Below are 279,542 nucleotides of genomic sequence, written 5' to 3' on the forward strand. Positions count from 1 at the left end.
ATATTTTTTATTACTAAAATTAGTCACTATTCAAAATTTTATTATAGTGTACTAACTTCATAAATTAGATACTTCATTGATAATTATCATTAAAGTATCCTAAAGTATCGGACACGATACGTGTCCGACACAGATAGGTAACTTAAGTTGAAATATCAGTACATCATAGATTACTACAAATAAGTTATATGTGTTCTTAATCAACACATTTTACTTTATATAGATATGAAAACAAATAACAATAATTATTATTTTAGTACAAATTTACTATACCTTTTAAATTATTCATGTTATCTAACACATAATACACCATAAATAATTTATTATCTACTGTGTAAACTTTTTTTTGTTTAAATATATAACTCTTCATGTCCACTAATTCTACTAATACTAATAGAGTTTTGGGGGAAAACCCAACCTTTGATTTGGTAGAGCTTTAGATTTAGGTTAGTGTTAGTGATTGATTGTTAATGATCCCTAATCCAAGAAAATGGTTTATATATGAAAGGAAACACTGAATAATAAACAATTTGAAATAATTAATAATGTTAAAGTAGTTACAATTACTTTTTTAGGTGAAGAGGTAGTTGCGGTTATTAGTTACTCTAATAAAAAGATAATTAAAGAAAAAGTATAAAGTTTAAGCTTCCATGGTACACTCATTAGAATAAGACATGATTATCCAAAAGCAATTAAAGGTAAATGTTGGTTTAAAATAATTACAAGAATCCAAGTAAGTTCCACATAATCTCAACTTTTTCTCACCAACATGGATCTTCGCGTCATCAACAATCTTTCCTTAAAAAAAATTTATCTGCCCTTAAAGCAATTAGCTTTTATATTAATCATCACTTAACTAGTTAACACACTACTTATAAAAAAGTAGTTAACAAGTTATCATTTTATATTTCATGAATTAATGTATTAGTTAGACATACAATCTTATACCAGTAACATTTTTTATTATATAAATCAATATTTTTTTACTTTTGTGATATAAAAATTTTGTTACACAAAAACACAAGTAATAAAGATAAAATTTACATAAATATTTGTAATTGATGAATTATGTTTATATATGACTTATATAAAGATAATATAAAGATAATTTTATTTTTTACGTCCTCAATTACTTATTTTTATTTTATTTTTTATACTATAATTATTTATTTATATTTTAAAGTTTAATAGTTATTTTTACATATTTTTTATAAAATTATGTTAACATTTATTTATTTTTCATTCATCAACAAATAATATTTTTTTTTCATTTATTCAACTTTATTTTTAATAAATATAATTTTTTAATATTAATTTAATAATATCACATTATCATTATCTATTAATATAACATTATCTATATTTAAAAAAATGTGTACACATTATCCTTATAAGTTTTACGGAAATGATATTTGAACATATTTTTTGAACTTAAATTTGACATGGTTGATGTGGCATGACCTTTTTTTATTTAAACATAAACTTTTTTTTTTAATGAAAGAAAATTGCTGCACGTGCGGGAGTTAAATTTTTTTTTCCCAAAAACCAAAGGACACAGAGACGGAGAGAGAAAAGGCACAGTGATGAGTGTTAATGTTAGAGAAGCAAAGAAGCAACGCAGAGAGAGAGAGAGAAAGAGAGAGAGAGAGAGAGAGAGAGAGAGAGAGAGAGAGAGAGAGAAGCAAAGAAGTAGTGCTTGCCGGAGAACGCATCGACCATTAAAAGTCATCCATGGCGAGGCTTCCACCAGTTTTGGGTTTCAAGTGAAAGGTGTGTTTGGAAGTGTTTGCACAACAAATCAAAGAAGCATCGATTGTATAGTGTTTGGAAGAGTTTGCACAGTGAACCAAAAAATTCAAGATAACTCTCTACCTAATTGTTTTTAAGTCCCCACTTTTGACCCATTTCTGATTTAAATTTTTTTTGTCAGAATTTCGTGCCCAACATTGTATACCCATCATGGAATGTGATGGTGACGGAAATACAGACATACTATGTTAAGGTTGTTGTGTGAGGAAATGTAACTAGCAATGATGATTGATTTCTTTAAAATTGGGTGTCTAAGTCCAAAATACTCATGACAACTCCCTATTAAAGAGTTCTTTACTCCCCACGAACCAATAATATCCATATTATCGCATTTCTACATAGGTTTACCGTATTCATAATCCAGTAGCGAATTATGTATTGATTGAAGGAATTGTCTAGCATTCGAACGTGACTTTGTGGTGCGCATAACTTTGTAATTAGTTTCAAGTCTTGGGTCTGTGAACCGAAAAATTCAAGATAACTCCTCACCTAATTGTTTGAGTCCCCACTTTTGACCCATTTCTGATTTAAAGTTTTTTTATCAAAATTTTGTGGCCAACATTGTATACCCATCATGGAATGTGATGGTGATGGAAATACAAACACACTACGTTAAGGTTGTTGTGTTAGGAAATGTAATTAGCGATGAAGATTGATTTCTTTAAAATTGGGTGTCGAAGACCAAAATACTCATGACAACTCCCCATTAAAGAGTTCTTGACTCCCCACGAACCAATAATATCCATATTATCGCATTTCTATATAGGTTTACCGTATTCAAAATCCAATGGCGAATTATGTATTGATGGAAGGAATTATCTAGCATTCGAATGTGACTTTGATCACTTTGTGGTGCGCATAACTTTGTCATTAGTTTGAAGTCTTGGGTCTATGAATAAAAAATTTCAACATAACTCCCCACCTAATTATTTTTGAGCCCCACTTTTGACCCCTTTTTGATTTAATTTTTCATGAAAACTCCCCATGAAGTAGTATTGTACTCACCACTTACTAATAATATCCATAATTTTTGCATTACCATATAGGTTCACCGTTAACATAACCCAGCCGCGAATTATGTTTTCATGGAAAAATATTTGTAACATCATAAAGTGATTGGGTCTGTAACACAATCGAAAAATATTTGAAATTTTCATTGCTTAAAAAAACTGTGTCTGTGAACCAAAATATCCAACAAAACTTCCCACTTAATTTTTTTGCACTCCCCACTTATGAACCTAATTGTGAGTTTATTATGTATGAAAAAAATCGCGACCAACATTGAAACCCAAAACTGGTGGAAGCCTCGTCGTGGATGACTTTTAGTGGCCGATGTGTTCTCCGGCAAGCACCACTTCTTTGCTTCTCTCTACCTTCTCTCTCTCTCTCTCTCTCTTTCTCTCTTTCGCTCTCTCTCTCTCTGTTGCTTCTTTGCTTCTCTAACTCTCTCTCTCTCTCTGTGCCTTTTCTCTCACTGTCTCTGTGTCTTCGGTTTTTGAAAAAAAAAAAATTTTAACTCCCACACTTGTAGCAGTTTTCTTTCATTAGAAAAAAGTTAATGTTTAAATAAAAAAAGGTCATGCCAGATCACCCATGTCAAATTTAAGTTAAAAAAATGTTCAAATATCATTTTCGTAAGTTTTATTACTGTTATCACAACTTTTATTAAATTTTTATTTATTAATCTTCTTAAAGAATTTTTTTAAATATCTTATTTTATTGTTGATAATAAGATGGTGTGATAGTTTTTTTTTTTTTTTTTTAATTTAGTGGATTGACAAAGTGAATGAATGTGTTGGATTCTTATTATATATCAAAACTTCTAGTCAACAATATCATAATAAAATTAGCCTCTTATTAAATAATTTGGGGAAAAGTTGTGTATGATTGCTTTAGGTTTCCAAATAATTTATTCAACCATCAAAATTTAAAAAAGCACAGATATAATTAAAATCTTAATTGTAAAAATAAAAATAAAAATTAGGGTTTATTTAGGTATTGTTGAAAAGGAAAGATGGGTCAGAGTACACACCGACGCATAGGTAGGTCTACACTGCACACGCTTTAATGAATCATTTTGCACTCTCAAATTAAAGCCATCATCATCACCTTTGAGTGATCCACGTGAAACCACCAAATTTTTTCACAAAAGTTATGTGTTAAGATTAAACTATATGAAATTTTATTTCGTACAAGTAACTTTGTATTATATATTTCATATACTATATATACTATATATATATATATATATATATATATATATATATATATATATATATATATATTCTTCTGTTCAGCCTATTTGTCACTGGATTATTCATTGTGTAACTGTCTTAAATAATTAATATTCGTAACAGGGGAGAATGTTTTGTAAAGATTTGTATACTTTTAATTAGTTAGAAGTAATTTTAAATATTGTTTCTAATTGTTATTACTATATATAAAATCAACGAAATTTATTATATATGATGATTTATGATTGAATGATACTATATTTTTTTTAAATGTTAATATGCTCAAATTAAATTTATGTTTGAAGGCTGACATCTGGTTTAAATTTTAGCATTTGATAACTCTTCTTTTATATTTTAATCAATATAAAATGTTTTCTTACTCCATCGAGATATACAAGCATCACATTTAAGAAAGAGACAAAATTTCACGTGATTTAAGAGCATATAATAATGATGGGAAAACAAGTAATATATGTTCTTTGGGAACATCAACACGTATAACAACTACCCTATAAAGAAATAAGTTTTGACTTTAAAATCATTTTTAATATCAAGAATATTTGCAATTGAAACCTAAAAGCAGTAAATCTTCAAATCCACGTTTTCCATGTCATACAATAATAATAACATGAGTCTGTGCATCCACCTGCTACCTACTATTGTATGAACTGAGAAATTAGAATTTTTTTTTTTGTTTAAAACTCCGACACTGGTCTTTAAATTCTCAAAATGGATAGATATAACATTTTTAATATAACATACTTTCCTGCATCAATTCACCCTACTCCAGTTAGCACTTTGCAGAACTCAAATTCATATGCATGATGGATGGATGCAGATTTTTCTATCCATTGAAGAAAGGGGATTTTGAAATGCAAACAATTATATCCTTGGCACTTTTTCTACCAGGGAAGTTACACAGAAAAATTGAAAAGGAAACTCAACTACCACACATGATGATGATGACAGTTGACTAAAAATAAGAATATATTAATATCATCTAAGATTTAACGAAATATGTGCTAACTTTCTTTAATTCATATAATAACATAACAAATCAGGAAATTCTATAACCAGAAGGGTAAATGTCACATTGTTATTATTTGGTAAGTGTGGATAACAAGACAGGAGGGAAACGACAAAAATTACAATATCAAGAAGAGAACAACTTCCCTAGCATCAGCTTCTAGCATGCCTAGTAACTGCAATGGTATAGTTTCAATTTCAACTCTGAAAATGAGCTACAGAATTTGTCCCCACCTTCTCTTTCTGAGATGAACCACATTTAACTCCTAAGTTACGAGAGTCTCATATTTATGACACGGGTTCAAGGGTTGCTGTACTGATGAAACTGCCAGCAATGAATCAGGTACACAGCACTTTCCCGTGCCTAGAAATTGATTCCATTAAATCTTACAAAATGAGAGTGTCATTTTCCCAACAATTAAAGCTACAAACATACTTTATTCTAAAATGAAGACTCTAAGAGGATACAAATCTCGCTATACTCTTCAGGTTCAGAAAATGACCCTGCAATGTATTCTGGGTTCTTTGTCAAGCCTAGGAAGCTAGGATACCTTGCCACAAATCTAAAGAGAACGGTGAATTTAAGTAGGTGGGTCAAACATACACAGGCAACTAAAACGTTTGGTTCAGCACCCACCAATGTCATAGGAGCATCATCAGTTGGGTTGTGGCTAGATAATCAGTGAGTGCATCATTATCGCATTAAATAACTGGCACTAATCCAAATGGAAACCCTATTTGCAGCTATAATTCTAATATTAAACATGTGATTTCAGTATAAGGTTTCCTATAAGAAGGCGGGGCTTGGTTACCAAATACCCTAGCAAACAAATTGCATGCTGAATGGGGATTTTGAAGTCTTCTAGTACTGTTACCCGGATAGATAGCAGATGTACTACTAGTTAGATTGAAAAAAAAAAAAAATCTTGGTACAGAGTATATGAGCCACAATATAATTGGAGGAGACAGTCCTCAAATTGCACTCGTCAAAATTTTCATTAATGGCTAGGGAATTGAGCTTTAATACACCCAAAATCAAATAGCTCGGTGATTTTAAGCAGAGTGGGTGAGGAAAAAAGAACATCTTAATTTACAGATTAAATTCTCCTCCTGTTATCAACCCGTTGTTTCTTGGACGCAGATCCAGCTTGTGTATGCTCACCACTTGATCGAATCTAGATGAGATGGAGAAACTATTTCAAACCTCAATACAATAAATGATTCTTAAACATACTATGCAGCAGGAGAAATCACCTTATCAAGCTTATCCCGTACAAAATTTACTGTTCGATTCATGGACGGTGAAGCAAAATAATCCTGGAAATATAACATGTTAGGATGAGGTAATATACGAAAAGCGAGTGTCCATATTTTTAGCACATAACGTCTTACAGGAAATTTATTAAGTATAATAGTTTGGAAAACTATAATATCAGATCCACCAATCAAGGCCCTATGATATTGCAAAAAAGCTAATAACTGTAAAAATAACATCCATTAGAGAAATGACGAATGCTGATCACTTGAAAAATACAACTGCATATAGGTGTCTTCTGATTGGTCTAGATAAAAAAGATAAGAAACTCAAAAACTTCTGAATAATAGCTGACAGTTATTCATTCCCCACCCAAAAAATTTCCTTCAATTCAAAGGGGAGAGTGTAAGAATTCTAGCGTAAACTTTGAATGTGAATGTGCATATATCAAGAAGCAACAAACCTCATTAGAGGAAATCCTTGTTGGAAAATTACCACTGCCCGAACCTCCTTTGAATTCTACATCCCTACAGTGGGAAAAGAGAAACAATTACAAATGTTGCCTTGCTTCAGCTGAATCTACGAATTGCAGAGCACTGAAAGAATAAATTACCAAGCATTAGAATCTAAATGTTGTGCACTATTGACATTTGATGTAATCATAGCATTAGAGCTTGTGGCTGGGGTCTCTTTAGATCTTCTAGCTGATGTCAGAGAGAATTTACAAGTTAAAATTGTGATTACAACAACTATTCATATAACAAGCATTTATGTGTACTGTGTAGTATGCTACCACTGAACTGCTCTAACTTACGGTTCAATCGCGCTAAAACCTCCCTTCTTCTTCCCTCTAACTTATCTTGTGTGTCTGATGGGCTCTCGAATTGGGTTGCATATGAAACCTGCAGTTTATTCCCGAAGAAAACAAAATCATCCAATTTTCTTTTTGCAAACCTGAAAATTATAGATAGTAGGTACTCCCTCAATTCAACCTTCTCAAACATAACATTAAGAAAAACTAATATGACTCCTCTAACACTTTTTCTTTTTTTTTTTATTCTCAAAGCTCTCCTTATTAAAATTGCACACTTATTCCACTGATAAAAAAAATGAGCTCCAGCAATTTAGTATGCTTCTCTCGAATTTTAATGAAGTTATAAACAGTTTTAACAACCACAAATTGCAAAAAAATAGTTGAACTGCTCTATTCCATCTGCAATTCAATATAGCTATCGCACCGCAGTTTAACAACACTGGTTTCCAATTTTGATAATAGTTTGTTCCTCCTATATTTTATAACACAACTACTTCATCAGCCAATAGAGAACAAATGAAACCTAGCATTGCTGACAAGGCGGAATTTGATCCAATAGACATCAGTGTATTTCTCACAGTCTTCTGCATCCATGGGCTTACACCTGCAGAGGTAAAAACTCAAATAAATTGATGGATAGAGATAAACAATAAAATACATAAACGAATGAATACACAAACTGGGAAGTGATGAGTGCATTTACTCCTCGACTTCTCCATAGGATGAAAAAAGTTGCAGCAAATCATCCCCACATCCTAATTCTGGAACGTTCCTCACAATCAAATATCTGCACCCTCCAAACCAAACAATTCATTTTTTTTTTTTCACTAAAAAACAAAATTGAATTGAGGAAAGAGTAGAAAACGGGACCTGGATTCATCACAGACAGTGTAAACCCGAACTGCAGGGGACTCGTCCTTGTAACGAGGCATTTGAGAATTATTTGTTCAAAGCGAATGAAGAAAAAAAGGTTTATAGGAACAGAGAATAACGAAATAGTAGAAACTATAATTAGGTTAAGAAATTAAGAAATATAAGATCAATCAATGCATGAGAAAATTGGGGGTCGGGTTAGGGTTTACTCAGGGATTTGGGACAATTGGTTAATATGATAAATGATTTGATTTTCTTTTTCAAATTTTCATTTTTTTCCTTGTAATTGTATAAAAAGTAAATTTCTGATCTCTGTTCTTGTTTACCTGCGTAACACAAACGTTATCGATGTGTATACACAAACAATATTGTGCATGTATTTTTTAAATATGTATAATATTATAATGTTATAATATTATTAAATTAATATTTATTAAAATAAAGTAAAATATATTAAAATTGATAAGAAAAAAAAGTAAATACATATAATTTTATAAAAAATTTATAAAAATAACGGTTAATTTTTAAAAATTTAATAAATTATTATATTTAAAAGGTAAAATTGATATTTTAAAAAATGGACAGAAAAAAAGGAATCTTTTATATATTGTTATAAATATTGTTTTTGTCACTCATTTAAATTAATTTTCTTTTATTTATTTTGAAGTTACCTAAATAAAATAATATTTTTTGCTTGTATTAAATAAATTGTTAATTACATTAATATAACAGTTATGATTCTAAATAAAATAAAACTGAATTAATAATTATCGATATCATAATTTATTTAATGTCACATTTAACTACAAATTTTAATAAAAATGAAATTTCATTATTAATTATTTAATAAAAATGAAATTTCATTATTAATTATTTATAACCGGTACCTTAATAACACTTGTCGTCATAACCTTTTTTTAATTATGGTCTTTAACAACAAATCGATTCCTTTTTATATGATTTTGATGGTTATGATTTATCTCATAATTAAAAGAGTTTTGATTTAAGCATCAAGACCCCTTTTTTCGCATATAATATATATATATATATATATATAAAAACCAATTTATGTAAGAAAATTGTCTACCAAGAAAGTTCAAAAGGGTTTTACCCTACTTCATATATGTTTACAAAAGAAAAAGAAAAAAATAAGAGACACAAAGGTTGATTTTACCCTACTTCATATACTTTATTCCTCTGTTCAGTTCTTTCAAACTTAACATATGCTAATTTTTTCTAGACTAAATAGACTATGATTAAGAGATTTTGACTGATTGTGATTAATCTCTTAATCTGCTCCAAATTCTGAGTATTGCCATGTCAAGACAGCGTTAGAGTATGATTAAGAGATTCTTGATTGATTGTGATTAATCTCTTAATCTGCTACAAAATTCTCAGTATTGCCATGACAAGACAGTGTTACACAGGAGAATCTGGAGGATGATGATTATTATGGTCTTGGCAAGCCCTTATTGTCCATGTCACAAGGAAAAACACCATGAACACTGCAAGAAACATCTCTCCTATCCATGTCATCCGAGAAAATTTCTTCAAAGGCTTGCAGTGTTTGAGAATGATCTGAGAAAATGCATCTTTCACCAACTGGCATTCTATCAACCGATCCATTCTGGGATACAGATTCAGTATGCTCTGAATTATATCTGTATAAGTCTCTAGTAAACTATATTCATCAGCCTTCATGGATTCTTCAGTGCTCCCACAATTTTCTCTATTATCACTAATACAAGTATAATACCTCAAAACCTATAAGACAACATTAGGGAAGTGATAGTAATCACAGATAACAAAAGTAGAATGACTGTAAAATTTATGGAAGAGATTTAGTGTTAGTGATTGCCTTATTTGTATCATACCTTAGGGATATCTACAATTTTAACAGTATCAGGTTGGCACATGTCTGGCTGATACAAATATTCAGGTGGTGCTGAAAAAGGATTGCACAGATAAACACCATCTGGAAGCAAAGAGGGGTTTGTATTCACCTAGAGTTTAGCCAAAGAATAATATCATTAAATCATTTTCAGCTTATAATATGAGATGAAACTTAAACTCCTTTTTGCTGTGGTCAATATTGAGAATTATGTAATCTAGTTTTGACTGAATCCACTGATTCATAAAACACAAGTCATTGGAGAGTCTTTTACAGATTACACAATTCTTTTGGAGGTACATTCACACAATGACAGATCTTGACCACTAATTTTGGAAGACTGAAATGATATACTCAAACAAAGTATATTTTAATGTCTAATCTTTATGTGACTTATAAGCTCTACTCTCTTGGATTAAAAACCAACACAATGTGAATTGTATAGAAAAGTAAGTGATAATGATGGGGAAAGAAGAAAGAGAAATGTGTACTCTTTTCAAAATAATTTTCAAATGGTTGAAGTTTGTTGAAACTTACAAATTCTTCTTAGATCACAGTGTTTACTTGGCAGATTCTTCTTATGTTATAGTTTTTAATAAATTTTAACCAATAATAATGTGTCTTAGAAGGATGGAGAGTATTTGTTGCAAGCAATTCTGAAGAAGAAATTCATATTTGAGACTATGCAAAGGTTACCTCATATACTATTTGGGTGACCCCTGCAGCAATTTTATGCAGAAATGATTTTGCTGAGAGCAACTTAGCACAAGGGAGAGCAGAGCTCAGGGTGGAATTGTAGGGATTTTCTTCGAAGGTCTCAAGAACTCTGCAGATATCTTGAGAAAAACTGCAGAATAGGATAAGTCATTTAGTAATTAAACTCCACCTTCATCCCTACTAAACATTTTATAGCAGGAAAAATATTGATATAACTAGAAAATAAACACAACAAAGAAAGATCTTGGTTATACTTTTCAAAGAAGAAATATAATCCGAAGATTAGCCAGCATATCACTGTCATCAGCCAGCACAGTACAACAAATCTGAGAGAAGAACAGAGGAGAAAATGAAGAACCAGTAATTCATGGATGAAAATGTTAGTTCCAAGTAAAGATAATTTAGTTTACCTACACGTAAAATGGCCTCCAAAACATCTTTACTCCAAAAACTGTTCAACAGAAAATTCCAACATGTTAGAAAATCATGCCTAGTTTATCAAAATTTCTAATTTAACTAGTTAGTTTATAAGCTTTTTGAGTTACTATCTCAGAAACCAGTCTTAACCTGAATGTTATGTATCATCATATCATTATTAACCAGTTAGACATACCTGACAAAATTGGTACTGCAACTAAATTCAAGGTTATGATCAGAATGGTGATTATAAGCCTGAAGTTAAAAGCATCCAATCATTTTCATGAAATTAAGAATTCACTTGCATGGTTTCAAAATGAAAATAAATGGCCTAAAATTCTTACACTACTTTGAAAGTCTTGTTAACGCTGCGCCTATGTTTCCAAGTTTTCTTTAAAATTTCATCAACAGCCTTATCCATTCTCTGGGCTGTAGCGTTAAGTTTTGTAATAACGTCAGCAGTAATACCTGATTCCAATTGTTTTTGGACTTCTTTTAATACTATTGATGCATCGTGCACGATTTCTGCTGCATCATCTGCTATCTTGGCTATAACATTAACTGAAGTTTTTGCTTGAAAATTGAAGTTTGCACTCCCAACATAAACTACCACACTAGAAACCCTATAAAAAGATAATTATATATATAATTTGTGTAGAAAAACTAAAGGAATTTTAGATAAAATACCATTTTCCATTATCTGATGTGTAATAGTAAAGACCATTTTCCTTTGCATTTATATTGTTAGTGTAAAATATTTTGACACATTCAATAAAAATCACCTTATCTACTGTATCATCATAAAGAAAAAACTAACATGTTTTAGGTATCCCAAAATGCAAAAGTCTCATATGTTTACATTTAACTTGTTTGAAGTGTTTACAAATCAATATGTTTCTCTTTTCTAAAATTCACAATGTTTTCTCTCTTCTCCTCCATGATGTGATCTGAGCTCAACTAACATAAGAGATTAATACCACTTCCAACCCAAAATCTTAAAACATAATTTTATGAGTTTTCTTTCTTAAATGGTGATTCTTGATATGTTGTGATTTGTGCCCAATTCATATAAGAGATTAACAACACTTTCAAGCCAAAACCTTAAAACAATAGGATTATGGGTCTTCTTTCTTTCATGATGATCAACTTTCTCATTTTTATCCAATGTGAAACTTAAACTCACACTTTGATTCCCTGCTGTTTTATTATTTCAGTATGCTACTCAAGAGGATCCTGTTATGTCTATTAAGACTTGCACCACATATTGCAGATAAGTTCTCAAAGATAGTGCTCTTGCATGCTTCAGCAAATTATTTTCTTCGTATTTTCAGTCTTTTAAAACTACACTAACAAGGCAATATATTGAAATCTTATCAGATACCTACATAAATCTATGTAAAAATAAGTGTGTATATAAATTGAAATCTCTTTGTTGTGTGTTTCAAAACCTGTTTACTTAATATTACACAGTTGTGCCTTTCTATTTTGTCAAGTAGATCAACCATGCACACGTTGCAACTGTATAGAGAACCAATAATCAGTATATACATATGGTGTTTGTATGCAGAAAGTTTTAGAAGCTTACATGATTAATATGATGAAGGATATAACCAGAGGAATTGGCGAAAAAGGACAACTGTTACAATTACATAGAAGAATTTTCCTGAGCCTTCTTCCTCCATCTTGACAACACAAAGTGATTATTATCCAAAATAAGCCACAAATCATTCCACACAAAAGCCAAAGCACCCCAATTGCGTATCCATATTTTCCTGTGAAGACAACTGACTACAAATATTAAAGACAAGTTAAAAGAATACCATGGATGTTAGGATTAATTAGACTCTGACAAAAAATAAACGGTAGAAAAACTTACAGTCCAATAATGGATATCGGTGATGTCAAATCCTCCTCTGTATTTTTTAAAATGATCTAATGGATCTACTCTAATGGTCTTGTCCTCTGTTTCAAATAATATGCTCCTGTCAGGACATTAAAAAACTAAGATACAAAGGTAGGGTATATAAGTTATATGCAGAATCAAATTAGATATCTTGTGATAGCTTTTTTCTTTTAGAACGCACTACAATTTTGTATCAATTTTACCAAACAGTGTTTGAAGTTTTAAATTTTTTACACTTAGTAGGTAGCATTTGGTGAGACCTGAGTAGTCAAAAAATGTGAGACTCCATTTTCTTATAATAATATTACTGAGGATGATTAATTTTTCAATATAGTGTTTGATCAACTTTAATAAAATATTTTTCTGTTAATCACATACTTTTGATTCACAAAAACTCAAATCTTAAACCTTATCTGAGAAGAACACACCAGATATTTCTTAAACTAGCAACTTATGCTACCCATTTCATTATGCAAGACAGTAATTACTTTTTCAAGCCTGATCATATGTAGTCATTCTTGTATGCACTGTGCATGGTATTATAACATCACAATTTTGACAGTTGCAGAAAATTTGGAACGGCAAAATATTAAGATTGAAGAGACCTTTTTCATAAAAGCCTTTTACATTACCTACAACAGATTCTTCGATGGAGACTACTTGTGCAGCAGTTTGGGGGAGAATTAATGCTATAATCACAATAATATATGCTAGGCCAAGGGTGGTGCCTTTGGAGATAGCCATTGTTAATCTGCAAAGCTAAGCAACAACCATATTCTTGTTAACAAATATTTGCGAAGTTGATGACTAGAGACTGATATAGCTTAATGCATTTTGTGCATAGATACAATTGAACTGAAACCCTTGGTGGTTTATCAACGTATGTGCTTCATGTGTATTACATTGCAAATTTGCATGCATGCATGTATGGTGGTAATTGCAGAGGTGGTAATTAATACGTATATAGCAGTTTTTGGATTGACTTCACCTGAAAAAACTGATAATTGAAAAAGGATTTGGAAAACTTTCTCGTGAATTATGACCTAAAAGAAGCTACTCTTAAGGCTTAATTTCTGAACTCTAAGGGATTGCTAAAATCCTTTCATCTGCATATATATGTGTGAAAATTTGACAAAATGTATTTTTAACTTTCTATCTTATTTATTTGCCATGGAATAAAATGCAGAAAAGGCATTACCTTCTGAAGCTCAAATTCTTTGAACAGAAAACACATGGGAACTCAAGCTATTCACAATGCACATGCCATCTTTCTCGTATTTCTTGTAGAGAAAAATGAGTCAATTCCAACTAGAATTGAAACCCTTTAGAATTTTGTCAACGTGAAAAACCTAAATTGAAACCATGAAGAAAGTGGTTAAAAAATATGATTGATGGTGAGAACATAAACTGTTATCAGTTTGCTTGAAATGCATGGTATCAGAAGTTTTACCATAAAAAAGTGGTATTGTTTAACACCATGAGTTTCTTTACCAAATTGTAAAGCCCAAATAAAGATTTTTCTTCAAGTCTAATAATACCACCATGGTGTTCCATTTTATATCAGAAAAAAAAATTAGTGTTCAGCACTCTCTAAATTCCTTTTTCACCTGAGAAGGGTGGTGGCAAGTTTTTAAATTTTCAGATGAATCCACTCCTCACACCATTATATTTTAGTTGAGAAATTATGCAGTTACTTTTCTAATTATAAATGGTAAGTATTTTATCAAATAGTGATTTTTTTTTAAATTTAATAAACGCTAAAATTGGTTAAAATCATATAAAAAATAATTACAAAAGATTGTATCTTTTATACAATTATACAGATGTTTTAGAAATTAGATAGAAAAGAGTCCAATTTATATTTATCTACAATTAAAAAAAGTTCCTTTTAAAGTGGATGATTTTATGAGTTTATTTAAAACAATAGTAACCTTTAATTTAAATCAGATTCTGTATTCTAATAAATTTCTGAATATTTAAAAAATTGGAAAAAGTCGTAATACTGTTTTAATAGCATTTTTTTAATAGAATCATTCTTTAAAAGTGTAATTTGTAGACCGTTAATTATTTAAAAAAATATTATATTTTCTCCTAAGGCTATCCCTTAAGTAATTAACAAATTTCCTTTGACACAATTTCAGATTTTATTTTTCGTAACACATTTAATTAATTTTGGAAAAAAATTTCCAAAAACTTTGATGGGTGGCAGAGAAAATTGATGGGTGCAGAAAGAAGCCACCTGAATCGGTTTAAGTAATGTCACATATTGGATATTCATTCTAAACTGAGGTATGTTTCAGTAAAAGGGACCATTTGAAGGAGTTTCTAATATTTAAGAGAGTGTTTAAAATTATTTCTAATAAATTACTTAAGCAGATTCTTTTATTTTAGGATTTAATCAAACACAATATTTGTAATTTATTCAAGGGAGTTTATTAGTTTTGTCAGAGTCTTGTACTAATATGTCTGTTTCAAAGATTGAAGTTTATCACAGTTTTGTTTTTAATAAGGGTATCAGAGAATTAAGAAGAGAGGTGTATTTAAATGATCTTTAACTTTAACCCTTAAACTGTGTATAATTATTGGGTTTACCAAAACATAATTATAAATTTTATAATTTTAAAATGGTTTGACTCTTTAAAACATTTTATTTAAATAAGAAAAAAATGAACTTATTGATCTTTTTATTTGCATAGAATATTTCCATTACCATGAAATATAAAAATCATTTTAGCATTAATCATATTTAATAATTTACAAATATAAACAGGTGATTTTTTCTTTTTCTGATTGACCCCAGTTGGTGTTATTTTCTTTTTCAGCTGACACCAATTACTGACATTTTAGTTCATATGGACTGAAAAATTCAACCATTTTAATAAAGATCTATTATAGTTAATGTGTTATATTATTATCTTATCTCTAGTCATGACAGAAAAAAAGAAGACAGATTCAGACTCTAGTCATGACAGATAAAATAAAAGACAAATTTAAAGTTTAAGAAGACTCATATTGCCAATGCAATAGCAATAGCAACTAAGCAAAGTTAAAGTGATGCAACAAAACACCAAAAGTGATTATTTACTTCATGAAAAAACTCATCTAAAACGACACATTTACTGCAGGAGAACCACAAAGTAGTGAGCATAGTGAATGGGACAATATCTACCATTTATATAATAAAAGAGAATCCAATTTACAAATATCCAAGTTGTACTTATTGCTGTCTGTCAGTCCCTAAATTGAACCCCGAAGTAATAACAACTACTTCCTATACTCCAATTAAGTTAAAAACTTAACAAGCCAAGAACAGGATGAGGAAAACCAGTATGTTACAAAAATTGAAGACTAGTTTAGTTGCGTGGTGGTTAACTTATTCCATTCTCTCTTCTTTTAATGCTCTGTCAATTTGAATGCAAGCATAATATGGTAGAAGCAATCACAATGAATCAGCAACCATCATCGTTATAGCATCTGGTGAATGGTGTTTGGCATTAGGAAGTTGAATATCGGTTCATTGATCTTAAAGGGAAGAGGTGGCATTTGCTTCATTGCCTCTGACATGTCATTCATGCTGCCAAAACAATAAGACAAAAAGCAAATGAAAACAATGAAATTAATGCAGATGAATGCAAAAGAGTGCTAGTTTGTCATGAATATGTTCTTTTCATGCATTTGTTAGCAAGACTCATTAACAAATTCAATAAACATGAAGAGTAAACTACCATTTTAATCCTGAAATTGTGATGTGCTGTCATATTAGTTCCTGAAGTTAGAAAAATATCAAATAACCCTGAAATTGAAATTAGTCGGTCATACCAGTCCTCGCTACTAGTTCTGTTAGGGCATAAAGGTTAGGAAGTTATACAAATTTAAGAACTATAGTGATAGTATATTGTACATGTAAAGGGATCGAATGATACTTATTTGACATTATTCTAATTTAAAGGACTATTATGACAGCGTCTTACAATCTTAATAACTAAAATGATAGTTTACTCAAACATAAATCATCATATAAGGTGGAGAAAACATGAGCACTCAATTTAAACAAGTTGCTAGTTTAATGTAATAATATTTCACAACTATAAACCAAGTTTGTTTTCGACAAATCCAACTCTGCTGAAATTGTAAGAAAAAAATGACTCCAGGAAAAAACTGGAATTTTGGATCATATGCTAATGTTATGGCAGTATAGGATAATAGGAGATTATTCAGAACTTAAACTTTTGAGATAATTCACTTCAAATATACATATAAAAACAAAGCATTTCGCTTCCTTGTTATACCTTCTGATTGAGAATTAAAAGGAGAGTTACTGAATTGTTATGTTTTACTTTAGTATTGATCAAGGACTTACGAGTCATTCACACACCACAATGTAACAAAAAAAAAAGATCACTTGAACAATTATTGCTTCGATTAACAGAATACACTTCTAAACAACAAAGAAACAGTTTCTAACTTACTCATTCAAAATTTTGATGATGTTGTCTCTCGTTTGGCTGAAAAGATTGATGTTATCCTGAAACTGGAAACAAGAGAACAGAAAAGGCTTAGGGTCAGCGTTACAGTGACCAAGAATGGCTTAAGAAAGCAAAGGTATAGATATATGAACCATACATGAGTTTTAGAACAGTCATTTATTCCGTTTTCAACATCTTAAGATACAAATGATGTCAGGTTATCAACTAAATTTGCACATGATACCTAACAACAAAAGCATAGAGGGGAAAAATATTCATAGAGTAACTGAGTAAATAAAAGCATTGATGCATCATCCAGAGGATGAGTGCCTGTGTTAAATAGAACACTTAAACTTCCCCCTTTACTCCATTAATTCACAAAGATCAATAAATCCACAGTGAACCATAAAGTTTATGAATCACAAACTTAAGGGAAATAAGACATTGCAACCTTAATGACAGCACTAATACTTAAAAGCTGACTTTGTATTCTACACATATTTAAAGGATACATAAACAAAAAAATTGAAAAAAAACACAGGTATTTATGCTCACATCTTTAACATTTTTTTAACTTTTCAAAAATGTTGTAATTGATAGATCTCTACAAACATAGTTTTACAAGCCTTGACTGATGACTGGATGAAGAATCTAACATCTGTGTGTTCTCTACCTAATTTAAACAAAATGAAAGTAAAGATAACAAGCTGAGACAAGTTCTCAACTAAAAAATAATGTAGTACCTTTGATAAGTATGTTATTTTCACCTTAATGAAAATAGATATAAAGGGACATTGAGGGAAATTGGGAAAGAGAGAAATAGGAGGAAAAATATATTCATACAAATATAACTAACAAAGTTACTTCAGCAATTGAGATTTATCCTTTTAGATGAAAAGATTATTTTTCCATGCATACTAAATCAATTAAACATGTAAAAAATTCACCTGAAGAGCAGCAAGATTGGTAGAGATATTATTCAAGGCCTGTGCATTTTGCTCTAAGAGCTCCCCTGCAGGGCCTCCAATAACTACAAAAGGAACAGAGCAAAGATCAATACAGACACTTCAACATTCAGAAGGAACAAGCAAAGAAAAAACACGAGATCTCCAAAACAACAAAAAGGGCCCACAAGACATAAAATCATAAATGCTAACATAAAAATATTCACTGCTAGGAAAGAAACGAACCTCTATGAGAGATGCTGTCATCATTATCCATCATCTTCATTGCAGGAGCATATGGGAAAACATTAGATTGAGCAGGAAAGTGAGAAGACCTCACTGCAGGATCTGAAACCTTTTCCTGGGATAAAAAAAAGCAGTTTTCCATAAATGCAATTATATGCGACATATCTGCATTGGTATGCACAAGAGTGAGAACACAAAATACCCATTCAAATAATACATAGATGATATCAAATAAATGTAACCAAAACCTTTCTATCTTTACTTTTCCTTGAAAATTCATCCTTCCTTCTCTTGCAATTTTCTTTTTTCTGTAGAAAAATGCAAGCCAATGTTGTTAGTCAGAGAAAGTAACCAATTTAAAAATCTTTGGTACTTGTTTGGAACTTTATGAAATATATATTTATTGAATATTAGTGGTAGATTATTAGATCTTAATGCTGATTAAATTGTAAATTTAACTACTGCAGGTGCATACAACAACTTTGAGTTATAACAATGCCTCCAAAAGAAAACCAAATAATTGCTTAAAGCAATCAATTACGAACTAGCTCAGCCTCTGAGAAATTGTGTTCATTTTAATGAGAGTATGCAGAAGCTAAGCCTAAAACAATCTCATCTTGTTTTGTTTTTCATCAAGAGAAAGTGCTGCAACTTGCAAAAGCTATGTAACTTTCTAGAACCATTCTAATTGCAGAAACTTCATAAATTAACCTTTCTTACAGAAGGTATGATGATTATCCTTAACCTTCAAAAAATAATAAACATAATGAAAGAAAAATAGTTCTATGTATCATCTCTACAAAAAATTTCAATAAGTACCCTATCTAAGCTGAAATGCAGGTCAAAGCATTCATAGTGACATAAACGACTTGTGACAACAACACGTATATAGCTTACATTCATCCACCTGACCCTCAGTGCTACATCCCGGACTGTCTTGTTATTTAGATTTATTGCTATCTTTGCATAGCGAGTGAGATTAGGTTCAGATGCAAACCTACAAGTAAAAAAACAAATTGTCTTTTCTTCAAACAATGACTAGCTATTGAACTTATTAAACACACTTACTGGTCAAGGAAAAGATGTTAGAAGGCAAACAACATAACACTGAAATCACTGAATAAGCACAGAACACAATTCAAACTGCAATAACCAATCCACAACATTACAAGGTCACAAAAATCCTTTAAAAGAAAAGGTGACACAAAAAAATATAGGTTAAAATACACTTTTATACTCAGTTTCTTGTGTGTTTCATTCTGGTTCCCTTAAAGTGTTTCTGTTGCACCATACTAACTTATAAATTTGGTAACATATGACCTGACAAACTATGAGAAGTGTCACGAGAAATAAGTAAGTGTTTGTTATGTTTGCCATAATTAACATTGTTAATACAAAAAAACTGACATAAGTGTTTGTTATGTTTGCCATAATTAACATTGTTAATACAAAAAAATTGACAAAAGTGTTTGTTATGTTTGCCATAATTAACATTGTTAATACAAAAAACTGAAGCTAAGAATTAATTTGTTCAAGATAAACATAGAGATTGAACTGAAGGATGACAAGTGAATTTAGTAAAGGAAAAAAAAAATACAGAAAAACCATTACACATAGTTTCCTTTGTCTCTCTCGTACTAAAGTTTAACACAGAACAGAGTTGTTCTCGACCAATTCAATCCGGAACTGCTTATCAGAACCTACTCCATATCAAATAAACCATATATATAACCAATTTATCTACCAATAACATCAAAATATTAATAAAGACACACTTTCAATTTCCAAAAACCATATGTATACCCTTTAAGATTGAAAAATAGAAAAGTAAAAACTGAAATAGTAAAGCAACAATCAACTCACAAAAAGGAAAGAAAAGAAGAATTAGTATCATACAGAGAGAGTCCTTCTTCGAGAATGGTTTGTTCTTGAGGGGTCCAATCGAGGGCGATGCCAGAGTTGTGCTTCATGGCGAGCGCGGTGGGCGAAGTGTCGGCTGCCAAATTCCCGTTGAACGACGACGCAACATGGGTTGTCTGTTCTTCTTCGTGATTCCCCAAAGGGTTAGCCATTGAAAATTGATGCCCCTTTTTCCTTTTCTTTCCAAAGATTCCAAGCCTGAATCTTTAAACGCGAATCTTTCCCAATTGGCCAAATTCCACAAAAAAAGTATCCTGATTGACAGTTGGTTCCCGCCAATTACCACATAACATTTGAAAATGAAACAAAAATTCAAAACAGGATTAAAAAAAGAGAGTGAAATTGATAACTATGAACAGGTTACAGTGAAGAAGAACCAGAAAGTATATAGATGATGGCAGAGAGAGATAGAGAAAGGGATTCACTCACTGTCAAAAATCAGAGAGGGATTCTTTTCTGTCTTTACCAAAGCTTTAGCTTTTGATTAACAAAGAATCATCAAAGGATAAACATTTTTTTTCATAAAACATGCTTTATTTTTTCTATAAAACATGAAGAATTTTTGCTTTAATAAAATAGAAAGAAAAAGAATATTATTTTTTAATATTTTTTATAAACAATAAAAATATGTACATGGGATTAAAATAAACTTTTTATCTATTTTGTAATTACTGATGATCATATATTTTTATTTATTTTGTAGATAAATTTTTAAAGTATTTAATAAATAAATAAAACAGTTAAACTAAATTTAATAAAATAATTATTAAAAAAGTAAAAAAAAATGTTTTAAATTAAAAAAAATATTTATTAAAAAATAAAATTAAAAATAAAAATATAGATACCAAAATTCCATAACTTTATATGTAAAGATTAAAAATATATTTTTGTCTCATTAAAAGATAAGCAAATAAATAATACATATAATTTACTCCTATAACTCATAACTATTATTTAAGATGAGCTTTTTCATTTTTTATACTATTGTTTCTTGAATATTATTACATTTTATTTATACTCACCGGCACATAAATATAAATGCTGGAAATATAAATAAATGATAATCTATCCTTTTTTTTTTTCAGTAATCAATTTGCTTGTGAAATGTAAGCCCCTTTTTCAGTGTATAAAGTTTGGGCCTGGCCTTTTCGGAGGCCCAAGGCCCTGCCCTACAGAATGACACCTACCCTACCAGCCACCCTCACTTTCTCATTTGCTTCTGTTTCAGAAAAACAGTTGCTCTCAACTTCTCTAAGAAAACAGAAGGACCTCTGCTAGGGCATACCATTTTCCATTTCCAAGCTAGCGTAACCATCCTGTACTCCTGGTAAGTCGAACTCTAGAGCTCTAGTCTACTCCTTCCCCTTTTTCATTTGCTGTTGAGCACTTCGGAGTAAGTTAGGGCTCGATCTCCTAACCCGTTTTAGTCTGGATCTTCATGTTTCAGCTCCGCCCTAGCTCCAGGAGCTGTGGTGTCCTTAGTTCGAACCTGTTTATTCAGTTGCTCTCCAAAACAGAGGTAAGGGGAGCTAGATTCATCTGTTTTAAGTTGTCCTTGGCTGTTTTTGGTCGCTTTCGTGTTTATATGCATGTATGATGTGTTTTATCGATTGAAATGGAGTTGCATGTGTGTTTGGGGGTAGATCTGGGCGGTTTCCGCCACTGCATGTGAGTTGACAGTGGTGAACTCTGCTATTTTCGCCCGAGCGAGCTTGTCTCGCCTAGGCGAGAGTATCAGAGTACTCACTGCCACGAGAGCTCGCCTAGGCGACCTGTCCGCGTTCTGAGCGACGCCATGTCTCGCTCAGGCGAGGGGGTCTCGCCTGAGCGAGAAATCGTGAAGAACCCCACGTTGCCCATCTCGCCTGAGCGAGAATTCGTGAAGTGGTCATGTCGCGCGTCTCGCCTGGGCGAGAATTCGGGATGAAACCCTGTTGCTTATCTCGCCTGGGCGAGAATCCGCTGCATCAGGAAGAGCAGCGTCTCGCCTGAGCGAGTGTGCGAGTGGGTGTTATGTTTCCTTGGCTGTTAGATGATTTATTGCATGCGTTGTTTTGGTTATTCCTCTTAAATATGATATGAGTGAATATGCTTGGGTGTTTGGGCTTTTATGAATGAAATTGGCATGTTTGGTGTGAGATCGATCATGGAGTTGCGGTTTCGTGAAGTTTTGACATGAGAACTGTATGTATGAGATCAAAGTGGTGGTTGTGGTATGAGAAACATGATTCTGATGATGTGATAGGCGTAATTCCATGAGTTCCATGGGGAGACTTCATGGTGGCGTGTAGTGTATATATTAGGATAAGGATTCAAGTAAGGATCGCATCCCGAAACTCTAAAGGGTCAGTGAGTCTCAAGTAGAGCAAACTGACCCAAGTGGTGAGAGTAGCGGGAGGCCCTAGTCTCTGGCAGGATAATGGCCTTAGACGCTTGAAGGCTAACCTCGTGAGTGGTAGGGTGAAACCCATTGGCAATGGCTCTGCAGAGCAGTAGAGGCCACCACGAGTGCAGGCGTCCGGTGAATCCGATCTTAATATATGTATCCGGATAATTGAGTCATAGTGTCCTGCTTGTTTGCTATAACATGATGTCTTGTGCCTATTGTGTTGCATGTTAAGGAATGTTTAAATACCTGTCTGTTGTATCATGATGAGATCAAATTGCACTAGCTTACCCTTGCATGTTTGTGTTTGTTTGCTGTTATGTTTTCTCTTTTGCGATGATCACCGTTTGGTGGGAGCAGATGAGAGGGAGACTCGAGGTGGATCCGGGAGACGCAGCGGTGCGGCCTAGATTTCATGTATGGAAGTTTTAAGAGTAGTTCCATGGCTATGTGGCCTTTTGTATCAGTTGCCAGTGGCAACTCCTTTTGCAAGACTGTTAAACTTTTAGATTGTGTTTTTCTTATGGCATGGTTGTATGCCTATGCACTCCTGTTAAGTATTTCCGGATAACTGTAATAGTTATCTCCTCTACGTTTTATATTCATCTAAGTGCTTCTCGTTATTATATCTGTGTGATATTTTATTTAGTAGTGTAATCTATTAAAATGGGATGTCACATGAAATGTATAAAGTGGTGATAATTTAGCTCTTCAACCTTTGTGTAATGTGATAAAAAATATAGTGTAGTTATAAATTATGTAAAAGGGATGAATTGTTGTTTAGACTTATAATTTAATACCAAATTAATTGTAAAATATATAATTTAATTCTAAATATTATTATTTTATGACAAATAATTTCATAAAAGCACATGTAACTGTTTAAGCTATTGCAATTTCAAATTCTTCTAGTTAGGTTAATTTTTTGGGTTTTCTGAACTCACACCACTCCTTAGGAATGAATCCGATTCCTTTTCAATCCGTAGCACGACCTCCTCCTCCTCCTTGGTTTCCGATATTACCGTCGGAACCACCGAATTCGACTTCCTTTTGGGAGAACAGAAATGTCAGCGATCGCCTCAGGGAATTGCAACACACTCTCAATCTCGCAAAGGCAATGTATGTTGTTCTTGTTTTACACTGCGAAAATCTCTTTCTGTTATTTTATGATTGTGAGCTATTCTCATTGAAATTTCTTAGCAGGATATCTGATATTGTTGAATTAGTTGGGTGTTATGTTGTGTAGGCAGAAGGAGCTAGAGATGTTGATGGTGATAAAAGATGGTAAAGGGGCTCTTGAAGGTGTGAAACTTGTCACAGATGAACCTTGCCTTTCTGGTTTTCTAAAATGTATAGAAGACGGAGGAGTTAGTGTAGAATCCCATGAATCATTTGCTGTGGAAGCAGCAAATTCTTTGATGTCAAAGCTAAGAGCTCAGCTGGAGCCTTTCCGGTATGTTGCCGATGAGGCAAGTCCATGGGAGGAGAAATCAGCTGTGGCTAGGCTTGCAAATAAAGTAAACAAGTCTAAACGGAATAAACTATGGAGGAAGAAGAAGAGGAAACGTGTTGCGGAGATGATTGCAAAGGTTGTTCTGCTTTTGTTTGATTTGGTTTGGTTTTGTTAGTTTTTGTCCCTTCATTGTAGCATCTGTTTGAGACTGCTTAATTAGTTGCTTCCTTTGTTGAAAAAAATCTAGGAGCGTGAGCAATTTGAACAAATTGACAGGGAAGCCGATGATTGGGTTGCTAGGGAAAAGGCCAAGGAAATTGCTAACAGCAAGGTATTGAAACTTTTTCAAAGTATGTCTACTTTTATTTTGACTGAAATTGGTAATTGTTTATTACTTGAAGCTGAATGAAATAGCATGCTAGTATGATTTTAAATTTTAATTAGGAAGGGTTCTCAACAAGATATATGATTAGAATGGGTTCTTAAGTAAACATGAACTACTAGTTCATTATGGTAAAGTTCTCATACTTCATTATTATTCTTATTAGTATTATCAGATTTATAGCGCACTCCCTGTTACTGTACTGTTTATATGGTTATATACTTCCAGTTTCAGAGCGAGGCTAATTGAAAGGCATTCAGGTTATGAAATTTCTAATAACACATTTCTACATATTTGCTTCAAATCAATGTGGCTATTTGTCTGACTTGTTTCAAACTCTTTGCTGCTATGTTGTCTTTAATGTTCTCTGTGGAAAATTAGGGAAGGGTAATATTGATTCATTGTTTTGTTAGTTGCCTATGGATATATTAGCAGTTACATTAGTTTGTATTACTAGTCTTATCTAGGAAGAATTTCTATTTACAGGTGTTGAAGATGAAAGAAATTGCGAAGTCTAAAGCCAAAGAAGAGAAGAAGAAACTAGAGGCTGAGGTAACTTTCTTTTTTATCAAATGACTGGTAAACCATTGCCAATTTATGGCTGCTGTGAACTCTGAAGAACTTGGTCGAATATTCAATGCAATATAACATATGTTATGACTTTCACTTGCACAGGTTGCACTTATTAACTACCTAAATCATATAATTTCTCCCTTTATTTTTCAGTGCAGTATGTTTCTTAGCTCCTCGCCATTAAATTCATTTTTTTTTCTTATCTTTCTTTTTGTTGTTTTTGTGGCTGCCATGCCAAAGGGTTCATGGCCTTTTTTGTTGGTATGTGTCTCTTAAAAAGCATATGCATCGCTTTTATCTCTTTGTATGTTTATTTGCTGAACAAGAATCATGCCATTTATTTGCATCCCTAATCATTTCCTCTTACTTTCCCATTGCGTGATAATTAATTGATTCTCTTACATTACTTTATATCGCAGCTTGAGCTGCTCTTGGTAGTGGAGAAGCTTCAGGAGTTGCGCTCCATAAGAATACAAAGGTTGAAAAAACAAGGTATATATAATCTGCTTCTAGTTATCTGTGGTATGAACTTATGATTATTACAGTGCACCTTATTATTATAGTCTATCCTTGCTACCATATGTAACATTTTAGCTTGTTATATTAATTTTTTTACCTTCACAGTTCTGAATACTGGTTTATGATTGATTGATTGATCACATTTATAAATTACGTGTGCCATAGTTCAAGATCTGATACTTTAGCATTTTTATTCTGAATAGATAAGTATTCACCTTATAAATGTATCGTGAGAAATATCTAATCAGCACATTTGTTTATTATCAAACTGAAAGTATACATTCGTAATGGTTTTAGTTGTTTTTCTAATTGGAAAATCTGCAATATTCACATTTCTTGTGCATGCAAGAGTTTGTAATATTCACATATTTAACGTATAATTTTCTTATGATTTTTTAAAAATGATCAGGCCATTTTCTCCCAGAGGAGGATGACAAGTTTCTTGAGAGAGTTCAAGCTGCAGTGGAAGAAGAGGAGCGTGAAGCTTTGGCTGCAGTTGAAGCAGATGCTGCTAAAGAAGCAATTGCAACTGCTGAGGAATCCAGGAAAGCTATTCAGAATCAAGGGAAACCATCAAAAGAAGACAATGATGATAGTGAAGTAAAGGAGAACAAAGAGCAAATAGTTTCCAGTGTGACTGAAGACGGATCTGGAGCATTGGATGAGAATAAATCCAGTAAAATAGGACAGATCAGTGGAGGAGCATATGATCCTTTGGCAAATTTACCCATTGAGTTCTACCATTATTATCATGGAAGTAACAATGATATGGGTACACTTATTGAGGTAAACTCGACTAATTTCGTTTTTAAATTCTACATTATCTTGCATAGCAACACTTTTCTTTTTGTTTTCTCAGAATAAATACATAATTAGTCTGCTCGTTTTACCTGACTGATAGCCTAATGATGCTAAGTTTTTTTTTATAATTACCATCTTGTTTAATTCGCTTGCTTGTTCATTATAATTTTTTTATTGTTAATGTTAAGGCTGTCATACAATCTCATGCAGGTTAGAAGAGGATGGGATGCCTACATCAGACCTGGAGGAAGGTAAGAATGATGAAACTTTTGTGGTGATGCTTAATTCTTTGCGTGGGGTGATCATTAAGGGATATTTTACTTATAGATCTCAATGCCCGAAGTAATTTCACATATAAATCTCTCATTGATGAATATTTTACCTCATTTCTTAAGGGCATACCAAAGTTGCTTTTTAGTGAAATATTTTTCTGTTGTATGCTTATCTATGATTATATTTCAACAGAGTTGAGAGAGAGAACGTTGGGTGTTAAGTTCTTAAAATATATTCATGAGAGGTCAAGACTCTGACTAAAGTACCAGACTCACCACCACCTTTTATTACGCTAATGATCTGTACATACTATATTAGTATATCACACAATCTGTTCCTCTGTTCCACTGTTCTTACTTCACATATTAGTGCTGTAGTTACGTTTAAAATTTATTTTCATAATTGCTTTCACTTATTTTGGTTAGTTTCTAGTATGCACGCATCGTAATCAATGAATGTGAAAAATGAAAATCAATATTTTATCTTATTTGACATTTTTTCCTTGCATCCAGCCGCATACCCGGGCACTGGGTTCAGCCTCCTCCACCAGCTAATGAGATATGGGCATCTTACTTGGTGAGGCCTAGATGATTAGTTAACAAATCAACAGTGTTGTACAAAAGATGTTATCCCCTCATATGGTAAGTTTTGAAGGTTTGACCTATGTTCCTGGCCAACCTCACCTATATGCTTTGTGGCAGCATGTTTATATTTTTGTAACTTGCTCATCATGTATTCAGTTCAGACGTTGATAATCATTATTGTTAAACTTACATGAAGATAAAGAGAAAAAATTACTTATACTCACTTTTTGCAAACAAAAATGGCAACTCACCTTGAAAGGAACGCTATAATAGACTCGTCGATTTACAGTTAAATAAGATTTCATTGTTAAAACGTAAATTGCATGCTTTCAGAAACCTTGTTATATATTAGTTACAATCTAACCGTGACGTGAAGTGGAAGTTGAAACACATGGAAAATAGAGCAGAGGTTCAGAGAATAGCGATGGATTGTCAAACCAATATTTTAGTCCTTCTGTTAGTAGGATTATTGACAGAAGTTGAAATCATTAATTATCATAGCGACTCCTTTTTCACTCTTAGATGACTCTAAATTGTCAGGTACAATGTAGAGTAGACTTTTCAACTCCGGTGGAAGTTCAAATATTGATGCTTTTGTTGGAAAAGTACTTCATCAACTGCTGAGTGTTGTGGAAATGAAAGACAGCCGAATGAAGTTGAGATCCACCCTGGAAGAACAGCAATTCAGCATTGAAATAGTAGAACCAGTGACTGAGTAGATAGATTATCTTAACAAGCGATTGTGTTTGATAACCAAATGGCAGAAAAAACCTCAAAAGGTGTTGCTTCGGGTGGCTTGTATATAAATTTTTACTGGCAACTATAATCCTATGAAATGGCACATGCATTTGATATAAAGCGAAAAATTCAAGTGTTTTGAAGGTGAGAATATGCAGCAGTAGGCCCATCTGCACTAATGAGAGAGGACATGGAACTCTGTAGAAAGTGCATCAGAAAAAATCAATCAAATGGCTGTTTATTGGTGCACCCTATCAAATATGTGAATTTTGGATTTTACTTTCCGGAATACTCTAGACTAATTCCGGAAAACATTAGTATTAGAGATTTCTTTTTCCAGAAGTATATGTTATGTCTCCGAAAACACGAATGAATCTGGATACCAAATTCCCACCACCATCCCTATTCGGAATCAAAATTTCTAGAAGCCTATATTGTCATGATGGGTGCAAGAAGAAATTTGATGGAATGTTGGAAGAAATTTGTGGAAGTCAAAATTGACTTTTGAATTATGTAATTTAGAAGGCAAAAGTGACATCTAGAAGTTAGAGAATGTTAAGAAAAAGAAAATTAACTTTTCAGATTGTACAATTAGAATGTTATTTGACTTTTAAATTACATAATTTGGAAATCACTTTTAGTTTTTGAACTATACGATCTGAAAGTTATCTTTTAATTTTGGATTATTCAATTCAAAAGTCACTTTTGACTTTTGTATTATGCGAAAAATCATTTTTTTCTCAAAAAAATTGAGACTACATAATTTGAATTTTTTTTCAATTGAGTTTTGAACTGCTCAATGTGATTTATTTTTTGTATTTAGATTTGTAATTCGGAAGTATATTTTTTAAGAGAAAAATGACTTGTAGATTTTATAATCTACAAGTCATTGATTTTTAAATTGTGCAATTCATAAAGGCAAAATGAATAAAAAAAAAATGGGAGTACATTAGAAAAGTTATGAAGGTGCAGAAAGAAAGTGGCTTTTGATTGTTGTGTTTTTATTTGGGTAGCTACATGCAACACTGGATGGACCGAGGTAAAAAACCAAGACTATTGCTTTCTGCACCTATCAAAAATTTTGCTGCACCTCGTCAAAGGTTTCCGATTTTTTTTTTCCATTGTAGAAGTGGGGTGGTTGTCTTCCAAAAAAAAAACAGATTTATTTTGATGTGTTTGGAAAAATGAAATCCGGAATAATAGGGAATTAGGGCATTAAGAATATTAATGATTTCTCCTCTACCTATATAATGAGTTTTATTTTATGTGATGTGTTTTAATATAAATGTTATAGACTAATATTTTTTAGAGTTAAATATGTTTTTGGTCACTCAAGTTTCAGTGAATTTTGGAATTAGTCCCTCATCAAAACTTTATATCAATTTAGTCCTTCATCTTTCAAAATGCATGAATTTAGTCCTTTTAATCAAATTTTGTTAAGTTTATCTAACGTTTCAAGCACATTTCATGATAGTATTTAAGTTAACATTGAAGCAAAAATGTGTCAAATAGTGTAAATAATTTAAATACTATCATGAAATGCGCTTGAAAATCAGATAAACTTAACAAAATTTGGTTAAAAGGACTAAATTCATGCATTTTGAAAGATGAAGGACTAAATTGGTCAAAAGTTTTGATGAGTGACTAATTCCAAATTTTGCTGAAACTTGAGGACAAAAATATATTTAACCCTATTTTTTATAAAAGACTTTATGAGAAAGAATATCTTATGTTAAGATTGTAACGTGAAATAGTTTAAAATTCATCGTATTTTGCTTTTCGTCTCACATATGGGATTTGTTAAACAATACGTACAAGTTTTCTTCGTGAGATCTAAGACAACGAAATCAAAAGTAAAAAATATTATCAACATATAAGACTATACCATATATAATATCATTTTCTATTAATAAAAAACTAGCAATGAAAACTACCATTTTACATAAACAATTTGAAATCAAATCATATTATTTGATTTTAAACAATTATAAGATTTTTTTTATGTTACATATTAGCCTTTTCACGTTATCGTCCACAGTTAGTAGATAATTAATAAAACCATACAAAACACTTTCTTTTTGTGGTTGAGGACCTAGAAAAAGAAAAAAAAACATATATTGTATAAATAAAATATACAATTAACATATCATCAATAGAGAGGAATATGACCTCTCCGGACTCTTTATAGATATTCTTTTATATATTTATAATATATATATATATATATATATATATATATATATATATATATATATTTGTTTGGTTTTCAGAAATATTTTAATTATTATTTCCATTGTGAAAAAGTATTTACAATTTTTTATTTTAATAAAAAGTGTATTTCATAAATAATTACGAAAACAGTGGAAGGGATTAAATCATGTTTTTTATTATTTTGTATAAACATTATAAAATAAAATGATAATAAGGTGATGATATTTCTATTTTTGTGAAACTGAAAATGTATTTTTCCCTCAATCTAAATTATTGATTATTTTTTTTAATATTTTCAATCTGCAAAATTTTATTTAATATAATAGACTTTTCTAAATATGTTAAACAAAAATAATATAAAAATATATTATATTTTTGTAAGTTGAAACATCTACCTTTGATACAACTACTAATCTATAACGATTAATAATGTGGGTTGATTTTTTTAACTATTTTTTTTATTTTTTAAATATAATTAACTTTCTTTATCTGTTTCATAGTTTTTAAGAAACTATTCACAAAAAGTAGTAATTGTTATGTTTTTATTGTGTAATTATAACATTATAGTAGTTAATAAAAAAAAATCTCATTTTATAACTACTTTTTGTATGTAAACATATTTTATAAATTTCATATAAATTTTAGTACTAATTTTTTATTTATAATAATTATTATAATAGTTATTTTGTATTTATGTTTATTATTTAAAAAAAATAGCACATAACATAGTACGAGCATTTTTTTTATTGCTCGCAAAAGATAGACATATTTACATCTATCCAACTTTTAAAAAAATAATTGATTTACAAATACTTTTTATCCTTTGGAATTTTAGTGATCAAATGAATTACTTATATATATATATATATATATATATATATATATATATATATATATATATATATTATAACAAATTAGTTTAGTAAATTAAAAAAAAAAAAATCTTACAAGTTACTACTGTATAACTTCAACAGATTAACTGTGTTTAACTGTTTTTGATGCATCAAATGGATTAATTTTGAAGAAATTACGTAACTAATCCATTAAAAAAATAAAAACAATCAATAATAGTTATCTTCTCGCTGTAATACTTTGTTGGTTTTAATAGTTGTATTATAGTGTATAAGAGGAAGGAAAATGGTGAATTTGCATAGATGATTTGAGGTTTGGAAATATAGAAAAACAATGTTTCCTTGATTTAGATTCTTTGATAAAGACATACTGGTATTGAATGTTAGGAAAAAGATAATAAAAAAATAAGGAGAACAAAATAAACGACACAAAAAATATGTAACCTGACCAAAGCTCTCCATATTAAGAAAAATGACTATTGATACCAATGGTTAGGTTTACAGAAGAGGTTTCACTTGGGAGAACAAAGACTGAGACATGAACCCAACCATATAAGGAATTGACATCACTTTCAACCAAAAACCTTAAAACCTTAAGACGATGAGTTTATAAGTCTTTATTCTTATATAGTGCTTCACTTTCTCATTTCTAGCCAATGTAGGACTTAGACTCACACTTAAATTTCTAACATTGAAACCTCTCATGAATATACTTCTACACATATAGTTGAGTATTTGGCTTGAGAGTGCAAAGATTATATGCATTGATCAAACACACTCACACAACTATCACCTTGTAAAAACATAAAGATTTCAACTTTCACATTAATGCAAATCTTGATCATAACATAATGTCATTGCTTAATATAAGGATCCATGGTCTATCATTTCACAAAGTTGCATTGTTAAAAATGCAAATGAACTTTTTATATGAAACACACCATAATTTTTAGAGATAATGATACAACATAAAATATTTCTGAAAATCACATAATTCTATGATAATATTAATATGGTTAATAATTTCATTTGAAATATTGTTCGTTTTGAAATTCATATCTACGTGATTGTTTTGTCTTTGTAAAGTGTCTTAAAAGATTAAAGGATAAATTATATTTAAAATTATATTTAAACTCGATCCCTAAACAATGTAAAATTATTAAGCGTACCATAATTTACTCAATTTAATATGTTAATATGTGTGAAAGTATTTTACCATCTTATGTCATGTATTGAGAGTGAGAAGTCGTCCTATAACTCCTCTTTCTTCAATCCTTCATAGTGTCTCTAGTTTCAATTCCTTCACAAAAATTGTAATTTCTTATTAGACAAGCATAATTGAAAGTTGAAAGTTGGATGAAATACATCAAACAATATGAAATTTCTTTCATCGTTGAAAGAAGGTGTTTCTCGTTAATCGAGCATCATGATCCTCTTGTGAGACAAGATTATGCCTCATTGGATAAGGAGTTCCTAAAATGACTTTCACTTCTAAACCTCAAGCTTTCATTTATTTACAAAAAATGAGAATTAATAATCACTTCTATCTCTAAAAGAAAGTGTTTAAATCATACATTAGTTATCAAATACAAAATTCATGACACAACGATAAATCGAGAAATCTAATTAGCAAGATAAAATAAAATATTATCATTTCGTTAAGAAATGAACTTTAAACCAAAAGTAAACTTCGTTACAATAAATTATAACTTGTGACTCTCATGTCATGTTAAAAATTATATTTAAAGTCTAACTCAATATTTCAAAATTGACTTATAAAATAAGATTTATACCTATTATACTATAAATTGACTTTATCTTTACAACACATTTATCATACTATTTTTATCTTCTGTAAAACTTTAATTTGAGGAAGTCTAATTGTTAAATATTGAATATTACAAGGGAAAAAAAATGCAAATCTCACCCCAAAAGACCACATTAATTACTTTATATTGACTATTTTTTTCTAAAATAAAATAAATTAAGATATATTCGTATTAATTTTAATTAAAGCTATGATTATTTAACAAATACTTATAACTTAAAAATGTCAATACATATCTATAACAAAACAAAAATGAAAGTTGTATAAGAATCAAAACATAGAAAATTTTATTAAGAACAAAATATAAAAAAATTATTTGAGAACAAAATAGAAAAAGCAATTAAACATTATACTCAACTAGCAAGTTGTCATATAAGAGATAATTCATCATTTAGCTAATGTTAGTAAACAATAAAGACTAAAATAGAAATATTTTTTTTATCAAAAATCAAAACAAAAAAAACTTATTACGATATGCAAAATGGGGAAGTTAAAAGAATTTACTTACGCCAAATTAATAACACTGAAAAAAATTCTACAGAAGCAAGATATTAAGTATGAATCATTAAATATATAACATAAAAAAAACGTAGAAAAATGGTTCCAAAATGACAATATGACCTAAGGAGACAGCTTAGGGTTCGAAAAAAAACAAAAAACAAAAAGCGCATCATTCTCAACATCTGCACTCCATCACCACAATTAATATTTTATTTATTGAAATATAGTTGTCTATCCATCCACAAGATTCTGATTCCACACGAATTCTGGTGGTTAGCTATTTCATGTCCATGAATTAATAATTAATTAAAATACAGTTATTATTACAAAGCATGTCTGGGAAAAAAAGAAAGAAACTCTTGCATTAGAAGTTGGTTTTTTTCATTTATTTTTTCTGTTCTAAAAGTCTTTATCAGATTCAAACATGCAGATAAGATTTTTTTATTGTGTTCGTGCCTATATTAAGAACGGAGGCTTAGACAAAGAAGGGTAGATCACCACCATAAACGGTTTTCTATTTTTAGTAAACACTTTTTGTACTTCTAAGTAAACACTTTATGCGAAACTGCTGCAAAAATCATACACTACTCACTTCTCATACATTCCCTTTTATGGAATCTTTCTTTTCCACCTACTCTTTGCTACTATTAGCTTCCATCAAGGAAGACAGTTTCTGGGTTTGTGAAAATTCTGTATTTTGACTTCAAAGTTTCAAGCTTTTGGAATTTTAGAACAGTTGTTTCTTTTGGGTCGGAATGTGAAAGCTTGTCTGATAAGAAGACAGACATCTTAGCTCAAGAAAATATTTCAGGTACTTATAGATTGTTCAATAAAGAGGTTACTCATGTTCCTGTGAAGAGCTTGCATTCACACTGACATTAAGTGCATTAGAAAACTGGGAGTTTCTCAGTATCATAAATGGTTGACACCATTTATGAATCCTTGATCTTGGTGCATAAACTGTGTGTTAAATTCTTCTATTGATGCACTTGCTCTGGTGCAAGCTTTCAGAACCCAACTTCATGGTTAAGTTTGTCTTTTGTTTTCAATAGGTTTGTTGTTTGTTTGATGTGTCGTGATGTTTTAAACACCTTTTGTGCTGAATTTGTTGTTATATACAGTTGTGCCAATTTTAAGATTGGATTAAAAAATAGCTTTAGGGCAGTTGGCGGCTACTCATTAGTTTGGCTGGCGAATTTTGACTGTAGGATGTGATGATTTGCTTATATTAATTCTTCTAATTAAAACTTTTACTAAAACGAGGACTTTGAACTAATGAATGATTCTTGAATCATGAATTCTAATTCCCCGAAGTTTCAAATACCAGATTTTAAGTGAGGTGATGTTTTTTTTTAATTACTCGTTATTGTTGCGTATAGTTTTTCTGCTCGGTTCTTATACTTCACAAATTATTATCAAGTTCCTGTGAAAAAACCCCTTTTAATCCCTTTTATTCTTTGTTAAAGAGATAAAGAAGAATAAAAATGATATGCAGAGACAGAGACAACAGAGATTAAAACTGGTATGTGGAAGGAGTGACAGAAGATGTTTTTAAGTATGAAGATTATAAGAAAAGTATTTGTAGCCATAGACAACAAACGAATGGTTTAACCTTTTTTAATCTCTGTTTGATTTTGTTGTTTTACTTTCTGTGATGAGAAGACTTTTGTGTTATGATTTTCAGTGTAAACCTCGGAGGCTTTTAGGATGTTGGTAAACTGGGAAGAAGCCTCTGGTGCAAATTTTTATTCAAAGGGACTAACATACGTCAAATTCTAAACTTCAATTTTTCTCTTCAACCAAACCATGGAAGATCATTTTTCCCCAAAGGGGAATGAAACTGGCTATTGCACATCACCCTGTGCACAGTTGGAGGAATCAACATCGGTTGATGTTGGGATGAAAAAATCTGCTTCAGAGGACATGTTTAGCAATTTCTCTGAGCTCATGAACTTTGATACCTATGCTGGTTGGAGCAATAGTTCATCTATGACTTATCAGAGTTTGGCAAATGTGTTTTCATCCTTTTCCTCAGCATCATATCCACCATCCGATGGATTGAATCTGGTGGAACATGGCAATGTTCCATGCTTCATGACAGAAGTCAGTGAAATTCACAATGGTATGGAAAGTTCTCCTAGTTGTGAAGAGAGAGGTATATTTCAGCAAATGGATATCCAACTTGGTTTCTTAGATGAAGCAAATGATTCAAATAGCTTTGACTCAAAACAAAATCGTAATGGTTCATATCAGCAACTTAATACCTCAGACATGTGCAATTACTTGATATCCAGGTCATCGGGGAGGCCACTTGATGATAGAATGTTGAGGGCTTTGTCCTTCTTTATGGAATCAGTTGATGAGGGAATGCTGGCACAAGTTTGGGTACCTATAAAGCATGGTGATGAATTCATCTTAAGCACAAGTGAACAACCTTATTTGTTAGATCCAAAGCTTGCAGGGTATAGAGAGGTGTCAAGGGCATTCACATTTTCTGCAGAAGGAAAGAAAGGATCATGTCCAGGGCTTCCTGCACGAGTGTTTGCATCACATGTTCCTGAATGGACTTCCAATGTTGGTTACTATAATAAAAATGAGTACTTAAGGTTGGACCATGCAATGAGTCATGAAATTCGTGGATCTATTGCTCTTCCTGTTTCTGATATGCATTCTCAAGAGCCATGTGCTGTATTGGAACTGGTCACTACAAAGGAAAAACCTAATTTTGACAGAGAATTAGAAATTGTTACTCATGCCCTCCAGGTGGGTTTTTTCTTCTTCTACTTCTAGTGTACACTTTAATTTCTGCAGTTTCTTCTGTTACTGCTTCTTATATTATGTCTGTTTAAGAAAATTTCTACCTTGCTGCCAAAGTATCTTATGTTGTTTTCTGTATATATTTGATGTTTATCTCTTGCTGTAGTTGAGGACAAGTTAGGAAAGAAGATTTTCTAAGCGTGTGCAGTCATATTTCTTGTGATCAAACTAAGATTAGTTTGCAAAAATTGGAGCCTTCATATCATACTAATCTATTTCTAGTCTATAGTCATCCTTTGTAGGGTTAGATGTTTACTTGTATGAGAAACCTCTACAATTACTAGGAAAAGTAGCCTATTTCTAAGTCCTAGATATTTCCATATTATGTTATCATTGAAGGTACTAATGATAAATATCCTTATAATGACATTATGCAGCTTGTAAATTTAAAGACTACTATGCCTCCACGACTTCTTCCCCAGGTAACAATAATCCATACTATGATGATTTATCATATTGATCTTTCCCCACCGTGAAGGCAAAGCTAAACTTTCTGAATTTTCAATGATAACCTTAACATTAACTGACAGCTTTATAATTTTATCTGACCAGATAATAACCCTAACATATCTAAGTAATATACATGTGACCAGAAAAATTTTAACACTTATTAGTGGTTCTTTTTCTGCAGTGTCTATCAAGTAACAAAAGAGCTGCTTTAACAGAGATAGTTGATGTGTTACGTGCGGTGTGTCATGCACATAGGTTGCCACTAGCACTGACATGGATTCCCTGTTGCTACAGTGAGGGAATAGGAGATGAAGCTGAGAGAATACGGATCAAAGAAGGTCATACAAGTTCTGATGAAAAATGTGTGCTATGTGTTGAGGAATCAGCTTCCTATATAAATGATGGAGCAATAGGAGGATTTGTTCATGCATGCGTTGAACATCATCTTGAGGAAGGGCAAGGTATAGCAGGGAAAGCTCTTCAATCAAATCATCCATTCTTCTACACTGATGTGAAGACATATGATATTAGTGAATACCCTCTTGTTCATCATGCACGCAAATATAACTTGAATGCTGCAGTTGCAATTCGGCTAAGGAGTACCTTTACCAATGATGATGATTACATATTAGAGTTCTTTCTGCCAGTGAACATGACAGGGAGTTCAGAGCAACAACTTTTATTGGATAATCTCTCAGGTACCATGAGGAGAATTTGTAGGAGTTTGAGAACAGTTTCAGATGCTGAAATAACAGGAATAGAAGGATCCGTAGCTGGGTTTCCAAAGGAAAAAATCACATATTTTTTTCCAATGTCCAGAAGAAACTCTCAGATAGCATTTATAAATGATGATCATGATTCGGTTCAGAAGATGTCCTTGAAGGCATCTAACAATGGAATTGAAGATGCTCATGGCCAGGTACATCTTGAATTCATCTAACAATGAGTTGATGTAGAAAAAACTTCATGGAATATGCTTCAACTTTGTAACTTGGTGTGATGATTTCGGGATTGAACTTTGACATCGTAGGAATTTGTGTTGTAGGTGATGAATGGACCAAGAAAACAGATTGAGAAAAAGAGAAGTACAGTGGAGAAGAATGTTAGTTTGAGTGTTCTACAACAGTACTTCTCTGGTAGTCTGAAAGATGCTGCAAAAAGCATTGGTGGTGAGACCCTGATGTTATTTCTGTTAACTTCTTCACATTTTTTTTAACTCTGATTAATGTTTTTGGGTTATACGAGGATGTTTGTCATAAATCATAAATTCACAACCCTTACTTTTTTTTTTTGAATTTGGAAGATCAAAAGAGGATTCACTCTAAACTTTAAGAATCAGAAACACAATCAAGTTTTCTGAGAGATAATTCTTGTTAACAGAGTCAGTTTTTTCTTCTTTGAACAGTTTGCCCAACAACTCTAAAAAGGATATGCAGGCAACATGGAATTTCAAGATGGCCATCTCGGAAGATCAATAAAGTGAATCGTTCATTAAAGAAGATACAAACTGTGCTTGATTCTGTCCAGGGAGTGGAAGGAGGGTTGAAGTTTGATCCTTATACTGGGGGGTTTATAGCTGGAGGATCACTGATGCAAGAAATTGACACACATAAATATATTCTGTTTCCTGAGAAAAGTGCTGTGAAAGATCCTAAGCAAGCAACACAAAAACCAGTCTCAGTAGTTTCAGCACCAGGCAGCACTAGTGAGAATTCAACAATTAAGTTGGATGATGATGATGGTGTTTGTTTGGTGGGAAACAAGATTGTAGACTCCAGAAGTGTACTTTTATCTCATACCAGTGAGGGAGGATTGAAAAAAGACAATGCTTCTTCTGGTGATTGTTGTGAAGATTCAAAGTCAGTGGCCAAGGCCAAGAATCAGGATTGTCCTGAACAAACATGTTCAATATCCTTGGTTACTGATGAGGCTGAAGTTGGAGTAGATGGGGGAGAGGGAATTGAAGAACATAACCACCTTAATTCTTCAAGCACCACAAACTCATCCAATGGCTCTGGCTCAATGATGCATGGCAGTTCATCATGCTCTCAAAGCTTTGAGAATCAAAAACACTCAAAAGTAAAATCAACTTGTGTTGATAGTGAGTCAAAGATGATTGTGAAAGCTAGCTATAGGGGAGACACTATTCGTTTCAAGTTTGATCCATCCGCAGGTTGTTTGCAGCTATATGAAGAAGTTGCAACAAGGTTCAAACTCCAAAACGGGTCATTCAAGCTCAAATATCTAGATGATGAAGAGGAATGGGTGATGTTGGAGAATGAGTCAGATTTGCAAGAGTGTGTAGAAATTTTGCATGACATTGGCACACGTTGTGTGAAGTTTCTGGTTCGTGATGTGGCTTGTGTTTTGAGCAGTTGTGGCAGCAACAATTGCTTCTTGTCAGAGAGTTCATAGTGTGTGGCATGTTCCATGGCTTCAACAATGTTTTGTTATTTTGTCACATATGATTAGGGTTTTGGTTCACACTTGATTCTACTCTAATAGCCACCAATGACACATGCAAATTTCTTCATTTTGTGTGAAGATGTTGCAAGTGTCATCTGTGGCCATTGAGTCAAATATTTGTTACAATGCTATCTTCTAAGGGTGGCTGTTTTCAGTAGATAGAAAGATAAACTCACATGATAGCAGTAGCATGTTGAATATGTAGTTTTCTCTGTATGCTTTTTATAGCTGTAGACAAGACTAATGTAAATAGCTCCATCTTAAAAAAAAAATCTTCAGTTTTATACGAAGTTACATGGTGAATAAAGAAAGTTAAATACAACAAAGAAATCTATATTCTTATTGTCTTAATATATATGAATTGACCTCAAATTTTATTTGTAGTTTTATATATGGGGTTTTATATCTAATGACTAAAAATTCGTTTAAAGATATATATTTAAAATTTTGGTTTAATTAGTCGGATGTTATCTATTTTCGTTTAGATATGTCAATTTGGTACCACTTTTAAAAATATGTCAATCTAGTCCCAATTTTTTGAAAAAGTGTCTTAATGAGATCCTTTTCAGACAAAAATGACTAAAGCCTTTAATTTAATTCATGACTTTTGCCATTGATATAAATATCAATACTTAATTTTGTAAGTCATTTTAAATATCAATAATATTGTTAACTGTGTTAATAATTTTTTGTTGAAAATGACCTAATCGAGGTATTTTTGCAAAATTTGGGACTCAATTGATACCTTTTTAAAATCTACCAAACTGACACATTTAAATGAAAATAGGTATCATCTGACTAATTAAACCTAAAATTTAATATTATTTTTTTATAAGGTAACTATGTTTTTAAATTGATATTTTATATCAATTATTTTCATGCCTGTTTTAATCTAAATAATATTTTTACATCGTCCAAAATATTTAAAATTATTAAAGACAGAATAATTGATAAGTTAAAGCTTTGAGACCAACTTTTTATAGAATTGAGAATTCACATGTGGAGGTTGGCTTTTTTGAAAGGGAAGAAAAACGGAAAACACATGGTGGAGTAAAAAGGTCGGAACAACATAGAAGAAGCTTCTTGGAATGAGTAATTAAAATTATTTATCATAAGAAAAATTGACATGCTTAATCAATAAAATATTTTTTAATATTTTAATTATTTTATTGATATCCCTAATTAAATGAGTTCACATCATATTTTACCTTTTTATCACAGAAACAAAAACTAATGAAAAATGAGGAAATGTTTTCACCGTCCAGATCCACTCAACAGAAGATAAATCAATGGCTGAAATCCAAGTAATTAATTATTAAAAAACCTTTTTTTCTGAGATAATGCTGGATTAGCAATAGGAAAAAAATTGTACAACGTATAAATCGAGTTGAGTTGTTGTCTGGAAGAGCTTACGCTCTCTGATCGCAATTCGCATGGAACCATCAGCTTCAGGTTCATTTCGGAAAACCCTAAATCTTTTAAATTTCTTGTTTTTCTAATTTCGTTGATTAAAGAAAAGGGGTAATTAGTATTGCTGTTGTTGTTCTAATTTTGCTTGGTGAAGCCAAATGAAAATAAAGAAAAGGGGTAACAGCCACCATCACCTTGATCTTTTTGATTTGCCTGATTTTTGTGTGGAGATTATTAGTTAATTAAATTTCATAGTTTTGCGTCTAATGATTTGGCAATTCTAGCGGTTCAGTCAAATGGGATTAATTACGATGTAGTATTCTGAACATTATCAAAAAGAAGTGTGTGGTTTGTGTCGGCATTGGAGACAGGCGAGGTTTTGATTTGTGTTTCCTGGGTGGTGATGATTATGGAATCTGTCTTTCATCCCTCTTCATGGGATTTCCTTCCAACAATTTTATAGTTTTGTGTTGCAGCTCCACCTAAACCGTGGGAGAAAGTAGCATCCTCATCTGGGACTGCACCTTTTAAACCCCCATCAGCAGGTAGAACGAGTGATGTAGTTGAGTCTTCAGGAACTGCAAAACCTGGGGAAATAGTTTCAGCTTCCAATAACACTGCAGCTGTCAATAGGAATTCTCTTGGAAGACCTCTTCCCACAAGGCCTTGGGAACAGAGTTATGGAACTACCAGCTATGGAGGTGTCTTTTTTATGTTAAATTGCTTCTAGTCTCACATATTTGGCTTCCTGTCCTTTTGGCCTTTTCCTTGATTTACCTATTTTTATGAATCTTTTCATTTATGATTTACAGGTTATGGTTCTACAATGAATTACAATTCTGGATATGGATCTTATGGTGGAGTGGGAGGGCTTAGTGGTGGAGGAATGTATGGCAACAGTATGTACAGGGGAGGATATGGGGGGCTTTATGGATCCTCTGGGATGTATGGAGGGGGAATGTATAATGGTGGTGGCTTTGGTGGTCCAATGGGTGGTGGTTATGGCCTGGGTGGTGGTCCTTATGGAGCTGAAGATCCCAATAACCCATATGGTGCTCCTTCATCGCCTCCAGGATTTTGGATTTCTTTTATACGTGTGGTGAGCAATATAATTTTCTGCCCAATTACTTTTTTCCTCACTAATTGATTTGGGTTCTCATGTCCTGGGTTACTGTAACTAATTACTAGATCATAAAGTAATGTATAATTCCTTATTACTAGTAAGGTATTTAATATTTTGCTAATTATTTTTTTGATATACATCAAATTCTCTCTCATTTCATAATAACCTTAATTTAGTATAATGCATTTCTTTTGTATGTTATTGTACAAGAAGAAGCTCAATCGGTCAATCCTGTCTGTGTTCCATTGTTTGTGATAATTACTCGTCACTTGAGACCGGATGCAACAGAAACTAGGATATTATTAATCTTTGGACAAAACTTAGATGTAGTTCCTTAATTTTTAAGTATGTTCAGTGCTGTTCTTTGATTAACGTTGGAATTTACCATCAACAATTTGCGTAATATAGTTCTGCATTTAAAAGTGAGTGCAGGTTACTGAGGTAAAACTACTTCTTTCATTAATCTTAGTATAAATATCTTATGAAACTTCTTATTTTTAGGTGTATTAGGCCATTCAATCAGCATTCTAAAACGGACACGTTATTTTAGATCATTTTCTTGGTGTACTCTATTCACTGTTCTTCAACCGCATTCCCCTCCTTTGAAAATTTGCTTTGCATTGGCTTATTCTTTTTTCCCTTTAAAATTGTAGATGCAAGGCGTGGTTAACTTCTTTGGCAGGATTTCAATTCTCGTAGACCAGAACACGCAGGCTTTCCACATGTTCATGAATGCACTTCTTCAGGTTTTACATTCATCTTTTTCTTTCCATTTTGTGTTCCTTTCCTTCGTTAATTTGTTTATATTATACTCTATGCTGTAATGGCTGTTTGAAGCTCACAAGTAGTCTATCATCTATCCTATCTTTTTTAATTCTGTTAATTTGAAAACCTTACTAGAAAAAATCAAAATCAAGTGATTTAATCAAAGCACAATTTGATTGATGGATGTATTAGTTTCTGTTGTTTACTTTCATTTCACAGGGCATGTTTCCAACTGTGATAGTCCTTGGCCAAAGATCACTTGTGTTTTCCCTCCTTTCAAATAAAAATGCAGATTCTCTGCCAAATTTTTGTGTTGTCCCTCTTATGAACTTTCAAAATAGTATATTGAATTTTATGTTAATGCGATCGTATCTTGACAGCTTTTTGACCGGTCTGGTGTATTGTACGGAGAGCTAGCTAGATTTGTGTTGCGGTTGCTTGGAATCAAAGCTAAACCCAAGAAGATTAACCCTCCAGGTCCAGATGGACTTCCACCACACAGTTCCTCTGTAAATCATAACTATATTGAGGGACCAAAGGCTGCTCCAAGTGGTTCCTGGGACAGTGCATGGGAATATGATACCAATAAGTGATGAGATGAATCTGTTTTGCGGATAAGAGAGAATCCAAATACAGTACAAGGAATTGAGAGACAACTGAAGCAATGCAAATGAAGATACTGAAGATGTTCAAGCCATGCTTATCCTGGAATTTTCAGTGTGCATTGCTTAGATGGATTTTGTTTTACGGGAAATGGATCACAATGGTAAAACAAACCAGCAAAACTTTACCTTTTAAGCATCTGCTCGGAATTTTGTAGGATGCTGTTTGTATAGATAGTTATGGTACTTTGTATTTCAAATGTTGCTTAATCTGTTGGGGCAGACAAATAGAAATAAGCAAATTGGGTGAAAAAAAAAAAGATAAAGGCTTCCAGAATAAGTGTTTTAGAAACTGATTTCTTATATAATTTTTGCATTACTGAGCAATCAATTTCATATAGATTTTATTAAGTTCTGAAAATTGCTTCCAGAATAAGTGTTTTAGAATATATAAACAAACGAAAATCATTTCCACGTTTTCTCTTTTGTTTATTTAAACATAATGTTCAAGTGTTTTAAGAAACAATTCTTTGGGAAATAGAAATGTGTCTGTGACTCAAATCACTTTTAAATATACCGAGAGAAGCAAATTTAAGAAAAAAGAACTTTTTTAACAAACGATAAACAAGGAAGGCTAGTTTGACATACTCGTAATAGCAATTCTTTCAAGTGTGACAGTAATTGTGGTTCAAAATGTTTCAAGATTAATTGTGGCTCAAAATAATTTGGATAAATCTTTTATTTTTATTTAATTGCTTATAACTAATTTCATCAATGTTTTCAAACAATACAAATTTAAAATAACTGAATACTAACTTGAATTCTATAACATTATATTTTGTCTCAGATTTTCATTTATTTTTTAAATACAAATAACATTTTTTATCCGTTTTAGACACTACATAACTGGTAATTTATAAATTTACCCCTTTTTTCTTCCTAATAACACATCCAATAATATTCCGTAAGCTAAAGATAAATAGGTAAAAGCTTGTAACACTAAATAGAAATTAATTTTCCAAGGAATTAGAAATAATTTTACACAAGCCAAAAATTGGTATTCATACTAACTGTAGTAGAAACTACCAAAACTCAACAAAATTGTCTAATAACTGACCCTATTTTCGGTCAACAATTGACACTAGCAGGACAAAATTTGTAGTGCAATACATGTACTTGCAACATATGATTTCTAAGCCTGGATCACTGACTTCCGACTCAAGCAATTTTATATATCAATGTTGCCATTAATTCCACAGATTCATACCACCATTTCCAAATTAATCTACTTGATGCTGAATACGTCGTGAACTTTGTTCTCTTTTTTGATTCCTTGATGCACGAAGATCCAACCGCATGAACCATTCATTTCATGTTTCTCTTTTTGTGGAGGTTACATGTCACAAAAATTCATTTACCTCAACAATTTCACAACGAATTCAAGTAGTAAAGTCAAACCTCTGCTCTTCGAATTCTCTTATTCTGTTTGTCTTGTGCGCGGTATTTTTCACGTCTTTCCTCTCTCCGGCGCTTCTTCGACAACTGCTCGTCTTTTGCTCTCTCTGCTTCTAGTTCTTTCCTTTTCTTCTCTTCCTTAAGCTTTCGCTTTTTCATCTGCAAGGAGCTCAGAAAATAGAGTATGTCAAAAGTCATGCAAAAGCGGTGCTTTAAAATGGAAAAAATAAAAATAAAAAGCGTCACATCATAACAATGTCACTTATTATGAATGGTATTGCTAAAGAACTCCAGAATACCGCAATGAAATTACAACTTAGTCAACTGGAAATCAGTTTCTCAACAACTCGGTAAAAATGATTATTAAGACCTATTAACCATTGATACCTTGATGCAAGAAAAGGAAAAGTGATAAACCGTCAAGACTCATAATTGAGTTTTAAAAATTACATATTAATCCAGTATTTCCAGAGGACGAGTAACCATTAATTAAGCTACAAAGCCATTGGCTAGTGCTGGCTTTCTTTGAATTTGAGTGTGAACTAAACAGCAAATCTACTGTGTTTGAAGTAGATTCATCCTTCATTTTAAAAAGACTTCAAATCCATTAAATGGAACAAAAATACTTTCAAGCAATGGAATATAGTCCCAAGCCAGTTGCACAGTCTGCTTGGAAATCTTGAATAGAAATTCAATCAACTGACATACTTACCTTGTCACTATTTATTAACTGGAGATGTTGAACAAGAGCGTGAACTTTGCGCTCTCGAGGTTCCATAACAACACCCCTTCCCCTTCTCTCTTCAAGTAAGGGCTTCTTTCGCTTGGGTATATCCTTGGGTTTTGATGCAAAGGGAAGACTTGCTTGAAGAGACTTGGGAATCACCAATGGATTGAACTTTCTAGGTTTTCTTTCAATTTTCTGGCAGAAGATGAGAATGAAAATAAGTCGACAAACTATAAACCATATGGGCAAAGAAACGTCTCAATGCACAGCAGGAAGGGAAAGCATTCATTAGTATCAAACTAGAACACATACCTTGTAAAGTGAATCTTTATTTACAGGAACAGGAAGATTGTGTTCTCTTCTCAATTCTGCAACGGTCCTCATTCCTTTCCAGGTCTTTTCACGAGGCTGCAATGCAGTTGTCAATGGATTATAAAACTGAGGAACTTCCACTTGAGTCCATGCACGCAGGAAAACAATGTCACTCATCAGGATTTTATCCTCAAAAGTGCACCTAGCAATTCCTTCTTTAGGTTGCCCACCCTTCTTTTTTGCTTGATTACCTATTTCTTCTTTTGCGGCCTGCCAGATGAATACATAACATAGGACAAAATAGACGGTAAGTCATACGTATCCAACTGCTGGAACTACCAAAAAAACCATCAGTATAATGTATGTCACCATCTTAACAAGACAATAAACGGACCTTCTTGACCTGCCCCCTGATCCCACTGACTGTTCGAATAGCTGCACCTTCAAACCGAGCTACTTCAAGATCTGAAGTAAACATATCCTTGATAAGTGCTGTCTTCTTGAATATCTTGCATGGATAACCAACCAATTTGATTTTCTTCACTATCCTTGCTGCATGATTAAACTCAAGCACAACTGCAGTGGCAGTAATCCTAAATGTTGCCTGATAAACAGAATACATCCTCTCAGAAACTTAGCAAAACAATAACATCGAAAAATAAAAAAGGAATAAATTACAAGTAAAGATCCCATGAATTGACAAGACCTAAGAAGGAATATTTAACAAAGGAATGTAGCACCAGACCTGATTGTTCGCTAAATTCTGAACAGCTACAACCCCAGTGTTGGGAGGAGCAAGAGGGCCCCAAAACATAGCAAGGCAATGCATGTGTTCCGGAGTGTACTTAAGCATACGATGCCTTCCATTGGTATCCTCAATGGCATAAACTGGGGTTGTCTGGTAACGCCTCCATCCAACAGATACAATGATTGGATCTCTAGTCTTCAAAACTTTCTTGTGCCACCTGTGCCGCTTTAACCTTGTCTGGAACCAAATAGAAACCAAATCTCAAAAGTTCAAATTTCAATCAACTTCTAAAAATGAACTCAACGCTGCTATTATTAAAACGTGTTTTAGAACCCAAAGTTTCATTTTATACACAAACAGCCCTTTACATTCCATTCCTTGCATAGAGGAGATCCACGTTACCATCCTAGTAAACAATTATAAATAGACACTATTCCAAACATAAATAGTACAAGAAACATTCATTTTGAAACACTACCGAGTTTTTTTATGGTGACAGTTGATTCGTCACTTGTCCTTGGATTTGCATTAAACAATCTGGACTAATAAAAATCCCAACCAATTTACTTTTAAAGAAAATATTAGTTTCATTGACCTTAAAATGTTAATAACACTTGTGAACTTAAACATTATTAGGAATTATACTTCAAAAAAATTCACTGACCTGCATATATCCAACGTTTTCCTCCCCTATACCAACCCCTCCAACCAATATTGGATGGTAGGGATCAAAGTATTCAACCATCTCGCAAGGAACATCATCAATCTCCAATCTTAGGTATGTCCCTGTTCGGAACCCTTCTATCTCCAACCGGGTATCTTCATCAAGATCATTGAGTTCAGCTATATTCCTTTGTTTCTGGAGCTCAATCTCCTCCTTCAACTGGCAGAAACCAACACTTATTAGCCAGCCATAATAGAATGTGGTAGTTGACACCTAATGTTAGCAATTTACCTTGTCAAAATAGCTACTTTCATTAGCTTGACCACGATGGAACTTGCGTTCAATTTCATTATCGGTGTCTTCTTCTGGTGACCCAGGGTCTTTGTCAAATGTAAATAACGGAATTAAGGTAACAAATTATAGAACTATATTGCACCCAACAATATGCTTTTAGTTCAATGAGTAAGCATCACACAGAAAAGTAGTACATCATACCAATGAGTCGGTGTGTTTACATTTCACATCATTATCATATCAATGGCTGAGACATTAGATCCATTACATTACCCAAAAGTGTAGGGCAAAGGGTCTTGATCAAGATTTCTATGTAGTCCACTCATCACTGATTTGGGTTAGACCCTTAATCATGTGAAAGACATCAAGTTTTGGCAGGGATGGCCGAGGCATTAGATACATAATATTACCCAGAAGTTTAGGGCAAAGGGCTTTGTTGAAGTTTTTTATGTAGTCCATTCATCACTGATTGTGGTTAGACCCTTAATCATGTGAAAGACATCAAGTTTTGGCAGGGATGGAAGTAGACCATTACCCAAAGTCCACCATTACGACAATTGCAAGGCAACATTATTAAAATATAGCATAAATTGGCAATTTATTTTCTAGTCCTGTGGATGCTTTTATTTCATGCCAGTGCATGTTGGAGGAAGGGTTTTTTACCTTTGAACAAGACAGAAGCTATGTGGAATTTAAAAACGTGATTCTACCAAACCCGGAAGTCAAACCTTAAAGCAATAAATGAACATTTTTTTCAGATGAAGTCGTAGGTTACTAGAAGTAACAGTTCATGTTGAATAAGTATATGGAGAGAAAAAAAGGATATTGAGAATCAAATTTTGCACGGAGAGCACGTTTCTTAAGCCTCCGCTCCTCAGCTTCCAAATCATCTCCCTTTAGTGTTGTTGCTGCAAGAGCATCATCTGTCTGATTATTCTCATGCTTTTCTCCTGTTTCCAAATCTTCAAAGTCACCATAGACATCTTCATTTTCCCCTTCAGTATTTGCTGTTTGTAATGCATTTCTGAGTGCAGCTTTTGCCAAATTTCCAGACACAAAGCGGTTGCGAATCTCCTCATCCCATCTCTGTTGCACAAATTGTGTACACTTGGAACAATCCTCAGTGTTGATCATTCCATCATCATCCAATCCATCTCTCATGCTTTGCTATAGATTTTAAAGACAAAAAAGCACAACACAATTTCTTAGTTCATGTATGCACCAAACATGAACATATTTTGTGAGCTAACAAAGTAACAAATTTAAATAAGGGTTTCTAAAAAATACCAACATGTACATTTCAAATGTGGTGTTTCTAATTATCATTAAAGGAAAGAAACATGATAATTACATAAGCAATTTGGTACAAGTCCTAACAAGGTAGTAATGGACTAACCTTTTTCACTTCTTCTATGGGCTTAAAAAAGTCATCATCACTTTCCTCATCTCCACTATTCTCATTCTCTGAGTTTGCTGTGGTTGAATTATTAATAGATTCCCCATACACAAGTTGCATCAAGCTAGGAGCTTTCCGTGAAAGAGTTCTTTCTGCCAAAGACTCTTTCCACTTGGAAACATTACCCATGCCATTTTCTAAGAGAAAATCAAGAGAAGTCAGAAAAGATATCAAGAATCTAGCTTCAGATACAAACATTGATTGATTTATCATGATCACCTAGACCTAGTACTGAAAATGGCATAACACATTGATACAGACAGACAAAAATGAAAAAGATATAAATCTTAACAATACTATGAGGAAAACTGCACCATTTGTGTCATCATTATCATTATCATTATCATCTTCCTCCTCTTCTTCTGAAGATTCTTCGGAAGACACAAGATCATCACTTGCAGCAGCATCCTCATCTCCTTCTGAATCCTATTAACAAAGTCAGTTTGAAATTGAGTGCGGCAGAAGAGCATTGTCAATGCAAACTGACATAAATATCAAATGAAACAAAAGGAGAAATAGTTTTACTCAAACAGAAGTCAGTAATTCAATGAGTTTTAATTTGGTCAACAGTTCAATATAGTATAAGCTTCACCTCATATACACAAGATACCTGGGATCAAATAAACGGAAAGGGAATGACCATAACACAATCTATATCATAGTTCCCTTATGTTAGGTATGAGTTGCTCGACTCAAAAAAACAAACAAAATTGCTTAAAGCTTACCATCACATCACTTTGATCAATATCATTTCCAAATATCGCTCTCCGCCTTCGTCTTCCATCATGAAACTCAATATGTTCTTGTATTTGGTCTCCTTTCAAACCATTACTATTTGGTGAATCTTCATTGTCGGAATCAGAGGCTTCACTCTCTTTCATGTTGTCCTCTTCATCCTGATCAGATGATTCTGAACCATCTGAAACCTTTGTGTTTATAACAGCTTCATTCTGTTCTACATCCTTGTTTTCACCATTTGCGTCAGTAAGAGCTGCTGATGACACTTTAGACTTTTCACCAAAAAAACTGATAGAGCTGTTCTCCAGTTTTTCATTGATAGAGTATTTGGTATTCTGCAGGGATTTCACTAAAAGCTCTCCTACATCTCTGTCCTTTCCTGTCAGAAGCATATGAGATAAAAGTTTAATAAAATATTGAACAAGGCAGAAATCAGAGAAGCAAAACAAAAACACTATTGAGGTATGCACAATAGACCTGAAAGTACAACAGGTAATTGTGTTAGAATGATGCAGGTAGAAAATGACTACCATAGATAACTGATGTCGTATGATTGCAATAAGACACGGTGATAAAAGTTACAAACCAGCTGAATACCTCAACTTTGTAACAGAGGAACCACCACCATATGATCATAATATGATTTCACAGACAATGATAAAATAATTGAAATATGAGAACGGATAAAATACAAGGAAAGGAAACTAACAAGAACCTTTGCTTGTCATAGCAGAGTTTTCACCATCAACTTTTGAGAATTGAACAAGGTGGTCGTTAATATTTATGTATACAGCATCTTTGTCATACAAAAGATCCCCAAGTCCAGACATAGGAGCATAGAATAATCTTTCCTTATCCCGCAGCCCTTTCTTTTTTGCAGCAGATGGGAGAGGACAAGGATCCGGTAAAGCAGTAATAGCAGTTAAACTATAATCACCCACTCCTGCTATGTGTACCTGATTTCCAAAATTCAAAACAATGGTTAGACTACCAATAGTTGAGGACACATAAACATAATACTTTAATGACAACATGATAACTGTATTTCTGTAATCAGATAGTCCAAGTTGATTAAACACTTCTAGCATACACCAAATTAAAACACTAAAACCAGTGAATAAATGAATTCCTTTTTATATAACATATACATTCAAATCTTTTGATGAGAAAGGAAATAGCTTTTTCCGTAATTAAGGGGGGAAATGGTTGCATTATAATGCATAAGTAGAAAATAAATAGTAAATTATAAGTTTGAAAAACATGTATAAAATAAATGAAGATGTTTTGAAATTAAATTTAACCAAAATTAGCACAAAATTTTAGATACACGAATATTAGGATTTAAGATGACAATTATATTTAATTTTTTCCCCTTCAACTAATTGGTTATCAATCAGTACTCTGAGATAAAACCAACGGATAAAGCATTGTTCAAGTCAAGGCAAATAACAGTGTGAACTTTGAGCTAACTATGAGATGAGGAATCATCTCAAGTATCAATTGAGGACCCTGTCCCTGGTGCATTCTACCAAAATTCTAAATGCTAATGAATTTAATTTCAAGAAAAGGAAATAATACAGTAGAACTGCTAAACACACCTTATTGCCCTTTTTCAAATTACAACCTCTAAGATAACCATAAAGGGTGACTTTTCTATCACATTTATCATTTACATGCACTTTTTCAGGAGGAGTGATGTCTTCAAAACGGTCAACTAAAACATAGGGGTGGGAAGTTCGCCAAGATAAAGGATGAAACTTCATGACTGAAATAAATCGAGCAAGATTGTGCACTTCCCGCTTAACATACCTGTTAAATTAAGAAGTATTAGTATTCAAAAGAAAAACTACTAACAAAGCTTAGCAGACACTATTAAGCATTAACTTGCACAAGTAAAAGAACGAACTGTATGGTAACAAAACAGGTTTCTTCTGACAACTTACTTTCCATGAATTAGGCCTGATAAGTAAAATAGTTTAGCACCATCGTATATCTCCGTCCAGAAACGGTGTTTAAGTCTTTGTTTTGTTTTCCTCAACTTTTTCACATCCTTGAATTTATCAAGATGGGTGAGAACCCCCATGACCTTTGGGAACCCATGAACTTGCAATATATTTAGGAACTCAAAGGTTTCCTACAAAAGAAGCAAATATCAAAAAAACAACATCCTTATTTTATAAAACCAATGCCAAGACAAATCCATCAAAATCCCACAATAGCAACACTACAAATGGACAACCCTATCATCATTCACAAGCAACTCACCATTTCAAAACCATAACTCCCATCTATGAGAAGTAGCGCTAGATCTGCAAACTTTGCCGCGTCTATCATGCCATTGATATCATTTGGGCATTCCACAAACTGAACCCGCCTTTGCTTTCCTGCAGGTGAAAGAAAAATCATGGTTAACCAAGCGCAGAGAACTAGTGAAACACACAAAAGTAAATTTACAGATAGAGGCAAAGTGTATAAAAATAATAACAAACCTGAGACAATAGTGAGTGGACCTCGAACATCGGGTAAATTATGTTTAGTGTAATGCTTAACCAGGGATTTAATCAACAGTGACTTCCCAACCTGGTATCAAACCAAACACACGAAACAGCAAAGGGCAACATTAACAACTAAGTGCACTGAGTCCAGTTAAATTATAGTGAAAGATAAGAGAATACTAAGCACCTGAGGAGGACCCTGCACGACGACGACGTATGGAGCGGGTTCGCCGTAGGAGCGGTCAATGATGGGAGCGTGAAGGCGGCGCTGCTCTTTCTCCACGGCACGTGATTGCAACCGTTTGGCTTTGTTGGAGGAAGAAAAAGCGAATGCTTTAGGGTTTTGGCTTTTCTGATCCTCTCCTCCGGCATCCTGATTCTGCTTCTTCTTACTCTTCTTCTTGTCGGATTTGGAACCGGATTGGCGATTTCTGTGAGGCCTGTTGGATTGATCGGCGTCGTTGACGGCCATTGAAAGAGGTGGCAGAACTCTGCCACCACTGTTTGGTGAGGTTTAGGGTTTATCGGCTTCGATTTCAGAACGATAATGGCGGCAACGGCATGTTTTGTACAATGCCCCGAAAACCTACCAGTTGTTTTTATATTTATTTAATTAATCTAAATACTTTGATTACCCTTTATGTTCACAAAATAAAAATACAAAATCATAATATTTGTCTACGATAACGAAATAAAATGTGGTAATGTGGGTAACAAAAAATATGTTAAATATCTGTACCATCTATAAAATGGATTCACTTGTTTTTTACACAATTTTTTTTTTATTCTTTAATAATTATATATTTTAAAAGTAGTAGTGATTCTGACGATGACAATTAATTATTTTATTTATAATAAATATCAAAATCTTAAGAACTTCATTTTTTTATATTTTATTTGTTGTCTTCTAATTTTATTTTTTTTATGAGCTTGCATATAGCGTTTAAGAATTCAAAATAAATATTTGTTTAATTATGATAATTAGGATGTGTTTTGATAATTGATCATGATTTTTTATATGCATGTGAAATAATATGTGGGAGGTAAAATTTGTGGGAAAATATTATTTTAGTTTATTCAAGCAAGGAAAGCTAGTTTATTTCTAATGATTGTATTGTTATAAAATTGATCAATTTGAGTTGTGTTAATATGATTTTAAATTTTTAATCTATTTGCTTGTGGAACTCGTTTGGTTGTGTTATGATCATCTAATCTGATATAACTAATGTTATTTTGACCTCGTAAAATTTTCACTAAAGATAAGCTAAATTGACCTAGATTTGGGTGACCTAACTCGGTTGAATAAAAGTCGTTCACTTATACGAATTGGGCGATACCACAAAATTGGCGAACACAATTTGAAAAACACAAGTCAAAGAAATATAAAGGTCGAGGGCGCCACTTATGAACTATCACAGGCTTTTAAGTCAGTGCCTCCTAGGAGGTTTAGTGTCAAGTGCCACCCACCGAGTGTTAAGCATTAGCGTTGGGTGCCATTTATTACCCCACTTAAAACTCAAATCCATGGTTTTTTTAGACTCTTGGTATCGGGCGCCACATACCTAGTGTTAGGTGCCACCGTATTTTCTTGTTCTGAGTCATTTTAGGGAGATTGAGAAGTTAACTGTTGGATAAGGCTACAATTTTGACGGTTGGTCCTCGACACATGATTATTCACTTTGGTAGTTGGCATCTTTGATTAAAGGCTTGTGGTTAGATAAATGTTTTTTACATATTTGATATACTTATTGGAAGTAGTGTATTTGAATATTATGCTAATGCAATAGAAAATAAATGACTAATTATTAGTATTTAAATTAAAATAAATAATAGGTGATTGAAGTTATGTGATGAGAAAACTATGAGTGATATGTTGTTATGTGGCTACTTTATTGTGAGTGTGTTTACCAATATGGTAATGTTTACTTTGAAATACTATGAATATGAATGAAATGATGAGGTAATTATTCTCAATATGGGAATATTACAGTGTTTTGGTTTTGAGTGGGATGTATTGATTATAAGGACTTAGATGAAATCATGTGATCTACTAGCCATTGGATTCATATTGATGAATATGGCTAGCTGTGAGAGTCAATAGAGATTTATATATAGAGTGAGTCAATTGGAGTTGAACTCATGAGATATAGAATTTACCTTGTCAAGCTTTTGTGGATCGGGCAAGGTTTGAACATGTTATAACTATAACTTATGAGATGTAGGAGTGATTAATCAATGGTAGGTGCAAGATCTCATGGTGCTAGTAAATACAACAGTCATGCGGATGTTATGTTCATGGTTATTGGTACATGAATGGGCTATTAAAGCTGAGCATTTATGGTTGGATGCAAATTGTATGATTTGTTGAAAGCTATGTAGTTATTTTTTAAACTCTTAGCATATTGTCTTTTTATTTAAAACTCACAAATTTTAGATTACACTAACTTATCATATTGTTTATTGTGTTGTGGTTTATCCACATGTAATGATCATATGTGACACGAAAGTGCAAGGGAGAGAGTGACGAAGCAATAGAACTCTTGAAAAAAAGCAATAGAACTCTTGAACTGTTGATGGTCTTCCTAAAGAAAGTGGTGATTATTTAGGTATATAATTTTTGTATTGTATACATCCTTTTAGCAAATTAAATATTATTCATCTTTCAAAATTATAGATTATGTTTTTCTCATGTGGAAAAATTGTAAATATATTTTACGGAGGAATTTGTAAACATATTCTATATATCTATTTTTGGAATAATGACAATATTATGCAAAATCAATTTGATTTGGTGGATATTGTCAAATTTAAGGACACTTCCCCAAATTAAGTTCTAAAGAATTTTTAAATTTATTACATGTAACTTTAAGAATTTTAGATAATTGTTTTTCATTTTATTTAATTATTGGATTCCTATGAAATTTCTCATGTTTAGTTGACGTAAATGTTTTTTTTTTCATCTCCATCACAAATCTTTCCCTTGAAAAAAAAATTATACACTATTTATCATAATTTTTCTAATATAAATTTATCACCGCCCAGTGGAACACACAATAAACATATGTATTTTCTTTCATGCAATTGTAAAATTTTTCAATCACCCCAATTTAAATTTGAAAACCAAGACTCAACATTTAGACAGAATTAACAACTTCTAAATGATTAACCTCTCTTACCTTAAATTATATTCCTAATACTTCTATTTTCTTACACAAATTCAAAGTCTAAAATAACTCCATGTACACAAAAAAAAGTTCGGTCAACAATTAGAGCATGATTTCTAACCGATAGATATTTGTCTAGATCGTAAAAAAAAAAGTATGCAAGAGGAAGACAAAATAAAAAATGAACTTATTCAAAAGAAAAAATTGATTGGATCTTCAATTTTACTGTGGTACAATTTGATTTTGGAAAAGATAAACAATTGAAAAATAGGAAAAGAGGAGGTAAAAAAGGCAGGGAAAAAGACCTAAAAAAAAAGAAAATCAAATTGGAGAGAAAAATTCCACATATTTTTCAGATTTAAAAAAAACTCTTCTAAAATTAATATAAATGATATAATAATATATAATTATAATTTGAAAATATTTATAAAAATAAAATAAGAACTGATAACCAACTTCCACCTTTGCACTCCACAAGTTTTCTTAAAATAATTGATTTTTTTTTTTTAACTATTGCAAGTTTCGGTGAAAAACTTTGAAAAATGTTCCTTATCACACAAGTCCTTTTTAGTAAACATATATTAAGGAAAACATAATTATTTTAAAAGCTTTTTTCTAAGTTTAAAATCCAGAACTATATTATATTGATTGAACCGCGCCTTTAAAACATTTTTCAATGATTAAAAGAAAATATTTCTTTAAGATGTTAAATAAATATGTAACCTATTCGGCCAGAGGAATGCGCTTGCGGTCGAAAGGGTACTGACAGAAAAGAAAAAAACAAAAATACACAACACAAAGCCATTACGAAAAACTGCGAATTAAAGAAACACAAAGCGTAGCGATGTGGGTTTTCACTTGGAACTTAGAATGTTCTTTTGGCGGTAATAGATGACGACAACCACCATGGACGAGTGATAGTTTCAGCAATTCTCCTCCGTAAGAAAAGAGCAGTAGCTGAAACAAACAACGAAAGCTGTGATAAGCATGGACAAGCACCAAGAAGATGAGCGTAACACAGCTGCTACGCTTGACTCCAGGTTGAATCAGACCCTAAAAAATGTTCAAGGGTAACCCTCAATTCCTCTCTTTTTATTTTTTCTCAAATGGAGGGTGTTACTATTGGTTCATCGTGGTTTTATTATCCCTTTTGTATTCTCTAGTTGATTTCATAACTAAGCTTATTTCTGAAGTTTTCATTTTCTTCCTCTTCAGTGGATTGGTTAATTGAACGGTATTATTATTTCCCCCTTCTGAATTTTGTACTCAGTTAATCAGTTTCACCGACAACTTGAAGCTCTAAGCTTAGTGTATTATTAGCTTAGGCTGCATTTAGAAAATGACAATTTTGTTCGGATTATTTTGTTTATAAGAAGAAAAATAAGAAGATAATGTGAGTTGAACTTCTCCGGTAAACTGAAACCAATTTATGCATCTCAGCTTTTGGAGAAGTCAAATGAGAGAACTGAATTGCTTTTTTAGCTTAGGGAATAAACTCAGTTCATTTTACCTCCATAAAACATCACTTTAAAGAACATAAACTACTAAATAACTAGTTACATATGCACACATAATCGATAGATCAATTGAAATAGAACTTGATTAATAACATTTGTCGTAAAACTATATCATGCTAATAATTCATTCACAACAAAAGAAAGGTGGAATAATAATTCAAAACCCTGGAACACTTCTATACTCTTGTATACCAGACCACCTTATACCTGCAGTGTTATGTGCTCCTGTCCTGTGTATATCATAGCTATAAAACAAACAACCGAATAGGGTAAGCTAGGAAATCTTTATATCTACACAAGAGCATATATACAAAGAAACACAAAATTTGACATGACAAAAGAAATCAATCGCAACCATGTCTACTCCAAGACTCAAAATCATATCAATGGTCAGAAAATACCTAGTCATCAAATTTCCAATATGAAAATCCGTTGGTTATCTGGCCATAATTCAAACCATATGATAACTAATTTCACACATAATACTTGACCATCAAGTTAGACGTATGGAAATGAATTGATCTTCTAACCACAATTCCGTATGGTAATTAATTTTACACACTATACTTGATTATCAAATTGACTATTCGAAAATCAACTGATTTTATGGCCTCCACAAGTCCCTTATAGTAACTAATCTATGGTAGGTTACCTACTCGCACACTTATTTCCAAATAGGTAGCAAAAACCTTTATTGGCCTTTCCCGTCACTTGATATCTTCATCTATATGATTCAGATTATTAATAAATTCTGCATGTCCATCCTCTCAACATTTACACTGTACTTGTGTCATGTCATATTTTCTCCAAGGTAACCACAACTTGTTAACTTGTAATTCACAAACTCTTTAAGTGACCTTTGTAGAGTTTAACACAATATCTATAGTTATATTAATCATATCAAGTTGTTTCTTATCTTGTTTGAAAGCTAATATAATTATCTACAGCTTGTATGTCAGTAATTTTTCCACCAAAACAACAACCAAACACTATAGTTTACATAAAATAACAAAATTCATCTAGTTTTGGTTTTCCATTTAATATAGTTTCATAGCCCAAAATCTAGACAAGTCTTTGCTTGTTTTAATTTAAATTTAAATGTCAAAATAGAGTCAGCTTCCCTTACTTAAATCTTCCTTGTGGTTTAAGGAACTAAAGGTTGAAGAGAAGGGGCCAAAAACAGTGGAGGAAATGATGGGATATAAAGATTAAACTGTTTTCATGAGTTTGTACATTGTTTCTGTAAGTTATCGTGAAAAGCTCATTTAAATAAGCTGAAAATTGCTTACAAACATGTTTTAAGCTATAGTAAACAATTGCACAATTGTTTATGTCTGTAATATAATAAATAAACTGTAGATAAGTTTTTCTAAATGTATCTTTATGATTGATGATTGATATTGATAGTAGCAATTTAATCGATGGCTTATAAGGCTGAAATCAACTTACAGACTCATTATGAACTCTAGTAAACAATAACATAAATTCAAAATGAACTGTAAACAAGTTCTTCGAACAGTACCCTTATGATTGACAGTGGCAACTTCTATGGTCCTTCTTTATAAAGGTTACTCAAGGGGCGCAGCATTCCTGGTAAAATATTATTGAGCCGTAGGTCAGACCCTCCGGATAACTCAAACTCAAAGATATCAAATAACCCAAACTCAAAGACATCCTCACCAAGTTACAAGAGGAGCTTTTCTCACAATGATGCTGGTCTAAGTGATCACACATATGGGCCAATAGAGGTGACAGTGTTATTCCTAACTATATCATTTTATACTGTCTCTATGAGACTGATATGATCAGCTCATCAAGTGGAATTTCTACTCTGATGCAGGAGGAATTTCCGAGTACAGACAAACCAATTAGTATTGCCAATGCCAGTAAGCTAAAAGTGTCGACTTCCTTTGGAGGCAACCTGCCTGAAGAAATCCCCAAGTCTATTGTGGGTGCAAGATCTACGGACTCTGCAAGAGTTATGAAGTTCACTAAGGTTCTTTCCGAGACAGTGGTTATATTAGGTATTTTAACTTTCCATGTTTGTATTTTCTTTTGTGCATCATTCGTTGACTTTTTCCTTATATCTCGTACTTGGTTGCAACCAGTACGGGGATCCTAAGCGGTGAGCTCTTATGAACATACCCATAACGGGGTTGCCTTTTCCCTATGGATAATTTTAGCAGTAAGGATAAAAGATAAATTGCAACAGAAACTGAATTATTGAACCATGCCCTTAACATCATATGTGAATTTTTGTCTTATCTTTTCTTAAGCCTTTTGAAAACCTACTGTTGTCTACCCCAATAAAATATCTCCTCCTTGAAATCTATATTTTAGACAAGTTGCGTGAATTAGCATGGAGTGGTGTTCCAGACAATATGCGTCCTAAAGTGTGGAGACTTTTGTTGGTAAGCTCTATGTCCTTCAGCTATTTTTCTTTCTCTCATTCATGCCTTTGATGGTGGTTCCTAGTCATACAAATTGTAAAGATAATGAGTTTTGTTTTGTGTACAAGTTTTCAGGTCTGTGTGGATTCTTATTTTATCTAGGGGATGTCTTTGATTAAACTTTTGTTTGACAGAGGATTAGCCATGAAATTATTCTATTGCAATTGATCTAGGTGCTGCTTACAGAATGTTTTGAAACGCTAATATACAGTAGATTTTGGAAAAGAAAGTTGAATTGATTTATACTATAGAGATTAGTTTGAGTGAGGGCTCAACATTATTTACCCCCGTCACACTTTTTTTTTATGTATACCAATTTTCCTTCCTGGAAATTTAAAGATATACTGACAACAGGGATATGCACCACCTAATTCAGATAGAAGGGAGGGAGTTCTAAGAAGGAAGCGCCTTGAGTATCTTGACTGTATATCTCAGTATTACGATATTCCAGATACAGAACGTTCAGATGATGAGGTCAACATGCTTCGTCAGGTATTCTCAAGTTTCATATGTTCCTATATTGATTATTTGTGAAAATAATGTATTTCTTTCTGATTGTTGTCATTTTATATTTGTTAGATTGGTGTTGATTGTCCAAGAACTGTGCCTGATGTTCCATTCTTCCAGCAATCGCAAGTTCAGAAATCATTGGAACGTATTCTTTATGCTTGGTTAGATATTGTTGTTACTCATTTGTTGGCCAGATATTATTTGTAGTCTACTGCTGTATGTTATGGATTTTTTTGTTAAGTTGAAAATTCCTTAGTATTGGGTATGTACCAATGTGAACCCAACAAATACTGGTGTACTGGATCTGTTTCCATTATGGATGTAACAACCATTTGAGTAGATACCAGTTCTAGACTGTGGGACTTTTGCTTTCTTTTATGGTACTGTACTCAACTAGTCTTGAAAAATATAAGCGTTAAAGTGTTATTGGTCTAGGCAATGTGTTTCCAAGTTGCTACATCTTGTTAAGTAAACTGGTAACTGTTTTATGGACTAGATTATACTCAGGAGAGGCCTTGGGAGGGGAATGATCACACATTCGTTCTAGAAACGGTTTCATTGTTAGATATCAGCAAATGGTTAGTTACCTTCTGATGCATATGTGCTACAGATTCACAAGATGTTTAAAAGGTTGATTTAGTCTTGTGTATATTTGCTTTCTTAGCAGCTTTTTTGAGCAATGACCTGCGGAAAAATAATGCCAGAACCAAAGTAGATCTTGTGGTCTAGGCATCTAGTTTTCCCATGACTGTCTCAGAGTGATTCAAAGATTGAAAAACTAATTATGAATAAAGTGGGAGAAAATATAGGATTGTATTGAGAGGGAAGAGATCAAAGAGAAAAATTAGGGAGAATTGAAAACTGAAAATGATTTCTGATGTTGTTAAATCTCATTGGTCATACAAAGGTGATTAGTCTTTATATGAAACAAAATCCTAGTGCTGATCGTCAACAACCCAGTATAACCAACTGACAGAGGTGTTACAAACAGAATGACGGCTGAATGAAAATTAGCGTGGTTTAGAAGCCACTGTATATGCTCTAACAATTATGCCAGCATGAATTGTTCTGGATTCAGTCTTTACCCATAATAGATATTCTGAAGCTCTTCAGCCTTTGTTATTGACTTACAAATGCATACCAGATCTATTCTTTTATCTTATTTCACTGACATAATTTCCCAATCTTTTACCAGGGCTATTCGCCATCCAGCAAGTGGATATGTTCAGGGGATAAATGATCTTGTTACACCGTTCTTGGTTGTTTTCTTATCAGAGTATTTTGAAGGGGATATAGATAATTGGTCAATGTCTGATTTATCACCAGATACAATCTCTAATGTAGAGGCAGACTGCTACTGCTGCTTGTCAAAGTTGCTTGATGGTATGCAAGATCATTACACATTCGCTCAACCTGGAATTCAGAGGCTTGTTTTTAAGTTGAAGGAATTGGTCAGGAGGATTGATGGTAACCTTTTTCTAAGGCCTTTTGTCTTCCTTCAAGCATTGTTGTAATTATGAAACTTAATGGCCTTACAACTTTTTATTGATTTGGTACACTTATATTCTTAAGTGTCATTGATTCGAAATTTTTAACATTACTTGTGTGTTGAATTTTCATGTTTCACACGAATCTTCTCCTTCCTTTATTTATGAAGATATATTTGGTTTGTTGTAATGTTGTTTGTGTCATTTACTTGGTACTATATAGCAGCAAGACTTCGCTCTTTTTAATAAGATATTAATAATTTGTTTGAACTTTTTAGAGTAAAAATACTCACATATTTTGCATCATCGAACATTAGGACAAACAGAAGAATATGAACAATTAGGACGAAGAGAATGAATCACTGAACCTGATAACATGGAACATTACCATTCTACCCTCAACCCTGGAAATAGGTGTAAAAGTTGTAAAGCACCTGTAATTTGCACCTAAAATTCTCCCTGCTGGAATTCTTTAACCTAAGACTTGTTATGAGTATATGTTCTGGTGGCTAGGTGGTTGTTTGTAATTAATTATGATTGTGGTTAAAATTCTGTGTGTTTTTGTTTGGAACTCTTATCCTACACAGAAGAGTAGAATCAGTTTTGGTGTCACAAGGGCTTGGAAAGTTCGACTAGACATTTCCCATTTACTGAAGAAAAGGAATTTCATATTTTTTGCTATATTATTATTATTGTATGTATTCAAATGTAATCTGATGTGCCTTAGTGAAACTTTTGAGCTGCACCAGAGCCTGTTTCGCGGCACTTGGAGGATCAGGGACTTGAATTTCTTCAGTTTGCTTTCCGCTGGTTCAACTGTCTTCTCATCCGTGAGGTTTGCTTTGATATTTTGTTTTCTTATAAGTGGGATAGATTTGTAAAAACATAATGTAATTGATAACATGACAGAATGGAAACATTGTATGGGATAAAATTTTAAGATGATTTTATGCTTTTACTAACGATGTCTTATTATATAATTAGATACCATTCCATCTCATTACGCGCCTTTGGGATACATATTTAGCTGAAGGAGATGACTTACCAGACTTCCTAATATATATATTTGCCAGCTTCCTTCTAACGGTGAGCAAGGTTTCCTTAGCCATTCTATCTGAATCTTCTGAATCAGATTTCATCTTGCAACTGTTCTGATAATAGTCTCTCTGCTGGTCAATTTGTTGGTGTATATTTCTTCAGCTCTTCTGGCACGTAGGATAAAAGCTAGGCGTGATTTACATTTTCTTTACCCTTACGTTTCTCTTTTGCTTTTGCCCCACTTTCTACCGCTTAAGATAAATGCCTTTTGTATATTCCTTCCGTGTATTAAAATTGCTTAGATTATTTCCAACGGGGATCAAAATTGCTTTCTAAATGATGCAAACATTCCTATATATACTTGTACTCCCTGTTTGTCTATTGCCACTGTTACACGCATAATCTTTTATGCATTTCTTTGTTTCATGATGAATTTATGTAGTTGCTTAGATTATTTGCATTCTTCTTGCTTTTGGTAATAATTACTTTAGTAGGAAGTGATTTTTCTTTTTCTTTTTTTCCCTTTAGTGGTCAGACAAGCTCCAGAAATTTGATTTCCAAGAATTGGTAATGTTCCTTCAGAACCTCCCAACAGAGAATTGGACTCATCAGGAGCTTGAGATGGTGCTTTCACAAGCATTCATGTGGCACACCATGTTCAACAACTCTCCCAGCCATTTAATTAGCTGAGCCGGCATTTGCTGTTTTCTGGGTTTAGTTCTTCAAATTTACCTTCTCTTTTTCTTGATTTTCAGATTACTTCAGCTCTTGCTCACTATGTGGTGCTTTTTTGTTATTAAACTATTCTTGTAAACCACTTCTATTTGTATGTGACCTTGTAATATTTTGTAAAGGAGAGACAAAAACAAATGATAGACAAAGTGAGTCTACTTCTGTTGTATCAACGATATATACTCCAGAACAACAATCGATACCCAGTTTGTGTATGCAACATTTTAATGGAGACTTTATACAAGCATTATGTATATGGAAATGGCTGTTAACTCCATGTATTTTTATGCTAGCCCTTTAAGTATTATCATAAGGAAGATTTTTGTTATATCTGAACTCAGATATCATAACAATGTTACTCGGCATAGATTTTATGCTCATTTCTCACAAAGAATTAACGATTGTATATAATGGTGATAGTTACAAATACAAATCAAGATTGATTAGGTACAATCAAATCTAGAATGGACAACCTTATTTTATTCTTCATCCACTTCAAGCCCCGGTATATATTCCAAACTAACATCAAATATGACTGGACTGCTTGGAGCCACCCTTGGTCTTCCAGGAGCAGAAGTAAGGCCTTTTGGAAATGCCAACTGCCAATAAAACACAAAGATATATAGTCAACAATCAGAACAGAGCATTAGCCATTTTTGTATCAGTAAATGAAAATTATCATAGCATTGAGTGCTTCTTCTCGATTGTCAGTGCAATTTTCAAGCACAGTGTTCATAGTCAAAAGTTGCAGTATTTTTTTTTCAATGCATTCAATGTATGTTTCAGAAGTAAAAAGACACATATTACACGATTCAGGTGATTCCGATCACTACCGGGACGTATCTACATTTTTTTTATTTATATAAAAAAAACTAATTGTGTTTTATATGTAAATTGGTCTTCATCATGTTCAAAAACCATCTAATAATTTCTGGGGAATCTAGCTTGAACCGTAAAAATGGAAGCTTACTGATCCAGGTATGTACAGTCGGCGCTTCCCTCCTACTTTCATGCTCAGAATACCTTCATCAAGTCCCGGTATAACCTGTCACTCATTGGGCTGAATATCAGTTAATATTCAAACGCATTGTCAAACACTTTGGCCACAAAGCTTTTGTTTGCCAAGTTTGAGTACTAACTACGGTGAAAGAGAAATTCGAGTTCAGATTCTCTATTAGATTTTTTGATGCTATCATATGTTGATCTTAAAATTACACTGATGTTGATATTTTAAAAATCTTTTTAATATATTTTAAAATATCAAAATTAGTGTCCATCAATGTATTTTGAAGACATAGCAGAGGAACATCACAGACATAGCAGAGGAACATCACAGAAAAATCCAGCAGAAAATCCAAATTCGAGAAATTCTTAAACTTTAAGATATAAACAAGAAAAGCAATATCCAGAGTTTACCTGACCAGAACCAACGCGGAAAATGTAAAGCTGTCCTTTCTCCAGTGAACTGTAAAATTGGAAAGGGTGGACAAGAGAAACACAAATAAAGAACTTCTATCTAGGTATATTCACAGGCTTAAAATTCATTTTTCAGCATAGTGCATCCATGTGATGTGAGTATACATAGAGGTGAAATTTTTTAATCAGGATTCAAAGAGAAAATCTTCAAAACCAAAATTGGAAGTTAACATCAAACTGAAAAAGGAATGGACAAATTGAAACATCAGAAGCAGTCCAAGTGTATTGGCTGTTTGCTAAATATGGTTGATTGACGATTCTACTAATAAAATATTTAGATGTCCAACGTATGATTAGGCATGGTTGTGTAATTCTGCACATTCAAATAAAACTTCGCATGCATGCAAAACAACAAAAACCATTTCACGAGTACCAATTCATGGATTGAAGAAATACTGATGCAAATTTATAATACCTGTCAAATATTTGTCCAGATGGAACCATTGCAACATAATTAGCGGCCACCTGAAATTATATTTCATTAGTCAAAGAGGCATGTGGAAATGAAGACAGTCTTGGTATATTGAGAAAAAAATCATCTACTGACTGAGGACTTTACTCCTGATAAATATAACTTTGAAGTTTATTAAAGGTTGAAAAAGAATGAAGAAACTTTAATCTTCATAGAAATATCAAACTTCAGCAAGTTCAGAAAGGAGGTGGTCTATTCCTTTCAAAATATGCCTCCAATGATTCAAGTGCATGAGAAAGTTATGCAGTGCCCCAAAGGTTAATTTTGATGCAAATGGAAGAAAAAAAATTCAGTTTGTTCCTTAAGATCCAACTTAAGTAGTCATGGATTGATAATCTGGTTCAAATTTGGCATTGGCTTCCTTTCTGAAAGGTCAAGACTGGCAAACAAAAGACAGAAATTTGACATACCTGAAATCCAATTGGTGGACTAGGACCCTGCCCTACTTTAATATCCTTGTATTGCAAACCAGATCCTGTAGTTACCATAGGCACCTTCATTGCATAAAACATTCAAAGACAAAAACTGTCATTAACTACGGCTCTTAAATTGTTAGTAATGTAAAATCCATTCATCTAGTGATGATTAAGGTCCCAAAAAACGTGTAACCTTCAACATAAAATGCTATCACATCACATCGGTTAAATATTTCTACCAAAAACAACAGATTCTTCATTGCATGACATTGAACATCATGTAGTATCTTATGTAGAACTATAAGAAGCTCTACTCATTCAATAAGAACGTAAGATTCTATTAACCAGAAAGAATTAGGAGGAAGATTAGGCACTGTGCAAGGAACTTAAGGCTTAAATTTTATCAAGTCAACGAAGGGGCTTGCTGGTGACTAGCAATAATTTGTTAAAAACCTTATCACTGTAGGTTAACAAATCTATATTAACCACTTTTAGAGACAAGAAAGTACAATGAAATTGTCCTATTTTCTGCGACATTCATGTAAACTTCCCAATATTTGACACAATTCATCATCTTACAGAAACATGTCTTCTATCATCACAGTACAAAAGTGATGCATTGTAAGCAATGTACATCAATCATCGTCAATGTTTAAGCAGAGAGAAGCACAGAAAGGAGGCAAATAAGGGGACTATGCAATCTCACCATACATTTTCAAGCTCTTTCTCACAAGTCTCATCACATAGTTTTGGCTTTTCCTCTGGGGGCAAACCAGCTCCACTGGCATCCAATGAACCCATGAAGAGGCCCGAGACTCCAAGAGCCAACCCAAGAAAGTTCCGACGTGAATTGGCATTAAACATAGCAGTGTTGCATTCCCTTCTCTCTGAGGACTCCACTTTAACAACTAATCTTCGAAATTTGTCAACCAAAATGCTCTGAGGAGGAGTAAAAGAGGGACCTTTACCACGAGTAGAACCTGTCAAATGGGAACTGAAGTTCAGAAAACAACTCTACCATTGAAGAAGGAAATTGGGTCAACACTGTGCAGAAATAAAACTGATTTCACAGTCTATGATCGTCAACTGCTTAGTGATTCGTATGAATAATGTATATGAACACAACACAACTTTTCTTTTTGTGTGTGTTTTTTGGAAAGCCTGTTATGCATTGTTGAGTTATGGTGTGAAGGAAAGAAGTGGGAATTATGAGGAAGAAAAAGAAATGGGGCTACCGAGTGGGAGAAGCAGAGAGGAAGCTATGGCAGACATTTCCGACGATGTCTTGCGACCATGTCCCCAAACGCAGAGGTTGCTTTCATCCTTATCCTGCAACGGGGAGGTGTATGAAGAAGCAATAGTGGGTGCGGAAAGTAATTTTCTTTCCAAACATGTGGATCAGATTGCATGGACTCGGGTTGGTCCGGGCTGTGACCCAATATGTAACCTTCGGGAATAAGGGGATTTCTTTTTGCACTCACATAGTTTCTTTTTACACTCTATATGTAAACATCCTTCCTTTGTCTCTATATTTAACTAATTTAATTTATAAATAATGTTTCGATTCTGATCCAAATTTGTCCGGTAGCTATTGTTAGAAACAACCACCACGTTCCCGATGTATTGTCCGTTGTTAGAAACAACCACCACGTTCTCGATGTATTGTCCGTTTTGAAGCGTTTGAGCTCCCTCATAGTTTTTTCTTTAAAAGATGCATCCGAAGGTAGAGGGAGATAGGAGTATTTAAACTTGGTTTAACCTCGATTCTTAAGCGATGTGAAACTTATTAGATATACCGAAACAAATAATTCTGAAAATATAAATACATAATGATCTAATATAGATCCGCATTCTCATTACCTATATTTTGTTTGAAAATTACAGGCATTGAATTGTTCGTATCAGTATCGTATTCAATATTACATTCATATCTGTATTTGTACTATGTGAAACTATATTTTTTGCATGTAGCAATGACAATGATAAAATTATGGAGAATTCTTAGTAAATGTAAGAACATACTTAGAGAGTCAAATTGTTAGAGTATGGCAACAATTCTTGGTGTTGGTTTGAGCAAGCATAAGCTAGAAACTCAATGTGAACGGACAAACAAAACATATGAAGCATTCAAACTACGAACTGAAATATTTAATGTCAGAATTGTTAAAATAATCGAAAATGAAAAACGAGAAAAGTTGTTAAGATTAGTTAAAAAAAGAACTTCAACTCTGTATACTATATAGTCTAAATACGACCTGGTTATATATTAATTTATCAAAACCAAAACGACTATAATATAATAATATATGATTATTTAATATTATAGTATAGTGAGAAAATTGACTCTATAACAAAAATGAAGTCCTCCTTCTTAAAAAATAGTATTTTGAGAGTTGTTTTCTTTGTCATTATTATCTCAAGTGGCTTCACTTGCACTGAGTATCTATATTTTTATCATTTACAATTTTTTTTATCAATTTCAAACACTACTGCTTAAGTCTAATTTTTATTGATTTGATTTAAATTTAGAATGTTAATGCGTTGAGGATGTCTTTCTTTTATATAAAAAATTAATTTTAAAATTATTATAATTTTAATCAATCCTAATTTGAATTTGATATTTAAATTTTGACACGTTGTATCAATAAATATTATATCTTTTAGTTTTTATAATTCATTTCCATAAGTCTCTCCTCAATTTTAAATTTCAATATTAGACACACGACTTGTATTGAAAATTACGTCTTTTATTTTTGTTCTCTTTTCACATCTATGCTTTTTATTCATACTAAAAAGTTTCTAGTTCATTCTTTAATAAATATTTAATAAATATTAATAATTTCTTCTTAGAAATTTTTAAAATTTTCTTATTTTACTGTGTTGAATTTTATTTATGTCCTTACTTAAATTCTAAATTTGTATGGATAAGATTTTCATCGGGAATCAAGTATGAGATGACCAGAAACAAATAAAGATTTTATTCTAAATGTTTAGGAAAATTGTATATTTATATTCCAATATATTAGCTAGTACTAAACTTTATTTATTTAGAAGATAATTTCGAATTTAGATTTTATAAGAGGTATACATTGATTTGGACATAAAAGTGGAAAGAAAATTTATAAGTTTCAATTTTTTCTTAACGAAAACTAACATATTAAAATATAGTATTTATTAATTAAAAAGTATCTAAAATTCTATATCATAAACATTCGTTTAAGTCCGTATTTTGATTTTGAGAATTTGATATGAACTTAATTGAAATTCAAATTTATAAAATTTCAAGAGTCGTATTATAATATAGAATAATATTAAAGATTATATAATTACACTATAAAATATTATGAGTCTTAAGAATTTGTAGAAAGTATAAAAATATGAAAGATATAAGAGACAATATATAAATTTCAAACTAAAACTTTAAAACAATATACGTATAATTTTTTATTTTATTTTATTTACATATTTTATTCTTGACCATTCTTAATTAATAGTGCGACTTCAACTCACACTTAACTCCACTAATATTTTTAAGTGTTAAAACACAACTTTATAATTTTGTATGCAATTTTTAATTAACTTAACCATTAAAATATTACTCGTGACAATTGCAGATTCTGGTTAGGTGCTGTGCCTTCATTGTTGTTTTTTTTTTTCTATTTGTCCCATTGGATAGCCCTAATAACACGTCTTTGAAGATATTCTTTCTTTTTCCCATTATTTTTTTTTCTCCCTAATTTGCAAAAAAAAAAAAAAGTGAGTAGTTAGTTGGAATTTAGAACACGAAAAAAGATCCAACTTGCTATTAAATTCCTTAGTGAAAAACTAAAAAAAAGTAGGTGGCAATATCTGAGATATTCTAAATAAATTGGTTAGGTGAAACCTATTATTCTTTCATTTTCCTATTGCATAGTCAAATATGAGTTAGTCAATTCAACTTTAAACATAACATATTTACTCATTATTCTTTCATTTTCCCTATCACGCTACATCACTCAAAACATAACATATTTGCACCTTTTCTTTGTCAACACTGTTAGCCAAAACTTACCTATCAATTCTTTCATCTTTTAAACCCTTTCACATATTCAACATCAAACCGTGTATTCTCTTTTCCAACCAAATCATGTACATGTTTTAGATTGACTTAACACCATTTATGACCAAATTCTACAGTATATACTTTTTTTTTTTTTACATTTATTAGTGTAAATAACTTTACATTATCAATTAATTATCTTTAAGTATAAAACAATTTTTTTCCACATGTGCTTATTTTTACATGTTCAGAATAATTCCTTCGAAGTATGGTTAGTTTACATATATATCGAATTTAGTAGTAAGTTGGAAAGAAAGGTCGGAGAAGATTATGAGTTTAACTCCGTCACTAACACTTGAAAGTTATATAAGGTTGATTTAGTAAGTTTATAAGAAAATATGAGAGAAATCGTAAATTTAACTCTCCAACTAACAAAAATACTAATGATTAATATTTGCCTATAAAAAATCTTATATTTTACATTTTTTATTATAATTTACACTTAAAATGTATTTGATCGAACTAAATTTTGATAACTTTTTCTTATTAGTTGAGGTAACATCTTCTAAGTGATTTTGGAATATAGAAAAATGAGAAAACAAAAAAATGAGAAGTCACTTAGAAAATGTCACCTCAAATTATAGAAGAAAGTTGTTAAATTTAGTTGTCAAAATATCATTTTACTATTTGATTTTAGAATACATAATGATATTTTTATTTTGGTTATAATAGTACACTAAACAATATAGAAATACATGAAATTTGGTATTGCTGGGCAACTTCCAAAAATCCTTGGTCAACACGTAATCCATTGAAACCCATGTCCACCGAAAAGGCTAATGAAGTCCAAAAAGAGAAGCACAAATCTAACACACTTTCTTGTTCCTTTCCTCACTCACTATAAAATGGCACCAACACCAACACCAACACCAAGCCACAACACAACCACAAAACAAGCTTTCATTGCTCCTTCCAATTAATAGTTTGAGATACAGTAGCAGCAGTAGCTACCTATAGCTATACCACAACAACCCTTCTTTTCTAGCTTTCACCAAACCTTTCATCAATGAGTTCTTCAAAAGCATGCACCCTTTTGAATTTGGTAGCTGTTGTTGTGTTTGTTGCTATTTTGATCGGAGAAAGTAGGGTGGAGGCAAGGGTTTTATCTCACTCTCAAGAGTTTGCATTTGCAAGAGCTAATAACCTTCAAACATACACCTCTTCAGCCTACGAACAAGCCAAGAAAACCATGGCGTTTTGGATGCAACGTTTGGCTTCTGGACCAAGTCCTAAAGGTCTAGGTCATTGATTTCTTACCCTACAATCCTAAACCCTAAAACACACATTTTCTGTTCAGATAAAGATGTTTTGACAACTTTCTCTTATAATCTGAACTTGAAATAACATTTTCTGAGTGATTTTAGAATATAAAAAATTAAGAAAATAAAAAAAATGAAAAACAAGTTAATAGATGTCACCTCAAATTATGAGAGAAAGTTGTCATGTTAAAAAGTTATTTTTCCGATGATAACGTATAGTTTACATTCATAGTTCTTCGATTATTTCATTGCTTGGTTTTTGATTTTTTTTTTCCTTTTTCAGTGTGATTTCTTTAGGTCAAGATATACATATAAAAAGTCTATTGACGTGTAAACACGTACACACTTATGTATATTTTATTAAATAATAGGATTCTTTATTAATTACATCAGTTCTCTATATCTCTTTCAGCTAATGAACAGTGATATGTTAAAAGTGATGATGCTCAAACTTTGTCGTATAAATAATTGATTTGGCGCAGACAAAATTAATCTCTTTGTTAAATGCATTCTCAAATTGAAGTTTTGAATTGTCAACTTTGATGTCTGCAAAATTCAACCCATATTGCGTATATTGACTTCATCAACTTTCAAACTAACAATTTAACATCAAGAATAAAATCAATGGTGGGAAGCCATGTTAAGTATATTTCTATAATTTGAGAAAGATATATTAATAGATGTTGGATCAAGTTTTGGACAACGTTTTGATGATGACATTTTTATCACATAACCATTTTCTTTATATTTCTTTGTATGAAAAATATATAAATTTATTGTGTTTGTACAGTTTTTCTATTAAAAAAGGGGTGCGTGATTTTTTTGGATTCAACAACGGGACCATCCCTCACCAAAATAGGGAAAAGAAAAGAAAATAAATAAGTGGGACCCCTATCACATGATATCCAATTCCAAAGTCAAGTCTAAGATATATATATATATATATATATATATATATATATATATATATATATATATATATATATATATATATAATCTATCTAAAATTGTTTTAATACCTCAATTCTAATCTAAAAATCGATTCCTTAATGTATATTTAAACATATAAAAAAATTTACTTAAAATTAACCTTTGAATTTAATTATTGAAAATACGAAAAGAAACCAAACATGTAGGGTAGATGATCTTTTCCTTCATATCTCCCACCCCTTAAAGAGTGTTATCTATGAGTCTGTAAAAAACTTAAATACCCAATTATTACCCATGTGCGTAGTAGCATATAAAAAACTTCAATTATTAATCAGCTTCATTAATATATTAGTAGTTTTTTTTTTTAAATCACTGGGTTATTTTCTATTTTATCTCTAATAATACCAATTACATAAAAATAAAGATTAAATATATTTTTTGTCCTTCAAGTTTAAATGAATTTTAGAATTAGTCCTTTTTCGAAATTTTATATCAATTTATTCTTTTATTAGAAATGCGTGTATTTAGTCATTCTTACCAACTTTTATTAAGTTTATTTGACATTTTAAACGTATTTTATGATAATATTTAAGTTAACATTAAAACGAAAATGTATCAAACGGTGTAAACAATTCAAATACTATCGTGAAATGCGCTTGAAACGTAAGATAAACTTAACAAAATTTAGTTAAAACTAGCATGAGACCCGTGCGTACGCACGGGTCGTGTTTTTGTTTTTAAAAACTTTTGTTTAGAAAACGGATTTAATATTATTATCAATAAATCAATAATTTGATTTAAAAGTTATAGATATTTATTTCTGAATTTTAAAATATTGAAACAACAAATTCATCTAACGATTATGTAATTATACATTTACGTATAATTAATTATTGATATATATTATGTGTTCTATGTTATATGTTTTTGAGTAATTTGGAATAAATTATTTGTCATGATATAGATTGTTATTTTGTTTGGATTACGAAATCTCAGTTTAATTTTTTTAGAAATTTAATTACAGTATGTTGTTTGTGCTAATAAATTTAGAGTTTTGGTGAACATTAAAGAGTAAAAAACAGGTGTTAATTTATTTGTTTTGGATTTTGTTGTTAGATTTAAAAGTTATTTTTTAAAAAGAAATTAATATTTATATTTACATGGTTATAAACAATATGTAATAATTATATTCTTTAAATAAATATAATTTTGAAATAATTTCCTACAATTAATTACAGTTATATATTAGTGTTGTTATATTTGTTATATTATTCTCTTATTCAATTATTTATTTGACAATTGATTTGAATTTAAGATCAATGTTGGTGAATTGTTTTATTTTTTTGTGTTTTTGTTTCTTGTTTAAACCTAGCAGTAGATTATTAGAGTGGTATGGTAAACGTTTTTACTACTAATTTAATATATCTCTCAGAATACGAAAAGATGGCGGCAAAACCAACTTATTACATGTCTTGTCGTGGGGATATTTTTTTTCCATGCTGATTGGTTTGGTCAGGGGGTTTTATTTCGTTCAGTCGTAACGTTTTGTGGCTTTAAATGGTAAGTTAGATCAGTGTGCGTGTGTTTGGTCAGAAAGAAGAAAGAAGCCATCAGCCCTGTGTTTGGTCAGAAAAGAAGAAAGAATCCATTATCCCTGTCGCAGTTACAGCAGCCTCCAAACGTTAAAATGTCTTCATCAAAGGCCATCAGCTTCACAAACTTTTACCAAAACTCAGTGACTGTCATGGAGCCCGCAGAGGTTGGTGCATGATTTTGTTCGTTTATTTAAAGTTTCGTTTTTTGGATATGAAAACCTAGGTTCTGGCGTAAAGTTAATCTTTTTTTGTACGATGGTGTTGTGGTTGAAGTATTTGTAGAAATTTGTGTTGAAAGTTTTCATTTTTATGAATGGTACTGCTTTCGTGTATGTTAGGAATGTCTGGACTTCGAAGTTGGTTTTTATGAGCAATGGGGTAAAATGCTACTGCTGGGGACCAACTTCTTTAGCGATCCGAAAGGAAATACCATAAATATAGAGTTTGAGGAGGGTCTTTTGGGTCAGAGACAGTTTCGTGGTGTCCAGAGCATTCGGTCTTTTTATAACGTCAACGATGTTTATTATGTGTGTACTGTTTACTGTGGAGACCGATTTTTTCGTATAAGGCTTTTTGATCTGGACTGGAATGAGTTTGACTACCCTGGTACAGCAAGGACTTCTCTTGGATGTAACCCTTTGTCTTCAATAAGGTTTTTCCAAGCGTTTAGGGTGCAGTTTATCCCAGCGACGGTATGCTATATTAATCCATTGTTATTACATTTACAGTTGCATTTGTATGGCATTGATTCTAATATAGTTCATGTCTTGATTGTTGTCTTAGATGTTGATTACTGTCCCAGATTACTTTCAAATATTCTGTCGGGATAAACTTGCGTTTCATTACGCGATCAAGTTGTATGATCCCCTGTCAAAGATGTTTGAAATATATGTGGATAAAGATGAGAATTTGAGGATGGTCCTGTTTGGTTTTAGTAGGTACATTCCATATTATGGGTTGACTGGTCCGTGTTACTTACATTTAAACTATGTAGGAAACAATGTATTTCTTCATAAGATATTCTCGGCTGAAGGAGTAGAAATGGATTATAACAGAAATTCGGGCAGTGCTGCAAACACCCAAGTTCCAGTTGCTGCTCCTAATTTTCAGAAAGAATTAAGCAATTATGATGTTAAAGCATCTTCTTTGGTAAGACAGATATATATAATCCTGCTTTCATACATGAATTCCTATCTATGATGCATTAACATGTTTTTTCGAATGTAGTATCTGGATTCCAAATTTGCAAAAGAATGCTTGATCAAGGGTCGCAAGAGCTACAGATTGACGAATGACCAAGCTCAATTCTGGGACTGTAAGATACGTTGGACGGGCAGAAGTTCGTATGAGTGTTACTTGACCTGTGGTTGGAAGAAGTTTTGCAAAGAAAACGGATTGGCTGCTGGTGATCGGATAAGATTTGTTGTGGAGGATGAAGAAAAGGGCGTAATCCACATATTGAAGAATTAGGTTATTGTAATGCTTTGAATATTTTGTCTGTCAAAGTATTACGTACATCCTACAAACACTTAGTTTAAGTTTCGTTTTTATGAATTTTGGAATATATAGTTTAAGTTTATGTTACATATTTAGTATATCAACATTAATGTATTTTGGAATGTTGATATAAAACTGCTTATTTATATTCACTATTATATTGACTATATCTACTTAATGATAAATATGTACACGTCTCTTAGCATTATTATACCAAGTTTCAGCCTTCGTTATCTTCATATTTTGATTAAGTTTAAAATTTAAATTAATATAAATTGAAATTAGCGAAAACTTTGAGTAAATGTAAACTGTTATTACCAAATATGAAATTATTTGTTAATTAGTAAAAGTATATTTAAACCTTAGTATTCTTATTGGTAATATCATTTTATAAATAACATTATTTACTTTTATAACTGCTACTCATAAATAACATAAATAACAATATAACTCTTACTCTAATATTACGTTAATAAAAAAACAAAATAATGTCTATATTTGTTTCTATATAATATTACTTATTTATGTTAAAAAAGTCAATTTTATAAATAAATTTAATGTCCATAATTTGATATATTTGATATAGTATGTATAGTTGTTAATAAAACAAAACGGATCTTCATTTGCATCAGCATATTTGATTAATAATGTCAGACATCTGGGAGGTGCGTTTGATAATTAAGGTAGTGTGTTTAGTTAAATATTCAGTATTACTTGGGCTGCTCGTATAACGTTGCAAGGTCTTGTTGGGGTTCAAAACATGATTAAACTGACAATTGTGGGAGGTTAACTACATATTTAAGGTGGTGTGTCAAGTAAGAGATTCAATATGAATTGGGCTAATTATATGGGTGCAAGACAATATTATAAGGAATTGCTATATGAACCTAGCAGTTATTTAACAATATTATCTGCGCATATAATTAATTCTTGTTTTCTTGTTGGTCAATGGCAGTTTGCATATTTAATGCACTATGACCAATACGAATTTACCATAATGTAATTGTCAGTTCAGACATGATAAATGCAAGGGATAACATCAAAGTACCACATATTCATTTATTACTGCAAGTCATTATGGCAAAAAACTTATACATTACGCCAACACATCATATTTAAGAATATCAGTTAAGCATTCTTACTCTGTAACTACTCCACATATGCATGGCTAGCCAAAAAAAGATCAGGTATGTAATCGTTCATTACACATTGTTGAAAACTTCTTTAAAAACTACATTTGTGGTAGCAGTCAAAGGCTTATTGTCGGTGTCATGGATTAAAATCTTTAATCCAGACTTGCTTTTAACTCTGGAAGCTGCAACATATAACTGACCATGACTGAAAACTGGTGTAGGCAGATACAATCCAACACAATCTAAAGACTGACCTTGAGATTTATTTATGGTCATAGCATAAGATAGCATGATTGGGAATTGTCTTCTAATCATCTTGAATGGCCATGGTGACTGAGATGGAGACATAGACATACGCGGGATGTAAACTTCTGTTCCTTTGTTTTTCCCAGTTATAATTTTTGCACTAATTACATGCTTTGCTAGTCTGGTAACTACTAATCTACTTCCATTACAGAGACCTTCAGATTGATCTAAATTTCTCAAAAGCATTATTGGTGTGCCAACTTTGAGTTTTATACTATGATTTGGTAATCCCGATGTTCTCAATGAATTTAAAAATTCTGGTGTAATACCGTCATATACATCAACGTCCATGGTATCTGATGTATCAATACAGTCTGCGCTGAGGTACTCTTTAACTTCACCTAAATTTGATCAATAACAGTTGTTAGACTTATATAATATGACACATGTATGAAAAAAATGATAAGTATGAGTTAAGCATCACCTGGAATAGAATCCAGAACAGATTTATTGATTTCATCCACTGTCTCAATTCGACTGGCTAGAATAGCTCGTGATATCAAAAACATCTCATCATTGAATTTTTGGTGTAGTTGTGGATAAGTGCTATTGATTATAGCTTGGATAGGGTCTTTGAAGTTTTTGATTAGAAATTCTGGAGGGATTTCTATATCTACTAAGCCATCATTAGGTTCATTCAGTGAACCATCACCAATTTTTATTATCCAGGAAGAAAACTCTTCAATTTCAGCAACAGTAGAGCTGTGCAATCCCTGCTGTAACAGTCGCATGTTTTTGGTCAAGTTTAGAATCTGGCAATGTTCCCAAAGGTAGGATGAGTTGATTGTTGCATGAACAATATCAGACCTGCTTCCTCGAGGGATAACAGGAAGAATTTGTCTAAAATCCCCTCCAAATACTATTACTTTGCCACCAAAAACGAAATCTGATTTGTTGTGTTCTTTCATGATATCTTTTAAAGTTCGATCTAGTGCCTCAAAACAAAACTTGTGTGCCATTGGTGCTTCATCCCAAATTATGAGGTTTGCCAATTTCATCAAATCTGATAGTTCACTACCTTTTGTAATGTTGCAGACTGAGTGTTCAAGTGTTGGAACTGGAATTTTAAATTTTGAATGAGCTGTTCTACCTCCAGGCAATAACAAAGACGCTATACCACTTGATGCAACTGTTAGAACTATTTTTCCTTCACAACGAAGAGCAGAAGATAATGTATTCCACATAAATGTTTTTCCAGTTCCTCCATATCCATATAAAAAGAACATGCCCCCTTTTTCATCATGCACAGCATTTATAATCTTTTGGAAAATATGTCTTTGTTCATCTGCATATCAATAATAATTTAGATAAATAGCAATGACTTGTGTTGCAAAAATATTAGGAATAAAAACTTACCTGTCATACTGCTAAAATTTGTTTCAAAGATACGTAGTTCATCATCCTTGTTATAATCAAGTTCAGCATACACTAATCGGTTGCCACAGTAATTTACTGCAAAATCATTAGGATAAGGCATGGAGGGAAATTCCTTTAATGATCTCCTATTGTTCTGTAAAAGCTTCTCAATTTCAATCAAAGTCAAATTTTTCAGTAGTTCAAAATTCAGGTTGAGGGCTGCAACAATTAACATGAGTTAACATAGTTTCATATCCAAAATTGACATTAATATTGTTAAAAACTACTTCACCTGGATTTCGTGCAATAATTCTTTCATTATATAGAATTCCATCAGAAAGCATTTCCCATGTTTTCTTCCAAACTTCCTCAGGTTTGTTGATACTATTTGACATGAGCATAGTTACGAATAATCTCCTCAAGAAGTTTCCAGATCCCCATTCATTGGCTTCCTTGATAGCTTCGATGTATTCTCTATCATCTGCCAAAAATCCAGAAGCTTCACATGCTTCTCTAAATGTAGGATAAGTTATGCTTTCAACAGTTCGCAAATCTATGTAGGATATTGGACCTTTAACAATTGTTAGCATCCTTCTTAGGTAGAAAAGTTCACCAGTTGCAGGGGGAACCCAAATAAGTCTTCCAATGGTATTTCCTTTTTTCCTTGGTTTCCAACACCTTTGATTCTTATTATACACATACTTAGTAACAAATTGTGGATATGTTAGTTCCCTTGCATCTGAATATTTCTTGTTGCACTCCATCCAACTGGTGAACATGGACTCCCTAACTGTCGGTTTTGTCATGATATCATCAATGTCATCATCATCCTTGAAGTACACAGATTGCTCACCTGGTAGATGAAAAAACAATCGTTCAACAGCTGGATTTCTTCCATGAATTGGAAATGAAAATATTCTCCAACATGCTTCGCATGGAGAAATGTATCTACAATCAATATATTGTTTGATTTCATCCCTTGGAATATCAGTTGAAAAACCTTGGTTCTCATTAGAAACAATCGCAGCAGTAATTCTATCATAACCCTTATTGATGTACTTAAATAAGTACTTGATTGAATTAGAACGGTTGCACCATTCTACATTGACATGAGCCTGATATTTGACTAATATTGTAGGATTGTAAGGAACCACAAATCGATTGTCTAGTGCAATATCATTCTTCACAATGCTAACACCATTGTTTCTTCTGCGATAATGAGGAAAACCATCTTCTGAAATTGTTGTAGTATCTTCAAATTTCTTTGGATAAAATCGAGAACATGATCCATTTTTCATGCATGGAGATGATATCTTAGACATTCCACATGGGCCGTGAATCATATGTTCTTTTACGCAGTTATACAATTCTGTATCTTCTTTGGCACATGGTATTTCAGCTGAGATTACTTTGTCAATATCCATGGCTGTCGGGTACTTGCTTGATGGATGCAAAAATAACAACAAATGAGCATGTGGCAAACCACGTTTCTGGAATTCAATACTATACATGTCTGCAATCATACATCAGTTACATGATTAGAATAATCAATTAAATGAAACAAATAAATAGTAAGTATATGAAGTATACAGACATGCTATGACCCTTCCCAATATGTTCTTCTTTGTTAAATCTGACAATAGTTGGTCAAATTTGATTCTGAAAACTCTTGCAATGATATCTGGCCTATCTGAAGGACTTAATTTTAAAGGGTTCAATATTCTGCAAATCTCTGGCCATTTTGGATTGCAAGTAAAAGTTACAAAAAGATCTGGGAATCCTACATGACCACATATTGCCATCCCATCAAAATATAATTGATCCATAAATCTCCTACCACCGACAAAGCTAGATGGAAGCACAAAACGTTTTCCTTTTTGTGAAGCTTCTGTGTAGCTCTCATTGGTTGGTTGGCAGAGGTTACTATATTTGTCAACCCTCAGCTTGGACTGATTGTTTCTGATGAATGATAGTCTTTCAGACTCAATCATTGTATATCCATCTACAACAAATTGTTGGAATAATCTTCTCGATCTAAGAATAGTCATTGGCTCACATTGTCGGGTTTGAATTCTGAAACAAAACCATTCCCTAATTGTTAAGCGGTTACGTTTGAGTGCCAAAGAATCACGATGACTAATATCATGCCTATATCCATCTTCACCATAGGGAAACAGCAGCGGATACTGATATCCCAAGTAGCTTGTGTGCAACTCGTTTATTCTTTGTAATTTTCCTGTTCTGCTTTCCATAATAATATCCCTAGGAGATGCAGTGTCAACATCTCCTACTATTAATGCAGCAACCTCTGAAACGGTGGGGATGTTGTATATACGTCCATCGTTATGCCTATCAGCAATAAGTTTCAATTTAAGATCATGACATGGCTGCTCCGCATATTTGTCCCTTGCCATACGAAAAGATTTAGCATGGACATTGTACTTATCTAGCATGTTTGTTAATGTTCTAACAATTTCAGCATCAATATCATTGTTGTTCCTACATTCATATATGGCAATTGATTGAGCAGATCAATACAAACATGCTACATAATATAATAACAATTGTTTAGACGAATGAATTGTACCTTAGAGATTGAATTCTGTTGTGTATCTCGTTTTCAGTATCATAAATATATAATTGAGCAAACTTCGGCTGTTGTCCAATTGGTGGAAGAAGACTACCAATTCTGTGGCATGATTGTCCTTGGATTCTCAAATTTGGTGGACCACCTCCATTGTTGTATTTATTGTCAATTTTTGCTCCAGGTGATGTAAATGCAAACATCATGTTGTATGTTCTAATATTCTTCTGATAAGTTCTGCTCTGTTTTGAATCTGATTGAAATAAAAGTTGACTTAGCTCATCCGGGGGTTTTTTCAACATTGGCAATTCAACTTTTCCATTTGAGCAACATAGCTGAAAGTTCGGATTAATCATATGATGAGATTTGCCAATGCGTTCTTGATACCACATATATGCATTGCAATGCTGACAAACATATATCGGATCTCCTATATCTGCATACAATTTGGAAATTAATATAATTATTAGTTCAAGTTCTCATATATCATAACAACTATGTTGATAAAAAACTTCGTAGATTACTTATCTTGCATTAGTCTCCATGCTTTGATGGTTCCTATCATCTACTTCATCAATGACTGCGTAATTAATTATGATCAACATATCAGTAATAATGATGAACTGTTAATTTCATTTCAAAATAAAATTACCTTCTACTGTTTGACCAAGCGATTCAGACTCATCTGAATATGATTCTACTTCATGAACATCTTCCAATACAAATGATTGACTTGGTATATTCCCTTGATTTATGTTAGTCACATTATTCACAGTGCCTTCAAACTTGCGAAGCAAACTTTGAGGAAACTTTCGTGAGCCTGTAACATTTCTTTGAACATTCCTGAATCTAATATCAGAAGATCCAACTTCTGATTCCATATGAATCATATCTTGATTAACATAATAAGTTGTTACATCTGCTAATGGGGTACAATCTGGCATTTTGTTTTCAACGCGCTTCTGATTTTTGTATGTAGCTTTCATCCTCTTCTCTTGCATTATGAGTTTTCTTTTTATTCTTGCTCTTGAACTGCAGATTCTATTTTCATCGGCCATCATTCTACATTAAACACAACACAGAATGATAAATATTTGGGAAACAACAACATTTGCATAATATATAAAGGTTATACTTGAAGATCATAGAAAAACTTCTACACAAAATTTTGAAAACATTTCAGATATAGTTGATAATACTGGTTTGTGAACAGATAAATGAAACAATTCCAATTAATGAATAATAATAGTAAGCTCTGCTTTAACCATTTAGAACAGACTTGATTTATCAATTCTCATCTACTTAACAATTAAAGGTTGTGTTAACATAATGTAATCTAAAGATTTTCGTAGTTGCATGATGCTGAATAGATGAGTCGTGAAATTTTTACCGCCAAAATGAGCACCACTATAAAGTCATGTCAATGCGAAGCATGATTTGGGGTTCTTAAATGCAAGTCATTTCTACCTAATATGTCTAATCTGCCAGCTTTATACAATTACATTTCATTATATTATATATAATATTGTACATGCACATTGCTCTTACACATTGCTTGTAGCGCAGGAAACAATAATCAAATGTACTGCTTTAATAGAATACAATATCGTACCATCAACATTAACTATTGCACGTTTTTGGCTTTAATAAATGCGGGTTTGATGATTGCTTGAATGAATTATGATATCCTACTGCTCTATAAACTTCAACGTATCTTTATTAAATGCATGTCTAATCAATCCAGATAATATGTTATAAAAAATATAAGAAAATGTTAAACTGAATGCATAGGTTCGAATGTAACAAAATGAAGATATATCAACGCGTATCATGGTAGTATACTTAAAAGAATATTAATAACACGTTGTGATGGTAGTCTTCCTTAATTCTCATTATGGTAGTATACTTAAAACAATGCATAAAAGGTTGAATTCTGACTATAAATACATAAACCTCTGCACGGTTACAATTTTTTTTATAATCGACCTTAGTGTTTAATATTAATATACAAAAAGTGTTCAAACTTTGTTCAACGTAAGCACAACCAAAACTCCTTAAAATACCAAAGAAGGTTTCCCCAGTACAATTTATCAAAACAGGAAAGACGAATGCATCCTTTGAAGGAGCCAAAACATTTGTAAGGAAACTAACATACAGTCTTAAGCAACATTAATTACAATAATTTCCATAGCTTTCATAAATTAAATATCATTTCTCCTTCTTGATAATCTTCATTGTCTTCGTGGCTGACAATTGGGCTAATGGGAGGTCCTCCAAAAGATCAAAATCCATGAAATTTTCTGGAATATACTGCATGTCCTCATTGTCACTGGTAGTGGAAAGATCTTTTCTGGGCGTCACACATAAAACAACATCCGGATCAAGATCAGCAGTCCTAGAAAGGCACATCTGCAATGAATCATATGTTTAGTCAAATTACGTCTTTAAACTGTCTAGTAAAATTAAGACACTAAATCTATCTACTTATATACTTACTAATGAACTATCAGTATCAGCAGATAAATCGCATGCTGCATTATCACCACATTCAGCAAGTTCCAATGCCTGGAAAATTTAACATTTAAAATTATAAATCTTGATTACACCACAAATCATACCTACATTAAAATACTTACTAAAGAACTCCCAGTATGAGTATGGACATCAGATTCACTGGCACTCCTACCTTTCCCAACCTCAATTGCCTGCATAACTCAATATACATTAAAACATACAATACATGAAAATGGGAATTAACAAAACCAACCAATTTAATAAGTACTTACTATGGACTTGCCCTTACGAAGCTCTGATTGATCAGAACAGTTTTCCTTAGCTTCAACAATTTCCATTACCTGCAAAATTTGATTTCTTTAGTTCAATCTCAAAATACAGCACATAATCAGTACACAAAGATTAAAATAACCACCTCAGTTTGTCCAAGAAGACTACTAATGTGTCCTATGATTTCACGATCAGTTGAAACTCTCATTACTGAAGCAGGTCGGTTATTTCCTTGTGGCTTGACCTTGAAAGCCAAAGTACAACCCAAAAGAACGTCTAGATCCTGTGGAAAACACTTAGGATCCTCCTCACCATCCTAATATATTTTAAAAAACAAAGATGAAATCAAATGAGTATTATTATGCCATTATTATATTACTAATGGAAAAGAAAAAATATACAACCTTGATCATTTTCTTTCGCAAGTCACCAGCAGAAAGACCAATTAAATTGATGCAGTCTTGGTCCCAAAGCATGAAGTTAGCAACCTTTTTTCCATCAGTCACTTGAATTTCAAGCTTGTACCTGAAAACATATATTTAATCATAAATAAGATGCTTGTATCCGAAAACATATATTCAATGACAAATAACATAATTTCACAATACAACTATTACTAACCTCATTTTTGGATACTCATTATAACCATCACAATTCAAACACTTAAAAGAACCAACTTCATATGTTCTTTTTGCGCATAAGTTACAAACCAAGTAACTCCATCCATCATTTCCTAAATTAAACTTAAGTGTATGTGCAACAGTAACACATGAAATCTCCTACAACAATAAAAGAAGGGTTAATAATAACAAAAATCGATTATAAAAGTATACAAAATCGAAACTACCTCTATCACAGTCAGGATCTGTGAAACACTCTTAACAACAGTTTTATACATAAACCTATCAACATGACTAATCTGGGAAGATCCACTATATTGGCTTCCCTCCTCGAAAATTTCATGAGCAGTAGTTCTACACAATAAACATTAGTTAGTACTTATGAAATACAAAGAGTTATAGAATAACATAGTCGTTATATAAAACTATTACTTTGAAAATTCCTTCCTAAATTCAATCAGTTCTGATCTATCATCTCCCATAAACAACTTCGATCCATTCCAACAATTAGACAATGACACCGGCCATGGACCTATAGACAAAATAATTGAAATAAATTTCCATTTAACGTAGACTAATCAATATAACAAACATCTCCAAATACGATGAAACCTGAGGCAGCCTTTATCTTTGCCTGAGTAAGAATAATAGCTGGATAAGGTGTGTCACGACTTTCCCTCCAATAACTAACCAAACGCAAACAATATGAATCCCAAAGAGTACAACAGATTGACGCACCACTACAATAGACAAAAAAAAAAACAAATCCAAAACACCATTAAAATGAAATAATCAACTTAATCTGTGACATTGAAAACACCATTACAATTCAAAACAAACAATTGAACCTCAAGTCCTTTAGGTCAAACACAACATTTTTGGAACTTGGTTTCTCCTCCACATTATCCACCACACCAATGACATCTTAAAATGGAAAAACAAAATAGTAAGTAAAGACAACAAAAAAATAGAAAACAAATATAAATCAAGGAGAAAAACTTACCAACCAACAAATCTGCAGAATAGTTTCCATCAATGATATCCTTTATACTCTTGAACTTCCAAACTTTTGCAGGAATACTGGCAATTGGTTGTCGTCGTACAGATGTTGCTCCAATAAACAATAGCTTATAAGGGTGGTCGCAAACTCTATATTGAGCTCTGTTGTTGAGAATTTTGAAGTTATGCATTATATAACTTTCTCCTTCCTTTAGCTTATCTTCCCACGTAGCAATGTCTTCCTTCTTAATCATAGCAGGGATAACATCACCCTGACCACCATAACCATCCATAACCATCAAATACATACACATACAAAATACACTGATACAATGACAATACAAACATACATTACCTTTTGATCTGTCAGAATCATCTCCATATTTCGTTTTGAATCCCATGACTCAACAAACCACAGATCCACAATTCGGACAGCAAGTTTCAAAGTCTCCCTTTTTCCATCAATATCCTTGATCATATCAAATTTCCTTGCCATCTAATACATAAAAATAACAGGTCAACTGCTTTACAGGAAAAAAAAACAATACAACTTAAAAATAAAAAAAACACATGAACCAAAAAGAAGAAGAACATAAAATCAAAGTTGTTCGAAGAACAACAAAAAAAAAACGAATAACAACAAAAAAAAACGATAAAAAAATAAATACAACGAAAATAAAAAGACGTACAAAAAATTTTTTAACTTAAATAACTCTTGGTACGAAGAAGAAGAAAGATGAAGAAGAACAAAGAACATGCAACGAACTCGAAGAAGAAGAAAAAATAAAGCAAAAATGTGTTACAACAAAGCGAACGTAAGAAAAAAAAATAAAAAAAAAAAGGAAGAAGGAACCTTACGTTGGTATGAAGAACTAAAATGCTTCTGCAAACCTTCAACAACAAAAAAAAAAAAAATAAACAGCAGAAGAAGAAGAAAGCAGAATAAAGCATAAGAAGAAGAAAGCAGAAAAAAGCATAAGAAGAAAAAGAAGAAGAAGCAACCATCAACCAACAAAAAAAAAGGCAAAAAAAAAATTATAACTTACGTCGGTATGAACAACAAAACAGGTTCTGCAAACCTTGAACAACAATAATCACAAACATATATAAATAAACTGGAGAAGAAGAAGAAAGCAGAAGAAACCAAAAGAAGAAGAAGAAGAAGAAGAAGAACAAACAAACATCAACCAACGAAAATAAACAACCAAAAAAAAAAAAGGAAACTGACGTTGCTATGAAGAAGAAGAAAGAAGATCCAATGAAGTGTTGAAGAAGAAGAAAAAAGTACCAGAATATGTTTCTGAACAAACCTAACGCAAGAAGAAAAATTCAAATACCACCGCCAAATGCAATGCCTTCATGCAGAAGCTTCCGTCTGTAGCAACCATCAATCAACAATTAATTAATGCTTCAGCTGAAAAAAAAAATTAATCAAAAGACGAAAATGCCCTCCATTTCATACACGTGTCAGTTAGATAAGATGTCCAATCCAGTAATTTACCTATACTAAAGATTTCTTAGATATATAGTAGATAGTAGAAGATTAAATTCCCACATTTTTAAAGATGAATGACTAAATTGGTTAAAATTTTTGAAGAGAGACTAGTTCTAAATTTCACTTAAACTTTAGACACAAAAATTATATTTAATCCTAAAAATAACTGATGAAATGTGTAAATGTATCCATGCAGAATTCTTCTTGTGTCCTTTGGAAGCAACATAACATAACTCTTAATATTATAACAATAGAGCAAATGAAAAGGAGCATAATTGTTGCGAAAGCTTATCTCACGCACAGAACTCATTATTTTACAACATATATATGATATATGATAGAGGAAGGATAAAACACATGCATCGATCTTGTTCCCTATAAAACTTTTCAACACTGCAAGTTGGAACTATCCATGGATTATGCATTTAGCAAGTGAGGTTATCACCAGGAGCAACACCAAGCTGTGAACAGTATTGTGTGTAGTAATCAACACGAGCCTGAACAGCATCAGGGTTTCCTCCATCACATTCAGCTTCACCTTTCATGGCTCTAATGGTTTCACCAAACCCCTGCTCCATCACAGGGCTCACATTCTGTGTCCAGAACCACAGTGCTGTCTTGAACGACACCACAGGGTCATTGGCCACCGTCTCCGGAGCCTTCAACCCGTCAAAACCAATGCTTTCCCCTGCTGCTCCATAGTTGTAGTTCCACCTCAGTTGAATCGGTCCACGCCCGTAGTACTCCTTGTCAGAGGCACACGGGTACTCGCTGTTGCTGTCATCACAATAGTCCTTTGATTCACCTTCAGTCTCTTCTACGTAGCAAAAATCTGGAAATTGCAAAGAAGATGTTAGTAATCCGAGATACTTTGTCACCTTTATAGATGATTACTTACGGAGAAAGTTCGTTAAAATAGGTTCTAACTTAGTTATGATATCATGTTAAAAGTGAGTCTTAAATCTAATTCAACCTCACAAAACGAACTTGTAAAGTGAGGATTATACTCACTTGTATATTATAAACTGACCTTATCTCTAGTCGATGTAAAACTTCCGACTTTTATGTACGAAGTTTTAGATGTCTTTTTATGTTTTAAAGATTAAAACAGAGTTACAATGTAGAAAGTACTGTCTTCATCGTTGAAACTCTCGCATCGACTAGAGATAAAAACAATTTACAATAGAAACCAGCAGCGTCATTGTAGGAGGTGGAGAGAAAGACTCACGTTGAGTTTCTTGTGTGAAATGAGCAAAAGCAGCAGCAATTTCACGTTTGGAGTCATCTGCAGAACCAGTTCGACCAAACTGTTTGTAGGAATTGAGAGCATGCAGGAAGGCTTGTCGAGAGTAGAAGTTCTTGCCTGCACAATCTGCTTCATCATCACCTTCGTCAAGTATGGAGTTGAAGAATTCGGTTGTGACAATGTCAGCCACAGAAACATGGCTCGCTTTCTCACTGCCATAGCAAGCACCTTGCATCAACACTAACAAACTCACCATCACTCTCTTTACTACACTGTTCATGTTTTGCACCTTGTTGTTCCACATCGCCTGGTGGAGAATTCTGTCAAACTGTGTTATCACTTTTTTCAATAGAGAATGTTGGCAATTCAGACCACACTCACTTCTATTTGTAGCATGCTTTCTCGTCAGAAAAAAAAAAAAAATGATACTTAATATATTTAATTGTATATTGATTTATGGAACAATAATAGGGTATTTTGTCAAAAAAGTAAGTGCTTGAATAAATGTTAATATTATAAAGGAATGATGAATTGATTGCATACAAAATATATTATTTTCCTTTCATAAACCTTTCAATTCAATTAATGCACTTAGTTAAAATAAATTTAAATTAGTTGAATATAATAAATTACTTAATAAATATACTTTCCAATAAAAATCATCAATATTTAAACTTAAAAGTGGGCGGACTTTAATAGCAATAAATATATTACAATTACTAAAGTTATCCTATTTAATTGAATATATTTTAACCAAAAAATAATTAATGTATCGTTCTACTTCAAAAGAGTTTTTTATATATATAAAAAACAATAACAGATTTTCAGAAAATTTGCTTGATATAATAGTCTTTGTTTTTCACTTCTTTAATTGGTATTTTCTGAAGAAAAAAAAAACAATATTAAATTATCAAGTAATTATATTCTCATACAACTCATCTTTGTGTATCATTTATTCAAAATTTTGAATTTATAAAAAAATTCTATAATACTTAGGTATCGTGTATATAATAAAGATTAATTAATATCTGTATAGTAATAGTTGAGTCATATGATAATTTCTCACAGTTAACAATTAGAATTAATCTATCAAGTAATACTGAAAATCATTTAATACAATGACTTTCTCTTAATTAATATATATATATATATATATATATATATATATATATATATATATATATATATATATATATATATATTTAACGTAAACTTAAAGACTGATTACAATGTGGTTTTATTTTTTTCTTATTTTAAGCTAATGTATTTGAGTTGAAAAAAAAGAAATATTAATTGTATAAATTACTGCGAACAAGTAAAAGATTTTTACTGAAATTTAATTGTGAATTAATTAAGTACAAAGAATGACAACAAGTGTCTTAACTTACTATATCCGTTAAGTCAAAATATTATCTAATCGATTCTTAAACATTCTTACAAACTTATTAGCAAGATCCATGAAGTATTTAAGTGACATATAAATGAACAAAGACATCCTCATAAAAAACAATTATTATTATTAAATATTTTTAATTTTTTTAAAAATTGATAATGAGTATTTAATATGAATCGAGTTAAGATTATTGAACGCAAGTATAATGTGAAAGAAAGAAGTAAGTAAAATTCAATTTGTCCTTTTAATAATAAAAATATGGTTAAATATATTTTTATATTACAAGAAGATGTCTAGTTAAATATCAATTTTAGTGATCAATACAGTTGACCAATTTAAATATCAATTCACAAAAAAAAATTATTAATGACTAAAATAGTAGTTATTATGAATAAAAAGTTATAACGAGTTTCTAAATTGATTTTTAAAATTTAGTTATCAAAATTGTAACTACCAATAAAAATTGGTCACTAAACATTAGTTATTAAAGTTCTTACCAAATGAATTGATTTATAAATTAGTTTCTAATTAATTAGTGACTAATTTAATAATCAATTCTAATTTTTTATTCATAACAATAACTATTTTAGTAAATAATAATTTTTTATTTTGTAAATTAATTATTAACTGGACATTTTTCTTGTAGTATTAGTTTTTAAACACCATTTAATTTGTAAAAAAAATTATGTAATTAAATTAAAATGTTATATTTATTCATTTTTAAAATTTGAAAATCTGACTACATCAAAATTAAAAAAAAAATCAAATTTCAAATTTCAATCTGAATTTAAAATTAAAAACATATTTAATCTTAAAATTTGCTTAACTTTGGATATGACATCAACCTATACGTAGCTAGAAATTTCATTCCATTATTACAGAACGCATAAATGATACGGGACGGAGGTGTGAGTAATCTTCTGTGGGCTAACCTATAATACTATATAACTGCTAATAGCTATTTAATTAAACTTTAGTATGCCTATATTCTAGACCATTTTGTGCTTTTCTTGGGTTTTCAATTACTAATAAATTCATTTAACTTATAAAAGAACTTCTATAGGGTAGCATAATTAATAGTATTATTTTCTAATTTCTATTTTCTATAAAAAGTAAGTGAAAATGTAGCAGTTGATATTCACACTTTCGGCTTCTTTGCGGTTACATTAAAAGCTTCACATTAATCAATTTTAAGTCACAAAGGGTTTGATTAGTTACAACTACTCCATGATAGATTAGTGAAATTCTTAATCATTATCCATCCTTTCATAAGTGTGGTTTGAAATGCAGAAAGATTTTATTTTTTTTTGATAGAAAATTGCATAAAGATCAAGCATACATGTATAAGTATTGGTGTTTCGAGTTCAAAACGTGAGTTTAATCCACATATAAAGGATTGATATCACTTTCAGTTCAATTTTATCATTTTTACTTAACGTGAGACTTAAGACTTATAATTGGATCTCGAACAATAAACGATGTTATAGATAATGCAACATATAATTTAAAATCAGTTACAAAATAATGTGTCATTAGCAACTTACATAGTGCAATTACATGTACAAGAAATTTATGGACAAAATAAAGTAATTTGTATTTTGTTACTTTTTTTCTTTTGTTATGTCAAAAATTGTATTTTATTATCTTATATTTAACCTTTCCATTGCTCTATTTTGTTTTTTCATATTTTTCATTTGATTTTAGTATACAAAAGTCTACTCTTAATCCAACCATAATTGTTAAACATTATAAATTTGTTCACTTTTACAATAAGTATTATAAATCATCCGTGGTTTTTAATTGGTTAACAATATAAAATATTTACATTCATAGTATATAAAAATAAAACTTTTAATAAAAAATGGACATATATATATATATATATATATATATATATATATATATATATCAGAATTAAATATGTTATATTGGAGGCATAGTTTATTGTTGATTTTGCATATTATTTTTTAAAGAAAGATTTATTAAAAATTAGAACACGAATAAGACATGCATGCAATTCACATAAAATAAGCTCTAATCCAAAATTTAAAACAATCTTGGTGGTGCTCGTTTTTTATTTTTAAGTGAGACTTAAAATGATATTTGTATTTCCAATACTAACTCTGAAAACATAATGGTAGTGGTTTGCATGAATTGTTGTTGTTGCAGCTTAGATGCAGAAAGGAAACTATAGTTAATAATTTTCCTAATCACAATAATCAAAAGAAATTTTTGAGCCTTTGAATTGTTTATTTTATTAACTATAACACGTGTCATCATATATATGGTACACACATATATAGATATATAGTCTGATATATCTATATAACTTAGCAAGTAAGATTGTCACCAGGAGCAACACCAAATTGAGAACAATACTTGGTGTAATAATAAACACGAGCACGGACAGTGTCAGGGTTTCCTTCATTACATTCAAGTTGGCCATTGATGGCTCTAATGGTTGCACCAAAGCCCTCGTTCATGACAGGGCGCACAAACTCCATCCAGTACCACAATGCTGTCTTGAAGGACACGACAGGGTCATTGGCCACTGTCTCCGGAGCATTCAACCCATCGAAACCAATGTTCTGTCCTGCTGGTCCATAGTTGAAGTTCCACGACAGTTGGATAGGTCCACGACCATAGTACCCTTTGTAAGGTACACATGGAAACTCAGTGTTGCTTTCATCACAGTAGTCCCTTGACGCTCCTCCAATCTCTTCTATGTAGCAAAAATCTGCATCCAATCAAATCAAATCATATATCATAACACAACTTAATATCTTCATCTGTTGAAGTAATAGTTGAACAAGTTCTGCTATATGTAAAAATTCATCATACTAACGTCCAGTTTCGTGGGTGAAATGAGCAAAAGCAGCTGCAATTTCACGTTTGGAATCATCTTCGTTATTAAGAGCACCAAATCGAGGGTAGGACCTGTGAGCTTTGAGGAAAGCGTCACGTGAGTAGAAGTTCTTCCCTGCACAATCACCATCGGCCTGGTTGATTATCATGTCGAAGAATTGTGGTGTCACGATTCTGTCTATGTTTTCGGCACTCGCGGTTTTTGGCACCATCAGCATCACCATCATGAATAAGGTTGTCACAAACCCTGCAACCTTGTTCATCGTAGCTATCTAATGTTTGTTACAAGAGCAACTATGTAATGTTTGTTATAAGGTTGAGATTTATGAGCACAAAGGGCGTGTATATTTATAGTGTTACTGCTGGCTACAGGACTTTGAACCTTTGGAAAGGAAGTGCTGACACCCTAAATAACTTTTGTGCTTGAAATTTCAATCTGAACTTGGTGACACAGTATTAGAGTATGTCCCATTCTACGATAGAACAACGTAATTCACGGGTTAGATTTTGACTTTATAGCTTTGGTTTGTTTGTCTCTGTATATCTATATATGTATATATATATTAAACTGATTTAAGTCTTCCTTAATCTTAGAAAACAGGTTTAGGTTTATAAGGTGTATCTTATATATTTATGCATTTAAAATTTACCTTAACTTTATGTATATGTATGATGTATGATTTTTAAGATACTCTTCACATTAAAATATATACTATACATTTCGAACATGTAAAATTATATCAATATGTGATCCGATACGGTTTGAATTCAAATAACTCTGAATAGTAAATGAGTTGTACACTCACTCATTTATTTATATATATAATTTATTATTTTAGAAAAGAATATTGTTTATAAACAACACCTTATATTATTTAAAAAATTAATTTTCAGACAACCTACTATGGAGAAATTAATTTTGGATTTTGATTAAGTTCCTTTTTTTAATATTAAAAAAAAGCATTAAATGTGGATAGACAATGGTGTGATTTGTAGGTGTAAAAACATGAAAGCCAAATGACTGGTCTAACGTGTTTGTGTTTGACTTTAGTGATGGCGTAACTAGCCAGACACTGTGCAGCCCCCCTCTAGGTAAATTTTAATTTGGATTAGTTATTTAGACATAGGTTTGGTAGAATTTGGAATTTTTGTTGGGTTTTTTTATTTATTTATTTATTTATTTTGTTTTTGAAATACAATGAACATTTATTTTAATGTTTTAAAATATATATTTTTTTAAAGTACCAGTATATTTTGAAGTCACAAGGACAAAAAAAAAATCTCGACTGGTTGTGTAGTGTATAAATTTAAAAATACGAAAAGTTTTTATAAATTTATAAGAGTTTGTAAACGGTCAAATAAGAGAATTTTTTAAAATTAAAAAAGATGATAGATTGATTTTAACTTATTTAAAAAATGCCTAGTTATTTTATTTTATTTTTCTCTTACAATTATTTGCTTAAATTTTATTCAAACTAATAACTTGGTGATGTTTTTACATTTTTTTTAAATAATTTGCAAAACAAATGCGAACTTTAAATTGCTTTTACTTAGTTCGTTAAAATGCTATAAATGTATTCATTTTGCATATTAGAGCGAGTTTCACGTAAATATCCCTTAATAAAGCTCACATAAATATTTTTGGTGAGTGGTAATATTAGTTTTCTTTATACCATGAGAAATTACACAATTTTGATTAGAATTAAACTCAAATTCTTTAAACAAAATATTTAGTTAAAAAATGGCGGAGGTTAATAATTGAAAAATATGATGTGTGGAGGAGATCATATAATAAAAATATAAAAAATGGAAAAATATGAACAAAGGAAAGGAGATCAAGTACAAGTCATGATGGTGGAACAATTTGAAAAAAGTTTGTAAAGTATTGGTTCGATGACAATGTTCTATGAAAAATGGGAACAAGAAAATAAATTAAATTTTGCAAGATAAATGAAAAGGGTTTGCACCAAAAATTTCTCAATAAATAAGGGAATATTATGTGAATGGGTTCAAAGTCTAAATCCTCTACTTAAATATTTATAATATTCTTTTGTTCTTAAAAGATGCTTTTTTTTTTTATAAGAAAAAACTATTTAAACACATGCGAGAGATGCATTAAAGGATTATTAGTTATCATAATTTTAAGACAGGAAGTTTTAAATATTCATACTTTAATACTTAACCTATTTTCATTCTCATTGAAGTATTTATATTGTTTATTTCTTTGTAAGTTTTATTTAATATTTTGTATATTATTCCGGTTTTCCAATTTTTCGCTCAATTTAATTTTCTTAATTATATTATACTATGGTAAATTTGTGGTACATGTTAACGTTTGAGCAATAATTACAATAACATTGAATAAGAGATAGAAAAACTAACAATGATTACTAAGAAATAAAATATATAAAATTATTGAAATACCTAAAATTTAATTAAATTATTAATTTATTATGTTAACATAATCTATGGTTGATAGCAACAATATCGTATGAGGTAATGATAGTAATGACTGACTTAGCTGTGTTGTGTCCATACATTTATAAATTTGAGACAAATTATTTAAAAAACGAGATGATAAAATAAGTATTTTATCCAAATATTTAACTTAATTATGATCTATCTAATCCAAATATTATTTTTAAGTATCTGAATTAAATTAAATTTTACATTGTGGATAAAAGAAACTGAAAAAAAAAAAAAATGAAAAGTGGAATAGGGCCTGCAAAAGGTTATAGCAGGGGTGGGAAGAAGATGATGTCTCCCACACTCTCAGTCTCATTCTCTTGCAATCCTAAAAACCCAAACTCGCTTTGCTTTCTTTCTTTGCAGGACTTTGCAAACACTTCAACTCTCAGGCTTTCGCCAACGCTTCCGCTTCGTTGCTCTCAGGTTTTCTCTTCATCCATTATTTTGTCTTTTTCATAACAACAATTTCTATAGCTTCTTTGCATTTTTCTCAGACCCTGGAATCTTTCAACCTCAACCATCGTTGTTTCATGTATCTCTCAATTTCAGTAGATAAACGTTCTGGAATACAAATTTAGTCGAGTTTCCGGGTTAAATTGCAAACACATATAATTTTGGGGCAGATTTATTATATTATACACTAATGCTCATGCATTGCATTTGTTAGGGTTTGATTAGTTTTTTTTTTTGAAGAATCCAAAAGTGGTTTAGTTGGGGGTATGGAATGCTGTTCAAAGTGTTGAATTTTATTTTGCGCAGGAAAGAAGCCTTGCACCAGCACCAACTGTGCTAGATGAAAGCATTGGGGGTTTATCAACCTCAAACGACCGCGTTTTGAGCGGCGATACTCCGGTGCTTCGGCAAAATGGGCCACCTCCTCTAGTCAGTGCATTGAGAGCTTCTGCTGAGCAAAATGTTGCCAGTTTTCACTTTCCGGGACATAACAGAGGGCGTGCTGCACCTGCTTCCTTGACTCGGCTCATTGGAACGAGACCGTATTTGCATGATTTACCTGAGCTTCCAGAGCTTGACAACCTCTTTTGTCCCCAGGGGCCCATATTGGAAGCACAGACTGAAGCAGCCAAACTGTTTGGATCGTCACATACATGGTTTCTTGTTGGCGGTACTACTTGTGGGATTCAGGCGGCCATTATGGCTACCTGTTCCCCGGGAGAATTTCTGATTCTTCCGAGGAATTCCCATATATCAGCTATATCTGCTATGGTATTGTCTGGTGCAGTGCCTGAGTACATTGTTCCCGACTATGAGAATGATTGGGACATTGCTAGTGGTGTCACTCCATTACAGGTGATTCAGATGACTATGAGGCATTGTTCTGAATCTGTGACTTTTTACTTTCCCTAATAGTAGGACTCTTTTAGTAATCTTATCTAGATCGATCTCACTTTTGTTTTTATGTGGGTGTTTTTGCAGGTATTGAAAGCCATCCAGGGATTAGAAATGGAAGGGAAAAAAGCGGCAGCGGTGTTCATCACCTCTCCTACTTATCATGGCATTTGCAGTGATGTAAGCAAGATTTCTGAGCTGTGTCATTCTCGTAAAATTCCTTTGATTGTTGACGAAGCTCATGGTGCACATTTTGGATTCCATTCTGAACTGCCTAACTCAGCCCTCCAGCAAGGGGCTGATCTGACTGTACAGTCAACTCACAAAGTTCTATGCTCTCTTACTCAGTCATCTATGCTGCACATGTCACGAAATATTGTAGATAAGGAAAAAATTGATAGATGTCTCCAAACTCTTCAAACCACAAGTCCTAGCTATCTGCTTTTGGCATCCCTGGATGCTGCCAGAGCTCAACTTAGTGAACGCCCTGATGTTGTATTCAACCAAGCAATTGCATTAGCTTATGAAGCAAAGTACACGCTAAAACAAATTGCTGGTATATCAGTGCTTGAGAATTCAAGCTTTTCAAACTTTCCTGCAATGGATCCATTGCGTCTCACTGTGGGCTTTTGGAAGCTTGGTTTATCAGGTTACGAAGCTGACGAAATCTTATACAGAGATTATGGTGTTATCTGTGAACTTGTTGGGAACAAATCTATTACTTACGCATTTAATCTCGGGACTTGTAGGGATCATGTCCAAAGACTTCTATTGGGAATAAAGCATTTGGCTGCAACATATTCTTCCTTTCAGCAACCTGAAGAGAAAGTGTGTGATGCTCATGCACCCTTTGATGATATAATCATGAGTTTGATCCCCAGAGATGCCTTTTTTGCAAGTAAAAGAAAAGTAACAATAAGGGAGAGCATCGGTGAGGTTTCAGGGGAGCTTGTATGTCCATATCCTCCGGGCATACCAGTATTGATCCCTGGTGAGGTTATTACCGAAAGAGCTGTTGATTATCTTCTACATGTTAGGAGTAAAGGTGCTGATATTAGTGGAGCATCTGATCCCTTACTTTCTTCAGTAGTTGTCTGCAACGTAAAGTAAACCAGCTGGTGAGAAGTACTTTGAAGTTAACACTTCCAAGTGGCCTTTGATTTTTGCATCACACCAAAAGATTATTTTACAGTTGACGATGGTTTACGCAGCTGAGGAAATTCTCGAGTAGTTAGCAAATAGCAAAGGCAGAATTGTTGGTAAACTTTTCTCATTTTAATGGATAAGAATGAAGGGGTACTCAAATTTTGCCTCTTGGAAACGCTACTGGGTTACGATGTGTTAAATATCGTACTCATTGAGTCAGGAGACTGGGCAATTAAATGCTAATCCTTGAGGAAGGACCAAAACTATTGGCAGGGCCCAGATGCAAACCAGCATCAACCTGGACGCAATCATAAATATTGAAAGAAAATTGCAACTAATTGTATTTTAATTGTGTATGTGTAGCTAATTGGAAAAAATTGATTTAGAGAATGTCATGGAGAATAGGAAGAATTGGTTTCAGATTTTTTCATGCTATGAACGTTAGGGTGACAGGGAAGGTCAAACATTGAGAAGTCAGTGGCAGATACCAGAGTCACACTGCATATGTTCATCCTGCTCCTCAGAAATTGCTTATGTTTTCAATTTTCAACATTAGTTAAGTCGTGTGAGATGTAAAAGTCAAGATTGTTTCATGCAAGTATTACTTTGACGCTGAATCGTATCATGTGTTCTTTTTTAGTCAAGATTGTGTAGATCTGTTGAGGTCATCATCAAGCTGTGTTGGTGATTTTTTTTTTTTTTTTTGTTAATTTTGGGTTACTTTGCTGCTATTTTGGACTATTCTGGTGGAGTGGTGTTTAGATCTAGTGGGTTACTATGTTGCTTTGTATTTTAGGTTATTATTTTAGTCATCATAAACCATTATGTTCATAACGCGGACGATGCAGGGCATGTATGGATATATGGCTGCAAAATTTACTTTGAATCACCATGATTTTATAGAATTGGTTTTAATTAAATGTGTAATGTAATTTTTGCTATTTATCAGGACAAGATCAACATTAAACAAGGATATATGCATTGACCGAGCGTATTATTATTTTTTTATTAGAAGTAAAAACTGCTAAACATTATCTATACAAATGCTCTTAAAATAAAAATATCTCCAATGCTGAAGTCGTAATAAATGTGTTAAAATTAGAGACTTTTATGTAAGAAAGTCCCATAAAAAGAATCTGATATGACAGGGCGGGTCTTGAAATTAAGAACATTTATATATATCAATAAGATTGGAATACAATAAGGTTCCGACACGAGAGAAAAAAAATTCTCAAAGTCAAATATCAAATTATGTGTTAATGAGATGTGTATATTTAATTGATGGGATTTATTTTTATTTATATGATTGATTGGTGTAAATATCGATATGTAAGATAGTTATTCATGTTTATTTACGAAATACTAACTCAATATGTCGTCATGTAATGGCACTGACTAATTATTGTGAAAAAAAAAAATGAGAGGATATTACTTGTGTATCGAAAGGTCAAGCCACAGTGAACCACTGTAGTTAAAATGGTCGCGTAACATTAACTTATAAAAAATATTCAAATTCTAATTTATCGATTTTTTCATGTTTACATCTATTTTTTAATTTTATTTTTTAAATAAATTTTTTTAAATTAAAACAATTATTTTATTGATTTTATCTTTTAAATAACAAGTTGATGAGCATATCATATATAGATATATTCATGCATTAGTTTAGGACATTTTTATTCATTTGTGCATTATTAGACTCATTTCACCATGCATTATCTAGTTTCGGATCATACATTTGGATTGGTGCGTTGTTTGTGTAAACAGGTCTGAAAGGAGTAAGTTAGACGCAAAACAGCATGTTCCACAAGTGCCTGGTGGAGTCTTCCACGACTTGTGGATTTGGCTTCAGAAAATGCAAGTTTCAAAACAGTTTGTTCCATAGGTGCCTGGTGGATTTTTCCACGACCTGTGGTTTGGTGCAGTGAATTGGAGGATACAAACAGGGTGTTCCACAGGTGCCTGGTGGATTTTTCCACGACCTGTGGTTTTTCTAGCGAGAAAATTGTAGATTACGTGGAGAGAGAAAGGGAAACGGTTGGAGGAGAGAGAAAGGGATCTCAGCAAAGAGGAACGTGGAGGAAATATAAAAGGGGAGCGTTCACGGAAAAGAAAGGGGGCTTCTTCCTCTCTCTCACGATTTCCATCTGTTATTGGGCTACCGGTTGGGTTTTTCTTTTCATTATGCAGAATTAATTTCTTTTTGTTGGAGGATTGATGTAAGACTTTGGATTATAGGTTCTACTCTTTACATTTGATGTTTTGTTAATGTTCTTCATCTCAGTGCTCTGTTTATGGTTTTATCGTTTATTTATGAGCAATCTCACAATTGGGAAATTGGGGATTGCTTGCGATTATAAACAAGACAGGTTAGATTATGTCACAATTGGGAAATTGGGCGTATCTAATTAGTTTGCAATAGAGACGATTAATGATTTTTCATGATTTTATTGAATTTTTGTAAACTGGCCTAAGGAATTGGGGGTTCGAATTCAATAAATAGATTTTACCTACTAAGGGATTAGGGGTAAAACAGCTCTCAGTAAACTCGAGTGGATGATTACATTACTTGCATCAATTGAAAAGGAGTAGAATTTTATAGGAAAAGGTACGAAATCAATCCTCTAACGATTCTTCTCTTGATTAAAGTTTTTGTTAAATTTTATGCTTACAATTATATTGATTCACAATTTCTCAAAATTACGTAAGTTAGGGATCTAGTATTCAACAAGTCAATCCCAGAGGACGATATTTTATTACTACATTAACGATTGGTTCACTTGCCAAACGTTCATCAAGTTATTGGCGCCGTTGCCGGGGATTGATTTTTCTGTTGATATTAGTGATCTAATTTGCTTGAGATTTGAGTTTTAATTTTTAGTTATTTAAAATTGATTGTGTTTTCAGTTTGTTTTTTTTTTCTGTTTTAATTATCTTGTTTGTTGTTAGTTGTTTTCACGTGATTTTGTTGTTAGAATCTTGTGTCTTTAAGTGTTTATGCGAGGTACAGTTGCAGAAAAAATCTTGCTTTTTGACCCAGAAATTGAACGTACTGCTAGACACAATAGGAGTATCGCAAGAAAGAAGAAGCAAGAAAGAAAAGCAGGGCCATCAATTGATAAGAAGGAGCACATATCAACAACAATGGCTGAGGAACAACCTACGAGGAGGACTTTGCTTGACTACTCGATGCCAAATACAAATAATTACCAAGGGAGCATCGTGAGACCTCCTATTCAAGCCAACAATTTTGAAATCAAGCCAGCACTATTACAAGTCATCCAGCAGAATCAACTTGGAGGTGCAGGTTCAGAGGATCCTAATTCTCATTTGGAGTATTTTCTGGCCATTTGTGACACTTTGAAGATTAATGGAGTTTCAGATGATGCAATCCGCTTGAGGCTTTTTCCTTTCTCGTTAAGGGATAAAGCTAAAAGCTGGCTTCATACACAACCTCAAGGTAGTATTTGTACATGGGAAGATATGGCTACAAAATTTGTAACCAAATACTTTCCTCCATCCAAGTCAGCGAGAATGAGGAATGAAATCACTACTTTTGTGCAACAAGAAACTGAATCATTGTACGAGGCTTGGGAAAGGTACAAGGAGTTACTGAGGAAATGTCCACATCATGCTTTACCAGATTGGTTGCAAGTCCAAATATTCTATAATGGTCTTGCACCATCTTTTAAAGCAATTCTTGATGCAGCAAGTGGAGGATCGTTTAATCTAAAAACACCTGAGGAAGCTATGGAGACTCTAGAGTTAATGGCAAGTAATACAATGAATATGCAGTTTGACCGACAAAATAGAAAAGCTGGAGTGTTGGAGGTTAATACCTTGGATGCTATCCTTGCCCAAAACAAGTTGTTAACACAACAAATTACTGAGTTGACGCAGAAGTTAGGGAATATGCAAGCAAAAGCAGTTAATACAACGTCTCTACTATGTGATTTTTGTGGAGGAATGCATCAAAATGGTGAGTGTCAAGTAACTCAACAAGAGGCGCAAATGAATGCAATGGGCCAACAACAAAATCAGTTTGCTAATAATTTTTCAAATTGGAGGAGCCCACCAAATAAACCTTGGAGTGGTTCAAATCAACCCAATCAATCAAGTCCTCCTTATCAATATCAAGCACAATCTAGTAACCAAGGAAACAAGATTTCTACGTTGGAGAGTGCTGTGGAGAAATTAACTGTGCAAACCTCAACATTTGTGGAGCAAACTTCTAATTTTATGAATGAGACAAGGACTAATTTCAAGAATCAGGAAGCTTCGATCCGGAAGTTAGAGAATCAAATTGGTCAACTTTCACGACAAATTTCGGAGCAGCCTCCTGGAACGTTCACCAGTGACACCGTTCCAAACCCAAAGGAGCAATGTAAGGCAATTCAATTGAGGAGTGGGAGGTTGGTTGAAAATGAGAAAAAGAGTGAGGTGAGTAGCGAGAAAAATGCACAAGGAGATGGCATTGTAAAAGAGAATGAAAAAAACGAGCGGAAAAATTGTGAGGAGAAGTGTGAGGAGAAGAGTGAGAGAGAAAAAAATGAAGAGAGTGAAAAAGGTAAAACGAGAGAATATGTTCCTACAATCCCATTTCCTCAAAGGTTGAAGAAGAAAGATAAAGAGAAACAATTTGCAAGATTTCTTGATGTCTTTAAGAAGCTCCATATAAATATCCCATTTGCAGAGGCATTGGAACAAATGCCAAGCTATGCGAAATTTATGAAGGATTTGTTGTCTAGGAAGAGGAAGCTGCAAGAAGATGAAACCATAATGCTCACAGAGGAGTGCAGTGCAATAATTCAACAAAAATTACCTCCCAAGTTGAAGGATCCAGGAAGCTTTGTGATTCCATGTGAGATTGGAAATATAATGGTGAGCCAGGCATTGTGTGATCTTGGAGCAAGCATCAATTTGATGCCTTTGTCCATTTTTAAAAGGTTGGGTATTGGAGAGGTGAAGCCTACTATGATAACTCTCCAATTGGCGGACCGTTCAGTGACTTATCCATATGGAGTAGTGGAGGACGTCTTAGTAAAGGTGGATAAATTTATCTTTCCAGTTGATTTTGTGGTCCTTGATATGGAAGAAGATACTAAAGTTCCAATTATATTGGGAAGACCATTCTTAGCCACGGCAAGAGCATTGATAGATGTACAACAAGGCAAGTTGATGTTAAGAGTGGCTGATGATAAAGTCACATTTTCCATAAATGAAACAATGAAACACAAGGTGGAAAAGGAGGATTGTTTCCGAGCTGAAACTATTGAGTCCTTGGTGTTTAAAGAAATGGATAATTATGGGAGAAAGAGTCCATTAGAGTTCACTTTGTTGTCAGGTAGGCAAGCAAATGAGTCACTTGCCGAAGTGAGTGATGAAGAGGTGGTTCAATGCGCACATCAACTAGAAGTTCTCAAGCCATTGTTCAGTACTACAAGAAGAATAGACCAAAACAAGAGTGAAGGTGGCGATGAAGGGACATCCAAGGATGTCAAGCCACGATCAATCCATTGGATTCTCTTAATGCAAGAGTTTGACATGAAAATCCGAGATAAGCAAGGGAAACATTATTTGATAACTGATTACCTTTCAAGACTGAAGTTTAATGAGAATGAACAAGATGTTCAACCTATTTTAGTGGTGTTTCTAGATGAGGAGTTGCTAGTTATTAATACTTTGCCATGGGTTGCAGACTTTGGCAATTTTAAAGTATCAACAACCTCGTCAATTCACAAGCAAAGCTACTTTCAACGTCGGCAACAATGCACCGGTTCCACCACCAGTAATTTTGTGAGTTTTATCCCTTCTATTATTAATTATTTTGTTTATGTTGGGGACAACTTAAACATCTAAGCTTGGGAGGGGTCACTTGCATGTTAGTTGTTGCATTTCATTTGCATAGCATAAAAATAAATCTAACTCAAATCTAAGTTTATTCAATTATATTTGGAGAAGCACATTAGATAATTGTTGGGGAACTCACACACTACACAAGAAGAGGGTTTGACACTTGACATGTAAGGAAGATAATTTTTGAGTGATAGACTTTAAGAGGTTCTTTTTGGGTTTCTAAGGTGACACTCACTGCATTTGGTCACTGGAGAAATGTCTGTCAATTTCACAATATAAAAAAAAAGAAAAAGAAAAGAAAAAAAAAGGAGAGTATAATTAATAATAATAATAAGTGAAATGGACATCCCTTTGAGACTGTTAGTTACTGGGAAAAGAGACACTCCTTTGAGACTGGTGTGGTAAGTGCAAAGCATTTGAGTGGAGGATCCATGCTTAGTTAGCAGGTAAGTGTTTTCTAGGCTAGAAACCTAAGAAGATATCTTTTTGCATAGAACTTTAAAACCACATCAAATATTCTCCTCCTTAGTGTCTTGTGTCTTTACTCATTGATTGAATTGCACTTAGGGACCCAACATATGTGGAATGTGGGTATCTGGAATATTTTTGGATGAATTTAGATTTGAGATTAGATACCAACTCATTATCATTCTGTTTGCATTTGTTCTGTTGTTTTATTACATTTTCTTTGCTTGAGGACAAGCAAATGTTTAAGCTTGGGAGAATTTGATGAGCATATCATATATAGATATATTCATGCATTAGTTTAGGACATTTTTATTCATTTGTGCATTATTAGACTCATTTCACCATGCATTATCTAGTTTCGGATCATACATTTGGATTGGTGCGTTGTTTGTGTAAACAGGTCTGAAAGGAGTAAGTTAGACGCAAAACAGCATGTTCCACAAGTGCCTGGTGGAGTCTTCCACGACTTGTGGATTTGGCTTCAGAAAATGCAAGTTTCAAAACAGTTTGTTCCATAGGTGCCTGGTGGATTTTTCCACGACCTGTGGTTTGGTGCAGTGAATTGGAGGATACAAACAGGGTGTTCCACAGGTGCCTGGTGGATTTTTCCACGACCTGTGGTTTTTCTAGCGAGAAAATTGTAGATTACGTGGAGAGAGAAAGGGAAACGGTTGGAGGAGAGAGAAAGGGATCTCAGCAAAGAGGAACGTGGAGGAAATATAAAAGGGGAGCGTTCACGGAAAAGAAAGGGGGCTTCTTCCTCTCTCTCACGATTTCCATCTGTTATTGGGCTACCGGTTGGGTTTTTCTTTTCATTATGCAGAATTAATTTCTTTTTGTTGGAGGATTGATGTAAGACTTTGGATTATAGGTTCTACTCTTTACATTTGATGTTTTGTTAATGTTCTTCATCTCAGTGCTCTGTTTATGGTTTTATCGTTTATTTATGAGCAATCTCACAATTGGGAAATTGGGGATTGCTTGCGATTATAAACAAGACAGGTTAGATTATGTCACAATTGGGAAATTGGGCGTATCTAATTAGTTTGCAATAGAGACGATTAATGATTTTTCATGATTTTATTGAATTTTTGTAAACTGGCCTAAGGAATTGGGGGTTCGAATTCAATAAATAGATTTTACCTACTAAGGGATTAGGGGTAAAACAGCTCTCAGTAAACTCGAGTGGATGATTACATTACTTGCATCAATTGAAAAGGAGTAGAATTTTATAGGAAAAGGTACGAAATCAATCCTCTAACGATTCTTCTCTTGATTAAAGTTTTTGTTAAATTTTATGCTTACAATTATATTGATTCACAATTTCTCAAAATTACGTAAGTTAGGGATCTAGTATTCAACAAGTCAATCCCAGAGGACGATATTTTATTACTACATTAACGATTGGTTCACTTGCCAAACGTTCATCACAAGTTTCTTTCAATTTAATCGTTTTTTTTTCAAATTAATCATTTTTATTAATTAAAAAAAATACGTACGAAATAAATAAAAACTATTTATAATAAAATTATAAAAAAATATGTATATTTAATTTTATAATTATAATAATAACAAAAATAATAGTTTTATTAGTTTGTATCACCATAAAAAAAATACACCTACGTCTAAGTATAACGTATATGTTTTCATTAGCTTAATGAATAAGATTAACTTATTCATTTATCTATAATATTTGACTTAAAATGTTTAAATTATACATTTAATAATATTTTTTATTTATCATTTTAATTTTTATTTAATATAAGACTTTCAGGTGATAATTAAGTTAATTATATTTTAATTAGTTTTTATTTCTAAGGCTTGATTAGTAACATGATTCCTAAATATAGATTTTGATTTGTTTTTCTTCCTATTTTTTTTTTCAAAAAAAAAAATTAATTGAGTCTTTATTTTCATAAACAAAATTTAATGTAACTTTTTCTACTTAATTGGTGTTTACGAGATTATAAAGTGTTACTCGTCAAAATTTAGATCTATAATGTGTTAACATATTGGTCATCTTTTACGGTATTATATGTCAATTAGAATGATTTCAAAGTTGAAAGTGATCTAAAATTTAATATAAAAATATTTAAATCTTGATTTTAACATGTAACATTTCTGACATAGTTAACATTAATTTAAACTTAAGACCCCACAAATTAAATATTTTTACAAAATATAGGAATTCAAATGAGTAAAAAATAAATCCCACATATTAAATATTTTTACAAAATATAGAAATTCAACCGAGTAAAAAATAAGGTTAAAATATCTTTTTGGTCCCAATTTTCGTCAAGTTTTTTCAAATAAGTCCTAATTTTGGTTTTGTGTTCAAATAGGTCTCAATTTTCGTCAATTTTGTTCAATTGGGTCCTTTTTTGCTAACACCGTTTAAATCATTAACGGGCATGAACAGTGACTACCACGTGTCACTTCGTGGTTTTTTTGAATTTTTTTATTTTTATTTTTATTTTTTTAATTTTTTTTTTTAAATTTTTAAATTTTTTTTTTTAAATTTTTTTCTAAATGTACACGTGTCAACCCAAAAGCATGCCATGTGTCACTTCGTGGTTTTTTGGAATTTTTTATTTTATTTTTTTTGAATTTTTTTAAATATTTTTTAAATGTCTACGTGTCAACCCAATAGTGTGCCACGTGTCAAAGTCAATATTCTATATTCAATTTGGTCCCTATATTTGTTATTTTTGTTCAATTAGGTCCCAATTTTTGTTAACATTAACCAATTTGGTCCTTATCGAAGATGTGACCAAATTTAATTTTTATATCAAAGTTATAATGATGTGAATTTTAATATATTATATAAAAATATTTAATAAAAAATGTGAATTTTAATATAAAAATTAAATTTGGTTTAATTTGGAGAGGGACCAAATTAGTTAATGTTAACAAAAATTGGGACCTAATTGAACAAAAATAACAAATATAGGGACCAAATTGAATTTAGAACATTGACTTTTAAAAAAAAAAATTTTAAAAATTTTAAAAAAAAATTTTAAAAAAATTTTAAAAAAAATTTAAAAAATTCAAAAAACCACGAAGTGGCACGTGGCACACTTTTGGGTTGACACGTGTACATTTAAAAAAAAAAATTTTAAAATTAAAAAAAATTAAAAAATTGAAAAAAACCACGAAGTGACACGTGGCAGTCACTGTTCATGGCGTTAATGATTTAAACGGTGTTAGCAAAAAAGGACCCAATCGAACAAAATTGACGAAAATTGAGACCTATTTGAACACAAAACCAAAATTATGACTTATTTGAAAAAAGTTGACGAAAATTGGGACAAAAAGTATTTTAACCAAAAAATAAATATAAAGAAAAAAAATTACACATAGAAATTAAACTACTACTCAGACTTATCTCACATCCGATGGCAAATCGCGAAAGTCATAGTTGTTAATTGGGTTTAGCTTGGATACCTAACAAAGTTATGTTCATAAAATCTCATTATTACCTTCTTAAAATCTGATATCCAATAATAATGGCAAAGCGCCGAAGTGGTTGACTTTTCTGGTGCGTAAGATCGTATCCAACCACAAAATCTATCTTAATGGGGAAATATATTATGCAATTGACAGTGGTGCATCATAATCATATAAGAATATAACTCCTAATTACTTCACTTTTATCTGCAGGATTTTGTGACGAAATCTGGTTTTTAAGTCTCCATGACGCCTCAGAAGAACGTGGTTGAGCCTCTAGTGAGTGCAATAAAATCTTCAGCCCAAAAAAATGCTGCGAGTTTTCACTTTCCTGGGCACAACAGAGGGAACGCTGCACCTGCTTCCATGACTGGACTTATCGGAAGAACAGCCTTTGTTCATGACTTGACTGTGCTTCATGAGCTTGGCAATCTCTTTTGTCCCTACGGTCCCATACTAGAAGCACAGGTTGAAGCAGCAAAACTGTTCGGATCTTCACACACATGGTTTCTTGTCGGAGGTACAACATGTGGAATCCAAGCAGCCATAATGTCGACATGTTCTCCGGGGCAAGTTCTCATTCTTCCTAGGAATTCTCATATATCAGCCATATCTGCATTGGTATTGTCTGGTGCAGTGCCTAAGTACATCATTCCTCACTTTCTCGATCATTGGGACGTTGCTGCTGCTATCACCCCATCTCAGGTAGTCATTTTAACTTTCTGTCGTATTTATAAACAGATTACATAATATAGAACTTTGTTTTCTTGTTTTAACATATTTAAATGTACTGTAACTATAAAATAATATTCAATTAATGTATTTATGTGGGTTTGGTACTTGTTAATTAATTCTAAACATATAACACTATATATTAGATTCTTGAGTATTTTACCTATATCGGGAATAAACAAAGGTTAATTAAAATTAAAATTATGATTAAGTTTTTTAAGGGATTAAAAAATCATAAATTGTAAGATCGTGATACGAATAAAAGATACGAAAATGACAAATTATTAAAATAAAATCAATTCAACTGTCAATAGTTCATCAAAATCAAGTTATAAAATTAATCATTTTGTAAACCCTACAACCCTAACCATATATGAGAGTTGTAAGGGTGATAGAAAATATTATTTTATTTTAATGGATTGAAATTCCTTCAAGAAGTGAATGGTGTAACAAAAATGTATACTTCATTTAATTAAATTTTATTTTAATTAAAATTCATTCAAGAAAGTGAATGTTGGATAATGTTGCGTTTACCGATAATAAGATAAAATTTTAATTAGGTTAAAAACAAAATAAATATGAATTTTAATTATATTTTTTTTATAAAAATAGCAATTACAGGTTTGTTATTTCTGTGAATTTTTGTTCGTGTATAATTTTATATCATTGGGAATCCCAGTATGAGTTTAAGTCATCAGAAAATTGAGCACCATATAAGGATTAAGACCCATAAAATTATCGCCTTAAGGTTTTTGGTTAAGAGTGGTGTCAATTCCTTGTATGGATTGCGGTGTTAAATCTTCCGGTGATCCTCTCTCGAAAGACCCGATACTGATATCAGAGCCAGGTTCATGTGCTGACAGGCTTAAATGAGACCTTTTATATAGTCTTTCTAATATAAACTTTTAATTAGGTTAAAAACAAAATAAATATGAATTTTAATTATATTTATTTTTATAAAAATAACAATTACAAATTTGTTATGAGTCTAAGTTTCATATTGAATAAGAATGAAAAAGTTTAGCACCATATAAGGATCAAGATTCATAAATCCGGCCCCTTGAGCTTTTGGGTTAAGAGTGGTGTGGGTTGGACTCATACTCATTGGTGTTAAATCTCTTTGGTGATCCTCTCTCGAAAAACCCAACACTAGTATCAGAGCTAGGTTCGTGACCGACTTAGATAAGACCCTGTATTGAAAGTTTTCTTTATAGTAGGTCAGGTAAGCAAGTTTCATTAAGAAGAACGACGGTACAGAGAAAGGGATATATCGTATACACATGGTATTTGATACGCATCAAGCTTATTTTGTGGGGTGTTGTTGCAGGTATCGAAAGCCATCCAGGAGCTAGAAATGGAAGGGAAAAAAGCAGCAGCAGTGTTCATCACTTCACCAACTTATCATGGTCTTTGCAGTGACTTGACCACCATTTCTGAGCTCTGTCACTCTCATAAAATCCCTTTGATCGTGGACGAAGCTCATGGCGCACACTTTGGATTTCATTCAAAACTACCCAAATCAGCTCTCCACCAAGGTGCTGATCTTATCGTGCAGTCCACTCACAAAGTTCTATGCTCTCTTACTCAGTCATCCATGCTGCACATGTCAGGCAACATTGTAGACAAGGACAAAGTTTCTAGGTGTCTCCGAACTCTCCAAACCACAAGCCCTAGTTTTCTGCTTCTGGCATCCCTTGACGCTGCCAGAGCTCAAATCAGTGAGAACCCTGATTCTGTATTCAACCGAGCAATTGCATTAGCCGATGAAGCAAAGCGTGTGCTAAAACAAATCCCTGGAATCTCAGTACTTGAGAGTTCAAGCTTTCCAGCATCTCCCGCAGTTGATCCATTGCGTCTCACTGTAGGGTTTTGGAATCTTGGATTATCAGGTTCCGAAGCAGACGAAATCTTATACAAGGATTACGAAGTCATCTGTGAACTCATTGGGAATAGATCTATTACTTACGTGCTTAATCTTGGGACTTGCAGGGAGCATGTCCACAGGCTTGTGTTGGGTATAAAGCGTTTGGCTGCAACACATGGTTCCATTTCAAAACCTGAGAAGAAAATGGTGAATAATGTTCATGCACCCTTTGATGATATAACGATGAGTATGATCCCCAGAGATGCGTTTTTTGCAAGTAAAAGGAAAGTGGCAATAAGAGAGAGCATTGGTGAGGTTGCAGGGGAGCTTATATGTCCGTACCCTCCTGGTGTACCAGTGTTGATCCCTGGTGAGGTTGTAACTGAAAAGATTGTTGATTATCTGCTTCATGTTACGAGTAAAGGAGCTGAAGTTAATGGAGCATCTGATTCCTCGCTTTCTTCGATACTTGTTTGCGGTAAATTATGAGCGGGGAAGGAGCACGCTTAAGCTAAAACTTTCCGAAGTGGTGTCTGGTCTTTGTGTCACGCTACAACGTTATTACTATAACAGTGTACAAGGATTTCCATAGCTGAAGAAATTTTCTAGCATTGACCTTCCGCCATTGTTGGGTTAAACATGCTACCCTTGTCTTAATTACTTCACATCTTATTCAGTCGGTAAACAAAATAAATATATACTGTTTTTTCTCTTCAAGACTATGATTACGGGGATACGTCATTTATATGATATGCTGATATATTTATTTTAAAAATTATATAATATAATACGTGATATATATACTGAAAAATGTGTAATTTTTTTTTTAAAAACAAAATAAATATATTATTATATGAATCCAATTTAAAATCAAGCGTACCAAATATTGTCAAAATAAAAAATTTTAAATTTTTGTCATTTTAAAAGTATTACTGTTTTACTTAATTGATAATATTGGTAAAATATGGTTTTTTTTGTCGGCAAAAATATGTACACACATATAATAGAGTACCTGAGGTTTTGGTAAAGGAAGATGATAGTTTAACAAAAAAATTTGACAAACTTTTGACAAATTACCTTTTTAAGTAAAAAAAATATTACAATTATTACTTTATTTTGATTAAAAAATAAAAAACTAATCTATTTAATTCTATTTGTAGAAACTTTGTCAAAAGTTTGTTAAAAAAAATTGTCAAAAAAGATAATTTTCCTAATAGTTAGGTGAGAATGAGTGATACTTTTATGAGATTGACATCTCTGTTATGAATTAGAGAGAAATCTTATTCTAAAACAAGACTATTTCTCCCTTCTATCATAGTGCACCTTCATAACCAAAACTGTCTTGTCATTATTGAAGAGAAACACACAATTCTTTCTTGTCTTAATCATTAACGAAATATTAGTTCAGTAATTAGAATTAATTTTAGCTTATAATTCTTTCCTATATTATTTTTTTTTCATAATCAATTTTTAATTATAATTTAATTATTTTCAATTTTTTTTTTAATTACGTCTTCCAATTTTTAATAGATTATAATTAATTATTTTTTAGTTCTAAACTTTTCCTTTAAGAAAAGACGGGTACAATGATAAAGAATAAACAATATATTATTTTTTTAAAGTTATAAAAGGAAAATTACGTGAATATGAAAACAAGACACTCAATTTTTTTCATATTCTTAAGCATAATATTAATGATCTAATTTTATTTAATTAAAAGTCATTTTTTAAGATTAAAAGAATTATAGGTGAGGGGTTTCATATTAATTCATTGGAATGTAATTATAAAAAATGTCCTTAAATATAAGAATATACAATGAGTCAAAGAGATGAAATTAAAATAGTTTATTTAAAATAGGATTCATATCAAATATAACTTCAAAGTTATTTTTGATGCTCCTAACTATTCAAATTTGAAGAATTATTAACCATGCTTGTGTCAATTTTTGGCAAGAATAGTAAAGTCAAGGACATTTTAATTGATTGATTGATCATTTAATTCTTCTTATTTTAACTATTTCTGTTTCTACAACTACAAGAGAAAGATTATTTTCTACACCGAAGACTATCAAAACAAAATTTCAGAATAAAATGGAAGATGATTTTTTTTGCTGACAATATGATTATTTACAGTGAAAAAAAAAACTCAAAATTTTAGTTTTGATTCAATCATTGTCGAGTTCAAGAATTTGAAGGAGCGAACAACAATCCTTTAAATATGTGTGATTTCTTCTATAGTTATAATTATTATAAATTGTGTACTTATTTTTAATATATTGTTGACAATATATATATATATATATATATATATATATATATATATATATATATATAAATTTTGAATGTTTTATTTTGGCTCCCCAAAATTGTTTGTCAAGATCTACCCCTAGTAAAAAGGTCAAGCAAAGAAGTGGAGATCATTGTATCATTATATGTTGATGATTTGTGGGTCATTGGTAATAGTTCAAATTCCTTGATCAAATTCAAGCGAGACATGGAAACTCAATTTGAAATTATTGATGTGGGAGAAATGAATTACTTTCTTAAAATGGAGATACACTAATGTTATGCAGGAATCTTCATTACTCAAAGAAATTATGCTCTAAAAATGCTAAAGAAGTTTCACATACAGAACAATAAACTAGTGAACTCGTCCATTGTGATAAATGAGAAGTTATCACTCAATGATGATAATGGTAAAGTAGAAGCTTCTTATAAAAGCTTAATTGAAGTCTATTATATCTTACCGCCACTAAACCAGACATAATATTTGTTGCAAGTTTGTTGTCCAAATTTATGCATTCTCCTGATTAAGCTAATTATCATGCAACAAAACGAGTATCAAATAGATAACATGCAACTAATTATGGTCTATATGGTTTTTAAAGGATGAGAGTGGAGATTTTCAAGGATATGCAATTAGTAACTGGCAAGAAGCTTAGACAATTCCCAGAGTACATCAAGTTATATTTTCTCATTCGATAGTGAAGTTTTCTATTAAAATTAAATGGGAATGACTGATAATATTTATTCTATATAGCACTTCTTTTTCTTCGTTCATTAATTGTGATTTAGTTGAGAAGCGATTTTGTGGAAAGTGAGATACGTCGGGAAGAGATTCTAAATGGGAAAAAACTTGAGATTTTGCAGCGTCAACTTTTCAAAGTTAATTCTTTTAAACTTTCCCTTTATAGCAAAACATGTATGATACTAAAGAGATCTATTACGCTGACCAATTAATTTTTCAATTTCCCAAGAAAAGTGAAGAGTACTATGATGTCCGGAGAATTATCTATGTAAGTCGGGTTTATTAAGTTAATCATAGTATTGATCACGATGATTATTCAAATAATTTTAAACTTTTATAACAGTGAAAAACTGAAATTTGTGCTGAATTCAATTTAATGGTATGAAGCTTGGAAACTGAAATTGGATGGTGGACCGAACTGGACCCCACCTTGTTGCGGCAAAAACCTCAAAAAGAGTAACTGAGTAAAGGATAAGACATCATCATTCACCACTCATATGTGGGAGAGAGACACGACATGAACATGAACATGAACATGAACACGAACATGGCTTCCAAGTCCAATTCCACAATATTTGGAGTTCCTTCTTTCACAACATGCCCTTTCTCTACGACTAGAGCTAGAACCTGCTGCATTCATGTTCTTGCCCTTCCAAATGCAAAAACCAGAGACACTGTTTCTCTCAGTCTCAGTATGTTCAAGAGGAGGAGGTACCCAATTACTTCACTCTGCAATACTTTTTGTGAATGATACTTAGGAACCTTATTGGATAATTTGTTTTGTTTTTATGTTCTTCCAAGCAGCTTGGGTGGATTTTTTAGTCCCATTGAAACAACTCTCGGACATCTCAATACACCAATTTCAGCCCTTAATTCAGGTGACTTTTGGAGCCGTTCCTCTGTTGGATTTCAAATATATGAATGAATAAACCCTAAAATTTCTCCCCTAAAATCTTTGAACTTCACTGCCTTCAATGCATGTATACCCACTTTTGCTGTGGATTTTTGTTAGTGTTGTACTGTTATTAATACATCATGTTCTTCTTGCCTTGTAGGTTTAGAAGCATCAATTACAGATTCCAACGAACTTTCAGCCGTGTTAACAAATGCCAAAATAGTACTAGATTCCCAAGATGAAAATAAGATACAAGTGAGCATGCTACAAAAACTGGTTCAGTGTAGAATTGTTTTCTGCTTCTTTCAGGAAATTAGCTCATGTTTGTTTATGTTCTCATTCTATGTTCCCAATCTCTGTACCCTACTACTTTCTGGTCTGGTGCTGCAATAACTATCTTATGGAATAAATGGCAGCTGAGAGTGGACTTGACTGGTGATCAAACACAAAAAGTATTTGATAGAATCGTAACAAACTTAGGTCGTACTGCCCCACCAGTTCCAGGATTTCGCATGCAAAAAGGAGGTAAGAACCAAGAAGCTGCATTTTTTATAAAGATTGATGCAGTGCCTTCTCATATCCTGAATAATTCAATTGTTTATCCCTCATTCAAAATTTATCCTCAAGAGTTGCTTGAACACAAGGCGTTAGCATTTGTGTTGAAGCACTTCCTTTTCCAATCCAAATACTTATTTCTTGATGTTGATATGATTTTACATGTGATGCACTTTCCTGTTGATCATAGTTCTGTATTGTAGCAGAATAAAACTATGCAGTTCATGAGTTTTTACTGTATTACTAAATTGTGCATGTGATGTTCGAACTGCTCCAGGAAAATCATCAAAGGTGCGTGATTTCTAATCAAGTTATTTTGTATATCTGATGAATTATTATTTATTATCTCTTGTATATAGACCATTATCATGGTTGCTTCTTCCTCAAAGATAACCCTGTTAGGAAATGCATGCAGATCCCAAAGGACTTCCTTGTTCAGATGCTAGGGGAAGAACGGGTTATCAAATTTGCAATACAAGAAATACTCAACTCTACCATGGCTGATTATGTGAAAAAGGCAAGTGATTTTTACCACTTCATATGTGGGTGTCATGAACATGAACTTATTTCCACATTTCATGATCCAATACCAGGAAAACATGGATGAAAAGGACTGGAAGATAAGCACTACTCAAACGGCAGAACAACTCAAGAAGTCATTCACTCCAGGGAATGACTTTGGCTTCAATGTTACACTTGAGCCTGAAAATTAGTAAGATTCTAATGATGGGAGATCTAGTTGTGGAGCATAATTTGCAGATTAAAGAGTTGTTATTTATTGGTCAGTTTGGTCAACACATAAAAATAGGCTACAATATTCTGTTATGAGCCTTGCAAGAAAAAATGTACAAGAAACTCATTTTTAGATTTTTCATCCTGAGTTTGAAGGGATACCAAAGTGACTGAGTTATATATTACTGCCTCCTAGTGTCATATGTTACAAACTTTGATTCTCATACAGAGCCTTTTTATTAAGGGCTTGTCAAATGATGAGCTTCATTTTTCTGTCTAGTGGAGTCTGTGATCTGTTCAATTAAACGTACGTATTTGATTTTGCATAAACTGATTTCCTGAGATTAGGATCAACATAATTATATGTTAAGTGGAAAATCCCCCCACACCCCATAATTTTTTTTTTTTGCACATATAGAAATTCTTTTAATTTTAGTATATTTTATATATTTGACACCCAAAAATTTTGTACATCTATTTTGGCATCCCAATATATTTTGTGAAGATATACCAGTGTGGGATGTTGTGGGGATTGATTATGAATGTGAAGGGTGAAGAGAAAGCAATTTAAACTCAGAAAGAACAGTTAAATAGGTATATCCTCATTTACATATATGCTTGAAATAATAAACTTAAAAAAGCTTTTCATATGGGCCAATGATGGAGTCACGAAGATCAGAGAATAAACCATAGAGGGAGTACTGGCGTAGATTTTTCACTTCATACCAAGAATTTAAAGCATCCAGATTCTTGTCAGTCCCTGAGAATGTCAACTGTATGCCTATATTGCAGATATCCTCTCCATCTTTTTGACACTCTTTGTTAGGCACTGCACAGTCTTGTTGATTCAGGCAACTACTTCCCTTAGGACATGCATCACAACCAAAACTCTTCCAATACAAGTTTTGAAGGGTACCCTCTTGAAATTCAAGAACCTGTTAATTAATCAACATTCAGATTCAAAACCACATTCCTAGAACTGGTCCTAAAGGAAATCACCTTCCTAGAAAAGCCAAATCTTGAGCATGTCAATTGAACATACCAAAGTGAAACTAGTAATTATGTGACTGTGGTCAGCAAACATAATAGGTAGGGACCTTGCTGCATATTTCTTCCCAGCAAATGCAACCATATATCCATTTCTTCCCTGATGAAGTCACAAAATTTATTTCAGAACTACCACCCAAAAATTTTCTGAAGAATATGTAGCTACAAGACCCTTCACCTTTGATATCATAACATAGCAGAAACATTTCTTCAAACAGAAACCATACATATCCCAAAATGTCCTTATCTAATGCAATGCCCCATGACAGAATTGATGCAACTACCAGAGACATGATAATGAAAGGAACTACAGAAGAAAAAGGTCTACAGAATTTTATAAACCAACTCTAACACCAAACATATTATCCTAACTAGTTTTTTGCTGATAATATCATCCGTATGTAGCATACACAAAACATTGAATTGTGAATCATGATAATATAAAATTGCATACCGGGTCTATTGTGCTTCTGTTAATGGTAAGTAGGGAGATTTCATCAACCTTAGGCCTAAAAGCAGCAACCTGTGCTCCTTTATTTGTGAGCTCTAGGCGTTTGTCACAAGGTGAAAGATGTGGACCATTATCTGGGGCGAAAACGTGCTTATCTGAAAATGCAATGCCAAATGTAAAACCATCTCCTTTCTGAACTTTAGCATCAAGGCATGGACTATAAACATCATTTGTATCAGCTGAAACAGCAACAAACATGGCCATCACAGCCATGATCACCACCCGTTTCACCAAATCTTCCCTCCTTATCTTGGACATGGCAAAAGCTTCACCCATCCCCATCTTCAAAAGCATGATCGTTTTCTGAGAAAAAAACGAAAGGTTTATTTTTCCAGGTCAATGCATGATGACAGAAAATTAAAGAACAAATTTTGTGGTGATAGAAACAAAGTGGTGTCAATTAAGATTTGTGATTTAAGGATTTGTTTGTGGGGCAGTAATCCAAAATGTAATCTATGATAGAGATTAAATAAGAATTAGCATGGGAAAATGTATTTAAATGAAAAGACAAAGATAATTACAACAATTACTTACAAAGCAATAAACTACTCTGAATTCCTCGAAAATGAAGGTTTTGATTTTAAGAATGTTAAAGATGAGGGTTGGTGTGTCTGTGTTTCCAAGACATGGAAAAAGGTTAATTAATCCAGCGAGAAATGATGAATTTCTCACAAACTTGTTTCAGAAGCGGTTATGGAGATTGGCTTTTACCAGATAATGGATTTTGGTAGTTGAAACCATTATCTGTTTGGACAGGTAAATGCCAATTTCTCGGGAGAAAACTAGAACAAACAAATATTGTCTTACCAAGAGGATGCATAAATTTAGAGAATTTGAGAGTTGTCTGTTTTTTTTTTTCATATTGTCCTACAAATGTATTAGACCTTGTGAATTTGTATTTTATCCTATATTTGCAACGGAAGAAGAAAATAATACAATATGTATATGTATGTGTGTGTGTGTTTTTTTTTTATTCTTGCTCAGAATGGTTTTTTAGCACTAAAAAAAGTTGATATTGATTCACATTTTAAAGTCATAGAAAAATACTAAAGTTTTCGAATTTGGCCTCCTAATAAATATTACTTTTGCAAATACTTAATCATATTTTTTAAAGTAGTAAGAAAAAAAGTAGGAATATTTTAATAAAATTAGCTTTTAATAAAAACTTTTATCTTGACGTGATTATTATTTTTTAATATGTGTGTAAAAATCTTAAATTTTAATCACCCAGTAACAGAAAAAATGTATGCTAATTCTCTATATAAACGAATTGTATAATTTATGTAATTAAATCAGCAATTAGTGCCCACATAACTTGGGAAACATTGTGATAAAGTTTAAAATGAAGGGATTCTGATGATTTTTCGTATTATCGGCAATTGTTTATATTTGAGAGTTGATATTTAATATTACACAGTCTTATGCTTGCTCTTAAAATATTTTCACCCAAAGTCAGATTAAAATATTACTATCATTAAGAAAAATTAAATATAACCTGTAGTTAATATTACTAAATATTGTCATTGAACACTTTTTAACATTTTTTTATTATCACAAGTACATATATTATTTAATCATTTTTTAACAATAAATTATATTAAGTATTTTCACATTTGTTTATTGATCTTTACTTCGTTCAATAATAATTATAACTTTAATTAAATTTTAAATTTCCTATAAATTTGATTATTTTTAATTAAATTTTATTAATAAATTGAGTATTCAATTTTTTTTATATTTTTTTAATTTAAGTTTTTATTTAAGTAACTTGACTATTACTTTTTATGTTATTATTTTTTATAAGATATCACAATTTGTAGTTAATATATAACAATATTGAAATTAATGAAAATATAGTAAATAAATTTCATTCACTAAAAATATGTTGAATAATATATAAAATTTACAAGGGGTCTCAAATTTTATTAAGACATAATTCTATTAGTACAGTGCATCATTTTTGTTATATCCATCATTATTTTTTATCTCTTCCATTTTAGTCAAATGATAGTACAGTAATATCTTCTTTATATTTGTGTCTTTTCTCTTTCTTTTTTCTCAAACTGAATGCAGATCTACTAGCATGTAGTATACATGTATGGTTTTCTGTTCCTCTCTCTCTATGCATGTCTTCTAACATGGAATGTACATGTTTTTTCTTATTTTCATGAACATGTACTACTTCTTACTGTTATAAGATTTCTGGGTAGATTATATATATACCTTTACTATTTCAATTTTGTGTTTTGATCTCTGTTCTTCTGTCAAACTATGACAATGAGAGACTTTTCATTTTATCAAAAAGCTTTAATCGTACAAGGAAATAACAGGGAGATGTGGCAGATGGATTATTATCGGGGCAATCCAGTGTTCTTCGTTATCATCAACAACACCAAATTACAGGTGATGTTCTTGTTTCCTTTATGTTGTTCTTATGCTACACACTTTTGTTGTGAGAAATCTCTGTATTTGTAGAATGTGGTATACTGGTTTCAAGCCTAATGTTTGTTCTTTGTCATAACTTGCAGAAAGTTCCAGAGGGGTTTCTGAAGCATTTGAATGAAGACTTTCAAAATGCAGTTTTTATTGGTCCTTCTGGTGATAATTGGCAAGTAACTATTCTGAAGAAAGGAAATAACATTTATATGCACAATGGTTGGCCACAGTTTCTCACAGACAACTCAGTGATGCTTGATGATTTCTTGCTTTTTACATATCATGGAGGGAACTGCTTCCATGTTCAGATTTTTGGTAAGAATGGATTGGAGAGACTAGGTTTCAAACAGAGAAGACAAGACCAGGTTCTGATCCCAAGTTTGGTGAGGACAAAGAAGAACACACACAGAAGAACTTTTTCCAGTTCATTCCTCCACCAAGCCAAGTCTTATAGAAAAGGTAACTGTTATACTTTCTTACAGATATGTGGTAATTATAGAAACTCAAAAAAGTGACAAATTCAATTGGCCAAATGTTTTGAAAGGAAGAACATGCAAACAACATTGTAGATTTGTCTTAAATTTTGTCTTATGTATGTAATAGGTCTGTCTTTCGGCAACAGCAGAAGATTCTCATTTTCTAAGAACTTTCCAAAGCTCAAGAGTTCAGTTAAAATTGAGAGTTCAGAAGCATGCTACTTAGCAGATTCTTTTACCTCTCGCAATCCTCACTGGAAACACCTCATGACTAAATGCAATGTAGAAGATCACTGCACATTGGTAAATATGAATCTATTTTCTGCATAAATTGAGTGACATTCTTATTTCACAAGCTAAAATCAAATCATTTTTCTTTATTCGGATATCAGTTTATCAGAGTTATATCATACACTTCTCAGTCACAGTTTCCTTTAGAATAGAACAACTATTAATGTGTGGTATAAATTTGGATTTGCATGCAGCCAATTGCTACTGAGTTTGCCAGGAAGCATATTCCTGAGACAGTGAAACAGATAATTCTTTGGAACACAGAAGGAAAATTTTGGGAGGTGGTAGTGACTTGGTTTGGATGTCAAAATAAGAGGTATACTCGATTTACAACAGGATGGGGAAGATTCGTTCGTGATAACAGACTTATGAGGGGTGACACTTGCATATTTGAACTTGAAGATCAAAACCATTTGAGTGTTCACATATTCAGAACAGGATTTTATTCCCCAAAATTGTTTTAAGAATGAGTTTGAATTACTAGGTTTGATTTATGTTATGTTATAGATACACAAGTTTGCTGAGATGAGACTGATATAGTGTCATAAACAATGTTAAATCTTAGACATTATTATTCATCTATAGTATAATAATTTCATTATAATGTATTAGAAGGCGAATCAGAGTATATAAATTCATGATTAAAGTATCCATTTATAAATCATCTAACACATCTTAATTTTACAATTATGATCAGATTTAATAACTAAAATTTTGCTAAACGTTTCTAATTCAAGTCATTGATTTAACAATAGGTAGTAATAATTTCAACTTTTAACAGAACTTTTAGTTTTGTTAATAGAACACAGTTTTCTTACACTCAAAGGAATTCTCATTTGTGCAAACTATCTAGTATTAACATTTAGGAAATGTTTACATGAATTTTCAAACATAAACTGGGATATTATATAAGGTACTCTGTTTTATTTCAAACATATCTTTATGGCACTCACAACATAGTACATAAAATGAAACAACACAAATGTTTGTGCTTTGTGCAATAACACAAATTATGACCAGAAATGGGATGTGGTTGGAAAACAGTGGGCACTGTTTCCATTGATGAACATAAATAGGGCAGAGAAGGCATTGTCGTTTTATTCTTTTATAGGTAGAGCTATAAATGGAGGTGACGTGGCTCTGTGTTTTGCTTCCACAAGGGGTAACTGAGAAACAAAGGGACCAAACCAAACACAACCAGTGTTAAAAACAAAACAAACGGGGTTTCAGAACAAAGTTAAGTGCAAAACCCAAACTGGGAAAACAAATCAAAACCTAGACTTTGATTTTGAAGTGGATCTGAAAGGTGAAGAATTTCCCCAAAGTTTTCATCTTTGAATCAAAGGGTCAGCATATGCTTTAAACTCTGTAACTGCTACTTCAATCTTTTGATCTTGCATTTGTGAGTTTCTCTTTCTCATGTCTGAGTTTATGACCGATGAAATGATACTGAAATTGAAATCTCTCTTGCTTTCTTCTTTTTTCTGACAATTCTTCCACCTCTCAAACTTTTCTACGTCATTTCTGATATGTACTGGTTTATTCTGCTAAGCCTGAAAAGAAAAGTACATGTTCATCAAGAACTATCTGCAGTGGGATGCAATGAAAGTTCTGAACCCAAATCCTGATTTTTGTTTAAGATTTTTTAAGAAAAGTTGATACCTTTAGCATTTTATTTTTTTACTGAGTTATTCATTGTTTTGAATTTAAAGAAGGGTGTAAAATTTTCAGGATTTGAAATAGTTTTGAATATACAGCTTCATGAAAGGTGGTGCCAAAAAATATCCTCATTTCTTCAGAATCTTCTTCCCAGAGCAACACTCTCACACTATGGTATTTTTCTTGACTACATTCCTTATGGTATTTTTCAATAAAAAAAAAATATTATACTGGTCATTTTTTAATTTGTTCTCTCTCTATATGTAACAACATGTTTATAGTATGAAAATAATAAATATAAAGGATGGTAGGAAATTATTTATTTATATTTGATTTACTGTTGCTTCTGATATATTTATTTTTATTTGTTAACAGTGTATTAAATACTTAAAAGTAGCATTTTAATGCGGTCTATGTATACTTTTTTTTTTCTCCTACTAAATAATTAGATCACCTTTACGAAATATAATTATTAAATAGGCATGATAAGATTATATAAGTAATTTTTTTAAATTATTTTTCAATTTCATTTGAGAATGTGTACATTCTGTAGATATCCTTCAATTGTTTCAATATTGTAATGATATCATTTATAAATAGTTTTAATTGGTCTTTCTCTTGCATCTTTTATAGCACATTTATTGTTGAAAGTTTTGTTACGTGTTTTTTTTTTTTCAGTTTAGTAGATATTGATCTGGTATTATTATTTATATTGAAAATCTTTCTTTTGCTTTTCATCACAAACTTGCTGAAAAAAATTGTTAAATTTATGACGAAAAGAAATTGTCAAATGGTTTGGTTTGACCTAACAAACGATTAAAAACATGAATCCAGTTTATTCGATCTACTTCTTAAACAAATTACAAAATTTTGGGCAGACGTCGCATGTCGAGCCAATAAATTATTTTTTTGGTCTACTTTAAAAGGTTAAAAAGCAATAAAAACTAAAAAAAAAAAGTAAATATATATTTTAAAATTTTAAGTTGTATTGTTGAATTTGAATTAAAATTTTAAGGGTAATTATTTTATATATAATAAACATAAATTATAACAAATTTATTTATTTTTAAAATTTAATATTAATTTTTTAAATATAATAATTCTTTTTTGAAACGAATCAGGCAATAAGTTAATAATTCTATCTTGTCTAAGTTTATCTAAGTTGGAACCGAAATAAACTTGACAAAAAATAATTCAATTTAATTTAGACACTAACATCTTTAGCTTGATAACCTATTTTTGTGGATTTTAAGATGGACTTTTAGATCAAACTCATTTCAATAACTCCAAATACATCTGAAACATCACTTAAGCTCAATTTTCATTTTTTTTTTTTTTCATGTTTCTGCCTCTTCCTGTGGAAAACTATAAACTCTCTTAGTAATAAATAGAATATAAAAAAATAACATTAAAATAAATTTCACCTTTTTTATCATAATATTATACATGTAGTTATAAAGTTAAAATTTTACTTAATAATGAAAAACTAATATTATCTAGAATTGTTTATTTACTTTTAGAAAATCCCGTAAAATAGTGATAACAAAATATTATTATAACCAAGTAATTTTAAAATCAGATTATTTCCCTATACATATATTCCATAAGAGAAGTAATTTTGATATTTAAGGTTTATATATATATATATATATGCAGCATGTTGTAAATCTGGTTTGAAGAGTATCCTAGTGTTTTCTGTGATAACTTGCAGAAAGTTCCAAAGGAGTTTCTGAAGAATTTGAATGAAGAGTTGTTGAGTAATGCAGTTCTGAGTATCCCTTCTTCTGATGAGAAGTGGGAAGTAAGTGTTGTAAAGAAAGGAAGTGAAGTGTATATGCAAAATGGTTGGCCACAGTTTGTGACAGATAACTCATTGGTGCTTCATGAGCTCTTGCTTTTTGAATATCATGGAGATAACTGTTTCCATGTTCAAATTTTTGGCACCAATGGATTGGAGAGGTTATGCGTCAAAGAAACAACACAAGAACAACCTACGACCATACCTAAGAAGACTATTCCAACTTCTGCTGGTTCATCCCTCCATAAATCAAAGTCTTGTAAAAAAGGTAAACATACACGTAAAAACTTGTCTCAACACATCCTCAAACATGTCTCATTTCATAAGTATTTTTTTCTGCAACAGACTTGTCTCAGCCGAAGGAATCCCCAATTGAAATTGAAAGTTCGGAAGCATTGAAATTGGCCGAGTCCTTTACCTCTTGCAAACCTCATTGGAAGCACGTCATGACAAAATGCCATGTGGAAGGTCGTTGCATATTGGTAAGTGTGAATCTATTTTCTGCACTAGTTTCACTATAGAATTGAGTGACATGTGTTAACAAAATGGTTCACAATTATTTGAGGGTGTTTATTTATGATGCTCCGACACGTCTCATAAATGCGTGTCCCGTGTCCGATACGTGTCGGATACGGACACTCGTACGATACTTATAGGACACATTATGTCCCATCTGAAAGATATTTTTTTTATCTTTGACATGATTTTGATGATTAAAAAAAGGAACAAATCTTATTCTATCACTACTTTTCGCATATTGGATATTACATAGATAAATTGGATTCATTTTTGTATTAGTTGACAATATATTAATTGACAGTTTCAAACCTAATATGTATATACACATCGTGTCCCGTATCCTATATTTTTTCAATTTAGCCGTATTTCTGTATCTATATCCGTGTCATATTTGTACTCGTGTCCGTATCCGAGCAACACATGAGTCATATCACACACACCTATGATATTTAGAACACATAATATGGATATGAATTGTGGGTAATGATCATTGTTTGCAGCCTATTGCTAGTAAGTTTGCGAGAAAGTATATTCCTGAAGAAGTGAAACAGATCCATATGGGAAATTCCGAAGGAACACTCTGGAAAGTTCAAGTGAGTTATTTTAAAATTCAAAGTAGAAGTTATGCTAACTTATCTACAGGATGGGCAAAATTCGTTCGTGATAACAAGCTCATGAGAGGCGACACTTGCATATTTGAACTTGAAGAAAACAAAGACCTCCATATGAAGGTTCACATATTCAGAACCAGATGTGCACCAAGTTAATCTGGATCCACTGTTTTTGACAAACCTCAGCTTTGTTTCAAATGTCTAATACTGCATTGGATTTATCTTCAATTTATCATTATGTGAAACTACTTCCTTTTTCATTGTGTTACTCATGATGTTTATCTCTGTCGATCTTAACGCTATTATATATCTTCTTTTTTCGATCAAAGGACACGTTGTCTATTGGTATACCTAATAGTTTTATATCATTTAGAAGTCGAGATCAAGAAATTTAAATATACCTAGTACTCCTTTCTCTTTCAACCCTCTCGTAACACATTGCAATCCAAGTTCCTTTGGCAAAATGTGTTGTACATAGCATACTCATAATCGATTTAGATTCTTTCATCCTGTTGAATATGAAATGATGATGTTAAAGAGAACATGAATTTTTATCCAGTATAACTACTAATAAGTCTAACCCTCTTTATTTGATAAAAATTAATAATGGCTTTTTCATAGACCTTTATCTCTCACAATCTTAAGACTGTTTAGGTTTCAAATGCAGAATAATATCATACTAGTTGGACTTACAATCCGTTCTCAGATCAAAAGATAATTAAAGGTATAAGAAAATCCAACATTCTTAAAAATTCAGCAGAACAAAAAACCTGGAACAGGGATTATTGGAGTTTAACAATCCAAAATTAAAGTTGAAAGAAACTCAAGCTTTTTTTCCTGTGCTTACAAGCTATCATTAATTTGTGGAGATTTCTTTTGAGCAAAATCTCAGACTACTGGGAGAATCGTATCTCAAAAACAGCAAAAAGAGAAAATGGTGGAGTGTGAGAACTTTACAAAACAAGGAATTACCTATAGATGTCACCTTTTTATCATGTACTTTCAATCCCTTTTGCCATAAATATGAGACATTAGGAAAAGTTACAAATGGATCCTTGTTATCTTCAATTTTCGTGGTTCTTCATCTGTTATCCTCATGCTGGCACGTGTAAAAAGGTTGCATTTCCTCACTCTGCAATTTTTTGTTCTTTTACAAAAGATGTGTGGTGAAAGAACAGAATAAAGTCTCACAATATCTTTTTCTGATAATTCTGGATCTTTACATGTTTAGAACTCGGATAAGGACTTTCTTTTCTTGCTTTCGTAGCACTTTTTTTTTTACTTCACTTTATGGATACTCTCAAGCTCATTCCTGAAAAGTTTCTGTTTCTTAAGCAATGAATTATGTAAAAATAAATAAATAAATAAGGAATTGGCTTAAAGAAAAAAACGAGCTATGGTTTTCATAAAAAAAAAAAAATGCAAAAGGGGAATATTAGAGAGTTAATGTTTGTTTAAAATGTTATTAGGATGCTAAAAAGTGTTGTTCTTTATTGATGTTGAATGAAAACATTGATTAAGGTTTTGAAACAACACATATGTGACAAAAAAATCATCTCTCACTTTCTATATATAAAACAAAATAAAAATGTGTTTAGTTTTGAAGAAAAAAATAAAATGTTAATTGGTCGTGAGAAAAATTATAACACGCGTTAGTTTCAAATTAAATAGGAAAAAAAACAATGAGTATAATATATTTACTTCATTTCAGTTGAGCTGTAATTTTGGTAGAGGATGAGAAGATTAGAACTTAGTGTAATGTTAGTTGTTGAAAAGAAAATGAGTATTCCTAATTAATGGAGTTGAATTGGTATATAATTGAATTATTTTAGTTTGAAATATTGATATGTTACCCTTAAAATTAAGGAAATTAGTCTTTGAAAGTAAATCATTGAGATGCGAGTATTTGAATTGATGTTGAGATTGGAAGTAAAAATTGATAAAGTTAACAAGTTGCTAAAAACTTGAATAAAGTAGAATTGTCAGTTTTGTTTTGATTTTCAACTTGAATTAATAATATATGTATATAATAAAAATTAATAAATGATAATAGTATATTTATTTAATGTTTATATTTATTTCTTTTAATTAAAGTAATAAGTTTAAGTCTAATTTAACTTAAAAAATATTGATTAAATGAAATAAAGTTTATTTTAATTATATATTATAATTTAATCCTATTTCTAATCTAATAATTTTGTAATCTTTTATTTATTAAGAAGTTCGTTTATATTTGTGAATAATATTTCATAACTAAAAACTGAAACAATTTGATGTCTTTATTAGCACAAACTTTTACACCCGACAATTTTCAAACATTTACTTTGGTACATGTTATGGTTTTACTTAAAACAATAATTTTAAATCCCTCCCTTTCACAATATTCTCCTACCATAGTTCTTTTACTTTCTAACTTAAAATAATTTTATTCTTTTATTACAAAGTAATAAAATTATAAAAAATATTTTGCAATCAAATTTTAATTATTTTAAATTTATTTAGTGATATTGTTTTCTAAAATATCATGACTTGCTTTATGATAATAACACTTTAGAAATAACATTAAAAATTTACTAAATTTTAATATATGAAATTATATATATTATTTTAAAATATATATTTAACTCATTTTTATTTTAATATTTACTTAAAAACGTGTTTTAAATGTGAAATAAATTTAATAAAATTTAATTAAAAAATAAACAAAATTAAAATTTTAAAATAAAAAAACGATAAAAGTTAACAAAAATAAACATATTTAACCCTCGTGTTATTTTTAATGGTTTCTAAGCATAAACACCTGCAAAAACAAAATTATAGTTTCTGCACACAAGAACAGTTTCTCTAAACTTTGTGCCACTCGGCACGCTACAGAAAAGAACACAAGTGTTTGTGTAATAACACAAATGGTGACCTAAAATTGAATGTGGTTGGAAAATAGTGCGCACTGTGTCCATTGATGACATAAGTTGGGCAGAGAAGGTATTGTCGTTTTATTTTTTTATAGGGAGAGCTATAAATGGAGGTGGCGTGGCTCTGTGTTTGTTTCCACAACAGGTAACAAAGAATCAAAGGGACCAAAAGCAACAAGTGTTGAAAATAACACCCCCTGTTCCAATTTCCTAACGTGAAAGCTAAACAAAACAAACGGGGTTTCAGAAGAAAGTAACGTGCAAAACCCAAACTGGGAAAACAAATCAAAGCTTAGACTTTCAGTTTGAGGTGGTGGTGACTCACCGAGTCCTCTCACTCGTTTAGCTTTTTAATAAGGTTTTCATATATGTCAAGTTGAGTTTTTTTTTGTTGTTATTTTAAGGTTTTAAAAAACCATTGTTTGACTCAAAAAGCAGAGGAGAGTGGGGACTGGAGAATAGGGAGTGATGGTGAAGTGGATCTGAAAGGTGAAAATTTTCAGTAGGTAGAGCCCAAAGCTATCATCTTTGAATCAAAGGGTGATCAAATGCTTTAGCACTTTGGTTTGGTTTTTCTGTCTTCCGACACACTCAGGAAATGACGCACCCTTCTTTCCACAAGCTTCTTCTACCCTCCACTCTCCAACCCAAACAACTGGTACCTAAATTTTCTCTCATTCTTCCCACCTATTTTGTGGTTTTTTTTTATGCCTTTTGGAGCTGCTGTTGTTGTTTATTGGGTGTGTGAGGAATTTGAGTGAAAGTGAAAGGGGTAAATAATGATTGTGGGTTACGCCTTTTCTTCACACCCACCACTCCCATCTCCCAAACTTTGTCAGCTCGTTAATCAAGTTTGGATTTTTTTTTAAATTCCATCTGGAGTGTGAGTACCAATTCCTATCTGTACAGTACTTGTTTGTTCTGGTAGGGTTGGGAGGAAAAGTGCATGTTGGTCTAATTAGTTCTTTTAGTTAAATAAAGAACTATTTTAGTGGAATTATGAGTTCTGAACCTAAATTTCTGGGTTTGTTATGTTTATTTCATGATTAGCTTGCTTCCAATTTTTTACTGCAGAAGACTGGTTGAGTGGTTGTGAAGAAAAGTCAGAAAATTTCTTTTGGGACAAGGTCTTGGGATTTTGGAAGACAGAGTTCTTTGTGTTGGCTCACTCGAAATTAGTGTAGAACTTGAAGTCAATAAAGTGTGATTGGTTAATTTTATGTCTTTTTTCAACAGTGATCTCACTAGTAAGCTTTTCAGCTTTGTCCACGTTCCTAAGTGAAAAACACCCTGTAAAATAGCCAGACTTTTTGGTTTTCTTGAAATTAGACTCTGTTGGTTGACCATGATTTGGTGATTGGTTCTTCTACAGAAGAAATAAGCTTTAGCTGGGGGAATTCTGAGAAATCACATGTTTAACATATATGTATATAACATCTATCTTTTGATTGAGCACTACCAATTTCTTTTCCCACAGGTTCTAGTTAGTACGAAACAGTAATCATGCATTTGAACAGTGTTTCTCACAGTATACACTCAAATTGATCTTAAAATAGTTATTCTGTGTTACTTAGGTAGAGATTTGTAAGTATCTCACAACTTACATTGGAACTGATAGAGGAAGAACCTGAACTTGAAGTAAATCCATATCCATTCTGCAATTATATTAAAAAATATTTGTGGAAGGGAATCTGTATTGAATCCAATTCTGTCTTTGATATTTGAGCTTCATCGGTCACATTAGCTCTAGAATTGTAGCGGGGTTTGAACTTCTTTTGAGAATTAGTTTAGTTAAGAATCTGAAGTTGAGTTTTGCACACATCTCAAACCATTTTTACTTATAGTACCATCCGTTGTACATTATTGTACATCATTAGATAAATTTGGTTCTTAGAGTTTAGAACATCATTGAGGTCTTGTCTTACAAAAAATTACCAATATTTGGAATCAAACTTGATTTATGAATTGCAGAGGCTTCCAGATGATTTTATGAGGAAATATGGAGGTGAACTTTCTCCAATTGTTACCCTCTCTGTTCCTGATGGTAGTGTCTGGCGTGTAGGGTTGAAAAAGGTAGACAACAAGTATTGGTTCCGTGACGGTTGGCAAGAGTTTATTCAGCACTATTCCATTGGCGTAGGATACTTGTTGGTTTTCAGATACGAAGGAAAGTCATGTTTCAATGTTCATGTTTTTAATTTGGCTACTTCTGAGATAAACTATCAATCAGCCATACGATGCAGTAATGAAGGGCCTCACTTTGCAAATCTTAAGTTTTTTGAGGAAATGGATGATGAAGATTCCATTGAAATCTTGGATTCACAACCTTCCCATCTTGCTCCAAGTTCATTGCAAAATAGAGTTCTGGCTGGTTCAGTAGATAAAATGTTGCCTGCAAAGAGTTATACACCTCCAGCATTACAGAATCTGTTCAATGGATCTAAACTCAACAGCATAAACTGGGGAGAGGGTGGTGATACGCATTGTTCCAAAAGTGCCAATTCACTGGATAATCGATTCACCAGAGACATAGGAGTTCAATTTAACGCGGTGGAGTTTAAAAAATCTACTGAGGAATTGAAACTACGTGCTTCCATGGAGGAAAGGATGAAGAAAACTGCAAGAAAGAAGCGGAAAACAGGTCCCTTTTGACTCCTTTTTCTTTCTGTGATCTGTTTATCTACAAACTGAATTTTAAGATCAATACAACTTGTGAAGTGCAGATGGACATGAAGCCTCTGCAGAGCAAGAAGAGGAAGTTGAAATGCGCTTCAGATTTTATGAAAGTGCTTCTGCAAGAAAAAGAACTGTGACAGCAGAAGAAAGAGAGAGGGCCATCAATGCAGCAAAAGCATTTGAACCACCTAATCCTTTCTGTAGGGTTGTCCTAAGGCCCTCCTACCTATACAGGGGATGCATAATGGTGAGCCTTTGAATTTGACACTACAAATATAACTTTTCAGCTAAACTTGTACACTAAAAACTCATCTTTGTGTTTTTTTTTTTCAGTATCTGCCATCATGTTTTGCAGAAAAACATTTGAATGGAGTTTCTGGGTTTATTAAACTTCAGATTTCTAATGGGAGACAGTGGCCAGTTCGCTGCCTTTATAGGGTAGGTAGAGCCAAGTTAAGCCAGGGTTGGTTTGAGTTTTCATTAGAGAACAATTTAGGAGAAGGTGATGTGTGTGTGTTTGAGCTTCTTAGAGTGAAAGAAGTAGTGCTGCAAGTTACCATCTTTCGCATTACTGAGGAAGTTGCATTGTTGAACCCTCCTCCTTTGCAGCAGAACCAAAACCTGAGCTCAGTTAAACTGCTGAACACTCCCTTGCAGCAACACCTTAGTTCAACTAAAATGGTTAGAAATTAGCAGCAGGTTCATCACTTATAGCTCGACTGTATCAAATAATCCCTTGCTTATGTGTGGAACTCAGATGCACTTTTCAGGGTGACTTGAGTGGAACATAGTTATTATAGTTTTCATACTTTTCTCTCATTCATCTTCTTTTGACTTGGGTTGTAAATAGATTGTTCAATCTAGCTCATCAGAAACCGAGTCAATGTTTTTCCTATTGCTGTTTTTCTTTTCCTTTCAGTTTCAAGTTAAATTATATTGCTTTGGTTCACTGTTTTTGTTGATTGCAGTAAGTTGTGTCTGAGAGTTTACTTGCATGTTCATCTTTTCTGTGACATGGATGGATGGATATACAAGGAGACACTAAAAATAGGTTATTTTGTTTTTAAGGTTATAAATTTTTTTTAACAAATGAAAAAAAAAGCATTTTTTATTTATTTTCAAGAAGTTTATCTAAGTAGTATTTACTTTTCATACCCTACTGTTTCTAAGAGATCAGACTACTTTTTTTTTCTTTCTTTGCTTTTTGATTTAAATAAATATCAATTCTGCAGTTGATATATCAATTCCCTAATTCTTAACACAGCACACGTCCTTTAGAAACTCCGAAGAGTCAAACTTTCAAAAGTCCATTTTGAAATTAATTAAACTTTTGTATGCCTATTTGTAATTGTTCTAACATTATGTTCCAAACTAAACAATTATGATTCCAACATAAAGCAGTAGACTCCAGAAATTATAACTTTAGAATATATATATATATATATATATATATATATATATATATATATATATATATATATATATATATATATATATATATATATATATATTTTAAAAATTAATATTGGAATATACGAATACACTTAAAAATTAGATCCGAAAGCAAGTTTTTACAAAGCGATATGGAATTTAAATTTGGAAAGACAAACTAACAGAGTGAAAAAAAAAAATCACATTTGGAATGATTTTAGAGAGTATTTTTTTAGAAAGGAAATAAAGAAGTGAATATGGTGATTAGAAAATTCACAACATGGTATTTCTTTGGTCAAAGTGGTAAAAGATTATGTGTTTCTGGCTTTGCCTTCAGCTTGAACGAACTTAATAACTTACCTTACAACTTGATAAACTGCTAAAATTTTTCACTTTGACATTGTTTCACCTGAATTCATTGTTGAATATAATTTCTAAACCTTATTATTCTTTTCTATGATCTTCCTATATAGTACACGTGTAACAATGATAATAAAAAAATGGTTTTAATCTCTCAATAACTTCCTATAGCTCTCATTCAAAGTTAAGTGACACATGAACCTTGTTTTGAATCATGGATTAAGCTCACAATATTAGAAGAATCATATGCCAAATCATTCTTAATTTGATATTTACTCAACTATGGTTAACTAGTGTTGTCCCTTTAATTCCTGTAATACAAAAAAAAATTATCTTTCTTGAAATAAAAATCAGACTTATATATCATTAAGGTTAATTATAGCTTATTATAGGGTCAATCCTGTCCATACACGTTATTCATAAAATAGAAAAGCAACTTAGAAGATGCTTGCTGAGGTTAAAATATAGCATTTCGTACGTAGAATCATTAATATTTAGATGGACCACACGATAAAAATGGAAGATTAATTGCCATAATCTACACTGAACTGAAATAATTGGTGCAGTACTGGACATGCACCATGCACCATGCATGCCATGTTGTGTGACATGTTTTCACAATCATTTTCCGAGAAAAGAAAGAATCACAACAATCATGAGAGGCTCATCAGACACTTAAACAGAAGTTTCTTGGAGTCTTGAAGAAACCAAAAATAAATTTATCTTCCATTTCATTAATTTTTTGTGATAATAAGAATCAGATCACAGAAACCAATATTTTCATTATTCCAAAATCTTACCGTAAAGTTGAGAAGCCTGCACAAAAAACCCACAACCTTACCCTACCCTTCTGCTTCTTCTTCAAATCTTTCATACCAAACCTCTCAAAGAAAACAAATAGATCCCAAAGATAAGTGCTTCTGCTATATATGTGTGGTTCAAAGCACTAGGGCATGTGAATATATAGTTGCTTCTGCAATAACATCTTCTGCATAATCAAGGTGTAACAGCTCCAAATCTCGTACCTGTTCCAACTTTCACAGATTAATGTTAACTTTGATTCTTGTTCGTTGAGGTGACTGAGCCATACACTGGTATGATCTCTCTGTACCATTTGTATTTAGGGTTTGCAGTATCACTGTATTTAACTTCACAATGCTTCGTGTAAGACTTGTTTAAAACCAAACCTTGTGCTTCTATAACACCCTTTTCTTAAAAAAGAAAGATTGAATGGGATTTATGATTTGAAAATTTTAAGAACAAATATAAAGCTTAGTTTTTTCTTCTTCTTTTGCTTTTTTCATCCTTCTGGAAAACTTTTAGCTCGAAAGTGAGGACATTTCCATCTTAAAGACTCAAAAGGGTTGGGAAGAACTGGTTTTTAACACTTTGAGTGTATAAAAAATACCTGATTACATGGGTTTTTTCTTGTGCAATGTTTGTTCCATTTTTGTAAAAACCTTAGTTTGATTTTCTTTTCTTTTTTTTGTTTTGGTAGCTGCGAACATGAATGACTCATTTGTCTGAGTTTATCCTTAGTTTTGATATGGCTTTAATCATAACATTGTTAATGTTTTTTGTTTGGTTAAGAAACAGCAGTTTTCTACTGCCATGCATGCATATGTTTGTGTTGAAATTATTTTTGAGAAAAAAAGAAAAGTTTAAGTTCTTCTTTATCAAAAGTCCATTTATGAAAAAAAGAAAAAGAAAAAAGGAAAGAGCTTCTTTAATTAAACCTGTGTGTGATTTAACTTGTCCTTTGACATTAAACTCAGAAATAAAACCTTAGTAGGTGAATGATGAACAACTGTATTAATTGTTTTTACAGAAAATAAATTACGAATCTTTTTGCAGTGTTAAACATAATTACAAGGTAAGTGGCCCTAATAAAGAGAGAACGGGATTTCTTTTAAATGAAAACAAATGAGCCAAACATAATTAATATAGAGAGCTTGAAAGTAAAAATTCTATTTTAATAAAGAAAATCCTAAAAATAGAGATTATGAATAGTTCAATTGAACTGATATAATAGGGTCATTTAGTTGTTATTATCTCTTTTTTTTTTCTCTTTTCACGTACACTAATCTAATCATTTTTAGTAGTTTTCTTTATTTTTTTGTATTAATTAAAAAATATTAAATATTTAGTGTTGAGAAAATGTTTTAGTTTATTTTATTGGACTAACATTCTTTTATATGAATGCAATTAAAAATGAACTCTTAAAAAATACATTTTCCCCCAAAAAAACTAGGAAATAAACAGTATTATAATATAATATAAGGTTGGGATATATTTACACCATGCATAAAAGCTTAGTCAAATTATATCTAATATTTTTTATGAAATGTAAATTTGATTAATGCAAACAGTTGAACTTCATATTCTTATTAATTAGATTATGATACAAAGTTTTAAGCAATTCCAAAATTATTTAAAAATTTATCCCATCATTTAATTTTGATGAATAATATACTATGATATTTAGAAATACATAAAATTTTATTATGGATAATATATTTATAAAAATTTAAATGATGTGAAATTTGAAATATATCTTATTACGATTATATAAATAAATCACGTGCTTCGGATTCTAAACCATATAAATATTACGTCTTTGTGCATTCAATTTCTTGATCAAATTATTTGAAAATTTTCATTGTTTTGAATATCAAGAGGATGCTAAATTTTCAGAACTTGTGTTATGAAAAGATTAAGCCTTTCATAGAAGGATCCAAAATTCTTTAACAAATTCAAGAATTCAAAATTCCTTTGACAGCAGCAATAGCACGATGACTGGTGCAGAGAAGCACCCAGACTTCTTCAAAGTCTTCCTTCAAGAGCAACACTCTGAAAGAATGGTACTTTCTGCAACTATAACATTGGTGTTCTTAGAGTACTACTCAGAATATTGTGATACATTGTATGGATTGTTAAATTTATTGAAAATAGTAAGAGTTGTAAGAACTTAGTTATATCTATGTATTGCTTTAGTAGTGTAACATACAAATGCAGTTTTTTTGATTCCAAACACTATCAAAGTATTATAAGATCTCAAGTAATGATCTTCAGTGAGCATTGTTCTTTTTCTTCTCTTAAATTGCAGCTTATTCCAAATGCTTTTGTGAAGCTGGAAGGGTTACAGGGAAGGATCCCTGAGGATGTCCTCCTCAGGAATCGTAGTGAGAGAGTGTGGCATGTTAAAACACGGTTTTTTGGAGATAGATTATATTTCGATGAAGGGTGGAAGATTTTCCATGCAGAAAACTGCTTAGGAAATGCAGATTTTCTGGTATTTAGATATGATGGGGTTAATGAGTTCAGGGTCACAATCCTTGAAAAATCAACACAGTGTGAGAAAACTCTGGTAAAGATGGAGGAGGAGGAGGAGGAGGGGAATGAAGAAGAGAGAGCAGCGAGACAAGAAGTTGAAGAGACAGTGATAACACCGGAGGAACAAGCTGAGGACCGTGACACAGAGGACGAGGAAGAAGACAGCCAAGATCAGGAATACGATGATGACGACAATGACGATAGTGATTTTGATGAGAACACAGAGATGGAGGAACAGAGTGAAGAAGAAATCATCGTTGGTTCTGTTGGATACACCAGTCAAAGTTATCGCAAAGCTTGCAGAAGTAATTAAATTTTCAACTAATTTCGAAAACTAGGTTTTTTTCTTATCCATGTCTTAATATGAGTGCATGAATCAGCCTTTACCCACTGATTTATCTTTCTTAGAGGACACTGCAACAAGTTCCTACCCCCAGACTGAAGACCCTTTCAAAGAAGATGAATTTGATCCAGAAACGTGCATTCAGCCAGAGAATAATTTTTTTGAAGCAAAACTCTACAGAAGTAGACCCAACGAATTGGTTAGAACTTAGAATTCTAATATTGTTTGTTCTAGTTCTGTCCTTTTAACGTGCATATAGCTATTGGCTTTTCAGACACTAAAGCACTGTTAGATGAGTGAGTCAATTTGCTCTAAGTCTTTGTTTCTTCCTTCTACTTTCCGTTGCTAATTAAATTCCCTTTGGTTTGTATGCCCTTTTAATATTGTGTTCATGTTTAAAGTCTTAATTGTTTGATTCCCCATGTCCTGACTCTGTTTAAGCAATTTCACTTTTTCATCTATTGTACTTTTCACTTTTGGTTTGATTTGATTCCTTTCTATTGCAGCATATTCCAGGAATCGCCATTCAAGATTTTTCCCTCAGTTTTCCTGAAAAGATTACCCTTAAATGTTGCCAACACTGCCGGCGTAAGGTATAATATGTGTATTAATGGGGTTGTTCTGATAATTTGAAGTTATAGCTGCTTACTTTGATTATCACAACAGGATATTCAAAGAAGCAAATTGCAAGACTATCATCTCAACTTGGCACAACAGGCACCCATCAGAAAAAGATACTTAGAAGTGACGGGAAAAGTGTGTAGGTGGCAGGATGATAGAATATGTATCAAGGGTTGGGCAAATTTTAGTAGAAGGAACAAGATAAAAAACAATGATGTATGCATCTGTGAAGTTATATCAGGGGACGACCAAGTAGTAAGAACATTTCTGGTGCACGTTATAGGTACTAGGAGGGAATAAACACACACTCATCTGCCAGTGATTTGGACTACTTGCCTTACATGCTCTAAATATTTTTAGTAATTAATGCTTATAGTTTCCTTTTGTAATGGTTTCTTCCATTTTGACTTGTAATGACTACCATATTTATCTATTATTGGTTGCACTATCATTTGGATTACACTATTGTCTAGTTCTTCCTTGGATTGGAATTTGGAGTCCTTTAATCCTTTGTATTAATCAAGGTTCTTTTATATTAATCAACTCTACAAAGAAACCTAAACAGTAAGCTAATACACATAAATATTCTAATAAAGAACAGCAAGAGTCACTTGCTCAACATGAAAACTTGCACATAAGTAGCAGCTATATAATTCAGTAAACGGGTGGTATTATGAAGTCTAACTATTACAACGAGATGTTTCACAGGCCAGGTACATGAGATATATCAAACTTCAAACAAATTCAATGACAAAATTTTTGGCTCCCTATTCCCTTCAGAAGGGCAAATAACAGCAGCATTATTGCTGCAATAAATCTATCATCTTAAATTCTTTTCTCCCTTTTCCATCAAAAATACCAAGAACTCCGATCTGCAAAACAGTATATTGCCGTGACAAAACCTACTACGCACCCCACAAGTCAGGACATCTGCAAGACAAAGTACACAGTCGGTTAAGGAAAATAAAACAACATATTTACAATTCAGTATTTAATAAAAAGCAATAATAAGTAATCCGCTCTCAAAGAATAATAACCACAATAAGTAACCTGATTACAACAACTACATTCAAGCATCCTTCAACTTTCAATTCCTTGAAATCTATAAAATGATAATAGAACCTACAATATAAAATCAAGAGTCCTGCACCCAAAGTTACACAGCACATGCAATTGGCCACTCATCCACACACAACAATTAATAAAACGAAAGTTTATAAAACCAAAATGCATGTCAAGGAATACAACTGCCAAAAGTGAGCACACTACAGAACTTCAATTTCAATCAGCGAGCCATCCAAGAAAAGTTAAACACATCAGAAGCCAGCTAACTCCATTCGCTATTAATCCACACACGCCAGCATAACTAGACCTTGTACCAACTGCTCCGCTTGCCTTTTAAAGTTCATGGGTCCAGCATCCAACGTTAAACCAAGATAATCGGTTCAATCATGATTCATTGAAGTTTGTTTGCATAAACTTATTCATAAACACTTCAAAGAGAAGAAAAAAAAAATCTTTCAAGCTAATTTGTAAAATCTCCTTTATATAAGTTTTTCAAACTCAGACTCTTAACTTATGCACCAGCATTAACTTACAAAGAAATTTACTTAATTTGTGTTCTTTATTTTCTTCTCCAAAAAGTGTTTCCAGAGAAATCCCAAAACTTTACAATTCTCCTTATCAATATACTTACAATTAAATTCACAGGCATGACTGTAATATAAAAACATATAAGTCATTCCGTTTTTTCTCCCTGCACTGCGCACTATTAATTCTGGAAAAGGAAAATAGATGTGGACGAGAAACAGTGAGTTACCTGAAATTCAAGCAACGGTTACGGTTTGTTGTTTGGAAGGTTGGATACCCTTGTTCCGTCGATTTTGGTCGGAATCGGCGAGGAAATCTTCGATGTTGTAGACGACGGTGATGTAGAGAGAGCAGCTAGGGCAGCGAGCGATCTCTTCGCCGAGTTTGAGGTCTTCCTTCGTGATCTGGAAGAGGTCCCCGCAAGGGCACGGGTACGTGTAGGCCTGCAACTCCTCGTTCCACTCCATGTCCTCGATCTCCACATCGTCATACGACATCGTTTTGCTCTTTCTGGACTTTCGCCTTTCGCAGGGTTTTCTTCTCTCTCGACAACAAAACCAACGCCAATAGGCAGCAAAACGAAAGAGGAGATTCCTGCCTTTAACTAAATTTACAATTTAAACCCTTCAATTTGGAGAATTTCGCACCCTCGAAACCACAAAACCTAAGATATGCAATTTAAATTGCTTTAATGTAAGTTTTGTTTTTCCTTTTTATGGGAGGGTCCTTCAAATAAATAAAGTTCTTAACCTTCAGTTGTTTTTTTTTCTTTATTGTTTTTTTTTTTGCATAACTCGGGTGAAAAATGAATAAGTGATTAGAGGTGATTTATTTATTATTGGTGAAAACAAGTAGCCTAGATGATTAATTTAATTAAAGAATAGATAACTTAAAATAAATAGTACTTTAATATAAAAAATTGATAAAATGATTATTTTAATTTAAAAATAATTAGATTTAAATTAACAGTTAAAATAAAAATATAATTATTTTAATTTAAAATAACAATTATTTAAATAACAAAATTATATATATATATATATATATATTACACAAGAATTTTTATTTTATATATATTAATGTAAACATATGTGTTATCGTATTTTTTAAATATCTATAAATAATTAAATTTTAAAAGTAATAATTATATAGTAAAATTGAAAAAATAAAATGTGTATATAGATATAGTTATACGTAAAATAAATTTTAGTTATTGAAATATAAAATATTAGGTTTAATTATGTTGGAAGTGTCCCGTAAATTTTGAAACTTTTAATCTTTAATAAATCTTTATATTTTGCTAAAGTAGTCATAGTTATTATTTCGTCGTATCAGCTGAATTATCACATATAATTTTATTATTTTAAATATTATAATTAAAAATTTATAATTTATAATTTATAATTTTATAATTTTATAATTTTAAAATTGTATACTTTAATAATTTTATAAATATGACAATAAGATGATACGTTGATATGACGATATAATAATATTACGATATAACAATATGACAATATAACAATTTGACCATATAAAAATATGACTATGACGATATGATAATATAACCACATGATGATATATATATATATATATATATATATATATATATATATATATATATATATATATATATATATAACAATACGATAATATAACCACATGATGATATAACGATATACAATATAACAATATTACGATATAACAATGTGATAATATAATGATATGACGGTATAATGATATGACGATATAACAATACGACGATGTAACGATATGATAATATAGCGATATGACAATATAATGATACCACAATATGATGGTATAACAATATGACAACATAACAACATGATATAATGATAAGGCAACATAAATAATATGACTATATAATGATATGACATTATGACAATATAACGATGTGGTGATATAACATTATGACGATAACAATAACAATATAACATATATAACAATATGACGATCTAATAATACAATTATAAAATTATAAAATTATAATTTATAAAATAACAAAATAATCAAATTACATACCGTGATAACTTACCATGAAAAAATAATAACCCTATCAACTCGTAACAACCACATCAGAAGAAAAATTAAAGGCTTAATTATCTTTTAGTCTTCATTTTCGTAGTGTTTGTTGCGGGTTGTTCTCATTTTGACAGAATGTTTAAAATGGTCCTCATTCTTACCGAATGTTTAAAATGGTCCTCATCCTAAAAGTCTTCCAGAAAGACGAAGATGAATAAATTTTCCTAATTGCAAAATTTCTCCTAAATTAAAAAAATTAAGGTTAATTAGCCATATGTACAGTACATGTAACACATTCTAATACAAACTTGCCACCTGTCCTATGCTCCGTTAATGATTTAAACGGCGTTACAGAAGAAGACCAAATAAAACATGAATTGCGAAAATGAAGACCATTTTAAACATTTTGTCAACATGAGGACCATCCGCAACAAAAATGAGGACTAAAAAGGTATTTAAGCCAAAATTAAATTTGAGAATTCAATTTAAAAAATTTTAATTTATTTGGTAGTTAACAACCATAAAAATTTAGTAAGGACATAATTGAATTCTAAATTTATCACAAATTTGCATAATTAAGCCAAAATATTATAAGTAATATTGTGTAATAATAAAAAAAAACATTTATATTAATTAATTATTTAAATTTTAAAAATTAGTTACTAAAATATAAAAATTGATAATTAGTTTTTAAAATGATAATTAAAAAAAATAAAAAAGTATATATATATAGAGAGAGAAAGAAGTCATAAATTTTCTTATTAAATTAAGTAAACATTGAAAATTGAAATTGAAATTTATTTTTTCTCTATAAATATAAATCCATACCATAAGAAAACTAATATAAAATGTCAATTTTCTTTATTTTTTCTCTCCAACCTCTTTCTCAATCCAAACATGAGGATAAAATCTAAAAGTGCAAGAACTCTTTTACCAACGAACTCACTTGGAAACTTAAGATGAATTTCGTATTTTTAATTTTGAAATAATAAATAAACAATAGTTTTATGAAGAATATTTTAATATTTTATGACAATAAATTACAATTTATATTTTTTTGAAAGTAAATAGTTAAAATAGAATTAGATTTTATTGCCCTCGTGTTTAAAATGTTGGTCACCAGGATGTTGAATGAATGTGCTTTCTATGAGTACATATTTCATTTCAGTAAGTGCCATCTCATTTCTTTTTATTTATAAGAATAAATGATTTTAAAAATATTATTATCATAAACATGTTCTTATATCAAACTGTAATAAACCAATTTCGAAGAATTAATCGCAAAATTTGCAACTCAGTGATAGACTAATTTAAAATTCTAAATGTTGTATAAAATATTAAACTTGTTTAATTTATTTTTTCCAAATATTTCCCATGGCTTATTAATTTAAAGAAAAACAAATTTGGGAAGAGGAGATGGAAGACAGAAAGGTATTAGTATGGTTACTTGGTGGACATGGGAAGCAGAAAGCAATGAAACGCAGTGATGCAAGGAATTCACCAACACCAGCAACACCAACACCTCGCTGCACTCGTCTCCGCGGCCCTCCCCAAGGACGATTCCGACGACGACCCCTCCCCTCGCCTCGCTGCGATCCACTCCCTCCACCGCGCCATCCTCCACCCTCACAACTCCCTCCTCCTCTCTCACTCCGCCACTTTCCTCGCCCAGGCCTTCTCCCAACTCCTCTCCGACAAGTAACTAACTCATTTCACCTCACTCCGTTTTTGACCTAATTTCAAAACTCACTTCACTCACACTACTCATCCGTTTTCAACTAACTTCGATTCTCCTGCAGATGCTACGAGGTGCGGCAGGCCGCGGTCACAGCCTACGGTGCGCTCTGCGCCGTGGCCGCTTCAATCCCTGTCGCTTCCAACGGAAGACAAAACCTCCTCATGCTCGTCGACCGCTTCATCGGCTGGGCGTTGCCGTCTCTGAGCACCGCCGTCGCAGTCGATGGCACCAAAGAACTGGCGCTGGAAGGCCTCCGCGAGTTCCTCAACGTTGGTGGAACGGACAGGTATGCTTTGCCTATTCTGAAGGCCTGTCAGGTGTTGCTTGAGGATGAGAGAACCTCTCTGGCTCTGTTACACAGACTTATTGGTGTTATTACTTTGATATCGTTGAAGTTTATGAGGTGCTTTCAGCCTCATTTCCCTGACATTGTTGACTTGCTTCTCGGTTGGGCTTTGATGCCGGATTTAGCTCAATCGGATAGGCGTGTTATTTTGGATAGCTTCTTGCAGTTTCAGAAGCATTGGGTTGGTAGTCTTCCCATGTCCTTGAGATTGCTCACTAAGTTCTTGGGGGACATGGAGGTTTTGCTTCATGATGGAACTCCAGGCACGCCGCAGCAGTTTCGGCGGCTTCTTGCTCTGCTTTCTTGTTTTTCAACTATTCTGCAGTCCACTGCCTCGGGATTACTGGAGATGAACCTGCTTGAACAGATATGCGAGCCGCTTAGCGCCCTGCTGCCAAGATTGCTGCGGTGTTTGTCTATGATTGGGCAGAAATTTGGGTGGTCTGACTGGATTGAGGATTCGTGGAAGTGTTTGACTCTTTTGGCTGAGATTTTGCAGGAGCGGTTTTCAAGTTTTTATCCTCTTGCTGTTGATATTTTGTTTCAGAGCTTGGAGTTTGGAGTGACAGTGCAGCGGCCAGGGTTGAAGAAGATTAGCTCTTTCCAAGTTCATGGGGTTTTGAAGACTAATCTTCAGTTGTTGTCGTTGCAAAAGCTTGGGCTCCTTCCGTTGTCCGTGAAGAAGTTATTGAAGTTTGATGCATCGGTCTCTCAACTGCGGTTGCATCCAAATCATTTGGTGACTGGGAGTTCTGCAGCTACTTACGTTTTTTTGCTTCAGCATGCGAATACAGAAGTCGTTGATGAAGCAGTCACCTCGTTGATTGAGGAACTGGAGCTCTTGAAGAGTTTAATAGGAAACAACGATGGTCATTCCTATGAATTTAATTGTATTGTAGATACTAAAACATTTTCAAAAGCTGAGTTATTGGCCTTAATCAAGTTTGATTTGAAAGTACTATTAGCGTGTGTTTGCATGGCTGGGGACAGCAGTTTGATTGGACAAAAGGATATTGCTTCGTTGTATCTCAGGAGGTTAGAAAAGTTAGAGTCGTTTATAACAAAACAGATGAATCCTTTTGAATTACCAATCCAGGATTTCATGGAGTTGCAGATCACTGTTGTTAAGACATTGGAGCGGATAAATTCAGTTGACTTCTTAATTAAGTGTTCTGTGAGAGAACAGAATTGTGAGAAGACTTTTGTTGAGTTTCCAACTGAAAAGGAGGACAGAGATGATCAATTCAGTAATGAGCGTTTGGCTGTGATTACTGAGCATTTGGAGAAGTACAGCAAGTTCGTTGTAAAAGCCTTTCATGTTTCTTCTCCTCTGGCAATTAAATTAGTTGTTCTTGATTGGGGACAAAAGTTCTGCGAGAGTGTAATGGCTGTTAATAAGGTCTCAAGCATTAGTGGTTTTTCCTACGAAGCATGTGAATATGCTGGTGTAATCATGAACTTAGTTTTTTCACTTTTAGGTGGTACATTTGAGAGGGAACAGGAAGTGAGGTCACATGTTGCCATAACTTTGGAGATGTTTATGCAGGCAAAACTTTTGCATCCTGTGTGTTTTTATCCCTTAGCCGAAGTCATACTGGAGAAACTTGGGGATCCAACTTTAGAAATACGGGATGCATATGTAAGACTTCTTGCCCATATTTTGCCTACTACTATATACACATGTGGTCTGTATGATTATGGAAGATTTAGGCCTGTTGACCCTGTGTTAGGAAACAGTTCTAAGATGCACTGGAAACAATTATTTGCCCTGAAGCAGTTGCCACTGCAACTGCACTCCCAACATCTTGTGTCGATCTTAAGTTACATTTCACAAAGATGGAAGGTACCTCTTTCTTCTTGGATCCAGCGCCTTATTCATAGTTGCCAGAGTTCAAAGGATGCTGTTTTAAGTCTGCCTGAAGAAACAGGAGTTTTTGGTGCTAATTCTCCATGGTTGGATGTACGAGTGGATGAAGACATACTTGAAAAAATCTGTTCTGTCAATAATTTGGCTGGTGCCTGGTGGGCAGTACAAGAAGCAGCTCGGTACTGTATAGCTACAAGACTGCGGACTAACCTTGGTGGCCCTACCCAAACATTTGCTGCTCTAGAACGTATGCTTTTGGACATTGCACACCTTTTGCAACTTGATAATGAGCAAAGCGATGGGAACTTAAGTATGATAGGGTCTTCTGGTGCTCACTTGCTACCAATGAGATTATTGTTGGATTTTGTTGAGGCTCTTAAGAAAAATGTATATAATGCATATGAGGGGTCTGTCATTTTACCACCTGCGACTCGTCAGAGTACTTTATTTTTTCGAGCAAACAAAAAAGTATGTGAGGATTGGTTTTCTCGTATTTGTGAGCCAATGATGAATGCTGGATTGGCTGTACATTGTAACGATGCTGTTATTCAGTATTGTACACTGCGTTTGCAGGAGCTCAAGAATCTTTCTGTGTCAACTTTGAAGGACAAATCTAGGACCCAGGTAACTGATAACCTCCACAATATCAGAGGAAGGTATAGAGGAGATGTCTTGAAAGTTTTAAGAGATGTTTCACTAGCTCTTTGCAAGAGTTCTGATCCAGAGTCTTTGATTGGCCTTCAAAAATGGGTTTCCATTACCTTCTCCTTACTTGGGGACGAAAATCAGTCCTTCAGTGAGGGTGGAACTGTTGGACCACTTTCTTGGATAAGTGGGCTTATATATCAGGCAAGAGGTGAGTATGAAAACGCTGCAGCTCACTTTACGCACTTGCTACAGACAGAAGAGTCACTCAGCTCCCTTGGTTCTGATGGTATACAGTTTGTCATAGCACGCATAATTGAGAGTTATACGGCTGTATCTGATTGGAGATCTCTTGAAACCTGGCTGTTAGAATTACAACAGCTTCGTGCTAAACATACTGGTCGAAGTTATTCTGGTGCTCTAACAATGGCTGGAAATGAAGTTAATGCAATCCATGCATTAGCACGTTTTGATGAGGGTGATTATCAGGCTGCATGGTCAAGCCTTGATTTGACACCTAAAAGCAATAGTGAGCTTACCCTTGATCCAAAAATAGCCTTGCAACGGAGTGAGCAGATGCTCTTGCAATCTTTGCTCTTCCTGAAGGAGGAAAAAAGTGATAAGGTACTGTATGATTTGCAGAAAGCTAGGTCAATGTTGGAGGAACCACTTTCTGTTCTGCCACTTGATGGCTTAGCTGAAGCAACACCTCTCGCAATTCAATTGCACTGCATTTTCCTTGTAGAAGAGAATTGCAAGCTTAAAACAAATCATGAGAAGACCAAACAACTACCATCAATACTAAATTCTCTTGAATCACTGCCATCTTCCATTAGTAAAATTCGTCAAGATTGTAATCTATGGCTGAAAGTTCTAAGGGTTTATAAAACCATTTCCCCAAGTTCTCCAGTTACTCTAAAATTCTGCATTAATTTACATAATTTAGCGCGCAAGCAAAATAATCTTTTGTTGGCAAATCGCCTGAACAACTACATAAAAGATCATGTATTTGCTTGCCCGGAGGAGAGGCATCGAAATCTTCTGGTCTTAAACTTGCAGTATGAGAGCATTTTACTACAGTATGCTGAAAACAAGTTTGAAGACGCTTTCACAAACCTCTGGTCATTTTTGCATCCTTGCATGTTTTCTTCAAAACCATCTATAATATCTGATGTTGAAGAGAGGATTCTGAAGGCCAAAGCATGCTTGAAACTCTCAGATTGGTTGAGACGAGATTATTCAGACTGGAGTCCAGAGGGTGTTGTTCTCCAGATGGCAGCAGATTTTGATTTGGCTGAATCATCTCCACATGGCAAAGATGGCAGCAAAGAAAACTTAAGTTGTAAATCAAATTTGGGTTCTATTATTGAGGAAATTGTTGGTACAACAACAAAATTGTCTTCTCGTATTTGCCCCACCATGGGCAAGTCGTGGATTTCTTATGCTTCTTGGTGCTTTAAGCAAGCAAGAGACTCACTCCATGTTCAGAGTGAAACTATCCTTCATTCATGCTCGTTTTCTTCCATACTTGTTCCAGAAATTCTACCTGACAGATTCAAGTTGACTAAGGATGAGGTGCAAAGAATTAAGTCATTGGTTTTGTGTCTTTTTCAGGACAATATAGATATGAAAGGTTTCACAGATGAACAAGAAGAACGAGGCTCTTGGCTTGATTCTGCAGAGCTCTCAATTAGTGAGAGTCCTCTGCAGAAATTGGTTTGGAATATAGTGAATGTTATAGAAACCGCTGCAGGGGCATCAGGTGCAGAAAACTCTGGTGGTGAATGTCTTTCAGACATGGTATCTTCTCAATTGAGGATTTGTTTGTTAAGCACAAATTTTGAGCTTGGAGAATCTGACATTAGTTCTGCATTGGATAATTTTGTTGATATTTGGTGGTCTTTGAGGAGGAGGAGAGTGTCCTTGTTTGGACATGCTGCTCATGGTTACATACAATATCTTTCTTATTCATCTTCACGTATTTGCCATAGTCAAGTGCCTGGTTCTGAATATGAGACTTTGAAGCAAAAAGCTGGCAGCTACACCCTGAAGGCTACATTGTATATATTGCATATACTTCTCAATTATGGTGTGGAATTGAAAGATACCCTTGAATCTGCTCTTCTGGTTGTTCCTTTGTTGCCATGGCAGGTTGCATGCTCGTTCTCAAGTTTTTACTTTAACTTCTTTCTGTTTTATGAGGAGTATAGTTAACTGAAATGCTACTGGAATTGTCTTTATAGGAGGTTACACCTCAACTGTTTGCACGTATAAGTTCGCATCCTGAACAAGTGATTCGAAAGCAGTTGGAGGGTTTACTAACAATGCTGGCGAAACAATCTCCATATTCTATAGTGTACCCAACACTAGTTGATGTTAATGCTTATGAAGAGAAACCTTCCGAAGAGCTTCATCATGTGCTGGGCTGTCTGGTAATATGAAAATTTCTGTTTGCATTTGTAGCTTATGTATTCTTTTTACTTCAAAATTTGGCATCAAAATTCTCACAACCTGACAATGGTCACGTCTGCATTTAAAGACAGTGAAGTGTGGTCACTGGTCAATTAATCTTTTTCAGGGATTTAGTAGTTTCATTTCTAGTGTCTGTAATATATTTGGGTGGAAAAATAAAAACTAATCTAGTTTCAGGCATAATAAGCATCTTGTTGGCTACTCATTAGTTTGACCTGGCATATTTATTTAGACATGATGTGATGTGCTCATGGATTTGACCAACACTTCTATCGTTGTTACTGCTTTAATACTGACCTTTTGTTAACTTGCTTGTTTGGACTAGCAAATAGGATAATTAAAATTTACTTGTTCCATGCAGAGAGAACTTTACCCCCGACTGGTTCAGGATGTTCAGCTTATGATAAATGAACTCGGAAATGTTACTGTTCTCTGGGAGGAGTTATGGCTGAGTACTCTTCAGGATCTTCATACAGGTTGCTTACTGAATTTTTCCAATATTTTGTTGATCATGAGATCCATTTCATTGAATTGCATTGGATAATTGATGACTTCTTTTTTGGTGTTTGAGGAAGGTACATGAGTATTTATTGCATAATTAGGTGAAGAGAAATAGGGCTAACCATATTTTTTTGCAGATGTGATGAGACGGATAAACTTACTGAAAGAAGAGGCAGCAAGAATTGCAGAAAATGTAACACTTAGTCAGAATGAGAAGAGTAAGATAAATTCTGCTCGATATTCTGCAATGATGGCTCCAATAGTTGTGGCTTTGGAGCGTCGATTAGCTTCAACGTCTCGAAAACCTGAGACTCCTCATGAAGCTTGGTTCCAGGAAGAGTATAAAGACCAACTAAAATCAGCCATACTATCCTTTAAAATCCCTCCAGTATCTTCTGCAGCTATAGGTGATGTGTGGCGACCTTTTGATAGTATTGCTGCATCCTTGGCCTCATATCAGAGGAAGTCTTCAGTTTCCTTGGGAGAAGTGGCTCCACATTTGGCTTTGTTATCATCTTCAGATGTTCCAATGCCAGGTCTTGAGAAACAAATGCAAGTACCTGACTCTGACAAAGCAACTGATCACCAAGGGGTTGTCACAATTGCTTCATTTCATGAGCAAGTTACCATCTTATCAACAAAGACAAAGCCTAAGAAACTAGGTATACTTGGTTCAGATGGTCAGAAGTACACATATCTTCTCAAAGGACGAGAAGATTTGCGCCTTGATGCTAGAATCATGCAATTATTGCAGGCTATAAATGGTTTTCTGCATTCTTCATCTTCTGCATGTAGCAATTCGCTTACCATCCGCTATTATTCTGTGACTCCAATCAGTGGTCGGGCTGGCCTAATCCAGTGGGCGGGCAATGTCGTAAGTATTTACAGTGTATTTAAATCTTGGCAAACCCGTGTCCAGCTAGCACAATTTTTGGCATTGGGCTCTGCAAATACAAAATCCTCAGCTCCTCCACCTGTTCCACGTCCCAGTGATATGTTTTACGGGAAGATCATACCTGCACTTAAAGAGAAAGGCATAAAGAGGGTGATTTCCCGAAGGGACTGGCCTCATGAAGTCAAATGTAAAGTTCTTCTTGATCTCATGAAGGAGGTGCCTAGGCATCTTCTTTACCAGGAGCTGTGGTGTGCTAGTGAAGGATATAAAGCTTTCAGCTCAAAATTGAAGAGGTACATTAAAGGAACTTCTGAACCTCTGGCGCATTTTGTGGTTATGCCATTTATAGTTAAACTCAATGGTTAAAGGTGTTCCCTGAATATGGATTTGGCTTTTGGGAATTTGTTTTTTTACTATCATATCTACAGGGATATATGTGACATTAATCATGAACTTGGTTCTCCATTTACACCTTGTTTGGTTGAGAATATAGTAGGGAATGAAATTAATGTTGTATGTTTGATGGGAGAGGAAATCAACTTTAAAAAATGGTGCGACCCACCATAGTATTTCTTATGTGCTCATACTCATCTCTCTATTTTTCTCCTCATCTCATCTGTATTATTTCTCTTCAATCAAACACCTTTAATTTCTACTTCATTTCTCCTTTATTTCCACTCTACCAACTTATTTCTGTTCAACCTATTTCTCTACTCTCTCTACCAAACAAAGCCTTAAAACAATAAGTGTAGTTCAATCAATGTTTTGAAGGCTTTAGTTCTTTTATTATATACTAACATATCCTAGGCTTTTGCTCATTTATTTTCTAATAGAGTTAAGAAGTTTGGCATGACCTTGTTATCATTAGTTGTCAAATACGGAATTCTGTCTGTTGACTATTCTATTTGAATGTACCTCCTTCCAAGCTTGTGCTTGGCAAATGATGAACTTTTTTCTGAGGCAAAACTTTATGATAGATTTGATACTGCAGTTAGCTTTACTATTATTATAATTGTCCTCATCAATTGTAGGTATACAGGAAGTGTTGCTGCAATGAGTATGGTTGGTCATGTTTTGGGACTGGGAGACAGGCATTTAGACAACATTCTTATAGATTTTTGTAGTGGGGATATCGTACACATTGATTATAATGTGTGTTTTGACAAGGGACAAAGACTAAAAGTTCCAGAGATTGTTCCTTTCCGTTTGACCCAAATAATTGAAGCAGCTTTAGGGCTAACTGGAATAGAGGGTAGTTTCAGATCAAACTGCGAGACAGTTATTGGTGTTTTAAGGAAGAACAAAGATGTGCTTTTGATGTTATTGGAAGTGTTTGTTTGGGATCCACTTGTGGAATGGACACGGGGTGATTTTCATGATGAAGCTGCAATTGGCGGTGAAGAGAGAAAAGGTATGGAGTTGGCTGTCAGCTTGAGTCTATTTGCGTCTCGAGTACAGGAAATTCGGGTTCCCTTACAGGTATGTACACAAGCAAATATTTGTGTCTGACATAATTAGATAAGCAGTGTTCTAACCTTGTTGTGGTTGATATTTGGTTCAGATGCGTTAAAACAAGTGTGCAAGCACATAAATACTTTTGTGCTTCAAGCAATTGTGTAATTTATGGATATTACATGATACATTTTAGAATTTTTGTGATGTATTTGAAATCGACTTGCACTCTTGATTTTTATTTAAATTCTTTAATTTGTAACCTTCAATTACAAAATCCAGCGTGTGAAATTTGTCTAACAGTATACCTACGTGTTTATATATATATTTACTTGAGATCTATTCAACTTCACTAATAAATGATTCTTTTTCCCCCTTAAATCTGTGAATAGGAACACCATGATCAATTATTGACTAGCCTGCCAGCTGTTGAATCAGCACTTGAGGTATTGATGAAATCAATTCCATGAAATTTTTTGGCTACATTTAAATTGTGGCTTTGTTTATTTTTTCTCTCAATTCATAATTTTTTTAATTTGAATTAACTTTGAGAAGTATGTTCCAGAGGTTTGGTGACGTTCTAAACAAATATGAGCTTGCCTCTAGTCTGTACTGTCGAGCTGACCAGGAGAGGTCAAGCCTTATATTGCATGAGACATCTGCAAAGTCAATTGTTGCTGAAGCAACCAGTAATTCAGAGAAAATTCGAGCTTCTTTTGAAATTCAGGCTCGGGAATTTGCTCAAGCAAAGGCTATGGTTGCTGAGAAAGCTCAGGAGGCAATGACTTGGGCTGAGCAGCATGGAAGGATTCTTGATGCTTTACGGTGTAACTTAATCCCAGAAATAAATACTTCTTTTAAGCTGAATAACATGGGAGCGGTCATATCTCTTACATCTGCTGTCATTGTAGCAGGTGTTCCACTAACTGTTGTTCCTGAGCCAACACAGGCACAATGTCAGGATATAGATAGGGAAGTTTCTCAATTCATAGCTGAGTTGGGTGATGGACTAACTTCTGCCACAGCTTCTTTGCAAGCATACTCCTTGGCCCTGCAAAGAATTCTACCGTTAAATTACCTTTCAACCAGTGCAGTGCATAACTGGGCACAAGTTCTACAACTATCTATCAATGCCCTGTCATCAGATATGCTCTCTCTTGCCAGAAGACAGGCTTCTGAACTTATTGCAAAGTTTCATGTAGATAACAGTGATTCTATCAAATGCAGTCATGATGATCTCTGTTTCAGAGTGGAGAAATATGCAGTTGAAATAGAAAAATTACAAAAAGAGTGTGCTGAAATAGAGAGTTCTATTGGCTCTGAATCAGAATCAAAAACTAAGGATCGTCTTTTATATACTTTTATGAAATTCATGCAGTCCATTGGTCTTTTAAGGAAGGAAGTTGGAATATCTTCTGTTCAATCTAAATATGACAGTGGGATGAACAATGCTAGACCTTTAGGTGAGCTAGAAGAGGAGAGGGAGAAAGCATTTTCAATTTTGAATATTGCCGTGAGTTCACTTTATAACGAGGTTAAGCATAAAATATTAAATATTTATAATGATACATCCGGAGGGAGAAATCAATACAATATGTTGCAGAATGATTCTGGAACTATTTTTTCTGAGTTTGAAGAACAAGTAGAAAAATGTAATCTTGTGACAGAATTTGTTCATGATCTATGCCAATTTATTGGAAAGGACATCCCTTCTATTGATATTAACCAAGTTCGTTTGAAGATTTCTTCTGAAAGTAATTGGGTTTCGATTTTCAAAAATATTTTAATTTCCTGTAAGGGACTGGTTAGTCAAATGACAGAAGTTGTTCTGCCAGATGTAATACGAGCTGCTGTTTCATTAAATTCAGAAGTTATGGATGCATTTGGATTGATCTCACAAGTTCGGGGATCTATAGAAACTGCACTGGAGCAGCTTGTGGAAGTTGAAATGGAGAGAGTATCACTTAATGAACTTGAACAGAATTATTTTGTTAAGGTTGGTCTTATTACTGAGCAGCAGCTGGCCCTTGAAGAAGCTGCAGTTAAGGGCAGAGATCATCTTTCTTGGGAAGAGGCAGAGGAACTTGCATCCCAAGAGGAAGCTTGTAGAGCAAAACTGGACCAACTTCATCAAACTTGGAATCAAAGGGATGTAAGGACTTCTTCTCTTACCAAGAGAGAAACAGACATTAAAAATGCCTTGGTTTCTGTGAATTGTCAATTTCAATCTCTTGTTGGTGTGGAAGAAGAAAGGGAGCTACACATTTTGAGAAGCAAAGCACTACTGGCTTCACTTGTTAAGCCTTTCTTGGAATTGGAATCCATTGATATTTTGCTGTCTACGACTGATGGTTCAGTTGCCATGCCCACGAGTAAATTTCATACTTTGACAGATTTGATAAACTCTGGGAATTCTTTATCTGAATATGTCTGGAAAGTTGGACGTCTATTAAATAATCATTCCTTCTTTATTTGGAAAATAGGAGTCATAGATTCTTTTCTTGATGCATGCATTCATGATGTAGCTTCATCAGTTGAGCAAAATCTAGGCTTTGACCAATCACTCAATTTTATGAAGAAAAAGCTTGAAATCCAACTTCAGAAACACATTGGTCACTATTTAAAAGAAAGAGTTGCTCCTAGTTTACTGGCTTGTTTAGATAAAGAAAATGAGTACTTGAAGCAACTTACAGAGTCATCAAAGGAACTTGCTTTAGATCAGGGGAAAAAGGATGGGGCAGTGAAAAAAGTTTTACTTATGCTCGAAGAATATTGTAATGCACATGAAACTGCTAGAGCAGCAAAATCAGCTGCTTCTGTCATGAAAAAACAAGTGAATGAGTTGAAAGAAGCTCTTCGGAAAACTGCCCTTGAGGTAGTTCAGATGGAATGGATGCATGATGTTAGTTTGAACCCATCATATAACAGAAGAATCAGATTTGAGAAGTATCTAGATACTGATGACAGCTTGTATACAATCATTTTAAATCTCAACCGATCTGAATTACTGGACAATGTCCAATCTGCTGTGTCAAAAATCACAACATCAATGGATTGTCTTCAGTCTTGTGAACGAAATTCTCTTATGGCTGAAGGACAGCTTGAGAGAGCAATGGCTTGGGCTTGTGGAAATTCCAGTAATTCTGGAAATACTTCAACAACAAATTCAGGAATTCCTCCTGAGTTCCATGAACATATTAAGAATCGGAGGCAGATTTTATGGGAATCGAGAGAAAAGGCATCAGACATTGTGAAGTTGTGTGTGTCAGTGTTAGAATTTGAAGCATCAAGAGATGGGTATTTGCTTATACCAGACCAACCTTATCCCTTTAGGAGTAGCGTTGATGCCAAGACATGGCAGCAGGTGTACTTGAAAGCACTAACAAGATTAGATGTTACTTTCCATTCTTATTCACGTGAGTTTGCTATTTTCTTATGTCGTTGAACTTCCCCATTAGTTGAACGTCTGCATAAAGGGAACACGTACTCTCCTTTTCTTGTGATAGGTACTGAACAAGAGTGGAAGCTTGCACAATGCACTGTTGAAGCTGCTTCCAATGGATTATATACTGCTACCAATGAACTCTGCATTGCCTCTGTAAAAGCTAAGTCAGCTTCAGGTAGAGCTTGCCATCTCTGTTTCTGTTCATGTACACATTAAATTTCACACATGCATATGCATGTTTTCTTTCTCTGTTGATATATGAACGTCGTGGTTGCATGTGTTGTGTTGAGGATAAAGAAAATAGGGATTGAGATTAATCTCCCTTTTGTATAAACCACACATAGGGTAATCTATTTATAATAGAGAGAGGTACAAGTAAAAAGAGTAACTGAAAATAAAAAGATTAAATAGAAGATATTGTTTGATATTGTGGTTATCAATATCTAACAATATCTTAATAATATCAAACAATATCTAACTCCCCCTCAAGCTGGAGCATACAAATCGTATGTGCCAAGCTTGTTACAAATATAATCAATTCTAGGCCCCCGTAAAGACTTAGTAAAAATATCTGCTAACTGATCACTTGAGTTAACAAATTCAGTCTTGATGTCTCCAGACAAAACCTTTTCTCGAATGAAATGACAATCAATCTCAATGTGTTTGGTCCTCTCATGAAAGACAGGATTAGAGCTAATATGAAGAGCAGCTTGATTGTCACACACAAGTGTCATTTGAGTAACATCTCCAAATTGTAACTCTTGAAGCAATTGCTTGAGCCAAACAAGTTCACAGGCAGCTGAGGCCATAGCTCTATATTCTGCTTCTGCACTGGATCTTGCTACAACACTCTGTTTCTTACTTTTCCATGAGATCAAGTTACCACCAATGGAGACACAATACCCAGATGTAGATCTTCTATCAGAAGGAGATCCTGCCCAATCAGCATCTGAATAGCAAACAACTCTTGAATGGTTATTAGAACCATATAACAATCCTTTTCCATGAGATCTTTTAATATACTTCAAGATACGAATGACTGCATTCCAATGATCTTCACATGGGGAATTAAGAAATTGGCTTACCACACTGACTGCAAAAGAAATGTCAGGACGAGTAACGGTAAGATAATTTAATTTTCCAACTAATCTTCTATACTGCTCAGGATCAGATATAGGCTCCCCCTGATTTGGTAGAAGTTTAGTATTGGGATCCATGGGTGTATCAACAGACTTTGAACTCACCAACCCAGTTTCCTCCAGAATATCCATGACATACTTTCTTTGAGATATAACAATACCATCATTGGACTGTGCCACCTCAATACCCAAGAAATATTTGAGTTTGTCAAGATCTTTTGTCTGAAAATGGTGACAGATATGTTGTTTCAACTGAGAGATGCCATGGTTGTACTCCCTGTAAGAACGATGTCATCAACATATACTATCAAGTAAACACATCCAGCACTCGAGTGTTGATAAAAAACAGAATGATCTGTTTCACACCGAGTCATACCAAATTGTTGAACAACATTGCTAAACTTTCCAAACCAGGCCCTAGGAGATTGTTTTAGGCCATATAGTGATTTGCGAAGACGACATACCATCCCAGAAGACTCCCCCTGAGCAACAAACCCTGGAGGTTGCTCCATATAGATTTCTTCTTGCAAATCACCATTGAGGAAAGCATTTTTAACATCCAGTTGATAAAGAGACCATTGTTGAAGAGCAGCCATGGCGATAAATAAACGAACAGAAGCCATCTTTGCCACGGGGGAAAAAGTATCGCCATAATCCAAACCAAAAATTTGAGTATAACCTTTGGCCACAAGACGAGCTTTGAGGCGATCAATAGTACCATCAGGTCCAACTTTGATAGCAAACACCCACCTGCAACCAACAACAGATTTTCCAGACGGTAACGGGACCAGATCCCAAGTTCCACTGTTATGAAGAGCATTTAGTTCATCTGTCATGGCCTGACGCCAACCAGGATGGGCTAAAGCTTCACGAACAATTTTTGGAATGGTCACAGAAGAAAGAGAGGAAAGACATGTATAAAAAGGTAATGACAAGCGATGATAACTCAAAGCAATATAATGGGGAGAGGGATTACGGGTAGAACGCATACCTTTTCGGAGGGCAATGGGAAGGTCAGACTCAGGTGTCAGAGCTGGAGGAGACAGAGCAGTTGGCACTTGAGTGGAGTCACATGGTGGTAGTTGTGATCGGTTTCGGCGACTATAAACCTGAAGAGGTGGTGGAGAAGCGGACTGTGGAGCAGGAACCGATGGTGACGAAGACATAGTAAGAGGGTCACAAACAAGAGGAACATTAAAGGTATGAGAAGAGGTGTCAGAACTAGATGGAGGTAGAGGTGAAGTTTGACTCTTAAAATAAAGGGAGAACTCATCAAAGGTGACATTTGCAGACACAAAATAACGATTAAGAAAAGGAGAAAAACATTTGTATCCTTTTTGTGATCTTGTAAACCCTAAGAAAACACACTTATGTGATCTAGGAGAAAGCTTGTCAAGACCAGGACTGAAATTATGAACAAAACATGTAGACCCGAAAACTCTTAGAGGTAAGGGATGAAGAGGGTCATGAGGAAATAAAATGGAATGAGGGATGTTATTCTTTAAAACCGAAGAAGGCATGCGATTAATAAGATAACATGCAGTAAGAATAGCATCACCCCAAAAATGTTCAGGAACCGCTCCATGAATTAAAAGAGTGCGAGTGGTTTCAATAAGATGTCTATTTTTACGTTCAGCTACACCATTTTGTTGAGGGGTATAAGCACAAGAAGTTTGATGCAGAATACCGTGAGAAGCCATAAATTGTTTAAAAGAATGAGAAAGATATTCACGGCCATTATCACTGCGCAAAACTCGAATAGAAACACCGAACTGAGTTTTAATTTCATGAAAAAAAGATTGAAAGATATGAAATAATTCCGAACGATGTTTCATTAAAAATAACCAAGTACATCTAGAATAATCATCAATGAAAGTAACAAAATATTGAAAACCTAAAGTAGACTTAACACGGCTAGGACCCCAAATGTCAGAGTGAACCAATGCAAAAGGGGATGAAGCACCACGTGTGACACTACGAGGAAAGGAAGTACGACTATGTTTGCCTAATTGGCATGACTCACACACCAAATGAGATAATTTGGACAAGGCAGGGACAAGCTGCTGTAACTTAGCAAGGCTTGGATGACCTAACTGAGCATGAAGAAGAGAGGGAGACTCCATAACTGCACCAACTTGTGTAGAAGGACGGAGATGATAAAGACCATGAGACTCACATCCTGTGCCAATCACCTGTTTCGAACTCCGGTCCTGTAAACACACAGAATTGTGGGTAAAAGAAACAACACAATCAAGAGAACAAGTTAGACGACTAATGGACAACAGGTTAAAAGGAGACCCAGGGACATAAAGAACATTATCAATGGTTAAAGAAGGAAAAAGTTTAACAGTGCCAACACCATGAGAGGAGACTCTAGAACCATCAGCCAGTGTAACAGAAGGTAAATGATTAGGAGAGGATAAAGAAGAGAACAAAGATTTGTTACCAGTAATATGATCAGTGGCTCCTGAATCAAACACCCAAGGACCAAGAGAAGAAGATCGAGTCAGACCAACAAAAGATGTACCTGTGTGAGCGATAGATGCAGTGGAACTAGAAGACTCATGATCCTTATACCATTTGAGAAATTTGTTGAACATAGCAGGTGTATCAGGTGAAACAGAAGGAGGATCCCCAGTAGAGGAAGGTGGGGAAAGGTTGGTCTGAACAGCTGCAGCAGAGCGAGGAGGACGTCCATGCAATGCATAACACCGGTCAATCTTGTGACCTGACTTGCCACAATGTTCACACTCATGTAATGCATAACACTTGTCAATCTTGTGACCGAGCTTGCCACAGTGGTCACACTTAGGACGCCCTTTTCCCGGTTTGCGAGGGCGAGTCCGGTCATCACGATGAGATACCAATGCAGAAGAATCATCAACAGAAGCAGGTGTATCAGTGTTAGGTTGTTCTGGTACACGCAAAAGAGTAAAGCATGTTGAAGTTAAGGTGGGGACAACCGGGGAACCCAAAATTTGATCACGAATATGTGAATATTTATCAGCAAGTTCGTGTAATGCTCCGAGCATGAAGAACTTTGAGCGTTGTTCGATCTCCGTGGCAGGGTCGGGGGAAGGAGGCAATAATTCATTGAATTCATGAAATAGAGCATGAATTTTGCCCATATAATCAGTCATAGAGTCTTGATGTTTAGAGGAAATAAGCGTTGCAAATTTAGAACAGACACCATAGAGACGTTGAGTATCATTGGTGTATAATAACTTGGCATGCTCCCAGATTTGAGCACACGTTTCGTAGGAACGAAAAAGTTGCTTTAATGAAGGATCAAGAGTACCCTTAAGAACCACACATAATGGAGCATCAATGGTTTCCCAACAGTCGTTCTCAGCAGGAGTGAGAGTAGATGCTTTCGGGGCAAGATGATCAAGAAGAGTTTTCAGAATGGGAAGAGGCAGTGGAAGACGTCATGGAGGAGGCACGGCTTCAAGGTTGCCGGTCAGAATTGGCACTCCAGCAACAGAGGTCCGGCGAAGATCCGGCAAAAGTCCGGCAAAGGTCCGGCAAAAGTCCGGCAAAGGTCCGGCGGTGGTCCGGCGGCGACAGAGGCAGAGGCAACGACAAAAAGAAAAGATACCTTAAGCTCTGGATACCATGTTGAGAATAAAGAAAATATGGATTGAGATTAATCTCCCTTTTGTATAAACCACACATAGGGTAATCTATTTATAATAGAGAGAGGTACAAGTAAAAAGAGTAACTGAAAATAAAAAGATTAAATAGAAGATATTGTTTGATATTGTGGTTATCAATATCTAACAATATCTTAATAATATCAAACAATATCTAACATGTTGAATTGCGTTCTTTGCCTTTTTCATAGGTGATTTACAAAACACGGTTCTTTCTATGAGGGATTGTGCATATGAGGCTAGTGTTGCACTGTCTGCTTTTGCTCGGATTTCAAGGATCCAAACTGCTCTAACTTCAGAAAGTGGTTCAATGCTTGAAGAGGTAGTATCCAAATTTCATCGTTGTTGTATGTTAATGTGAAGTATAATGTTTAACTAATTCTTTCAGATAGTTTATTTAAAGAATTTGATATTTGTATTGATGTCAATCCGTGCATTGTACACATGTTTCTATACAGAGATAATTTTAGAACTGCTAGTTTATAAGTAGGCAAAAGGATTTTAGGTTAATGAAATTATGCTTTGCACCTGGTCTTTAAATCTTAGCATGACCCAAGTTGTTCACAGATGAAATAAAATTAACGTAAATGTAATTTGATGAAATTCTTTCAAAATATTCTGGCTCCATGGATCATTCTGAGCAATCCTGAAATTGTTAGACCTACTTTTTAAGGTAATGGTAAATTACTGACCCCTCCCCCTCCCAAAATATCCCAATTCAATAAAAAGGATTAGTATGCATTTGAATAAGGGTTCTGTTCCTCTTCCTCGTCACCAGATCTACTGCTTCTTATTATAAATATATGATTACAGTCACAATTATTACAAATAATTTACTATCGGTACCATTAATTACCATTATGTCCTCTTCGTATTTTGTTTTTTTGAAACTAAATATTTCTTCGCTTTGTAGGTTTTAGCAATAACTGAAGATATACATGATGTTTACAATCTGGGGAAAGAGGCAGCTGGTGTCCACCTTTCTCTTATGGAAGGCCTTTCAAAGGTTTTTACCTCTTGTCTCTCAGTTTGTAAAATATATTGACCTTTAGGCTTTGCCTTAGCTGTCAATTTTATATTTCCTGATATTAAGCTTCCCTAACGTCAGTTTTGTACTTTGTTGGTTTTGTTTTTTTAGGCAAATGCCATCCTTTTTCCACTTGAATCGGTGCTGTCTAAGGATGTAGCTGCTATGGCTGATGCAATAGATAGGGAAAGTGAGACCAAGAAGGAAATATCACACATCCATGGACAGGCTATATATCAATCATATTGTTTAAGAATCAGGGAGGCTTGTCAGACCTTTAAGCCCTTGGTACCCTCTCTGATGTTAGCTGTAAAGGGACTTTATTCATTGTTGACAAGGCTAGCAAGAACTGCTAATGTCCATGCTGGCAACCTGCACAAAGTAATCTGACAGTTTCAAGCTATTCTCTCTCTCTCTCTCTCTCTCTATATATATATATATATATATATATATATATCATAGGGCGGAACTTTGTCCTTGATCTACTATATATGTGTGTGTGTTTATACGTCTGTATATAAACAGCCACTGCTTCGGTCAAATCTTGACTGGCCAAGGATTTTTCTTTTTATAGTTTGAAAGATCCATATTCTCTGTTTTCAGGCGCTTGAAGGAATAGGAGAAAGTCAGGAAGTAAAATCAGTGGATACTACTTTGTCAAGATCAGATGGTGGGGGTGGTGAGGCTGTTGAATTTGATGGTAAAGAAGGGGAGGGTCTCTCTAGGTCTGAAGATGGTGAAACTGATGATTTCGTTGGCTTTTCTCGACTTAGTTTGGAAGACAAGGGATGGATATCACCCCCAGATAGCATCTGCTGTACTAGCTCTGAATCTGACATGACAGCAGCCGAAGTTAGTCTTCCTGATAGCTTGAATGATTCTGCAGGAAATAAAGACCAGCTTTCACAGGGGTCTAGTCGTAGAAACCCTACAGGTCTTATGCATACTGCTCTATTCTCTCAAACTGAATTGGAAGAAATCTCACCCTTTGGGCTGTCACAATCTTCTCCTGTAGAAACTGATCTTAATGGTTCTGGTTCTGTGAAGTCAACCAATGAGGCCACTGAACATTCTGAAGCAATAGTTTTACTAGGTGATAAAACTGCTGCCATGCCTGCTAACTCCCAAAATCCAGCAAATGAGAACATAGACAAATTTGATTCAGCAAATGAGCCCCTTTCTGCAAAAGAAGTTAAAAATGCTACAGAACACCGTGATGCTCCGAATGTAAATGCCAATACTCGTGTTGGAAGGGGTATGCACAAAATCTTTATGTATTATTTTTTTGTAGCACTGCTTATTTAATTTATTAATCCCATATCAGTAAAATAAATAACCAGTTTTTCATTAAGATTTTTAACCCTCTCTAGTGGTGTTCCATAAATAAAAACATGAAAGAATATGAATCTTAAAAAATTAATGTTACCCATTTCTAATAAAAAAGAAAACGCACTGTCCTAATGGATATAAGTGGACCCTGGTTGCCTTCAGTATAATGATTACACAATTATTCTGTGGGGCAAATTAGACAGTTTCTTTTTCTTTAATTTGATGAGTTTTTTCTTCTTTTAAATGTAAAAAAGTAAGAAGAAAGTGTTGTTTTATGATCTGTTTTTCCTTTCATTTCCTTGCTCGTTTTAGAAGAGACTGACTTAGGGTCCAGATCTTGCCTTGATCACAGTTAAAATAATCTAAAAAGTTTTAATTTGACTATGGACCAAGGTTTGGGTATCTCAGTTTACAATTGTGGTTATTTCAATATCTAGACCAAGTTATGGAGATTGCATTTTGATATCCAATGATATTCATGAACTGTATTTTTTTTTTTAAAAAAGGGAAACAGTACTAAAAAAACCACCAAATAATCTTTTACGCCTACTAGTACCTCATTATAACTATGTCGTTCAGACATCATAATTTCCTATGTGATTGAATGTAAAAGGAATTGACATGCCCTTTTTCATTTGTGGCTTTTTGCATTTTATGCTAGGTAAAAATGCTTATGCCTTGTCAGTATTGAGGCGGGTTGAGATGAAAATTGATGGTCGAGATATCTCTGAAAGCAGGTCGGTAGGGTATTTTCGCAATCACAAAATCTTCTACTGAATTGTTCTATTAATGTTGGGCCTTCTTTGGATTTCAGAGAAATTGATATTGCAGAGCAAGTAGATTATCTACTAAAGCAAGCCACTAGTGTAGATAATCTATGCAACATGTACGAAGGTTGGACACCATGGATCTGAGGTTCAAGAAGTTCCTCAGACTGGAGCATCTTAAGTCCCATTCCCAATATTACGCAAGAATTTGGCTCAAGCTTCGTTGCGTTGACCATGGTGAGGAATAGGTCCTTAGGCCAGCTATTTTTTCCTGGTGACGCAGGAAGCCACCAGAACAAAGTTTTTGCAGGTCCCATTAATCTGGCCATTTGTTGAAGTATTTTGCTGATCACAATTACTGATCTATCTTCTGCCTTCCTTTTGATTTCAGGTTTTGTCGGGGCAGAGTTACTATTTTTGACCTTACTTGTGGGCTTTCATCTACCATCCCACAGTGAAGTCCCGGGCTCACAGCTGGTCTCGTGGGAGATGAAAAACGATTACCAGTGTAGTGTAGCTTTTAGCTCCTGCAACTTGCATTGCCATACTCATTGAGGAGCATGTTTTGGATCCTCGGCTCTTGAAAGGCTGAAAAAAATGTTTTGTTTCTAGCTGGAGCATCATACTATTGCTAAACCCACGTCCAGGATGAATTACACGTATCTGTGTAAGCATTTATCTGTTGATAGGTCAAGTAATCAATTGCGCATTGCTGATCTCTCATGTAATTGCAGCGTGTTTGGTTTCTCATTGGCTACCGCACAGCAACAAAGACCAGCTTATGTGGTTTTTACATGGAGAAGATTGGAGCTTGTGACCAAATTTGTAACTTTCAATTCCTTTTGTCATCTTTTCGTTCTTTTATTCTTTTTCCATCTTTTTTATCCACTCCCATGTACCTAAAGTTGCCTTCATCTGCATCCCAATATTCCAGTTTTTTTTTTCTTCGAAGATATTGGAATAACGTTGCCAGTTGAATAAACCAATGTTCTGAAAATAAGATAGATTAAAGTTTTAATGATACGATAGAATCGATATTGACAAAATAATAATGTAATATATTAGATAATATTACAAAAATATAATATTATAATTTAAAAAATATTAAAAATTAAAAGTACCATTTTAAAAAAAAAATATTAACATTGCTCTTGCCATCCTCTTCCCTACACCTCTCTTACATTTTAGATTTTGGATGTTGGATGAAGGAATTTGGAATGTCAAACTTTGATGTCAGATTAATATTTAAGCAATGAAATGAGACGTAAATTTTGAATTATTTAGTTTAGAAAGAAAGTTACAGACGGACATTTGTTTTTTCGTGTAGATTAACTTCATTATTAAGTATGAAAAAAAAATGGCCTTATCATTGTTTTCAACGTGTGTAGTGCGAAGATCATATTGGGAACATCCAATTAATTTCAAGCATATAAAACTTAAAAAGAAAATTATATAAATAAAAATGAATATATGCTTATGTCCAGTTAGTATGGTATACCGAAGAAAAATATGGTAGGTGAAAACGAAAACTAATAAACATAAGTGAGAAGTTGACCCCACGATTCTCTTGGGTTTATTTGGAAAATCAAATCCTGAGGATAATGATAAAAGAAAAGAAAGTCACGTGACTTGTGCTAATGAGAGTGTTAGTAAAAGAGTAAGACCAAGAAGAAATTATCTACCGATACCAAGAGATAACATAATTTTTAAATATTTAACAAATTTTCTATTTTTAGTATTTCACTGTTTGAAATAAAAAAAAATAATATTATTTTGAACATTCAATATATCAACTCAAAATCCTCTATCACTTAAAACTTCACCAAAATATTAGATCGAAAAGAAGAATCTCGTACCCTGCTCAAAGGCAAGTGGCACTTCCACAAATGCCACGCATGTTGTTTATCTTTTGCGCTGTAACACGGTTTCACGCCATCAGATTTTCATGCGCATATCTATGATTCTAGTTCCTGTTTTACGTTTCAGTTTCAAAGCACACTCACAAAAAGAAAACACAGTTTCCAAATATTTCCACTTTATCCCAATCTTAACACCCCAATGACCTCACCCACGTTATATATATATTTAGCCAAACACACTTCTCACATCAAACTAAACATTACCAGAAGTGTCTTTCTTGTTTTTGCTGTCATCTCAATTCCAGTCCCTTATTTCTCTTACTAGCTCTCTGATTATTGCTTTTGGCTTTTTCTGCTTATTCGGTAGATTTGAAATCATGTCTGCACTGGTTGATATATGGACAAGAGAACAATCCAAGCTAAGGGAAAAAGATGCTGCTTCCATTCAACACGAATCTGCTCAATCCCTCCAGAAAAAGGACCACACCTCATCTGGGTTGGCTGAACTTGATGCCAAACTCATGCAAGTTAACAAGCAAAGGTTGCTCTTTTCGGATGCTTCACTTTCCATGCTTGTTCAATGTTTTAGCCCTTGAAGAAAACAATAAATGCTTCACTCACTTTATTTCTTCCTTTCAAAGTTAGAATCATGTGTATCTGTGTGTGTATATACTGCTCCTTCATATCTCTAATAAAATCACCTGTTTAATTTTCCTTTTCTTCTCTTAATTTTACACCCAAATTGTTAGTACTCGCTACCAGTAACCTCTGGTAAATAGAATATGTAACTCATCGTGTAAAGGCATGTGGAGACTATGCTAAACATCGGTATAAGCTTATACCAAGTTCAGATAAGGTTATATTAAAAAAAAAGGATAAGCTTTCAAACTTTAGTCAAAAAAATAGACAAAAATAAAGATATTATCTATTCTGAGAGGAATGTTCTACTTGAATTCAGAAAAACTTGGTCCTTCTAGAGATATGGAAAACCAGATTCCAGCACGCGTTTTAATGAATTATATTTAATATTTTGGTCTCTACGGTTAACAAATACTAGCCATTCATAGATATATACATATATTTTTGTTAGGTGTTGTTGACTATGCTTTTAAAATACATAACTGCATGTGTCAATTTCAATTGACCTGTTCCTTTCTTTTAGCAAATTACATTTCCATTCAAAGAAAGTTACTAGTATATACTTAAAAATGCTTTGCATTTATTTAAAGGTAACACGACAACAGATATTTAAGGATAAAAACACAGGAACCATAGCTGTTGGTGTAGTTTGAAAAGTTCCACGCACGCCGTCGTTGTTGTCCATTTCTTTTCTCAGCAATTTCCATTCCAACGTTTTGAATACGTTGTTCGTTACCAAACCAAAACCTGTGCCACTCTTTCCCTCGCATGTCTCCTTCATATACTCTCCACCAATTGCCACTCACTCAGCTGTTTCCTAATTCATGATATGACGTATCAGAACAAGAGTGAAGGTTGGGGAATAGCATAAGCAGCATCAAGTTGTGTTGATTTGATCAACTTTTACTCTGGGATGATATATTATATCGTACATGGCTTCGCTTCTGAAAAATCTACGTCCCGGTGTGCCTTCTGTTCATGATGATGGTGGCGATTTCAGCTATGAGTACTCTTTTGCTGAGGAATACAAAGGTCCTCCTCTCGGTTACTCCGTCCCAGAAGTTCTTCCTTTCAACCTTGACCAAGTCCCGTTTGCACCTGTTGCTCGTTCTCCCCCTCACAACTTGTCCCTCCCAGTGATCCAACCCTTTAGAAAAACCAATGCAGAATTGGCTTCAACAACTGCTTCTGTTTCTTCTGATCCACTGTCAATCAAACAAGAGGATCACGATGACGATGATGATGATGATGATGATGACCCTTTTAACCCAAAACATGTTAAACGGCCCTCCGTGGTGACTTTTCGTGATCCTGAGACAAATGAGATAGAGGAGGATGAAGAGATTGTTGAAGCTGCAAGTGGAGAAAGTAGTGGTAACAATGGTAAACGTGTGAGGCCGCATGCTGAGAGAGTTGGGAAGAAGGGTTCGTGCTATCGATGCCTTAAAGGGAGTCGTCTAACTGAGAGGGAGGTTTGCATTGTTTGCGGTGCAAAGTTTTGTCGCAAGTGTGTGGTTAGAGTAATGGGGTCCATGCCTGAAGGCAGAAAATGTGTCACTTGCATTGGTCACAGAATTGATGAGACCATGCGAGGGAAGCTTGGAAAACCTTCTCGGATGCTCAAGTGCTTGTTGTCTAAGGCTGAAGTGAAACAAATCATGAAGGATGAGATGTTTTGTGAAACAAATCAAATACCAGCAGAAGATGTTATTGTGAATGGAGAACCTCTCGACTGGGATCAGCTCACGCTGCTTTTGACCTGTTCAAACCCCCCAAAAGGATTGAAACCGGGTTTCTATTGGTATGATAAAGCATCTGGCTTTTGGGGAAAGGTGAAGCTTATAGATATACTCTTTTTTGTTAGTTCAATCTGAGTGAACTTGAACTTACCCTTTATGTTTTTCACAAGCAAAGCTCAAATATGGTGTACTGCTTGATCCTGCAGGAAGGTCAACGACCATGTCAAATTATTAGCCCACAGTTGGAGGTTGGGGGTCACTTGCAGAGAAATGCAAGCAATGGAAAGACAGAAGTAACTATAAATGGTCGAGAGATTACCAAAGAAGAGCTATGGATACTGAAGGTGGTTCTTGATCTGTGCACTTTCAAAGTATATATTTTGAAACTGTTAAAACTGAAGTAAGTATCACTTTGTTTGATTGCAGTGGGCAAGAGTGCCATGTGATGGAACAACAGACTTTTGGGTGAGCCATGATGGATCATACATGGAAGTGGGACAGAAGAATGTGAAGGGCCACATATGGGAGAAGGTAATTCATGTTGTTTAGCTTTTCTTAAGGTATAAATCCCATGTCAATGACTCTGATATATATATGTTCATGCTTTTCACAGTCTACAGTGAAGCTTGCTTCTCTAATTCTATCCCTTCCAGTTCCTTCTAGCTCCTTAACTCCTGCTGGTGAAGGAGAAAGTGGAATTAGCGAACACAACATTGAACAGAAAATGCTTCACAAATATTTACTTGTCGGTTCTGTCAATTCTGGAACATGTACCATATATAAACAGGTAACATGCTGAATGCATTTGTTTGACACATGAATAACTGTCTGTAATTTTTATGTTGAAGGCTTGAGTTTCGTGACACTTAGACTGAACCTTTTATATTGCAGGCCAGGCTTCTGTATAATGTTCCTTTCTCTGGAACCGAGCTCCACAACATGAAGCTGGTAATTCAAAGAAACTTGTATAGGTACCTTGGTATCATACTAGAGGCGCGAGAAATTTTTGAAGAGAGTTTGTATATAAAAAGTAACGAACAACATGTTGGTGAATCAACTTCTTCTGGTAATTGTGTTTCTTTAAATATATAAAAAAAAAAAAACTAACTGGGAGGTCTGTGCTGTCTGAATGAAGTGTTTGTCCACATTTCATTGAACACCTTTTCCTTTTGCATTCTTTATGAACATCATAAAGCAAAATGGCCTTATCCATGCAGTCTTTGATAACAACATTATTGCTAATTTCCTCATTTGCTAAACATAATGTTAAGGAGAGAAGTTATTGATGTTTGGTTTACAACAGGGATTGCTGGAGAAATCATTGACACGACAACCTATTCCATTAGTCCAAGACTAAGAACTTTCTCCGATTGGCTACTCAAATACATGATGTCTGGTAACTTGGATGAAATATTCCCAGCAGCTGCTCGTGAATATGCCCCAGTGGTGGAGGAACTGTGGAGGGATTCAGCCATTCAGGCCACGTACAACAGAAGAAATGAGATAAAAAATCTGCCAAAAACTGCAAGCTACTTTCTTGAACGGGTAAGATAATGTTTAGCTAGCTCCCACATATTCATCATCACATCATAATTCATAAAGTTGTGTTTTTTTTCTACTCTGCTGCCATTCTCTATACTGGAGTTGTTTAGAAAAAGAATTGGAATAACTGATATGACACAGTTCACACGGTTAATAATGTTCTATTACTTCATAGAAAGTACTTGTCTTTTCTCCTCTTTTTAATCCCATTTGAACTTCCTGAGTTAGTTTAAGTTTGATACAGGATTATGTAACACAAGATTACCTCAATCTCATTAAATATCTAAATATTTCTTCTGATGCAGGCTGTTGAAATTTCAAGGATAGATTATGAACCCTTGGAGATGGACATCTTGTATGCTGAGGGGATAACCTTATCCAATGGCCTTTCTTCCATGGAGTTTTCATTTCCTGTGTCAGGTCATGAGGACTCATTGGACCCTGTGTATCGACATGATCCTTTACTCAGGTCACCTCTCATTCCATTAAGCTTACACATAGATAACAATGTTCGGTTTTTTAGTTATGAACTTCATCATTTTTTCAATTCCAAACCAAAACTAAGCTAGCTGATTTATGCCACTCAAAGCATAAACCATATGAGACTGTGTTGTTGAATCTTTGTTTGTGCTTGTAGGTATCAGCTCATCAGAGTAAATTCAAAAAGCCTTGGAGAAAAATGCAAGTGGTTGGACATGTTTGAAGACACTGATGTAGTCTTGTTCTCAGTGGCCTTAACTGACTATGATGAGTACACGGTAGACAGTGAAGGAGCTGTTACCAACAAAATTTTAGCAGCCAAACATCTCTTTCAAAACATCATCACTCATAGAGTCTTCAGCAACACCAAATTTCTTCTGATATTGACCAAGTTTGATCTGTTCGAGGAAAAGATTGAACAGGTTCCTCTAACACAGTGTGAATGGTTTTTTGACTTTGATCCAGTTATTAGCCACAACCATAAAACCGCTGCTATTAGCAAACGCAGCAACCATCCTCCACTGGCTCAACGTGCTTTTCAATACATTGGTATGAAGTTCAAAAGCTGGTTCAATTCTCTAACTGGTCAAAAGCTGTTTGTTTCACGGGTTACTGGGTTGGAACCTTCTACTGTTGATGAAGCTCTCAGATATGCCAGAGAGGTTATGGTGTGGCAAAAATGGGACCCCTCTTTGAGAAATGAAAAGTCTGAGATAACATCCACAACTTTTGAGGCAAGCTCTGAAGAAAAATTTAATAACTATAATCACCACTAGAAAATTCTCTAGTTTTTTCCTCACATTTTGGAACCAGTCAATAGTACTGGATTAACATTGTTGTCACCACCATATAAGTAGTCTCTTCCCAGACATGCTCTGTAAATGTGACTTTAGAATGACAATTTCTTGTATGATATAATAAATCAAATTAAATTCATTCATGTTTGATTAGAAATAAACAAAATCTATACTTTTATGTGAGGTTAAATTTGTGTATAAATTTGTATTACAAAGTTTAAGATAAAACTTTTGTTAACACAAATCACTTCCCTTGAAATATAGTTTTAAATAAAACTGATTTTGTAAAATCAAAACCAGTCAACATTAAAGTTTGCCAAACATCAAATCCTAGAAACTACAGGATCATTTTTCATTGCCGACACAGCTGCAGAATGAAAGTTTTTTGCTTTTACTCTGCTGAAATATGTTTTCCTACCCTCCTTTTTATATTACGATGATACAAATTGTTAAATATCACCCTTTTATAATGCAAATTGTTGAATGGAGTTTTGTGACAAAAATCAATGAACTGGGGTTGAGCTGAGTGTAACCTTCTTGTCACGTACTGAACCTGATATCTTTTTTGACCCTGATATTTTTTTGGCTTAAAAAATATCCTTGGTAAAAAGCTACTCCAAACTTTATGCGAATAAAAAAAGTGGAAATTAGCAGCAGATTCAGATATTTTGTTCATAAAAGCAAGAACAATGACAATTTAACCAACAATTGAACGAAAAGGCACCCCTTATGAGAAAGAAAGTCATTCTTGTTTACCTTTTCATGTAAAGTATTATAAATTGATTTTAACTGTACCAATTAGGTTGCATATGCAAGCACCAATTATGCACTGATTTTAACTTTTCTGCAAGATGAAATCCACTGACATATCTAAACAGATTATAATTGCATATTTTACCCATATTATTGAGTCAACAAAACTAAAACAGAACAACTGAAGTATATAATCAAACATAAAATTAAACTCAACAAAAAATTGATATACCAAATATGATGTTTGATTAGATCAGAACTTATGTACAACAGTTCATAACATTTCCATTACATAACTCGCAAGCTAAGAACTGACAGATAGATAAAACAGAAATGGAATATACAAAACATTTGATTCTTCTATTGCTCATTCCTTGAAATCAGCAAGAACATCCTCAATGAAAAAAACATATCACCAAGGCACAAATCGATCCATAAGCAAACACATGGTTGCCTCTGACATGGTTCCACTACTGTCTCTCGTAACTGCAGTGTTCTTCTTCTTTTGAGCTTCCTTTTCCTCCTGTTCCCTCTCTGATCCTTCTTTGGCTTTGGATGAGAAAGGCTTCCGTGAAAGTACTTTTTCTCTCAGCTTTGCCAGCTCCCCAACCCACACCTCTACCACAGCAGACATTTTCTTCAGCAACTGCAAACCAGTGAAGTAAAAACCTTTGCTTTGTAGATTTTTTGCTCTGTGCTTTTGCATGAACGTTGGTGGTGAAGAGAGTGTGGTATATATAGGAAGAAAGTATAAAGGGTGTGTGAAAACTAGGAGCTTTTGGAGCACCTTGGATGCAGTAGTGGCACACAGGACTCAGTCAATTGAATTGGATATGCTTCGAAAGTTTTAGATATTCGGTGGGAGAAAACTATTGGCTTTGTTAACATTTTTTTTCTCTAGTTTTGGCCCACTGGCTCCACGAATTTATGGAAGTACATGATTATGATAGTACCATGTTTTGAATTTGCTATGCCAAGGATAAGATGAGTATGAGAATTCAATTATTGTTTTCCTTTTTTCTTATCAGACCAAAATCTTATACATTTTTTAATATGAAAATAAGGCACATTAAGAAAACTAGTTATTAATTTTTTTTATTAAATTATTTTCATAACAAAATATTAATTTGATTCCTCTATTTTTATCTCAATTTAATTTTTATTTTAAAAAATTTGATACAATCATATTTTTTCCATGACATAATAACAATGTTAAATAAAATATCGTATGTCAATTTTTGGATTTTTTTAATAATAAATCAATTATATTATGTATGACTCATATGACACATACATGACATTGGCGGGCTCCATCATGAATGATGTTTGCCTACTATTCATCCTTTTTTATGACTCATAATTCAATTATACTATGTGCGAAAGCAACTTCCCTCTGAATAATACTTGTTTATAGTATAAAATAAAAATATGTTTTCCCTGTATTAATCTCACTTTATTAAAATTTATTATTCATTAACTGTTATAAATGATCCTAAAAAAGTGAATTTAGTTATCATTAAATTAGATTATAGAAAGTTTAATTTACAATATTATATAGTTAGCATAAATACAAGCACTTTGATATGCATGTGTGCGCGTGTCAATTATGCTAAGATAATAAAATTTTGAAAAATAAATCACTTTTGTAAAAAGCAGTGTCTTTGAAAGAATATTGTATGGAGAAATACAATGAAAATAATTAGATATGTCTACATTTTTAATTGTTTAACATATATTGTGGTTAATTTTTTATTTAAGAGATTATAAAATTGTTTTTAAGTTTGAGAGATTGTGAAATTGAGAGATTATAATGTTTCCCATTTATATTTTTATTAAATAATGGAAATATATTTATCTGATGATTGAAGATAAAATAGTTTAATATATGACGCAACAAATTATAATAAAGAATGTGTTTTACTTCTATAATTAGATAGAGAAATTACATGTAGGAATTTGGTATTAATGGAGAAAATTCTCATAAATATTTGCTGAGCAATAATTTTATCTAATAATAAAAGTCTCAACCATTAGAAAATAGTGTATTTCAACGTTAATTAAGAAATTCAGTCAAAATTAATTAAGAAAATCTGTGTTAGCATTAACTGAAAAATAATCTTAATTTATATTTTAATTGGCATCACTGAAAAAATAGTTTAAATGTTAGCAATTGAAAAATATTTTATTAATGTTAACATAAAAATGTCTGACATCAATTCAAAAAATACTAATCCAAAAATATTATTGATGTGGATAGGAAAAATAAATTCAAACTGACATCAATTAAAAAAAATATATATATTATGTCAATAAAAAAGCTTAGATAGTAAATATTGAAAAGTAACTATGATTGACTTTAGTTTAGAAAAGATTATCTATCAATATCAATAAAAAAAATAATGATGAATGGACAAAGACTGAACTTTGACTAAGTTAATAATATTTTCATTGAAATTGAATGACTAAAATTAAATTGAAGAGAAAGTATGAAAAAAAATTTAAAAAGAAAAGAGTATTAAAAAATTCATTTTTTCTTTTTTAAATAAAATCAAAATTATTTGATTTTAAGTAGTATAATTACTTTTGGAAGGGATAATTTCTTTTGCAAACACTCCTTCCACAAAAGTAATTTGAAGATGAATTCTAAACTCCTACAAAAAGTTTATTCTATACCACAACTATAAACTCCTACAAAAAAAATGATGAATATTCAATTCTTTCTGAAAGAATGTCAAATTCTTTCAAATAATATTTAGGAAGAAAAAGAGTTTTTGGGGGAGGGCTCAACTTTTCGGAGAAAGATCCAACAAAAACTCTCATGTGGGCTTTCTTATCGGGCCATTATTGGACTTATTCACAACTTATAGGCTTTTTCTTCTTGTAGCTCCATAATTTTTTAAATTATTACTTTACTCTTATAAAAGTGGCTTCACAGGTTAATTGATCTAGAAATATTCTAAAACATGTTTTTCGTAACATATATAATATAGAATTAGTTTTCTAGAACACAGTGTTTTGGAATGAGTTTTTGAGAATGAACTCTCTCTTTTATTTTTCCTTTATAACGGAGAACGGAGAAAAGCCAATTTGTAAAGTATTCACCTTGCAGGCCTACATATGCTTGAAGAATTACTAATAGAACTCCTCTTTATACTTTTCACACCCATCAATTTTCAGGTTTCTTATATTCAAATAGACATTTTTTCTTGCATGATAAAAAATATTTTTCACGCAGTTGTAAAAAAAAATTGCTTGCAGTTTTTTTTTTCAAATTGAGCATATTTTTCTTTTGGTGATTTCCAACATAATTATCATAAATCATGATTTTTGGGTCTCAATTTTTTCTGCCAACCAAATGCGACCTAAAAGTTTTCTTTGGTAAAACCAATTATAAAATAACTAAAAGTGTACATGTTAATTGATTGGATTTTGTTCAGCGATAGGAAAGCAAAATTTGAACTTGATTTTAAGTCTTAGGGCGTGTTTATTATGGGATAAATGATTTGAGAGAAGAAGATGATTTATTTAGATGGATTTCACGATTAAGTTTATGTTGTATTTATAAGAGATTTACAGGTGATAGTGAAATTAATTTGAATGTAAATTTTGTGAATGTTTGTGAATGATTTGATTATAATTAATAAAAAATAAAATTTAATAGATAAAAAAGTAAAGTTACCAAATTGTCTCTGGTGTTAAAAATAACATAAAATAATATTTAGATAAGTTGTAATTAATTTTAAATTATTTTTAATGAAAAATAAAATTATTAATTGAAAAAAAAATATTATAATATATTTGATTTGAAAAATTATTTTAATTTTTTTCGAGCAATGGTGTTGTATTTTTGTAATAAAATAATGAAGGTATATTAGTAAAATGGTTACATCACTCTCAAATCTCATCTTAGAAAGAGATATCATGTGGAGAGAAAACTGTAATCTCCTACATAAAAATCCTTTAGTAATGTATCGAGTAAATTTTGGTCGTGTCAATTCGAGATGAATTTTCACATTTTATAAGCAAGAAAAATATTGTTCACAACCTTAACTTTCACCTCCCCATAAAATTGAGAGTTGGTGGATTCATGTTATAAGTGAGAGATGACTTGCTAGTGAGTAAAAAATTAATGTTACAAAGATGTGAACTACATGTTAAAAAATCTTTAGAATAAGTAACTAAAGTGACGTTGAGGTCGGTCCATCTCATACTTCGAGGTTAGTTTATTTTCTATTTGCTCGTCGATCCAACCCAACGCTTATTTCTCTTGTCAATTTTGTAGTGTTGAGTTATTTTCATGATTGTTTGTAGAAATATCACTCTTGTTTATTTGTAGGAGGATCACACCATAGATAATACAAATTTAAATTATTTGATAAGATTAGCTTTAATAAACTAACCTTATATTTATCTAAAGACATAAACAAAATTAGTTATTTGATTCTAAATTAAAAGATATTTTAAATAAATTAATGAGAGGTTAAAAAAAATGTGTAGATTATAAGTCATGTTATTATATATTAAAACCAAGTCTATATACACCATGCTTTTGTCAAAAGTATGCATTGCAGATCTCATAGAATAATAACATTCAGGTCATCAATGATTATTGAGAGTCAGAATAAATATATCCATGTGTCATCTTTGAATAATTATAATACTGTTATGATTAGTAAGTTTGTATAAAGTGTTTACTAAAATTAAATTATATGTATATAAATGCGTCAGATTTTGAGGTTGCTCCAGTTCCAATTGAGTGCAAACAGTGAGCAATATGAAGCTGAAGAAGTGTGAGAGCTCTAGAAAATTGCAATTATTGGTTTATCATTCATCTCTTGTCTTGATTCTTCTCAACTGTGTATACCACCATCTGACACGTATACTACAGTTCTTTCATTAATATTGCCAACACCAACATCCCCACAAAATCACTTCTAACGCTTGTAGGACCAGAAACAAATTTATGAATCAGATTAATCCATTTACAGAAGAAGATATACAATGACGAAAAAGTTAGAATAGGTGATAATGCTTGTAGCTATCAGTATAAAAGAATATAAAACACTTGATTAAACCCATAAAGAGTTCAAAATCATAAGTTATTAGAATGATAAAGTTTATAAATTAAATTGTGATTGATGATAATGATACCAGTGTCATTATCCTAACTTCAAAATCAAAATAAATAACATTAAATATTATAATATCTTTATATATATTCCTTTCATCCAATACAGGTTTTTGGGTCATCTAATGGTTTATCCATGAAATTACCCTAAAACAAACACAGAGGCAGTAATATACTTGTCAGGTTTAATCAAGTAGATCAAGTCACGACGAATGGTGACAGATGTACTTTGAGTATCAGTTATTTCTTTAGTCAATGTGAGACTCTCATAAATCAATGGTCATATTTGTTAAGAATTCAAGTGTGAGTTTAAGTTTTACTGTGGTTAAAAACGAGAAAGTAGAACATTATATAAAAATAAAGATCCATAAACCTATTATCTTAAAGTTTTGGGTTAAGAATGATGTCAATATCTTATATGGTTGAATTCAAGTCTCATTGGTGTTGTATCTCTGTTGTTGTTAAAACATTGTTGTTAACACAGTAACATGTTAGAGTTTAAAATCCTTAACGAAAGGTTCTGCATTGGTATATTATCCTTGATTATATTAGAGATAACAGGGATAGGGATGAAGCAACATGATATGCAGAAATCCTGGTTCCATGATTGATGAACATGATAGATATTTTGTTTGAGAGTCAAAAAGAGGAGCTTGACTGCATGCATGTGTTGTTGAGAGACACTGATTTTTGGTTGGGGTGTGGTGAGTGAATGGGCCAAAGCAGTGAGCAAAATATAGCCATCTGTAGAGCACTAACAGCGGTTGGTGGCTCTAGCCACAATGTTATCTTTTTGGTGAAGTTAATGATTAGATTACTTGGACACACTCTTCACTCTTCTATGTCACATTTACATCCCAACCACAACATGCTCCAATAATTCTCCAATATCGCGCCATGTGTACAGCACTAGCTTCGATCTTCATTTCCTATCTACAACTACAATGCAGGTTCTAGAACTGCTTCCACTCTTCTGATATTTCTGTAATGCCTCCATTTCTCACATCATCAAATCCAATTAATGTTGATTTTTATTATTTTTATTCTAAAGTTCATCTTTGTTAACTGAAATGAAATAATGATAATCAAAATATCATAATTCGTCATACTTTACAAGTTTGTCCACATGTGAAATGTCGAGTGCTACTGATAATTGATCATATTCACATTTCATTTAGCAGCTATATATATATATATGATCAAAAGTAGTCCTAATACTATTTGATCACTATTCACAAACAGTAAAATTTGGGCTTTATGTCATCATGAACCTATGAATTAATCAGAACGGCTTGAAATATATATATATACACAAAAGGACAAAACTGTGGATTCTTAATGGACACTGTTTCAGTAAAAAGTTTTAAACTAGATGCTACTGAAATATATTATATATGTATAAATATACTGTACTGTCAAATTTGCTTTGTTTTATTTATATCAGTTACTGTAGTCATTTCATTGTCAGTGTTTTAAACAGCATAATCTGGAAAATGAACATCAATTATATATATACAGTAAAACAAAACCAAAGAAATAGCAGTTTGGAATGATAGTTAGAAATGGAGCTGGCCATTAGAATGTCTTCTGGAAAAGCTTTAAAATTGGTTGTGGCTAATTTGTGGGACAACACAAGAAGAAGAATGCGGGACAGACATATATGTTGAAATGAATGATTGTGTTTTGTTGGGGCAAAAACAAGAAACAGCTACTTTCTTCTTTTGTACTGCTTTTTCTCGGGGATGAATGAAGAATTTCATAGTTCATTGAAAACTATAACAGACGAGCGCCACGTTGTCAACATTAACATAATTTTTCGATCATGAAAGTATACAGAAAAAGGGAAAATTGCAATCATTCAAAGGCTTCACGTTCTTGCTACGCAATCATTCATATCTATTCACTGAAAAATGAAAATGGGAATATAAGATTACCAGAAGAAGTGTGTTTTTGTTATTTTTATGACTTTTAAATGTTTTGTACTCTAAATTATGTAACAGATATATGTACAAAGTCTAATTCATTATTTTGATATTATGCTTTAACTATATATTTAGTCATCAAAACGAACATAAATTCTAATATTATTATATTAAAATCATTATCAGATTCATTAAATAATATATCTATGTCCTAATGCTTGATGTCTGTTCCTCTTGTTCTCACGCAAAAAAGTTGAGAAATCACTAGATGAATGCAGGAGCAAAAAGTTTTCTTCTTTTTTGAAGTAAATTTTCTCACTGATACGGCACAAAGAGTATTTCAGTTCTTTTACACACCTGAGAAAAACTTTGACTGAAACAACCAAAGACACAGTTCATCAGTTTGAAAAGAAAGAATGTTAACAGGAATGCTTAAAACTGATTTTAAACGTTAATGAGAAAAAATTATTATTACTTAAAAGTTATATCATGTTATAGTAAAAGCAACTTTAAAGATATTAACAAAACCAATCTAAAAGAATTTTCAAATACCCTCCATTTGTTCCGAAGCCTAGTTCCAAATCTTGTATTTAGTTATAACAAAATCTGGTAAAAAAATAAACTAAAACCAATTAAAAATAAGTTTTGCTAACATTAATTCTTCAATTATTGTTAAAAGCGTAAACAATTTTAGAAAATGTTCACTTTCTAGAAATATTTACTTTTATTTTATTTTTTTTAACATAATTATGTTTTAGTCCTTAAATTTTCGGATGAATCGACTTTTGTCCCTAAAAGTTAAAAAAAAAAAATAGCAATCAAATTTGGAAAATATATTTAGCTTTTGAACACTTGGAAGATATTTTGTATAATAATTTCTAAACGGTAATATTACAAATTTTAATACCTACGAATTTCTTTTTACCTAACCAAAATAAATTCCTAACATTCTTAGCTTTACCTACTTTTTGACTTGTTGTTAACTCATCAAATATAGCGCTTAGGTTCATTAGCGTTTTATTTTGTTAACATTTACGGTACATGTTTTGTTTAAGTAGAAAAAGAAAGCAAAGTTAAAAGAATAAATCAAATAACCCATGATATTATTTGTATGGTGATAGACCCATGCACGATTGGTTTAATATTTAGGATTTAGGATTTAATATTCACAAAAGATTTTTATTTTATTTTATGTTTTTTTAGATTAAGACTAGTCGAATTATATGATGTTATGACCAATACCGATTGAATCACTAGATTCTATGACAATCTAATAATCTTTGAAAATATGAAAAGAGTCGCGTAGTAAAACAGAAATATTTCAAATGAAAGTTAATAGGAGATTTTAAATAGTAAAAACTAATAAAAAGTTAGGAGGTCATTAGAAAAGAAAATTAAAGGATTCTCGAAATTAAGAAAAAGATAAATGCTTTAACTTATGTGTATTATTATCTTGTTTAACTAGAACAATTTTCGTTATATCTGTATATAACTTAATTCTCCAATTTTCTCTCCAAATTAATTAAGAGAAAATGAATAATTATAAACCCATTGTTCTTTCTTTGGTACTAAATTCTGTTCCAAAGGCAAAGGATTGAATTTTTCATCGCCAACCCTTCCTTCAATTTCAAACTATGCTAAATAAAGTGCAAGAGACTTTAAGAAAAGTGTAAGAGGCTTTAAGAAAAAGTGCAAGAAACTTCAAGATATTTTCTTTTGTAGCTAGCGACGGCAAGCCTATAATTTGTTTGGTCTACCTCATTTTTTTAGGGCTTTTAAATTCTTTTACTCACTTTTCTACGTTTGTTTTGGAGATTCACTTTCTTTCAATAAGTAGACATACGCAAGAATCTCTATAAAAAAAAAACGCAAATGAAAGAGTCATTGCATTAAGTAGCTATCGTGTAAAAATGTCCCCAAACTTAATTATTAATTATGATGCAACGGGACAGCTCACTGGGACACTTGTCCCAGATTAATTAATAATCACAAAGTTTTTGCTAAACAACCAGTACTTTATACTCCGACAACAACATTATTTTCTTCTAAATTTAGTTAGATTGCCACTGAAGTATGTTTGCGAGAATCGTACTTTGGTTTCACGATAACGTGTTTGATGCTCAGCAGACACAAAAGGAAAGAAAAAAAAGTTAAAAAAATAATTCTCATCAGGAGTGAAAGATTCTGATTCATGATTTGGTGCAACTACGAGCGAGTTATAGCGAACATGCAATTGCGAGGAAGAAAGTTTGCATTTCGCCAAACATGAAGCCTGCATGTTTCGCCAAGTGTCCAAGACAAATTCCTGGTAACATTTTTAGGTCTGTGATTTTGACTTGTTGGCCTCACACCTTACACGTACATGTTTTGTTTTTTAGGAACTGACACGTATGTGTAGATTAATAATGAACATATTTTTGTCATGATTACTCATAAAAACGAGAAATATGAATCACGCGAGTGTTTAACTCTAACATCACCACCACTATACGAACTTGAATAGATCCACCATGGTGCCATTCAATGAACTCAACCATGCGTGCGTAACGTTCATTCCAGACTCTCCAATTTCACTGACACATGTGCAACCCTTTCTACTCTATCCATGTCTTATTGGTGAAATATAAATATGAAATTAATTTATATTAAATAATAATTCCATCTTCGTTACAAATTTAATACTTTAACGTTTTAAATTTTATAGATATAAATATGGAGTTATATGAAAAAAATTTCTTCTCGAACCCCTAATCATAGATTTTACACTCTAATTATTAAAAATTCAATATTTATTATTAGATAAAAAGTGTATATATATATATATAAAATATTAAAAAGACTAATTTTTTTATTTTTTATTTTTACATAATGTAATAACTCAAACGTGTCATAATATAAGGGTGGCTTGTCAAACTTAATCTTTATCACAAAACAATTAATACAATTGGCAATAACTTCTTATTCTTAACCTAATTGCACGACTATGATAGACTAAATGTATAAAATTTAAATGATTGGCTCCCAATTCTTAACGCAATTGCAATGAAGTCAAAATGTAGGTAAAAAGGTTTGCTTACATTTTTAGGAAACTATGATATAAACAAGCATGTTATGCCTATCACAAATAAAATAATTTATGCATGTACATTGAATTCAATACAAAGAAAATTTATGCAAAATCGATTAGTTTTTCCGCCATCTATTCCATTTAAACTATAAAGCTTATATAAATAATAATATCCAAATCCAAACACGAATTCTTATTAGATTCGGTAGATTTCGGATGACATCTATAGAATCTCCTTTATTATATTATTATTATTATTATTATTATTACCCGTTTCATATATACATGTATAAAAATAGATGAACTCCCCATAGTTTTTAAATTCGCTATCTTATCTACGTGTTGAAACCTCAATGATGTCTTTTAGATGACATTTGCATACCCGTTGCAAATAAGAAAGTGAGAGCTTAGATGTTTTATTATGTGATGAGAAGCAAAAACTTTCTTTCATTTCCAAAGGATACTATAATAACAGGAAAACACATTTATTTATTTTGCTTAAATTAAAAATTAAATAGAAAAGAAAAGAAAAAATAAAATTGACACAAATGAAAGATAAGTATAATTTATTGTAAGAGAAAAACATAAGTAGAGAATATATACTATACATTCATTTTGAATCTATTACAATAAGAAAGAAAGAAAGAAAAAAACTAATTGATGAGTGGAATAGAGTATTTTAAATAAATATTTTGAATGAAAATATTTGCGTATTCGTTTAAATTTAATCCAAATAGACAAACTTTTAACTCCAATATTTGTAAGGGTAAATATATCTTTTCAGTTTTTACGTTATAAAAATATTTAATTTTTAAGAAACTGAAAGAAAAGGAGAGGTTTTCGTGTATTTTTTAATTCATATGGGGAAATAAGTTTCTTATTATTATAAGTCCCCCAAAAACTCTCCTTTTTTTTAACAAAAGTAATTTTTTTATTATTTTATGTTATATTTTCTTTTCTTTTCTGCATATGTTTCCTGTAAAATAAAAGGTATAATCAATCTTTTTATTAAATCATATTGCATATTTCGCATTGTTCTTGATCACAAACTATAGAAATTGCACACGTTAAATATAATATAAAGCTATGGAATAGCATCAAGTGAAACATTGCTTTTATTGTGATAAATAAAAACTATAAATATAAGGATATATAATATATGCATATTGTTAAAATTTTAAAAAATCATACATTTTTTAGTATTATTTTAATCTAATAGTATTTGCATCTTTCATATAAAAAATTTCCATTTAAATGTATAACTAAGTTACAACTGTACATATTATCCAGAAAGTTTAACTTAAACATTTAATGTGATATAATAACAGAATTTATTCAAACAGTGATTCATAAAATTTGACATTTTACTATCATGCTTTGTGGTCTAAAGGAGAAGTGAAAAATATCCAAAAGAGTTAAAAGATTATAAGACCGTTCACACATTCTAACCTTATAATTTAAATGCTTACTCATTTTAAAGTTTTTGATGAAAAAAAAATATTTCAAACAAATATATGCTGACATCAAATTCCTTATAACTTTTATATCTAAAATATGCAATAATAAAATACATTAATTTAAAATATAATAATAATAATAATAGTAATAGTAATAATATAATTATTGTCACGTGATATATAGACACACGTAAACGTACGTGTATATTCGTCATGCTTGTGAATTGGGATCTAGATTTAAATCGTCCTTGGGAAAATGTAGAACTAGTCCGTACAACAAGATTCCGTAATATAATAAATTCTTTATACGCTATTCATTTCTAAGATAATAAATATATTAAATATACAAGTTAAATAACAAAATATATTTTTGACAGGAGTATTTTTATTATAATAAAATATAGGTATTATAAGAAAAATATAATTTTTACAGAATGAAAAGTATTTTAAAATAAATGGAAATGTTTGAGGAGAGATTAATTTGAGATGGAAGAAGCGGTAGACTTAGATTAAATTATAACGGGCATAAAATGTTTGGGTAGTCAAGAAATAGATGCGACCTACTTTACTTATATAGCAAGTATCCGTTACCCATGTTCATAACTTCGTATTCAGCATAGATTCAAGTTCACATTTGAAACAATTATTTGCTCCTAGTATGAAAGGGGAAAGACAACAGAGGAAGATGTTTGGTCACGCGTATTAGTTCGATCTGGGCTAGGCTTAAGAAAATTAGTGGTCCTACTGAACAACGTTTGAAGTTTTGATGGCAATACGAGAGACGTAGACAGATACAGTGCGCAGACATTTCACCCAGAAGAACAGTTAAACACCATCTGCGAACATTTTGGGTAGTTTTGGATTAGAATCTAAATGTTACCCTAAAAGAGCGTAGTGCATATGGTTCAACAAACATTTTGATTTCACATCCCAGATTTTTGTCTGTGTCTGGTGTCATGTGAAATTTCATTTCCATATTTTGGTGTATGCATGGTTTGGGATATAAGGAATTTTCAGTAATTAAGAATGTTGGGTGATGGACGGTTGCGACGTTTGCACTTGTGACAGTGGGAACAAGGAAGTTAAATTCACCCACTCTACGTGTTGAATTCAACCTTCTAATATATTGTGCTATGTAAGGGACTCCATGAATGATAAAAATAAGGAGCAGAAGGGACACGGCATGTGGAAAGGAAAAGATGCCCGAACGTCATGATGACATCAGCTAAAAAGCGGCTTTTTGACAAGCCAAAAAGGTCAACATTAGACGATCCCTTCCCTTCTCTTCCCGCAATGGATATTCAAAAGTCAAACATAACAATCGCAATTCACAAATCGCCTTCTCATTAACCAACACACGCCACATCGCACTCCTTCCCCACCAAAACTCGTGCCAATTTTCTCCCACACACGTGTCGCTCACCCATCGCCCCAATCTCCCTCCACCTCTCGCTATATATATCCCCCGAACAAACCTCTGCCTCAACTTTCAACTTTCAATTCCTTCACACAAAAACAACCTCAGAAAACACATCTCAACGTTTTAAGATTTCTCCTTAGTTTCTCCTTATCCAATGACTAACGCACAAGGCGGCTCCATGTTGGTGGAGCCAAACACACACAACGCCTTACACAGACCCAAATTTGGAGCCTTGTTGCACTCCGAACCCAACAACGATGACGATAACTTCCAATACAACCCCCACAACACCCACAGGAACTACACAGATAGCAGCAATGATGTCTCTCCCAACTCCATGTCCCCGTGGAACTACCCAAACCATTCTGCATCTCCTCTCAACAAGTCTCCGTGGGTTTTACCCGCCTCACCCGCCGTAAACCCCTTCCACCACCACCAAGACGACCTTCCCGGCAACAGCCTCATCGGATCCCTCGTTCGCGAGGAGGGTCACATATATTCCTTGGCCGTTTCCGGAGACTTGTTATACACCGGCTCCGACAGCAAGAATATAAGAGTCTGGAAGCATCTCAAGGACTACACCGGCTTCAAATCCAGCAGTGGATTGGTTAAAACCATAATAATCGCCGGCGGGAAAATCTTCACCGGCCACCAAGACGGCAAGATCAGGGTGTGGAAGGTCTCGTCCAAGAATCCAAGCAAGCATAAACGCGTCGGGAGCTTGCCGACGTTCAAAGAATACATGAAGTGTTCCATCAACCCCAAGAATTACGTGGAGGTTCGCCGGAACCGGAACGCGGTGAAGGTGAAGCATTTCGACGCCGTTTCGACTCTCAGCCTGGACAAGGAGGAAGGGTTGCTGTACTCCGGGTCGTGGGACAAGACGGTGAAGGTGTGGCGCGTGGCGGATTTCAAGTGCTTGGAGTCGATCAACGCGCACGACGATGCGGTGAACGCGGTGGTGGCGATGTCCGGAGGGTGCGTGTTGACGGGGTCCGCCGATGGGACGGTGAAGATGTGGAGGAGGGTGAGCGATGAGAAGGGGAAGAAGGTGAAGCATGTGTTGGACCGGGTTTTGCTGAAGCAGGAGAACGCGGTTACGGCGCTGGCGGTGAACCGTGCCGGCACGGTGCTTTATTGCGGTTCCTCCGATGGAATAGTGAACTTCTGGGAGAGGGACGAGAAGTTTGGGTTCACGCACGTGGGCGTTTTGAGGGGGCACAAGCAAGCGGTGCTCTGCCTGGCCGTGGCGGGGAACCTTCTCTTCAGTGGGTCTGCGGATAAGAAAGTGTGCGTGTGGAAGCGCGACGAGAGTGGGTTCCACACGTGCCATTCGGTTCTGACGGGTCACGTGGGTCCTGTTAAATGTATCGCCGTGGAGGAGGATCAGGCGCAGCCGGAGAAGCCTCGCGACGAGAAAGGGGATCAGCGGTGGATTGTGTACACAGGGAGCTTGGACAAGTCGGTGAAGGTGTGGCGCGTGTCCGAACAGTCGCCGGAGTTGAGCACGTTCCAAACCTGGGTCACTCCGGGTCCATTTACCACATAAACATTGTTTTGGTTAATTAGCTGAGTGATCCAGAAACTTGTAAATACACATGGCATGGATTTTTTTTACACTCCACTTTGTACAAACCTTGTATTAAGTATTGCAAAAGTTAATTAGCCAAGTGAACGAAGTTTTAGCGTATATATTGCAAAACTTAATGATATTTAGTTTGCAACATGGATTACTAGAAAATTATTGACACGACAAACTACCATGTAACATATGGATATACGATATTTCCAGTTCCTGCATGCGCATGACTATATATGCTCCACGGATGCAACCATTATAGGACAAATGAAGTAAAAATATCTACTAAGAATTATTTTCTAGAGCGGGTTAGATCATGTTTTCTCCTCCACATATTCATCATCACATCACACTAACATATTATAATACTTCATGCAACTCATCACACAACGCAGTTAATTGCTAATAATCTTTATCAATAAAACTGTAATGGAGAAACACAAGTCGGCAGCGCATTGAATTTTTGTTTCGGCTTGCAGATTCCATCTCATAGGTGTACATGTTTGAAGAGTAAATGTGGTTGGACATGTTAGAAGATCTATTTGCGATTTTAAGTTTAACTTAACATCAAAATTTGGTTTGTTAGTTATATAAGTAAATGTAAATTTTATTTTATATATCAGCTTTGTAAGATTGTAGTTAGATTTAAAATCTACTTTTTAACATGGTATGCGTTTTAAAATTTATCCTTACAAGTTGGGTTTACATGTGCTATTAAATCATCTATTAATGTCTAGTCTCACGTTCAAAATGCTTAAAATGTATATATCTTGACGTGAGAGAGAATGGTTAAAAGTCACACCTAGAGATAAAGACAAATTTAGAGTATAATCTTCTTCCTTCGTGGCAAAAACAACATTCAGTAATGTGAGATAGAAAAAAAATTCCGATAAGCAAGCCTTTGATACATTTCTTATCAACAATCACACTATCCGCTTTATTTCCTAGATTTACATTTGGATTACCTAGTGCGAGCGGTTGAGAGTTTTACATAAAGAGATAGTTTTTGGTGAATGATTAACTGAACTCTTGAACTCTATAACAGTAATAGTTTGTGACATTTTGTAATCATCCTCACACATGCAAGTTTGTGATTGATTCTCCAAACATCATTCAAATTGTTTCAAACCGGCCAAGTAGAGTTTGAGATTGTTGCCTCTTGGCTCTTGCATATCTTTAATACTTCTTATTGAATCACAAATATCTATAGTTTCTTAACTGAGAATGGTTTTTAAAATAAACTCATCATTGGCTTAAAACAAATACTTTTTTTTTTTTCGAGTCTTTTAGCTTTAATGCATCTATTTACTTTTATTGTTCATCAATTAGCCCTTCATTATTATTTAACACACCATTACTTGCTAGTATTTCTTAGACCTTAGACAAATTTCCATTAATATAAACCAATGGTCATAATGACCATTTAAAACGAGGGATTGGTGTCTGAAAAAATTGTTTCACTTGTCATTTGTTACTGAAAAAAAAAAAAGTCTCAAAAATAATCTTGCTTTATTTTTCTATATTTTATTTAGAATGATATAAATTTTTAAATAGACAAATTACACGATCATGCACATTTTTAGGAACCGATAAGTTTGCCTACTTAAAAACTAAAAAAAAAAAAAAAAAACTGCGAGTACATTATAGAATATTACAATATAATATTACAATGCACTATAATAGCCTCTTAATCATTAAACTATTAGTAATTAATTCAATTTATTATATTAAATAAATTATTATTTTAAAACTACTAGTAAATAAATAATACGTCAAAATTAGGAACTTTTATTTGTGAAAGGATAAATAAACATAAGGAAGCGTTTACTATAGAAATAAGATTTTGGTATTTAACAGATAATCATAATTTTGGGAAATATGAATACTTAAATATTATGATGTTTAAGAATGATTAAATTTGTCTTAATTTTGGTAAAATATAGTTATTAAGATTATTTATACAAGTTTCTATAATCAGGAAATAATACTTTTTTTATTTAAATTTAAAATTGTTATCACACTAACTAATTTAATAAAAATAACAGTGATATTTTCCTGAGTAAAATTTATACTTTTCCACCCCTCATGTAAGATAATGTTTCTGTTAGGAATCTGATTTAAAAATAATAATAAAAACTTCATTTTCTCAAAATGTTTTTTTTTTTCTCAAAATAAATAAAATCCAGAAATTATATCAAATCAAATTAGATTATCGTGAATAGTATTTTTTTTCTAGATTTTAATATATTATATATTTTTAGTGATTGAATTTAATAGCTGGAACTATTTTGTATTAGATATTTTATACTGTAGACAATAGTATAAAAAATATTTTATTACATAAATATTGATATATGACTTCATGATTTGACTCCAAGAATATCTAATATAATATTTGAATATGAATATAAAAACAAGATGTAGTAGTTCTAAATATATAAGACATAAATGTTATAATTAGTTAATATTTGGTTTTTTCAAATAGTTATCATATCTGTGTGTTTGCGTGTTATAAACTGTAATCCATATTATCATATTTTCACACTTCAGCACTTGGATACGCTCAGAATGAATAAGCGTAGGCAGAGAAAATAATAAATTTTAATAGTTTTCATGAGTTTATTTCAGTTTTTTCAAATATTAAAAAGATAAAAAAAAATGAAATATCTTAAATGAATTAATTCGTGACAAAAATCAGTTATTTTTCAAATTTATAACCATAAACAAACAAATAAATTTTCATTTTATTAAAAAATTGGAAATATAATCAATCCCTATATTTTACATTTGAATCACCTTTTATATATATATATATATATATATATATATATATATATATATATATATATATATATATATATATATATATATATATATTAAATGTAATACACAGCCCCATATAAAACACGAAAAGACAAAGAAAAACATTAAAAAAGGTGTAAATGAAATATAACAAAAGAAATTACAATGAAGTTAACAAAGTAACAAATTATAAAAAGAAATAATATATTAAGGCTATATATATGTGATACAAGGTCAAGGTTACAAAAACAAAATTTACGTACTCTAATTGATTTTCTTGGCTTAAAAAATTACATTTTTAAAACTATATTTTAAAATAATATAAATAAATATATCATCTAATATAATATTAGAGTTTAGAGAAATTATAAAATAAAAGAATATATATATATATATATATATATATATATATATTAGTTATTTTGTATAAATTGAAGGTGAAAGATAGGTAAAAGTAATATTAGTATTAGTTTCTTATATTCAGTTAAATAAAGGATAATTTTCTATATCTCACTTGATAAACGAGTAACTAAAGTAATTTAAGTGTTCTTCTCAAGGAAATCTAACTAATTTATCATATTTTTTTTAAGTTTCAAAATTCATAATTTTGTATAAGATTGACTTCCTTTCCATTTCTTTCATTTCACTTCTATGTATATACATACAATTTAATATATACATCTTTCAAAACATTAATTAACTTCATTTTGTAATAAACTAATAAAATAAAGTACATAATTAATTACATTGATTTCTACTTTGCAAATGTCTCTCATTCTTGTTTCGTTTGTCACCGATATCATTGTTATTGTTTTGGAAATTATTGTTTGAGTGACTATGACTGCCATTGATTTTACTATTGTTGGCATCATAATTGATTTTAGCACGATCTTGATTATGATTGATATTGTTCTCAACACTTTTAGAACCATTGATGTTTCTATAGTTGGAATTGTTATTGAGATTGCTTGTAGTCTTGTAGTCATTGAGATTGTGGCCATTGTCATTGCTTCCAATGCTATTATTGTTGAGCTCATCCTTGTAGGAATTACTTTTATCAGTGTAACTATTACTTTTGTTGCCACAAACACCATTATTTTTTAAGTTCTTATAGTCACTAACATTTCTTTTAACACCATCATTCTTAGGGTTGGTGGTGCCATAAAGGTTGTGATTGTTGTTATCATTGTTACCTCTTTTAGAACTACCATCATCACCCTTGTGATTACCAATGCTAACTTTTTTAACACCATCATTATTGCAAATGACATTCCCATTGTTGTAAACACTTTTATGATTATTATTTCCTTTTCCGTTGTCCTTAGAATTGACATTATTATTGTTGTTGTTATTGCCATTTCTAACACCATCAATGTTGCGAATGTAATTACCATTGTCATTATTCTTAGTGTCATCATCATTGTTGGGAATATTATTGGCATAAACATCATTGCATATGTGACCACTGTGATATGTACTCTTTGAAGTACCATTATTGTTGGCATTATAGTTATTGCCACTAATTTTAGCATCATCATTCTTGTGACCACCCTGACCTTTACTCTTAGAATTGTCACCTTTCATAACTTTCTTGTCATTTCCATCGCTTTTAGCATCATGACTGTTGGTGTTGTTCTTGACATAAGAATCATCATAGACATAGGTATTGTTGTCACCACTCATAAAAGTTTTATTATTCCTTTTGTCAACTTTCTTTTTAGCACTATCACTATTTTGAATATTATTATCAATGTCATAAACACTTGCATGAAGGTTGTTTCCATTGTCATTGCTCTTAGAATTATCCTTTTTCATAATCTTCTTGTCATTCCCACCACTTTTAGCATCATGGTTGTTGGGCATGTTGTTGACATAAGAATCATCACACTGATAGATATTGTTGTCACTACTTGTAAAAGTTTTATTACTCTTTTTATTAGTTTTGTTTTCACTATTTTTAACATCATCACTACGATGAGTATTGTTGTTGTTGTGATAAACACTTGCATGAATGTTATTCGCATTACCACAACTTTTAGAATTATCACCTTTCATAATCTTTTTGTCATTTCCACCTTTGTTAACATCATGATTTATTAGGATGTTGTTGAACTTAGAATCATCATAATCATGTATATTGTTGTCACCACTTGTAGAGGTTCTATTTTGGATATTATTCTCATTGTGTGCATCAATGTAGTTTCCTTTGCCACCACTCTTAAAATTATCAACTTTCATAATCTTCTTGTCAGTTTCACCTCTTTTAGTGTCACCATTATTGGGCATGTTGTTGACGTAAGAATCATCAAAATTGTATGTATTATTGCCTCCACTCATACAGATTTTATTATTTCTTTTATTAGATTTGTTTCCTCCATTTTTAACACCATCATCGGTTTTGGTGTTTTTCTCATTATGACAAGTATGTGCATGAATGTTGTTTCCATTACCACAACTCTTGGAATTATTATCCTTCATAATCTTCTTGTCATTCTCACATCTTTTAACATCAAGATTTTTGGAAATATTGTTGACAGAATCATCACAGTCATAAATATTGTTGTCACTTCTCGTAAAGGTTTTATTATTTATTTTGTTAGTTTTGTTTTCTCCTTTTTTAGCACCATCACTACTTTGGATTTTATTATCATTGTGATACGCATTTGCATGAATGTTTTTTCTATTGCCACCACTCTTATAATTATCATCTTTCACAATCTTCATCTCTTTTCCCCCCTTTTTAGCTTCATGATTGTTGGAGATGTAGTTAACAAAAGAATCATCGCAATCATTGATATTGTTGTCATCACTTGTAAATGTCTTATTATTTCTTTTCTCACTTTTTTTTTCTCCATTTTTAGCATGATCATTACTTTGGATGTTATTCTTATTGTCATAAGCATGTGCATGAATGTTGTGGACAAAAGAATCATCAGAATCATAGATATTGTTGTCACCACTTGGAAAGATTTTATCATTTTGTTTGTTTGTTTGTTTTTCTCCATCTTTATCAACATCACTACTTTGGATATTATTCTTATTGTGATAACAAATTGCATGAATATTCTTTCCATTATCACCACTCTTAGAATTATCATCTTTCATAGTCTTGTCATTTTCACCTCTTTTAGCATCATGATTTTTGGAGATGTTGTCATAAGATTCATCACAACCATAAATATCATTGTCTCTACTTGTAAATGTTTTATTATTTATTTTGTCCGATTTGTTTTCCCCGTTTCTAGCACCATGGCTACTTTGGGTATTATTCTCATAGTGATGAAGACTAACATAAACGTTATTTTTGTTGCAACCACTCTTAGCAATATCATCTTTCATAATGTTCTTAAAATTTCCATCTTTTTTAGCATCATGAATGTTGGAGATGTTGTTAATGTTAGAATCATCACAATAATATATATTATTGTCACCACTTGTAAAAGTTTTATGTTTTATGTCATTTCTATTTTCTCTATTTTTGGCACTATCACCATATTGAATATTATTCTCATTGTGATAAACAAATGTGTGGATGTTGTTTCCATATCCACCACTCTTGAAATTATCTTCTTTCATAATTTTTTTATCATTGCCACCTTTCTTAGCATCATGATTGTGGGAGATGTTATTGACAAAAGAATTATCACAATCATATATATTGTTGTCTCCACTTGTAGATGTTTTATTTCTTTTGTCCCTTTTGTTTTCTCCATTTTTAACACCATCACTATTTTGGATATTATTCTCTGTGTGATAAGTACATGCTTGAATGTTGTTTCCATTTTCACCACTCTTACAATTTTCATCTTTCATAATCTTCTTACCATTTCCAACTCTTTTAGTATCATGACTAGAAGATATGTTTTTCACATGAGAATCATTAGAGTCATAGATGTTGTTGTCACCAGTCATAAAGGTTTTATTATTCCTTTTGTCGATTTTGTTTTTGGCATTGTCACTATTTTGAATATTATTCTCAATGTGATAAGCACTTGTATGAATGTTGTTTCCATTGACACTACTTTTGGAAATATCATTGTTGCAATTTTTGTCTCTACCGACAATAATATTATTTGTAACATTCTTATGATATTTGTTGGTAGTGTCATTGTCACTGCTTTTAGTGTTATCACTATTGCATATATTATTTCCATTTGCATAAGCAGTATCATAGTTCATATTGTTAATTTGATGGTCAATGCTTTTACCTGCATTAGTGTTGTGATTGAGGCCTATGTCAATGCTTTTGTCACCATTGTTATAATTCTTGTTGTAGTTGCATATATATGCTCCTTTGTTGTGATCATTGATACTTTTAGCAATGCTTTCATCTATTTGTTCATTTTTATTTCCATACTCAAGGTTTCGAACATCATCAACATTGTTGCACTTGCTTCCATTGATTTTAACATCACCAATATTGTTGTTGTTGCTTCTAGTGATAGTGGCTTTAATTCTAACACTTTTGTTGCACTTGTTGTCGTTGTCATTCTCAATGTCCTTAGTAGTGTCATTGTCTTGGCTGTCGATGATAATGTCTTTACTCTTTGTGCTATCAAAGTTGCAACTACTTTTGTTATTGACATGAGCACCACCATTGTTATGGCGGTTATTGCCATTATTGCTACTCTTAAGACCATTAATATTGTAATTTGTGTTGTCATTGTCATTGTATTTACCAATATCGACATTGTTATTGTTGTTGCTAATGTCAATCTTTTTGCTTACATCTGTGTTGTCACCATTGTTGTTACTTTTAAGACCATGAGTGCGGTGATTTTTGTTGTCATTCATAATGTGTATGCCAATATCAACATTGTTGTTGCCGATAATGTCAATGTTTTCACTTACCCTTTTAATGTCATTGATGTCATTCTTACTATCATCAACATTTTTAAGGTCATTCTTAATACTTTTAGTATTAATCTTATTATTTGTAGAATGATTATTTTTAGCAACATCACTGCTACTTTGTTTGTTCCTCCCATAATCAATGACTCTCATGCTATTATCATCTATGTTGTCATGAGTGTCACCCGAAATGTAATATTTCTCTTCTTTATCACAAATCTTATTGTTGTCACTCAAAGTGCTGATAGTAGCATCACTATTACGGTTATCAAAGTCGTTTTCATGGCTTATAATAGACTTTCGTGGGGAGGAATAATATGTTTCTGATATGGAAGAATTAACACTCATTGTTCTTGGTGAGGAACACGAAGAATCAAAATGATTCAAAGTGGTCTTGCATTGGATTGTGCCCACCTCTGACACATGTTCAGACACATGCCACACCTTTACTGAGTTGTCCATGCTCCCGGTATACACAATCCACCCTTGTTCCCTTTCTGATTGTGGATGTTGCTGCTCCACAGCAATGCACTTAACAGGTCCTGTATGACCTATCAAAACTGAATGACATGTGTGAAACCCATTTTCATTGTGCCTCCACACACATATATTGTTATCCACTGAGCCACTGAATATGAGGGTCCCAGCTGTGGCAAGGCAAAGCACGGCAAGTTTGTGACCCCTTAAGACATCACCTTGCAAGTACTCACCTTTATGGTCACATTTCCAAAAGTTCACTAACCCATCTGAAGAACCACAATAAACTATTGTGGCCATGCAATTCACTGCCAACGCTGTAACAGCATTTTCTTGCTTTAGCAAAATCCGGTCCAACACATGTTTTGACTTCTTCTCTTTCTCCCCCTTTTGCACATTCACTCTCCTCCATAACTTCACTGTCCCATCCGCAGACCCTGTTAATACGCTTCCTTCAAGCAGCGATACCACTGCATTCACTGCATCATCATGTGCACTGATAGAATCTAAACATTTTGAATCCGCCAAGCGCCACACTTTGAGCGTCTTGTCCCACGATCCAGAGTATAACACCCCCTCTTCCTTGTTTAAGCTTAGACTCGAAATGGCGTCAAAGTGTTTCACCTTCACTGCATTTTTGTTTCGTCGAACCTCAACGTAGTTCTTTGGGTTCATAGAGCATTTCACGTATTCTTTAAACGTGGGCAAGCTCCCTATACGTTTGTAGTTATATGGATTCTTGGATGAAACTTTCCATACTCTTATCTTCCCGTCTTGATGGCCAGTGAAAATTTTGCCATCAGAGATTACTATGGTTTTGACCAAACCACTGTTTGATTTGAAACCGGTGAAATCCTTTAGATGCTTCCAAACTCTTATGTTCTTACTATCGGAGCCTGCATATAACAATTCTCCAGAAACAGCTAAAGAATATATGTGTCCTGTTTCACGAACGAGGGATCCAATGAGCTCTGTTTCAGGGGGGTAATCTTCGTTGTGGTGGTTTGCAGTTGAGTTGGGTAATGACCAAGGAGACCTTTTGATCGGAGAAGAGGTGTTGGGATGGTAGTTCCATGGGGACATGTTGTATGGAGAGGCATTATTGTTGTTGCTATCGTCGTAATTGTGATTATGGTCAAGGTTGAAATCATCGTCCTCATTGTTGAAAGTAATAAATGGGGGTTCATAATGCGATAACGTTTCGAATTTGGGTTTATGCAAGGCATTGTGTGCATTTAGCTCCACTAACATGGAGCCGCCATGTGCATTTGTCATTCAATATTGAGAGAAAATGAATATTAATGAGGATGAAATGTTAGATTTTGTTGGTTTCAGAGACCATAACATGAGGAAACAACATTTGAAAATGTTATGAATTTTGTTTTAAGTTGCATTTGTGTAGCAAAGTTGAAAGTTGTGCTATATGTTAAGAAAAGCATATTCGTATATAATTAAAGGTGGAGAAACGGTGAGATAATAGACAAATATGTAAGGTGATGAAACAATGTATGACTCTATTTTCTATTATGAGAAAAGATATACACCAATAAAAACTTCCATTTTAGCACACATTCTTCTAATATCTAATATTAGAATCTTATATTTTGCCTAATTATATATGGTGTCTAAGCTGTTTTATATTAATTTTTACTAATATCTACTATTAGAATCTTATATTTTGACTATGTAGTGTCAAACCGTTAATGTTTTACCTTTTAAAAATGTAGCTTTACTTTTTCTTTTTAAATAAAAAGGGAATGCAATTATTATCTCTTTTAAAATTCAATATTTAAAAATCGATCATATTATAATTTAAATAAATTAAAAGGATAATTTAAATTAATAGTGTCATGAAAACAGGTAAAAAAATGTTGTACAATATAGTTATATGTATACATGTATTAAATAAAAATTATTTATTATTTATATTATTGTTATTACAGAAAAATGGTAGATTTTAAATCAAAACGAAAACTTTTATAATTAAAAAATTTGAAGAAATTTTAGTTTTAAGATCTAATAAATTAGAGAGGTCCTATGTCTCTTTTATACTAAATTTAATAAATAAAAAAACTAAATAAGGGTTGAGAATTCATTTATTTTGAAAAAAAAAAGTTTGAAGAGACGATTCTACTTTAGAACTTCAATCAATCAAAATATTTTTAGTTTTCCAATTTATAATTGCAATAAAAAGATATGTTGGGGGAAAAAAAGTTGAATTATGAATTTTTTGTTCTATATTTGTCAATTATTGTTTTAATGTAAAAAACAATAATCATGAATGTGTGTGTTTATTTTTTTACGGGTTTATATAATGTGTGCAAAATTCAGTTGTCTTTTTGTAGTAAAAAAGAAAGAAGATAGTTTTGCAATTATTCAGTTGAAATTGTTTCGATGTTCTTAATAACATGGTTTATAATTGAAAATTCATTACTAAAACTTATTGTATTATATAATTTTTTTTTTAAATTTGTTAGAAAAATTACAAGAATTTTTTTTCTACTATTTTTTAAAGAATTTAAATTCACATGTAATTTTTTCGTGAGTAATTATTTCATACAAAATTATAAAATTCGTAAATATTTCTTACAAAATTGGTTGTGAAAAGTGTTTTTTACAAAATATTTTACAAAAGAATTAGTAGTAATTTTCTATAATTTTTTTTATAACAAAATTTATAAGTATTTTCTACGAGAAAATTTAAAATAAAATTGGTAGAAAGTATAAGTTTTTTTTAATGGTAATTATATATCTATAACAATATATAAAGATTTCTTTTGTGTCCAATTTCAAAATACCAATTTTATCCTTTAAAATATAATTATGTATTAAATTTTTGAAAATTGACCGCTATTTTTACAAATTCTTTTATAAAATCGTTTATCTCTATTTTTTTTCTCTATTTATCAACAGTTATTCCCTCATATTTTCTTTATATATTTCACTTTATTTTTAATAAATATAATTTTATTTTATATATTAACTTAATAACATTACATTATCATCATTTACTAATATAATATCATGTATATTTAAGAAATGCATGCACATACGCGAATGTGTACACTAATTTTTAATAAAGAAGATAAAAACACTAAAAATCTCACGATTATAGAAGTAAAGTAATAGTTAAAACTAATTTAAAATAATATATACATACATTGTAATTTGATAATATCTTAATTATTGTATCATTATATTATTGTTACGAAGTATATATTTATTAATTTTATCGATGACTATTTGACATACGAATTATGTTCGCTTACTAGTTCGTTTAAGTATTTGACTTATATTGAAATTTGTACTGGACTAGAGGAGTGATTCGGTTGCAGACCGAGAGGACAAGTGGATTATGGTATCGGGTCGGGGAGGCACCGAGGGAGAATATTAACCGAATTAAGTTCCGTGTTTGGTGTTGTTTTTAGGAGTTAATGAGGTTGTTATTATATTTAGAGATATTTTAGGAGCAGAAGATAATTTCATTTTTTATTTTGTATATCTAGAATTTAATATTTTGTAACTGATTATGATATAAATAAGAAGGTTGCTCCCATCGTTAAGGGGGAAGATTTTTTGACCTAAGCAAGTCTTAAGCTATGGTAAAAAATATTTCTTTCTTTTTGTTTTTGGTTAAGAATTATCTGGCACTTTTCTTGACCAGAACATTGGCGCCCACCGTGGGGTCCGGTAAAACTCGATCCCAACTCCACCAAATTTCAATAACACTCAAAGAAAGGGAGATACTTCGGAAGGAGACCGAGGATACCCATCATCGGCTGGAGGAAGCCCTTCGTCATCAAGAGCAACTGAAAAAACTCAATGAAAACATGCAGTAGCAGATTACGCCTCTGCAATACTCACAAGAAACTTTTGACATATGCAAATCATGAGAAGATGATCGATCTATGCTCAGTCTCTACTTACAAATCAACAATTAATCATTGCGATTGAAGCTTACGCTCTTTCTCGATACAGGTACGAAAAAACCCAAAGTTCCAAGTATGTTGCTATTTTTTGATATATAAAAAAAAAATTGGACAAAAATTACAAACCAGAAAATCTAAACAATTTCCTGATCACAGTCATAAATCATTCTACTCTTCTTGTATTATGTAGGGGTCACAAGTATAAATTTAATAGTTTTACAAATTTGATTAAATGATTTCTTTAGGACACTAAAAATAAAAAGCTATAATGATTAATTTAAAAAAAATATTATTTTTGTAATTTATAAAATATACATTGTTATGTTGTTTTAACTTAAATATATTGTCGGATAATGTAATCTTAATTATGTGTACAAGAATAATAAATTGATTTGCTAAAAGATAATAAAATATATTTATATAAAAGAATTATTATTATCGATTGTTCCTTTTATTTTTAACCATTTTATTAGAAAAAGAGCAAAATAGTGAAATTAATGAATAATACAAGTTTTATGAATTAATTACTCGTCGTCCTTTTCAATGCATAAAACTAAATGACTTTTACATCTAGATAAAATGTATGTTTCTCATTAATATTTTATTTAATATTATTAAATAAATAACTTTTAGTGTGAAGTATTTTATATTTAGAGGAGTTTTAAGAAAATATTCTTAACAATTTAGGAAGATTTAATCTACCATAAAGTTGTTTCAAAATATCAATATAATTATTTTATATGGTGCTAGAATTATAAAATAAGATTGTTTAAATATATAAACTAAGATTTCGATACATATGTTAAAATGTGAGTATTATAGTAAATATTACTAGTTATCTTTAAAATAAATTTATTGTTACTAGATATAAATGTGTTCTGGTGTTACTTTATTTTAATAACAAACATAATTATTTTATAATAGTATGTTATTTTAATCAGCTTAAATTTTTTGATGATATCTTATAATTCACTATTTATTTGGTATGATTTTTATAAGTGAAAATTATTTAATTAAAATTAAGATACTTATAAAATGTTTTACATATAAATATTACAATTGTCATATATATACATGTGATATTATGTGAATTACTAACGGGAATTTCGTAGATATATTAAAAGTTCATTCATCATGTTTAAATCAATAAAGATTGGCTTCATTGGAAATAAGATGAAAGAACCTATGTGCTTGAGGTTAAAAGAACCTATGTGTTCTATTCCGAGCCTATGTGCTTGAGGTTAAAAAACCTATGTGTTCTATTCCGAGCCTATGTGCTTGAGGTTAAAAGGACCTATGTGTTCTATTCCGAGCCTATGTGCTTGAGGTTAAAAGGACCTATGTGTTCTATTCCGAGCCTATGTGCTTGAGGTTAAAAGGACCTATGTGTTCTATTCCGAGCCTATGTGCTTGAGGTTAAAAGGACCTATGTGTTCTATTCCGAGCCTATGTGCTTGAGGTTAAAAGAACCTATGTGTTCTATTCCGAGCCTATGTGCTTGAGGTTAAAAAGAACCTATGTGTTCTATTCCGAGCCTATGTGCTCGAGGTTAAAAAGAACCTATGTGTTCTATTCCGAGCCTATGTGCTTGAGGTTAAAAGAACCTATGTGTTCTATTCCGAGCCTATGTGCTTAAGGTTAAAAGAACCTATGTGTTCTATTCTGAGCCTATGTGCTTGAGGTTAAAAAGAACCTATGTGTTCTATTCCGAGCCTATGTGCTCGAGGTTAAAAGAACCTATGTGTTCTATTCCGAGCCTATGTGCTCGAGGTTAAAAAGAACCTATGTGTTCTATTCCGAGCCTATGTGCTCGAGATTAAAAGAACCTATGTGTTCTATTCCGAGCCTGAGAGCTCGGTTCATGAACGAATGATTAATTACTTTGGAGTTTTATATGTTTGCAGGATTGAGAGCTCGGTTCATTAATTACTTTGGAGTTTAATGTTTGCCGGATTGAGAGTTCGATTTATGAACTAGTGATTAATTGCTTTGGAGTTTTATGTTTGCAGGATTGAGAGCTCGGTTTATGAACGAGTGATTAATTACTTTGGAGTCTTTTAATGTGTGCAGGATTGAGAACTCAGTTTATAACCGAGACCAAAGAAGGTAGAAGTGTGAAGGGGATAGTTGATAGAGATTAGTTAAACTGGGGTGACATAAGAAATTGATTAAGTTAATTTAAAAGGTTGAAATTGTGGGGCGTGAAGATAGGGAGTAATGATGATTTTACGGAAAGTGGTGAGGAGTAGTTATTGACAAGACAAATTCTGCTCTCCTCGTTTTGAAGACGAGACCGTGCAAAATTTGGAGAGCTATGTACTGGACTAGAGGAGTGATTCGGTTGCAGACCGAGAGGACAAATGGATTTTGGTATCGGGTCGGGGAGGCACCGAGGGAGAATATTAACCGAATTAAGTTCCGTGTTTGGTGTTGTTTTTAGGAGTTAATGAGGTTGTTATTATATTTAGAGATATTTTAGGAGCAGAAGATAATTTCATTTTTTATTTTGTATATCTAGAATTTAATATTTTGTAACTGATTATGATATAAATAAGAAGGTTGCTCCCATGGTCAAGGGAGGGAGATTTTTTGACCTAAGCAAGTCTTAAGCTATGGTTAAAAATATTTCTTTCTTTTTGTTTTTGGTTAAGAATTATCTGGCACTTTTCTTGACCAGAACAAAATTATATAATTTCCTAAACTAGGAATCGTTTAATTAATTTTAAAATTACAGTTTAATATTTAATCATTTTGTCTTAATAATTAAAAACATACATTTTTAATTCATACACATGCTAAAAAGTCTATATATTTTTTTTAATTCTTAGATTTTTTTTAGTCTCCATGTATAATTTGTTTTTTAATAATAATTTTTTTTTAAATATTATAAGTATTATTTTATTATATTTCACTATGTTTCTAGGATTCTGGTATTAATTTATGTGTTTATAATAATTACTTGAGCTAGGTAATCGTAAGGTATGAGAAGTTATACTTGATTAATTATTGATTATCGAGTTTTAATTTTGAATTGAAACTGAAATGGATTGCTAAATTCTTGAGCAAGTTAGAAATTACATAATAATATTTTTTATGGATCATTTAAGTGTTGACATTCATTTGTGGTTAGATTGAGTAGTTGTGCATGTTTGAATAAAGAATCATTCTAAATTGAGATTTAAATGAAATAAATATGAATAAAAATAAAATATGCATTAAAAAGTATGAAAATAATGGATAAAGAAATCTATAACTTCCATTTGTAGTTCTAGATGATACATGATGAAGCATGGATCCTACAAGTGTTGTACACTTTTAGGATGAAGTTATGTAATTTTAAACAATTAAATTACTTTCATGAATTTTAAATATTTTATTTTATTTTTGAAGAAATTATCTAAGCAACATATTTTCATTATAAGATATTTTAAATTTTTATAAAAGTAAATTATTTTCTAAAGAGCTTCCCCATTCAAACACTCGGAGGAATTTGAGAGAGAAAAAAAAAAGATGAATGTAATTCCTTAACCATAGCAGGCCTGTAATTTGAGTATGTTGTAAGGCCTGTGATAAGCCCATTAGCCGGCCCGATTCAAAAGCCCACCCGATGATTCTCTGTTTCGTCTTCCTCAAGTTGAAAACTTGTCGTTGATCAGAAGAATTGAAAACGGTTTATAGAAAATAGAGTGGTAATTAGCAAAGGAAGAAAGAGCTTAAGGAGTGGCATATACAATACTTCAGCATTAGCATTGAGAATGGAGTTTGTTCCAGAAGAGGGGAAGCACCTTAACGAGGATTGCTCCACTTTGATTTTAGTGCGTTCATGTTCTAGGGTTTTGCCCTTCCCTTTTTCCCAGTTCATTACTCGGTCTTTTATACCGTTCTGCAAATAGACATTCACTTTTTCATTTCATGGCTGAATAATATGTGTGGAGTTAGCTCAATTTTAGACCTAATTATTAATATTAACTACTAATTTGGTTCTTGAGAGTGTTTATGTGTGTGTATGTTGCATCATTGTAATTTGTGTGCCTTTCAGCCTGCTCTGTCGATTGGCAATGTGGGGCAGCTAGTTGCGGATCTTTTGATTTCATCAATGGGTTCAGAGAGAGTTGGGTATTTGGACGATCCTAACGTTTTGCCTTGTGTTGGCAATGATGCTTATGCACCCTTTCCTCAAGGAGACCTTGCACTTCCCCTTGAAGGTCCTCCTTTGTTTTTGTTTTTATTTTTATTTGTTATCTCACAACTATTACTCTTGTTAATTTCATTTTCTATGCTCTTTCTCATCAACTTTTTGCAGCTTATGATTCTCCTTCTAATGCTCTCACTATCATCCAACAGAGATCGCCGGTGATTAAGGTATTGCCTATGACAACATCTATTTTGTTCCTTTAATCTTATATTATTTGTCTGTAATGTGCTGATTTTCTAGCTAGCGGATCATTAAGTGATTTGCAACTGTGGATTGTTCCTTTTAAGCTTAGTTGTTGGCCGTAAACTTTTAATATTGACAAACTGAGACTTCAGTGATACCTTTTTTATTTTAAACTAGTGCGTGCTTGAGTGTTAATTTCAGCCCCATTTTTATCATTCAAGTTTGTGATATTTTTGTGTTTCTGCTTGTTGTCTCCTTTTTATTATTCACTCCAACGATGGACATTATGACATTATCATCTCCTTTGGGTGGAATCAATAGATTATCAGTGTTGTTAGTATATTACTAGACTGGTAGCGTTTTTGTGTATCTTCATGTCCGACATCATGGCAGTTGCCTTACTAATCCATAATTTTCCTGGCTGCGCATATTTCTTTTGTGGTTAATGTTCTAACCTGAAAAACTGAAGTTCGACCTCTTGAATGAATGATTGAAGTATGTCTAACTCCCTCTTGTGTTTGAACCACTTCTGTTTCTCTATCATCCTGCCTTGTTGGAAATCCAAGGTGTTAAACCTGTTAAAAACACACTCACTCAAGTCAGTGTTTTTCTCAATTGTTCCTTGAATGATTCCATCCGTCTAATCATTTACGTTTCTTTTTCCTCAACTTCCGAGTAACTTATCCTGTAAAATCTTGTTCTTATAATTGTGTTACTTGCTTAGCTGTCCTAGTAGCTTCTCTGAACAATGCAGTTAGTTTGCTGTCCTTTTTGAAATGGAGGTGAAAAATTCAAGGATGTGCAGTGCATGAACAACGCTATTGTGAAATTCCTACTCTAATTTTAGAAGTGTATGACAATTACCAGATTGATTCTTGGTGTAGTCATAAAGAGTAATATGTATAATTAATTACTACCTAATATTTGGATTAACAATAACAGGACTGTGTGTATTTGACTTGTGGTTTGGCTGGAGTAAGCACGAATTACTGTGCATGCCACTTGTTAACGTCAATCTTCTTGGATGCTTTTGCACTATACAACGTCTTAATGTTTTCTATTAAATTTAATGATGGAATTAGTACAAACAATTTTGGAAACTGTAAGAAGAAATTGCTCTGATACATGGTCATTTGAGTAGGGTATGATGGTTGAGTTTGCAAAAAACATGGCTGATTTTCTTGCTGGCAGTGGAAAGAAACATATTATTGTTCTCTCCAGCTTAGATTTTGGAAAGTGGCAAAAAGTTGATATGTCAAGGTGAGGAGCTGTATACTTTGAAATTGCCCTTCTTCGTGGTTAAGATATTTAATTCATTCAATTCTGAGATTGTAACTTCTGTTCAAATTATAACCCTCAGAAGGTTCTGAGCTTTGTCACTATGACAACTATGCAGTATTTCAGAATCCAACTTGGTTGTGGAAATTGCATTGTCATTCTTTCCATTCTGATACATCTATTGGCTATCACATTAGTGGTTTGCAGATCTATTATCTTTCTAGTGCCAACAGCAATGGAACTGATGAAAGCTGCGAACAGCTTGGATGGAAGAAACTTCAGGAGTATGACCCTTCTCAAAAGCATTGGAAATATCTTAGTGATTTAGCTGAAGGAAATGTTACACTGGAAGATATTATTTCTGTAGAAGATGAGCTAGAAGATGAAAATTATTATGCTAGCTTGCCTTTTGCTGCACTTTTTGCTTTTCTCAAGGTAACTTACATGCATTCAAATTTCATGATGCTACATTTCTTGTTAATCCTTAAAGACTCTATATGAAGAATATACGAAAAGTGTTGACATCATTTAATTTTTTTTTTTTATATTGATGCCTGTTGTCATAAACTTTCTTTAAAAAGTACTCCTTCTAGTTGGAAGTAGTTTCAGTTGCATGGTATGCTCTATTTTTTTGCTTGAAAAAATTATTAAGGATCTACCTGGATTAATTGCTGCGAAAGGTGAGGCCAGGCTTATTTGGGATTTTGTTTTCATATGAAGAATAAATCTCCATGCCAGAGAATGTAGTTTAGTTGATCTCCATATTTAAAGTTAATAAATAAATAAATAAATAAGTGTCGTAGGGTGGTTATCCCTTACCTTTTAATTGCAAAAATTGTAGAAATAGAGCATTATATGGATTGATGGATGTAAGGTGTTGGTTTTCATGTATCAGGCTAAAGGTTTGAAGGTCACCTGCTTGTTGTGTTATTGCTCAGAAGGGGACAATGTATCGGATGCTTTTCAATTAGCCGATGCAACATGTAAACTTCTCCAGATCACTCGCCCTCCTACCGGTGAGCTTTCTTTTTCTTTGTTGTCTTTTTAGAATTATTTTATACTTTTTAATTTATCTTTGTCGTCTTTTTATATTGTTTTATTGTTTTTTGTCTGTGTTTTGTTATTCATACAAAAATTGTCTTGTCATAACAACTAATGACTTTTCCCAATATATTTTTTCAAGGATATTTCTGCCCGGATTTGTCACTTTAATGTGGATTTTAAAAATTATTATTTTCTAAACCCTTTGTCCCTGATCCCACTACTGAGACTATTATCATTTTTTCTGGGTCTCCTGAATTTGTTGGATTAGAACATCTTTGGCTCGTGTATTTTCATGGATATTTTATTTTAAGATACAAATACTTAGTGTTTCTCCTATCAACCACATCTCTCATTTTTCGCATGTTAAAGATTTAATTGTGACGAATGAATAAACATATTTTTGTAAGTAAAAAATCGTAAGAGTTGGTTTCTAATATTTCGTATAATGCCTTTTCAGGAATTGAAGGTGGCAAATGGCGAGTGCCACTTTCTTGGATGAGTGTGTATGGACCACCCCCGGATGTGTCCATCTTCTAAGGTTAGTAGTTACTTGGTTTGATTCCTGTAATTTGTTACTTAGTTACTTAGTTTTTTAAAGTCTAAATAATCCTAAACTAGTCCTATGTAAGAATAATATAACTTCATTAAGAATTTGTTATGGTGGAATTCTAACTTCAATAGAACTTGTTCGTACCGTTACTGTGAAATGGGAACAGTAAGCAAACGTCTTTTGCAATCTATTACTTTCCCAAACCGGACAAAGTGTCATATGTCAATTTTAAAATTTTTCTTCGAGAGGTCTAAACTACAAGTAAAATGTGAAAATAACTATATCCATTGCTTCATTAGGATTATTTATGGGTAATTTTATTTATGCAATTATTTTATTATAGTTCTTGTACTTTAGAAAAATAATTAAGAGAAAAAGTGAAAAGTGAAAATTGAAATATATATATATATATATATATATTGCATTATTAAAAAAGTAAAAGTGTATTTAAATCCAATGTAAGAATTTATTGTAAATACAGCACTGCTCTTGTTTATGAACTCTGATGAGCACAACCAAATTTTCAGAACTCGTCAATGTTTGACTGGAGAAAAAGATAAACCATCGTACATTTATGTATTTATTGACCCCAGTTGGATTGGATTGTTTAAATAAGGTGTATAAATAAACAATTTTCATTTATATTGCAATGAAATGTTATACAAAAAATCTTGTATTATATTTTGTTGAAAAAGTCATATGCAATTCACGGATTATAAGGAGAGAATAATACAATGAAAATGACTCGAGGGTTGTAATATCTGTCACTTTGATTGATCTCCATTATCCAATTCATTTTGCAGCCCTTGCTTCTTCGGCCTTAACTTTTAAACACCACACTATTTTCAACTCCAATTATCTACAAACTTGTCATCGTTTTGACTTCTGAAATTGATAAACCACCTTTTTACACAATACATGGAATATTCTAAAATTAATTTTCAATTTGTTATTATTATATAATGTTAAATTGAATTATTTTGTTCCATATATCATGGGAAATACTTATTCTTTTTGTATAGTTGTTAAGAATCCCCACCATAGATAATGCTGCGTAACTTTAGTGGTTGGCAAACACCAATCATGTTATGAATCATATTATATTTCACCTATACTTTACATTTTGTAATATTACTCAGTTTGGGTTTGGATATTCTTCGAATAATAATTATTGTCGTCCTTGTACGTTATACTTTTTGCATACGTTATCCAAAGCCTTATAAACAATTTAGTCAAAAGTCTTGCAATTTAGGGTGCAACGTTTACTTAGGGTTATTATCTTGTTTATGGAAGTCGATCGGTTATTTTATGTTATTGTGATAATCAGATGACATTTAGAAATAAAAGTATTATATATCTTTTTGTTTTTAAATATTAAACACATTAATTGTATTTAACTTCTTATAAATGATTGAATAATCTATTGAGAAAATAATTTATTTGTAATACCAGTTAGGGTGTGTTCGATCTGCTTTCATGCCAACCCAAATTAGTATTGCTGATGATTTTTGAAAACTAAACAATCTTTCTTTTCCAAAATTAAATGTATCCGACCAAATGCGGCATGCAAAGAATAAGAGGTGTGGACAAAAAATCTCAATTTTGACCTAATTTTGCATGTTTAACACAAATATGATTATATTTGGGTAGAACTAAAAATGTCATTCTAAATTAGGCTCAAAACTTAACGGCTACATTTAATTTTAAGTGTGTTCAACAAATCTAAGTCTCTATTAGAAAAAAAATGCTGAGTCTCAGACCACAAATCAATTACTATTAATGAAGCAATAAAGTATAACCCACATTCAATTTTTCTAACTCTTATTCATAATTTTGAACCATCGATATCATACATGACTTCAATTAGCTTAGCGTGTATAAACTTAACCAAATATGACGCAATGTAATCGTATATTACACATTAGAATAATTAATTACATATTTCTAGTTTTTATACTTCTTGTCATAGATGTATCATTTACTCTCCAACTCTATAACTAAAAGTATTTGTATTTCTATGCGATCTTCTAAATTGATTATGTTTTAGTCAGTCAACAATATTTTCTATTTTGAAACTAAATTAATAATCCATATCAAAAAGGGTAACGTGAAGTAAAACAAAACAAGATAGCACGCATATATTATCGCTATGTATTAAGTTTAATCAAATTGAAAGTAATTAAATAAATGAATTTTTAATTATTTTACTTCACGTTACCTTTTTAATGTGGATTGCACCAAAAAAACGATTTTATGATATTTTTGTTTAAATTGAATTACATGTTATATAAAGAAGTAATAATAACTTCTGGTACCAAAACTTTTAAAGTTCTAAGTCTAGAAAACGGCCAATACAAGAGACAAAGAGAGATGTGACTCGGCGAACATGTTGTTGAGAAATTGAACATAACAGTTGTATTAGAAACTGACGTGTTTAATTTTCTATCTCTTTATAAAAAGATAAAAGTAACCGAGATGGATTCAATTACGTGATAATATTTGGTACGGACAATTTTTTACCAGAAAATGGGTTTTGCTTTTCACGTAAAACTTGTCTCTATTTAAACCAATGACTTTCTCAGTAGAAAACGTATTTCCAAACATGTCTCAAGGTATGCTTGTTTCCATGAAACATCATTTAAGAAAAAAAAAAAGAGAGTTGAAGTAAAGAATGTGTTCGATTGGCATTTATTTGAGTTCACATTAAGACAAATACACCTTCGCACACGTGTAAATAATGAGAAACTTTGATAATATCGAAAAATATATTAAGAAAAACAAAATTATTCTACAACAGCCTATACGAAGATTTGTTTATTGAACGGTTAATCATTTAGAAATGTTATAAATAGTAAATATACGTATACAAATATAGGTGAGCTACTTACAAAATATCGAATACCATTTCTTCCAAATGAATTTACGTGTTTCTTTTGTAGTTGAATAAGTAACTTGGTATTACCAAGAGAAATTTATTTTTATGATTCTAAAGAAAACATTTAATTTATAGTTAACATCTCGAGGAAACTTGTTGAAAACATGTATTTAGTTGCGTGATTAAACTAACGACATTAAGTTCACGTACACGATGAAGGTATCGAAACACTTCACATGACAAAACAATTGAATAATCACTCAACATATCTGTTTATCTGAATGCACCTTAATTTCAATTTAAAAAGAGGCATTGCGTGAACGGTGAGAAACTCTTGTCGCTTAATAAAAAGCGGTAAAAGTTCTTAAAAATGTATCAAATAAAATAAAATAGAAAAGAACGTCCATCGATTTTATTTTTATCAAACTCAAAAAAAAAAATATTTAAATGGAGGGTACGCAATAAATAGGTCAGTTAAATCTCTTTCAGATTCTCGTGTGAACATTCATTGCCAAACTTAGAACATCCTAAGCAATGCATCGAAAGTGTGTAACAGAGAGTGTCAAAAAATGTGAAGCATAAAAAAAGGTTAAAAAGTTAAGGACAGGGTGGCTTAGGTGTGTGTGAAACAAATGATCTTAATCGACGGTAGATGGAGCCCCCCAGTGTTATTTTAAATACGTTATTATAGTAATAGCGTACACACGTTGTCCACGCTGCTCAATTTCTTAACTTTATATAGATTATAGATTTTTCAGACATACTTCACTCAACTCAACTCAACCTCCTCCTACACACTAACACCTAAGCTACAGTTGAATCAACCTTCATCAATGGCTTCTTCAGATAGCAGCGCCACCAAGCTTCCCCTGAAGCCCATCCCTGGAAGCTACGGCCTCCCCTTCTTCGGACCCATGAGTGACAGACACGACTATTTCTACCACCAGGGACGCGACAAGTTCTTCGCCGAGCGAATCAAAAAGTACCAATCAACCGTCATCAGAACCAACATGCCACCCGGTCCCTTCATCTCCTCAAACCCTAGAGTCATCGCTCTCCTCGACGGCGTCTCCTTCCAAATCCTCTTAGACAACTCCAAGGTCGACAAGCGCGACGTCCTCGACGGCACCTTCATGCCTTCCACCTCCTTCACCGGCGGCTACCGCGCCTGCGCCTTCCAGGACACCACCGAGCCCTCCCACGCGCTCCTCAAGACCTTCTACCTCAACCTCCTCGCCGCCAAGCACGCCTCCTTCATCCCGCTCTTCCGCAACAACCTCGCCGAACACTTCACCGACCTCGAGGACCAGCTCGCCGGAAAATCTTCCAAGGCCAGCTTCAACTCCTCCGTCGGCTCCGCCTCCTTCAACTTCCTCTTCCGCCTCCTCACCGGTCAAGACCCCTCCGCCACCAAAATCGGCTCCGACGGCCCCTCCCTCGTCACTACCTGGCTCGCGGCGCAGCTCGCTCCACTCGCCACTCTAGGTCTGCCCCGGATTTTCAACTACGTGGAAGACTTCCTGATCCGAACAATCCCCGTGCCCGCGTGGGCTGTGAAATCCAGCTATAAGAAACTCTTCGAGGGTTTTGCAAGTGCAGGTAATGTAATCGTCGTTTATTCTGAATGCGTTAACGTGTTATTACAGTTGCAAGTTTTTCTTATATAGTTTATAGTTATGTTTGATGTGCAGGTTCATCGGTGCTGGACGAAGCGGAGCGGTTGGGGATAAAGAGGGACGAAGCTTGCCACAACCTTGTGTTCATGTTAGGGTTCAACGCGCAGGGAGGGTTGGTGAACCAGTTTCCGATTCTGATAAAGTGGGTCGGGTTGGGCGGGGAGAGTTTGCACAGAGAGCTTGCAGAGGAAATCAGGACCGTTGTTAAGGAAGAAAACGGGGTGAGTCTCCGTGCGTTGGATAGGATGACTTTGACTAAATCCGTGGTTTACGAGGTGATGAGGATAGAGCCGGCGGTTCCGTTCCAGTACGCCAAGGCCAGGGAAGATCTTGTGGTGGAGAGCCATGATGCGGCGTACGAGATCAAGAAGGGCGAGATGATCTTTGGATATCAGCCGTTCGCTACGAAAGACCCTAAGATCTTTGAGAGAGCGGAGGAGTTTGTGGCCCAGAGGTTCGTTGGGCCTGATGGAGAGAAGTTGTTGAGCCACGTGTTATGGTCCAATGGACGCGAGACGGAGGAGCCCACACCTGATAATAAACAATGTCCGGCGAAGAATCTGGTGGTGCTCATGTGCAGGCTCTACCTGGTGGAATTCTTCTTGAGATACGATACTTTTACGTTCGATTTTAAACCTGTGGTTCTGGGTCCCCAAGTCACCATCAAGTCACTGGTTAAAGCATCCTACTAATCCTCCACTAATCTTGTTATTAATTAAATAATTCGGATTAAGTTAAGTAAGTTTGGTTGTTTCCTGTTCCGCACTGCAGAGGAGTAAGTAGTTACTGTAACTTGCAGAGTGATGTATGTTTCAAATTTCACTTTTGTTTCTGTTGTGTTTCATTAGCCGATGTATTCCTTTCCTTTCCTATCACATTTTATTTTCTCTTTCTTTAATATTTCTCCATCGGTCAGTGCAGTGTTCTCTCATTTGTCTGCTAAACCAGCAACATCAACAAAACTATACTAATCATTTATCATTAATCATCCATGGTATACGTTTTTTTTAATTATTAGTTCGCAGTGTTTACATTAACCGACATTATCATTAACTTAACCCACAATTTTCGATGTTTCACACGTTCTCAGGTTATAGGTTATGCGGATCTGGACGATAAAATCAAGGGTCAAGAATCTTGACCCCATCGTTTTTATCTCAGCTCAAATTACAACTCTACAAATAGTTAAAGTGGGAAATAAAACGTTAGAACTTAATGAAAGAGTGAAAAATTGGTAAATATATGAGATTGACTTAGGAAAAATAGAAATTGTTGGCCACGACTTCTGAATTTTGACATAACATCCTATATATTTAGGTGCATGATTGATTGGTCATGTTTTGTTAAAAGCAAATGTTCGAATCTCAATAATAACGACACATTATCCAAAAGTAAAAATAATCCATGCGTCTACTGTTTAATATAGCAATGTGACCCAGCTAAAAGATACATCACATATTCAAATGAATTAGTAACAAAATAATAGAGTTAACAGTAATCAATGAGACCTGTATTTTTTTTTTATCGACAAGAAATAATATTATTTATATACACAAGACACTTGGGTGTCTCAACCCGTATAAAAAAACAAAAAGTTAACAAAGATATCGTAGTTGGCAAACAATTTTTCTAATAATCTTATGTAGAGACCATGTGATGGATAATTTAAGGAGAACACGTTTGTCCATATTGTTTACACAAAGAAGAAGCACAATGGATTGTACTCTACAACATGGAATAACCGCTTCTATTATGTTTTGACAAAATAACTTATCTCATCACATGGGTCTTATATAAACTAGTGCCTCAGAATGTGGGTCATTAGACCATTTTGACATGTGAATTTGTGAACATAAGGTTTGCATGGGTTGAATATACTAGGAGGTTCCACCATTGAGCAAAACAATTAGACAGCTTATGCAAAAAAAAAAAATGATCTTTAGACTATAGATAGTATGAGTTTGGTTAGATTCATAAGATTTTACTACAATGCAATATGCAACATGTTTTACCTGATTCATCCTTTTTTTTTCTTCTTTTTTTATGTTACTCTTTTCATATCATATTTAGATTTTTTAATTCCTAGGTAGTTGTATTAATACACTCAATTGGATATTTGTTTTAATCTAAATAGAAAAAATTAACATCAGGAATTTTATATTTCATCCATGCTCAAGTACTTAATTGAACCAAAGTAAGAACTTTTTTTGCATCCATTTTAGTTTACCTAAATATAATTCATCTAACTATGAGAGTGTATGTGCTATATGATTTATATCTGTTGAGAATAAAGAAAATAGGGATTGAGATTAATCTCCCTTTAGTATAAACCACACATAGGGTAATCTATTTATAATAGAGAGAGGTACAAATAAAAAGAGTAACTGAAAATAAAAAGATTAAATAGAAGATATTGTTTGATATTGTGGTTATCAATATCTAACAATATCTTAATAATATCAAACAATATCTATAGTCCCTTTCATAATTTATTTCCTTTGTTACTGATCACCAGTAAGGAGAATTGTTGAAAATGCACATTTAGCTAGTTATGGTGTATTGTACAAATACCTACCTAATTGTTATACAAATTCCAAACTTTACTTACAATGTTACATGTGAGCATCTTCTAACCCAAAAAAAGCACAAACAATTTCTCCTAAAGGTGATCCTCTCCTTCTAAGATTTTCCTTGGTCACCACCTTATTGAACATTACTTTCGAAGCAAAATGTTGTGTTGATGGAATCACCTTTATGCTCCAAGATATGTTATACATTTCAGATTGTTCTCCTATATTTGGATTTTGCAATTTTACATATAAAGATCAGACAATATATATTTGTTCCTCATCTTTTCAATTCATAGATCCTTACTTTGTCTCTTAATTGGTTTTTGATGTATTAGTTGCATAAATTCAACTAATTGAGTCCTTTTCCGCTCAAACCAATCTCTTCTTCATTTAATTGTTCATTCCCACCAATTATTAGTCCATCTCCCAAATACTCCTATTGTTTTATTCCTAATAATATAATTACTAAAAGTTAATCCTAACCCAGTATTGACTTTCCACTTTATGTTCTGATCAAACCATCTCTCTTCTTCTCCTTCTCCACATATTTCACTTAAATCTTTCCACCACCCAGATGTATATTGTTTTATAATGTTCCCATTTTAGCCTCTCGAAGATTCATATTCTGATTCTAGTATATCCTTCCATAAGTTCTTGGTCTTTCATACCTAACCTCAAATTCCATTTAGCTAATAAAGTTGTATTAAATAGTTCAATGTCTTTATTCAAATTTCACCTTCTTATTTAGATTTACATAAATATTTCCATCTTACCCAAACAATCTTTGTACCTTCGTGTCCCCATCCCCAAGAAAAATTTCTTTGAAGTTTCTTAATGATCTAGCATATTCCTATTGGAGTTTTGTAGAAAGAAAAGTAATGAAGAGCGTGACAGTGATCATTGATTTTATAAGGCACATTCGTCCTGCAAATGATAAAAACCTTCCTTTCCACCTAGCTAACTTGTTTTTTATTTTAGTAACCACTGTCTCCAAAAAAGAATGCTTTCTTGGGTTACCAGCCACGATCATTCCCAAGTATTTAAATGGTACTTTCATTATACTACAATTTAAAGCATTTGAGAACCTCTATATTGCATTTTTGTCCACACCCAGATCTCCAATTCTACTTGTACGGAAGTTAGCCCTAAGACCTGAACTCATCTCAAAGCATCAAATAATACTTTTTATAGTCAATACATTTTGAATGTTTGTTCACACATAAATAATGTATCATCAACAAATTGTAAGAGGTTAACCTTGACCTTATTTTTTCCTACTTTAATTCTAGTATATAATTGCTTTTTAGTAGTCTGATTTATTATTCCAAATAAACTTTGTGTCACTATTAAGAATTAGAATGGTGCTATAGGATCACATTGTCTCAACCCTCTCGTAGGATTGAATTGTTTTCTTGATGAACTATTTACCAATATTGAGATGGTTGATGACTCTAAACACTCTTTAATCTAGCAAATCCCCTAACTGGAAAAACCTAATCTATCCATCGTGTAATAAAAGAAGTTCCAATTTACAAAGTCATATGCTTTTTCATAATCTATCTTAACTACCACCCCACTTTTCTTTTTTTTCTTAATCTCTTCCACTATCTCATTAGCAATAAGAACACTATCAAACAATCCCCTTCCTGAGATAAATGTCGATTGTGATCCATTAATAATCTTAGGTAGGACCGTCTTTAGTCTATTAGATAAGATTTTGGTTATAATCTTATATATGGATCTACTAAGAAAATAAATATGTATTCATTTAGATAGATGAGATTATCTGATTTAGACACTAAAATAATAAAAGATGCATAACAATTCCTTGATATAGATCGATTATTGTATAATTATTCTGAATAAGTCACATAATCAATTATCCGATAAAACATAATTTATTGAGGAAAAATTTTCTGAAAACGTACTACCGGTAAAAAAAAAAAATCGGAGTCTTTTGGATAATTACATTCTGTGATTGTTATACCGGAAAACCTTCACCTTTATTTAATCTTTATCAGGATTTTATATCTGTTCAACCATACACAGATAAGTTTGTTCAGTCTTTTGGTTCAGGTGAGAATTGAGATAAGATAGAAAAGGTTGAACCAAGACATTGATTGAATGTGAAGAAAATGACAGATATGTTTGGTTGGATATGAAGTGAGTAAGTGAAAATGTCATATTATTAAAGAATGTCAGAATGAAGCATCCAGATGACAGGTCCATCCATCCATCCATCACCTTCTTACACCTGTCATCTTTAATTAAACTAAGCTTGTTTATGCTAATAATTAACCATCAATAATAACTTATCCAACTCAAATTACAACACCTTAAACATTTTCATAATACACCTGTTCCCATCATTACTAACCCAATCATTTCGCATTATTATACTTAAATACAACACAGTGTCGGCCCAAACAAAAAATGCAGGCCGTTGACCCGGCCCAACTTGACGTATTGACCCAAATGGCAGGAGGGAGGTTCGTGTTGCCACGTGGCCGACACATCACACGGTCTCTTCGAAACTGTTCTGAATAAATAAATAAATAATGTGTCGATTGTTCTAGTACACTAAACATACTTGAATATATACGTGTCACATTATTAAATATATAAATTTTAAATTTAACGGTTTTGTTAGGTAAAATTTTATGTAATCATATAATTTAATTTAATCTAATCATATACGAGACTTAGATCACGTGGCTACAGTGTGGACAGATACTGGAATTTTCTTTCGTGATAAGCGATTGCTAGAGTAAGCAAAAGCAGCTGTGATACACTCGCACGCCAGCGCGTCAATATCCGCTTACATCATTACCAAATCATGACGCTCCACGTGTCCTTTGACTATTGCAACGCCTGTACATACATTATGCAGATCCTCATCTCTTAATTTCACACCTTCTTCTTCCCTCGCCAAACCACGATCTCTGCTCTCTTCTGCATCTTCTCAGTTGCAAAGAAAAAAAAAATGTGGAAGAAAATGGGTTTTGAAGAAGAAGCAGTTGTTGAATTGATCAACTCTGATTTCAGAGACCTAAGCGTAGCTGCTAATCAATTGGCGAATCACGTGGTCAAACTTGGTGGCATAGGCTTTGGAGCTTCTTTTTTCGGATTGATTGCTGCCATTGCTGCTATGTACGTACTCTTCTCCCTCTCTTTACTACTTCCGTGTCTGCTATGTGTCTTTCTGTGATCACAAAATTCCTAAACTTATATCTTCAAAGCTGCCTTATAGTTTTCTGAAATTTTTTTTATCGTAAACCAACTTCGTTTAATTACTTCTAAATTATTCCTGTAAAGAAATTATGTGTCTGCATCCGTAAGAACTTACATATACACGGATAATTTTTTGAAAGATTCATTCACATGAATTTTAATCGAGGATAAGTAAGCCAACCCACTTTTCTTTCGAGAAGAATTTGGATTTTACTCATTTTGTATATTGTTTTCATCTTATGAATTTGTTGTACACTATATATATATATATATATATATATATATATATATATATATATATATATATAACACTGGTCACCTTTTTCTTTATCACTCGATTGATCTATGGTGGAAACTGGAAAGAATGAATTTATAAAGATGCTGCTGAGATTGGATCTATAAAAGTATAAATTATAATATGACTCTGTCTGTTTGTCTTGTAATATGTCATTGTATTTTGTATAGTTAATATAAAATAATGTAAATCCGTTTGTTTTTACTTTTAAAGAATGATAAAATAATGCATCCAAACACTTTACTGGGGCCGTTGAGAATTTGTTTATGTACATAAATTATTTGGATGATGTGCTATGAACCAGTTATTGAATTGGTTGAGATTATGAAAAAACGATTAAGCTGATTCGATCTATTTTTCTTTAATGACCTTTATTAGATTGATTGAAAAACTGTAAAATTGATATAACTCATTATGAATTTTACAGTATACAATTAACTCCAGGGAAATTATTTCTTTTAAATAACTTGATAATCATATATATAAAATAAATTCTTTTGTATTGTATAATGGGTTGCTATGTTCTCTTTCATTTTAATATAAATAACAATGATGCAAATAGTTATTATAGAATAATAGATTATAAATAACAAGTTGCTTTACTAAAGTGGGTGGAATGAGTTATGAGTGTGGATAAAGGTTCATCCAATAGTCAAGATATTATTAAAGCTATAGGAGGTCCACCATCTTATCTCCTCCCCCATGTTCATTACCTCAATATTTTATAGTATAGTTTCTGTCTGTAAGTTTATTCAGAACAGGTAAATTTTGTTTTATCCCAAGAGGAAGGTCCATCCAAAACTTTTGAAAGCTGTATTCATTTAACTTTGAATGGGAGAATTGATGTTGTAGTAGTTGGTGCCAAACTCTAATTAGTCAATGCTGTGAGAGACACTGACTCTATAAGCAAGCACACTATAGAAGTTACTGGATCAATTTTTTTTTTTAACATAAACAGTTAAGCACATTCTTTCTGACAGGTATTTCACCGATTATTTTATCATGTTGTTTGCAGTTATCTGTTAATTTTGGATCGTACAAACTGGAGGACAAATATTCTCACAGCACTACTCATTCCATACATTTTCTTCAGCTTGCCTTCGATAATTTTTGCCGTCTTCAGGTGATTAGACTATTACGCTTATTTCATATCAATTTTGTACCTTCGTTTTCTCTAGTATTGAATTGCCTTTCTGTTACCATTCTACTTATGCAGAGGAGAGATTGGAAAATGGATTGCTGTTATTGCTGTTGTATTGCGCCTTTTCATTCCAAGACACTTCCCTGGTATGCTATATCTACTCAAAATGTAGTATTACCGAGTCCTGAAACATTGTGATGGTACCCATTGATTGAACTCCAGAAAACACATCTATTTTTTCTGCTATCCCCTATTGATGATCACTGTCATTCTAAAACAAAGTAACCAAGTCAATGTTTTTTTTTTTTACAAAACTTGTATAGAAACTGTTCATAGTGTCATTTTCTCAATAAAAAATAACGTTAATCCGCATAATAAAAAGTTTGCGTAAGTGATCAAAATGAAATTTCCATTTCGATTGGAGAACCATACTTAAAAAATAAGTAAGAAACTAAATTTGGTTACTCACCCATTTCTTAACAGTGCTTAGAATTAAGGTTAGTAACCAGGTATGATTGTTACTGCAGATTGGCTGGAATTGCCGGGTGCTTTGATTCTTCTTATCGTTGTAGCTCCTTCTCTATTTGCAAACACCTTTAGAAACGACATTGTTGGGGTGGTAGTGTGTCTCATCATTGCATGCTATCTGCTGCAAGAACATATTCGGGCTTCTGGTGGTTTTAGAAACTCCTTCACTAAAGCCCATGGCATATCAAATTCCATTGGCATAATACTTCTGTTGGTCTATCCCATCTGGGCGTTGGTGGTCATACTTTTTTAGGAACCATCGCTTGGTTGATATGTGTGAATTAAACCAATTGTTTTCTCTACCATTCATTCGTTGGAACTTGATGTGTATAAGCACCTTGCATTGTTTTATGATTCACCTGTCGTGAAGTTAGCCCGTGTAAAAAAGTGGAATCAAATCTCTCTGAGATTTTTGGGTTTCATGGAATGTAAAAAAACAAAAGAAGATGAAGATGATTCTTGTGGTATTGTTTTAGCTGTCGAGTATTCACAGGTCATGTATGATTTAGGGAAACCGTTGTACTCTTACCTGTTGGGTGTAATATAAATTTACATTTGTTTCTGCTCTGCATTATTACACCATTTTGTTTCCAGAAAATGCAGCACTAGAAACTATAACAGAATTCCCTATGAACATGTAAACAAAAAATGCCAAATGAATTAACAATGTCCAGACACTAGAGATATGAACCTCCATGCACTTAGTAAGACACGAATACGATAAACACAGCAACACAACATTTTTCTTTTTTGGGAATGTCCAAGTCATTTCCTTAAAAAAAATTAAAAGAAAGATGAATTGAATACTGATGAGTTCTCAAACATTTGAGAAATTCATCCTAAAAATTAGCTACTAAAGAGAGAGAATCAAACACTTAAATACTACACCCAACGTCCCATATTAGTCGATGTCAGGTTTAGGTACCTATAAATTATATACTTTCAGAATGCATTTACGTGCCTTGAACTATTTTAAAATACCCTATAAGTATCTGAAAAATAAATAAAAATTTAAAGAAAATAATCATATTGTTGGTGTACGTATATGGAAGTACTCAAAGGAGTATACAACACGGGTATGGCAACTATTTTTTCATTTTTGAAGCATCTGGAGATCATAGTACTAGAAGTTTTTCTGAACTTGCAGGAGTGTGATGCCAAGTATGGGACCTAAGTAGCTGCAACTTTTTATGTTGGAGTTTTTATAGTCGTTTAAACATACTATTTTTAACTTTGTCAAACTTCAAAAGTGTAAATTCTGCCACGAATAATCAACGCATTGTTAACAAGAGGTTAAGAGAGGAATGAAAATAGCGCAGATCCAGCATTACCCTAATCACATATAATCTAATGGATACATTCTATAGACTACACGAGAGAACAAAGGCAACGACTTCCTTACACCCTGTCAAATTTCTTGTTGCAACCGATCAAAAGCTTTCGGAAAATTATTTCCATAATAGAATTGGGGTGATTATTGATAATTGACAGTCAGTTTTTATTATGTTTATTTTTATTTCTTATTGATATATATTTTTATTATTATCTTTTTAAATAAATAAAGTTTTATTTAATAATTTTGAAAAAGATAAATATTTAGTTATTATTTTGCATATAAGTGAAAATCATAAAGATTTAAGAAAATTATTAACCAGGATAGATAAAATATCAACAACATCAGTTATTCACAAAGTGATTATTCCAATTACAAAATCAAGTACAAATTTTAGATCCAAATCAAATTCGACCCATTCACCAAAAGAGACAGTTTAACTCGTCCAACTAAAAGAGATCCATTTGCCTAGCAAATTATGCATTCAGACAATCTATAAATAGAAGGCTCGAGAGAGGTAAAAATTAATTCTTAAAATTTTTGAAATCAATAGAAGATAAGGTTGAATGTAATATATCTTAACTCTTTATAATTTATGCTATTCAATATATTTCTTTTCCATGTTTCTGTGTTTTATTCTCAATCTTAAATTCATCATTGGTTCATTGGTCATTTTTAACAATTGAAGTTAAGGTTTAATACAAACTTTTAATAATAAAAGGTCTAAAACATTAGGATTTGTTATACAATGGTGTGTGAATCAAGAGTCAAGACTTAACAATATATTGTTAGTATTTTCATATTAATTTAATGCACGAAATTCAACTCAATAAAGTCTTTAACACATAAGATTTTTCACCAATTTAATTGCTTTTTAGATTTTTTATTTTCTGAACATTCAATATTGATTTTATCATTCAATTTTTTGCTTAAATTAGTAAATAATCATGAGTTTTTAAACAACGCGAATCTCTTGGAATTAATATGAACTTTCCATTTTATTACTTAAGAATTGTAACATTTATCTACTGAAAAAAAAATTCCAAATTTGGTTTAATGTGTTCCGGAAAATGAATTCCGGGATGATAGGGTGTTGGGAAAGGGTGCAGGGAAGTATTAGCCGAGAACAAAACACTAATATAAATAGTGAATCAATGAACAAAAGTTGATATGTAATCTTCTTAAGAATGAATGGATAATAGTGGATATGCTTAGTTGTTACTAATACAAGGTTTTGTTTGCAGCTATTCACTTCACTGATGAATGAACCAAAGTGTAAAAAAAATATCAAATGGTTTATATGAAAACTGTCCGAATCATCATAATTGCATATATATATATGGACGGTGTCGTCTATGCCTTTGCTTCCTTGTATAGTTGATCAATACAATCCTGTAATTGATGTTGCCAAAGAGTGAGATTTTATTTAGCCAAAAGTGGTGCACATTTTGGAAAACCATGAACCATACTACTGATTCAAGAAGTTAAGGAAACAAGTAATATTGATCACAGAACATGAAACAAACCTTGTAGTGCTTGAGCAATTGCGGTCTCTTCAACTTGAATGTTGGAGTTATCAGATCTCTCTCCATGTCAAAGGGAATTGGTTCAAGGTGAACTGCTTTTAGCATTTCAAATCCTCTAAGCTGAGAGAATATCAACAACGTCAAATTTAACCAGCAACATCAAAATATAGTATTATTAGGCATTCTCCTATTAGTCCTGTTTTAGTGCAAAACAACACTGAGATCAAAGGGAAAAAAATTGAAGTGAATGACTATTAGGTTTTCTATGCACATACTTGGTGTTTCTGACCAGTGCTGTTGAGCTCATCCAAAATGTATTTTCTTGCCTTTGGATTTTCATATAAAGATTTAAAATCATCTGTATAATTATTCTTCACTGCCCAATCCTCAAGGGCTTTACTTTCAGGGACCACCACTGCCACCAAAAAAGATTCAAAACTGTTTCCATAGACCCAAATCTGCATGTAGAATAAAAAGAATTACACATATATTTGAGAATTGAGGTATTTGTAAGTGTCCACTTTCCCATCAAAACTAGGCATCCAACACAGTTCATGTAGCTCTAAATTTACTGAATGTTTCATCATTGAAGCAGAAGCATACCGATGTTATAAGGGGGCACTGTAAATACTTGTTTTCAATATTCTCCACAGCTACATATTCTCCTTGAGACAACTTGAAGATATTCTTTTTTCTGTCAATAATTTTCATGGCTCCATTTGGCTGCCATTCTCCAATGTCACCTGTAATGGTTTTCCAAATATTACAAAACAAACAGCATTTAGAGGAAATTAGCAACTACAATCACTATGCAAGGAAAAAAAAAACAAAGAAGGAGAAAGAGAATCCTAAGAAGGTTGGAAAAAAGGAACTCTTCATTGACATTTTAAACCAATGTTTAATCCACCAAAACATGAGCAATTACCTGTATGAAACCAACCATCAACCAGAACTTCTTCAGTAAGATCTTGACGCTTGTGGTAACCAGAGAACAAGGTATTCCCTCTCAGGCAAATTTCTCCACGGGCTTCAGTGGAGAGTGCATCATATCCCATCTCTGGCACAGATTCAAGCCTGGCCTCAATGGTTGTTGTAGGGACTCCAATTGTTCCCATCATGGAAAACACATTACTTATTGCAGTGAGACATCCACCACAACTTTCAGTAAGACCTGTCACATCAAAATGATAATAAACATGGCATAATTCAATGACATACACACAAATAAACAGATTGATTAGGATTAACATGTGACCACTTCTATAGAATGCATTTAAGAACCAAAAGAGTAAAAACATGCCAAAATTGTTCAACAGATTAACATAGCTGAACAATTTCTTAAAATATTGTATTTAACAGTTGTCATTAAAATGGCATAAAGTAATCCACCAGTATGTTTTAGCAAAAAGATTCAAATACCATATCCTTGCAGCATAGTAGCTCCAAACGTGACCCTCAAAAACTCCTCCACGTGCCTGGCCAAAGGAGCAGCTCCCGATAACAGAAGACGAACTCGTCCACCTAATGCTAGTTTTATCTACGATAAAACCAATATATTTCAATTTTCAAATGACTTTCTGAACAAGAGTCACAGAAGAAATTGAAATACCTTATCAAACACAAGCTTATCAAACAAAGGTGCTGCTTTGTCTTGGGGAAGACCCTTCTCCATATATCCCAACTTGCTGTCAGTAGAATCTGTATTAGTTTGAATTATGATAGAAGAGTAGAAGTTTAAAGGGGTGGGTATGATTGGAGTACATACTAGCTATATGCATATTGAAACAATGAACTTCGCAGTACTCCTGCAGATGAAATTTTGCTTTTGATACCTTCAAGTGCAAAGTTTATAGTCAGTAATTAATGGACATTGTAGATGGTAATTACAAGAGCACACAGAGCTTAAATTCAGTACTTAGAACATTATATCCCACACTAAGATTAGAGCAATAGTACAAGAAGATTATAGTCTTACTAGCATAAACACGGTCATAAATTCTAGGGACACCGCAAAATATAGTTGGTTTCAGCACCTGAACATCTTCCATTAAGAACCTGACATCCTGCAAAATTTGACATGAAAAAATACATTCAGTGAGACAACATTAGAGATTCAATGAGCTAGAACTTAATTAAAGGAACTGAATTCAAAACTTACGCCTTGCCAAAATCCAATTGAAGAACCCTTATAAACCCAATAGGTCTCCATTATCTGGTCATATACATGAGCAAGAGGAAGGAAAGAGAAGTACACATCGTCCTCTGTTCCCTATCAATAATACATAATACATCTGTCTTGTGAGCACATATCAATACACAAATAGGATAAACAAGTGTGTTTCCTCATCATTCATGAGCTTATACTGGAATATGACTAAAACATTACATGAACTTTACTTTCTCTAGCACAACTCAAGAACAGACATTAAGTATGGCCATGCATTTTTCCAATTCATGGAAAAGGATATGGTTCACATGTTTTCTACTAGCTCTAATGATAAGGACCTCAATGACAAATTAAGAGTGAACAAACTAAATAAATAGCAAATAAAACCTGAAAACTATCATCACTATTACTTTTCTCACTCAATTGTAAACAAATAAACAGAAAACAAAAATGGCAACTAATAAAAGTTTTTCTGAAAGGGTGGGGGTGGCACCAGTGAAAAAAGTTATTTTCATACCGCTTTGTCAGTTAATTCAAGCATTTGGTCAATGGACAACACTTGAGCCATGAAAGCCTCATTCTTAATGATGACTCCTTTGGGTTCACCTGTTGTTCCACTTGTGTACATGATTGTGCATATGTCAGTCTTCTTTTTCAGTGGCATGTCAAAATCCAGATCTCCCTGAAAGAAATGAAGATACACTATTAAATATTAAAATATATTTCTCCCATTACTCAATTAAAATGGTTATTGCTCTTAACTATAAACATCAACATGAAATTAAGAATCGGGTTCCTCAGGTTCTTACCAACTGAAGAAATTCTTCCCACGAGAAGCAAGATACGCCAAGCTCCTCAGCTTCCTTCTTTTGTGCAGTTAAAACATTACCAAAACTCACAATAGCTACACCAGTAAATTAAAGAGGCTTATTAAAAGATGGAAAAACCTTAAACTAACAGTGACAGGGACAAGATAGACACAATTGACTTACTTTTAAGATTTGAACAGCGGCCAAGGCATGATAAAACCTGTGGAAAAGGACATTGCTTTAATGTATAACTTAAAATATTACAAGAACTGCAATAAATAGCAATGTTAAAAGGACTAGCAGGATGTACAACATTCTGTCAGCTTAGAATTGAATATCTGATTACTACTGCTTTAAGCAAGTGACTGAGAGAAATATTAGAAATAAATTTATATAACTCATTTTAAAAACTGCAAACTACTTTCTCATCATACAATTTGTTAGGAAACTAGTTGATCATCAACTGAAACACTTACATGTTGAAGGTGTGTGCATCTGACTAAAATAAAATTTCATCCAAGGAAATAATAGAAGATGTGTGCACCAAGAATATGATGGAACTTACAGAAGGAATCTTGCTATCTTGTACAAATGCTATCGAGACTTCAGCATGGTTTATGATAAACTCCACAGCATTGGGACCTGTTAGATGTAAATTTCAAGATACATTCTAGCTGGACGATAACATGAGCGCAAAAAAACATGACAAACTCTTGAGTTCTTCCTTTTGTTTGAACAAATAAAAGCAAACACATTGAGAATGATTTGAAAAAGGAACAAAACACAAACCCAGTGTGTCATATAATGGAACATATGTTACTGCGTAGCTATTGCAAGCCTGCAAACAGCAAATTTGAATCAAGCCACTCGAGTCCCATTGGAATAATCATAGAATATGGTAAAAATGTATCAACTCTTGCGATGTTAAGTGAAGAACAATAATACAAACAAGGTCACTGAACTTTTTGGTTGCCAAATTATAGCTAGGAATGAGAGACTAATGCTAGCAGAACATGCTTTCCAAACTCACTCTTTATAGTTGAATGAATTTCCGTACACCCCTAAATATTATCCACTCTAACAGGAAAAAATGTGTTTTTAGCATTTCTCATGAATAAAATAATTAACTCATTTTAGTTTTGTTCCTGGTTGTGATTAATATAATAAACTAACTGCTTAAATGCAATTTCTCCTAAAATTCAGTGTCATACCTCCATTGCAAGTATCCATTCAGGGCAGTTAGACCCATATATGCCACAACGGTCACCCTTGTGGAATAAAAGCACTGAGTTAGATTAATTGCAAATATATTTTTCTCCATACATAGTATCTTAAAAAGAGCAAGATTGATTACAGGATTGACACCAAGGCCCTTCATGGCTGAACCAATTCGAATGGCAGCATGATAAGCCTCCTGATATGTCATCCATTCATAGGGACCAGCCTGCAAAATCAGTTCAATAATTGCATAATTGACCCAATGCAATAATTTTCTTTTTAATCTATTGGGTATTAAGCTATGCTTCAAAAAATTTAGGTGTCTTTTACTAATATGTAAATCATCAATTTAGCTCCCAGGACACAGAAAAAAAAGAACCTTCAATTTAGTACTAGTTTGAGTTTTATCTCATCAATATGCATTAATATTGAATAGAATTTTTAATTATGCAAACTACAATTCTATTTATACTCAGAAGAACATCGATGTTGTGTTACCTATCAGGCATTTAACTATTTTCAATATAAATAACACTCAAGGAGCTATGCTACAAAAAGTTGGCATGTGCCAACTTAAGACTAGACTGAAATTGCCAGAAAATGATAGAAGAAACAAAACCACATTAAAGTCGGTACCTTGAAATCCGTTTTTTGACGCCGACCCAGCATAGGGTTGTTGGGGCACCTCTTGGTCGTGTCCCTGCACACGAATCCATCGAAACTAAGAATGAATCCTCAAACCCCACCACAGATACAACTCACTACCACTTGTGAAAATCCCCAGCAGAGTGTACACTATTTTGTAACTATGATTCAATATAGTAAAGTAAACACAATTTCTCAACTGGCCTATTAGCTCAGCTGGTTAGAGCGTCGTGCTAATAACGCGAAGGTCGCAGGTTCGAGACCTGCATGGGCCATTTTTGAAAAAAAAGCTTTTTAACTTGTTTTTTTTGTTAACATGCCCTGAATCTTGGAGTCAATAATTTTCATCAAAACACAAACTTTATGCATAAATTTTGCAACTTCTGAAAACCCTTTTGCTCATACAAACGAAAAGTTGAAAAAGAAAGTGAAAGTGACCTGAAGAAGTCCCATGGAGATTCAAAATGAGAAGGCACTTCCATCAAACCATCTCTGGCATAGATGCACCTGTAGACAGGACCTGCTGAAGGTTTTCCATCACTTTCCAACCTTGCCTCCTCTACCTTCACAGTGTACACCTCAGCCATTACCACACAAATGCTTCCTAAAAAATGGTGCTGTTTTCTTCTCCAAAAGCCTCTGAAGAAAATGGTCTGAGAAAATGGTTGATGAATTTAACAACACATCATGGCCTTAAAAGAGTTAGTTGAGCTGAAGGCTGAAGCAATAAATTCCAACATTGCAGCACTTAGTGTTTTCTTCTGCATTTATTTTTGGCCGTCAAAGTTTGGTGCAAAGATCATGCCTTTCCTTTATCTCTCTTTTAACTTCACAATTTTCTTCTGCTACCAGTTTTTGTCAAGAAAACCAATTTTGATGCAGCGTTTTTAACATAATTACGTAACACTGTTAGTGGTTGTTGAGTTACTGATTAAGAGAAGTTGCTAAAAAAACACACAGTATTGATACTTTGTGCATACTATGTATGAGAAAGTTACATGAAAATTTTGTAACTTTCTCTAAATTTAGGGTTTCGATCAATTTGTAAACTTTACAATAACTGAGTAACTCTGGTTAAACTTGAAATGGTACTTAGAAACAAAATAATTGAAGATTTGTTCGAAAATCATGCTTTTCTTATTATTGAATATTATATTTTAACCTGCTGCATTTAATTATACTTTTCTTAAAATATTATAACTTTAATTAGTTTACCAATTTTAAAAGGAATATTAGTGGAAAATTAGTAGAAGTTAATCTATATCTGTAAACTTTTTTCTTTATATATATAGATATCATACTTAATTCAAATTGATCCAAATCTAATTAGCATTAGTTAATTCTTATATTGAAGTTGCAAAAATAAACTCCAAAAGACTCAAATTGAATGAACAGGAGCATTCTTATTACGTCCTTACTTCGAATAGGTGATGATGATTATTTTACAAAAATAGTTAAGTCATAATTTTTCAATGTTTTTTACTGCAGGATTTTCTTCACTAGATTAATATTGAAAAACATGATTAAAAATGAAAATAACAGGATAGAATTTTAATTTATATTTTAAAAATATTAATAACTCTCTTACATATACGAAAATTAAAATATTAAATAACAACTTTTAATGATTATTAAAATATGTCTAATAATAAATTATAGAAAAACTGTGTTATAAAACAATAATAATAACTATTTTTTTACTCAATTTATAAGTAACTACTAATACTTTTTATAGTTTAATCACTACTTAAAATCCCCATATACTTCCATTCTTTACCATTAATACTTTATGAACAACAATATGTGGACATTTATTATTTGCAAAGACTGAGTTAATAGGTATAATATTTTTCTCTGTTTTGGTCGTAAACATGCACCACCATCATCAAACAAATATGAACGAATTAAAGTAATGAAAGTGTCATATACCCACTGCTCAGCACTGTCTCGGGACCCATCATCGTTCGTCTTTAATTTCCTGTAGAAAAATGAACCCAACACCAATAGCCATGCCACCTTGTAGAAAAATATCGAAGTCAAACTCTATTTTTTTCTTTTATATCTTTTCCCAGTATTTTCCATTTCCACGTTTTCGTTTCTTGTATTCTCCACCATGACAATTTCGCTAATAACCTTAATTTTCAATACTCAGAAGATATATTTGTCTCTGAGTTTGGCCTTGTGAGAAAGTGCACACTGGCCTACCTTCACGTACATTGGATAGGAATGCATGCATTTTCTTGAAATCTAAAACCTATGCATTTAACTTCATAGTATTCATTATTGCCAAGCACATGATGTGGACCCTTTATCCAACATCTATGTCAATTGTCAAACTTTCCAATACTATATACCACAACAAACATCTTTGCTCATACTAAAAACACGTTAATGCAGATTAGCCTGAGACAGTAAAATATTTGAATATTTGAGCGTTCAAGTTATTAGTTGGTCTAAATTATACAGAAGAATTAATTTCTTTTACTTTTAGTAACAATCAATCATATCATATACTTAAAATCTTACACAGGATTGAGAGAGATAAAAAATAAAATCCACACCTAACTTTTTGCGCTAGCTTTAATGTTATCTGCAACATTAATAGTGCATGTGACCACTTACAGAATTCTGATAATATAAGCTCTTAACTTGGTGTGAATGCATGTCTCAGATGAATTACACATCCTTTTCGTGGCCACGTATGCTGTGAGTGATTGGACCAACTTGAAATCTACTGGGCCGGATTGTACAGTATGAGCTCAGAAGAGTTGGTTTGGGCTTCAAGACAGATTGTGAAGTTAACAGTAACTGTGTTGTCTGTGCATGATGATAGCTACACAGGTTAACAACTATTGCTGATTATGGGTCAAAGGAAAAAAAGACACCAAAAAGAATGCTACTACCAGTGTTGGTTTGGTTGCCAAAATACCAAAGGTATGTCTTTAGATCTGTTTTGTCGAAAGAAGAAAAGAATGGATTCATCGAAATGAATTGGATGAAGACAGACAGAGAAATTTACAGCAAATATGAAATTGCACATGATTTATCGATTTTCAATGTTATCTATCCATCACATGATTTACATATTAGAAGGGTAGTAAAAAGTGTTTGTTGTTTTGGTAGAAAGACAAATATTTAGAGGAAGATAGGAGCAGGGTATTTGTTTATGGAAAAAGGTGAGTTGAAAAATAAAAAAGTTGAAAGAGCATTGATCACAAAAGATTCCAAATTCAAAATGTTATAAATGGCATTAATTATCTGACGATGAAAGAATTCACAGCAGAGTGTCACGCACTAAAACGAATCAACCAATGTTGCTTGTCAGCATACCCAATGCCACAATAAATGCCTTGCGTCTGTGGGCATAAACCTATACAGAGTGACCTAGGTCGCACCATAACTCATATTAATGTGTGTTTTGCATCTTCAATCCATTCACATGGGTGGCTTCAGTCGGTGCTGCCATAAAGAAACTGCATGAACAAGCATTTGCCAAAACCCTCTTCTCTTCGGTCGGTTCAAGAATCAAAACACAACCTTCTATCCAATCCTCTGCTCATTGCTCATTTATGAGCTTCCACACACCACACACCACAGTCTGAGCATACTTACAGAGAATAATAGATATATAAATATAGGGAGAGAGAAAACCACTCTTTCTTCTTTCTTCTTCTCCCTTATCACCATGAAATCTCTTACTTCTCTCTTCTCTCTTCTCTCTCCCATTTAATGCTCTTCCTACCATCCATTAATGACTCTCTACAAATTGCCAGACCGTCTCATTAAATTAAACCGCATGCCACCACCTCCATTAAATTCCTCCTTGACCTGACCCACACCGCCACTCTCCACCCATCTCCGATCAAACCTCAACCCCATCTACCAATCAACCGCCGCCACGTGTCCTCTTGCCGCCCATTCTCACTTCTCGAGGAAAGCTTCAATCTTTCTTTTTTACCTTCCTTGCATCAATCTCACCTCCGGTTAAATCTCTCCGGCGACAGAAGCGCCTCGGGATCCCCGCATCTCAGCCGGCTCGACGAGAACGCCGCCGCTGCCAGACCCGACGACCGAAGAAACATTGGGCTTGCAATCGACTTGCTGCGCCGCGACGAGCTCCCGCCGCCGCCGTACCTCACGCTGGACTCCGACAGCGGGAAGAATCCCCTCCGCCGGAAGAACGGTGATTTCATCCCTCTGTAATACCGAAATGAAAACACCCTTGGTTTCCCCAAAGACCCAAACGGTGAAGGCCTCTTGCTCCAGAAACTATTACTCCCTCTGCGGTATCGCCACGGCGAGGCAGTGGTGGCTTCCATCACCATCCTCTCCGACGCGACACTCCGTTCAAACCCAAACGAATATGATCTCTTCAGCAGAAAATCCCTAAAACAATCCTCTGAGCTGACGTTCGCGTGGTTGTGGTTCCTCCTCGGAGATTGCTCGTCGATGCAGGGTGTTATCTCCGGGACGGCGGATATTGCCACGGGCGGTGGGGGATCGATGAGAGGGTCCAGGCTGATGCGGTGAAGAATTGTGTCGTCGTCGAGGCTCGGTCGGATTCTTGCGGCCATCATCGGAGTGAAAGGCGAATCGGCGCAGAGGACTCCTGCGCGGCAGAGAGGGCAGTTAGCGTGCGAGCGAAGCCACGCGTCGATGCAGTCCACGTGGAACGTGTGTGAACAAACCGGAAGCGTTCTCACGTAGTCTTCGTCTTCGAATTCCAGCAAGCAAACGGCGCAGTCGTTGCGAGACTCTTCGAAACGAGCGTCGTATTTAGCTGTGTAAAGCGAAAACGGTATCGTTTTAATCACCGTTTCGTCTAAGCCGTAGGGAGAGAACACGCGCGGGCCGTCAAAGGGAGACTCGTAGGGTAAGGACTCGAGGTCGCCAACGGAGGACGGGGGGAATCGCCGCCGCCGGAAGCGGTGTAGGAGGCGGTGGATAGGCGGCCTGAGGTGTCGCGCGATGAGACGAGAGTAGGTTACGACGAGAAAGGCGGCGGCGACGACTACGACCATTGCTATCAAGGGAGGGCTGAAGTCAACCGCCGGCGTGTTGGACGGCGGTGGTAGGAATGATTTGTTTAGTATTGGTGTCGGCGTTGGGGTCGGAGATGCAGACGGAGACGGAGATGGGGCCCAATGGGGTGGCTGAGAAGGAGACATCATGGTGATGGTGATGAAAATGGAAGAAGAAGAAGAGAAGAATAGGGTTTTAGTTGTTGAAAATAGAGTGAAAGAGAAAACTGTGCAATTGGGTTTAATGCAAACACCAGATACAAACGTTGACTGTGGTTCTGTGTTTCTGTTTTTTTTTTTTTTTTAATATTTTTATCTTCGTTTTGCCTTTTTCGCGCACTCACTAACTCACTTGCGACTATGGTCGTGGCTGCTCTGCTCCATGGAGACACGTGGACTTTGGTGAAGTTGAGGCCAACGGTTTTCTTTCCCTGTGCTTCTCCCCACTCTTTTACGCTATCCTCTCACTTTCCTTTCTTGACACGTCATCAATTTAACCCTTCGATGAGTGCTTATTGGATTCTCCACTACTGCGTGCTGTGTGTGCGAAGCAGGATACAATACACTCTCCTGTTGGACACGATATGGTTATCAAACAGTGCTATCAACCACCAACACTTCCATCTTTTCTCATCCCACTGCAATTAATTGCTAAATTTCGTTAATGTTATGTGGATCCCACCAAATTAGAGGAAATAAAATAAGTAAGAAAATAGTAAATAAACAAAAACTAGGATCATTTCTGTGAAGAGGAAAAAGAAAAATTATGTAAATTTGATAAAACAAAATAAACTAATGGGATAGATAGTATAGTAAATTATAGAAGTATAGTAAATTATAACGTTTTTAAGAAAATCAAATTTAAATCTCGAGTTGAAGTATAAAGATATATTACATAACTAGAGACCAAATTTTGTCACCTGTGGTAAATTTATTTACTTCAAGAAAGATAAAATATACATGTAGATTTTACCCGCAAATATATCGTCTTATTTATTATTTATTATACTAGTAAGCATATACATTCTAAATACTATTTCATAATTTAATTTCATTGAGGAAAGGATGTTTTCAAATAGTATGTTAATATATACATACTGTTAAAATTAATAAACTATGGAATGTAAATTTTCAATACTTTATAAAAGAGAACAATAATGAATACTGTAATGGAATATAAAAGTTAAATAAGAGTGAAAAGGACTAATCATATTCTCAGTTTCTAAGATTTTCGTATAATATATTATTAGTTTCTCAAATTTAATGACAAATTTTACATAAATTTATTTTAGTCTCCAATCTTTAATAATGAAACAATGATATTTTGACTATTAAATTTTGACAACTTTCTCTTATAACATGAGATATTATCTCTTAAGTGATTTTTGAATATTGAGAATAAGAGAAAGAAAAGATGGAAAACCACTTAAAAGATGACATATAAGGTTGTAAGAGAAAGTTGTCAAAATTTAGTAGTCAAAAAATAATTTTCTTTAATAATGTTGTGAACATTTTAAACCAAGTTAATACTGACTTTATCGGTATCTACTACGTATATTTGAGTAGCATGTTAGTATCATCACTAAGGGCATGATGGATTTGTCATGAATATAAAATTTATGTTGTTTGTTTTAAGGAAGTTGGAAGTAGAAGTGGAGAGATTATAAGATAAAGTTGGTGAATAATTTGTTATAAATAAAATGAGATGTTTTAATAGATCCAAATACAAAATTACAAATTTATTTTATGGTTAGAATTAATATTGTAAAACTATTTTTTCTATTATTTTATAAGTGTTAAGTAAAAAGAATGGGGTAAAAAGCCCGTCTTTTTCTCTTACACCTTTTTAGCTATTCACTATCTTTTTTTCTCTCTGTTCCCTTAACCCCAAATAACCCACTCTTTCTCGTTTCCTGAAACAAAAGTTGAGTTAGGGCCATTGCGGAGTCTCCCATACAGTTGAGCGAATTCCTTCCCTGTGTAAGTCAAAAATTCCAAACTTGTGTCTTGTATCTCTCTTTTTCAATTTGAGGTCTTGTATAAAGCCTCGCTTTTTCTCCCTATGCTCTTGCTTTTCAGTTCTTTGGTCTGTTTCGGGATTGTGGTGCTCACTTCACCTAGGCTTTCTTCCCGTCAAGAGTAGTGATAGTTTGAGGTAAGAAAAGTTAGAACATCATCCTTTTTTGAAATGAATCTTGCTTGTTTTTGTTGTGATTATACTGAATTGGGATGAATGGCATGAATGCCTGATTTATGATTATACTGAATTGGAATGAATGACATGTTTAAGTTGTTTGAGTTTTTGGGTTTCTATGTGTGAGCAAGTGGGAAATCTATTGTTCTCGCCCAAGTGAACAACTCTCACTTGACCAAGAATAGTAGAAAATTCGTCCTTGCCTTTTAGTTTGAGTTGTCGTCTAGGCGAGGAGCTTCAGTTTCGAGCAAGAACAATCTCACTCAGGCGAGAATGTCCCACTTAAGCGAGAACTCGTACATTGAGCAAGACCGGTACATAATTGTTTTCTTGAATTGTTTTTGTGATTGACTAATTGTGTCACGTGGTGTTTTAAGGTGATACTTGACGTAATTGGTATGTGATGGAAATGATTTTGACATAGTATATGGAACGTGGGTAGTGAAAGAGTTTCAAGGAAATGATTTTGAGATAGCATACTTTAGGTTAAATTTTTTAACTTGTAACAAAATAAACATTTTTTAACATAAATTGTAGGTGCAGTAATGATGCATGCGTAAAAGAATAAAGTTTTTTTTTTCAAAGAAAATGAAGGGTTAATTCGTCACTTTACAGTAAATCTCTGGCAGTGTACAACGATGGAAATATGTTCCTTTATCGCAAATTCATACCTTTAAATACATTAAAACACACACATAAACAATCATTTGCAAATCCATCTCCATATACAGTAAATAATCAAAATCAAACATAAGTTGAATATTTTTTAGTGTGTCAAATTGAACTCAAATCTTGTTTGGTCCTAAATTTTAATTTTTTTTTTCAATTCCTCGTGATTTAAAAATGGTTTTTCCTAATCTTCCAATTAAAAAAAAATAGTTGCACAGAATTTAAAATTTATCATGTACAAACTAAAATACCAATTATAATTAAAAAGAAAAGGGTTGCATGGCCCAATGGGCCCATTCAATGGGCTTTGTATACCCAATACCAATAGAGCTGTTGGTTAGCAAAAGCCAAAAAACCCTTGAAGAGAGAGGTTGCAAGAAACCCTAATCAGAAGAGAAGAGAAGAGAAGATTAAGAGTTGGGGTTTAGGGTTGATCAGATCGGAGAAGGCATCATGTTTCCAGGGATGTTCATGCGGAAGCCAGACAAAGCTGCAGCACTGAAGCAGCTGAAATCTCACGTTGCCATGTTCGGCACATTGGTGGTTGTTCTTCGAGTCACCCCTTACGTTCTTCATTTTCTCACTGCTGAGAAAGAAGAACTCAAGCTCGAGCTTTAATTTATCGCTCTTCCTCGCCTGGTACATTCATCGTTTCCTTTCCATTTACTTGATCAGTTTCTGCAACTCACTGTCGTATTTTGTGAACTGGGTCTCTGTTTTAGTGAAAAATATGGGAACTTTATTAAAAATGTTGAATTAACATGTCAATCAGTGAAGATGTTAATCTATAGAATTTATTGTCTTTTTCCCATTGACATTGAAAACCCAAGCACACTGGATTATTTCATAAAAAGTTTCTCCCTTTAAACCCTGGCATTTGTTTCTCCACACCCAGTACAGCTTAAGAAGCAAAATTGTACATAAAGCGGCGATATATGCTCTTTTGTGTTAGGGAACTGTTCTGCAATCAAGCCCACAAATTTATAACATTTGCTGCAGTAATTTGGATAAAAATAATGAAAATAGCAAACAAGTTTTTATTTTTTATTTTTTTGTGGTGGTATTGGTATCCTGAACGACTTTGCTGTTTTTTCTACTAATTGTTGCATTCTTATTCAGCACAAAACTTTTTACTCATATCAGTTGCACACTTGCATCACCCCCTTTTGTGCAAACCTTTCATATAGGTGGTTACTTTTCTGGTCTCAAATAGAAGCCAAAAGTTAATCATGTTTGGTGAATTTAATTGTGAGTAAATTTAGTGTCATTATTCCAACAATATCCTTAATTAGTCATCATTCCAGTAAATTTTATTAAATGTACTTCAGGAAATATAGTTTTATTTATACGAAATCAAGAAAGTTAAATAAGCTAAAGTAGCATCCATAATCAGTGCGAGATTTAATATCTTATGTTTAAGTATGGAGGCAGGAAATTATGAACTGACATGCGACTATAATTTGTTTCGACGTATAATTATGTCATACCTGCCTGTGTGATATCTGCATTGTTAATTTAATGGTTACCGTGGTTGAGATCAAACTGAAATAAAAGTGGAGGTTAAAATGATAAAGTTAGTATTGGTTTATTCAATGATGGTGTGATAATAAGATGAATAGAATTTTGGGTGAGGACTAATGTGCTGGTTTATTCTCCTGTATCGTGTTTATGTGCTGGTTTTTAAGATTAACTTCAACTGAAATAATGCGGAAGTATCAAATTATATAATTTTTTGTCTCAGGATGTGTATGGCTCTTGCAATACATGATTTGTATATCGTTACACTCTCTATTCTATAATTTCTTTGAATTGTGACGTTTTAGCAGAAACATTATTCGTTTATGGTGATCACCTGAACATGTCTATTTAATACGGTTTTTTCGGCTGTGCTTTTTCCAACACAAAGAAGTTCCGGTTCTGTCTTTCTTCCATTTACTATAGTTGATTTACTTTATTTGTTTATTTTAATTCTAACTGAACAGAAAAATGTTAAGCTCGTGGATACCTTTTTCCCCGTTTGAATGCTTTATATGCTGACATATTGGCATCTTTTTTATTGCTGCAGCATATCTTGAGGAGCAGGACGGGTCCTGGGGCTCGGGACAATCATGAAGTAGTATATAACTCTTGAAATTGAGGCCAAGATGGTATTTTTAATTTAATTACATTTCCTTTTTGTATTTGGAATGTAAGTGTGTTTGAATTATTGGTGAGAAAGTAGACATTTTCAATAATCAATTATATTATTATAATTGATTGTATGAAAGATGCGACAGGTGAAGAATGGTTTTAAGCTAAATATATGCTTTTACTGGTCTACAAGAATAACGTTTTAAGAAATATTTTTTGTAATAAATTATAATAAATGAATGGAATTATTCTTTCCAATTAATTTTTCGTTTTAAAAAGAATTTGTGCTTAAATTGAGAAAACAAAAGCTAGCTACAAGATAAAATGTTATAGAAATAGTTAAAAATTATATGTAATGATGATTGTCGGCCAGAATAGAAGAAATCATTTTAACCAGTCTATTATTTTGAAAATAGGACATTTCAGTTATACTTATTTGACTTTTCTTTTCGATGTTTAGGTTTATTTCGTTGGCTTAGTCGGGGTTATCCTATTTAATTTTATAAGAGAGGAAAAAAAGTTATAAGAGAAGGGGATAATAAACTTCAAAAGTTAACGTAAATTTGTTTTTTGTTTTTTTTTATCACAAAATTATTAAGTTAGATAATATTCCTCGAAGATAAAATTTTGACATTTCTTTTATTTTGATAATTTGACATTCCTGTTTATATATTGGTCGATCAAATAAACAAAAATCCATTATTAATCGTATTTTAGTATTATTTTTTATCATTATTAATATTAATGTTGACATCAGACGATTAACGATGTGACAGGAGGAGAAGGTAGTTAAGTAGTTGACAGTTGAAGTTGTGTGAGAGAAGAAACGGTTTTGTTTTCACGATAGACGCTCCTGCATCCATAAAAAAAAGAAAAAAGATAACATAGCAAAACCAAATAAAAAGGAAAGTAGCTCATAATTGCAGCTAAGAGAAATTGCAAGACTCAAGTTTCCTTGCCCATATTGAAGTTGTGTTGTACCCTTTTGTTCAAGACCTAAAAAATAAAGCTTGAGAAGCTATGAAGCTAAGCTGAGACTAATGACAGTGAGTTGAACACAAAAACGTTGAGAATTGAGAGTCCTTATAGGTTTTTGACCCAGCATTCGAAGTTACTCCACTAGCACTTGCATCATCACATGATAACATCATTTTCCAATGAAAATGGGGTCAATACTAGTTTGACAATTGGCGAATCTGAGTTCCCTCTTTAGAAAGCACTGGCACACAATCTGCCGCTAGTCATTCCATTCATAAATTCATTTTGGACACAGATGCATCTCTTGTCTTGTCTGGTCCCTATCAAGAAAGACTAACGACCGTTCAAAATCATACAAAATAATATAACAAAATTTTCCGATGGAAAAAAAGAACCAAATCTTAAAGCAAAAAAACGCATCTTTTGATAACCCTTTTGAATATATCTCAAAATATTTTACTCTTCTTTCCATCATGATGAGGCTGGAGTGGAGAAGGCAAAAACGTTTCTGCTATAAACACAAGAAGTATTTAGCGGCACCGAATGACGAAGTAGCCTATGTGTCAACACCATCATCTTAATTAAAGCAACAACATTATTGTTCAATCAGCAGACAGAAAAAGTCTATGCACATAGTCCAAACTTGCACCTAACATAAACTTGCCGGAATTCTATCTTGAAGTTTCTATTTGGAAGAGAAAGGTTTTCGTTGTCATAAAGGGCAACCCACGTGCTTATTAGACATTGGATTTTCTTTCTTTTCTTCCTTGGCTTGTTTCAATCTCCACATAAGGGGAGATAAGGGGCCACGAATTTCATAAAAGCTTGGGAGTTGTGAGATCTTATCTTTTTTAGATGATGTTTTTATACCACTAGAAGGTTTCAGCTGAAAGAAGTAAACAATGATCACAAGACGAGTTTGGTTTGATCTTGAAGAACAAATATGGTAGAAGAATATCGCAAGGAAAGAGGAAAGTCCATAATTTGTATATCGCATGCACTGAGTTAATGGATGAAGTACCTGGCTCCTTGGGCACCAGTGCTAGCTTCAGTCTGAGAATGGGCCAGACCATGTTCTCATCTGCTTCCCTTCTCTTCATGTCTTTTGGGGTTGAATTCTACAGCTACACAGCTTTCTGGTACCTTTTCTTTTTCCTTTTACCTGCACCACGCTTTGCTGTTATTCTAATCTCAAAGGGTAGTTGATGCTTGATTTTCTAAAATGATTTCTCCCTGACATTCTGCATGCAATGTTTTGGCTTCTCTTTCATTTTCTTCCTTATAAAATGTTCTCTTATATATGTTAAATATCCTGTTTCTGTTATTTGAACCACTTGAGCAGACATCATTAGTACAATCGAATTTGTTGATTCTTCTGTTAATCAACTGGTTTATTTTTGTGTTTACTGTCCATGTCCAAGCTATTTGGTGACAATTATGGGGTTGGTCATTCCATGGAGTTTCACATTGGCACTAGTAGATGGATATTCGGTTCTGCTCAAATGCCCCATTCGTCAACCAGGAATTCTGTTGATTATTGTTGTGGGAGATTGGGTATGTAGTTTATGATCCAGGTGCTATGTATATCAGTTGATGTAGATAGATAATGGCAACTATCTGTTGGTGACTTCAGTTCATTTGCTATAGGTACTATCAACCCTCACACTAGCAGCAGCTAGCTCAACAGCTAGTGTTGTGGATCTTCTGCTCAACACTCACGGCTCTTTTTGCCCTCCAAAGCTCTGCAGCAGGTACAGGATATCTGCAATTATGGCCTTCTTGTCATGGTTCCTATCTTTGGCATCTTCTCTATTTAACCTTTGGCTATTACCCTCTTTGTGATTCTCATTTATTTCTTCTGTAAAATAATTAGATCAGTCATTATTTGTTATGTAATTTCCTCTGTCATGTAAAATACCGGGTTCAGGATTTTGAATGATGTATATTTTTATAACTAAATGTTAAACTTTGCACAGGAGCAAAGTACACCTTGAGAAGTTGCAGTGATATACAGAACAAACAAACACAATAAACAGTTAAATTTGCGAAGTACAGCTTCATCCTGAACTGAAACCAGATCACAAATATGGTCTTTCTTCTTCATTTACTTTTATAAAAACACCTTTGTTGTTTCGGGGAATGATGCCATCTATATTAAGTTCGAGAAATTATTATGTGATTGTCAACTACTAAATGTTTATGTCTCGGCCAATCTTGAAACATCATATAAATGAAATTTTCAATTAAAGAAAAAAAGTAAATAACACATTCAATTATACAGAATATGGATATCGGTCAAAATTATAGTGGTCAGTTTTTGGCAAACTGATTATCGATAGAAAACCGCCATTAAGAATGGAGCCTGAGCACAAAAACAGATCAGGATATAGTTCTTTCATTGATGGCCTCAGAACCTTACAAGAAAATCATTTGCACTGGATGAGGCAAACTACAAAAATTATTGTTCATTTAGCTCTGTATCTCATTTTGGAGCATTTCTTTCCTCAAAGCTCTTGCCATTTCTTCGTTTCCCTGTCGAATGTATCCATCAACAAAAGCATCATATACTTCAGATTTCGGTTGGAAACCTTTTCCTACCATCTCTGCCTGAAGCTTCAATGCTTCTTCCATTCTCCCCTCAAAACACAGTCCCTTAATCAACACCTCATAACTCTTTTCACTTGGAATCAAATCAAATTTACTAACTGCGCGCTTCACAAACTCCACAGCTTCCTCAACCCTACCCTTATCACAAAGCAACCTAACCACCATGTCAAGGGTGGAAGCATCAGGCCTTAAATCCCTCCTAGACATATCCTCATAAACCAGAACAGCTGAATCAACATCCCCAGCACTGAAATATCCCTTCACAAGATGCTCATAAGTTGAAGCAGTGGCCTCAACACTGGCCAATTCCATCTCCCTGAAAAACTCTTCAGCCCTAACAACATCTCCAATCTTGCAAAACCCACCAATAATAGTATTATAACTAACAACATCAGGCTCCATTTTCTCCTTTCTCATTTCTTCCCACAACTTTTCTGCATGCCCCATCCTCCCTTCCTCACAAAAAGCAGCCATCAACACACTGTAGCTATAAGCATTGGGTTTACAGTTACTTCTCATTTCATGCCAAAGTTCCTCCATCCTTTCCACCAAACCATCTTGGTAACAGCACAGCATCAACTCATTGTAAGTATGAACGTTGGGTGTGACTCTTAAACCCCTTCTCGAAATTTCATTTTTTTCCTCATCCAACCGAAAGAACTCGCGGTAAATTGCATACCCTGCATCCACCCCTCGACTTCTACAAACCCCAGTAATCAAAGAATTCAAGGTGCTAACTTTAGGGCTAATCCCGCGAGAGAGCAACATTCTAACGATCTCAACCGAAGGGTCAACCTTTCTGGAATCCAAACACGCCTTGATCAACAAATCGAAGACGAAGGGAGCGGAGCCAGAATCCCGATAGGTCTTAACGAGGGTTTCGAAAAGGTTCAATGGCGGCGAGGCAAAACGACAATTTAGGTCGTCGGTTTGGTCGGAATCGCGAATTGTCGTTCGGATGAGGTTGTAAGCGTGTGAGGAGAGGCGCGCACGCGCAAGGAGGTGGATGATGGAAGCGTAAGAGGCGAGGTTGTGGTGGCAGAGGGATTTGGATTTGGTCCAGAGGAAGAACCGTAGGGCGAGTTGGGGTTTGTTCTTGAGGTGGAGGGTAATTTGGGAAAACTCACGGGGCTCTATGCCGTTGGGGCACGCCGATCGCAGATTGCTCCACCGTGACTTTGAACGGTGATTGATAAGGATTGTAACCACGTCTGTTACTAAACTCGGGGAATCATGGTTTGAACAAGAAGATGAAAATAACAGAGCCCATGCTTTGGGTCTCAGTGTTTGCGAAAACTGTTCAAGGACTTGAATCGCCATTCACTTCTCTGGTCTGGAAAATCGTTTTCCATAAATCTAAAAAGAAATCGTTTTTATCATCGTTATTTTATTTGGGGAAAAAGTAAAACTACCATATGGATCCAGTAGAGGCATTCAATGCAACAAGTAACAAATTTATTGAATGGGCAATGATTGGAATAAGAAAAGGATCAATAAACTAAGCTTTATTATGGAGGCAAGTAGAAAACTTTCTTTACCAGCAGCAAAAAAAATCAATAATTACTACCAGTTTGTTGTGAATATCTTATGTTCTAATGGGAATCAAATTTCCCTTATTAAACATGGATGAGTAACCAAAAGCAGATGCTTTGACCAAAAAGCTGAAGAAAAACACTAAGCAGCACTATTCTTTTATCTTAAATTGCTTAGGCTTCGGACTTTTTTCTTCTAATTTTGTGAAGTGTTGATACTTTTTCTTATCGGTTTCCAAAGGTGGTTTAGTTTGAAAGGCTTAGAGAGGGAAGTTGGAAGGAATAGTTTCATAGTTGACAAGGACCAAAACATAGATCAGCATCAATAACAGAGGCCAGAAAGAGAATGATATTAAGCTTTCACTTTAGATGAAGATCACGCTAGTACCATTGCTGTAGCAGAATTGAACGGAGAAAGTTACCAACCAAATAACTAAAGATTCCAGATGTTTGTTTCGGAGGTAAAAGAAACAAAAAGGAAAATGGTCAAAAAATTAAAGGATAGAAAAAGGATCAAAGTAGGATTTCGTCATTATTGTTCAACTGGGTTGGTTAATTCTTCTAGAATTTGTTCCTCAAGAACTAAGAAGCAATACAGTTGAAAAAAGGGTATGTGGCATAAGTTATTCTCTACCACTGAAACATCTATCACATTGTAACACGTTCCAATCACTGTGCAGCTTCCAATAAACGCCTTTATGAATTGGTGATGGTAATGCTTTGCTAAGAAAATCCCATAACCTCATACTCCAACTTGTCATGTACTATAGATATTAAAGTATAAGAACTATACCAGAATCAGTTCCTCAAAATTGCATCATGATGGGTCATTAGCATTCTTGGTGAAGACACAAATGGATAACACTTTAAATCAGGCATAATTTCTTTCCTGGCTATAACCGAGTGGACTCAAAAGATTAGAAGGTTCGAAACTACTAATAATTATGGAAAGGCATTTATTCCCTTGTTCCATTATTTTTTGTTTCATAACTTCAATCAGGAAGAAGCCTGCGTGCCCGTGATTCTCAATCATCCTTAGCTTTCACCTAAACAAATCCAATTATATATATCCAAAACAAAGCCTCTGATTCTTTGCGTACGTTGAAAACACAGACCAAACTTCAATGAATACGAAGTTATCTGAACCACCTCATTCAGACACTAAACTATTGCCAATTCATTCCATTGCAACCCAATTCGGTAGATGCTAAAAATTCTTATTCTGTAATGTACTGAAAAAAAAAGTCCCTAGATTGCAATATTATCTTCATGTTTTAGAGAAGTTATAAAACACACTGATTCTATTTTGTACTTGATCTGCATACTGAACATGATAACCAATTAGCAATGAACCAGTTGACATTGAAAATTATGCAGAAACCATAACAAGTTAGACTGTGAACTAAAGTATATAAATGATAATCATAAAAATAAAAACTGGTATATATTCTGTGGTGGGCACAGCACAATATGCCTTATGTCTAGCTCTTTTCCTTCCCGTTGACGTGGTGATTCCAATGAAGTCTCTATTTAACACCATCACCACCATCTTCGGAGGAGGCATAATTCCTTTTCAATTGCTTCTGCAATAAGCCAAATTCAACCCAAAACTCAAAAGAAAACCACGATCTCTGAAATGTCTTCAATTACCCCTCATGCAACAGAAATCCACACCACTCGCCCCCTCCCATATAAATACCCTTAATGTCAAAACCACTTGGCATTTTCATCACATCGAAGCCTCATATATGCGATATTTCATACACAACAAACGATGAAATACAGTGAGATATCCCATTTCAGCCACCCACAACACAAGCTGAGATTTGAGTATTCAGAATTCCCCTTCAAATGTGATGGGTGCAAGGAAGTAGGCATAGGATCGCGTTACAAATGCTCCATCTGTGACTTCGACCTTCACATGCACTGTGCCATGATAACCTCCCCCACTTTGTTCCACCCTTTCTACACCAAATGCACCTTCCAGTTCATGGCCAAACCTCCAGGTGACACACCCCGTTACTGCAACGCATGCGAGAAGGACGTGAGTGGGTTCGTGTACCACTGCAAAGCATGCGGCTTCGACCTCCACCCTTGTTGCGCGAAGCTACCCATGGTCCTTGATGATGGCGAAGTGAAGCTTTACCTGTACAGAAAAGTTAGCTCACCCTGTCACCGTTGTGGCAGAAAAGGGCGTAGCTGGAGTTACAGGTCGAAGTGCAAGAACTACAATCTGCACGTGGCGTGTGTTAGAGAGATGTTGGTGGAGAATTGGTACGAGGTGTATGTCGGACGCTGCAAAGGAAGGAATGTGGATGGCAACATTCCTAGTCTGAGGAACACACTCTACACTCCTCATAGCAGTAGGAGGAGTAAAGGGAAGTTGAAGAAGTGCTGTGAAATTGCTGGTTTCGCTGTTCAGATTGTCATATCGGCTGTGTTGGGAGATCCAACGGCTCTCATTGCCGGCATTGTCGGCTCCTTCATGTCAAGGGCTTGATGGCCACCACAGGGAACATGGAACATAGTTTGTCACTTTAATAACTTCTTTTAAGGTTGTAAACTTCACTTCACTACTTTAAATTTGTTGTGGTTCTGATGCTGGTCTTGATCTGAATTCTATCTGTTTCTAACTATCTTATCAGTTCTCACATTTCAACTCATTTTGAGCGTGTGACATAAATTTTATATCAAGTTTAAATTAGGGTTAAATATGTTTTGGTTCCTTTAATTTTCGGTAAATTTTGAAATTAGTTCATTTTCAAATTTTAGATCAATTTAGTCTTCTATATCTCGAAATACGTGAATTTAATTCTTTTAATTAAATTTTGTTAAATTTATTTGATATTTCAAGCGCGTTTCATAATAGTATTTGACTTAACATTAAAGAAAAAATGTGTTAAATAGTATAAACAACTCAAATACAATCCTAAAATGCGTGTGAAACATCAAATAAATCTAACAAAATTTGATTAAAATGATTAAATTCACATATTTAGAAAGATGAATGACTAAATTGGTCTAAAGTTTCAAAATAAACTAGTTACAAAATTTCCTAAAAATTAAGGAATTAAAAACATATTTAACCCTTAAATCAAAACACCAAGATCTAATTTTCTTTTTCAAAAACATCGAAATGGTACCAGTTTTAAAAGAATTATAAAAATGATAAGTAGCACCTACATAGAACGACTTGATTATGAAAGATTCGTGTGAATGACACGACTTTTAAGTCATTAAAGTGAAATCATGTCAAACACATTTGTTTCTCCTTTATTGTTTTCTTGTACGTAGTTCTATAATTTTTAAAATAAATATTTTATTTTTTAAAGTTGATTTGTAGATTATCTATTTTAAAAATATTTTAGGACAATTTCTTCAAAATTTTGGAATGTAATTTTCATACAGGCTTTTTAGAATGCGCAATGAAATATATTTTTCTAAATAGATTTTGTAATATACATAGTATTTTTCAGGACTAACTTACTGGATATAAGAAATACAGTGCGAAAGAGAAAGTCCAATTGGAAAGCTGTTGGGCCGATATGTGATGCTTTGGACTTGAATGAACCCACTTCCACAAGTTGGGCTTTTATTATTTATACTCCCCTTCCTTTTTCTTTTAAAACCCAAAAATATTCTGTTGTCTTTTCTAAAATTCTAAATGCTATTCTTGACACTTCATGTTGGTTGTCCCCTTAATCCTTTCCACCAATTTTCTGTACTTTTTCAACACTTTAGGGCACAAATTTTACTTGGAATGTTTTCCTTGCAATTTGTTAAAATTAGTTATTGTTTTAATCTATTTTTTATCAATTATTGATTTTATGCACACAGAAAAACATATGTCCCTTTTTCTTTCTTTTTAGAGATTAATTTTATAGTTATTTTATCGTGAAGAAAAATATATTTAAGTTTATTTATAAGTAATAAACAAAATAATATTTTATTTTAAAATTATCAAATTGGAAAACATTTGTTAGAAGTGAAAATGTTGTAGTTTCGCCTTTTCTTTAAAGAAAAAAAATAAACATATATTATAGATTTCATTAATTCGTAAAAAATATTTTAATTAAAAAAATCATATTACTTTTATTTTTTAAAAATAAAAATAAAAAACATTTATTTCAAAGTGATGCTTTATTTAAATTAAAGAAAGAGTTGTTTGAGAAAGTAAAAAGAAATGAATAAAAAGTTTATAAATAATTTGATATGAAAACATATTTTTTAATATTAATATAATTAAAAAATAATTTATAATATAATTACAGATAAATTTAATTTAATTTAATTTATATGTTATTTTAATTGTTTATTTTACTGAATAGAATAAGAATATATTATATTAAATTAATAATCAATTATCATGTTAAAATATAATCCAATACGTGAGACATATTGAAATAAATTATATGTTAATGTTTTGTTTAGATCGAAAAGAAGGTGAAAAAGAAAAATAAAGTAGAAAGTTTATAAAAGTGTATAGATTAATTTAATTTAACTTTTGTTTTAATTATTCATTTTATTATAGTAAAAAATGTAAGTAATGATAATAAATTATGTGAAATGCATCATTATTTATGTCTTGTTTAGCATGTAATTCTTCAACAAATGAATGATCTCTATATTGTATTAAAAGTTTAAATCTTGAAATTATTTTTATTTTTGCCTGTTTAGATCCTCGATCTATGCAATTAATTTGTATTCTTTTTTTTTTCCTATCTTTCCGCGTTTGTGAAGAAACACGCTGTAAATAATTTCAAATATTCCAGTCTGTGTTCATATCTTCTTGAAATGTCGCATTAGTACTGAAACCGAGTAACAACGACTCGTTGACTTTTCTTTTAAATCATTTTCAATTTCGTCTACGAATACTATTCAATACAAATTCTTTTCATATATATTTTAAGGTATAAAATAGTACCAAACAAATTTCATAACATTTATAATCTATCTGAATCAGTTTTGGTTCCATTAAAATATACTCACTACGAAAATATTTTTGCAGGAAGTTTGAAAAAAAATCATAAAAATATTGTTTAAATTTTTTGTGGGAAACGTTATTTCTTTTATAAAACAAGTTAAATATGGAAAACGCACTTATCCGATTTTAAATTCTCAAAAAAGTAAAAATGAAAAAAAAAATACTATACTAAAAGTGAGAAGTTTATGTGGTTTACTTCTCTTTTAAATTTTATTTATATAAAACATAAGTTTCAATGATGTAATTTTTTTATTTATATTTTTCTTGATGAATAGGAAAATTAGAACAGCTTCAGAAAGCAGAAAATAAGTGCTTTTATATGCACTTCATTCTTTCTAAACCAATTATTTTTATAAAAAAAAACCAACAATGATATAATTACGGAATGAACATTACAATTATATATCTTAATCTATTATAAAAACTTTAATAATATTTTTTTCATAATCAAGCAATTCATTTAAATATAGATAACTATATAACAGTAAATTTTAAATGACTTATTGAAATCAATTATAACTTAAATTGTTCTATTGATTTTTTTTTTCATTAACTTATTGTTTGATTGGTTATTGTAACATCCAAAAACTTTTCGAGCTAAATTATTTATTTAATTTATTATTTACTCATATATATGTATGTCTGTGTGTGTAGTTTATTACTTAATATTAGGTGTGTATATTTAATTAGTCTATTTATCTGTATAAAATTAAATAGTCTTTTCATGAATTCTGAACTTAATTATTTATCTATATATTGATTGATATTTAAATGGCTTTATATGTTGTGTGAAACAAGTTAATTAATGATTGATGAAGATGATACAAATATAGAAGAAAAGAGAGAGAGAGGAATAAAGGAGTGATGAGTATATGGAAAAAAAGTGGAAACAGTAATGGGAAAAAGATGATTTATGATAGAAAAGAGGCTCCAACCCATGCAAAGATAGGAGGAGTCATGTGAAAACAAAATACGTATCATCACAGAAAATTCAGTGATGCTTCCAACCACACACACGCACACACAATCCAAGACTTCAAACTCGACATGCTTTTCTTTTTTTCATGTCATTTTCACCACTCTCATCCGTTCATTCATCTTTCTCATCTGCAACCAATATATCATTACCAATAATAGGACTAACTTTTTCTATTATCTCAGTTATTTTATAAAACACTAACTCATCAATGCAACCAGAACACAAATCTTTCAACCTAAACAACCACTTTAACTAATTTCAAACCATAAAGAACAAGTTCTCAAGCACATTTTATTATAATTAATTACTCCTTCGTACGTAAGTACTGCAGTTTTTACCTAAACTTTTGTCTGCAAACTAAAACCAGAATAAAAAAAGATTTACTTTTTACCTCCAATCTGATATTCTTTTTCTCCTGTCGTTTTTGAACCATAAAAAAATGATGTTAAAGCCATGATTAGTTTCCCTTGACGACATGTGGAAAACGGGACCATAACCTTTGAGGACAAAAGCACTTACGCACGACATAACAACTGTGCATAGGTTTCGTTATCCGCACAGTAGAAAAGGAAGCAACGAAGAAGCATGTTCAAGACTAATATATAACCTTCCTATCAGTTTCCGTGCTTTTCTTGCATTACTTTTCATATTATAAATACTAATCCAACAATCATGTGTCTCATTCATTCAACCTATATTTTACTTCTCTTTTTCCTCTTCTTTGCTTATAAATACCTCCACCAACTCTCCCAATTCCCTCACAAAAAAACTAGTATTCACAACTTTCATTCATTCTCATCATAATCTCATCTCTCGGTTTCTAACACAGAAGAACGAAGAACAGCATGGGAATCTGCACATCTACTGAATACTCGGTGAAAGGTGGAAAGCTGAGTTGGCAATCGACGGTGAACATAGTGAGCATAGATGGGAGGTTGGAGCAACTGAAGGAGCCGGTTAAGGCATGGCATGTCTTGTCGGAGAACCCAAACTGTTACATATGCTGCTCAGAAACCATGTATGTCGGATCGCCAATGCTCGCTGTGCCTCCAACTCAAGATCTTCAATTGGGTCTCATATACTTCATTGTGCCACTTTCCAAATCCCGTGTTCCACTCTCTCTTCAGGACTTGGGGGCACTTGCCATCAAGGCTAATGCAGCTATAGCTGCAGCTGGAACTGGAACTGGAACTGCAACTACTGCTACAACACCTAACTACCCAATCTTAAAACGTAATCCACAAAAGAAATTCCGCACGCATCCTATTCTTTCAAACGTTTCTCTGGGGTATTCCCATTAGGTTTTGGAAATTGCGTGTGTGATATCTTCACACGTGTTGTGAAATCTGTGGATTGATCTGCTGGATGATGATGGTGTGGTGAAGTCAAGAGACAAGCTCGGTCTATGGATCTATATACACATATATGTATGCTTAAGCCACCATATATTGCAGATTTTTGAAGTTCTGCAGAAACTTTCATGAAAAACAACGAAGAATTACATATGGTGAAGGGAATTAAGGTGACAAAGACCAGATTATCGATCAATTCCTACTCTGGAGTACGCATGTGAAATGGACGAGACTTCAGAATTATAAGCCAAAAAATGAAATGTGTATGCTAGAACTATGCTAGCTGATAAACATTTGTGTCAAATATTCACTTCAATTTTTTTAGCTATTGGTTTATATGTCTGTACAGAAGCTTTTGAGATAATTGAATGTTGTGCTTTAGCACTTTGCAAATGATCATGATTTTTGTCTTGCAAGAAAGTAAACTCGTTCGTGTCATTATTTATGAACCATACATATAATATTCGAATTAATGGAAGAAATATTCGTGTTGGATTCTTTTCCTCACTCAATCATCAAAAATAATCTTGATGTGTATGTTAGGTATGTATACATATGACATAAGCGATTCCGTCACATATAGATTTAAAATTTGACTAGGGACAATGTACATTTTCATAAACTTCATTCTATTCAAAGTAGAAGTAGAGATTGAAAACCAGTCAGCAGAAGAACTATGTTCCAAATTTTGTGAACCTAGATGGTTATTAATTGGTCAAGGTCTTCGATTCAAGATATATACATATAAATTATGATCTCACAATTGGGTTGAATCGAAGAATATCCATATATATGAAATTGTATATATCATGATAAATATTATAAACAGATTCGACAAGCAGAAGAGACAGAGAGAGAAGCACAAACATGCATCGACAAATGGGTACACATCACATGCTTATATGCTTGTGTTTATGCTTCTGCATCTTCTCAAATGCTTCCCCTGCTGTTCAGACTTGAGTCTGTGCATGTATGTATGCACATTGCTTCAGTGGATCCCACTGAAGGGTTTCAGACCATTGTTTGTTTTCTCTGAATGAATGATGAGATGAGAGAGAGGACTTTATTTTCTATTTGGGAACTTGTTATATTGGGTGCACTTCCTCATGAACTAGGGTTTTTATTTAATTTTTTTCAGGTGTGTTGTTTCGTACATGTGCACTTAATTGAGATCACACTATTCTAAAGTGATGCTTTAATACACTTTTTTTTTTATTTAACAATAAAGTTAGTTAAATATTTTGTTTATTTAGTCTCTGTAACATTAGTGGATACTGTTTATATTTTGGTACTTTTAGGTCTTATGATCTGATTTTGTTGTGAGTTTCCTAAAAAAAAAAAATCTTAGTTTATATACAGTACTTGGTAATGATCTATAATATTATGATGATGTAACATTTTATTTCTCCAGTCATTTTTCACATATCAAATTCAATCATAAAGACTTTAAATAAAAATAATAATAATAATAAACATTAAAATTAAAATTGCTGAATTAGAACATTTAAAAGATATCAAATTCAACATTTTTTGCAATAAAATGATATATCTTTCTTTACACGTGAGTTCTATTTCTAGAAGAAAGGAAGAAGGATACAGAGATATAATGTGTCTACAAAAATCTTGACATGGTGGGACACCCGTACATGTGATAGGTTAAATAAAAAGAGAAATAAAGGAAAAAATGAAAGTGATTCAATTAAAACGAAATAAGAGAAAATTAGAACAAAAGTTTATATATTAACGTTGGTTTTTTTTTTTTTAAGAAAGAAAAATAAACCTTTTTTTGCTTCCTCTCTCTTCTCTTATTTTCACTCTGCCAAAAACAGAATCCATGTGCAGTTTACACAGTTCCCAGTTCAGAATACCGACTTCTTAGAAGTGAGGATCAACTTGCTTGTTATGATTACTGTTCCTCTGTTTTGGGTTGGGAACAGATATGAAGAAACATCATGCACAAAAACAAGGCTATTATCAGTGCAAGTTACATTGGTAAACCACAATCCTTCATAGAGCCACAACAAAAAAATGTAACAAAGCCACAAATAGCTATAATTCTATAATTCATTCAGTCACCTGCAGTTATAGAACTGTTACATTAATACCAGAAGACACTTCCTTTCTACTTAGCAACTTCTAAATAGCTGCATTACATAAAAAACATTTCTTTCACACAAAAGAAAAGCACCAACACTGAACAATTTTACTATTACAAACAGGGGAAAAGTATAGCTCCGCATCAATTTTATTCAGTTTCAGAGGGATGGAATGAAAAGCTTCAGGTGAGGAATTTTTTGTCTAAGCGGAGGGTGGTTTCATTTCAGATTTAATGGCATCCACCAGCTGATCATAAGCTTCTCCCCATGCATTCTTCATCTCCGGTGACCACATTTCAGGCACAGCTTCTTTTATGGTCTCCAAAAGTGCAAACTTTGTCACCTTAACAAAACCAGAGACAATATAATCAGATAGCAGCAAATATAGTTTTCAATCTATAAATCGATGCTTCCTCATTAACAATGTTTAATTAGTCAATCATACTTATAATGAAAGTTTATTGTATTGTATTGTATTATATACCTCAAAATGTTCGTTTGCAACGCCAGTTCTGAGATGGGTAGCACCTAGTTTTTTCAAGGTTGATTCTCTGACAGTGACTTTACCAGCTTTCCGCAGTTGAACTGCTGAATCACAGGTCTACAATAACAAAAACAAAGTGAAGTGATACCAAGAAACATGGCTTGTATAATAGAGTAATAGTTTAGTGTTAATTTAATTTTAGCTTACCATTACAAAGACAGAGGTTGCATGGGGCTTGAGCTTGGGGTTTTGCTCCAAAGGAACGGTTGAATCTCTCAAGAACGAGAACAGTTTCTGAGCTGATGGAGCAATCTCAAATATTCTACCAAGTTTGAAGCCATATCAGTTGAGTTGTTTAATGGTTTGAGAAAGAGATAAAGTTAAAACATAAGCAAGAAGAGGGTTTGAGAAAGTTGAAGAAGCTTACTTCAAGAAAAACTTGAGACCCAACTCCCCAGAATTCTTCTTCATCACGTTCCATGATTTCACCACCAGAGCTTCTTGCTCTTCCGTGAAACATTTTCCCATGGAGTTCATGTTGTCGGGTATATGCTAAGGTATTTGTTTAGGATTGTGATTGCAGTGGAAGTTGATGATGTTGTGGAATGGTTTGGTAAAGTTTTTATAGTGGAATTCATTGGCCTTTCACTGCAACGTTGAGTCATTCCCAATGCATGTGGGTACCTTGCCACTCAAGTTTTCTTAGTCCGTTTACTTTCCAGAATGGTAAAATATATCCAAAAAAACATGGTTTCTGGATCATGTGTGATTAGATTTGGTTCATGCCACCTTTTGTTGTATATCCAAAGGTATGTACAGTTCCAAAGTGGCATACTAGGAGCACAAAAACCAGGGGCTGCTTCATGGTTTTGGTCAGTCAACATGGTCGTGGAGTTTAATTTGAACTTCAATTGGTTTGGTTGAACATACCCTACGTAAGCCATGATGAGATCAAATCAAATTATTCTATGCTTTGATATGCTTCATTATATTTTTATCTCTTTCCTCTTATGATCATATTATTAACTTTTGTGTTTTCTTTTGACAACTAGACCAAAAGATGAAGAGTACAACATCAACTACGGTTTCTTTTTTTCTTCTGCAATTATGGCGGCGCATTCTGGTTGATTAATTTATTCTCGGGAGACCAGACAGCACACAACTGATATAATTGAGTTCTTCTATGTAATTTTATATTTACCACATGCTTCTGAGTGAACAAACTGATTTATTAGCTCAAAGTTTATAACTTAGAATTTATCAACTAGTTTTATTATTCAGGAACAAGTCTAAAAGTTAGTTTTTGTCAAAACTTAAGATACACCAGCAGAGTACAATAAAAAAGTAAAGAAAAGAAATACTTAAACCAGATAATTATTTAATTTAAAATATATATATATATATATATATATATATATTACAAAATAAAAAATGTTGATTGGAAAAACTTAAATTTGTTTAAGTCTTGTTTATAATTGTAAAGAGTGGACTACAATTTAAGTGTTGGGTTTGGAAAATTGATTTTGAATAAAATTATGGGTTAATTTTGTTTTTTTTTTCCTAAACTATTGCCCAATTTGGATTTTAGTTTCTCTTTCAAATTTTTACTTAATTAGGTCTCTCCTTTTGAAACTCATGATTTAGTTCTTCATAAGCAACGACGTTAGTGTTTTTTTTTACATGACATGCAGAGTGTCGTGTCATCACTCCATTCTAAGTCACGTTCACGGTTAGACTTCTCAAGTGTTGAGTAAGTAATTAGACTTATTAATTTTATGTACAATATCAACATATATAACATGAAGAATTTGTTGAAGCTCCTATGTTTGACTATGCTCCATAATTTTGCATTCAAACAATGGAGTGGTGCTTAGGAATTTCGCTAGCTTTCTCAAGTTCGTATTGGGGAAGATAGGTAATTTGTCTTTGTGGGAATGGAGTGTGGGATTGCGGATCTAGGGTTTGGGCATTTAGGGTTTTTCATTGTTGTGAGATTGTGGTTGAATTATGTCATTAATTGGTAATTTAATTTGCAAATCAGTATTGTAGTGTGATGAAATCTGACAACAAAGGATTTGGTTCTATGCTGAGGAACATTGGTTCTAGAATGTCGCAAACATGTGGGGTCGTCTTTAGAATTAGCATCAAAAGTTTGTGGGTGTGGGGAAAGATTGTTGTTGCTCAAAGCAACTACTTTGAAGAATAAAGGAAGATTATTATAGAGATGTGTAGAAATTGGACAGTAAGTCAAAAAATGCATTAGTTTTATCAAGTATGATTTGTTGTCATAATGGTTTCTAATTTTTATTGCAGAGACCAATTCACATTGTAATTACTTTGAGTGGGTTGATGAAGGTGAAACTGAAATTGAAGTTAATGTAGAAACAGAAACTGGAGAAGATGAAGTTTGTTTTGAAAATGGAAAAGTTGTATTGGAGTTGATAAAGAAGAATGATAAGTTGAAGAGGAAATTATAGTAAGAGAGAAAAGTTGGGAAAATTATGCTAATTTTGTTTGTTGTATTATGGGCATCAACAATTTTGTTTTTTGTTATGTTTTGTTAATGATTAATTGTAATTAGTATTGTAATATTGTAAGTGCAAAGTAATATGCTACTTTTGTATGTTACTTATTCCTAGAATATGTTGTTAGTGATGTTATGTTATGTGAAATAAGCATTTGAAAAATGTTGTTGTAGTTCATGATTTCACATGGCCTTTTGTAATTTTATAAGTAATGGAAATTGAATAAAGTAAAAGAGCTAATCAATAATATGAGTTACCTTCATTGGGAATTGAATAAAGTAGTTAAACAAAATGAGGTAATTAGTCATTTTTGTTATAGCCTTGAATGCAATACAAAAATTATGCATCATACAAGTGGTCCATTATAAGCTTGAATGTAATACAATATTTTGCATCATACAAGTGGTCCATGACACAAAAGTGGTCCACCATAAATCTACCCACTACTAATATGTTCCATAAGTGGGTGACAAAAGTGCATACATATTCCAAAAAATGTTTAGATTTAAATAAAACCAACTAAAACGACAACTAATCCATCAAATATCACATTGGTTGTCCAGAGGGTGTATTAGTACTAGCTTGAGACCCTAAAACTTGTGTAGTCATGCTTCTTGTGCGTCTTCTTGGTGTTATGGGTGCTTCGTTACTGGGTGCAACCATGGGTGTGTATCTCTCACTTTCATATCTAGCCTTTTTCGAGGTTTAGGTATGACACTTCCAAGATATGTATTTAGTTTTTCTATTAGTGTTGCAAATCTACTTATGATGTATGATCTAATTCATTCCATCACAGTAATGATTGGTTTGTCTCAAGCCAGTAAAATTGAACTATTGGATTATTATCATACAAGTTATTCATCAACACATCACACTTAAGATAACTATTAAATGCATGTTTACACCAATATTTTTTGTGAATTGCAACTAACCAATTATTCTTCAACTCACCCATTTTTTCTCCACTCCTAATAGAATGTTGCATTTATAGCCCCATCATAAGGTCTCTTATCATTGCCCCTCCACTAAATTTCTTCTTGTAATTTCCACCCTATCCAAAATATCAGCAAACACAATCATAAGTCCTTGCAAAGAATATAAGTACTCTGTTCAAATATGATCATGAAATGACTCTATAAAAAATAATTTGGTATTAAGTTCAAGTATAATTTACCTTTTGTTGATCTGAAATGAAAATCCAATGATGACTTTGAAATGTCCCTAATATCACTCAGCAAATGTGAGAAACCATCTACACGTCTCTTTACATTCGTTTTCCACAACAGCAAAAGCTTGTGGAAAGTATCAGTTATCAGGGTCTCTACCCACTACAACCAATAACTAACCACCATAAGATGTCTTTAGATGACAACCGTCAACACTAATGAAGGGTCTGCAACCAACCAAGAACTCCTCCTTACAACCATCTAAGCACATGTAAAAACACCAAAACCTTGGTTCCAAAGTGGTTCGAGGTTGATTGATCTTAATCTTGAATGTTTCAACATTAACTCTAACAAATTCAACAACATAATCATGTAGGCGAGCATATTGCCATTGTCCATCTCTCACCATAGTCTATCTCCTATCATCACTCAATAGTATGAGTCTGTTGTACAAGCTTTCTTTGGAACCCTTCCACCAAATGTTCACATCACCACAATATTTGAACTCTTTAACTATTCTCAATGCTTCAAAGTATAACCATCAATTGGATCAATTCCTTTAACTACATGCATTCCCCATCAATGTATTTCACTCCCCTCTTCTTTTTGAACTTACCCATATGATGAAAAGCGACGTCGAACGCCATTTTGAACCCTACATTTTAAATTAACACTCAAATAAAACAAACTCAAACAATCATAAGCCTAAACGTACTCAACAAACAAACAAACATTGCAAAAAACAAAATGAATCTACAAACTAACCTTACTTGCAGAAATTGTGAATTCCTAAATCAAACCATGTGTTTGAATGTGTTCTTCGTTCTCAAAATTCCTTTTTGCTGCTTTTGTTAATCTTCGAACATCAAATTCCCTTCGTCAAAAGTGCAATGCGATTCTCCTTTCAATATCAAAACGCAATCACCTTCAACACTCTATGAAATTTCCCAAATCCCATTACAAACAATCCTAATTTTAGATAACACTTCTAAAATATAAATACAACCTCTCATAATTTATTTTCCACGTGGGAAGTCTAATGGTGAACGTGGCTTAAAACATGATGATGACATGGCACTTCGTTTGTCACGAAAAAAAAAAAGACTTAGGTCATTGGTCATGAAGGATTAAATCCTTGAGTTTTAAAAGGGATACGAACCAAATTAGATCAAAGTTTAAAAGAACAACCAAAATTATTTAATAATTTAGGAACTAAAAACATAATAATTAACCCTAAAATTACTGTAGTAAACATTAATTTTGAAGTAAATTAATCTTTCTTTAAATTTTTCATAAATAATTGTTGTTAACCCTACTTTTTTTATGCATGAGTAGAAAGTTATGTTTTTAAGATTTTTCTTCAATAAACCAAAATACAAGATTCATGAGAAATATTAAAACTCAATATAACATTTTATTTCATAAAAAACTATCTTAAATCATTTTAACTTAAAATTTGGTTCTAGACTAGTCAATTTCTTAATTTTAAGAAAACATATAAATATTTATCTAAAGTTATTTTGTATATGTATGTATATAAGTTTTTCATGCTACATGAGTATTTTAAATCGGAACAGAGATAAAATATGTTTTATTAACAACAAATTTTAATAATAAAAAATATTAGTCACTATAGTGATCAATTTAAAAATTAATTATAATTTTTATTACTAACAAATCTTATTCACTACAATTAATTATTTCTGAAATAAGTACAAATATATTTATTATTTATACTTTTTAAATGTGAAAACAATTAGTTTTTAGTTTTGTAATTTTTTTCCTTTCTCAATCCACCTTTTATATACATACGAAACAAATATATATATATATATATATATATATATATATATATATATATATATATATATATATATTATTATTTTAGTATTTAGTGTTGTAAGTTTTATCTCTCTCTACCCACCTTTTTCTTAGACTCTTCAAATTGATTGTTTGATTTATTCTATTTTATATCCACAAAATCTAGACACTTTTTTTTATAATTATGTTCAAAAAGTCTTTTATTAATTTCAAAGTATTATAACCTTTATAATTAGAAAGGAAATAAACGTCTGAAATAATGTTAAGGAGTATCGTAAATTGATTTTTTCACCCCTTATATATTTTATTAGATCGTGAAATTTTCAACAAATAATTTTAAATTCAAATATTTATTTTTTTATAATTTAAAAAATATTTTTTAATTTTATGAACTTTATTTTATTAAAATTTTCAAAATCATTTAATGTTTTTATTGTTATAAAATTTTATAGTAATATTGTATATAATTCCTTCCCTTTTATTTAAGTTACATTATCATTTTTCTAAATATTTTAAATTAAATATATTCTTTTGATTTCAAGTATTTTATAATAAATTTTTTAAATTTTTTTAATAAATATTAATTAATTAATATTAAAACATAATTAAATACAAATTTAGATTATAACAAAAGTTTTATATTTATTGAATATTAGAACAGGAAATTGATTTTTACTTAGAACCCGTCTTCTTGCCATCCCGGGTTATCAATTTCTTATTTTTCATACAGTTTCTTTTTTATTTATTAGTTTTCACTTTGTAAGTATTAAGATCCCATTGCCAGTGTAATTGCAGAGACCCCCTTCCCCTGTCTCCAATAAAACCAGAATCTCAACAAAAATTATCTTCTCTGTTCTCCCATATAAACATACAGATCCTAAACATATGCAATCCCTCACAACAAAATATAAATATATGTGTTTTCACATGAAAATTGATTTTTTACTATTAAATTTTGATAATTTTTTCTTATAATTTTAGGTAATATTTTTTATCTGATTTATTATTTTTTTATTTTCAATATTTTTAAACCATTTAATAGAAGATATATTATATTATAAGAAAAAATTATTAAAATTTAATAATCAAAATATAATGATTTTTTTAAATATATAATAATTTGTGATTTTGTAATCTGTGATCCTGATTTGCGGCCACAATTGTTGAGATATTAGTAATCATTTATTTGACCCAAATTGTTCCGACTTACATCACATTCAAATACAGGATTTTGAAAAAGATACATTATTTTCTCATACAAAGGAGACCCAAACACCACCTTATTAAAAATCTTATTCAATGAGAGAGAAAGGAAGTAGAGTCTAAGAAGATGGCTTCATTTCAGAGATGATGGCATCTGCTAGCTGATCATGAGCTTCTGCCCATGCATTCTCCATCGCCGGTGACCACATTTCAGGCACTGCTTCTTTTACGGTCTCCAACAGAGCCAATTTTGTTACCTTAAACAAAACAAAACAAAAACAATGAAACTCTATACATAAAGAGAAACCAAAAGTTATGCAACATTCACATACCTCAAAATGTTCAGCTATAACTCCAGCTTTAAAATGAGAAGCACCCAATTTTTTCAAGCTTGATTCCCTCACAGTGACTTTCCCAGCTTTTCTCAGTTGAGCAGCTGAGTCACATGTCTGCAATAACAAAAACAAACGAAAATTAATATATCAATATCCCGTATCTAAATTTCGACTGCTAAGTGATGTGAGACTATTAGATATTCCAGAAGAAAAACTTAGAGTCATGTGTGGTAGTGTTGTTAATTTGTTGTGAGAAATGAAGTGATGATAAAGGTGAAAAGAATGAAGTTATAGAATTACCATGACAAAGACAGAAATGGCATGGGGCTTGAGCTTGGGGTTTTCCTCCAAAGGAACGTTAGAATCTCTCAAGAATGAGAACAGGTTCTTAGCTGGAGGAGCAATCTCCAATATCCTAAACGTTAAATTCAAATCATGATAAGTTTAATTGTTGAAAAACATGCAGGATGTTGTATTTATTAGCATGAAAAAGTTGAAGAAATTGATGAAGCTTACTTTTTGAAAAACTTGACACTGAGTTCTCCAGAATTCTTCTTCATTGCTTCCCATGATTTGAGCACAAGAGCTTCTTGCTCCTCTGTGAAAACTTTTGCATCCATGTTTGCATAAGAATGTGATATGATAGAAGTGGTTGGTGTTGTGGGTTGCTTTTATAGCCTGGTTCCTTCAAGATGAGGTTGCCCCTTCAATGCAATGGGTAGGCATTTGTCTGGCACGTTCTCTCATTCTGATCTTTTCAAGAAAATTAAAGTATCAATTAAAAAATTAAAAATAATCATCAATTTTTTTTTTAAAGAGGAGTATTAGATATGAGTCTATATTAATAACTAGTATTTGTACTCCCCACACGGATAGGATTTTTAAGAAGTGTAATATACTTATTATATTAATTTAAGTTTATAAAAATATAATTACAATTTAATGTAATATTTTATTTTATAAAATTAAATAATAATATTTGTATTATTTTATAATGAGAATATATTTAAGATATTTATATATATTTTTGATAAAATATATGGTATATAAATTTTTTAAATATATTATTTCATTTAATGATTGTATTGTATAAACACATTTTAAATATGTTATTTCATTTAATGATTGTATTGTATAAACACATATTTATATTATGTATTAAATAGTGTATGGATAAACTTGTCGCGTATATTAAAAGACTTGTCTAGTCAATAAATACACATATTTGTCTAATGGGTATTGTCATATCATAGTATAGATACAATTGTCTAGTGTGTATTAATAAACTCATTTAATCAATGTATAAACAAACTTATCTAATGTATATGGCTAGACTCATCTAATTTGTATATGGACAAAGTGGTATAATGTGTGTTGTTACTCATCTAATCAGTGTATGGACAAATTCATCTAATGAATGTATGAACAAGTTCGTCTAATATGTATTCCTAAATTTGTCTAATTAATTAAGGATAAACTTGTATGTTGTATATTGTTATTGTTAGACTTGTCTAACCAGTGTATTGACAAACTTGTCTAATGTTTGTTAATAGACTTATCTAATTATTGTATGGAAAAACTATTTTAGTATGTATTAGATCCATCTGATCAATGTATAGACAAATCTGTCTACTCTATATTTGATAAAAGTGCATCAGATGAAGTGCTTTAGACATATGGTGTAAATGTATTATGCATTGTTTGATAAGTTCATATAATATGACGAACTCAAACTTATATTGTTTGATCAGTTCATTTTGTATTGTTTGATTAACCTAGTAGCGAGTCTTCTAATAAGTTATAAATTCATTATATACTATATCATCTAATCGATATAAGTGGAAACTTGAGCATTGTTTCATTTGATCAATATGTCTAGTTTGTATGGTCTGATAATTGAAATCATGTCTAAACTCGAATCATTATTAATATAAGTATTGATTCGTCTGATAATTCCAACTTGTATCATCCTATCTTTTGTCATTTGATTAATGAATCAATAAAATTTTATTTATTATTTATATGATTTACTATTTATTTATGTATTTATTATTTATATTTATTATTATTATTATTTATGTTCACTGTTATTTATTACAATTTATTTTACTATTATTTATTATTATTTATTATAATGTGTTGTCAAGTATTTATTATAAATCATTTATTATCAATTATTATTTATATTTATTATTATCAAATAATATTTATTATGATTTACTATTATTTATTATAAATTATTTTATTATATATCCATATGAAGCACATCTTTTAAGACGTGGAGCATTAGTTATTCATACTTATCATTATATTATACGAAAATGAAATATTTATTAGACTTGTATGAGATTAAGGAAATTATGCTTTGACTAAATCTGAATGTTTATTCTTGTTTATTATGAATCATTTATTACCACTTGTTATCTATTATTTATATTTATTATCATTTATATTATCTATATGAAAACACGTGTTTTTAAGAAACGAAGCATTAGTTATTCATACTTATTAATTTAACAAAAATAAGTACCATTACATATTTTTATAAAAATAATAAAAATATAAGGATTAAAATGAATAAAAAATTTAAATATAAAAAATAAATTATAAATTAAGTCTTGTTATTTATATTTATTACTATCAATTATTATTTATTATGATTTATTATTATGTATTATTATTTATTACGAATTATTTTAATATTTATTATTTATTATATACTCATATCAAAAACACATCTCTTTAGACATGTATTCAGACACATCAATTAAGATTATACGAAAGTTAAATATTTATAGACTTGCATGACATTACGGAAATTGTGTTTTTACTAAATCCAAATATGTATTGACATGTTTCAAATTTTTTAATTTTTTCAAATTGTCAACACATCAAATATTTTCACATGTAACAATCATCAATATTTAACTTTAATCATATATTGGATTTCAGTACTGAGATTGTTAGGAATTCAAGTGTGAGTCTAAGTTCTACATTGACCAAAAATGAGAAAGTAGAGCACTATATAAAAATAAAGACTCATAAACCCATTGCTTTAAGGTTTTGGGTTGAGAGTGGTGTCAGTATTTTATGTGGTTAGGTTCAGGTCTCATTGGTATTGTATCTTCCCAATGAAACTCCCTCCTTATAAACCTGATAGAGATAAAATGCACTGCAAGTTATCTAAAATATATATGTTAAAAACTTAAATATGAACATAACTAAGATATAACACTACACATATACCATACTAAAAAGATACAATAAAATGTAAGCCATGAAATAAATATGAATGAATATTCGAAATGTAGTTACAACAATTAAATTGTTTGTCATTATGATAGACATAAAAATCGCATGTTCCCAAAATTGAGAACAAAAACAAAAAATCTTACAAATAAATAAAAATATATATTTACAAACAATACAAACAAAAACTTTAATCTCCTTCTTTATTCTTTCACTTTGAACCTCCAAAACAATTGCTACCTTTTTTTATCTAATCATGATGAATCAATCATTCATTTTTTACCTGAGCTCCATGTGACGTTGCAGATGTTACATGTGAATCCCTTGCTCCATTCCAGTGATGTCTTTTAATGACAATCTCTGTTTGAGGGTAAGGAAGAACAGAATTTCATTAAAATCAGAGACATTGGAATTTAATATAGGAAAGAATGTATTCAAGGAACAAGCAGGAATAAACTGCATGAATTATGTTAACATGCACTATATTATTGGTATAATATATAGTTTATGGTTAGTATAGACTCACAATAGTTATGCTAACACACTAATCAAATCATAAAGCATTTGTGGTAAAAATGTATTACACATATTAATAGTATTTTCAAATTCATCGAAACTCAACGTACGAGACAATGACCAATTAAACACGTGCATAATATTTGCAAAGTTCATGTGAGGCAGGGGTAGGACACGTGGCTTTCTCTGCCAAAATAAAGTAATGTGTTGATATTCTTATTGATTCGGTCTCTTATCCATATAGTTTTATATATATTTAATTATTCGGATAATACGTGGTGTATCAAATTAGCATTTTATTTTTAAAAAGTGTTAATTTAGTCTCCAAATAAGTTTATGTGTATCAATCAAATTTATCGTGTAATCAAATCCATCTCATTAGATTATCAGAGACAACATTAAGATTGTGATGTGATAAGGAAAAATGGATACGTGTCTATCGGTAAGGATACGTATAAAAACAAAATATTACTGGGTTACATGCACAATTTCTGGTTTTAAGGAATTGAATATTGATCTTTTGCCCTAAAAGTGTTTTGCCTCTTAGCCATCTTCTCCTTTGAAGTTTCTCGTTCAGACCTAAAGAGATGGTAATTGATCAATTGTGCATTGTTTGTATCTCGTGAATGATTGATGCACATAAACTCATTTGGAAACTAAATTAACATATTTTTTTTAAATTGAGTACCAATTTGACACATTACACTCAAAATAATATATGAGTAATTAAACCATTCGATTTTTAGACTTACTAATTAATTATTTAATATTTGATTAATAAGGTTTTCTTTAAGATCTTCCATTCAAATCCTTAAAATGTTAAATTATTATTAAATCGTCGTGTTTACTTTTTATTTTAAATTTAACAGTAAGATACAGCCATTTTATAAATAATCTGAGGGAAGAAAAATTATGTTAAGGTTTACTCTCATCAAACCATGAGGCACTCACAGCTATTATGCATTACCACAACTTTCAAAAACAGTGCTACAGGTGAAAACATCACACTCTTAATGCTAAAGGTTGTAGTAACGTGCAGAGAAATATTCAGTAATTAATCAGAGCATATTTTTTCAAAGTGGCATCAGATCAAAATTTTTCCTATTTTCAAAATAAAGGATCAACTGCAACACCTACCAAAACCAAGACAGTGAATATAAGATTTTAAAAAGCATATTGACAAAAAGTAGAAGGAACAAAAGAAAAGGAAAAGAGAGTGAACTGATATACAATGCAGAGTACAGAAGCCATTGTCAACCACATCCATAGTTTATATCAGGTGTTGCAGCAACAGCTGAAAATGGAATTTCAACTCTCTCTTTCACTAGGCATCGAGCTTCCCCATTTTCCCACACCATTATTTTCCCAGGTGGACACTGAATACTTGCTCTCTCACTCCCATTTTTAGTTGTAGATCTCTCCACATTTTCTACTCTGTGACGCCACCCTTGCACGCTGAAACGAGTGCCTAACTTAGGCCCGAAACCAGACAAACTTAATATTGATACCACGCCAACCACCGTGAGCATTGTTTTGGCTGCAGATGTTATAAAAAATCCCAATCCTTTTCTCGAATTTTTAGCCCCATTATCAACGAGATTTTGATCTTTTTCACTGAGATTCTTTTTCGCCTCAATCATTGGATCAAGCGTCATTAACCCATTGCGACCAGACTTATTCACGGAAGGAATCTGCGAGAGGTATTCCTTGTCCATAGACACAGAGAATGGAGGGCGGCTAGGATATGGAGGAAGTAGCAGATCATTGCTGTGCTCCACTGTTTCACTAGCAAAAGTGGAAGCTTCTTGTATCACTTCCAATTCCTTACCTTTGTACTCAGAGAGCTTTTCAATTAACATTTTGCGACTGTTTTCAATCTCAGCCAAGGCAACTTCTCTTTCGTATCGCTGTTGTTGTTGCAGAACCTAAAAATAGCACAACAATACATATGATTCGCAAACTGTTATCTCAATCATAATTTGATTATTTTCTCATAGCAAAGCATGTAAAAATGCAATGCAAGGGAAAACTGTATTTGTAACAAAGCACAAACGTAGACACCCCACGTTTCCACAATAGTCAAAACAGGCATCTAATACAATCCGAGACAGTTTAGTTTGAGAAAATGCTCTCTGTTTTCAGTTTTCATTACAAAAAATTACCAATTTACTTACTATTTTCAAGGGTCTGCATAAAACTAATGAAAAGGTGTATTCATTCATTAGTATAAAAAACCTTGAAGACACGAAAGAAAATGTAAGGTGGTATTTTCTCAATCCATGAAGCATCCTAGGCTGCAAATACACTGCAGATTCTGTGATGACAGTTAACTTATGGAACTTGAACATGTACAGTTAACCACTTTGGCCAAAAAAATGGAGTTTATTGGCATTGGATTATCGACAAGAATGAACCGAAGCTGGTATGCTACAAAAACTTCCATAACCTCCAGACACCAAGACAACCACTCAAATCCCAAACTCACTAACTGAGGCAGCAGCAAATCAAGTACCCAACCAAAAAAACTATAAAAACAAAGACAATCTATGACATCCCACAATTCCCAACCGCCAAAAAGCCCCAAATAGACAACAAAAAAAAAAAAAAAAACCTAATTTTGAAATATGGCACCTGCAAAGAAGAAAGTTGGGTCTCCAAGGCTTCAAGGGCATCGCAAATGTTGAGAAGGCGTTCGGTGGCTTCTTCATCGTCGTCGTCGGGGTGCGGCGTGGGACCATTGGTGGTGTCGGTTCTGTGGATGCAATTGGTGATTTTCAATCGAAGTTCTGTGGCTCTGGCCAACACTAACCCTATGCCTTCCTCTTCCATTCTCCTCTTTCTCTCTCTCTCCCTCTGTCTCTCTTTGTTTGTTTCCTTTGTTGGGTTCTATTCTACCCTAAATTCAATGCTTGTAATTTCAATTTCATAATATTAATTTTGTGAATTTGTAAGAGAAAAAGAAAAGTTTGAGATGAAATCCAAACCCGCCAAATGCTTTCCAGTGGTGGGGATTGTGATCAAGTGACTCTGGTGCTCCATAGAGAAAGAAAATCTACGCTCGTTAACTTTTGCGCTTTTGTCAAACTTCCCAAACAGACAAACGTTAATATCAACACTTTTTATCATTTCCACAAATTACTCTTCAATTTTCATCTCTTTTTTTATTTATTTAATTTATTTCGGTGTGTTAAAATACTAATTTATTACCCTGTTAAAATTATTGCCCAGAACATATAATATATATATATATATATATATATATATATATATATAATCGCAGCAATTATTATTTGATAGTGTCAAGAAAAAATTAGGGTTTATAAAAGTATAAGATGAATATTTGATTGGATGGATTTAGAGAATTTTACTTTTAAAAGTAGTATTCTTTCACTTTGGGATAGCCGTGGGGCTATGATTCTCAAACCTGTCCTGTGAGATATAGTTTAGAAACAATGAGCAAAGTTGGGTATATCTCTAATCAAAATCAAAAGAAATTTTGATTCTTTAGTAGGAATATATTAACAAAAATTGAAGCAAAATTACAAAATAATAAAAATAATTGCATTTTAGAGATCATTAATTTATAAAGATCATACTTATCAGTAAAGTCAATAAATATTGTATGCTGATGAAATAGTAAAAATAATAACTACTACTTTCACATTTTCTTTTTTGTTGAACTTAAATATAAACTCTCATTTTCTTCTTAACATTTTATTTGAACTTTCTAAATCTTTTGTTACTAAATTCACTCTATAATATATTTTTATAATTTTTTTCATACCCTGCAAATAATTTGGGGGGTTTTTAAAGTACAAATATATAAAATATATTAAAATTAAAAGAATATTTGTATTTACATATTGATTTATATACGTGCTAAAACAATTTGATGACAATAGTAATTAAGTCTTGTTCGATTTGAGTAAGATTGTTTTTCAATAAGAAAAACACATGGTCTAGAAGATAACAATCTAGGGTAATTAAGTTATGTTTAAACATTGATAGCATGTGAAATAGAAGAGTATAAAATAAAATACACAGTATAATTTTTTTTTATGTTATTTAAACAATTGACATCCCTGACAATTAATTTCAACTATTTTGAAGAATCTAATCATAAGATGAGTTGTAATTTGTAATCATGAATTATTGTCGTACTTAGAAGCTTGTTTTTGATCAGTGAGAAAAGAGGCTTCAGAGAAAGATGATGAAATGTGAGAGGCACGTGCACCTTTATTCCCATTTCTTTTGACATGCATGCATGAAGGAGCTTGAACTAAAATGCAAAACCAAGCATACAACATCATCACATATATACAATGTTTTGATGTTTGTGAAAAAAATCAATTTTGTTTGCCCAAAAGTTTTTAATGGTATTATTAGCCTTTTGTTTTTGGCCAAGAACAATACTTACATTTTCAAAAGCAATAGTCAGTAGCAATGGTAATTAGGTCCCTGAGAGTGAGAGATGCTCTGGTATTTCGTGACCATGTTCAGGCAATAAAATCTGGTTTGGTATCAAGCATTTTCACTTGTAACCAACTCATTCATCTTTATTCCAAACATGGCCTTTTGCAAGAGGCCCACAAACTGTTCGATGAAATTCCCCACCCGAATGTGTTCTCTTGGAATGTCATTATTATGTCTTACATAAAAGCACACAACTTGCCTCACGCACAAGCTCTTTTTGACTCAGCCTCTCATAGAGATTTGGTTTCTTATAATTCCATGTTGTCGGCTTATGTTGGCTCCGATGGGTACGAGACTGAGGCACTTGATTTGTTTACTAGAATGCAATCTGCACGTGATACAATTGGGATTGATGAGTTCACTCTCACGACCATGCTTAACCTTGCTGCCAACCTACGTGTGCTACTTTATGGGAAGCAGATGCATTCATATATGGTGAAAACTGCAAATGATTTAAGTAAGTTTGCTTCGAGTTCTCTCATAGACATGTACTCTAAATGTGGTTCCTTTCAAGATGCTTGTACTGCATTTGGCGGTTGTCATGGGATGGTGGACTTGATTTCAAAGAATGCAATGGTTGCAGCTTGTTGTAGGGAAAAAAATATGACCATGGCCTTAAATATATTTTGGAAAAATCCTGAATTAAATGATACTGTGTCTTGGAACACATTAATTGCAGGGTACGCCCAGAATGGCTATGTGGAGAAATCACTTACCTTGTTTGTTGTGATGACTGAAAATGGTATTGGTTTCAACGAACACACTTTAGCAAGTGTTTTGAGTGCTTGCACAGGTCTAAAATGTTTAAAACTTGGCAAGTCTGTTCATGCTTGGGTTTTGAAATATGGTTACAGTTCAAATAAATTTATTAGCAGTGGCATTATCGACTTCTACTCAAAGTGTGGGAATATCAGATATGCCGAGTTAGTCAATGCAGAAATCGAGATTAAAAGTCCATTTGCAGTTGCTTCATTGATAGCAGGCTACTCATCTCAAGGTAACATGACAGAAGCCCAAAGGCTTTTTGATTCACTCTTGGAAAGAAACTCTGTTGTATGGACAGCTCTATGTTCTGGCTATGTCAAATCACAACAATGTGAGGAAGTCTTCAAACTTTTCAAAGAGTTTATAACTAAAGAAGCAGTAGTCCCTGATACAATGATCATTATCAGTGTGCTTGGTGCCTGTGCCATACAAGCTGCCCTTAGTTTGGGAAAGGAAAGTCATGCTTACATCTTGAGAATGAGATTTCATGTGGATAAGAAATTATTGAGTGCTTTGACTGACATGTACTCAAAATGTGGAAATGTTACTTATGCTGAGAAAATCTTCCAACTGGTTACTGATAGTGATAGAGATGCAATCTTATACAATATCATGATTGCTGGTTATGCTCATCATGGTTATGAAAATAAAGCAATTTATCTTTTTCAGGAAATGCTGAATAAAAGTGTCAAGCCAGATGCAGTCACTTTTATTGCACTTCTATCAGCTTGTCGGCACAGTGGATTAGTTGAACTAGGAGAGCAATTTTTTATTTCCATGGAACAAGATTACAATGTATTGCCGGAGATTTACCACTATGCATGTATGGTTGATATGTATGGAAGGGCTAATAAACTAGAAAAGGCAGTAGAATTCATGAGGAAGATTCCCATACCAATAGATGCTACAATCTGGGGTGCATTTCTTAATGCTTGTCAGATGAGCAGTGATACAGCACTTGTCAAACGGGCAGAAGAGGAGCTACTAAAAGTTGAAGCAGATAACGGGTCTAGATATGTGCAGTTGGCCAATGCCTATGCTGCCACAGGGAAGTGGGATGAGATGGGAAGAATAAGAAAGAAAATGAGAGGATACGAGGCTAAGAAGCTTGCTGGTTGCAGTTGGATATTTGTGGAAAATGGTATTCATGTATTTACTTCTGGTGATACATCTCATTCAAAAGCAGATGCAATATATTCAACTTTAATGCGCTTGAATGGGAAACTGTATTTATCTTTCATAGAGCTGAATCAACTTAACGAAATTCAGGCTGGTATTTAGGATATAGTTTGATGGTTAACTAGCCAATGCCAGTAAAATTGGATGCTCTGCCATATAGGGATCATAGAGCCACCATCCAATGCAGCATGCTTATAAATAGCATTGCAGTAGTCAATAGGAATTACAGTACTACAACAAAAATGGTTGGAAGACTATTTTCTTCATGAAAGTGCATTTGATGATTTGGAAGAGGTAGAAGAGTTTTCAGAGACAGAGACTCCTTCACCTATGCACCAACCTTGCTCAATTCATGATCCCACTACTCAAATTTAGACACTGAGGGGATGAAATATACATGACATGTCCTCCTTACATACAAATATTTGATGTTGTCGCATCCTATCCTATCCTATCACATGAATCTCTTCGCAAATGCAGTAAACAGCAAAACAACTGTAACTTGGCCTGATGAGATGACTCAAATTCACCATCGGGATTCAAACTTTTATGAAGATACATATGGAGAGAGTTTATTCCTTTTGCATTGAAGTTTTGGTAGATTACAGATTATGTGAAGGCAGTTATTCAAGACAGAAAAGTGCGGTGTTCTACAATCTACACGACCAACTGTGTCTCCTATTTGGTGACATATGGAACAAAATGAAGGATTAATGCTCCGTGATTATGAAACTCCGTGGTGATTCCACCCTAGTGTGTTGGTGCTGCTATGGGTGATCTGAAACTTGCAAATGGAAACAAAGAAACATGTGTTGAATTCTTGTGCTCTATTTCGGTTTCAAGCATGTGGGGGCTAGGACAAAGCCAGCTCTTTTATTGCCGCTGTAGTTTTATTGTTGAGTTTTGGTTTAAGATACATTTGATCCGTTATATTTATTTTTTGTTAATAACTCAGTACTCGGTATACCACTTTACTCAGTTTACGACATCAACCATAATGTGATTTTGTTGGGAATAATTTAAGTGTGAGTCAAAACTCCAACATTGAATAGAATAGACAAAGTTAAACACTATATAAGAATAAAGGTCCATAACACCATTGCCTTAAGGTTTTGGGATAAAAGTGGTATCGAATATCTTATATGTGTAAGACTAATGTCATATATATCTGAAACCACAATATCTTAATGACTATAACCCACATACAAAAATATAAACCCAACAGTGGTATCAAAGTCGATGGTTCGGAGTGACTGATCACATAATCATAACCAAAAAGGGGTCACTATACACCTGAAGGGAAATATACCATATGAAAAAGAAAGGAAAAAAAAGGGACTCACCCTTGAGAGGAGACTGTTGGAAATAATCTAAGTGAGTCAAAACTCCAACATTTGATAAAATAGACAAAGTTAAACACTATATAAGAATAAAGGCCTATAACACCATTACCTTAAGGTTTTGGGCTAAAAGTGGTGTTGAATGTCTTGTATATGTAAGACTACTGTCATATATATCTAAAACCACAATCTCTCAATCACTATAACCCACATATATAAATATATAATCCAATAGATTTAAATACTTATCTAGAGTAAATGTATTAATTCCTCCTCAAAGAAAAATCGGGAAATTATGCTCCTATCCTGATAGCTTAAATTTGTAGGAACAATTGAAATTTAAACTTAAATATATTTAGAATCTCCAATTTAGGCTTAGATCGTTTTTTCACCAAATTTAATATTGAACTTTAGTTCATGTAATTTGAAAAAAATAAAAAAGAAGATAACTTGTTTTATTCTCTGTCCCAAACATATTTCATGGTTTCACTTGGATAATAAATTACAAGTTGTTACTTGATAAACTATTTTGGTTCTACATTCTTGCCATCAAACACTCAAAGGGTTTTAACTACAAGGCATTTGGGTATTGAAATAAAAAAAGTTTTTGTATGTCAAATTATAGAGATTAAAATGATCAATTTTGAATTTGAAGGATCGAAAACAAACTTATCATGAACTTGAATAACTAAAAATGCTTGAGTGTTAAAATTTGAAATTATTTTAGAGTTAATGACTTTCTTTTCACTTATACTCTTGTTATCTTTCATGCTGTTTGACCAAAAGGCAATAAGAATGTGCTTTTATATTGCTGTGCTGGGTGTCAATAATGATTTCTACTGAGCAGACACAGAAAAAGCATCCAGGATTGAAATATCAGACTAAACTGATGTCGAGGAAAAGAATCAAGAATATACATCCATTAATTGAAAAAGAACTATATAGCTGTAGTAAAATACTTAAACCCAAGAAGGACCTTAAGATAGGGAGTTATGAAGCAAAAATTAGTTACATCTTTTGCTTTCTATTTGAAGTACATCTTTCTCAGCTTCGTATTCCCACCTTAGTGTTACCATTCTGAGTTTAATATATTCATAGATATAACGCAGACAACTACTATTCACCTGTTATGTTGTGAAGCAGACAAATTTGCTTCTTGCTCGTTACACCTGTGCTTACCATCAAATGCAAGTTTTGGATATTCTACCCACACACGTACATGAATCCTACCAAGGCATGTCATTACCAAGCTAATTCCTTTGAAATCAAGTAATGGAAAGTGAAGTTATGAGGGGTTAATTCAATATTTTTGAAGCTTGACTTGGATTGAAACTCTTGAATGCTCTTCCTTTGAGAATCGGGTAGATAAGGCTTAATCATCTCCATCAAATCAGATGCTCCTATACCTGAATTTTTTGCAAAGGAATCAACCATCTTTGGAAGAACTACTTTCTGTTCCTTGTTTATGGTGATGGTGGACTGAATGTATTCCTCTTTGGCACATTGTAGCTCTTCAAATACTCTCTTAGGTGTGTACAAACGTACCTGAGAAGGTTGCAACAAGGACCAGGTGAATTTATGAGAAAATGATCGATGAAAGGGTTTCTTTAAAGCAGGAGGCTGTGAAAGCTACATATATGTCAAGTACATAATCCTATGTGCTACATATAACCTTAACCTAAGAAAAAGGCAAGAATTTCAGAAAACTTTCATTAGTTTAAATAATTTATTCTGATCAATCAATGTTTCAATTTGGTAATCTACATCTTTAGATATAGATTTTTCTGTTTCCTTGAGTTAGGTGAATACAACAAAAATTGTTGGTGAAGGTATCCTTTTACTTAAAAGTACAGAAAGACTAGAAGTCTACCGCTGGATCAGAATGGCTTCCTGTGCAAAGAGCAAATAGTAATAAAGGCTCTGGACGATGTATTGCATATCCTTTTCTTGCATCTCTAACCTTTGGTTTTGTCATTGAAGGAAACCACAACCGCAGCCACTAGTAGAAAAAGAAAGGTGCAATACTGAGATAAGAAAAGCATACGAACGATAGTATTTAATCTATGCTAAACTCGTTTGTTTGTTGTGTAAAATGAAATTTGCAATCTGCTTTGAAGTTTCTGGAAATCAGATTTACCTGTCCTGGGCGAGGCATTCTGCATCCCAGAATGAAGTTCTGTATCTGGTCTACGCTTATAGTATGTCCCCCAATGTTATACGCAGCCTGAAATATCCTAGCTTATTTTAGTAGATGTCACATACCAGTCAATTCAATGGAGTTTTCTGAACGAGAAACTTACCTTCAGTACTGAAGACATTCTCTTAACATTGTTTGCTGAAATTCCATAGACTAACAAGGCCTGTGGAGGAAAGAGAGGAGGAGGATAATGGTTCACTGATTTGGAGCAATAACATGCACAAGATAAAAAAGAATTAAGAGATAATTTTTACATGCATTGCTAAGGAATTGTGCACATTAATCCAAAAGGAAAGCTTTTCTTCATGCCTCATATTTCTAGGATTAACATCTTCCAGCCGAGAAACAAGTGACCTGCAAGAAACTAGGATATGAAGTAGTTCTTCCAGACAAAAGAAATCATCTAACCAAACTTGCATACCACACACATCTTGGACCATTGTACCACAGTTGATAACTTCAATTTTCAAGGTAAAAAATGCAATATGTAGCTTCACATCCAACTAATAGATTATTTAGAAAAGAAACTTTGAAACTGAATAAAATATGATAAAAAAGCATTATGCACTATAAGATGGCTCACCTAAATCTCCGTAGCATGTATTCAATTTCTTTTAATTTCTGATTATCAGTGCATAATTTCTGTATCCTTGTCATTGAGCAATAAGGTTCACTAAATTCTTTGCACCCTCTGACATGGAAAGGGTTAGTGGAGTTTAGATTGAAGGATGAGTGTTTCTTCCATTGTGATCCCCACTTACTACCCTGGCTCTGTGAAGATAACTCGTTACCACAAGATGAGTATGAAATAGGGGATGAAGCATTTTTGTGACCAAGAGAAGGTGGTTCTGTAAGTTCACAATATATAGCTGATATGCACTTAATCATCTCCTCAGAAAGCCAATTGGGTGTTTCTGGAACGTAATCAACATAGCTACTCCCAAGATGCTCAGCCAGACTTGTTGAACTGAATTTAGCAAACTGAGTTTGCTGTTGAAATAAAATTTGGAAGCCGGATATTAGAGAAGGCTGCATAACAAATAAAAGGATATAACCAGTTTACTGATTTTCATTACACTTACCTCCAACATGGATAATGGCAGAGAATGGTAAGAGTCAACTACAGCTTTGGTTTCAATGTTCCCAGGAGAAGCTTCAATTGAGCATACTGTTCGTTGAGATAGTGCAGAGTGACACCGATGAATACTAGAGTCTAAAACATTTTCTGATTCTAACTGGTTATTGCATTCCTTAAGGCGAAAGCCAACTGAATTTCTGGGGGAAATGGCATTACTACAGTCCACAACTGAAATTTCTTTGTCAGAAATAGCATCATTGCTGGGAACTGCAGATTTTACTTGATTAGTGTCTGAAGCTAATTCCAATCTTCTCTCCTTAGGTGATAAAGACGAAATTTGTTGATCAAATCTTTTCCGATACAAAGAGAGTAGGTATTGTTCCAAATAAACAACTTCTAATTCTAATATTCCAATTTCCTGAATCAGTTCCTTTGCAGCCTAAAATTACATAAGAGATGTATATAATGGATAGTCAGAAAGAAGCAAGATCCAAAAATTTCAACTGAGAAAGAAAAAACTGTACTTGTATGTAACTTTTACCTTGGGTATTGAATTTTCTATTGCAGCATCCTGTGAAAAAGGCAGATAACGTGCTTTCTCTAATGCGCGCCTTATCACAAATTGTTGCTGTAATCGTTTCTGAAGCTGTAGAATCTTCAGAGATATAAAAACTATATCAACCAAATGCAAATAAATATAATGAATACTACATTATTTGGCTCCAGGTTTATTATCTAAGCCATGAATAACAAGGACAATCCCAATCATTGCCTACAATACTACCCTCCTTGGCATGACTATGAATACCTGTTACTGTTACTGTTACTACAAATGTCTCCGCAAAAAGGACAACTTAATTATCAGTCAAGATTTTTACCTCTTGAGTCAAAGAGCTTTGAAGATCAATATTATTGTATTGCCTCGTCTTGGATTCAATGTTGTGCTTTAGTTTCCCCAGTTCCTTTTTGTGATATAAAAGAAAGAGAAAATTACTAAGAGTTATAAGTATTAGCTTCTATGTGCTGAAAATCATTCTTCTATAAGAATAATGCTAAAACATGCGCTAATAAAGGAATGGAAAATGCTCTCTATATAATGCTCAAAAATATGCATCAAGAAGGTAAAGGTGGTGTGAGAGAAAGGGAGAGATACCACTTCAGGACGATAAGAAGCTTCACTGATGTTCTCTAATCCATCTGCCATGACTCTTCTTTTCATTGGGTCACTGCCAAACAGTAAACAAAAATGTCAAGATAGGGTGCAGAGAACACGACATCATTACAGTTAACATGATCCTGTTAGCCTGCAAAACCAATGAAAAAAGCTTCGTCATAAGACCTGTTTTGGCAAGTAGGTGAAACAAATACCAGGTTGAACCTTAGTTTTTTAAAATACTTACTCCCCGAGACTCAAATATTAGAAAAAAGAAGGTAACGATGGACATAAAAACAAACAAATTTCAATCCCTTCAATCTTACTTAAAGCTTCTATTTCAGAATTACCCTTATCTTTAAATCTAAGCATCATTCTCAATAAAATCAATTGAGGGAAATTTAGGAAATATACCTCTTTATTGTATATAAACAAGAAAATTAAATGAAGTTTAGTGTGAAAATAGTTAAATTTGCTTTATGTAATGGAGTCCATTGGGAATATTAACTCTTGGGTTAATTTACCTTTACGATCTTGCGAAACAGAGTAAGATTACCTATATTTAATAGCATAAATCTGAAGATGCCAAAGTTCTGGATAACTTGAAGAACCATTATTTGGTTAAAAAATGAATGTATTGAAGAAGAAGAAGAAGAAGATGTGTGCCGCTGCAAGTCGCTCTTCAATTTATTTGGTTTAGAAAGACAAAAGTTGGTGAAATGAGAAAGTGACAACAAATACTGAAAAGAGAAAGAAGAGAAAATGTCGAAAGTAGGAAACGGATTGTGTCTGCAAAAACCTGTTGGAGCGCTTGTGACTTGAAATTGAAACAGTTGGGTCCATGAGCATGAATTGCTTGAGAACAGAATCGCGCCACTCTATTCCATGCATGTTAGTGTCAGATTGGCTTAAACACTGTCAATGAATGCACCAAAAACCATTAATGCCACAAACACAAGGACCAGATATTGACAAAGTTTCATAAATGCGACTTAGTCAAAATGGGAAGATACATCCAAAATACATTAATTTAAAGCATAGCTGCGCTTACAAGCAGCAGAATCTCCTCTCTGATGGAATGCGACTTCTCGCCCAGTGAACCTTTTTGAAAGCTGAATCGATTTGGTGGTTCAAAATCCAAACGGGCTCACAGTTATATCTGTTTCAATTCCAAAAACATATTCTTTTTTTCATATATACGTCTGGTAAATGTTATTCAACCACTATGGTACGATACAAGAAGAGTATACTTGTGTTGTACTGCTGTTGACAAAACAATCTATGAAGAACATAAGACCACCTTTTTTTTATTTTTTGACTAACTAACCCACCCCTTTTTGATAAAGTTGTTGTGGTTTTTGCATTTCATTAAAAGAAGAAAAATCAAGTCATAGCTTTTGTAGAATGTATTCCAAAGTAAAACTTAGGGATTACAAAAGAATGATATGACAAGAAACATGGAGGCAAACTGAGATATGTGTATTGCAGAATATGCAATCAACAATGATTCAAACACATTGCATGCATGTCAAAAGGCACTCCAACTTTGTGAAGCTTTTGTGCTGGTTGGCTTTATGCACTGCATTAAAAGAATCACATAAGTTTAGTTTTTTCCTTTATCTTATACCAGTGTCTAAAAGCTGAGACCTTCACCATTTAGAATGGAGCATAGTGACAAAAACACAGACCGTGATTAAGATGGCAGTTTGTTGGACAATGGACTTACATAATGCATCACCGCACAGTTCCATCCACTCGTGCACTTGGTCTCTTTTCTATGCCATTCCAAGGCCAAACTCACATGTGATACATCTCACAAATCATTTACCATCATTTGGTTTAAATGGTAAAAATTTGGTGTTCTTGAAGTTTGATCAACTCATCTTAATTTTCTTCTTTATCCTTATACTTCATTAAACAAATTGTTTATAGTGAAACATGACCCCTAATTGTTTATACTAAACTAAGACAAATTTTACCTACTAATTAGACAACCTGCCACTATCCTCCTATTACAATGAGAGGTGAAACCAACTGGTAATTACTTCACTACCTAATCTTGAAAGTGTTTAGTATAATTATTGGTGGCATCCAAACTGGTCTGAAGAATTATAATGTAGGGTTAAATAGGTTTATATTCCTTAAATTTGAACAGAAAATTGGAATTCGTCAATGTCCCAAACTTTGATACATTTTGTTTCTCAAACTTTAAAAATGAATGAATGTAGTCTACTTAACCTAACGGCGTTAAACTTTTTTAGGTGTTAAACCGTGTTTCAGGTTGACATTTGAGCTACACAAGCCTAAAACACCATTTGATGTCAAAAGAATTTATCTTAATTGAATTAGGAAGACTATATTTATTCATTTTTAAAATTTGGAACCAAACTGTATGCAAGTTTAGAAAGAAACAAATTTCAATTTTGCCTTTTAAAGAAGTAAAATCATATTTAACCTTATAATGATGTAATATAAACAAGAATTAAATGGACATGCTTAATTACTAAATTATAGAAGTTTGAACATGGTGTTACACAATTTACAGATAAATTTGAGGTTGCAGAAATGTGATAATTTTGATGGCACGTATTTAGAGTGATACCCTTGATGACCCCTCCACTAGGCGATGCTACCAACGCCAGGGAAGGTTGAAGAAGAAAACACAGTGAGTTTGGTGACTTGGAATAAAAAGGAAAACGCACTTATAGAAAAGCAGCCTCAAAAGGGCTGAAAGTTTATTGTCAAAGGAAGAAGCAGAGCATGTTTTTTAATATGAGGTGACTGGTTTTGGTGGGCTGTCTTTTGTCTAATTTCATGGAGAAACTTGGATACAACCAATTTTTGCATTGTCAATGACTTTGGTGGGAAAAAGTGCCATGCCTTTTCTCATTGGAGAGGGTGCTATACACGTATGGAAGAACAGCATTAAATAATGTCTCTATATATGTAGTTACAATAATGGTAGAGATATTTGCATGCCTCAATAGTTAATACTATGTACACATATTTTACATTAGACAGAATAATGAACTTTGATGAACAATACCTTCTTTTTCCATCTTTTGACCACAACTTGAAAGATGGAAAGAAGTTTTACAAGTTGACAATACAACATGTCCTCCTTCTCTTTTTATTTTAGTTTAACTTTTTTCATTTGTATATGATACCGTAAGAGTTAAAAATTTAAATATAAATCTAAGTTTCACATGTAAAAATATAAAACAGAATCTATATAAGGATAAAGACTCGTAAACTCATTATTTTAAATTTTTGAATTAGAGGTGATATCAATTCTTTATGTATAAATTGAGTTTATTTCCTTTTGTGTTATGTCTCCTTCCTCGAAAGATTTATCAGTAAATTTTGCTTACAATGTCCAATTCTTTATATGAAGCAAATATATCATGTATTGTTGGAAAGATATGAAGTACATGTTCATATTGTCCATTTTTTGTGTTGTGAAATTACACCGTTTGTATTGTTCAGTATGATTTTCTTTTTAGATTTTCTGTATCAGTGAGGAAAAGGTGGCTGAAATATAACACTAGAGGGATAAAAAAAAAGTTTATTTGAGACTATTTGACGATTATTTGATAACTCTTGTAAAAGTAAAATAATTTTAACAAAAATTAACTCTTATAAATATAGAAGAAAAAAAGAGTGAATATCAATGAAAAATGATGTCAAATGGTAATATAAAGAATGTGATATCAAAATATCTGAATAAAAAAGGCTGAAAAAAATGTAAAAAGCAAATCAAAATGTTTTTAGCACAGATATTTGTGATTGAATAAAAATAAAATAAAACCTTTTATACTATAAATGCATGTGTGATTTTTTTATTTTTCTTGAACCCCAATGAGCAAAGGTAAAAATAAAAAATCTGTTCTGGTTTATTAATTCCATTTGTTCTGTTTTGGCTCTTGCAACTCTTCCAGACTCTGACTCACTTTTTGATATTTCACTGTTTTTTTTTATTTTGTAGTTTGACTTGTGGCTTGGTTAAACCTGCAGAACCAAAACCCTTCTATTCTATTTCCCTGTCTTGGGAGTCTCCAATCTCAGTTTCTGACTCCAATCAAAACAACAATATTTGTTAATTACTTAATTAATTAGAAAAATTAACTTGTCTTATTCAGCAAAACATTACACTGTCAAATTTTCAATGGAAACTGACAGACATACTTGTGACATGTATAATAAATGTTACACCAATAAACAATATCAGTTCAGCAGCGTTTTTCAATGATCCAGAACGAACCAAAATTCTACTAATTTCAAGACCTCAGAAATAGTGAAAACTTTACCTGTTAATGTGTCATGAGATAAGACACAAGCAACTTGTTAGTACATAAAATCTAGAGAACATCATTTTTTTCCTGTTGTTGAATTTCAGATGAAAACTTTGCTTTAAATTTTCATAATATATATATATATATATATACAAAATTTTCATCGGTAAAATATTATATTAAATATGTTTTTTTGTCTTGAACCGTAGTAAAAGTAAAAATTAGTCCTTTTTTTAATTTTGAATTAATTTAATCTTTCATCTCTCGAAATATATAGATTTGATTCTTTTAATTAAATTTTAAAATTTTTTTAAATTTATTTAAGGTTTCAAACATGTTCTCAGCTAACACAGAAGAAGAAATATGTCTAATGGTATAAATAACTCGAATGTTATTATCAAATGTGTTTTAAAACATCAAATAAATCTAACAAAATCTAGTTAAAATAGACTAAATTTACATATTTCTAAAATCACAAATTAAATTGGATCAAAATTTCAAAATGAACCGATTCAAATTTTTAATAAAATTAGGAACAAAAATATATTTAATCCTACCAAATATTTCAAAGACACCAATTAACTATTGGTTAATATAATTCATTGAAAAATTTTAATTACATAAAGTAAACGGTATTCCTCATATTTTATTTGTCTACTTTCGAATAAAAATCATATTCATATAATCACTTGTTCATTTAAAGTTTTTAAATAATGTTGGGTGTTTTACTTGTGGCTTTATTCTTTTGTAATTCTCAAATATTTTGATACACTTACCATGAGAAAGAAAAAGATATATAAAAAAAGTTAAAAATAATTTTAAGATAATCACCAATATGTGAACAACCTACTAAAATGGACAATTAACAAGAAAAAAAATTAAAAATAGCAAATACTTTTCTCATCAAGTTCAAAAATTTGGTGGAAGGTGAGGAACAACATAGGAAAATGTAAAATTTATGATGAGTACTGGCACAGAGATCAATATGAAAATTGATTGAAGAATCATTTATTAGGGTTTGTGTTTAAATCCATGAATTAATGAGTGAGAGATGATGCAGCATTAATGGTAGTACAAGGAACCAATGCATGCATATTGGGGTTGCCACCATTTTATAGTGTTGTCAGAAGCTAACGAAGTTTCTTATTTCAACAAAACAAAGAAAACAGAATCTTAGCGTTGAGATTGATGAGACAGTAATATGTTCGGCATCAATTTTGTTCTCACTACTATCTCATACTCTGTTTTTTATAATACTTTATTTTCAGTCAAAGGAAACTATTTATTCTTTTTTTTTTCTTATTTTAATGTATGTTTATGTGTTATAAGATTTGCAGCAAGGTCATTGGGCTGGCCCAAGTCCATCAGGAATAAATTGGAATGCAAACAGTTTCTTCCTGCATCTCAATAACTTTCTTCTTGCACCTTCATATAATTTTTTTCTTTTTTCAGTTTGCACCAGAGTTAAAAAATAACTTTTGAATTTTATAATATAGAAGTTAAAAATAATTTTTACATTGTACACTTCAAAAACTATTTTTTCTATTAAGAAAAAAGACTTTTATATTCTACAATCCGAAAGCTAAAAATGACTTCCAAATTATACATTTCGGAAGTCAAAAATAATTTTCCAAAATTATGCCATCTAAAAGTCATTTTCTTTTTTATTTTTTAGTTTTGTAACAAAAAAAATTCTGAATTATACCATTTAGAAGTCATTTTTTATTTCTAAATTGCACAATTAAAAGAAGATAAAAGGTTATATGAGGGTGCAAGAAGAAACTTATAGGGAAGAAACTGCCATGAATACTTATGGCAGCTCTTGCTAGTGCCTTTTCCATTGTCCATGCCGACGACTTATTATGGGCAACAAAATGATGGTTTTTCCCCATTAATTGTTAAATTTAAGAAAATTTAAAAATTTAAATAAGTTTCTAAGATTTCACTTTAAATTCACAAAGTTAATCAATTTTTTTCATTCAAATAGTAATAATAATCTGTGTTTAGACGTTAAAATAGAAGAATAATTGAATACTTTTAAAGATTACATAAATTGCGATTTGATAAGATCACTTTAATGGCATAAATTATAATCGTTGACTGTCAGGTCCTTCGTAGACTTATTTGTCTGCCAACATACTATTTTCATTGACTTCTTTCTACCCATGGGCTTTATGTCCCTTTTTAGAAAGGCAAAAAAAAAGTATACAAATTTATATCCGGAGAAATCTTATAAGGATAACTTGAGAAAAAAAATTAACATTATTATGAGTTATTTTTTATTAACTTCTAAAAAACGATTTTTAATTAATTGATATAGTATTTTTAATTTATCGAGAAGTTTATTTCATTTTTTATTTTATTTCTTCCTCTCCTAAAAATGTGTATGAAGAAGGAATTCTCTTTTAACATATCCTTGAGCTCAAACAAAAGTATATTTCTTCCGATTAATAAAATTATTGAATCACGAAAGTGATGGAAAATTAATCTTTATGCGAACATGTATCAAGTAACTAAGAGTCCAAATTCTTTATTGATATATGCTAAACATTAAAAATACATTAAATTGACATTTTAAATATCTTTTTAATATATTTTAAGACATTAAAATTAGTGATAATCAGTGTATCATGGAGATACAATAGAGAAACAATAAAAAAAATCCAGAGAATTCAAATTCAGTAGCTAACTTCTCGCCATTTGACAAGAAGCTACTAATACAAAATATACGTACATAAGTGCAAAAACGATTTCAGTTTAAATGGTGAAGAAAATTTGTTTTCTGGTCCACTTCCCTAGTGCAAAATAAACTGTTTTGCTTTGAGAATTAGTAAAACATGAGGGTTTTGGAAAAAACTAAAAACTAGAGCATCGACATTAATAGAAGTATAGTGTTTGAAAGGTGAAAAAAGTAAAACAATAAAAATGAGTGAAGTTACCTCCACCTATGATTTGATAAGATAGGAATAAAAGGAACCTAGAAAATGTCCTGAAAGGTGTTTGCTAGAAACGCAGGTAGCCATTTACATAAAACTACTAGCAAATAAATGCCCCAAGGCTATCTATATACAGCGCTAGAATTTCAGACAGAAAGATAGAGATGGCGTCGGAATAATAAACTTTAGAAACATATATCTGAGTAGAGTAGAGAGAGAGAGAGAGAGACATGGGTGAAAGCGAATGGGGTGAGAAATCCAAAAAGATTAATTCCTTCCAAAAGCAGCAAAGCAATTTATGTTAGACCTGTACGCCTGTACGTATATAAGGTGTGTCCTTCTTCAAAGTCAATTTCTGTCTACAAACTCTGCTGGCAAGTTTAGATCAAAAAAACCACCTCCAAGACCATCTTTTCTAGCACGTTTACGAGAAGAGCATCCATTATCATCTGAACTCCCTGATCCGGAAGCCCGATCAAGTTCAGCAGTTACACCTACGCTTGCAGCATATATACAATAATCCTTTTCACTCAGTAACATTTCTGATGGCATCCACAAAGTCAAACTGAAGAAAACATACGTAAGAACATTCATAACATAATTAAATAAGAAACCTCCAAAATTAAATTTAAAAATTCTCACTGCATTTCCATGTTGCTAAATAACAATAAACAAAACAAGATCTACAATAAGCACCCTTCAACATGATTATGTATGTATCGCTCGTCTACAAATTTAACACTTTTTGAAAAAAGATTATAGCAAAGTCTATCAAAACCATGACCAGAGGATAGCATGCATCAAATCCACAGCAATGACTACTAGTATAATTTAATGCACAATAAAGAAATTAAAAAAGAGGCAAAATAACAAAATTTCTCTTTGGATCATTATGAGAGGCGGTAACACAAAGTGACAATGATAACGTCATCAAAAGGGTCCGGTTAATTATTCAAACAGAACCGACACGGGCACTTACCAGTATTTACTTTGTTGTTCCAGCAAACTGAAAGTTCTGAAGCCCTCTCGATGCCCTTTGACTTGTATGGTGCGATACTGTGAATGCCAAGATGGAGAGAACCCAATAAATCATTCTCGATGCACTCATACCTGCAGCAAATATCAGAATTTGCAATTATCAAAATGTCAAAACTAAGAAATGCACCACAACCTTATTTATTAAAGCGGACACTCACATTTTTTGACAAAGTTTATCAATAATTGTTGATAGGTTGAGAATCTGCATTCTTATCTCCACAACCTTATCATCTGAAAAGGTTTCAAAAGGCTCCTCCAAAATTTTAGAGAGCTTTTCAACATTTGCCTCGAGTTGCTGCTGTTGATCCTCAAATAAGTTCTGTTTTATTTCCCTTTGAGCTTCTGTCATTTCTTCCTTAAAAAGCTCATCTCCAAACATATAAAATGCAAAAGCATAGGAATAGGATAGGACTCTCCTAGATCTGAAAAGTCTGGAGAGACCATTATTTACCCAACTATAATCTCTGAGTGTAGAATCTTTTTCTTCTGATATGGCAATCTTCCCTTGTATAGTTTCTTTCAGTTTGCTTTCAATCTTAAAGGAGTCTGTGTGAGCTTTATATCGGTTATGATAATGCATATACCGATATAGATCCCTCTTTGCACGTTCTGCCGTTTTTTCTTGCTCTTTGTAGCGACCACAACTATGACCAGCTATACTTGACCAAGTATGCTCTCTGCCAGTAGCTCCACCGCACAACCAACTGCATCAAAAGGGGTGAATTATTACTAAAAAGATAAGTAAAATGTCAACACAGTGTAAGAGGTGGCTTCAACTTCTGATCCGTAGTACTACTGTGTTTAATTGACTGATATTTTGCAGCCAAAAAGATTAATTATTAAAAAGAATATGCTAATGCAGGAAGGAGGAGGAAAACTCACCAAAATGCTTGACCACAGATACAGCTAACCAAGTTACAACCACCATTCTTCTCCACTGGTTTGTGACACTTTGGGCATGGTTTTGTATGAACGGTTATCCAATTAACAGTTTCTGACTCATCTCGACACTTCTTAGCCCAAAGCTCCCACATCAGGCATGAACAAGGTGAGTGTGCTTCTGACAAGCACCTAAAACAAAACTGTAAACCACATGAACATTCTACCTCACACAATTCATCATCCTCAACCCGTATTGCATTCCCACAATGAGGTGTACTGGGACACCATTTAACTCTTTTATTGTCTTCAATGTAAGATTCAAGAAGAAAGCGTTCATATTTCTCTGCCATATCAGGGTGCTTTCTACTGAGTAAAGTTCTAACCACAGCTTCATCACATATGGAATTGCACTTGTGTTGCATGCATCTAATACGTTTACTTTGACCCTCATTTATTTTGACAATAAAATGCTCAATCCAACCTGTAAAATGTAAACAAATACAAAACACGCTCATAAATGAAGTTTGCATAATTTCCAATTGTTCAAAACCATAGGTTATGAATAACGAAACAAATACTCACAGGAGTTGCAAAAGCAATGGCTACAATCCATTCTTGTTGTTTCGACCCT

General features: G+C 32.7%; 41 protein-coding genes, 1 long non-coding RNA gene, 2 other non-coding genes and 1 pseudogene across 73 annotated transcripts in view; 24 read left to right on the top strand and 21 right to left on the bottom strand.

Moving 5' to 3' along the window:
* Positions 1–5,088: 5,088 nt before the first annotated feature.
* LOC114168655 (RNA-binding protein 48) lies at positions 5,089–8,282 on the bottom strand. 2 transcript variants are annotated; one of them, XM_028053550.1, is made up of 8 exons: positions 8,009–8,282; positions 7,842–7,925; positions 7,662–7,742; positions 7,139–7,278; positions 6,938–7,028; positions 6,788–6,851; positions 6,324–6,386; positions 5,089–6,244 (listed from the first exon to the last, which is right to left on the bottom strand). In XM_028053550.1, exons 1-8 carry the CDS (start codon positions 8,068–8,070, stop codon positions 6,167–6,169), a joined length of 663 nt encoding a protein of 220 aa, XP_027909351.1. In that variant the 5' UTR covers positions 8,071–8,282; the 3' UTR covers positions 5,089–6,166. The 2 variants fall into 2 exon arrangements, with proteins under 2 accessions (XP_027909351.1, XP_027909352.1); XM_028053551.1 differs by having other exon boundaries at positions 7,842–7,899; positions 8,009–8,275.
* Positions 8,283–16,080: 7,798 nt separating this feature from the next.
* LOC114168538 lies at positions 16,081–21,035 on the bottom strand. Of its 2 annotated transcripts, XM_028053402.1 has the most exons (8): positions 20,945–21,035; positions 20,492–20,769; positions 19,493–19,592; positions 18,844–18,903; positions 18,596–18,710; positions 18,353–18,435; positions 17,409–17,470; positions 16,081–16,513 (listed from the first exon to the last, which is right to left on the bottom strand). In XM_028053402.1, the coding sequence occupies exons 2-8, from the start codon at positions 20,665–20,667 to the stop codon at positions 16,405–16,407; spliced, it is 705 nt and encodes a 234-aa protein (XP_027909203.1). In that variant the 5' UTR covers positions 20,668–20,769; positions 20,945–21,035; the 3' UTR covers positions 16,081–16,404. The 2 variants fall into 2 exon arrangements, with proteins under 2 accessions (XP_027909203.1, XP_027909202.1); XM_028053401.1 differs by lacking the exon at positions 20,945–21,035 and having other exon boundaries at positions 20,492–20,938.
* A 675-nt stretch (positions 21,036–21,710) lies between these two features.
* On the top strand, positions 21,711–28,563 carry LOC114170001 (U11/U12 small nuclear ribonucleoprotein 59 kDa protein). Of its 3 annotated transcripts, XM_028055454.1 has the most exons (11): positions 21,711–21,842; positions 21,963–22,034; positions 23,858–24,020; positions 24,148–24,493; positions 24,602–24,685; positions 25,223–25,288; positions 25,729–25,801; positions 26,238–26,614; positions 26,840–26,880; positions 27,415–27,543; positions 28,027–28,563. In XM_028055454.1, the coding sequence occupies exons 3-10, from the start codon at positions 23,860–23,862 to the stop codon at positions 27,491–27,493; spliced, it is 1,227 nt and encodes a 408-aa protein (XP_027911255.1). In that variant the 5' UTR covers positions 21,711–21,842; positions 21,963–22,034; positions 23,858–23,859; the 3' UTR covers positions 27,494–27,543; positions 28,027–28,563. The 3 variants fall into 3 exon arrangements, with proteins under 3 accessions (XP_027911255.1, XP_027911254.1, XP_027911256.1); XM_028055453.1 differs by lacking the exons at positions 21,711–21,842; positions 21,963–22,034 and having other exon boundaries at positions 23,788–24,020; XM_028055455.1 differs by lacking the exons at positions 21,711–21,842; positions 21,963–22,034 and having other exon boundaries at positions 23,790–24,020; positions 24,148–24,490.
* Positions 28,564–34,701: 6,138 nt separating this feature from the next.
* LOC114168573 (protein NLP9-like) lies at positions 34,702–39,642 on the top strand. Of its 2 annotated transcripts, none has more exons than XM_028053451.1 (6): positions 34,702–35,137; positions 35,300–36,378; positions 36,810–36,854; positions 37,064–37,801; positions 37,928–38,051; positions 38,288–39,642. In XM_028053451.1, exons 2-6 carry the CDS (start codon positions 35,422–35,424, stop codon positions 39,295–39,297), a joined length of 2,874 nt encoding a protein of 957 aa, XP_027909252.1. In that variant the 5' UTR covers positions 34,702–35,137; positions 35,300–35,421; the 3' UTR covers positions 39,298–39,642. The 2 variants fall into 2 exon arrangements, with proteins under 2 accessions (XP_027909252.1, XP_027909253.1); XM_028053452.1 differs by having other exon boundaries at positions 34,702–34,954.
* Positions 39,643–40,575: 933 nt separating this feature from the next.
* Positions 40,576–43,635, top strand: LOC114168155 (peroxisomal membrane protein 13-like). Its single transcript, XM_028052889.1, has 5 exons — positions 40,576–40,800; positions 41,235–41,459; positions 41,571–41,857; positions 42,535–42,627; positions 43,027–43,635. Exons 1-5 carry the CDS (start codon positions 40,782–40,784, stop codon positions 43,237–43,239), a joined length of 837 nt encoding a protein of 278 aa, XP_027908690.1. The 5' UTR covers positions 40,576–40,781; the 3' UTR covers positions 43,240–43,635.
* A 599-nt stretch (positions 43,636–44,234) lies between these two features.
* On the bottom strand, positions 44,235–52,724 carry LOC114169176 (ribosome biogenesis protein BMS1 homolog). Its single transcript, XM_028054215.1, has 17 exons — positions 52,325–52,724; positions 52,132–52,222; positions 51,908–52,026; positions 51,586–51,776; positions 51,241–51,451; positions 50,358–50,598; positions 49,630–50,021; positions 49,219–49,330; positions 48,845–49,041; positions 48,275–48,615; positions 47,446–47,545; positions 47,155–47,373; positions 46,488–46,727; positions 46,137–46,346; positions 45,743–46,012; positions 45,416–45,625; positions 44,235–44,862 (listed from the first exon to the last, which is right to left on the bottom strand). The coding sequence occupies exons 1-17, from the start codon at positions 52,607–52,609 to the stop codon at positions 44,701–44,703; spliced, it is 3,591 nt and encodes a 1,196-aa protein (XP_027910016.1). The 5' UTR covers positions 52,610–52,724; the 3' UTR covers positions 44,235–44,700.
* Positions 52,725–56,034: 3,310 nt separating this feature from the next.
* LOC114169282 (TBC1 domain family member 22B-like) lies at positions 56,035–63,297 on the top strand. 2 transcript variants are annotated; one of them, XR_003600880.1, is made up of 10 exons: positions 56,035–56,371; positions 58,386–58,566; positions 58,659–58,842; positions 59,159–59,229; positions 59,623–59,760; positions 59,848–59,939; positions 60,974–61,245; positions 61,993–62,100; positions 62,250–62,351; positions 62,832–63,297. XR_003600880.1 is itself a non-coding variant. In XM_028054358.1 (10 exons), the coding sequence occupies exons 1-10, from the start codon at positions 56,289–56,291 to the stop codon at positions 62,991–62,993; spliced, it is 1,371 nt and encodes a 456-aa protein (XP_027910159.1). In that variant the 5' UTR covers positions 56,035–56,288; the 3' UTR covers positions 62,994–63,297. The 2 variants fall into 2 exon arrangements, 1 of the variants encoding a protein (XP_027910159.1); XM_028054358.1 differs by having other exon boundaries at positions 62,015–62,100.
* A 42-nt stretch (positions 63,298–63,339) lies between these two features.
* Positions 63,340–66,752, bottom strand: LOC114169283 (peptidyl-prolyl cis-trans isomerase FKBP16-3, chloroplastic). Its single transcript, XM_028054359.1, has 7 exons — positions 66,635–66,752; positions 66,111–66,379; positions 65,394–65,477; positions 64,927–64,976; positions 64,452–64,500; positions 64,006–64,080; positions 63,340–63,634 (listed from the first exon to the last, which is right to left on the bottom strand). Exons 1-7 carry the CDS (start codon positions 66,669–66,671, stop codon positions 63,515–63,517), a joined length of 684 nt encoding a protein of 227 aa, XP_027910160.1. The 5' UTR covers positions 66,672–66,752; the 3' UTR covers positions 63,340–63,514.
* A 6,200-nt stretch (positions 66,753–72,952) lies between these two features.
* Positions 72,953–74,838, top strand: LOC114170692. The gene is made up of 4 exons (XM_028056224.1): positions 72,953–73,446; positions 73,621–73,974; positions 74,066–74,431; positions 74,510–74,838. The coding sequence occupies exons 1-4, from the start codon at positions 73,375–73,377 to the stop codon at positions 74,750–74,752; spliced, it is 1,035 nt and encodes a 344-aa protein (XP_027912025.1). The 5' UTR covers positions 72,953–73,374; the 3' UTR covers positions 74,753–74,838.
* Positions 74,839–75,981: 1,143 nt separating this feature from the next.
* On the bottom strand, positions 75,982–81,159 carry LOC114170409 (annotated as a pseudogene).
* Positions 81,160–82,866: 1,707 nt separating this feature from the next.
* LOC114170410 (replication protein A 70 kDa DNA-binding subunit E-like) lies at positions 82,867–84,854 on the bottom strand. Its single transcript, XM_028055887.1, has 9 exons — positions 84,566–84,854; positions 84,411–84,486; positions 84,175–84,302; positions 83,995–84,094; positions 83,790–83,916; positions 83,564–83,721; positions 83,347–83,467; positions 83,088–83,258; positions 82,867–83,013 (listed from the first exon to the last, which is right to left on the bottom strand). Exons 1-9 carry the CDS (start codon positions 84,852–84,854, stop codon positions 82,930–82,932), a joined length of 1,254 nt encoding a protein of 417 aa, XP_027911688.1. The 3' UTR covers positions 82,867–82,929.
* A 38-nt stretch (positions 84,855–84,892) lies between these two features.
* LOC114168825 lies at positions 84,893–85,698 on the bottom strand. Its single transcript, XR_003600768.1, has 3 exons — positions 85,608–85,698; positions 85,420–85,452; positions 84,893–85,057 (listed from the first exon to the last, which is right to left on the bottom strand). It is a non-coding gene; the product is annotated as an uncharacterized LOC114168825 (long non-coding RNA).
* A 553-nt stretch (positions 85,699–86,251) lies between these two features.
* On the bottom strand, positions 86,252–91,905 carry LOC114170411. Its single transcript, XM_028055888.1, has 5 exons — positions 91,541–91,905; positions 91,031–91,432; positions 89,861–89,915; positions 87,285–87,703; positions 86,252–86,888 (listed from the first exon to the last, which is right to left on the bottom strand). Exons 1-5 carry the CDS (start codon positions 91,821–91,823, stop codon positions 86,482–86,484), a joined length of 1,566 nt encoding a protein of 521 aa, XP_027911689.1. The 5' UTR covers positions 91,824–91,905; the 3' UTR covers positions 86,252–86,481.
* A 2,376-nt stretch (positions 91,906–94,281) lies between these two features.
* Positions 94,282–97,190, top strand: LOC114170688 (arginine decarboxylase-like). Its single transcript, XM_028056217.1, has 3 exons — positions 94,282–94,452; positions 94,789–95,337; positions 95,464–97,190. The coding sequence occupies exons 1-3, from the start codon at positions 94,315–94,317 to the stop codon at positions 96,484–96,486; spliced, it is 1,710 nt and encodes a 569-aa protein (XP_027912018.1). The 5' UTR covers positions 94,282–94,314; the 3' UTR covers positions 96,487–97,190.
* Positions 97,191–100,053: 2,863 nt separating this feature from the next.
* Positions 100,054–100,160, bottom strand: LOC114170896. The gene has a single exon (XR_003601251.1). It is a non-coding gene; the product is annotated as a small nucleolar RNA R71 (small nucleolar RNA).
* A 6,362-nt stretch (positions 100,161–106,522) lies between these two features.
* LOC114168136 (arginine decarboxylase-like) lies at positions 106,523–109,421 on the top strand. Its single transcript, XM_028052870.1, has 2 exons — positions 106,523–106,998; positions 108,353–109,421. The coding sequence occupies exons 1-2, from the start codon at positions 106,540–106,542 to the stop codon at positions 109,376–109,378; spliced, it is 1,485 nt and encodes a 494-aa protein (XP_027908671.1). The 5' UTR covers positions 106,523–106,539; the 3' UTR covers positions 109,379–109,421.
* A 2,955-nt stretch (positions 109,422–112,376) lies between these two features.
* LOC114169036 lies at positions 112,377–114,378 on the top strand. Its single transcript, XM_028054051.1, has 7 exons — positions 112,377–112,628; positions 112,722–112,795; positions 112,973–113,067; positions 113,229–113,337; positions 113,645–113,658; positions 113,783–113,884; positions 113,961–114,378. The coding sequence occupies exons 1-7, from the start codon at positions 112,435–112,437 to the stop codon at positions 114,078–114,080; spliced, it is 708 nt and encodes a 235-aa protein (XP_027909852.1). The 5' UTR covers positions 112,377–112,434; the 3' UTR covers positions 114,081–114,378.
* Positions 114,379–114,573: 195 nt separating this feature from the next.
* On the bottom strand, positions 114,574–116,463 carry LOC114168436. Its single transcript, XM_028053250.1, has 4 exons — positions 116,192–116,463; positions 115,601–115,960; positions 115,142–115,246; positions 114,574–115,034 (listed from the first exon to the last, which is right to left on the bottom strand). The coding sequence occupies exons 2-4, from the start codon at positions 115,949–115,951 to the stop codon at positions 114,732–114,734; spliced, it is 759 nt and encodes a 252-aa protein (XP_027909051.1). The 5' UTR covers positions 115,952–115,960; positions 116,192–116,463; the 3' UTR covers positions 114,574–114,731.
* Positions 116,464–117,672: 1,209 nt separating this feature from the next.
* Positions 117,673–119,480, top strand: LOC114168434 (B3 domain-containing protein At5g18090-like). Of its 3 annotated transcripts, none has more exons than XM_028053242.1 (5): positions 117,673–117,753; positions 117,988–118,060; positions 118,186–118,552; positions 118,697–118,872; positions 119,055–119,480. In XM_028053242.1, coding segments are annotated over exons 1-5 (888 nt in total). In that variant the 5' UTR covers positions 117,673–117,751; the 3' UTR covers positions 119,325–119,480. The 3 variants fall into 3 exon arrangements, with proteins under 3 accessions (XP_027909043.1, XP_027909045.1, XP_027909042.1); XM_028053244.1 differs by having other exon boundaries at positions 117,729–117,753; positions 117,963–118,060; XM_028053241.1 differs by lacking the exon at positions 117,673–117,753 and having other exon boundaries at positions 117,761–118,060.
* A 591-nt stretch (positions 119,481–120,071) lies between these two features.
* LOC114168435 (putative B3 domain-containing protein Os03g0621600) lies at positions 120,072–123,845 on the top strand. Of its 4 annotated transcripts, none has more exons than XM_028053246.1 (5): positions 120,072–120,206; positions 120,592–120,693; positions 122,231–122,585; positions 122,663–122,799; positions 123,337–123,845. In XM_028053246.1, the coding sequence occupies exons 2-5, from the start codon at positions 120,622–120,624 to the stop codon at positions 123,601–123,603; spliced, it is 831 nt and encodes a 276-aa protein (XP_027909047.1). In that variant the 5' UTR covers positions 120,072–120,206; positions 120,592–120,621; the 3' UTR covers positions 123,604–123,845. The 4 variants fall into 4 exon arrangements, with proteins under 4 accessions (XP_027909047.1, XP_027909046.1, XP_027909048.1 ...); XM_028053245.1 differs by having other exon boundaries at positions 120,073–120,262; XM_028053247.1 differs by having other exon boundaries at positions 120,080–120,166.
* A 2,653-nt stretch (positions 123,846–126,498) lies between these two features.
* LOC114168432 (B3 domain-containing transcription factor VRN1-like) lies at positions 126,499–129,953 on the top strand. 6 transcript variants are annotated; one of them, XM_028053232.1, is made up of 5 exons: positions 126,499–126,669; positions 126,764–127,017; positions 128,331–129,000; positions 129,083–129,282; positions 129,369–129,953. In XM_028053232.1, exons 2-5 carry the CDS (start codon positions 126,958–126,960, stop codon positions 129,726–129,728), a joined length of 1,290 nt encoding a protein of 429 aa, XP_027909033.1. In that variant the 5' UTR covers positions 126,499–126,669; positions 126,764–126,957; the 3' UTR covers positions 129,729–129,953. The 6 variants fall into 6 exon arrangements, with proteins under 6 accessions (XP_027909033.1, XP_027909038.1, XP_027909036.1 ...); XM_028053237.1 differs by lacking the exon at positions 126,499–126,669 and adding an exon at positions 127,434–127,606 and having other exon boundaries at positions 126,677–127,017; positions 128,422–129,000; XM_028053235.1 differs by lacking the exon at positions 126,499–126,669 and adding an exon at positions 127,437–127,606 and having other exon boundaries at positions 126,677–127,017.
* A 1,576-nt stretch (positions 129,954–131,529) lies between these two features.
* On the top strand, positions 131,530–135,580 carry LOC114168433 (B3 domain-containing protein At5g60130-like). Of its 3 annotated transcripts, none has more exons than XM_028053239.1 (6): positions 131,530–131,920; positions 133,521–133,687; positions 133,933–134,464; positions 134,568–134,701; positions 135,009–135,095; positions 135,169–135,580. In XM_028053239.1, exons 2-6 carry the CDS (start codon positions 133,619–133,621, stop codon positions 135,421–135,423), a joined length of 1,077 nt encoding a protein of 358 aa, XP_027909040.1. In that variant the 5' UTR covers positions 131,530–131,920; positions 133,521–133,618; the 3' UTR covers positions 135,424–135,580. The 3 variants fall into 3 exon arrangements, with proteins under 3 accessions (XP_027909040.1, XP_027909041.1, XP_027909039.1); XM_028053240.1 differs by having other exon boundaries at positions 131,531–131,920; positions 133,609–133,687; XM_028053238.1 differs by having other exon boundaries at positions 131,532–131,920; positions 133,606–133,687.
* A 154-nt stretch (positions 135,581–135,734) lies between these two features.
* Positions 135,735–137,344, bottom strand: LOC114168437 (diphthamide biosynthesis protein 3). The gene is made up of 2 exons (XM_028053251.1): positions 136,943–137,344; positions 135,735–136,053 (listed from the first exon to the last, which is right to left on the bottom strand). The coding sequence occupies exon 1, from the start codon at positions 137,208–137,210 to the stop codon at positions 136,950–136,952; it is 261 nt and encodes an 86-aa protein (XP_027909052.1). The 5' UTR covers positions 137,211–137,344; the 3' UTR covers positions 135,735–136,053; positions 136,943–136,949.
* Positions 137,345–140,207: 2,863 nt separating this feature from the next.
* LOC114169335 (serine/threonine-protein kinase SMG1-like) lies at positions 140,208–161,055 on the top strand. Of its 3 annotated transcripts, XM_028054451.1 has the most exons (17): positions 140,208–140,454; positions 140,556–145,503; positions 145,596–145,784; positions 146,186–146,300; positions 146,463–147,513; positions 148,252–148,699; positions 149,065–149,118; positions 149,238–152,088; positions 152,179–152,292; positions 157,101–157,231; positions 157,823–157,915; positions 158,048–158,317; positions 158,540–159,191; positions 159,927–160,002; positions 160,080–160,269; positions 160,424–160,699; positions 160,767–161,055. In XM_028054451.1, exons 1-15 carry the CDS (start codon positions 140,243–140,245, stop codon positions 160,177–160,179), a joined length of 11,304 nt encoding a protein of 3,767 aa, XP_027910252.1. In that variant the 5' UTR covers positions 140,208–140,242; the 3' UTR covers positions 160,180–160,269; positions 160,424–160,699; positions 160,767–161,055. The 3 variants fall into 3 exon arrangements, with proteins under 3 accessions (XP_027910252.1, XP_027910250.1, XP_027910249.1); XM_028054449.1 differs by having other exon boundaries at positions 160,080–160,342; positions 160,424–161,055; XM_028054448.1 differs by having other exon boundaries at positions 160,424–161,055.
* A 2,047-nt stretch (positions 161,056–163,102) lies between these two features.
* On the top strand, positions 163,103–167,271 carry LOC114169190 (extra-large guanine nucleotide-binding protein 1-like). The gene is made up of 8 exons (XM_028054227.1): positions 163,103–164,362; positions 164,476–164,613; positions 164,696–164,800; positions 164,883–165,056; positions 165,161–165,335; positions 165,573–165,814; positions 166,117–166,280; positions 166,449–167,271. Exons 1-8 carry the CDS (start codon positions 163,463–163,465, stop codon positions 167,065–167,067), a joined length of 2,517 nt encoding a protein of 838 aa, XP_027910028.1. The 5' UTR covers positions 163,103–163,462; the 3' UTR covers positions 167,068–167,271.
* A 793-nt stretch (positions 167,272–168,064) lies between these two features.
* On the bottom strand, positions 168,065–168,704 carry LOC114169191. The gene has a single exon (XM_028054229.1). It carries the CDS (start codon positions 168,545–168,547, stop codon positions 168,254–168,256), a length of 294 nt encoding a protein of 97 aa, XP_027910030.1. The 5' UTR covers positions 168,548–168,704; the 3' UTR covers positions 168,065–168,253.
* Positions 168,705–180,905: 12,201 nt separating this feature from the next.
* Positions 180,906–182,505, top strand: LOC114168585 (protein JINGUBANG-like). Its single transcript, XM_028053473.1, has one exon. The coding sequence runs from the start codon at positions 180,990–180,992 to the stop codon at positions 182,382–182,384; it is 1,395 nt and encodes a 464-aa protein (XP_027909274.1). The 5' UTR covers positions 180,906–180,989; the 3' UTR covers positions 182,385–182,505.
* A 3,449-nt stretch (positions 182,506–185,954) lies between these two features.
* LOC114170412 (putative uncharacterized protein DDB_G0282133) lies at positions 185,955–191,819 on the bottom strand. The gene has a single exon (XM_028055889.1). The coding sequence runs from the start codon at positions 191,817–191,819 to the stop codon at positions 185,955–185,957; it is 5,865 nt and encodes a 1,954-aa protein (XP_027911690.1).
* Positions 191,820–198,011: 6,192 nt separating this feature from the next.
* On the top strand, positions 198,012–202,460 carry LOC114168514 (proteasome assembly chaperone 2). Of its 2 annotated transcripts, XM_028053366.1 has the most exons (8): positions 198,012–198,288; positions 198,513–198,678; positions 198,777–198,835; positions 199,993–200,111; positions 200,327–200,564; positions 201,025–201,145; positions 201,631–201,711; positions 202,251–202,460. In XM_028053366.1, the coding sequence occupies exons 1-7, from the start codon at positions 198,229–198,231 to the stop codon at positions 201,708–201,710; spliced, it is 843 nt and encodes a 280-aa protein (XP_027909167.1). In that variant the 5' UTR covers positions 198,012–198,228; the 3' UTR covers position 201,711; positions 202,251–202,460. The 2 variants fall into 2 exon arrangements, with proteins under 2 accessions (XP_027909167.1, XP_027909166.1); XM_028053365.1 differs by lacking the exon at positions 202,251–202,460 and having other exon boundaries at positions 201,631–201,892.
* Positions 202,461–205,346: 2,886 nt separating this feature from the next.
* LOC114169762 (allene oxide synthase 3-like) lies at positions 205,347–207,178 on the top strand. Its single transcript, XM_028055055.1, has 2 exons — positions 205,347–206,197; positions 206,290–207,178. The coding sequence occupies exons 1-2, from the start codon at positions 205,432–205,434 to the stop codon at positions 206,964–206,966; spliced, it is 1,443 nt and encodes a 480-aa protein (XP_027910856.1). The 5' UTR covers positions 205,347–205,431; the 3' UTR covers positions 206,967–207,178.
* Positions 207,179–211,737: 4,559 nt separating this feature from the next.
* On the top strand, positions 211,738–214,610 carry LOC114170550 (cold-regulated 413 plasma membrane protein 2). Its single transcript, XM_028056055.1, has 4 exons — positions 211,738–211,994; positions 213,386–213,493; positions 213,587–213,657; positions 214,039–214,610. Exons 1-4 carry the CDS (start codon positions 211,828–211,830, stop codon positions 214,290–214,292), a joined length of 600 nt encoding a protein of 199 aa, XP_027911856.1. The 5' UTR covers positions 211,738–211,827; the 3' UTR covers positions 214,293–214,610.
* Positions 214,611–216,488: 1,878 nt separating this feature from the next.
* Positions 216,489–222,583, bottom strand: LOC114168391 (long chain acyl-CoA synthetase 2-like). 2 transcript variants are annotated; one of them, XM_028053184.1, is made up of 19 exons: positions 222,176–222,583; positions 221,729–221,792; positions 221,229–221,318; positions 221,086–221,142; positions 220,664–220,712; positions 220,440–220,516; positions 220,058–220,094; positions 219,875–219,969; positions 219,583–219,747; positions 219,057–219,167; positions 218,874–218,961; positions 218,664–218,730; positions 218,508–218,583; positions 218,318–218,435; positions 217,824–218,069; positions 217,502–217,641; positions 217,174–217,356; positions 216,899–217,018; positions 216,489–216,764 (listed from the first exon to the last, which is right to left on the bottom strand). In XM_028053184.1, the coding sequence occupies exons 1-19, from the start codon at positions 222,322–222,324 to the stop codon at positions 216,726–216,728; spliced, it is 1,971 nt and encodes a 656-aa protein (XP_027908985.1). In that variant the 5' UTR covers positions 222,325–222,583; the 3' UTR covers positions 216,489–216,725. The 2 variants fall into 2 exon arrangements, with proteins under 2 accessions (XP_027908985.1, XP_027908986.1); XM_028053185.1 differs by lacking the exons at positions 220,664–220,712; positions 222,176–222,583 and having other exon boundaries at positions 221,729–221,798.
* TRNAI-AAU lies at positions 221,939–222,012 on the top strand. The gene has a single exon. It is a non-coding gene; the product is annotated as a tRNA-Ile (tRNA).
* A 1,584-nt stretch (positions 222,584–224,167) lies between the features above and the next one.
* On the bottom strand, positions 224,168–227,362 carry LOC114168373 (RING-H2 finger protein ATL65). The gene has a single exon (XM_028053159.1). The coding sequence runs from the start codon at positions 226,906–226,908 to the stop codon at positions 225,712–225,714; it is 1,197 nt and encodes a 398-aa protein (XP_027908960.1). The 5' UTR covers positions 226,909–227,362; the 3' UTR covers positions 224,168–225,711.
* A 2,591-nt stretch (positions 227,363–229,953) lies between these two features.
* Positions 229,954–231,961, top strand: LOC114168808 (mitochondrial import receptor subunit TOM6 homolog). The gene is made up of 2 exons (XM_028053764.1): positions 229,954–230,260; positions 231,687–231,961. The coding sequence occupies exon 1, from the start codon at positions 230,075–230,077 to the stop codon at positions 230,237–230,239; it is 165 nt and encodes a 54-aa protein (XP_027909565.1). The 5' UTR covers positions 229,954–230,074; the 3' UTR covers positions 230,240–230,260; positions 231,687–231,961.
* Positions 231,962–233,193: 1,232 nt separating this feature from the next.
* Positions 233,194–234,936, top strand: LOC114170566 (CASP-like protein 5C1). 2 transcript variants are annotated; one of them, XM_028056071.1, is made up of 4 exons: positions 233,194–233,868; positions 234,151–234,283; positions 234,377–234,480; positions 234,706–234,936. In XM_028056071.1, the coding sequence occupies exons 1-4, from the start codon at positions 233,738–233,740 to the stop codon at positions 234,734–234,736; spliced, it is 399 nt and encodes a 132-aa protein (XP_027911872.1). In that variant the 5' UTR covers positions 233,194–233,737; the 3' UTR covers positions 234,737–234,936. The 2 variants fall into 2 exon arrangements, with proteins under 2 accessions (XP_027911872.1, XP_027911870.1); XM_028056069.1 differs by lacking the exon at positions 234,706–234,936 and having other exon boundaries at positions 234,377–234,698.
* Positions 234,937–235,198: 262 nt separating this feature from the next.
* On the bottom strand, positions 235,199–236,656 carry LOC114170413 (pentatricopeptide repeat-containing protein At2g15980). Its single transcript, XM_028055890.1, has one exon. The coding sequence runs from the start codon at positions 236,654–236,656 to the stop codon at positions 235,199–235,201; it is 1,458 nt and encodes a 485-aa protein (XP_027911691.1).
* Positions 236,657–238,341: 1,685 nt separating this feature from the next.
* LOC114169120 lies at positions 238,342–239,569 on the top strand. The gene has a single exon (XM_028054152.1). The coding sequence runs from the start codon at positions 238,643–238,645 to the stop codon at positions 239,366–239,368; it is 726 nt and encodes a 241-aa protein (XP_027909953.1). The 5' UTR covers positions 238,342–238,642; the 3' UTR covers positions 239,369–239,569.
* A 3,935-nt stretch (positions 239,570–243,504) lies between these two features.
* LOC114168565 lies at positions 243,505–244,599 on the top strand. The gene has a single exon (XM_028053440.1). The coding sequence runs from the start codon at positions 243,677–243,679 to the stop codon at positions 244,130–244,132; it is 456 nt and encodes a 151-aa protein (XP_027909241.1). The 5' UTR covers positions 243,505–243,676; the 3' UTR covers positions 244,133–244,599.
* Positions 244,600–246,212: 1,613 nt separating this feature from the next.
* Positions 246,213–247,468, bottom strand: LOC114169707 (non-symbiotic hemoglobin 1). Its single transcript, XM_028054974.1, has 4 exons — positions 247,191–247,468; positions 246,971–247,085; positions 246,764–246,880; positions 246,213–246,622 (listed from the first exon to the last, which is right to left on the bottom strand). The coding sequence occupies exons 1-4, from the start codon at positions 247,298–247,300 to the stop codon at positions 246,482–246,484; spliced, it is 483 nt and encodes a 160-aa protein (XP_027910775.1). The 5' UTR covers positions 247,301–247,468; the 3' UTR covers positions 246,213–246,481.
* A 5,970-nt stretch (positions 247,469–253,438) lies between these two features.
* On the bottom strand, positions 253,439–254,496 carry LOC114169708 (non-symbiotic hemoglobin 1-like). The gene is made up of 4 exons (XM_028054975.1): positions 254,330–254,496; positions 254,114–254,228; positions 253,811–253,927; positions 253,439–253,735 (listed from the first exon to the last, which is right to left on the bottom strand). Exons 1-4 carry the CDS (start codon positions 254,431–254,433, stop codon positions 253,598–253,600), a joined length of 474 nt encoding a protein of 157 aa, XP_027910776.1. The 5' UTR covers positions 254,434–254,496; the 3' UTR covers positions 253,439–253,597.
* A 4,216-nt stretch (positions 254,497–258,712) lies between these two features.
* On the bottom strand, positions 258,713–260,694 carry LOC114169706 (plastid division protein PDV2). Of its 2 annotated transcripts, XM_028054973.1 has the most exons (3): positions 260,563–260,694; positions 260,210–260,474; positions 258,713–259,503 (listed from the first exon to the last, which is right to left on the bottom strand). In XM_028054973.1, exons 2-3 carry the CDS (start codon positions 260,405–260,407, stop codon positions 258,832–258,834), a joined length of 870 nt encoding a protein of 289 aa, XP_027910774.1. In that variant the 5' UTR covers positions 260,408–260,474; positions 260,563–260,694; the 3' UTR covers positions 258,713–258,831. The 2 variants fall into 2 exon arrangements, with proteins under 2 accessions (XP_027910774.1, XP_027910773.1); XM_028054972.1 differs by having other exon boundaries at positions 260,210–260,663.
* A 1,009-nt stretch (positions 260,695–261,703) lies between these two features.
* Positions 261,704–264,983, top strand: LOC114170505 (putative pentatricopeptide repeat-containing protein At3g18840). The gene has a single exon (XM_028055995.1). It carries the CDS (start codon positions 262,022–262,024, stop codon positions 264,095–264,097), a length of 2,076 nt encoding a protein of 691 aa, XP_027911796.1. The 5' UTR covers positions 261,704–262,021; the 3' UTR covers positions 264,098–264,983.
* Positions 264,984–266,192: 1,209 nt separating this feature from the next.
* Positions 266,193–271,634, bottom strand: LOC114168772. Of its 5 annotated transcripts, none has more exons than XM_028053704.1 (13): positions 271,490–271,634; positions 270,815–271,342; positions 270,563–270,678; positions 269,764–269,836; positions 269,489–269,572; positions 269,152–269,265; positions 268,615–269,049; positions 268,116–268,522; positions 267,787–267,886; positions 267,636–267,695; positions 267,473–267,559; positions 267,206–267,334; positions 266,193–266,880 (listed from the first exon to the last, which is right to left on the bottom strand). In XM_028053704.1, exons 3-13 carry the CDS (start codon positions 270,652–270,654, stop codon positions 266,578–266,580), a joined length of 1,884 nt encoding a protein of 627 aa, XP_027909505.1. In that variant the 5' UTR covers positions 270,655–270,678; positions 270,815–271,342; positions 271,490–271,634; the 3' UTR covers positions 266,193–266,577. The 5 variants fall into 5 exon arrangements, with proteins under 5 accessions (XP_027909505.1, XP_027909507.1, XP_027909506.1 ...); XM_028053706.1 differs by having other exon boundaries at positions 270,815–270,922; positions 271,490–271,627; XM_028053705.1 differs by lacking the exon at positions 271,490–271,634 and having other exon boundaries at positions 270,815–271,351.
* A 5,333-nt stretch (positions 271,635–276,967) lies between these two features.
* Positions 276,968–279,542, bottom strand: part of LOC114169593 (probable E3 ubiquitin-protein ligase ARI2) — a 3,838-nt gene continuing 1,263 nt past the window's right edge. The window contains exons 3-7 of one of the 2 annotated variants that reach the window (XM_028054826.1): positions 279,494–279,542; positions 278,912–279,392; positions 278,188–278,733; positions 277,971–278,101; positions 276,968–277,485 (exon numbers count right to left, since the gene is read on the bottom strand). The exon at positions 279,494–279,542 is cut by the window's right edge and continues 228 nt beyond it. In XM_028054826.1, the coding sequence (XP_027910627.1) occupies positions 277,340–277,485; positions 277,971–278,101; positions 278,188–278,733; positions 278,912–279,392; positions 279,494–279,542 (1,353 nt within the window). In that variant the 3' untranslated portion in view covers positions 276,968–277,339. Of the gene's footprint in view, positions 277,557–277,970; positions 278,102–278,187; positions 278,734–278,911; positions 279,393–279,493 lie in introns of both variants that reach the window. The other variant, XM_028054827.1, reaches the window with a different exon arrangement.

This window comes from Vigna unguiculata, chromosome 11 (genome assembly GCF_004118075.2).
Source record: "Vigna unguiculata cultivar IT97K-499-35 chromosome 11, ASM411807v1, whole genome shotgun sequence".
Lineage (NCBI taxonomy): Eukaryota > Viridiplantae > Streptophyta > Magnoliopsida > Fabales > Fabaceae > Vigna > Vigna unguiculata.

Excerpts from the sequence above, each read along its gene's own strand:
- LOC114170550 (XM_028056055.1), top strand. The coding sequence starts at position 211,828 with ATGTGGAAGAAAATGGGTTTTGAAGAAGAAGCAGTTGTTGAATTGATC. Across the intron at positions 211,995-213,385 it reads ATTGCTGCCATTGCTGCTAT|TTATCTGTTAATTTTGGATC; the intron begins GTACGTACTCTT and ends TGTTGTTTGCAG. Across the intron at positions 213,494-213,586 it reads ATAATTTTTGCCGTCTTCAG|AGGAGAGATTGGAAAATGGA; the intron begins GTGATTAGACTA and ends CTACTTATGCAG.
- LOC114168655 (XM_028053550.1), bottom strand. The coding sequence starts at position 8,070 with ATGCCTCGTTACAAGGACGAGTCCCCTGCAGTTCGGGTTTACACTGTC. Across the intron at positions 7,926-8,008 it reads ACTGTCTGTGATGAATCCAG|ATATTTGATTGTGAGGAACG; the intron begins GTCCCGTTTTCT and ends TGGAGGGTGCAG. Across the intron at positions 7,029-7,138 it reads GGTTTTAGCGCGATTGAACC|CTAGAAGATCTAAAGAGACC; the intron begins GTAAGTTAGAGC and ends CTCTGACATCAG.
- LOC114170566 (XM_028056069.1), top strand. The coding sequence starts at position 233,738 with ATGGATGAAGTACCTGGCTCCTTGGGCACCAGTGCTAGCTTCAGTCTG. Across the intron at positions 233,869-234,150 it reads TACAGCTACACAGCTTTCTG|CTATTTGGTGACAATTATGG; the intron begins GTACCTTTTCTT and ends TCCATGTCCAAG. Across the intron at positions 234,284-234,376 it reads TTATTGTTGTGGGAGATTGG|GTACTATCAACCCTCACACT; the intron begins GTATGTAGTTTA and ends CATTTGCTATAG.
- LOC114170412 (XM_028055889.1), bottom strand. The coding sequence starts at position 191,819 with ATGACAAATGCACATGGCGGCTCCATGTTAGTGGAGCTAAATGCACAC.
- LOC114170413 (XM_028055890.1), bottom strand. The coding sequence starts at position 236,656 with ATGGCGATTCAAGTCCTTGAACAGTTTTCGCAAACACTGAGACCCAAA.
- LOC114168136 (XM_028052870.1), top strand. The coding sequence starts at position 106,540 with ATGACGCCTCAGAAGAACGTGGTTGAGCCTCTAGTGAGTGCAATAAAA. Across the intron at positions 106,999-108,352 it reads CTGCTATCACCCCATCTCAG|GTATCGAAAGCCATCCAGGA; the intron begins GTAGTCATTTTA and ends GTGTTGTTGCAG.
- LOC114169282 (XM_028054358.1), top strand. The coding sequence starts at position 56,289 with ATGGACAAGCACCAAGAAGATGAGCGTAACACAGCTGCTACGCTTGAC. Across the intron at positions 59,761-59,847 it reads AGGTCAACATGCTTCGTCAG|ATTGGTGTTGATTGTCCAAG; the intron begins GTATTCTCAAGT and ends TATATTTGTTAG. Across the intron at positions 61,246-62,014 it reads ATTGGTCAGGAGGATTGATG|AGCCTGTTTCGCGGCACTTG; the intron begins GTAACCTTTTTC and ends GAGCTGCACCAG.
- LOC114169707 (XM_028054974.1), bottom strand. The coding sequence starts at position 247,300 with ATGAACTCCATGGGAAAATGTTTCACGGAAGAGCAAGAAGCTCTGGTG. Across the intron at positions 247,086-247,190 it reads GGTCTCAAGTTTTTCTTGAA|AATATTTGAGATTGCTCCAT; the intron begins GTAAGCTTCTTC and ends CAAACTTGGTAG. Across the intron at positions 246,881-246,970 it reads CAACCTCTGTCTTTGTAATG|ACCTGTGATTCAGCAGTTCA; the intron begins GTAAGCTAAAAT and ends TTGTTATTGTAG.
- LOC114170001 (XM_028055454.1), top strand. The coding sequence starts at position 23,860 with ATGAATCCGATTCCTTTTCAATCCGTAGCACGACCTCCTCCTCCTCCT. Across the intron at positions 25,289-25,728 it reads AGAAGAAACTAGAGGCTGAG|CTTGAGCTGCTCTTGGTAGT; the intron begins GTAACTTTCTTT and ends TTTATATCGCAG. Across the intron at positions 25,802-26,237 it reads ACAAAGGTTGAAAAAACAAG|GCCATTTTCTCCCAGAGGAG; the intron begins GTATATATAATC and ends AAAAATGATCAG.
- LOC114168373 (XM_028053159.1), bottom strand. The coding sequence starts at position 226,908 with ATGATGTCTCCTTCTCAGCCACCCCATTGGGCCCCATCTCCGTCTCCG.
- LOC114168437 (XM_028053251.1), bottom strand. The coding sequence starts at position 137,210 with ATGTCGTATGACGATGTGGAGATCGAGGACATGGAGTGGAACGAGGAG.
- LOC114169283 (XM_028054359.1), bottom strand. The coding sequence starts at position 66,671 with ATGTCTGCCATAGCTTCCTCTCTGCTTCTCCCACTCG. Across the intron at positions 65,478-66,110 it reads GTGAGAAAGAGCTTGAAAAT|GTGCCTATGGTAACTACAGG; the intron begins GTATGGTGAGAT and ends TATGCAATGAAG. Across the intron at positions 64,501-64,926 it reads TCTGGACAAATATTTGACAG|TTCACTGGAGAAAGGACAGC; the intron begins GTATTATAAATT and ends CCAATTTTACAG.
- LOC114170411 (XM_028055888.1), bottom strand. The coding sequence starts at position 91,823 with ATGAACAAGGTTGCAGGGTTTGTGACAACCTTATTCATGATGGTGATG. Across the intron at positions 89,916-91,030 it reads TCCTGGTGACAATCTTACTT|TTGTAACTAATCAAACCCTT; the intron begins GCTAAGTTATAT and ends ATCATGGAGTAG. Across the intron at positions 87,704-89,860 it reads ATTAATGTGAAGCTTTTAAT|AAAGCATGCTACAAATAGAA; the intron begins GTAACCGCAAAG and ends TTTTCTGACGAG.
- LOC114170692 (XM_028056224.1), top strand. The coding sequence starts at position 73,375 with ATGTCTTCATCAAAGGCCATCAGCTTCACAAACTTTTACCAAAACTCA. Across the intron at positions 73,447-73,620 it reads CTGTCATGGAGCCCGCAGAG|GAATGTCTGGACTTCGAAGT; the intron begins GTTGGTGCATGA and ends CGTGTATGTTAG. Across the intron at positions 74,432-74,509 it reads ATGTTAAAGCATCTTCTTTG|TATCTGGATTCCAAATTTGC; the intron begins GTAAGACAGATA and ends TTTCGAATGTAG.
- LOC114170410 (XM_028055887.1), bottom strand. The coding sequence starts at position 84,854 with ATGGATGGTTATGGTGGTCAGGGTGATGTTATCCCTGCTATGATTAAG. Across the intron at positions 83,917-83,994 it reads TTTAGGAAGGAATTTTCAAA|AACTACTGCTCATGAAATTT; the intron begins GTAATAGTTTTA and ends TTTATTGTGTAG. Across the intron at positions 83,259-83,346 it reads TGCGAAAGAAAATGATCAAG|GATGGTGAGGAGGATCCTAA; the intron begins GTTGTATATTTT and ends AAAATATATTAG.
- LOC114168514 (XM_028053366.1), top strand. The coding sequence starts at position 198,229 with ATGGAGTTTGTTCCAGAAGAGGGGAAGCACCTTAACGAGGATTGCTCC. Across the intron at positions 198,289-198,512 it reads ATTGCTCCACTTTGATTTTA|CCTGCTCTGTCGATTGGCAA; the intron begins GTGCGTTCATGT and ends TGTGCCTTTCAG. Across the intron at positions 200,565-201,024 it reads CACTTTTTGCTTTTCTCAAG|GCTAAAGGTTTGAAGGTCAC; the intron begins GTAACTTACATG and ends TTCATGTATCAG.
- LOC114168772 (XM_028053704.1), bottom strand. The coding sequence starts at position 270,654 with ATGCATGGAATAGAGTGGCGCGATTCTGTTCTCAAGCAATTCATGCTC. Across the intron at positions 269,266-269,488 it reads AAAGCTCTTTGACTCAAGAG|ATTCTACAGCTTCAGAAACG; the intron begins GTAAAAATCTTG and ends ATATCTCTGAAG. Across the intron at positions 269,050-269,151 it reads TAGAAAATTCAATACCCAAG|GCTGCAAAGGAACTGATTCA; the intron begins GTAAAAGTTACA and ends ATGTAATTTTAG.
- LOC114168155 (XM_028052889.1), top strand. Across the intron at positions 41,460-41,570 it reads TGGAACTACCAGCTATGGAG|GTTATGGTTCTACAATGAAT; the intron begins GTGTCTTTTTTA and ends TATGATTTACAG. Across the intron at positions 42,628-43,026 it reads TCATGAATGCACTTCTTCAG|CTTTTTGACCGGTCTGGTGT; the intron begins GTTTTACATTCA and ends GTATCTTGACAG.
- LOC114168573 (XM_028053451.1), top strand. The coding sequence starts at position 35,422 with ATGGAAGATCATTTTTCCCCAAAGGGGAATGAAACTGGCTATTGCACA. Across the intron at positions 36,379-36,809 it reads TTGTTACTCATGCCCTCCAG|CTTGTAAATTTAAAGACTAC; the intron begins GTGGGTTTTTTC and ends GACATTATGCAG. Across the intron at positions 38,052-38,287 it reads TGCTGCAAAAAGCATTGGTG|TTTGCCCAACAACTCTAAAA; the intron begins GTGAGACCCTGA and ends TTCTTTGAACAG.
- LOC114168434 (XM_028053241.1), top strand. The coding sequence starts at position 117,929 with ATGACAATGAGAGACTTTTCATTTTATCAAAAAGCTTTAATCGTACAA. Across the intron at positions 118,061-118,185 it reads TCAACAACACCAAATTACAG|AAAGTTCCAGAGGGGTTTCT; the intron begins GTGATGTTCTTG and ends CATAACTTGCAG. Across the intron at positions 118,873-119,054 it reads TAGAAGATCACTGCACATTG|CCAATTGCTACTGAGTTTGC; the intron begins GTAAATATGAAT and ends ATTTGCATGCAG.
- LOC114168435 (XM_028053246.1), top strand. The coding sequence starts at position 120,622 with ATGAAAGGTGGTGCCAAAAAATATCCTCATTTCTTCAGAATCTTCTTC. Across the intron at positions 122,586-122,662 it reads ATCAAAGTCTTGTAAAAAAG|ACTTGTCTCAGCCGAAGGAA; the intron begins GTAAACATACAC and ends TTTCTGCAACAG. Across the intron at positions 122,800-123,336 it reads TGGAAGGTCGTTGCATATTG|CCTATTGCTAGTAAGTTTGC; the intron begins GTAAGTGTGAAT and ends CATTGTTTGCAG.
- LOC114169706 (XM_028054973.1), bottom strand. The coding sequence starts at position 260,407 with ATGGAAGAGGAAGGCATAGGGTTAGTGTTGGCCAGAGCCACAGAACTT. Across the intron at positions 259,504-260,209 it reads CCCAACTTTCTTCTTTGCAG|GTTCTGCAACAACAACAGCG; the intron begins GTGCCATATTTC and ends TGCTATTTTTAG.
- LOC114169762 (XM_028055055.1), top strand. The coding sequence starts at position 205,432 with ATGGCTTCTTCAGATAGCAGCGCCACCAAGCTTCCCCTGAAGCCCATC. Across the intron at positions 206,198-206,289 it reads CGAGGGTTTTGCAAGTGCAG|GTTCATCGGTGCTGGACGAA; the intron begins GTAATGTAATCG and ends TTTGATGTGCAG.
- LOC114169335 (XM_028054449.1), top strand. The coding sequence starts at position 140,243 with ATGCAAGGAATTCACCAACACCAGCAACACCAACACCTCGCTGCACTC. Across the intron at positions 148,700-149,064 it reads AAATTCGGGTTCCCTTACAG|GAACACCATGATCAATTATT; the intron begins GTATGTACACAA and ends ATCTGTGAATAG. Across the intron at positions 152,089-152,178 it reads TACTTTCCATTCTTATTCAC|GTACTGAACAAGAGTGGAAG; the intron begins GTGAGTTTGCTA and ends TTCTTGTGATAG.
- LOC114169708 (XM_028054975.1), bottom strand. The coding sequence starts at position 254,433 with ATGGATGCAAAAGTTTTCACAGAGGAGCAAGAAGCTCTTGTGCTCAAA. Across the intron at positions 253,928-254,113 it reads CCATTTCTGTCTTTGTCATG|ACATGTGACTCAGCTGCTCA; the intron begins GTAATTCTATAA and ends TTGTTATTGCAG. Across the intron at positions 253,736-253,810 it reads TTATAGCTGAACATTTTGAG|GTAACAAAATTGGCTCTGTT; the intron begins GTATGTGAATGT and ends GTTTTGTTTAAG.
- LOC114169120 (XM_028054152.1), top strand. The coding sequence starts at position 238,643 with ATGAAATACAGTGAGATATCCCATTTCAGCCACCCACAACACAAGCTG.
- LOC114169176 (XM_028054215.1), bottom strand. The coding sequence starts at position 52,609 with ATGGCCGTCAACGACGCCGATCAATCCAACAGGCCTCACAGAAATCGC. Across the intron at positions 51,777-51,907 it reads GGAGTTATGGTTTTGAAATG|GAAACCTTTGAGTTCCTAAA; the intron begins GTGAGTTGCTTG and ends CTTCTTTTGTAG. Across the intron at positions 50,022-50,357 it reads CTCTGCTATGACAAGCAAAG|GAAAGGACAGAGATGTAGGA; the intron begins GTTCTTGTTAGT and ends TGCTTCTGACAG.
- LOC114170688 (XM_028056217.1), top strand. The coding sequence starts at position 94,315 with ATGATGTCTCCCACACTCTCAGTCTCATTCTCTTGCAATCCTAAAAAC. Across the intron at positions 94,453-94,788 it reads TTCCGCTTCGTTGCTCTCAG|GAAAGAAGCCTTGCACCAGC; the intron begins GTTTTCTCTTCA and ends TATTTTGCGCAG. Across the intron at positions 95,338-95,463 it reads GTGGTGTCACTCCATTACAG|GTATTGAAAGCCATCCAGGG; the intron begins GTGATTCAGATG and ends GTGTTTTTGCAG.
- LOC114168808 (XM_028053764.1), top strand. The coding sequence starts at position 230,075 with ATGTTTCCAGGGATGTTCATGCGGAAGCCAGACAAAGCTGCAGCACTG.
- LOC114169190 (XM_028054227.1), top strand. The coding sequence starts at position 163,463 with ATGGCTTCGCTTCTGAAAAATCTACGTCCCGGTGTGCCTTCTGTTCAT. Across the intron at positions 165,057-165,160 it reads CATGTACCATATATAAACAG|GCCAGGCTTCTGTATAATGT; the intron begins GTAACATGCTGA and ends TTTATATTGCAG. Across the intron at positions 165,336-165,572 it reads TGGTGAATCAACTTCTTCTG|GGATTGCTGGAGAAATCATT; the intron begins GTAATTGTGTTT and ends GGTTTACAACAG.
- LOC114168432 (XM_028053232.1), top strand. The coding sequence starts at position 126,958 with ATGACGCACCCTTCTTTCCACAAGCTTCTTCTACCCTCCACTCTCCAA. Across the intron at positions 129,001-129,082 it reads AAGAAAGAAGCGGAAAACAG|ATGGACATGAAGCCTCTGCA; the intron begins GTCCCTTTTGAC and ends TGTGAAGTGCAG. Across the intron at positions 129,283-129,368 it reads TATACAGGGGATGCATAATG|TATCTGCCATCATGTTTTGC; the intron begins GTGAGCCTTTGA and ends TTTTTTTTTCAG.
- LOC114168433 (XM_028053239.1), top strand. The coding sequence starts at position 133,619 with ATGACTGGTGCAGAGAAGCACCCAGACTTCTTCAAAGTCTTCCTTCAA. Across the intron at positions 134,702-135,008 it reads GAAGTAGACCCAACGAATTG|CATATTCCAGGAATCGCCAT; the intron begins GTTAGAACTTAG and ends TTTCTATTGCAG. Across the intron at positions 135,096-135,168 it reads GCCAACACTGCCGGCGTAAG|GATATTCAAAGAAGCAAATT; the intron begins GTATAATATGTG and ends TTATCACAACAG.
- LOC114169191 (XM_028054229.1), bottom strand. The coding sequence starts at position 168,547 with ATGCAAAAGCACAGAGCAAAAAATCTACAAAGCAAAGGTTTTTACTTC.
- LOC114168585 (XM_028053473.1), top strand. The coding sequence starts at position 180,990 with ATGACTAACGCACAAGGCGGCTCCATGTTGGTGGAGCCAAACACACAC.
- LOC114169036 (XM_028054051.1), top strand. The coding sequence starts at position 112,435 with ATGAACATGAACATGAACATGAACACGAACATGGCTTCCAAGTCCAAT. Across the intron at positions 112,629-112,721 it reads AGTATGTTCAAGAGGAGGAG|CTTGGGTGGATTTTTTAGTC; the intron begins GTACCCAATTAC and ends TCTTCCAAGCAG. Across the intron at positions 113,068-113,228 it reads AAGATGAAAATAAGATACAA|CTGAGAGTGGACTTGACTGG; the intron begins GTGAGCATGCTA and ends AATAAATGGCAG.
- LOC114168391 (XM_028053184.1), bottom strand. The coding sequence starts at position 222,324 with ATGGCTGAGGTGTACACTGTGAAGGTAGAGGAGGCAAGGTTGGAAAGT. Across the intron at positions 217,642-217,823 it reads TGATGGTTGGTTTCATACAG|GTGACATTGGAGAATGGCAG; the intron begins GTAATTGCTCAT and ends AAACCATTACAG. Across the intron at positions 216,765-216,898 it reads AATTGCTCAAGCACTACAAG|GATTGTATTGATCAACTATA; the intron begins GTTTGTTTCATG and ends CATCAATTACAG.
- LOC114168436 (XM_028053250.1), bottom strand. The coding sequence starts at position 115,951 with ATGCTTTTGAAGATGGGGATGGGTGAAGCTTTTGCCATGTCCAAGATA. Across the intron at positions 115,247-115,600 it reads ACAGAAGCACAATAGACCCG|GGAAGAAATGGATATATGGT; the intron begins GTATGCAATTTT and ends TGACTTCATCAG. Across the intron at positions 115,035-115,141 it reads TAATTACTAGTTTCACTTTG|GTTCTTGAATTTCAAGAGGG; the intron begins GTATGTTCAATT and ends ATTAATTAACAG.
- LOC114168565 (XM_028053440.1), top strand. The coding sequence starts at position 243,677 with ATGGGAATCTGCACATCTACTGAATACTCGGTGAAAGGTGGAAAGCTG.
- LOC114168538 (XM_028053402.1), bottom strand. The coding sequence starts at position 20,667 with ATGGCTAACCCTTTGGGGAATCACGAAGAAGAACAGACAACCCATGTT. Across the intron at positions 19,593-20,491 it reads CTCGAAGAAGGACTCTCTCT|GTTTGCATCTGAACCTAATC; the intron begins GTATGATACTAA and ends TTTTACTTGTAG. Across the intron at positions 17,471-18,352 it reads CCAATCTTGCTGCTCTTCAG|TTTCAGGATAACATCAATCT; the intron begins GTGAATTTTTTA and ends TCTTGTTTCCAG.
- LOC114170505 (XM_028055995.1), top strand. The coding sequence starts at position 262,022 with ATGGTAATTAGGTCCCTGAGAGTGAGAGATGCTCTGGTATTTCGTGAC.